This window comes from Polypterus senegalus, chromosome 3 (assembly GCF_016835505.1).
Source record: "Polypterus senegalus isolate Bchr_013 chromosome 3, ASM1683550v1, whole genome shotgun sequence".
NCBI lineage: Eukaryota > Metazoa > Chordata > Cladistia > Polypteriformes > Polypteridae > Polypterus > Polypterus senegalus.
The window spans coordinates 215936105-216166672 of record NC_053156.1 but is presented as its reverse complement, the minus strand read 5'-3'; the positions used below and the strand labels follow the sequence as shown (position 1 = coordinate 216166672).

The window sequence follows — 230568 nt, the reverse complement described above, 5'->3', positions numbered from 1 at the left end:
CCCATCCTCTTATTTTTTCTTTTATTTATAGCTAAATTCTGTTCTCAAAGCTTGCTGTGTTTCCCTAACTTCCACTGGTTTCTCCCATCCTCACCCAAACCCCAACTGCTGACACCCCTTACCCCACCTTTTGATGCTGATTGGTCATTTGACTGCTTTCAGTTTTGACACGATTAAAGTGCAATCTCAGCTTGAAGTGTAATAAAAAATACTGCGCTTTAAGCTAAATGCAATATGTCTGCTTTTCTTTCAGCTATAATGTGCAATCTATGAACATGAATTAAAATGCAATACGCCTTTGTATTGCATTTAAACTGACAATCCAAATTGTTTGCCGTAGTGAAAAGTAATTAATCATTTGGTTGATTATTGTTTAAGTAATAGTAAAACCGTGCAAATGTCCTGCTTGCATATTTATTGCATGAACATATTGGATTGCATTTCATTTCTGCACAAATAATCTTCTGTACTTTAAATTACACGGACATCTCTCTCTTGGTTATACTGAAGCAAAGCTTGCTCTATGGACATGGATTTGAAATTGTTCAGGTTGCATGTTTTCTTCTACTTTTGACTGCTGGTATTTGAGGCCTGGTTTCTCTGCAAATAAACATAAGTTGTGATTAAATTTAAGTTTGAAAATTATCTCACTGATATCTGCCTTGTTTATTGATATCATCTGCCCCAGTGAAAAATGTAATAGTAAGCTGTGCTTGTTCGAGTGACACATTATTTGTTCCACTCTTTCAAAAAGTACTAAAGGACTAGAGGACCTCCTGGTCTCTTAGGGTTCGTTTATACTTCACATTCAGAATGCCTATGCATACGCATCATGGCTGCCACGTCTTCCCAGTGTTCATTTGATGCATTCGCTGAGCACGTCCTCAGAAATTAACACGACACGTGCATGAGTTGCAATACCAGCAAAAAGTCGGGGGTTGCAGTGTGAAAAAAGTCGGAATGTGACTTCAGAGTTTCTGTTTACTATCTACATGTGACCGAAAGGGTATCCTTCAGTATGGCGAGCTTCAAAAGGACGACCTCAATTGGGCGCAGCAAATAAAGGCAAAGCGAGAATATTAAAACATCCAATTAATTAATGCATGAACTATTTCTAAAGCTCTCTATATTTCATTGTTTTCTGCTCTTACTCATTGTTGTGGTTGTAGTTTTCTCCTTTCTTCTGAATATGTAGCCTTTGACTACGAGTAGATCTGCACCTTTGTTGCTCTTCGCATATTCCAGAGCCATTTGAACTAAATTATCTACGAATGTCTTTATTCACCACGCTCAGTTGAGGTCGCCCTTTTGAAGCTCGCCTTTATTTACACGGGCCTTTATTCGCCGTGTCCAATTGAGGTCGCCTTTTTGTGCGCGTCCTTATTGAATAGAGCCGACAGAAAGCTGCTTTGAGAATCCTCGAGGATCCATGTGCCTGCTTCGATGTGGTTCAGCAAAATACTGACATACAAATGCATTTGTGGTGCTTTTATAGTCAAGCATTGCATATTCCCCAACATAATAACATTTGAAAAGTCTCACATACCATCTTCTGTGCCATCTTTTTTTTTTTTTTTGCTCCTTCACAGCTGCATCAGAATGTATGGCCGCGTATTTGAGCCACAGAAAAAAAAATTCAGGGCACGGTGAAAAAGTCTGTTTGTGATTAAATCGCAAATTTCAGCTTTAATTTCGAAATGTCCACTTTAACCTTGTAGTTTACTTACAGTAGTATCATTAAAGTAGACCATCGTAAATGTCATCTTAAAACCAACCAAGTTGTTAATCGACACGTTCTTTTGGGCCTTCCTCCTCAACTGACAGCAGCAATCGCCACACACAGAACACATTACATTTATGATATTCCAGTTCTCTGCACATTTAGAATCCTTAGATTTATACTTGATATAATTTTCATGATGAAATCCATCCATCCACCCATCCATCCATTTTCTAACCCGCTGAATCCGAATACAGGGTCACGGGGTCTGCTGGAGCCAATCCCAGCCAACACAGGGCACAAGGCAGGAAACAAACCCCGGGCTGGGCGCCAGCCCATCACAGGGTACACACACACCCACACACTAGGGACAATTTGGAATCGCTGATGCACCTAATCTGTATGTCTTTGGTCTGTGGGAGGAAATCAGAGCACCATGCAGACACGGGGAGAACATGCAAACTCCACACAGGGAGGACCCGGGAAGCGAACTTGGGTTTCCTAACTGCGAGGCACCATTAAAGTATGTGTGTTCATTTAAATAATGAATACTGCTAATAATTACACATGTGATGGCACAGTCTGCCTCGCAGGTAGTCACATCCCTTCTGTTCCCTGCCTGGAGTTTGCATGTTTTCCTGGTGAGTTTCCACAGTGTGCTCCGGTTTCCTCCCAAAGAGACAAAGTTTTGGGGTTTTGATGACGCTAAAATGACGCCAGTGTATGTGAATGTGTGCTTGTGTTCACCTTGCAATGAGCTGATGCCCGATCCAGGGATTTTGTTTCTGTCTCGTGCTTGCTGGAATGGGTGCATCCCTGGATTGATGGATGTAATCATTAAACATCCTTTTCAGAGATATTGTGGCAAGGTGTCCTCAGAATTTAATGGATGTTTGGGGCAAATTCAAAACACAGTGAACCGAATGCTTTCTCACCGTGATCATATCTCACACTGCCAGCTGGAGCGCAAGTACAGTATAAAAAGTAAAACGCTTGCATAGCAGTAACATCCGCTGCAGCATACGTCACATCGCGCGAAGTATAAACCTGGACTAAATGTAACTGTGCAGCCCTTCCAGGGGTAATGATGAGGGAGATGAAGGATATAGGCGTCACTCCGGGTCCTGTTAAGGTATTAAAGCTTAGGTAGCCAGCCTCGGCCATATTGCTAAGTGTGTTTGACTTCTGACTTCACAGTCTACCACTGTGATCTATGAGGTTTATCCCATAGTACACGATTTTGCTCAAAATTAAGATCATGAATTGACAGATATGAAAATATCTAAACAATGCAAACCAGCTGACAGGGAGTTGGGATGAGACAACTCAGGGAGGCTAATAAAAAGTGCTGATGTGCTCCCAGTTTGGTGATGATCAATATATGGCCACTGTTTGCTATTTAGAGTCTGCCTGTGAATGAATCCTATGTTTTGTAAATGCATATACTTATTTTGGGACCTGAGAAAAATATAACGCTCCAGCAACTGCGCTGAACATTAAAGGTCAACTGCGGACGGATAGAAGACATGGCTCCTGCCCATACCTTGGAAATATGCCTCCTGCAATCTCAAAGTGGCCAGAGTTGACTGCAGGAATCCCACAACTACATGCTTTTCACCAGTAAAAAAAAAAAAAAAATTGTATTACTTTGAGTGTCCAGCTCATATTATAAGAAGCTAAGTGTATTCCTTCTGTTGTGTTATTTTTTTTTCATTTTTAATCTTAGAATCACGGCTGTATCACTAGAGTAAGATATAATATTTTATTTGGGAATGACGTTAATCTGCATCCAGCCCTGCATGTAGGTCCTCCAACTTGCAAGGGAAGCTCAGGGGTTTATGGCAGGATTGGCACTCCAGCCACTGTAAAAAAAAAACTCACTGTGGTGCTGAGGTATCCCCCTTTGCACGGCTGCACATGGATCTCAATCCAGATGGTTCACTGTGTGGTGGGTGCGGCAACATGCTCTAATCTGCGCATGCTCCCAACCTCTATCTCCATCTTCTCGGTTTAGTTAAAGCTGCAATCTCTAAAGAACATATTCCCAGGGAATGTGCGCCCCCTGCAGGATGTAGTAGCTCTTTCAAAGGTAACGATTCTTGTAGTGGAGTGCCACACCTTTGCATCCTGGCAGGAGTGCAGCTCTTCAGGTGCATTCTGGCCTTTGTTAAGGTAGTTTGAAAATGCACTCCTTGACCCAACAGAAATGCAGTTTGTGAGCAGAGCAACACGTAGCCCTTGTTAAATACCAACCCCTTGTAGCTGGTATTTAAGCTGAGGTACTCAGCCAGACATTGAAGCTGAGGTGGCCAGCCTTGGGCCTTGCTGTCTGTGATGGGAAACACAGAATAATGAATGTCATCTAGCCAGTTTTGGCCCTTGCTGAAATATTGATGCTGAAGTGGCCAGCCTTGACGTTTGTTGAGATTTTGAAGTTGAGGTAGTCATCCTCTGCCCTCGCTGAGACATTGAAGCTGAAGTAGTGAGTAGTGAGCCTCAGCTCTTGTTATCTGTGATGGAAATGACTGATTAGTGAATGTCACCTAGTAAGAAATTTTAGTCCTTTCAGGGGTAGCAAGTTAGGTGACCAAACAGAAACAGTCAGGCTTGGTCCTTGCTGAGACATTGAAGCTGAAGTAGTGAGCCTCAGACCTTGTTGTCTGTGATGAAAATGACTGATTAGTGAAAGGCACCTAGGTAGGAAATTGTAGTCCTTTCAGGGGTAACAATTTAGGTGACACAACAGAAATATGGCTTATGACCAAAGTTACGTGTAGCCCTTGTTAAGGTATTGAAGCTGAGGTATCCAAGCCTTAGCCCTTGCTGTCTGTGATGGGAATTACAGATTAGTGAACATCATCTAGACAGCCTAGGCCCTTGCTGAAATAGTGATTCTGAGGTAGCCAGCCACGTTGCTTGATGAGATACTGAAGCTGAGTCTAGCCTCGGCCATTACTGACACATTGAAGCTGAGGTGGCCAGCCTCTGGCCTTGTTGTCTGTGCTGGGAAAGGCAGATTAGTTAATGTCACCTAGCCAACCTCTGCCCTTGCTGAAATATTCAAGTTGAGGTAGCCAACTTTGACGTTTGTTGAGATGTTAAAGTTGAGATAGCCATCCTCGGCTCTTACTGTCTGTGATGGGAATGACAGATTAATGAATGTCACCTAGCCAGCTTCTGCCCTTGCTGAAATATTCAAGCTAAGGTAGATAACCTTGACATTTGTTGAGATTTTGAAGTTGAGGTAGCCATCCTTGGTCCTTACTGTCTGTGATGGGAATGACAGATTAATGAATGTCACCTAGCCAGCCCAGGCCTTTGCTGAAATATTGATGCTGAGGTAGCCAGCCTTGACTCTTGCTGAGATATGGAAGCTGAGGTAGTCAGCCTCAGCTACTGAGGTGACATTGAAGTAGTGAGCCTCGGCCCCTGCTGTCTGTGATGGGAATGACAGATTGGTGAATGTCACCTAGGTTAGCATTGTAGGGTGTACATGTAATTCAAAGCTAATAAATTAGGTATTTCCAGGAATAACTTGTCCACCAGTATAAAGAGAACCTTAGAAGTTAAAGTGCCTTAAGTGAACACTTTCCCGTAATAAAACAGTAATAACTCGGATTATTACATTTCTAGTATATTTTCAAACTACAGATGTCTTGTCCTATACAGCAAAGTCTTGCTTTATTTTCATCCTGCCACATTCTCCCCTCATCTATCATTTTAACTTTTCTATTTTATTCTCTTGTCTCTAATGCAGTTTTTGTATTTCAATAAACCCTTGACAGTAAATCCTTGTGAAAATTATCTCCTTATTCATGTGAACATTCGGAGCGACAAATATCCTCAGGTCCATGGCTAACTATTAACAATTTAGAATCATCTTGTATTCTTTATCTTTACTACAGTAGCCAACGTCCATCCTGTCCATATAGATTTCACGGCCCTAGAAATCAATACAGTTTAGGATACATATTCACATGTTTAACGTTGTCCTTTAAATGTAGTCTTCAATATGATAATAGCAGTAATGGTGTAGCCGGAATGTCATTTTCTTTATTATTTGTTTCTTGTACACTACAGCCTGTCACCCCACAGGGTGAAGCTTTGAAGCTTGCCGGCTGCAGTGTGTCTGCATTTTAAGAAATATGGGCTTTAGTCCACGGAGAAATATGCAGAGCTCAAGGCTAAGATAATAAATCTATGTGGCTAACAGCTGCCTCCTCCCTTTTGCTTTTTTCGTTCTTTAATTACAAGAATTGCAGGTTTTGGCAGTATTTAATGGGGGAAGGACGGCACAATTAGAGGAAAGAAGAGCAGCCCAAAAACCAACGAGCGTGCTGATTGTTTGCCCTATGACATGTCATTCTCAGCTGATTTGTGTTTGTTTCCTATCATAAAACAACGCATAACAAGAGCATCAGCAAACCTGCAGTAAGCCACTGTCACTGTGTACTCTGTACTTACAGATGTCATCACAGTGCTGAAGAGTGGCCGCTTGTTACACAGTGGTCAGATGTGCAAGTAAAAATCTTATTACACTTTGTACAAGTAACAACACTACTACTATTTGTCCTCTGTGACAGATAGGGGCGCTCTCGCTCCCTTGAACCCCTGTCCACAACTCCAGACACCAGGTAAAAGTCCAATAAGTGACTTTATTAAATTGCCACAGTGCACAAAGCACCCTCTCCTCCACTATATTCATACAAATCACAATAACTATTACAATAAACCAATCCTCCAGCTCCCAGACGCGTTGCCACTCTTCCACCCAACTCAGCTCGCCTTCTGGGAGCTCTCACAGTCCTTTTATATATCCTGACCAGGAAGTGTTCCAATCCCCAGTCCATGTGACTCTCAATCACTTCCGGGTCAGGTACAAGTCCTTTTCCTCCCCACCCCGGAAGCCTGTCACTCTTCCTTTGACGAACTTCCGGGTTATAGGGCACACATAAGTCTTCGGTCCTCCCTGCAGCTCCCTCTTGCGGCCCCTGTGGTATCCAGCATGGACTTGTATAAAAACTACATAGTCCATGACTCCCTGCTGGTCTTCGGGGCACCTCCATACTGCAGGAAGGGCTCCATCTGGCGGCCTGGGGGTATTGGCCAGGATGATAAGCCAGCCAAAGATCACAATACTCCTCCCCCAGTGGAAAACTAGGGTTTTTCACGTCTTGTCCCCCGAGGGACATCTCTCCCCAAGGTGATCCAAAGACCGGGTCCCGGCGATGCAGTCGACACTCCCGTGCAAACCTAGGAGGAACAGTATAAGAATAAATATTTCGGTCCCCTGCCCTCCTAGGACAACCTCTCCACTCGTGGCCCGGTCTGTGGCATTCATAACACAGCCACGGTCCCCTTGGTAGTCTCTCTCGGCGGGACTTGAAGCACCTAGGTACCTCTGACTCTATCCCTTTCTCCGCTGAGGAGAATTCCCCGGCCATCTTTGCGCTTTTATGGCCCTTTTCCACTTTGTCAGGAGACCCCTGTTTTAATTTAAAAGTCTCCTGTTTCATCTGGTGCTTGTCCACAGTCTGGGTCTCTCTATTTGAAGAAGAGAGCCCTTTTACTGTCTGCATCCCTTGTGTTTTATAAATTACCGGTGGCGGCGTCTTTAGGACCGCCTCACTCCGGGAGTCAGCACTGTCTAGCTGCCCCGGATCGATCAGCCCTTCTCCCGACCACTCGGTTAATGAACCGGCCTCTCTTGTAGGGCACGCCGTGTATTGGCACCCGCTATTCATTAGAAGCGGGCCCGGATTACACTGCGTCCCTATTACTTTCTTTACGGTACCGGTTTGACTCACCTGTACCGCCGCATCATGACTTACGGGAGGTTCTTCTCCAAATCGCCGCATGTAACTCCTCACCTTCTCCAACGGCGCTTTGGCTGCTACTCCCAATTCTCAGACGATCTTTTTATGGTCGTCAGGACCTGTAAGAAATTTATTAAGGGCTCGATTAGCCTCTCGAGTTCCCGCAAATTAATAACATCATTTACTTCGGCCGGCAGAAGACTCACTTCCTCGTTTGCCTTACCTGCCGGCCGGGAGCTAATGGGCACGCCCGCTTCTGGCACGTGCTCTGACGGGTCTCGCAGAGGCTTCTGGGATTTGGAGTTCTTTGAGGTCGAGGGCCAGGTTGCCTCGTTCGGCAAACTGTGGTCTGTCTTTATTATTTTTTTGACATCCCGATCAGCCATTTCCCGGCCCTCCTTACCTTTTTCCGGGGTAAGCAGTGCTTCGCTCGCCTCCCCCTTCCCCTTCGGAAAGTCCTTTTCTTCGGGCTCGTAGGTGCAAAATTGCGGGACACGGACCTCCTCCTTCCCAGAAAGCACCGGGTTTGTTGCTGTGTCCCTCGTCGGCTGCCGTCATGCGGAAGTCGTCTCCCAGGTGCTCTGGCTTCGAAAGGAGCGTGCCATCGTCGTCGGGGCAGTCTTCTTTTCCCCGCGGAGCCTCCAGCTGATCATCTCCGAGGTACATGCACGGAACAAAGTGAGTTATTATAACCGGATTTTCTGTAACGTTCCCGGCACGTACCTCAGAGCGATCGTTTGTTCCTGGAAGTTTCTCCGGACTTGTAAGGCCGCTCCGTGACTCCTCCCGAGCATCGGCCATTACACACAAGGCTCTCCCGCTGGCGTTGTCACTCTGCTTGCCCTTCCTCTTCCCCATTTTGGAAATTCTGGTTTTGGCGATGTTGTGGTGAGTCCTGATGCCGTTGTCTTCTCGAGGTTCTCTGCCCACAGAAAATTTGTATACAGGTCCTCTGCAAATGACGCTAGAGTACCGGTTCCCAACCTGTGGGTCGCGACCCCAAATGGGGTCGTGACGGGTTGTTTTATCTTGGTAGAGTAATATATATATTGCTCTACTGTCCCCTATTGTATTATTAATATGTAGCCTTAGAATACCTAATCTCACAGACTTACCACTGTATATAACTTATCCCCACCTTCCCTTCTATATCTATAACCTCAGGCAATTAGATTTAGTAAAAAGACAAGCAGGAGTTAAGTTACACATAAAATAATGTATTACTGATAATATTCATAAATAATAACAAAATGCAAAGTACATTTGAATATTGGCAACCATACAACCTGATTAAATGGTGATGTGTAATTCAGGTGGCACACAGACTTGCAGTTACTTAAAATGTCTCTAGTTAAGGCATCGTTGGTGCTCAGCTTTCAGCCACATGTCTGTTCAATATGGCTGCTGAGCTGTGCTCTTCATTGTGTTGTCTTCATCATCACAGGTTAGCAAGAGAGATGCTTCTTCATATGTGGGTCAGTCAGAGAGAGAGAATGTGGTTGAGCAAGAACATTTATAGATGTTCTCTCCAATTCCTAGAACCAATAGGACATCATGGTACTTAAAGGCCTCTGAGACAAGCCAATTCTAAACAGCCATACCTCAGACCAATGAGAGAAATAGTACATTTAACACCTCAACCCCCCCCCAAGACCATATGTTAAGCTAACCTGGCTTTGTGTGGGAGATCAAACTGGTTTAAGACACATCCCCCCAAATCCTGTCATAAAATTACAAAGAGACAGTCATAAAAAGGGGGATGGGGGAAGGCAAACATGAATACCTCTCACCACTTGGTTTGCCTAAATTATAAATAAAGACATACAAAACATTTATCAAGTTATATGCAAAATCCTACATCACAACACAGGTTTTTTGGGGGTCGCGAACAGGTCGCGAACTTATACAGTAAACTAAAAAAAGTGTAGGCAATTTTTTCACAGTTGGTTAAAACATAGAGCACAGAGCAGTTTGCTACTAATAGTGAAGTAGTAGGAACTTTTATTGTTTGACGCACTCACAGAAGTCGCTCCTGGGCAGGGGATTCGCAATGGACCAGAAGGATGCGCACCCCATGTGATCTACATTCGAGCTTCTAATTGGCTGAGGCTGTTCTGATCGGTTGTGAATCCCCTGCTCAAACGAACGCGTGATTGTCTACTGTTGACTACGTTATGACAGGCGGTATTGGTTTGTTCTTCGAAAAAAAACGTTGGTGACTAAACAAACACAAGATGATATTAAATTCAATTTATATAGGTAAATTTATTAGAAAGGCGTAGGTTATTGGGAATAGGCGTCATACTTGACGAGTATAAGCGTTTTCGTTTGAAAACCCCATATAGGACCGCCTATTCCCAATAACTTACGCCTTTCTAACGTTGATGGTACGGTTGTGCTCCTTCTCGATATAACTTACGGTAAATTTATTTATAAATTTTGTTATTTCTTTTCCCAGAAATGGAAAGAAAACGTAAATATATTGAAGAATATCTGAAATATGGCTTTACTAACTTGATTAGTAATGGAATAGAGAAGCCACAATGCGTATTGTGCAAAGTTGTTCTCAGTAATAAATCTATGAAACCTTCAAAACTCAAACGTCACTTAGAGACAGCGCATTCAGAATACACTAAAAAGGATTTGGAGTTCTTTCGTCGGCATGAAACTAGTTGCAAAAGACAGAGACTTGATCGAGCAGGAAGTTTTCAGCAATCAAACAAAGTATTAATTCAAGTATCATATGAAGTCGCATTAGAAATCGCCAAGCAAAAAAAAAACTCACACAATTGGAGAAAAACTTAGCAAACCTTGCATGTTGAAGATGGTGAAATTAGTCCTTGGGGATTCCAGTGAAGCAAAGATGCAACGAATATCTCTTTCTAATAATACTATTCAGCGTATAACAGATATGTCCGAAGACGTCAAAGAGCAGATTCTGAATGAAATCAAGGCTTCACCATTGTTTTCTTTCCAAGTTGATGAATCAACAGATATCAGCTCGTGTGCTCAGTTGCTTGTCTTCGTGAAATATATTCATTCAGATGATATTAAAGAAGAGTTCCTATTTTGTAGTGGACTTGAAAGTACAACAAAAAGTGAAGACATTATGGAGAAGATTAATGCGTTTTTTGAGACTGGAGGATTAAAGTGGGAAAATGTCTGTGGAGTTTGTACGGATGGCGCACCATCTATGCTTGGGTCAAAATCAGGCTTTCAGAAAAAAGTAAAAGAACTAGCTCCTCAAGCAAAGGGAATCCACTGCATGATTCACCGGTATGCCCGTGCCAGTAAGACTCTTCCAATTCCTTTGCAAGCGGTTCTTGATTCAGTTATAAAAATCGTAAATTACATAAAATCTGGAGCTTTTAATACGCGTCTGTTTAAAGAACTGTGCAAAGACATGGATTCTAATCACGAGGTTCTGTTTTTCTACACTGCAGTACGCTGGTTATCAAAAGGGAATGTTGTGAATCGTTTCTTTGAATTGAAAGATGAAATTAAATTGTTCCTAGATGTACAAGAGAAACATGATCTTTTGGTATACTTTAACGACAAAGCTTGGTTGGAAAGAGTAGCATATTTAGCAGATATATTAGAACAGCAAAATAAGCTTAACCTGAAACTGCAGGGAAAGGAAACAAATATTATCGTATTTCACGAAAATCTCTGTGCATTTTTATCCAAGCTGCAAAACTGGCGAAGGAAAGTAAATATTGGAAATATTGCCATGTTTGAGAAACTCTGCAGTGTGGTAGATGAATCTGGAGGTGAAATAAATAAAAAATTGAAGGAGGAGATTGTCGGGCATCTCGAATCGCTTGAGAAGGAACTGGAGCGTTACTTCCCTAAGCTGAAGGAAGAAGAAACTACATTTACACGTAATCCGTTTTCTGCATCTCTTGATATAACAAACATTCCTAATGAATTACAAGATGAATTCATAGATTTACGGAATGATTCCTCGGCACGTAACTTGTTTAATGAAAAATTGCTCACACAATTCTGGTGTAGTATGTATCATTCATACCCGAATGTGACAATGCTTGCCTTTCGAATTTTAATTCCATTTGTATCGACATATCTCTGCGAGAGTGGATTTTCCACTCTTCTTTGGTTAAAAACGAAAGAAAGAAATCAACTAAATGTTGAGAACGATATGAGATTGGCGTTAACGAATACTCAGCCACGAATTTCGAGATTGGTTGATAAGTTGCAATTTCAACCATCACATTAAAATTTAATTATTAAAATAATGTAATTTAGCTTAATGTATAAAATTATACTAAAATACAATTTTTTTGTGTTTTTTTTCAATTATCGTATTATAAATATCTATTTCAATTGCATGGGGGGTCGCGGGTCATATGGCTATGATAAAAAGGGGTCGCTACAAGAAAAAGGTTGGGAACCACTGCGCTAGAGTATCCTGCCGACTACGCCACTGTGACAGATAGGGGGCGCTCTCGCTCCCTTGAACCCCTGTCCACGACTCCAGACACCAGGTAAAAATCCAATAAGTGACTTTATTAAATTGCCACAGTGCACAAAGCACCCTCTCCTCCACTATATTCATACAAATCACAATAACTATTACAATAAACCAATCCTCCAGCTCCCAGACGCGTTGCCACCCTTCCACCCAGCTCAGCTCGCCGTCTGGCAGCTCTCACAGTGCTTTTATATATCCTGACCCGGAAGTGTTCCAATCCCTAGTCCATTTGACTCTCAATCACTTCCGGGTCAGGTACAAGTCCTTTTCTTCTCACCCTGGAAGCCGTCACTCTTCCTTTGACAAACATCCGGGTTATAGGGCACACATAAGTTTTCGGTCCTCCCTACAGCTCCCTCTTGCGGCCCCTGTGGTATCCAGCAGGGTCTTGTATAAAAACTACATAGTCCATGACTCCCTGCTGGTCTTCGGGGCACTTCCATCTTGCAGGGAGGGCTCCATCTGGCGGCCTGGGGGTATTGGCCAGGATGATAAGCCGGCCAAAGATCACACCTCCTTTTCATTTAAGTTACTTTTATTTTTATATAAAACACTTCCTTTAACAAATCTAAAGCACACAGTGTACATTTTAATCCCATTCATCTTACAAATATAGTAGCATTTAGTTTAACCACAAAATAAAAAACAGTAATACACCACAAAAAATGCTATACAGCACTGCATTTATACTTAGTGGTCATTTTATTAGGTACGCTATCTATAGCCCCATGTAGAATCCCATAAACCGCCTAAATTCCTCAATGCCTGCATTCTATAAAATACTGAAAATACACACTTATGGATTTTAGCCCAGGCTGACTCGATATCATTAAGCAATTCCAGAAGATCTGATGGCCACACCTTCATGTTGTGAATAGTCGCTGGGTATTGAGCAACCACATTCTTCTCGGCTTCATTTGTCTAGCTTTGGTGAACTCAGTCAAACTGTAATTTCATTTTTCTGTGCTTAGTAGTCGTCTGCTGCCATAATTCATTTGCTTCACATCCACTTTCACTTTGTAGATTTGGAAATGTCCTTTTCTACCCCACTGTGATAAAGAGTTGTTAGCTTGAATAAGTGTTTGCATTTTTCAGTGCTTCATTAACAAATCACTCACAGAACTTCATTTATAACACTATTACCTAAAAACTCCAAGGAGGATCTGTTTTTATGTGAAAAACCCAAAGTGTGTCACATCTGATGACTTTTTCAGCATTTTTCAGTTGTACTCTTCATTTATCAATAGTATAGTGGTGCAGTGGTATCGCTTCTGCCTTGCAGTAACTAGACCAAAATTAGCATCCCGGGTCCTCCATGTATGGAGTTTGCATGTTCTCATGAATTTCCTGCCGTTGTCCAAAGACATGCAGGTTAGGTGCATTGCTAAATTGGCACTAGGTTGTGTTTGGTGTGTGTATGCGATGGACTGGCACCGTGTCCAGGGTTTGTTCCTGCTTTGTGCCTCATGCTGGCTGGGATGGGCTTCAGCAGGTTAGAAAATGACTGACTCTTCATTTACATTGCCAAATCGGAGGCAGTCGGTGATGCGGTCCCTGAAGCTGGTCATGTACAACATTTTGTCTTGAACTCTAAGTAATAAGTGCAGTGTAAATCAGTCACGTAACACCATACTCACTGCAAATATATATTTTAATATTTTTTATATGTTTTTGAGTAACACTTTAGTTTAGGTACTGAAACAATGTATCTATTACTCATTAACTTCTAGGTATCAAGACCTTAACAGGCACATCTTTGTGTCTTCCAAACAATTATAAAACATCAGTAGACAGGTTAATTTATCTCTGTGTAGTGTGGCATATTGATATGATGGTAAAAGTACTTGTTAATATGAAAGATTCATGGGGCTTATACCAAATATGTAATATTAAGAAAACTGTGCCTCAAATTAAGCCATCTGTCACATTGTATAAACTCTTTACTGATGCTTTTTAAGTATTACGAAGACATAAAGAAGTCTTTGTTAAATTCTTGTTACATAAAAGTTAATGAGTAATAGATACATTTTTGCAGTATCCAAACTATATTTGTTATACTGCTGATGGGTTAAGGACCTTCTACGGCCCTGTCCAGCTCTCCTAGAGTAACTGCCTGTCTCCTGGAACCTCCTCCATGCCCTTCAGACTGTGCTGGGAGACACAGCAAACCATCTGGCAATGGCACGTATTGATGTGCCATCCTGGAGAAGGTGGACTACCTTTGCAACCTCTGTAGGGTCCAGGTATCACCTCATGCTACCAGTAGTGACACTGACTGTAGCCAAATGCAAAACTAGTGAAAAAACAGTCAGAAAAGATGAGGAGGGAAAAATGTCAGTGGCCTCCACCTGTTAAACCATTCCTGTTTTGGGGGTCATCTCATTGTTGCCCCTCTAGTGCACCTGTTGTTAATTTCATTAACAGCAAAGCAGCTGAAACTGAGTAACAACCCCCTCTGCTATTAAACTGACTAGATCAATATCCCAGAAGTTTCACTGACTTGATGTAGTACTCTGATTCAAAAGTGTTCCTTTAATTTTTATGAGCAGTATACATATATCTATCTATTATATAAAAAAATTTTGGGTGGAGACTACTTGCATGTCACGCCCTACTTACAAACAATTTCTAGGGGACACTTTAACGTCCCGTGAGACAAGGAAGTGAGACAAAAGGACAGCTGCTGTACAGGCTTTAAAATGATTGACGCATAGCGCGACATGCAGATTACGTAGCACCAGCTGCTGTACAGGCTTTTAAATAATCGTAGTGCAGTGCCACATGCAGATCATGCAGCACGGTAGCAGCTAGCAGCTGATCCGTCCACATCTCCTTAACGTGCCTTCTGCCCTCCCCCCTTCCCCCTCTTCACAACGCGAGCGGCAGAGAAGCAAAGTGGCTAGCGTGAAGCGTGCCACCGGGGGTGGGGTTTGTGGGGTGGGCAAGCGAAGTGAGTAAGAGGCACAGTCCTCCAGTATATATATATATATATATATATATATATATATATTGTCAGGGATGCCAGGGGCCATGACCCGGCCGGGACACCATGAGGGACCGGATGTGGGTCTGTGCCCACCCTGGATCACATGGGGGTCGCCTTCCTGGTTGCTTTGGGGGCCACGGGTACAGGGCATGGAAGCTCCACCCTGTAGGGGCTCGTGGTCACCGCCAGGAGATGCCCCAATGCCTTGGGGACCTGTTACCCCAGCACTTCCACCACACCAGGAAGTGCTGGGGGGAAGAATTAGGACGGCACCCGGAGAGCTGCCGGGAGGACAGCCGGCACTTCCGCCACGCTGGGGCGTGGCTAGAGGAGGAATGCCGGGAACACCTGGGGCTCATCCAGGTCCTGTATAAAAGGGGCTGTCTCCCTTCATTCAAGGCTAGAGTCGGGTGGAAGAAGGACGAGGCAAGAGAGGAGAGTGGAGGCGGCCCGAGAAGAAGGCATTTGTGGCCAGGACTGTGTTTGGGGTTTGTGCACTGATTTTGGACTGGGTCTGAGTGACCATTATTGTAAATATTGTAAATAATAAACGTGTGGTGGTGAGTAACAACATGTCCGCCTGTCTGTGTCCGGGTCGGCTCCACAACATATATATATTTTCTTGAACTATTGTCATTTTCCTTCAGAACAAATAAAGTATATCTATCTATCTAAAATGTGATTGTGGCAGCATCATGTTTTGGCAATGTTTCTCAGCAGCAGTGATGACTGGCAGTCTGATACAGGCTGATGGGAAAGTGAGGTATGCACACTGCAGACAGACCCTAGAAGAAAATCTGAAACCTCTGCTAAAAAGCTTAAAGCAGGGAAGAGATTTGTCTTTGAGCAGGACAATAACCATAAGATCACTGCAAAAGCAACTCAAAACAAAAATAACATGTCCTTGAGTTGCCTGTCCATTAGAGTCCTGATCTTAATCCAGCATGCATCTGTGGCAACACCTAAAACCTGCCATCCACTGCTGTCTCCTAATTACCCTGGCACAGTTTTAGAAAGAGTTATGAGGAGGAACGGTCACATCTTGCGCCATCACATTGTGCAAAAGGAACAGAGGCATATCCAGAAAGAATGGAAAAGTTGCAAAAGGTGGCTTAACTGGGTAATAAACGGGAGGAGGAATACTCACAAATTATTAACATGTCAATTTTTGGCATTTCATTTTTTAGTGGTTTTTAATTTTCTTACTTTTATGAGCAGGACTTTGGGGAAAAAGAGTGTTTAAATTAACAAATAAAAATTTCCAGTCTAATTACTCAAAATCCAGGCTGGGTTAGTCTTTTATGCCAAGAAGGACTGAATACTTTTTCAAGGCTCTATATATCTGTATATATATCTCTCTATTATAATAATTAAATCTTGGGAGACGAGACGTTTTATCCTGCTACGAGTCATGATCTTTTAAAGAGAGACAGTTTCACGTCCAACGAGACGAAACTTTGTCTCACGCCCGGGGCTGCAAAATAAAAGACAAAGAGTAGATGACAAAGTACAACGTTGCAAAGAATTCAAAAACATTGGCGCAATACACATGCAGAGCAGGATAGAGATAATGGAAGTAGGAAAATTCCAAAGTCTGAAAAAAATTATAGTAAAGATCGCATTAGCGTAAAACAGAAATTATTACTCTGTGAAATTATGGAACAGCGAAAAGAGATCAAATATATTGTTTGGACTTAAACTTTAAGTTGGAGACTTGTAGATCATCTAATTTGTGTTGCCATCAGGGAATAGTAGTGTTTCTTCCCAATGAAGAGGCATATCCGCGAGAATTAAAAGTATGGTTGTTTGGTGAAAGTGAAATCTACACATGCGAGAGAAAATTTCAAGCCCAGAGACAACACTTTGTGCAAACAGATTTGGGAAAGTCCTGCACACATCTAAAACATTTACAACCACGCACACAGTTCAATCATTTTTCATTTGTGTGAATGCTATTGTCAGACACGTGTACAGAGAAAGAAATGGTATTCATTGACGGGCAGTTATATGTTGCATTGTCACAATGTAATTCCAAACACGGAATCAAAATGGCACCCTGCCTGGGGTTTGTTTCCTGCCTTGCACCCTGTGTTGGCTGGGATTGGCTCCAGCAGAACCCCGTGACCCTGTAGTTGGGATATAGCGGGTTGGATAACGGATGGATGGATAGATGGAATCAAAATTCAATGCAATATTGACAAAAAGGTAAAAGCGAAATGTGATTGAATACATGGACATAGGTGATATGACAGAATTATGTAGATATTGTTTGGCTTTAAACTTTAATTCGGAGATTTGTAAATTGTCTAATTTGTGTTGCCATCAGAGAAAAGTACAGTAATCCCTCGTTTATCGCGGGAGATAGGTTCCAAGGCCGGCCGCAATAACTGAATTTCCGCGAAGTAGGGACACCACATTTATTTAATAATTTAACGTGTATTTGGACCTTTTTAAACCCTCCCTGTACTGTTTACAACCCACCCTTTACTCTATTAATAACAGGGACAACTGTTAAGCAATATGAAATCGGTAGATAACTTTACAGTTACTGTATAGCAAAGTACACGTACCTATATATGACGTGATGATGGTGATGAATATGCTGTGCAGTAAAAATGATGACGATGAAGGTGATGATGACTTTTACTGTGCAGCCGATGACTGTATTTTACTTCTCTTCAGACGGCGGTGCCATTTCCTGGGGCACCTCTTCCACGGTTTCCGAAGGTGTATCCATAGTAGTAGTAGGAACTGGCTCTTTTTTGTGAGGCTGCAAAAACATTGTGATCGGCAGTTGCTGCCGCTGCTTCTTTTTCCGGTCGAAGAGCAGCTTGTAGGCGGTCATGACATTGTCGACCTTGTTGCAAAATTGGACCGATTGAACCATATCGTCGTCCCATTCCTGTGACCGTTCTTGCAGATCCTTAGCCAGTCTGCAGCCACAGCCATGAACGTTCTCCCTTCCTTCAACATATCCAGAAGTTTCACCTTCTCAGCGATCATCATCATTCTTCGTTGGCGTTTAGGCTCAGCACCAGCCTTGGAAGAAGGAGCACGTTTGGGAGCCATTGCAGGGGGTGAAAATTGAAGCGAAGTTCAACACAAAGAAACCACAAAAAAATCACACACAGTACAGTGTAAAGTAAACCGCTCGGCGAGAAAGATTGAAGCGAAATGGCCGAGACAGAGAGACAAGGGGAGGAGCTGTGGAATCTGGGCATCAGTCAAAGCACCAATCACGGGCCCAATTAGAAACCGGGAAGCTGTGATTTGTCGTCTCCCTCCCATGTACCAATCACAGCCCGTGTTACAACGCACTTAGTCACCGAACTTGTTTTGCTGTACTTAGACTAGGAAATACTACTACTATATTTAAAAACCCGCGAAGTCGTGAATCCGCGAAAAGTGAACTGCGAAGTAGCGAGAGATTACTGTACTCTCTGCAGAATTAAAAGTTTTGTTGTTTGCGAGGGGCAGAGATGTGAAGTTGCTGGCGCATAGTGCAGGCAAGCGGGTTGGTGAACGAAGCAAGCTACATACATACTGTATATATATATAGATATAGATATATAGTAGATGTATTGTCATTAGTTGAAGGTAAGCCAGTAATCGAGATGAAATGCCGAGGTGCCAACTAGGCCACCCTGTTTACTCAAAATAAAAAATCGACTCAAATTAACAAGTGCTTGATGGGACGGTAAATAAATAAAAGCAAATAGTAGCCGTAGGCTGTAGTTTAAATATTTTGGAGAGCAGTCAGGCTTCAGGGTATCATCTCCATGGTGCAGGTGACTCATCTCTCAAATGAGATGCCTCCTTCCAGGAGTGGCCTGTTTTTATAGCTTGTGGGCTGAAAGAGGCAGAGTCAGTTCCCCTCAATGGGTGTCTTCTTGATGCCATGGGCGAAAAACTAGACAGCACCCCCTAGTGCTTACCTCTGATGAGCCCTAAAGGTGACCCTCTGATGCACAAGCATGAGTATCAGGTCAGGCCAGGTCAGGTTGGGGAGCATACACTAGTACAGTATGTTGCCATACTCATCACATGATGAAACAGCTCAGGATCCTGGTTGGCAACCCTCCAGGCAGATGGTCCCAGCCTCTAGAAATGACCATCTATCTGCTGCAGTCAGGTTTTACGTGGGTGTCCCATTTGCCTGGTCCAGCTGCTTGGGTCTTCAACAATGAAGATTCTGCGAGTCTGATCACCTTCAGGGAATCACACCAACTGACGCTCCCTCACAACGCAGGTAATGTGCCTCATTTGGGACCCATGTGCAACTGCTCATTTGACACAAAGTTAAAACGGGGTATCCAAGTATTCTCCGAAGAGATAACAGTCCCCAAGGATGTCCAGTCTTTGTCTCAGGTCACTGGATAGCATCTATGTCTCACAACTATATAGCAAAACTGGAAGCACCAGGACTATAAAGACTTAGACATTTGCGCTTTTGCAAAGACATCAGGATTGCCACACATCCCTTTCCAGCGACCTCATGACCCCCAATGCTTTCCCAATCTGTCTACTAACTTCATAGGAGGAGACACCAGAGACATGAATGTCGTGGCGTAGGATCTCAACAAGATCAACATTCTCTACACAGACAGACACACTACTGGCAGCTGTGCCCAAGAAGTCATTAAAGGCCTGGATCTTGGTTTTTATCTAGGACACTCGCAAGCCCAGACACTCAGACTCCTCACTCAGTCTCTCGAGAGCCTCCATTGACTCCACTAAGATCACAGCATCACCAGCAAAGTCAAGATCAGTGAATCTTTCTTCACCAACAGACGCCCCACAGCCGCTGGACCCCACCACCCTACTCAACACCCAGTCCATGCAAGCATTGAACACAATAGGAGCAAGAACCACCCCGACACACCTCAGAATCAACTGGCCTGAACTGAACTGAAGTTCTGCTGCCACTCTGCACAGCACACACACTACTAGTGTACAGGCCGGCCATGATATCCAGCAACTTCAGGGAGATCCCATGACATCTCAGGATGCCCACAGGGCAGCTCGAACAGCTGAGTCAAATACTTTACAAAAATCAACAGTCTGTAAAGACATTCAGCCTATATTTGTGTTTGTGCTCAGTGAGAACCCTAAGTGTCAGGATGTGTTTGATGGTAGACGCCTTAGGCATAAAACTAGACTGTTCAGATCCTATTTAGGATAACCCTAGAAAGGACTTTACCCAGCACCGAGAGCAGTGTTACTGTAGTTGTCACAATCCAGAAGATTACTCTTCTCTTTGCCAGATAAGGATGACAAGCTCTGTTTTCCACTCAGTTGGGATGATGCCATTCTCTCAAAAGGAAGCAAAGATTGCTTGCAATGCCAGGAGGACAGCCTTACTGCCAGGATACCACAGATCTCTGCAGCCTTCCATACCCTCAGCTGGTTCACCACCTGTGCAATCTCAGTGAGACTGGGTGGTTCACAGCTAATTGAGGGATCAGCCTCAAGAACCGTGGACCCAGAGATGGCCAACATCCTAGCCGGACGATCAGCTTTAAACAGCTGCTCAAAGTAGCATAATAGGATATTATTGAGAGGAGTCAGTCACAGTGCACGGCTTGATGCATGACTATATATGTATTAAATTCCCAAATATTCATAATAAACTAGAACAGTATGAGCATTGTTAGCTATTAAATATGCAATATTTTTAATATCCTGTAGGAGGAAGAGTTAAGTTTAACACAGCATTTCCCTAATGAGTCATAAAAAACTTTTACTTCTGCCATCCCATTTAGGACTCATGTTTTCATGTTTCCTAATACTTCAGAACTTGTTTGTGGGGTGTTTTAATTTATTCTTTTCTTAAATTTAATCACAGTGTTGTAAAAATAGTATTTGCTTCTTCCTGATTTACTTTACTTAAGATTTATGACAATAAAAATCTCAGGTCTTTAGCCAAAACTTTATGTTAGATGAAGGGTACCTGAGTGAATAAATGACATTTTTTTACACTTATGCAATGAACATAGTTATTTAATGCCAACTGCCACTGAAAAAGTTGATCAATCTCTAGCTGCAATCAAATGTTTCTCATTATTCAATAGTATTCTTTTACATCACTGTGGATGAATTTTAGCCCACTTTGCTTTGCAGAGTTGCTTTATGTATACAGTATATGTATGTATTGTAACAAAGGCATTATATGAGCACTGGCCTGACACAGACTGACACCATGAGGCACACGTAAAATAAACTTTTTATTTTTCTTCGTCTGTGGGCTGTCTTCCCATACTCACAGACACAACACAGTCCCATAAACACAAACAAGTCACTAAAGGCAAACACAAAACACACTGGTCCTTCACCGCCACTCCTCCCGGCAAGCGTTGCCCTCCTACTTCCGACTCTGGCTCCCAGAGTGGTGGCTACTGGTTCCCTTTATAGCCCACCTGGAGGTGCTTGATAACCTGCATCTGTCTGCACTTCCGGGTGTGGCTGCATTGAAACCCAGACGGGTACAGGAAGCAGTGCAGCTCCCGCTGGCAGTGGCCACAGAGCCCAACAGGGCTGAGCTCCGAAGTCCCATGTCTGTGGCCTGATGCAACCAAGCGGGGCTGCCACCAAGCGTTTCGGGGGAAGTACTGTGTTGCCCATGGCTGTTCCCCCAGACCAAGTATCGAAGGGGTGTCTCGACCAGGCATGGACCCTGGCCATCTGCCACAGTATGTATGTTTGTACTTATTTATTATTTCAGGTCCTGTCTCAACATCTTTATTAGTCGTATGTCTGAATTTTGACCAGGCCAATATAAATCTTTTAGCTTCTTTTCAGCCATTCCCATATGGACTTGCTTTCTTATCTTTGGGGCATGGTCTTGCTTCATGACTCAGCTATGCTTCGGATTATGGCTGGATGACTAGACATTCTCCTTAAGAATATTGTGATACAGAGCAGAATTCATGGCACTTTCAATCATGGCAAGTCATTCAGATCCTGAGAAAAATTATCCACCTACCATTACGCTACTACTACCACCATCATGCTTCATTACTGGTTTGATATTCTTATTGTGGAATGCTGTGCTTGCATTATGGCAAACCTGGTGGCACTCATGTTGTCCACAACGTTCTTCTCTTTGGTGATATCTGTCTATAGTATTTTCTCTCAAAAGACGTTGGAATCATCCAGGTGCTTCCTCGCAAATGAGAAATGAGCTTTTATGTTCTTCTTGAGTTGCTCGTTGTCTCTGCCCTGTTACACTCCAATGAAGTCTATTTTTGCCCAGTGTATAGGACTGTGCAAAAGTCTCAGGGCACTTGTGAAAGAATGGCAATTAGGAGGAATGTTCTCAAAAATGATGTCATGCAAAGTTTTTATTAATCAACAAACTTCTTAGAAAATGCTGTAAGTAGAAAAAAAAAACATTAATGAAATCAATATTTGGTTTGACTACCAATGTTTTAAAAACATCAGCACTTCTCTTAGGACCACTGTCATGCAGTTTGTGAAGGTACTTATGTGGTCAGTTGTTCTAAGCCTCTTGGAGAACTTTCCACAGATCCAGTGCAGACATTGGCTGCCTTATTTGCTTCTGTTACTGCAAGTTATCCCAGACTGGCTCAGTGCTATGGAGATCAGGGCCTTTGGGCGGTCTACCATAAGTTGTGGGACTCCCTGCTCATCTTTTCAGTACAGATAGTTTTTATAGTTTTAGCCAAGTGTTTTGAGTCACAGTTGGGACCAATCAGATGCCTGCCTTCAATGTGCATATAATTCATGAGTAGTGATGAACCAGTCAGATTTAATGAAAATCAGTTTGTGGTAATGGAGTCCCATACCTGCAGAAAATCTCCAATGTGCTTCAATGTTGTCTGCAGACATTCAACCTATGTACCGGTTTCCGGCCCTTAGGTGGACAAACTGCCTGTTAGAACCAAAAAGTTCAAATTTAGTCCAGAACACCTTCTGCCATTTCTTGTGTTTTTGTGTATAGGTGGGTCATTTGGCTTTATTTCCACCACAGAGGAATCACTTTTTTGGTAGCAACTTTTCCATGAAGACCACTTCTGATATGACTACTCCAGAGTATAGATAGTGCTGGAACTTTTCCAATTTCAAAGTGAAGTAAGCGCGACATACTCCTCATTTGCTAAGTCACTTTTTGTGGCTGACAACACTAGAGTGACTTCAAGTCTGACTGTCTTTGAGTGGCAGCAAAAGTCCAGACCTTAAAACCCATAGAACATTCGTGAAGAGACCTGAAGATGGCAGTTTAGAGACACTTCACATCCAATCTAATGGAATTTGAAAGGATCTGCCAATAAGAATGGGATAAACAGCCCAAATCCAGGTGTGCACACCATGTAGAGACTTAATCATGAAGACCTGAAGCTGCCAAATGGACTTCTACAAAGTACTGAGTTAAGAATGTGAATATAGTCAACTCCGGATAACTCGATACCGCTTAACTCGATAATCTGGTTAACTAGATAAAATGCCACAACCTCGACTAAATTTGTGATGTTAAAAAATATTTGTTTTACTCGATATAAGATAACTCGATAATCCACTTAATTCAATAAAATTTAGGTGTCTCCAATGGAAAAAATCCACTCAACTTGATATTCTACTGCCCAAATACACATTGCATTTATTCATTTTATGGGTGCAAAAAATTGCGTGACAAATGTCTGCTTTACTTTTGCAGCTGAGGAATCCTCAACAAATGCTCGAAGGTCTCGAGCCACCTTCACGTGATTTTGCATTGTATCTGGAGAGACACTGAAGAGATCCTGAAGTCGGCAAAAAGATGTTGCGGAAGTCTTCCGTCATCTCGGAAGGAGTTTCTGCGCCACTTGATTTTTCGTGGAAAAATCCAGCTGCCTGAAAGCAGTTGACGATTGTGCTTTCCTTCACTACATCCCATGATTCCTGGAGAAGCTCCACAGTATTCAGCAGATTGAAAGAAAAGTCAATGTTTTCGTCATGATCCGTCAACTGCTTTAGTGCCAGCCTTCTTCGGTAGAAGTGCTTGATGTCCTCAATGATGTGGCAATCCATCGATTGTGTATGTGCAGTAGTATTGGGAGGAAGAAAGAAGAGTTTGATGTGTTGTAAACTTGTGACATGAGGATGTGGCAATTGCGCGGTTGTTATTTGATACACTGGATTGTTATATACTCTCAGCCATTCAGGTTCATGAACATGCTTTTTCAAATCATTTCTCATTGGTGAAAATGTCAAATAACATGTCTTCAGTAGTAGAGAAGTTTAATAAAAGCCTCGGGGCACTGCGCCAAGCATGTAGGGTAAAAAATTACTTAAAAAGTCGTATCTGGCTATATTGATAATCCAGTTAACTCGATAATTGATTTGTGTACCAAGAATATTGAGTTATCCGGAGTTGACTGTACTTATATGAATGACTGACTTTTAGCATATTTGCAAACCTTTTTTTAAATATGTTTTCACTTTACCATTATGGATTATTTAATGTAGACAGACAGGCAAAAGATGTCACGTTTATTCATTTAAAATTAAATAAAGTCCACAGAAAGTGAAAGGGTCTGAGTACTCTTTGAATCCACTGTAATGGGTGTATTTGGCCTATATGAGCTTAGTTGTAGGGAACCAGAGGCACTCCAGGCAGCCTGAGCTACAAGGTAGGCACCAGCTCTGGGTGGGCATAGTCAATAAGACAAGGCCAATTTCAAGTTGCAACTTTGAAACATGGGAAGGAAAAATTGGAGCTCCAATGAGAAAAACCAAAAGCAAGTGTACAGCGATTAGGTCAGCAATCTGGAAAGGTTTGGGGCAGCCACCCGTATAATTGATTTCCTGGCTGCAAAGTTGAGCAAGTAAATACAGCACTGCTGAGCACAAAACTGAGTCCAAAACAGAACTGAGGGAATAGGGAAAAGGTGGAGGCTTTTAAAGGGGAAGACAGGAAGTGAAGTCAAAAGGGGTCGGGCTCATGTAGGTCTTCAGCCATTGGTTTGAGCCCGGACTTGACATCACAGGGGCCGGAGCAGGCAAGGACTCCTTCTATAGGCTCGGTCCTGGAAGTGACGTCAAGAGGGCCAGGTGGAATCTCCCGTGAATGGTCTAAAGGGAGAAAAAGAGTCAGTGCACTCTGCCACATCCCGGTATGCCTCGGAACTGCCCTTGCTCAAACCGTTTAGCTGCCTCCCATGCGCACGTGTGTGACAACATTTACAAAGCAAAAGCAAATTTGATCCTCCTGACTTATTTTGCTCATTTGTAATAGAAACTTGGCTTCTAAGGCTTGACATAAAAAAGTGGAAAACCAGATTGGACCTTGTAATAGAGAAACAAACCCAAGTCAAGGCATGTAAGAGAGACGTCACCACATATTAGAAAGCTGATCAAGATGACAACTCAAATATATAAAAAATACTCCTGTGTGTGGTTTTTCATTTTTGTAACATTATTTGAATTGAGAAATTGGACAAAAGGGCATCCTGACCTGGCTGCAGCTGCATGGGAATTAAAAGATGAGGCTATAAAAGGAAGCGAGACCAAATGAAGTAGATAACAAGGTCCCACGACAGCTGGATGGAATGTTCTTTGCTCCGCAGATCCCCACAGCTGCTGCTCCTGGCCCATTTTGGTATGAAAAGACAAATGATGTTTATTGTCCTGCAAATTGCTCCTTATTTCTGGTCTGCAACTTTGGAAAGTGTTTCGAAATGGCCTCGCTGCTTTCACAAAGCCCAGATAGTGGTTTCTAAATGAACTTTCAACTGGTTGCTTCACATGCACACACACACTGGGCACAATTTAGGGCAGTCAAGAATTTCATCAAAACAATTTGTGTTTCTCTAAAGACTGACTCTCTTCACTAGGCACGACCCTCTTTTCTTTGTAGGTTTTTGGTTTAATCCATTTTATAGTTTGCTTTTTATAGTGAGCACAAAGCATTAAGAACCCCACAATCAGATGTATGCACACATCGTAGAATTCATCTGTCCATCATAAAGGCAGCTTTAGAAGCTTGGGGGGCAACGTTCTACTTGGTCCTGAGCATATCGTCCAATCCATTCAGTATTTTAGCTAACATTTTTAATTACGAGACCAGAGGAGGGCGGAGCCTAATACCTCAGTGCTGTGTGCAAATCACTAATCAGCACTGAACAGTCAGACGCACCGAAAACGGGCCACTTTAGAGCTTCCACTAAAGCCATGTGTGTGAAAACTCAGCAGAATTTGCTAAACATTACAGAATGAGGAATATTAAGAACCTGTAAGACAGGGGTGGGCATTGTCAGTCCTAGAGGGCCGCAGTGGCTGCAGGTTTTTGTTCCAACTGTAGTTTCTTAATGAGAAGTCAATTATTGGCTGATGAAGCACTTCTTGCTCAAGTGACATTTATCTGCTTCATTTAAGTGGTCTCGCTTGTTAATGTTCCCCACCCTTAATTGCTTATTTCAGTCTTAAACAACTGCATTCACTGTTTTATTGGCTCCTTATTAGCAATGAGATGCAAATGACAAAGCAGCCAGCAGTTCTCCATCTAACTTGTTTTCATTCAAACTTGTATGGCTTCATCAGGCACTACCTGGTTTAATAAAACATTTAAGAGAAAAACGTGACAGACTGAGAATTATCAGGCTTCAAATCGTTTGGATGATATCCTTAGAAAGGAAAAAAAATGTACAATATAAGAACCTAACATTGCAGGCTAACAAGCTATAAAATTAAATAAGGTCTGAGAATGGCATGGATTGATTTCTAATTAAGCAATTTGGTTGGAACGAAAACCTTCTGCTACTGCAGACCTCCTGGAGCGACACTGCCCACCTCTGCTGTAAGACCAAGTAATAAAGAAAGCAGAGTGGTACCTCACAGATTGAGGACTTTGGATTCAATATTCAGCCTGGTCACTGTGTCACAGCATATTTTCAAGGACATCTTCTCTTCCTGTAATGTAAGCCTCACTCAAGAAAGATTTAATACAACATTTAATTATATAGTACATTTTCATACAAATGATGTAGCTCAAAGTGCTTCACATGATGAAAAAAGAGAAAAAAGACAAAATAAATAAGAAAAATGAATTAGGGAACACTAATTAACATACAGTGCATCTGGAACGTATTCACAGTGCATCACTTTTTCCACATATTGTTATGTTACAGCCTTATTCCAAAATGGATTAAATTCATTTTTTTCCTCAGAATTCTACACACAACATCCCATAATGACAATGTGAGAACGTTTACTTGAGATTTTTGCAAATTTATTAAAAATAAAAAAATTGACAAAGCACATGCACATAACAATTCACAGCCTTTGCCATGAAGCTCAAAATTGTGCTCTGGTGCATCCTGTTTCCCCTGATCATCCTTGAGATGTTTCTGCAGCTTAATTGGAGTCCACCTGTGGTAAATTCAGTTGATTGGACATGATTTGGAAAGGCACACACCTGTCTATATAAGGTCCCACAGTTGACAGGTCATGTCAGAGCACAAACCAAGCATGAAGTCAAAGGAATTGTCTGTAGACCTCTGAGACAGGATTGTCTCGAGGCACAAATCTGGGGAAGGTTACAGAAATATTTCTGCCGCTTTGAAGGTCCTAATGAGCACAGTGGCCTCCATCATCCGTAAGTGGAAGAAGTTCGAAACCACCAGGACTCTTCCTAGAGCTGTCCGGCCATCTAAACTGAGCGATCGGGGGAGAAGGGCCTTAGTCAGGGAGGTGACCAAGAACCTGATGGTCACTCTTTCAGAGCTCCAGAGGTCCTCTGTGGATGTGACTGTTGTCCTTTATAAAAGACTAATATTTCCACCAGAGATGGCCACTACAACTCTCATACCAGATTTGGTCTTGTGGTTTGGCAGTCTGAAGGTGGTGTTAATCTCGGAGCTCACAGCACCGTGGAAAAATGCAGTCTGTGAGACGTATGAGTGGATAAACAGGGTTGTCCAGCTCCGATCCTGCAGGTTTTTGTTCTAACACTTTTCCCAATCAGTGACCTGTTTTCACTGCTAATTAACTTCTTTTCCCTTCATTTTAATAGCCTTGCTTTTAAGGATTCAGTCCTCTGAATTGATTCTTTTCTTCATTAAATGGGAGCCAAACAGAAATGAAATGTGAAATGAGCCAACAGATGACCAACTAAATTGGGGTTTCAAACTCCAGCCAGTTTCCAGCTGCAATGAGAATTCGAGTCTTGCTGTTAATTCAAATCGTTATTTAATTCCATGGTTTGTTAGCTCTCACTCTGCCACAGTAGACATTTCCAAAATGGTTGATTTTCTGTTTTTTCTAAGAGCACTGTTGAAATGTTTTGGTGGCCTGAACAGATCAACCTTTCTGAGACCCTCACCTTTCTTTATTTTCTGATAGTATGTGAGGGGCACAGGTTAGCTCATCATGTGGAGGCTCGTTTTGTGTCTCATTATTATTTGGCTGCTATTTAAGGGAAAAGAAACAAAGGGCCTGAGTCAAGTTAATTAGAACTAGGAAAAATAAGTTAATTAGCAGAAGAAAAACTGGTCACTAATTAAAAAAATGGTTAGAATGAAAACCTGCGGCCCTCTGGAAGCGGAGTTGAACACCCCTGATCTATGATATACTGATGTTAAGCAGCATGGATTAAAAGGTGAAGATTCTTCTAGTAGAGGTTGGCTGATGAGGATCTGTGCCTACTTCAGGACCAGTGGCAAGCTATGATAAAGATGTCGGAGATAGCTGAGTGAATCAGCCACTGGTTGCTTTATTGGTGGAAAGGAATGATGGCGGCCTAAAAAGATCTGTGGGTATCTACTTGTTTAGGGGAGGTCTCCTGGGATAGCAGGGTGCATGGTTGAGCCCTCTATAGAAGTAGTGGTTTTTATCAATGAAACATCGAAGAATGGGGGTGCCCACCTGCTGACCACAAGAAGCATCTGCCACTCAAAACCTATTCAAGATCTCTAAGCCATGATCTATTAATTTAATGGATTGAAACATTTAGCCCCTATGTGCTTAAACTCCAGTTATTCCAGTTTTAGCTCAAAGGCAGGCTGATGAAGTCATCTTGCTAGAAAATAGTAGGGTGTGTGAGTTTAACTCAATATGACTTGCTATACACGCAGAAGACTCCTGTAATGGAGAAAATGTGTGCTCAGAACATCGGTGTGGTTGAACATCAGTGGTACAATGCATTTAAAAACAACACAAATCACACTGGAAAGATGGCGTCCCGACAGGAATGACTCCTCAGCAAACAGTTTTGTATCTACAGTACATTACCAAACTGCATAATCCAGTTCAGATTGCAGGGCTGCACTGGGTGCAAAGGAAAAACCAGCCTCGGGAGAGGAGCCCCAACCATCTCAAGGTATACTCGCAGTCAGTGATGCCAGTTAAATTTAGAATCAGCAATTAAATGAACACATCTTCAGATTGTTGCACCCCAAAATAAAACCCAAGACGCTGGTTTCTCAACACAACAGAGTTTACCACCATGTTAGCATTGTGCTTGCATCACAAGGTACTCGGTGAAATGACAAAATCTGTGCAAAATCCTGCACAGCTTCTATAGCTCTGTGATGGCCAGTGTCATTTTCTACACTGTGGCTTGCTTGGCGGGTCACATCACTTCAAGAGAGGCCCACCAAATCAACAAGCTAATAAAAAGAGTGAGCTCAGTTATAGGGCACACTGTGGACCCCTGGGAGGTCATAGGGAAGGAGAGACTTAAAACAAAACTGAGTGCCATTATGAACAATGCTGCACATCCTCTCTCTGACACACCAACACTGAGGAACTTCAGCCAAAAAATCATTCAGCAGAAATGTGTCAAGAAACGCAGCAAGGGGGGTCCTTTATACCAACAGCAATATGTCTGCATAATGCCTCACTGGGACTGCCAAGTCAGAACTTTCTTTTTACCTTTCTTTCTTTACAGTCATTCTGGTGTATGTTCAGATCAAACTGTGTGTGTATATTTATTTGCTTATTTACATATCTACCTATTTATATTTTTAATGAGCTTCTGTAAAAAGGCAAATGTCCCCCTGGGGAGAAATAAAGTTCTATCTAATATATTTTAGAGTGAAAGACTTAGACTGTATTTTCCTTGAACAATGGTGACTTGGTGCTACTCTTGTGCAGTTATTCTGCCATAGTGTTAGCCAATATCTAATTATTAATGTGCCTAAAATTCTGATAGTTTAGAAAGAATCAGTTTGTGGGATGGTTCAGGAAATGCAGACTGTTTGATCTAAACAAGCTAATGCTTATTCTGCTATGCATTGAACTTCTAACACCATCTTACCTCTGAAAGAGGTGAAATAACCATGGCAAGTGTTTCTGAAACTATTTCTCACCCTATATTAAGTTTAAAGGAGTCTTAAATTCCTGTACTTGCTCTGTGAGAAAAATCTTGCAGAATGAGGACTAACATCTGGAATTAGACTCAAGAAGTAATTTCCCCAGCTGGATGGAGACCATAGTGAAGTTCTTCTCTCTGCTAATAAGGACATTAGCTCTTTAACCTATCCAGGACCTCAGCTCATAAAACTGGAGTTGGGATACGCTGCACTGTAAACAACACAGATAATCACTCCAAAGTGCAAGGGCAGCACAGGTCAGCAGCACTGTGGGCCTCATATATCGTTAAGAGCTTTTTACAGACTCTGAACGCATGCATCTGTGCCTTGACAAGTTTACCCACCTTAGTAAAAGAATGTATGTGTGTCTGTCCAGTTGCTTTGTCTCTGTCATTCGAAAAGATGAAGCATCACAAGCATTTTTAGTATTTAAAGGCATTGCATTTATCCATCCAACAGATGGCACATCACAAACATTAACACTGCTTTTATGAATCCCACACAAAATGGCATATAACAGAGACCAACGCATTGCATGGTGCACTACAAACATTAACACAGAGGTTCCATCTTAGAAGTGCAGCACAGCTGCAATATATTTATATATCTCTCTATTATATAAAAAAAAATCCTGGGATGAGTCGTGACTTTTTTCAGAGAGATACCTTCAAGTCCCGCGAGACGAAACTTTGTGCCAAGAGATTTAACCACACCTGGGGCTGGAAATAAAAGACAGAGAGTAGATGACAAAGTAGAACGTCATAAAGAGGTTCAAAAACGTTGGCGCGATACACATGCAGAGCAGGTTAGAGATAATGGAAGTATGAAAATTCTAAAGTTGCATTTGCACAAATGGAAATTATTACTTGGTGAAATAACGGAACAGCGAAAAGAGATCAAATATATTGTTCGGATTTAAACTTTAAGTCAGAGACTTGTAGATCATCTAAGTCATGTTGCCATCAGGGAAAAGTGGTGTTTCTTCCTAATGAAGAGATGTATCCGCAAGAATTAAAAGATTGGTTGTTTGGTGAAAGTGATATCCACATACGCGAGTGGCAGGGACGCAAAGTGGCTGGTGCATAGCGCAGGCGGGTGGTTGGCGAGCGAAGCAAGCAGGGGGCAAAGCCCCCTAGTATATGTGTGTGTGTGTGTATGTATATATATATATATATATATATATATACATATATATATATATACATACAGTGCATCCAGAAAGTATTCACAGCGCATCACTTTTTCCACATTTTGCTATGTTACAGCCTTATTCCAAAATGGATTAAATTCATTTTTTTCCTCAGAATTCTACACACAACACCCCATAATGACGTGAAAAAAGTTTACTTGAGGTTTCTGCAAATTTATTAAAAATAAAAAAGCTGAGAAATCACATGTACATAATTATTCACAGCCTTTGCTCAATACTTTGTTGATGCACCTAATGCAGCAATTACAGCCTCAAGTCTTTTTGAGTATGATGCCACAAGCTTGGCACACCTATCCTTGGCCAGTTTCGCCCATTCCTCTTTTCAGCACCTCTCAAGCTCCATCAGGTTGGATGGGAAGCGTCAGTGCACAGCCATTTTAAGATCTCTCCAGAGATGTTCAATCGGATTCAAGTCTGGGCTCTGGCTGGGCCACTCAAGGACATTCACAGAGTTGACCTGAAGCCACTCCTTTGATATCTTGGCTGTGTGCTTAGGGTCGTTGTCATGTTGAAAGATGAACCGTCGCCCCAGTCTGAGGTCAAGAGCGCTCTGGAGCAGGTTTTCATCCAGGATGTCTCTGTACATTCTTGCAGTCATCTTTCCCTTTATCCTGACTAGTCTCCCAGTTCCTGCCTCTGAAAAACATCCCCACAGCTTGATGCTGCCACCACCATGCTTCACTGTAGGGATGGTATTGGCCTTGTGAGAGCGGTGCCAGGTTTCCTCCAAACGTGACACCTGGCTTTCACACCAAAGAGTTCAATCTTTGTCTCATCAGACCAGAGAATTTTGTTTCTCATGGTCTGAGAGTCCTTCAGGTGCCTTTTGGCAAACTCCAGGCGGGCTGCCATGTGTCTTTTACTAAGGAGTGGCTTCAGTCTGGCCACTGTACCATACAGGTCTGATTGGTGGAATGGTTTTCCTTTCTGGAAGGTTCTCCTCTTTCCACAGAGGACCTCTGGAGCTCTGACAGAGTGACCATCGGGTTCTTGGTCACCTCCCTGACTAAGGCCCTTCTCCCCCGATCGCTCAGTTTAGATGGCCAGACAGCTCTAGGAAAAGTCCTGGTGGTTTTGAACTTCATTCACTTATGGATGATGGAGGCCACCGTGCTCAATAGGACCTTCAAAGCGGCAGAAATTTTTCTGTAACATTCCCCAGATTTGTGCCTCGAGACAATCCTTTCTCAAAGGTCTACAGACAATTCCTTTGACTTCATGCTTGGTTTGTGCTCTGACATGAACTGTCAACTGTGGGACCTTATATAGACAGGTGTGTGCCTTTCCAAATCATGTCCAATCAACTGAATTTACCACAGGTGGACTCCAATTAAGCTGCAGAAACATCTCAAGGATGATCAGGGGAAACAGGATGCACCTGAGCTCAATTTTGAACTTCATGGCAAAGGCTGTGAATACTTATGTACATGTGCTTTCTCAATTTTTTTATTTTTAATAAATTTGCAAAAACCTCAAGTAAACGTTTTTCACGTTATTATTATGAGGTGTTGGGTGTAGAATTCTGAGGAAAAAAAATAATTTAATCCATTTTGGAATAAGACTGTAATATAACAAAATGTGGAAAAAGTGATGCGCTGTGAATACTTTCCTGATGCACTGTGTATATATATATATATATATATATAAACTCAGCAAAAAAAGAAACGTTCCTTTTTCAGGACTGTGTATTTCAACAATAATGTTTTAAAAATCCAAATAACTTTACAGATCTTCATTGTAAAGGGTTTAAACAATGTTTTCCATGCATTTTCAATTAACCATAATCAATTAATTAACATGCACCTGTGGAATGGACGTTAAGACCTTAACAGCTTACAGAAAGTAGGCATTTAAGGTCACAGTTCTAAAAATGCAGGACACTAAAGAGACTTGTCTACCGACTGTGAAAAACACCCAAAGAAAGATGCCCAGGGTCCCTGCTCATCTGCGTGAACGTGCATTAGGCATGCTGCAGGGAGGCATGAGGACTGCTGATGTGGCTAGGGCAATAAATTGCCATGTCCGCACTGTGAGACGCCTAAGACAGCGCTACAGAGAGACAGGAAGGACAGCTGATCATCCTCGCAGTGGAAGACCACGTGTAACAACACCTGCACAGGATCAGTACATCCGAATATCACACCTGCGTGACAGGTACAGGATGGCCACAACAACTGCCCGAGTCACACCAGGAACACACAATCCCTCCATCAGTGCTCAGACTGTCCGCAATAGGCTGAGAGAGGCTGGGCTGAGGGCTTGTAGGCCTGTTGTAAGGCAGGTCCTTAGCAGACATCACCAGCAACAACGCCGATGGGCACAAACCCACCTTCGCTGGACCAGACAGGAGTGGCAAAAAGTGCTCTTCACTGATGAGTCACGGTTTTGTCTCACCAGGGGTGATGGACAGATTCGTGTTTATCGTCGAAGGAATGAGCAAATGAGAAATGTCCAGGAACTTGCAGGTGCCTTGGTGGAAGAGTGGGGTAACATCTCACAGCAAGAACTGACAAATCTGGTCCAGTCCATGAGGAGGAGATGCACTGCAGTACTTCAAGCAGCTGGTGGCCACACCAGATACTGACTGGTACTTTTGATTTTGAGCCTCCCTTCATTCAGGGACACATTGTGAAACATTTTTAGTTTATGTCTTATGGTGTTGACTCTTTTAGTGTTCATACAAATATTTACACATTAAGTTTACTGAAAGTAAAACAGTTGAAAGTCAGAGGACGTTTCTTTTTTGCTGAGTGTATATATATATATATATATATATATATATATATATATATATATATATATATATATATATATATATAATGTGTATGTGTGTAAGACCCTCTTGTGCTAAAAAATCAGCTCTACAAGACCTCTGAAGGTGTCCTGCAGGATCTGGAACTAACACGTTAGCAGCAAATCTTTTAAATACTATCTGAGGAGAGGTCTCCATGGATTGGATGTGTTTTTCCAGTACATCCCACAGATGCTCGATCGGATTGAGATCTGGGAAATATGGAGGCCAAACAACACCTTGAACTCTTTGTCGTGTTCCTAAAAACCATTTCAGAACAATTTGTGCAGTGGCACGGGGTTAATTTTCTTGCTAAAAAGACCATTGCCATCAGTGAATACCATGTCCATGAAGGGGAACACATGGGCTGCAACAATCTCTAGGTAGGTGCTAAATGTCAATGTAACATCCACATGAATTCCAGAACCCAAGATGTCCCAGTAGAACACTGCTCAGAGCATTACACTGCAACCTGCTCCCATCTCTTCCTCCAGGTAAACAGCACACACACCTGCCCCCCATGATCTAAAAGTAAATGTGATTCTGACATCTTTCTTTCTTAGACACCATTACTTTTTTCAGCAACTTGTTCTACAGTAGCTCTTCTGTGTGATCGGAACAGACAAGCTAGAGTTTGCTCCACATGGGCCCTTGGTCACACATGACACAGTCATCTTTCTTTTGACCTCTTTTGGTAGGTACTAAGCACTGCATACTGGGAACATCACACAAGATCTTCCATTTTGGAGATGCTGTGATCCAGTCAACTAGACATCACAATTTGGCCCCTGGCAAAGTCACTCTAATCCTTATACTTGCCAATTTTACTTGCTTCCAACATATCACCATCAATAACTGACTGTTCATTTGCTACCCAACATATCCCACCCCTTGACAGGCACTGTTGTAGTAAGATAATCAATAGTATTCATTTTTCTTGTCAGTGGCATTAATGTTGTTGCCGATCGGAGTATATGTTGTCAGTCTACTAAGTATCTATTAAACCTACTTTCTTATATCCATGTAGTTGTCAGGTGATTATATCCTGAAAGCATGCATTAGTGGGGAGAACTGTGCTACAGTAATGTCACCTGCAGTGCCTATTTTGTGTTGTTATATTTTTTTTTATTAATTTAGACCACTTTTCAGAGATTTGATTTCACTTTGACACTGAACAGTCTTTTTCTGTTGATCAGTGTCAAAAAGCCAAATTAAAACCACTCTTGATTCAATGTTGTACAAAAATAAAATTTGAAAACCTCAAAGGGGTGAATACTTTTTACAGGAACCGTATGTGTCAGTTTTCATGAAGCCATCACCTTTTCAGCATCATTCAGCTCCTGTGGCAGATGCACACTTGGCAGTTATTCACATTTTTGGTTACCATTTATGCAAGTAGTCAACTTATTTTTCAAACTTGTTTCAAATCCCCTGCTCTTAGCGGCCCCTGAGTTTACAACATTTGGTTTTTGCTATGATGATCATTTGCCTTTTCCTTTTTAAGTCAGTTCCTGCAGCTTGAATGCCATCTGCTATCTGTTATAACCATGGCTCTTCCTTGTGCACACTTGGCACCCTTTGGCCATTACATTCCAAGTCAGCATTTATTCTGATTGCTGGCCTTACATTATACAGGTGCATCTCAATAAATTAGAATATCATTGAAAAGTTAATTTATTTCAGTAATTCATTTTCATTTAAAGTGAAAGCCATATATAGATTCATTACACACAGAGTGATACATTTCAAGCATTTGTTTCTTTTCATTTTGCGGATTATGGTGTACAGGTAATGAAAAATCAAAATTCAGTATCTCAGAAAATTCGAACATTACAGAAGACCAATAAAAAATTATTTTTAATACAGAAATGTTGGCCTACTGAAAAGTATGAAAAGTATGTCCACGTGCGCACTCAATACTTGGTTGGGGCTCCTTTTGCATGAATTATTGCATCAATGTGGCGTGGCATGGAGGCAATCACCCTGTGGCACTGCTGAGGTGTTATGGAAGCCCAGGATGCTTTGATAGTGGCCTTCAGCTCGTATGCATTGTTGGGTCTGGTGTCTCTCATCTTCCTCTTGACGGGGTTTAGGTCAGGCAAGTTTGCTGTCTAATCAAGCAGTGATACCATGGTTACTAAACCAGGTATTGGTACTTTTGGCAGTGTGGGCAGGTGCCAAGCCCTGCAGGGAAATGAAATCAGCATTTTCATAGCTTGTCAGCAGAGGGAAACCTGAAGTGCTGTAAAATTTCCTGGTAGATGGCTGTGCTGACTTTGGACTTGATAAAACACAGTGGACCAACACCAGCAGATGACATGGCTCCTCAAATCATCACGTACTGTGGGAACTTCTGTGCCTCTCCACTCATCTTCCAGACTCTTGGACCTTGATTTCCAAATGAAATGCAAAATTTACTTTGATCTGAAAAGAGGACTTTGGACCACTGAGCAACAGTTCATTCCGTTTTCTCCTTAGCCCAGGTAAGGATACGTCTGTGTGGTGGCTCTTAAAGTACTGACTCCAGCCGCAGTCCACTCCTTGTGAATCTTCCTCAAATTCTTGAATGGGCTGTGCTTTACAATCTTCTCAAGGCTGTGGTTATCATGTTGCTTGTGCACCTTCTTCTGCTACATTTTTTCCTTCCACTCAACTTCCCATTAATATGCTTAGATACAGCATTCTATGAACAGCCAGCTTCTTTAGCAATGACCTTTTGTGGCTTACCCTCCATGTAAATGTCCGTCTTCTGGACAACTGTCAAGTCAGTAGTCTTCCCCATGATGGTGTGGCCTACTGAACCAGACTGAGAGACCATTTAAAGGCTCAGGACTCCTTTGCAGGCGTTTTGGGTTAATTAGTTGAGTGGAGTGTGACACCACGAGTCTACAGTATTGAACTTTTTCACAATATTCTAATTTCCTGAGATACTGAATTTTGGTTTTCATTAGCTATAAGCCATAATCAACAAAGTAAAAAGAAAAAAAATGCCTGAAATATATCACTCTGTGTGTAATGAATCTATGAGTTTCACTTTTTGAATTGAATTACTGAAATAAATTAACTTTTCAATTATATTCTACTGCGGTGGGTTGGCACCCTGCCCAGGATTGGTTCCTGCCTTGTGCCCTGTGTTGGCTGGGATTGGCTCCAGCAGACCCCCGTGACCCTATTCGGATTCAGCGGGTTAGACAATGGATGGATGGATTATATTCTAATTTATTAAGATGCACCTGTATATTGGCCAGGAAATTCTTTGTGACATATTAGGTTCTGGCTTCAGAACAAGGATATGTGTTTTGACAGACAGCTACATGGTACACCATTAAAAACTAGGAGTTAATATCCAAAAAAAATCACGGAAAGGTAGCACTGAAACTCTTGAGTACTCAACCCTAGTCCTCATTCCTAGGAGTTTTGTGCCATTAATGAAATGGGTCCTTCCATTGGGTATTTTATTTTCTACTACAGTTAGGTCTGTAAGTATTACTTGTTAAAGAACTTCAGAAAGATCCTCACTGCAGGTTTTAGTTTGCAAAACTTAGTTCAGTATTTTTGTTTCTCTTTAATTTAAGCAAATCTTTTTTCGTTTGCACCCTTAGTTACACATAAGGAGGGTTACACATAAGGAGCCACTGTGGGTAGGTGTCCATAACACTTATAGACATGTCCACATCAGGTCGATAGCTCAGCCAATTAAGCTGATATTGGTGAGCATATGAAGACCATATAAACCCCAAACAGAAAGGTTTTAAATCTTGACTAACAAAACCCAAAGCCACAACACCTTAACATTTCCTACACTAAGGGACATCAAATAATGAAACGAGAACCATCATATGCAATGGAAGAACACAGTAAGTGATTACAATTTAAGATACTCAGGCTCAGAATTTGATTCCTGGGACAAGTTACCCATTATAAAGTTTCATGAATGTTTATTTCTAAATAATAACACTGGAAAAGTGATTAAAAAAGAGAATTTATTTGGCAGGGCTAAATTTCGGGTGTTCAAGGAAATGAAGTACATGATACAAATCCGGAACACATCACTCTTGATTTGAAACTCAGTAACAAAAACCTTTGGCAAAATCCATGCCACACTTTAATGTCTTTTAGATAAACAGTTGCAAACACTTAAGAACATACTGAAGTTATGACCCAGAGGAAAACATTTTAAAGCATCTTTTTTAAAAATGAACAAAAGGCACACAAATATACACATAGCTTTTCACATTTGTGTTTAAAATTACAGTTGTGACTTTGAGATTGTCAGACATCTGTAATAATTAAAAACCTGATGCTTATAAAATATGAACTAAGATGGCACCTTGGGAACTCACACACACTCCACAGACCCACACTCAACAATTCAGCAAACACAGAATTGGAATTACAAGCACAGATGACCATGCAGTGTTTTTTAAGTAAGCCAAAGGCACAAAAAACAAATATTTGCTGTTATATTTAATAAGGTACAAGTTCAGATGAATGAGCAACATACGTGAAGCAAGTCTGAAATTAAGGCATTCCTCTTTACCTTGTTTGCCTGCATTTTTGCATTCAAATCCAGAAGTGGTCACAGGCACAACACATGCATGGTCTAGATCTCAAATTGACAAGATTACTTTATCATAAAATATACAACAGTGAAGTTAGTTTCTTCATTTTTATTTACTTAACAAAAGGAAGAGACATTTGTAAAAAAAAATGTCCTGACCACCAATCATCATAAATGGGAGGAACAGGATTAGGCAGTTTCTGAGAGAGAACTTTTAAAGAACTGAGACAGCAAGCTACATAACTGTGAAATGCATGAATGTGAGGGGAAAAATAAACTAATAAAAATGAAGGAAGGAAGGTGTAAAAGCAGGAATTGAGAAGACAGTCTGCTAGTAAAGAGGAAACAGAAGCAGGAAAGGCAGGCAGCCAGGCACACAGGAAAGCAAACAACACACAGTACCACAAACATTTTCAGCCAGACAACATTATTTTTCCAGTCAAGAGACACCCTAGACACACAAGAACATGACCAGTATATGCATTTGTTCTGTACATAAAAATCTGTGAAAGCATTTTTCACAAACTACCACAGACACATGATACATTACAATTACAGAAGTGGCACTGACAGAAGTTGTTGGGGAAAAAAAGAAACAAAAATTGTAATCTTTACTTCAGAAAAAAAGCAAACAGCTTAAGTGCTGGAGTACCAGCCACCCAAGAAATTAACTGGCTATGCATACTTTATTTCTTGTGCATTCTTCTTTTGTTTTGAAGATGTGCAGCTCACTATAAAAATTCAAGTATCTTCTCTTTCTATTATATGAAAATAAAGATTTTTTTGGCTTTTCATCTCATAAATTCAAACAATCCAAAAGATTATAGAAAAATGGAAAATAATACATAATATAATCTTTGACAACTGTAACAGGAGGAATGAGTGTATCCAATTTCTAAAGCTCTAAGGTTATCCTCAAAGACCAGCTCCAGAGGGTACCTAGCAGATTATTTTAGCTATCATTGGAACATCAGTTCCAAGAATTCTTAAATTACAAAGCAGTGAATAATCTTCATTTAGTGAGAATTATGCAAAAATTAAATACTTTTATGTTAAAAAAAGAATGTATATGTACAGAATATATTCATAGACAAGCAACAGAACAGTTTGTAAGAATCTAGGATTTTGGTAGTGCATTCTTTCAAGAGATTTAAATAAGTCCTTGAGCTCCCTCTACAGTATGGTTGCTGGCCTACATCAACCATCAATTCTCTCCTTTAAATGAGATCAGCAAAGTTAAGCCTGGAACAAGATTTTACATAATTGCATATGGCACATGTGCATTTATAAAAATGACTTAAACACAGTAAAAGTTTAAGAATGTTTGTAAAGTTCCATTTTTTTTTAATGTGCGACTTTTTTTTTTCTCCTTGCTATGGTTGCACTAGTTTATTGTTTGTGATGAATCATATGACATGTAGTAAGTGAAAGGTAAGTGAAAAAGGTTATTTATTCAAAACCTCCTTGAATAATTACCATTAACTTTTTTGAACTTCTACCCATAAGTCAATCTGTCATTGAGATCATTTTTCCATAGCACACCTCTATTAAAATGTAAAACTGTGTTTTTGGCAAAAGTCAGGCCTGAAATAACTAGTCTGACTGAAATGTATAGCTCTCCCAAGAAAAACTGTTATAAATCTAAACATAAATACATCGACAGATTATGTAAAAAGTTTTTTTGAGATAGTTTGGTGTATCATGATAAAAAATTAACTGTAAATGTAGTGACAGCACAAAATGATGTTTCACATGTAGCAGCTCATGATGGTTAGGTTGGATGGTGGTGCAGTCATTGCACAGAATTACTTTACATTGAAAGCCAAAGCTGCTAATGGGACATATACACCTTAATTTGAGGAGACTCCCCAAATATGTAAAAAGTTAGCAACAGCTTGGGATATCTGTCTCAAATCAAATCCCACTATTTTTAAAGAATATCTAATACATAAAGATGGATATCGGTGACATGTGAGATGAAAACCAAAGTACCTGGAAAAAAACAAACACACTGGAAGGTCATGCAAACTTCACATAGACAGTAACCAGTCTGAGATCTCAGCCCAATCTTCTGGAGCACTGAAACATCACTGTTAACATTTATGCCATCCTGGAAATGGTTCACGGAAGCTACAGAGTGTATAGTGTGATGGGCGGCCACGGCCACTACCTGGCTGGGACGCCAGCAGGGTGGAAAGACCAGGGGAAAGGGTATTGATGAGGCAATACCTCCCCTGGGACACTAGCGGGTAGCCCTCCTGGGCAGCTGTGGCACCACGGATTCCTGCAGGGTATGTTGGGAACTGGAGTTTGGTGAAGCCCTGTTGGGTTCTGTGGTGCCGCCAGGGGGAGCTACAGTGCCTTATAGAGGACCTCCAACGCACCGGGGAGTAATTCCAGGTAATAGTGATGAGCCCACCTGGAACACTCCCAGGACCGGAATAAGAAGAGCTGGGAGGAGAGGACAAAGCCTGAGCAAGAGTGGAGGCAGATAGACTGGCAGTAAGGAAGGGAATGGACTGTATATTGGTGGTTTGTGCACTTATAATTATAAATAAACACAGGTGTTGAATTGAACCTTTGTGCTGCCTGTCTGTGTCGGGGGTTAGGGTGGCGGTACGTCCCCTAGTGGCTTACAATAGAAAAGAACCATCCCCTTCAAGACATTCACATTTTTTCATTTGCAGCTGGAAATGAAAACACACTCAAAATGATATTTCTCCAGCTGTATTTACTCAATGTAACGTATAACAGCCAAGTGAAAGATATAATAGCAACAGTTCAGAAAAAAAATAAAAAAACCTGAATCACAGATAGTTAAAGGTTCACAGTTAAACTATGTAATATTTGCCCAATCTTCTTTAAAGAACTATTCAAGCTCAACCTGTTGGTGGATTGCAATATTCAAGGCATCCCACAGATTTTCAATAGAGTTTAAGTCTGGGCTCTGACTAGGCCATGCAAGGATTTCCAACCTTTTCTCCTTCAGCCACTATGTAGTCAACTTTGCTGTGTACTTTGGGTCATTGTCATGTTGGAAGGTGAACCTTCTTCCCATTGAAAACTTTCTGGCAGAGGGCAGTAGGTTTTCCACAAGAATGTGATGGTATTTCGCCACATCCATTTTTCTGTTTTGACAAGTACCCCAGTCCCTGTTGCAGAGAAACACCCCATAACAGGATGCTACCACCTTCATGCTTTATTGTAGGTATGGTGTTCTTCAGATGGAAAACTGTATTGGTTTTCTGCCAGATACACCGCTTGGCATTGAGGCCAAATAGTTTAATTTTGGTCTCATCTGACCATAACACCTTTTTCCACTTAGACTCAGAACATTCAATGTGCATTTTAGCAAAGCCCAAACAAGACATAATGTGGCCTTTCGTGAGGAGTGACTTTTTACTTTCTCGTATACTAAGTATATGGAAAGTATTGTAATCGTCCAAAAATTTGATGTCAAGATTTTAATGAATCTCAACATTTTAGACCTCCCTGACTTTCTCATATACGAAGTAAAGGGAAATTATTGGAATCCTCCAAACATTCCATTGTGAGATCTTAATGAATCTTGATGTTTAAGACCTCCGTGAATCCGAAAATACCATCTTTGGAATTATGTCTGTGTGTGTTTATGTAAACACGATAACTTCAGTACACTTTCAATTAGGTCAACCAAATTTTGCATACAAGTATTAGGTTCAAAACAAAGATTTCCATCAACTTTTGGGCTATTTCCGCTAACCGGAAGTGGCACTTTACCTTTTATTCATGCAGTTGCACAGTCCGATTTATTCAATTTTGCTCTTATAATAATTGTTCAATATATTATTAATTTGATTTATTGTTAATGGTTCTTTAATGTACATAATATAAAAATATAATCATTGTCTTGTGGTTTATTCCCCAAATATCTATCGCCATTTCTGAGTATATGAGGAAAGTCTAGAGGAGGCCAATCCCAATTTGTTCTATTGCAAACCTCCCAAACAAGCCACATTTGTGGAGCAATTCTGATATTGCTGTTACACGTACACAACAACCACTCTTTGCCAAATTTCCCGTAACTGATTCAAAGTTACCATAGGTCTCTAAGCACCCTCTCTGACCAGTTTCTGCCTTACGCTTAGGCAGGGGCCTCATAGTACCAAACACTTTCAATTCATTATGGACTCTACTGTGCTCCAAGGGTTTGATAAAGACTTTGAAACTTTTTTGTATTGATCTCCACAACTTTATCCCTGAGATCCTCCATTAGTGCCTTGCCACACATAGTTGATCTTTGCTTTCAGTTACACTTCCAAGCACTGGAATGCTCTAGGAATGGCAGGTTTTTATGCTGAACTAATCAGAATTATTACAATTGATCACAGGTAGAAGCCAATTAACCTGGTGTACAAAGGAGAAGGTGATTATTTACACCTGACTGACTTTACAAGTTAATTTTTTGGTCCTTTAACCATCTCAGGGATTCAGTTGCTTTTACATCTTTCACTAGGCTGTTATAAGATGTACTGAGTAAATATAGCTGGAGACTTTGTGTGTCTTCATTTCAGGCTGCAAAGTAACAAAATATGAATATTTTGAAGGGGGGATTCTATACATTACTGTATATTCTCTAGTTTCTTATTCAACATTCTGAGACTATGATAACAATAACACAGCTGTAATGTTATATTTCATGTTTGCATTCTTTTTTCTTTGTTAAAACAATAAGCATAACACTACCATTGTTTATATTCTTAAAATAGACAGCAGACACATTATTGAAAATATTAAAAGAAAATGAAAGGATTTTTTGTGCTGTATTTATCAGCATTTGTTTAGAGTGATAGGAAATAAGTGTGAGAACCTGTTGACATCTTGAAAACTGTCTTGTGGCTCTCTGGTCTGTTTTGGAAGTGAAAATATTTCCCTTAACATTTTGATTTACCTAAATGTGAAATTTAACGAGTAATGTACTAAATCTATTAAATAAAATGCAACTATTTAAAGCTGAATGCCAGAATAAAGCAATACAAACTGTATTAGAATGAAAATGAATTTTAAATGTTAATTTCTTATATTACAAATTAAAAGGATTTCACCTCTTTGTTAAAGTGTCATTTTATCCTTGACAGTTCTGAAAATATTAGAATACAATCTGAGCTAAATGATCATGAATAGATTTTCATTTTAATACAAGCTTTGTGCTGCAAATAGTTTAATTTGGTTTACTATATGGAAATACCTAAAGTAATAATTTGTTGCTGTTTCACAGAAATGGGTACTGCACTAGGCATAAATGTTAAAAGCTGCCAGTTACAATGCTTACATTTCTAACATTACATTAATATTTTCTTGCTCCACTATAATAAAATAAAATTTTATCTCTGAACTAAACTGATCAGAATTAAAAATAGCATTTTCATTCATATAGTACCTGCTGTCAATGTTGGCAATCACAATATAGGTCATTGTGTTAGCAAACTATCATGTTTCATTTTTATTAAGGAAACGGTTTTTTATCTTAGAAAAAAACAGTCACTGAAGAATGCGGAATAAAAAATAATTTAAAGCGGAAATGCTGATTATTTCATAATATACCCAAGTACATGTTCTTTGCAAAACATAATTTATATAAGTTATATTTTGTCTGTAAAACATGTAAGTGTATTCATCAAAGTGAATATTTTGCAAACACAAGTAAAATTTTAAATGCTTGCAAAAACTGGAGTAATAAGATTGGGAGTTTAACTTATTAACATAGTAGATAGAGTTTGTTCTTGGCAAATATATTTAACTTTAGGATTTTTATAACAAGATAATGTAATTTCTTATATTAAACCAGTCTCTTACTACAGTAGGGGCAAGAATTATTTATTTCTGTGCCACTCATCAGGGAAGATGGCTAACAGTTATGTAGGCTATTTTTTGGTTTCTAGTAAACAGTTTCTTTTTCCTCATGTTAAACCGCTATACTATTTTGCACAACACAAAACATGGCATTTTCATTTTCAAAAATAGGAATTTTAAAACTACCCCAATGATACATTGTAGTTCTGTAAGAATCAAGCTTGTACATTTCTTACAGAGATAATATTGCCTTTGTCAACAATAAACAAGTCTGTTCACATTTTATTTAATGTAAAACTGAGCTGCAACTCTATATAAGCAGAAAAAAAGAGAGTCAGCAAGAGGTTACAGAATAGTTTGAAATCACAGTTTCAGGTTAACAGTGGTAGGCTTTTGTTTTTCAGAATCACTTGATTTGTCTGTTTCAGCTCTTTTGATAGAAAAAAAACCTTTATCAGAATTCAGAAGAGCAAAAAACGTTCAATAAGAAAAAATATCCAAACTAAATTAAACATATAAATTAACAGAAGAGGTAATCAATAAATACTCAAATACATTTACTCCATTATATTTATACATATATTATATACAGACACAAACTGTATATTGATACATATAAAGAAACTTTGAAATACACCCTTCTGCCATCCCTCCCTAGGTCTGTCTCTCTCGGAGAGAAATATAGAAAAATGTGAATAGTCACAGTGATACCACATTAGAATGCCTTGTATCTTAGCAACTATATTAATATAAGCCAGGTATATCAGTGCAGCTCTATAGAGTGTTTCAAACTCAACAGGTCATAATCTTAATAAAAACTAGGATTCCAAATTATTGAACATCATGGCATATTGTTAACCGGAAAAAGAAGCCCAACAGCCTAAAACAATCAATATATATATTTTTTGCTGGCTAAACAGCGAAAATGCTTGGATACTTAACTATTATATGTAATCTCCTGTATTTCAAATTTCTATAAAGCCTCCAATATTGGCACAGCAGACTGCACATCATGGAAACATAATACAAATTGACAGTTATTTTCTGAAAACTAGCAACACACTTTTGAAATGTTTTAATTAAGAACCATGATTAAGTGATAAGAAATTTTGTTTTCCTTGCCCATTTCAGATGTTTGGAAGACCGTTGGCTCATAATGCTGTCTCATGAACAATGTGGTAGTATTGCTGCTTTGTGCTGTGATTTGACAGTTGTGTATTCTCTAAAGTTTCAGATTCCTCACTTTCTGTATTACCTAGTTCACCATTGGCTTTACAACCGTTACATTCCTGTTCAGGTTTCTGATACTGCTGGGAATTACGATTAGTGACCTATGGAACAAGAAATTTAAAATAACTTTAAAACAATTATAATCTGATAAAACTTTAGACAGATCACACAAATTCACGTCTTCTATGTACTTTGCAAAACACAAAATTACTAAAATGTAAGAGAACATGCCTCATAATATAGCAAAATGAATTTGTCAATATCAAAATTATCAAAAAAGTGATATTTCAAAGAACACCACAAAATTAAGATTTACTCTGCAAATCTATTAAGATTTACTCTGCAATGCAATCAATATGAAGGGTGATCAGAAACTTATGAGACTAACTATATCTATAACTATACTATATCTATAAAAGATACCAGTAAAACAAACAAGTTTTATTTTTCATAATATTCCCCTTGAACACTAATACACCTGTTATAATGTTCGTAAAGATTTTCCAGGCCATTCAAAAAGCAAATTTGTCTTTCTTATGCTACAAACTGTTCTATAACCAACAATGAATTCATCACCATCACAATGCATGGCAACAGGAAGAGAAGAAAGGAATATGTTGTAAAACACTGTAAGGATTTTAAAAGCATTTACTTATTTATTGGATTATTTAACACTTCAGAGAATAAATTTTAAAAAAGGTTTATTTATTGACATTTAAATTTTGTAGTGTGGCACTTAAATTGTTTGTTTTTAATAAATAGCTGCTCACTTGCTCTGGTCCATCTCAGTCCATGACTACTGATGTCACAAAAGAAGGTGGTGCCCACTGCCGCGGACACTGTGGCATCTTAGATGGGGACTGGTCCTGGTACTGGCCAGGACGAATCTCCAGTTGCATTGTACTTTAGCATCAGAAACTAAATGAGAGCACAATACACAAGTTTGTTCACTGTTTTCAGAAATTATACTTCTCATTCATACAGTTTAGAACTCAGGAGCTAACCTTTGGCCATAAAATCAGCATGACAAAATACCCTTTCAGGTAAATGTATGACACACAAAATAGCAAGTATCACATTAATATTAAAAAAAAAAAAATCACAATGAGCCCAGCATTTACTTGGGCAGTGTGATAAGAATACAGTGATCCCTCGCTATATCGTGCTTCAACTTTCTCGGCTTCACTCCATCTCGGATTTTAAATGTAAGCATATCTAAATATATATCACAGATTTTTTACTGGTTCGCGGATTTCTGCGGACAATGGGTCTTTTAATTTATGGTACATGCTTCCTCAGTTTGTTTGCCCAGTTGATTTCATACAAGGGACGCTATTGGCGGATGGCTGAAAAGCTACCCAATCAGAGCATGTATTGCGTATTAAATAAAACTCCTCAATGATATACGATATGCTTCACTTGCGGTGCTTCGCACACTTAAAAGCTCTAACAGCACGTATTGATTTTTGATTGTTTGCTTTTCTCTGTCTCTCTCACTCTCTCTGACATTCTCTGCTCCTGGCGGAGGGGCTATGAGCAGAGGGGCTGTTTGCTTAGAAGATACCAACGCTCCTCTAAAAAATGCTCAAAGACTACCTTCACATTGATCCCTTTCTTGCGGCTGCTTTATCGCGGTGCTTCCACTTAAAAGCCCAACAGCCCTATTGATTTTTGATTATTTACTTTTCTCTCTGACATTCTCTGCTCCTGACACACACCTCTTTGAAAAGAAAGATATGTTTGCATTCTTTTAATTGTGAGAAAGAACTGTCATCTCTGTCTTGTCATGGAGCACAGTTTAAACTTGTGACTAAAGGGTGTTATTTCATGTCTAGAGGGCTCTAATAATGTTAAAAAATGTATTTAGAAGGTCGTAAACAGGTTTTCTATGCTCTAACTGCGAAAATATTAGATTTATAAATAAAGAATCCTATTTCGCGGAAATTCATTTATTGCGGAAAAGTCTGGAACGGATTAACCGCGATAAACGAGGGTTTAATGTACTGCATAATTCAGGCTAGATTGATGGTGTGTCAATTAATCAATTGTCAGACATCCCTTTATCACGTAGACAACAGATCAAAGTAACTGCATTACAGCATTGACACATTCATGAGAAACTGAACCAATTTTAAAATCTGCCTCCTTCTTTGGAGCAAACTAATTATCTATCATTGTGAGAGTATCATCTAGCTATTATTGCCTTAGGCTGCAAGGTCTGTTTTCCTGTACCTTGACATACTGCATAAGCTTCATGAGTGATAGCAGGAAAACAAATATATTAACAATGGAACATACATAATATTGACTTCAATCTACAAAATATTGCCCATAAAGTGAAATGTGGTAGTAGCAGTATAGTACTATTGAATACTTCTGTTCAGCATCAAGAGGGAAATGTGATTAAATTGAATAAATGAAGTGTAAGCATTAAAAAAGTTGCAAGTCTACCAAAGTGTGGGGTCAAACAAAAATCTACTTTTTCAGACCACATGGCTTGGCCAAAATATCTTATATACTGAGAGGGTCGAAAATAAAAATAAGAATTTCTTTGATTAGTTTACTCAAATATTTGACTTCAACCTTATCAATTTTCTGTGCCACAATTTTAAATATGTTCTCTGTAAATTTATTCTAAGTTAACTATCGAAATCTACAACCATTTTTCCAAGAATAGCCACACATTTCCACAACTGTTAGCAACTATAACTGGACAGGTGTCTAACAAAATTGTTATTTCAAAATGTGCTTCCATTAAATATTCATTTGAGAGGCCAGAGTATGACCTGGGTAAGATGTTAAGCTGGTCCTCCAACTTGCAGGGAAATCATGGGGGTTAGTGACAGGATTGGCACTCCAGCCACTGTAAAAAAAAAACTTCACGCAACTTTGAGACGACAGGCAGGATTCCTTTCTACTCTCTGCGGGAGTAGCTCTGCTACAACAGCCCATAGAAAGGCTGCTTGTATTATGAAAGGATTTTGAGAATGCCGTTGTGGGCCCCATCCCCTGAAGAGTCAAAACTGTCAGAGAGCCAATAGAGTCAGGCAAGTTGGGGAGCAGGAACTGGTGTGGTATAGAGGCGTCACCTGCTACATGGCAGTACCAATTTGAGGCAGCCCATCCCGGAAGAGCATGGAACATCTCGTCTCTCTAGCATGATGATAATCTTCCTCTGCTGTCGGAGATAACACTCTCTGAGGTGCACAGACCTGGGACTGGCCATACCTCTGTAGGTGGCTGCACCTTTTATTGGTCTGGTCGCTCTGATGACTGTCATACTCAGGGAGTAGCTATTACTGTGGAGAATCGAATCCTTCCGTTGGTGTCCAATGTAATTCCTTTCAACGAGTGTATTATAAGGCACTTTCTGGGTGCCTTGTCCATTGTCTCAGTGTATGCTCCGACCATGGTGAGTAATGTCTTGGTGAGGGGGACAATTAATTTACTTCGCTCGGTGGTTGATGGGTGCCCGCGAGGTCACACTCCTCTGGTCACGGGTGACTTCAATGCAACCAATGGCACGGATAGGGCTGGCTAGGAGGATTCTGGCGACTGTAGTGAAAGTAGCTTCATGTCCCTTGACTCTGCAAAAGGTTACAGGCTGAGGATCGCCGGATCCCGGTTCCAGCACCCTGAGCTGCATTTTGGACTTGGTACTCCAATACTTGTGGTGCAGGAGATCGATCACATCCATGTGGGCAGACGCTGGAGGCTCTTACAAAACGGCAGGGTCTACAGAAGTTCCCAGTTTGTGAATTCTGACCACAGATTGTTGTTGCTACTCTGAAGATCCAGCTTAGGCCAAGCAGGCTACCACCAACTAGGAAAATGAGGTTGGACCTGGCCAGACTCCAGGATCAGGCTGTTTCTAATGAGTTTGGAAGCAATTTTTGTGAGGAACTTACAGATATGGGCGTGACTGCTGATCCTAATGTGTTGTGGGAGACCTTCCATGACAAGACTCTGAAGGTTGCTAGGGGTTCTGTTTGTGTTAATATTGCTCATCTGTGTTTCATCTTGCAGGGCACTCTGGATGTCACAGAGGAGTCACAGCACAAGGTTTGAGTGCTTGACTCCAGTCTGTACCAGGAACTGAAAAGGACAGCTGCGAGGGCTCTGAGAGCAGCTAAGGAGGCATTTGTTAAGAGGAATCTGTGAGCAAGTGACACACCATCTATGGTCTATTGACCATGTCCTGCTTACAGAGGAATTGAAGCATTATGCACATCTGAGTCTGTTCCTTGGAGAGTTGCAGTCAGGGCAGCTGATAAAACAGTCCTTAACAATGACACTATAGTTGTGACTTGCTGGGCTGGCTGCTTTGACCAGCTGTTTGAAGCTGATTCTCCAGCTGGGATGCTAGATATCTCTGAGCCCACAAATATTGAGGTTGATCTTCCAATTAGCTGTGAACCACCCAATTTCACTGAGATTGCACAGGTGGTGAACCAGCATAGGGTAGGGAAGGCTGCAGGGATTTGTGGTATCTGGGGTGATCTTCTCCAGGCTGGAGGTAAGGCTGTCCTCCAGGCATTGCAAGCAATCTTTACTTCTATTTGGGAGATGGGCATCATACCAACTGACTGGAAAATGGGACTTATCGTCCCTATCGGAAAAGGGATGGGTGATCGTCCGGATTGAGGCAACTACAGGAGGATAACACTGCTCTCAGTTCCGAGTAAGGTCCTTGTTAGGTTCATCCTCAATAGGATCCGTGATCTGTTGCTCACTTAATAGCAACCGGAGAAGCTTGGTTTTACACCTAAGAAGTCTACAACTGACCGCATCCTGGTACCGTGGGTCCTCATGTAGCGCAAACACGAATATCGGCAGAGTTTCTTTGTAGCCTTTGTCAGTTTTCGTAAAGTTTTTAACTCAGTTATTCGAGCTGCCCTGTGGGACATCCTGAGTCTTCCCAGGATCCCCTCAAGGTTACTAGATATCATGGTCGGCCTGTACACTGGTACTGTGAGTGCTGTGCAGAGTGGAGGCAGATCCTCTACGTTTTTCCCAGTTGATTCTGGGGTTCGTTAGGGGTATGTTCTTCCTCCTACTCTGTTCAGTGCTTTCATGGACTGGGTGTTGGGCAAGGTCGTGTGGTCCAGTGGTTATGGGGCACCTGTTGATGAAGAAAGATTCACTGATCTTGACTTTGCCAACGATGCTATGATCTTCACAGAATCAATGGAGGCTCTGATCTGGGCTCTCGAGAGACTGAGCGAAGAGTCTGAATGTCTGGGCTTGCAAGTATCCTGGATAAAAAACAAGACCTCTTGGGCACAGCCATCAGCAGTGTGTCCGCCTGCGGAGAGAGTGTTTACCTTGTCAAGAGGTTAATTTACCTTGGCAGCAACATTCATATCTCTGGCGACTATTCCTATGAAATCAGTAGACAGATTGGGAGAACATGGGAGGTCATGAGGTTGCTGGAAAGGACTGTGTGGTGCTCCTGATATCTATGCAAAAGAGCAAAAGTCCAAGTCTTTAGAGTCCTGGTGCTTCTTGTCGTGCTATATGGTTGTAAGACATGGGAGCTATCCAGTGACCTGAGATGAAGACTGGAATCCTTTGGTACTGTGTCTCTTCAGAGAATCCTCGGGTACCGCTGGTATGACTTTGTATCAAATGAACAGTTGCTCACCAAATCCAGAACGAGGCACATTACCTGCATTGTGAGGGAGCATCTGATATTGAACTATGGCCATGAGGCACAATTTCCCGAGGGTGATCTGGCTCACAGGATTCTCATTGTTGAGGACCCGAGCTGGCTGGACCAGGCCCCTGTAACACCTGGTTGCGAAAGATAAATGGTCATTTCTGGTGGGTGGGACTGGATTGCGTGTCTGCCTTGGAGGTTGCCAATCAGGATCCCGTGCTGTTTCGTCGTGTGGTGGGTATGGTAACATGCTATACCAGTGCATGCTCCCCAATCTGGCCTGAATATGTGTTTACACAGCATTTTTGGTGTGTCATAGATTTACGTTAAAGGATATTTTGTTGTGCTGATTTTAAGACCAAAGGTCAACCCTTTAATTCTTAATTGTGTAAATTAGATGGTTCTAGCATTTGTGGTTTACAGTGTACATTTGTTGTTTTAGAACCCAATCAACAAACCCTTGTATCATGCTGTCATTTTGTTTCTAATACTAGAAAACAATATACTTCCGGAGATTCGTCCTAACCAGTACCAGGATCAGTTCCTTAACATGCCATAGGTAGGTACACTATAGAAGCTTATTCCCATCACATGAGTGTTTTTGCCTTATTTTACTATGGTGACTAAATTATTTGACAAAAGTATTACTTTGTCTAGGGTTATACTGCCACTGGATCACAATCTATAGATGAATTCAGAGAAGGTGAGTCTCTGCGCAATGCCACTCAAAATGAGATCAAGAACTATTTGATGTTACCTGAGGTGAACTGTGATGTAAATCCACTTGAGTGGTGGAAAACACAAGAAGTATATTTCCCCAAATTGGGGAAACTTGAAGAAATGTACCTGTGCATTCCTACCTCAAGCAGCCCTTCTGAGAAGGTTTTCAGCACTGGAGGAAATGTTGTAACATGTAACCATACTGCCACACAATGTGAAGTTTCCTCAGAAGAATTTTTCAGTTTGATTTTTTCTGATATCTTTGTGCAATATTGGGCAGAACTTGAAGTTAGTGATTTGTTTAAAAATATTATAAGTTTGGGAGGTGTGCTGTATATGAAAGAACTTGTTTACAAATGCTATTTTTTTTCCTGTGCAGTATCTGACAAAACTATGGATTTTTATGATGCAGTACAGTACGTTAGATATTTACTAATTGTGCAATAGTGGAAATCTCCTTAAAACTAGTTACACTGCATGTCCGAAAATATTAAAATATATTATATCTTGTGAGACAAAATATAATATATACAATACTCTTACATTAAATATATTTTGGGTTTATTTTCTGGGGATCAACTGAATGTCACATTCTCAATGTTGCCCTGTGTCAAGACCCAGGTTTACAACCTTCAGCCACAGAACCCTTAATAATATCACAGGTTATTGCAGCTACAACAGCCAAAGAGGGGGTCTGCCATTGGAGGACTGCAGTCTCCATTGAAATAAACAGCTTACTGTGCTTTTGTCTAGTATATATTAAGTAGTACTTTGTTCAAATTTCACCTTAAGGTTTACATGCAAAAGTTAAAGAGGCAAAGTAATTTTTGAAATGTGTTTGTGTTTTTTCACCCACAGCCAGGCTTCCAAAATATTATTTTAAAAAAATAGAGGATGGGCAGGGGTTGCAAAGAGAAGAGAATGAAAGCTGTTTTTTTTTTTTTTATCTCCCACAGTCTTACTTTGGCATTTATTGAACTATTTATTACACATAGTTCATTGTTTGCAGCTTGGCAAATAAAAATGTTGCATCAGTGATATAAAACATGTTACTTGTTTCACCTGATATCAAGCAATGTCTTCTACAGTACAAGACAGAAGCAGTATAATTACAATAAATTGATAAAGCTTATAAACTGGAACATTAAAGGAGTCATATCTTCGCAGAAAAAGTGTTTTCATACCTCCATGTCACTAAAGGCCAAACTTGTTTTTATACAGAAGACCCATTAAACAAAGATCAGTTTCAGCTTAAACTAGACTAAGCTGGTCACATTGTTCATTCTGTGAAGCAAGCAAGAGCTGGAATTTTAATTCACAAAACAATTCAATTTGTTGCAACTGATTCTACATGGATTCCAAATTAAAATGTATCATTGCGAACCTTTTCGAATCGAGAATAATTCTGGCTAACACACTCCATATGCATTGAATATGGAAGACTGAATTTATGCTTATGTTATTTTAACTGGTTCAAAGTATGAGCACTCAAACTATAATATTTAATTATGCAGTACAAACATAAATCCAGACATATAACTAGCACCTAAACTATAAAAACTAAAAAAGTGACAGCAATAACACAGTTTACTATGCATCACAATCTCTCTGACACATTGAGCTTTCTGTACCCAAATTAAATATTCTTTTTGTCAGTATATCATACTCAGAAACAGACTTTTTATAGATTAAAATTCACTGCCATCTATTAAATCTTGAAAATATTACACTATTGACATTATTGACCATGCTCCAGTTATTTTTTAACTCAAATTATTATGCCCTACAAAGTCAACTTCCACCTGGTAATCTTAACCCGCTGTTGCTAGTGGATAAGAACTTTATAAAAGTTCATCTTCACACAAACTGATATATATATTGTTGAGGGTGCCAGGGGCCACGACCCGGCCGGGACGCCTTGGAGGACCGGAAGTAGGCGTGTGCCCATCTGGGATCACGTGGGGGCCGCCTTCCTGGTTGCTTTGGGGGCCACGGGTTCAGGGCGTGGAAGCCCCACCCTGTAGGGGCCCGTGGTCATCCGCCAGGAGGCGCCCCAATGCCTTGGGGACCCTGGACCTCAGCACTTCCGCCACACCAGGAAGTGCTGGGGGGAAGTGAAGCAGGGAAACCCGGAGAGCTTTTGGGAGAACAGCCAAAATGGGGCGTGTCAGCGGGAGATTGCCGGGGAGTACCTGGAGCTCATCCGGGTGTAGAGAAAAGGGGCCGCCTCCCTTCATTCGGGGCGAGAGTCGGGAGCGGAGAGGACTGAGCTGGAGAAGGCAAGGAGGCAAGAGAGTGAGAGGGGGGTTTTGTGGTGCACTTACTGTAAATAAGTTTTACTTACTTAATTTACTTACTGTAAATATTAGTGTAAATAAACGTGTGTTTGGGTGACAATGATGGTGTCTGCCTGTCTGTGTCCGGGTCAACCTCCACATATATATATATATATATATATATATATATATATCTCAATCAGACCTGATTACGAATATGATATAACAAAAAATGAGGCACACAAAAGGAAAAGGCAAATTCAATTGCAATTGATTTTTTTATGTTGTTTACAGTAGTTTATCAATGAAATGTGTTTTAAAACACAAAAATAATGCACAGGAAACCAATCAAAATAATTAAATGAGAACATATCTTAATACCCACTTTTTAGCACTTACAGAAAATAAGCTCAGATGGCTCAAGGTTTAGAGATTTGGATAAGACCACTATCTATTTCATGGTAACACAGAATATATTCCCAGTCTTCCAACACAATTTTTTTCTTTTATTTCACAATAGCCAAGCTATCACACAAATCTTTCAGCTATTATAGCCTTGTTTTATTTTATAAAGGCTACTGTCTCTACTTATTGGTAATCAAAGCTATTAAAAAAAAACAAAAAAAAACAGCCTAATCCAAGTGGGTGCTACAGCTCTTTCATTGAAGAACCTAATTAAACTAAGCTAAGGGGGGTTCCACAACATTTATGATTCTCAAGCACAAACAAATCCAAGGTTCAAAGCAGTGCTATCAAGATGATACCCATGCTTTTTAATAGTGTTGAAGGTGTAAATCCATACTGATTACATACCTCAAAAGACAGAAGAAGCTAGTTAATAGTATGGTGATTTGCTTGGCCATTTGTGTCAGGAAATAGGGGAAAAAACATCAACATCTTCCTTCTGCTTCACAACAAAGTTCACTCAGACTGGCTATTCTGAAAAAATCTGGATTCAAAGAAATACCACATGCACCCTATTTTCAGACTTGGCCTTATGAAATTTCACAAAAGGACCACATCCGAGTAAATGTCAAGTTGGCTACTGACAAGTTATTGCACATGCAAAACAAAACATTTGATCTGGGTACCACTGTAAAACATCATAAAAAGTGTATTAGTGTTAATGAAGGTTATGTTGAAAAATAATTAGATTTTACCATTATTTCTCTTAATAGGTCTCTTAATAGGCTTAGAATTTTTTGATCATCTCTATTATAATCTGTTAAGGATTTTTTTTTTATTACCTTTTTCCTAAAACGGACTCCACAGTTTAGTCTCTCTTTGTATTTGTCAGGCAGGAAGAACAGCAAAGAACTCAGAACAGGGAAGATGGTGTCTGGGTTAACATCCTTTCCTTTTGTTGGGCCTAAAAAAAGAAAATAAAATTTTGTTGAGGAGTCCATTCATTTACATTTTCTATAAAAGTTTATTACAAAAACAGTTTTAATAAATAAGGGTTTAGAGCAAATATATTACAAATTTTATAGCAAAAATAAGCTACTACTTTTGCTTAGAATGTAAATGAAGTAGTCAAACTAGTTATTTCTGGGTCTTTCTTAAAATAAATGTGCAACATTAACAAAGAAAGAGAATATGCAAATTATTTATAATGTATGCATATTTAAAAGGAATAACAGCCTTGACTTAAAACAATAAAATGCTATATAATACTGCATAATTATTTTCAAACATTACATAAATTAGTGACAAGTTTCATTGTCCATTTGCTGTACATACATTAGTGCCAAGTTTCATTGTCCATTTGCTGTACATAATATGCACTGAAGGGTGAATTCCTATGTATTGACATTAAGTGGATTTACTGTCATAGACATTCAACACAACATTTCACAGTTCGTCGAACATGGTAAGAGCAGCAGAGACCAATACACTCAGATACTTCTTAGTACAATCTATTTTTTACACAAATGTCTTTATATATGGCATATTATCCTCTGCTTATCCTACACTTACAAGATTCTTGATTTTTTGACAATTATTCCTTTATATTTAGTATTGTCTGGAAAGGGCAAACTGTGCAGTACTTGTATCTCTGTTGGCATATTTAGCAGTTCAGCTAATGCAGCTTCTGCTAACACAGCTTTTCAGTTGTCATCCGCATGTGGGACAAAATATCCGAGAACATTTGATTAAGTAAATGGTAAAAAAGAAACATTCAGGAAGTATGAGAAATACCCACTTTCATGCAAAAAACAGAACCCTTTAAAACACCGAAGCTCAAGTGTATAAATTTTTAAAACAGGAATGACACAGTTATACACGACAAACTGCATAAGGAGGAACACCACACTGACAGAAATTTACTTGGGCAATGGCCCTACACCTTCCTTTTTGGGGGCACACCCAAGCAGTTGAAATATTGTTGAAGTAGTTGTCTGTTCTGTGGAGAATTCAATATTGGCAATTTGCACATGCCCTTAAAGTGGTATTTTTTGCATGTTCTTCATGTTGCAACTAGATTCCTTACCCAAAAAAGACATCAATCACTTGCAACGAGTGCAGAATGCAGCTGCTAGAATCCTAACTGGGAAAAAAAAATCCGAACACATTTCTCCAGTTTTGATGTCACTACACTGGCTGCCTGTGTCTTTCAGGATTGACTTTAAAATACTGCTTATGGTTTATAAAGCCTTAAATAATCTCGCTCCATCTTATATATCGGAATGCCTGATACGTTATATTCCAAATCGTAACCTTAGATCTTCAAATGAGTGTCTCCTTATAATTCCAAAAGCTAAACTTAAAAGAAGTGGTGAGGCGGCCTTCTGCTGTTATGCACCTAAAATCTGGAATAGCCTGCCAATAGGAATTCGCCAGGCAAATACAGTAGAGCACTTTAAAACACTGCTGAAAACACATGGCCTTTTTATAACTTCACTTTAACTTAATACTGATACCCTGTATGTTCAATTCTTCATAATAACTATTCACAGTGGCTCCAAAATCCATACTGACCCCTACTCTCTCTTCTGTTTCTTTTTCCGGTTTCTTTGTGGTAGCGGCCTGCGCCACCACCTACTCAAAGCATCATGATGCACCAACATTGATGGACTGAAAGCCAGAAGTCTACGTGACCATCATCATCAGGTCCTTCCATGAAAACCCTAAATACAAAGAGGACTGTTTGACTAATGTTAGGTAGATTGCCCAGAGGGGACTGGGCAGTCTCTTGGTCTGGAACCCCTACAGATTTTATTATAATAATTATTATTTATACTCTTATTCTATGTTAATTAATGTTGACTTATGTTTATTTTTTATTGTGTCTTCTATTTTTCTATTCATTTTGTAAAGCACTTTGAGCTACATTTTTTTGTATGAATATGTGCTATATAAATAAATGTTGATTGATTGATTAAAGTGAATCCTTAGTACATACATGTCATTACATTTTGATTATGCAATCATTTATGTGGCAGCATATTTCTATTCTATTGAGTGATGTTCACTGATTTAGAGTCAAAATATATAATACCCCACACACTCCTCTTATTCCTATTTCAGTAATGACCATATTTAAACTGTTGAGCTGTAAGAATCAGAATACAGCACTTGAAAAGTATAAGAGCAAGCCGTGAAAGAAATTAAGTATTTTGTTTGTAAGGAAATCTGTAAATATCTGCATAACTGACAAATGCATTACGTGTATATTAAAATCATGCATAACTGAACCACTTTAGCAGACACTGGCAAATACTTTTGTTTCACTTTTTCTCATGCTTAATGATTATTTTATAATTCTGTATGTTTTAGAACATCTAACCCAGAATTTCACAGGCTGTTAGAGTACATTCTTTGAGGTAAAAGGATCTTTTCACTTCATCCCACTTCTTTAAAAAGGATCCATGGCTTCAACTTTTACTTGACTCAAAAGAAACTTACATTTCTGCCTAAGCATTTATTTAAATTCAACAATAAATTGCTTAATGATTTAATCCTAAAAATCCTCTCAGATCTATTAAAGGCATCACAAATCAAAAGACATCTATTTAAGCATTCCCCACTCTGCCATATAACTTAGTGAAATAAAAATGTGTAACTTATTGCATACTGCTTTATTGAAGATTAAAATAATAAGGTAACAATCAAGTAATGGTAAACTTATTGCCAAAAACACAAGTAAACCAGAAACACTACTAACATCCTGGTTAACATCAAGGAAACAAGAGAAATCAATCTAAATTGAGAACATACAACTGGACCACAAGATAAAATAAAAATAATGCTGAAAGTAATTTAGCATGTTACAAGAATTCCCTGTTTATGGTATTTGTATTGAATGTTGTGGGAAGTGCAGTGCTTCAATAAAATGATATTCAATATCAATATTCCAATTAATATGAAAATACTTTTCTACAGCTACATTATAAAAGTACACTCCAAGTCAAACTAATATTTAAAAGAATAAAGTTGTATGTTTTAACCCATTTATATTGTTGGTAGAATAAATTAGGTAATTATTTTAATAATTTTTATTAATGCATGCAAAACATTGTCAATGTGGGACACTGACATTGTGTTTTATTTTTCTATCAAAATCATAACAAAATCTAAGTGAAGAAACCCATGATCACTGTTGTTAATGCAATGGCTGACTATACTACAAAACCATTTATCATAATGTTATATGCATTTCTTTGTTAAATGTTAAGTGCAAATGTCAGTCATATCAAGCATAAGAAAAACACTGCAAAGTGTTATCATGGACATCTCATTGAAAGATATATATTTTTTGCAGTTTGGAGACTTTAAACACGCAAGTTTAACATTTCTTTTCCCATATTAAACATAAATTAATTGCAAACTATATTACATTATTTACTTCTAAAAATATCTATTAAATATGTAGAAAACCTTTCAACATATATATTAATCTGTTACTGTTTAACAAAAAAAAAAAAAGAAAGAGCTCTTACCTGTGAAAAGACTGACAAGAAGACCAACAATAACAACAGTGGTTGAGTTGTGTGCACTGTACCACATATATGACAAAGCATAAAACTTGTTTAAACCAGACAGACTACAAAATAAAACAAAAAAAATGTATTAGTAGAAATATACCAGTTATGTAAAGAGTAACATAAAATATATAAATAAATACAAGTACATTGCAGAAGAATACTGATTAACATATGAGAATATAATTTTTGAATATTCCAAAAAGATTTATACTATTTTTTTTAAATTATGCTTTACTGAATTAGTGTGAATTCACAATGGTGCACCAGGAAAACTAAGATGAATCTGTGTTTGATTCCAAATAATAATAATTTATTATTATTAGTAAATTAATAAGGGAAGCAGATTCTTATTTTCACATAATTATTAATGATGTGGGTGATACTGTTAAACATGGTACATTACTTGTGCAAATATATAAATATACTGTATACAGCAGTTGCAGAAGGAATAGGTTTTTGTATTTTAGTTTATTATACCAAATAAACAATCATTAACACATGTCTAGACCTTCTAATATTAACTTAATCTTTTCATTTCTACAATCGTCTTAACCCAGATTTGGCGGTGTTGAGGATCCAGAGCCTTGTGACAACCCAAGTCAAGGCATGGAATGTTCACGCCAGTCAAATTTAAACTGCCATTTAATCTAATACAAATGCTTTGGGATATTGGAAAAAATAGATTATCTGAAACAGGAGGGGAAAAAAAAGCATGTACAGAAATTGGGGAAATAGGCAAACTATACAAAGATATTAACTGGGCCAGGATTCAAGCCTTGCCTCCCAAGTCGTTAAGGTTAAATCATCATCCCTTAGCCACCATGTTATCCCAGAAATTTTTCTAACCGTGGTTTTGTAGCTGCGGTCGTCAAGAGTGTTGTCATTGCAGTCATTGTTACATTTCCTGTTTGTGGAAAAGCTGTAGTGTTGACAGAAGGCACAGAAGATGAACTCTTAGAGACAAGGCTTCCAATGCCTATCCAGAAAGCCATGACCAGTCCTGCCAGTAGACCACTAAGAGCACCCTAGTAAAGATAAAGATGTAACTTTTTTTAACACATAATAATTTTCTACTTTTATATATTTCTAACACACAGCACCATTACAGTTAGCATTAATGCCTCTTTTGTAATCTAACATTGTCGGATTAAATGCTGACTCACTCTGTTATATTCTTTATACTCAATACAAAAATTACACAACAATGCAAAATAAATTTTCATGTTTAAACTTGATAGTATTTAAAAATCAGAATTCAAATATTTCTAGGCATTATCAATTCAAAAGAAGCATAAATACAGGCAAGTACCATCAATTTTTGAAGGTATATAGAATTAAAGTTTTACATTTTTCTCCACAGTAGCATCCTTAATACAGATCACAAAATCTGTAGTGGCTGGTAGCATGACAAAAGCATGCAGGACAAAAGAGTGCTGACAAATACAATCATACAAAAGTGCACCATGACAAATGCATGGAGAAAAAATGTGTACATTGAAAAACCTTCATGTGTGGAGATTGTATGTTCTCCCCATGTATGTGTGTTTTTCCTCTGGGAGCTTTCGTTTTTCTCCAATGGTCCAAAGACATGCAGATTAGGTGAACTGGCAATACTAAATTGGTCCTAGTGTGTGTGAGTTCGATTTGCAGTGAACTGGTGCTCTGTCCACAGTTTGTTCCTACCTTGTGGCCTATGCTAGCTGGGACAGGCTCCTGAAGCAAAACCCCTGATGCAACCCTAGTCTGAATGAAGTAATTTGGAAAATTACATGACATTTTATCTCTTATACAAATAAACATTACTGTGGCTTCAAAGCCTGACAAAAATTTAGTGTATACCAATTTGCTTTCAGTAATGAAGGATGCTATTTTAGGAGTATGGCACATCTCTGCGACTCTGCATTTCTGTTAGTATGTTGCATTATTAGAGAGATTTTCCCTGTGCTTCTCATCATTATGAATTGAGTCACACAAATGTCTTGTTAATGTGGAAGTTTTGAAACAATAAATTGGAACTGATACATGGAGCAGCTAATATCATCACAGTTGTATATTAATGCTACATTCTGTTTAACTTGGAAGTTGGATGTCAGAGCTGGAAACGACATCACAACCGAGTTGATCATGTCTAGTAAAACATTTGAAATGTCTTCTAGAAAACTTGTGGTGCTTGTTCTTTTGGAATACAGTAGACCCCTGCAGAAATGCGGTTAAGGTTTTGCGGCCTCAGACGTTCACAGATTTTTTTCCTTAGAATCTAACTAATAATTGCTAGCGGAAACCGCAAATATCCTCTGCAATTTTTTTTTGTGGCAATACTAGACAGAACAGGAAGCAACCGTAGAGGAAAACGTGGCATGGGATGGTGAAAGTAGCCAATTCGAGAGCATACTCTACTAGAATTTGAAATTGCAAATCCCAGCAGTCCCTTCAGTGGCTCCAATTGGTCTTCTGCTGAGGGTGCAGGGGCAGCTGGGGTCAAAGGATGTCAGCGCGACTTTTAAAAAGGGGGCCAGTGACCAAAAGAAAAACAAAAATTTTGTAATTTTTGTTTCAAGTTCCTGTCTCTCTGCCTGTCTTTTGTTGTGTTACCTGTACTTATTTGTTTTGTCCTGGATCGTTTTGTGGTTGGGGTCTGAATTGTCTGCCATCTGCCTGTGTACATGAGGGCAGTAAGTGGATTCATTGCTATCCTACGAAGAAAGGAGCGCTCCTGAAACCGTCCACCCATCTTCACCATTTCAGGAATTACTGGTAGGACTATCTTTACATTCCCATTCAACATGCGGATCTCTGGACTATCTAGCTTCATCATTACATTTCATCTGTTGCCGTTTTTCATGGACTTTACTGTGTGTATTTTGTTGGTGCTTTGTTGTATTTAATGTATAATTGCCGTAAGGGGAACAGGGGTGGCATCGTTTTTTCATTTGTTTTCATTACATTCTTTATTTGCTGTTTGATTACCGGATTGCTTTGTTTTTGTCCCTGTTTGTGAGTGTGTACAGGTCGGGTCAAGGCTGGGTGCATCCCTGGAATTACCACCATAAAATTAAATAAATCACCGTCTTCTCGACAGTGTGAATCTTAGCGGCACCAGATCGCTACAGCGTCATTCATTTCTCTTTGCTGCTGATTAACTGCTGCCTTGTGACGCATCTCCAGCTGAGTGTTCTCATATTTTCCGTTTTGTTCTTCTTAATCCTAAAACCGCCGCAACCGGCTATAGTCATTTGCCAGTGCCATTTGCCAGTACTTTGAAGCCGAGTATATTCGGCAACGTACATTTATTGAATGCCGCAACCAGCTATTGTTGGTTCCCAGTATGCCAGAGCTGATCAGTCAGTGCCGTACATTCATTGAGCAGCCACGTCATAACCACTGCCGGCCCCTGCAGCACTGCAGCCTCACAATGTCTGGGAATGAGCCGCTGCACTAAACTAGCCTGCCAGTATCAGCATTTACCTCTGTGTGCTTGCATGCAGCCAGTTCAAGTGCAATTGGCTTGGTGATTTACTGAATTTTATCAATGGTGTCAGTTGCACCTTGTACATATTGTTCCAATAGTTTTTTTTAAATAGCTTTTGCAATCCATTGGCAGTAATAATAATAATAATAGATTTTATTTATAATGCGCTTTTCATTGACAAAATCTCAAAGTGCTACAACAAGAGCAATAACCACAAAGTTGAAAAGTTTAAAAGACTAGATTAAATTTACAGTTTCAGCAGTTAGACAGCAGTGTGTAAAATGATCAGTGTTGCAGTAATAGTGATGCTCTTTGCATGAAAAAAATACCTGTTCCATAAAAATTTCACTTTTTCTTTGTAAATTGTGACGTTTACTTAAAGTGCACCAAAAAAGTATTTGGTGTCCAGGGATGCATTAATCCCCAAGTATGTGGCATTTTAAGGGTTAAAGCCCCAAGGTGCCGTTGAAACGCCTTGCACCTTCTAAGGCTTCTGGCAATGAAAACGCGCTTGCATGAATTACAGTACTTATAGCGGTAACATCAGTATTTTACATTCTAGCACTGCGGGTGACATATCAGTATACGGGTTTACCTTTATATTCTTTTTTTTAGGTAATGTAATAAGCTGAGGTTGAAATGAAATTAAAGTGTTTTGGGGGCAGATTTAGGGTTTAAACTATAAAAACAGGCATTTTTTAACCATATCCATAATTTGTGGTTTTTCAGAATTCATGGGTGCTCTAGGAACATAATCCCTGCGAATTTCGAGGGTGTACTGTACAGACAACTACTGAACGAGTTGATAACAACGCATTACATGGTATTTTGCGCTTCCAAACACCATAGCAACATATCCCCAGATAGAAATTGGACAGTACTATGTGTACAATTGAATTAATGATACACAAAGAGACACAAGTATAAATGAACAGTATAGGTATAATACTACAGCTTTTACTTCTGTTGCTGTGATGTGCAGCCATATTGGATTTTGCAGTTGGGGATGGTGATGCTCTTCAGACTTTCCAAGTAGGAAATCTAACATGTGAGGATGATCCATTTGAAACTTCCTACTCAGAACTTCTGACTTCCCAGTTTATAAGGAATACAGCATTAACCACAGGTACAGAATTAGCAGCATGGTTTGAAATCAATGTATTTTTACTTCCTTCAGTTGTAACTCCCACTGCCTATATGAAGTCCCCTAATTCCAAAGACATGCAGTTTATGCTAACTAATGACTCAAAATCATGGTCCCATACACATAACTGCTGCTCATCCAAGGTTGGTTCCTGCCTTGCACCTACTGCAGTGGATAAATCATTTGAACACAGATGCATTGACAACTGTACCCATGTCCATTACATTAGAGGACAAAAATTAAGCTTCTATTCCTTTATCAAGGGTTATATATGGTGCTGTATATAAAAGGCAATCTATTATTTCTAACACCATCAAGCAAACACCACCACAAATTAAAAAACATCATCTTACAGCCAATTAATCACATAACTGCACTCTGACAGCATGCATGGATCATGCATTTTTTCTGAACTAATTTAATAATGGGAAAAAGTAGCAATACCAAAGCTTTTCCTGCGTTTTCCTTCATTGAAAACGAATTAATAACGTGACAGGGGTAGATGAGATATTTAAAGGTTTAATATTGAGTTTAATGCTTACCACAGAATTAGCACATGGAAAGAATATTCCAAGACAGAAGACTCCAAGTAATGGTCCTCCAACCATTCCAAAGATACTAAGTGCTGCCTATGGATTACAATTTGAAAGTATTTTAATATTCTAGTATATAAAACAATGTCAGTAATTTTATAATGTATGCGGCAGATTGCCTGATTCCAAAAAAATACTTGATCATATAACTTTACTTTTTTACATCACTGAACAGATTAAATTAAATGGGTTGGGTAAAGTAAATAGTGTTTGCTTTTTCTTTCAAACATAAGAAACCCCAATGCTTCAACTGAATCTTTACCTAACAAGACAGACCAAATGCCACTGACAAATCATGAAATGTGCCATAAAAGGCTAAAAATGTCTGATTTAAAAGCAAAGCATGAAATATTTATTTTCAATGGAATGGCTCTGATAGAACAAATATAAATACACAGATTTATAAACAGTTTTCATTATGGATTAAAAACATTTTAAAATCATGAAGTGCTTCTTCAGATGAATTATGAAGAGCCTCTGAAAATTACCTGCAGCACTGAGCCCATCTGTGAAGCAATGTAGGCCATTCCCAGACAAACAATGCCATATCCTAAAGCTGTGAGAAAATACAATGCAAGTATTAGAATTACAATAAAATATCAAAGCCATATCCACGTTTATGTTGTCCTGCAGGTTTCCTGCCCTTAGTACACATTAAACCCATATCTTTACTCAATAACACATTCATTCACCATATACTATATAACATGAAGGCTTGCATTGCGATTTACAATACTATAAAATAGTTACCAAACAACATTAACAATAATATCTCTGATAAGAGCTATGATTTGAAAGATGGCATATACTAATAATGCTAGATTGTTAGTTGGAATCGTACTTATAACTTACGCTTTATGGTATCAATGCATCAGAAGCTTCCCCCCAGCCATATGACTAACAACACCAATGCATATGAAGTAAACACATATTTCAAGAATGATATATAAACTTCTTGTGAATTGTGATTTTATAGCTAGAAAAAGCTAATTTCTTTCCAATAAATAAAACATTTTTATAAAAACAATATAAATTAAATAAAGAACATGTGCCAAAATAAACATAACTTGAGGACAAGCAATAAATGGAGATAAAACATTTTTTAGGATATGGAAAAATGAACAGAAACAAACAGAAATAATTTTAAAGATTCTTGTCTTCTCAACCATAAAATATATTACATATAAAATCCACCCTTTGTCCCCCGTATGCATATATATTATCTATACTAATAAAAGGCAAAGCCCTCACTGACTCTCTCACTGACTGACTCACTCACTGACTCATCACTAATTCTCCAACTTCCCGTATGGGTGGAAGGCTGAAATTTGGCAGGCTCATTCCTTACAACTTCCTTACAAAAGTTGGGCCGGTTTCATTTCGAAATTCTACGCGTAATGGTCATAACTGGAAGCTATTTTTCTCCATATACTGTAATGGAGTTGAGCTCGATGGCCGTGGGGGCGGAGTTTCGTGTGACATCATCACACCTCCCACGTAATCACGTGAACTGACTGCCAACGCAGTACATAGAAAACAAGGAAAAGCTCCAAAAAGCGCTTAAGAAAACATGCATTATATAATTGAGAAGGCAGCGAAACAGTAAGAAGCGAGCGAGTGACATATACAACCATATTCATGAGTGCTGCTACTTCGGAAACAAAGCACGGTGTAAACCTAAAGTTTAAATGAAGTTCATAGACAGGCTGCCGCTGACGTTTGTCATGCCCACGGGCAATGCGGGATACAAGTTTAATGAGAGGACGCAGGATATAAACAAGAGTTTTGATTACTTTGTAACTAAGTTAAAATTGCAGGTGAAAGGCTGTGCTTATGCAAATTCCGAGAGACTGTATTTGTGGGGGGATGGACAGTTAAGGCGGGTGGGGGAGTCAAGTCATCATCTCCCCTCCCATTCACCTCATTTCGCTCTGAGCTGAGCTCCGCAACTAACACAGTCTTGCGGAACCAACTTTGTGACGCTGCCACCAAAAACTCACAGAAAAAATCCACAAAGTAATACACACGCTGTCTCTAGAGTTTCTCCACACTCTGAATCCTCCAGGCACTACTTACAAAAGATTACATTGACAATCGTGTTACGTTATTTTTAAAAGGTTTCCTTTTCTAAGCACAAGCAAAGCTGAGAAGCCTTGATGCATGTGCTCCATAACGCGTTAAAAAATAACGCATTTAATCACACTGCATTCCAAGCAAAGGGGAACTTCTGTCAATGCATGATTTCCTGGTACACCGATTACATTGATGCACACATCAGAGCTACAAAAATGTAACAGTCGGAAGAAAGCGCTGCTTACGACTGATTGGAGGAAAATTTCATTTCAAAAGACTACCCAACGGAAGCCTTGATAAAAGCGTGGTTTTGTGCAAACTGTGGAAAAAGGAGTTTGCATAACATTGAGGCACTTCAACCTTACAGTACCATCTAAATGCAAAACATGTTACAGCGAACACAGAAACTGTGTATGCTGTTAGCACTAGCAGTACGAGTTTGAGTACCAACAAAAGGTGTCGGCAGCCCAAAACTGATGAAATGATTGGCTTCAGGACCAAAATTAGTAAGTCAACATCGGTCAGACTTACAAATTCTCTCGCAAAATGGATCTATTTATGGTCTATTTCTGCAGACCACTAACAGTGGTGGAAGATAGGGGGTTAGAAAATGTGCTACAGTTACCGTCAGGTGATCCAACTTTTCAACTGCCGTGCCGAGAGACTATTTCAAGTAAAATTCAACAGCTTTATGACACTGAAAAGCAAGCAAAATTAGATGCATTACAGAAAGCGGACTTTGTGGCTCTTATTGGGGATAGCAGAATACCCGCGCTTCGCAGCGGAGAAGTAGTGTGTTAAAGAAGTTATGAAAAAAGAAAAGGAAACATTTTAAAAATAACGTAAGATGATTGTTAATGTAATTGTTTTGTCACTGATATGAGTGTTGCTGTCATATATATAGACACAGACACACACACATACACAGATACACACACATACATATATACAGTATATATATATATATATATATATATATATATATATATATATATATATATATACACATATATACATATGCATATATAGCAAAATACCAGCTTTGCAGCAGAGAAGTAGTGTGTTAAAGAAGTAATGAAAAGAAAAGGAAACATTTTAATAATAATGTAACATGATTGACAATGTAATTGTTTTGTCATTGTCATGAGTGTTGCTGGCATATATATATATATATATATATATATATATATATATATATATATATATATATATATATACATATATATATATACACACACACATTTACATACACCTATTGAGGAAGAAAAATTTAAAACATTATTTGTACAAAATCTTAATTAATCGATCCATTCCTAAATAATTAAATGGGCAGGCTATTTCGTATCAGTGCAATATGCTGCTTGTTAAAACGGATGACTCCTAATCTTACGTGCACTTAGTGCTACGTGGGTATTATGAACTATCGTATTTGTTCAAGTTCTATTTAAATTTTAAATATAAGTAATTTTATTTGGTCGACAGAAATATGTTTAGTAGGAATGAAAGTTAAATTTAATCATCATTGCATAAATTTTTCTTCACCATAGAAATTTTAAGACTAAATCCAACTTCCATTCCTACCAAAGATATTTCTGGCTTACTAAATAGAACCTACTGTAGTATATCCAAATTCGAGCTATTGAGCTGTCGCCTGCCTGTCTGTGTCACCCTCGCTTCGCTCTTACTTTTTTTCCGTTCATTTAATCTTGGCTAGTCGCGGAAATATTATAACATGGAAGGAGGATTACACGGAGTATGGCTTTACCAAAACAATCATTGATGTCGAATAAAGTATCTATGATTCCTAAAGCTTAAATTGGTGATCTGGTTTTCTGCGTTAACCTCATATTTTTTCATACTTCTTCCCAAACAGGGGTTGTGAGAGTAAAATGAATCATTAAGCGCTGATATATATATATTGAATATATTGAAATAGTTTTACTATCAAATAATGCAAACAGTACGCGGCATGTGCTTCGCCCTAATTCTGGGCTCATCAGGCAGTACACACGCACTGCACCCACTCTTGCGAATCGAACCTAAGACGTCAGCGCTAAAGGTGAAGCCTCTCATGTTGCGCTATGGTGTGTGGGTCGTTTATTTGACAGTATTGTAGATCGGGGTGTATATAACTTTTGAGAATGCAACGTATAGTTTTGTCCAGGAGGAAAGCAATGTTGCCACAAATCAATGGCAACCTTTTGTAGGGTGTGTCCCTGAGACTTATTAATTGTCTTCGCGAAGCAGAGCCTTACTGGAAATTTGAGGCATTTCAATTCAAATGGGAGATCAGAGGGTATAACGGTGATGCCATTAATACATTCAGAGTGTGGCGCTCTGCTTTTTCTGTGTAGCTGCCTTCACACAGCCTCTCAGCTGCTTTATAAACGAACGCCATATAAAGCCATCACCTTGTAAATTGTGTAATGCGTTTTTTGAGCAGGTTTGATGCATAGTAGTGATCACTCGTACTGCGTTCAGTAAGTTCTCGTGAGCTGCTATCTTGTGTGATGTTGCGATGTCTACGGCTTAATTTAATGTTATCTAAGACCCGGTACTTAAAAGTTTCTGGCTGCACTCCGGTTGTAATATGACGAAGCTGGGCGAGCTCACTTTTGAGAATGCAAGTATACAGTAGTTGTCCAGGAGAAAAGCAATCTTGCCTGAAATCAATGGCATCGTTTTGTAGGGTCTGTCCTTGAGACTTATTACTTGTCATCGCAAGAGCTGAGCCTTACTGGAAATTGGAGGTATCTGAATTGAAATGGGAGATTAGAGGGTATAAAGGGGACGCGAGGAATACATTGAGTGTGGAGAAACTCTAGAGACAGCGTGTGTATTAACTTGTGGATTTTTCTGTGAGTATTTGGTGGGAGTGTGATGAAGTTGCTTCGGAAGACGCCGTAGCATGAGCTCAGCTCAGAGCGAAATGAGGTAAATTGGAGGGGATATGATGACGTGACTCCCCCAACCGCGTTAACTGTCAATCCCCCACAAACACAGTCTCTCGGAATTTGCATAAGCACACCCCTTCACCTGCAATTTTAACTTTATATCCTGCGTCCTCTCATTAAACTTGTATCCCGCATTACCCGTGAGCATGAGAAACACCAGCGGCACCCTGTCTATTAACTTAATTTAAAGTTTAGGTTTACACCTTTCTTTCCGAAGTAGCAGCACTCATTAATATGGTAGTATGTCACTCGCTCGCTTCTTATTGTTTCGCTGCCTTCTCAATTATATAATGCATGTTTTCTTCAGCGCGTTTTGGAGCTCTTCCTGGTTTTCTACGTAGTGCGTGACAGTCAGTTCACGTGATTACGTGGGAGGCGTGATGATGTCACACGAAACTCCGCCCCCCACGGCTTTCTAGCTGAACTCCATTACAGTAAATGGAGAAAAATACCTTCCAGTTATGACCATTACGCGTAGAATTTCGAAATGAAACCTGCCCAACTTTTGTAAGGAAGCTGTAATGAATGAGCCTGCCAAATTTCAGCCTTCCACCCACACGGGAAGTTGGAGAATTAGTGATGAGTCAGTCAGTCAGTCAGTCAGTGAGTGAGTCAGTGAGGGCTTTGCTTTTTATTAGTATAGATAGATCATTGGACTTCCGTGACCATTAGTAATTTTAATTACATCTAATTACAAAATGTTCAATGATCACACTGTTTTAGCCTAATGTACAAAATAATTTTGGCTAAGGTTACTCAGCGTTTAAAGGTGAAGCTGGTCAAATTAACTTTTGTGTTTCTGCCTTATTTTTTTAAGATGAAAAACTGCACTTTATGTTAAAATTTTTCTTATTATTTAAAGACAATACCATTCTGAACATGTACTTAAAGTACTTAGAATACCACTTTATTTTTAAGTCTGGCCAATTTTAGCCACGGATGATGATTCTTATTTGAATTGAAATGCAGTTTAAATGCTTTTTTTTTTCTGAAATTAAAAGAGCTTGAGTTTACAATATTCATGTCCATGTCTATTATTTGATTCTGTCGCCCACTAAAACCCTTTTAAATTAAAAAAAAACATTTGCGCTTTGGGTCAAATTTACGTGTGCGATTACATGCGATGAATCAAGATTAATTAATTACAAATCCTCTAATTAATTAGATTAATTTTTTTAATCGAGTCCCACCCCTAATATATATATATGTGGATATGTATATATATGTGTATATATGTGCATATGTATATGCATATATATACTGCTCAAAAGAATTAAAGGAACACTTTTTAATCAGAGTATAGCATAAAGTCAATGAAACTTATGGGATATTAATCTGGTCAGTTAAGTAGCAGAGGGGGTTGTTAATCAGTTTCAGCTGCTGTGGTGTTAATGGACAACAGATGCACTAGAGGGGCAACAATGAGATGACCCCCAAAACAGGAATAGTTTAACAGGTGGAGGCCACTGACATTTTTCCCTCCTCATCTTTTCTGACTGTTTCTTCACTAGTTTTGCATTTGGCTACAGTCAGTGTCACTACTGGTAGCACGAGGTGATACCTGGACCCTACAGAGGTTGCACAGGTAGTCCAACTTCTCCAGGATGGCACATCAATACGTGTCAGTGCCAGAAGGTTTGCTGTGTCTCCCTGCACAGTCTCAAGGGCATGGAGGAGATTCTAGGAGACAAGCAGTTACTCTAGGAGAGCTGGAGAGGGCCATAGAAGGTCCATAACCCATCAGCAGGACCAGTATCTGCTCCTTTGGGCAAGGAGGAACAGGATGAGCACTGCCAGAGCCCTACAAAATGACCTCCAGCAGGCCACTGGTGTGAATGTCTCTGACCAAACAATCAGAAACAGACTTCATGAGGGTTGCCTGAGGGCCCAAATGTCTACTGCGCCCTGTGCTCACTGCACAGCACCAGGGAGCTCAATTGGCATTTGCCATAGAATACCAGAATTGGCAGGTCCACCACTGGCGCCCTGTGCTTTTCACAGATGAGAGCAGGTTCACCCTGAGTATATGTGAAAGACGGAAAGGGTCAGGAGAAGCCGTGGAGAATATTATGCTGCCTGTGACATCGTTTAGCATGACTGGTTTGGTGGTGGGTCAGTGATGATCTTGGAGGCATATCCATGGAGCGACTCACAGACCTCTACAGGCTAGACAACGGCATCTTGACTGCCATTAGGTATCAGGATGAAATCCTTGGACCCATTGTCAGACCCTACGCTGGTGCAGTAGGTCCTGGTTTCCTCCTAATGCACGACAATGCCCGGCCTCATGTGGCAAGAGTATGCAGCCAGTACCTGGAGGATGAAGGAATTGAAACAATTGAATGGCCTTCACGATCCCCTGACTTAAACCCAATAGAACATCTTGGGACATTATGTTTCGTCCATTAGGCGCCACCAGGTTGCTCCTCAGACTGTACAACAGCTCAGGGATGCCCTCATACAGATCTGGGAGGAAATGCCACAAGACACCATCCGTCGTCTCATTAGGAGCATGCCCCGACGTTGTCAAGCATGCATACAAGCTCGTGGGGGCCACACAAGATACCGAAAAGCATTTTGAGTAGCAGAAATTAAGTTTTTGAAAAAATGGACTAGCCTGCCACATCTTCATTTCACTCTGATTTTAGGGTGTCTACACAATTGAGCCCTCTGTAGGCAGAAAACTTTTATTTCCATTAAAAGACTTGGCATCCTTTTGTTCCTAAGACATTGCCCTGTCGTTATTTGTATAGATATCCAACTTCATATTGAGATCTGATGTATCTAATGTGTTTCTTTAAAGTGTTCCTTTAATTTTTGTGAGCAGTGTATGTATATATATATATGTGTGTGTGTCATACACGCACACATATACATATGTATGCATATATATGTATATATATGTGGATGTATATGTATATACAGTATACTGTATATATGTGTGTATATGTATATATATGTTTGTGTGTATATATATGACAGCAACACTCATGACAACGTCAATCATGTTACGTTATTATTAAAATGTTTCCTTTTCTTTACTTCTTTCACACACTACTTCTCCGCTGCGAAGCACGGGTATTTTGCTAGTTTATATATAAAATACATATACAAAAACATACGCATAGTTACATTCCGTAAAATACATAGATACATACCGTATTTTTCAGACCATAAGACGCACCTGACCATAAGACGCACCCAGTTTTTAGAGCAGGAAAACAAGAAAAAAATATTCTGAACCAAATAGTACCGGTATACTAAAATATTTATTAAAATATAGCAAAATACGGTAATATTTAACTGCGTAAACTCAACAGTGTTGTTAAGAACCATCATCACTTCGATTAACAAATGAGGAAAGACTTAGAGGCTCAAGCACTTTTCTAGTTTTCTGGAAACCCCAAAAACTCATCATCGCTAGTGTCAGAATTTATGAAGCTCAGTTGCTCACAATCACTTATATCACTTTCTTCGCTATCTTCATATATGATATTATCTTCAGTTCCATCTAAAACATTGCTAATGCCACATTTTTTGAATAATCGTGCAACGATTTCCTCCTTCACTGACTGCCATGATGTTTTAACCCATTCACAAACTTGAGTGACAGTGGGCCTCTTAATTCGTCCAGTAGGAGTCAGATTATGATTCCCAGCAGCCATCCATTTGTTCCACTCTTCTCTCATAAAGACTTTAAATGGTTTGTTGATTGAAATGTGGAGTGGTTGCAAGTGGCTGTTAAGACCTCCAGGAATTACAGCTAGATGAGTCTTCACCTCTTTAAATCTGTTTTTTGTTGTTTTGCTAATATGTGCTCTGAACTGATCAAGCACTAATAAAGCAGATTTTTTCAGAAGCCCTCCAGGACGTTTGGACCACACTTTTTCAATCCATACTTTCATTCCATTTTCATCCATCCATCCTTTTTCATGAACATGTACAACTCCTCCTGGTGGAATAACATCTTTTGGAAAGGTTTTCCTTTTGAAAATTAGCATCGGTGGCAATTTGGTGCTGTCAGCACAGCAGGACAACAAAGCAGTGTAATGTGTTTTCTCATGTCCTGAGGTTTTCACGGTTATTGTTTTGGCACCTTTGAGGTCAACCGTCTTATTAGATGGCAAATCAAAGGTTAGCGGGACTTCATCCATATTCCCAATCTGGTCCATTGGAAAATCATTTTTTTTTTCTACCATTAATTACAAATTTATGAAAAGACAGAATCTTCGATTCATATTCTTGTGGCATTTTTTGTGCAATTCTAGTTTTGGTGCACATAGCAAGACCGCTTCTCCTCATAAATCTGTAGCACCATGATGGTAAGCCAGTAAAATCCTTAATGCCTTTCTTTACAGCAATGTGTTTGGCTTCATAGATGATCCTTTTTGTAGAAACTGAGAAGCCCATATTCCGGTGACGTGTGATCCATTCTTTCATGTCCATTTCTAACTGTGGCCATTTTGCAGCATGCCCACGAAAAGTGTGCTTACCGGTAGTTTTATCAAGTTTTTGCAGCTGATCCTCCTGTTTCCTCCACTCTCTTATAATTTTTTCAGTTGGAGGTGGCCCAAAATGTCTCTCCGCTGCTCTGTTTCCATGTTCTTTTGCATATTTTACTACCTCCATTTTAAAAGGAATTTTATATGCTAATCTTTTCATCTTTGACATTTTGTACAATTAGAGAATTGGTGTTTTTCTGAGGAAAATACAGTAATGAAAGAACCGTCAGTTGTTATGAGAGACATATTACCGTACACATCAGTAATTTGACTCATACTGCTTGGCAATGCACATGGGTTACCGTAAGTCTTAATCCATGCATCGCCAAGCAGTATTAAAATTAAAGGGCACCAACCAGCCTGACAGGCAGGGCTTTGCACAGACATAGTCTCTCCTGCCATGACGGGCTCCTTGCCTGCCTGTCAGAGCATTGTGCAGCATCACATAGTCCCAGCCGGCCAATCAAGAGGCCGACTGGACGAACCCGTGCTCTGCTGAATGGAGCAGGTGACACAGCGGACAGCGGCTCCACGGATGGGTGAGTAGCGTAATCAGTATCTATGCAGTGCACAACTGAGCGGATTGTTCTTCACTCTCTCTCTGTCGCTGGGGGATTGTGGGCAATCGTCTCCTATTCTCTGTAGGAGTCGGCATGCCTCATTCATATAGTCAACATCCGTACACGCGTATACTGTTTACTACAGGTGTGTGTGTGTGTGTGTGTGTGTGTGCTGTGACGTGCGAGTCCCCGTCCTGCACCCCAAAACACGAAGCTGAGTCTCAGTACCCAGTACTTTAGCAGCACCAGCTTTATTCAGCTTGAAACAGCAACAGCACGGTTATTTATGGGATTTGCCACTCTCCTATACACATACACAGCAGCCAGGTAGGGTCGTGGCCAAGTAGTACTGTGCCCAGCGCATTTATAATTTTCCTTGTATCACCCATCGATGGCAGCCGCTTATAGCATGTCTGCAATCTTTTCGGATTCGCGTTTACGGCGAACTGCTACAGCGCTGGGAGACTGCGATTGCTTTGGGACGCTCTTCCGCGCGTCGTCAAGTTGAATTCCACAAGAGTTTAGAAACTCACTCACACCAGCCATGATTCTTTTCAAATGTTAAAGTGCAGGTTAATTTGTTTTATGTATTTTTACTTTAGATTTTGTATTACCGGTAATCATTTTTATATGAATAGTTTTGGGTTGTGGAATGAACCGTCTGAGTTTTTGTTTAAACACTTTTTTTGTAGAAGTACGGTACCTAGAACACTTCTGGTGATGGAATTGAATCCTCCTGTCTGGACCGGTCCTTGATGATCTGATCCTGTCAGTCAGTCAATCAGAATCACACACACACACGGGAGGCATGAGCTGTGCTGATCATGTGACCTAAATGACTGACTGACCATTGAGACTCCAGGAGGCAGGACTTGCAGTGCTCTCATGAACACAGCTACAACAAGCTGGACTTGGAGCAGCACATTAGTACCAGCACAGTAAGAAGCGGGCGGAGGGACTGTCACAGGCTGTCATGGTTTTAATAATCTTTTATTTTCCCAGGTACAGGTACATTAAGTCCTTACCCCTCCCTCCTTCGCGCCGTCATCGCCATCGAGGTCATCTGACTCCTACTGTTGGCGGACACTATCCCGCCTCCTTTCGCGTCATTTGACGCAGGGTGTGTGGCGTGTCTGATTGTGGTGGGCGAGCATTGCCTCAGCGTCTGTCCGTATGGCGTTGCTGATTGAGCGGCTGTGGCTACGAGGGGCGGGGAGGGCTGACATCACCTCCAGCCCCTGAACTGTAAATTGTAAGTACCGTAAGCGTCAGTAAGTGAACGCAGCAGCGGGCGACAGCGCATGGGACACCACGGGCAAACAAATATCCTTTTACAACAACCTTGTTTGACAGCATTCGGACCATAACACGCACCCTCATTTTCCCCTCACTTTTGAGGAAAAAAAAGTGCATCTAATGGTCTGAAAAATACGGTAAATAACCTTGAAGGAGTCATGGGTAACAACACTTGATGTGAGCAGCAGGGTACACTACTGTCACAAAGTTGGGTCAGAAAACACCCTAATTTCAAAGGGACAAACATCATTCACATATTTCACTTCAACAATCACCAGACAGCAATACATTATTGCTGCCGAGTTTACTCAGGACGACAGCTAGTCTGGAACCACCAGTACATCTTTATGGTGAGAGAAATGTTCATGGGTTTGCATTGCTACCTGGGAACCCAAAATTACTTAAAGCATGGTGCCCTGAAATAATTTTGGACCATGGTTTAAAAGAGACCATCCTCTTCCCCAACCCCACCTGACCAGGGTTCAGTTAACAACATAAATGTACACAGTTTATCTAAATAAAAATTACACGGTTATATGGGAAAAAAGTAACTTATACATCTGCATATTCAATAGGCAAGTTCTTATAGTAAAATGATCTGTACCATTTAAATAAAAATTTGCAGTCTTTAAAATAAAAAATACTGTTTAAAAATAAAAGTACATTTAAACTATTTAAGTTAAAAAAAAAAGAAAACCCAAACACATTAGTACCTTATTCAACACCCTATGGACATGTAAAATAAAATATATAGAGAGACACACTCAGTTAGTAAACCCAAACTGCTAATATGCATAGGTGTATGTCATGTTTTGGGACACAGTGCATGACTTATCTAATAAAAATTATTTAGTAAGGAATGATTTAGCACAGCGTTACAGCTAAGATCAAATGAAGTATTACAGACAGAATTACAAGTTACTTACCAAGGAGTTTAGACAGAACAGTGGCCTTCTTCTCAGTCATAGAAGGAAAATACGGCTTGATCAGATCTTCCATAGTAACAGTTGCAAGAGAATTGAATGCAGAAGATATTGTACTGCAAAATGAAAAAATGTATAACAAGAGAAACGATAATGAAATAAACACTTATATTAAACATTATAACCTAGCTGATAAAATAATGTACATTTTCAGTTTGTAATGCATTTACAAAAATAAATGTCTTTAAACTATTACTATAAATATTTTAAAGTATTGAACACATAGCACAATAGTCTCCCTTTTAAATTTTTAAGCTCAGCAGTATGGTTTACAATTAAATAAACAACTAAGAAAAAACCAGCCATTAACTTACTGTTTAAAACCTTAAGCCACTTAACATTCCAGTACTCCAACATTAGAACTTTGTACATAGCTGCAACATTATGAAAAGTCACTTTATAGGTAAATATAAATGTGAAAATAGCAAACACAATTGTATGTAAACACAAACTTTATATCAATGTGTGTACAATTAGACAATGCACAAGCACAGTATGCCAAATAAAAAAAAAAAATCCTAAATTTAATTTTGGGTAGCACTAGAATGTGGCTGGTCAAAAAGAACAATTACATTTAATCACATATAAAAATATCACATTTTTAACTATAATGTATCCAAAGGCATACTTTGCTTGAAGTGAAGATAACTGGCCTTTAGGTGCTTTAAATACTTCATCAATGCTTTTAACATGGAAAATATCAACATAAGCTGTGATCTTTACATATAATATGATACTGTGGCTGTTCATTTATCTGTCCAGGATTTTAAATCACCTGTAGCTTGCAAACCGTTTGACCTATTGACCTGAAATTTGGTACACATATACTACGTGACATATACTATCCGCTTTCAGGGTGATGATTGACCTCCAAGGTTATTCCTCTTTTTACTTTTACTTTATCATACAATCAACTCTCGGCAGCAGCCAGCAGGGCGTCAATGCAGCACATGCGTACGGGCACTGTTCTCATCCCTACCACCTTTGCCATCACTTCCCCTACCTCTTCATACCTTAAATCATTCTTGAGGCAGATTGAAGACTTAAAATGTCAGCCTAAGTGAAAAATTAAAGAAAACGTGATAAGTAATTGCAACACAAACACGGACTTAAATCAGTTTTAACGCAGAAAGGCCGACAAAAGAAGAGAAGAAGAAGCGATCCGCTAGGGTAGAGAAAAGAAGAGCTGCTCAGGAAGCAGAAAGCATATCAACCTCTGAGCACACGAATGCTAAACATAGAGAGAGAGAGAGAGTATGAAAACTGTGAATGCTCAAGTCAAGTGTATTCACTGCACATTGCTGTGCAGTGCGCCATTAAATGTGTTAATATAATGTGATTTGAGTTGATGATAATGTAAAGTAGTAAACAAAATAAAAACTGATACCTAGATTTAAAGCTTTTTACAGCCAGAAAATAATTCTAATCTTAAGATTTGGAAGATTTTATTTGTTGTCATGCACGCAGTTCCAAATGCATCTCATCCCGGCATATCAGAAATAAACTGAGGCAAAATGCATGTTAGATTATTTCACATAATATACAAGAGCAGATTGAAACACAAATTCATCTGCAGATGTCATTCTTTGGAACTTTGTACCATATGGTGTTACCCATGCTATTCTGAAATGCAAAACAATAACATTTTCAATTTGGATAAAGAGACTGTTATGGAGCAAAGAGGAGCAATGTACACTATTGGTCAAAGTTTTAGAACACCTCAGTTTCTCTTGAGATTCATACAGTTGAAATGCAATGAATGACCTAAAATGGTGAAGGGGTAAGTAGTAATATGCCAGAGGTTTAAATTCAAAGTTTAGGTTAGCAAATACTGAAAAAAAGGAAATAACAGAATGTTATAAATGGGCTTTTTTCAGGGAACAATAAAAATGTTACAACCTACAGATGTACTGCAGCAATTAAAGTAAATTATGCTTTGTAAGCTGAAGCAAACAATTTGTACAGTTGTCCCAACTTCTGTTGATTCCTTAGAAACCAACTGTCTGTCTTTAAGCTGAGTTGGAACAGACTGTGTTACTATATCTTCCAAAGTACTACTTAGACAATATTCCAGTGATAATGGCAAGAAAGTGAAAATTAACAAATGAAATGATACATGCATTATTGCCCTTAGAAGTGTAGGCCTTTCATTTAGAGAAACTGCACAAAATAAATATGTGTCAGTGAGTATGGTGTTCAACACAATTGAAAGGAAATTGGAAAAAATTCTTATAGGAAGAGATCTGACAAACCCAAAGTCATTTTACATAAAAATGTCTTAATGTAAATGCCATGGGTTACTATGCCCACCCAATCTATGAATTTAAGCCTAAAGCATGGTTCTAGTCATTCTAGAGACATACAATCAGGTTCATAAATTTTTGGAAAGTGACACAGTTTTTATATTTCTAGCTCTGTACACCATCACAATGAATGAAATAAAGCAATAATTATGTGACTTTCAGCTTTAATTTAAGGGGTTTACCAAAAATACTTGTAAGATGTCACTGTGAACTATCAATTTGATGTCCAAAGAGCAGTTTATGTAAGTAAAAACAGTCTATCATTAGGCTGAGAAAACTAAGCAAGCTGTTTGGAGAGATAGCAGAAACATGAGGAGTGGTCAAATTAACCATTTGGTATATTCTTAAAAAGAAGGAATACACTGGTGAACTCAGCAATGCCAGAAGGTCAAGAAAAACCTGTTCTGAATGACTGCAGGGTTCTGTGCTTGGTGAAGAACCCCTTCACAACATTTAGCCAAACCAAGAACACTCTCCAGGAGGTAGACCTGTCATTGCCAAAGTCTACAATCATGACAAGACTCCACAAAACTAAAGACAGAGAGTTTACAAAAAGATGCATACAACTGGTAAGCCCAAGCATTGGAAGAACAGATTAGTCTTTGCAAGAAAACATTCTTTTAAAAAGCCTGTCCTGGAACAATTTTTTTTGGACAAAGGAAACTATGATCAATACATACCAGAATGTTGGAAAGAGAATAGTATGGAGAACAGAATCTGATCTGATGAATACCACGTCATCTGTAAAACATGGTGGAAGTAGTTTTATGGCATCATCATGCATGGCTATGAATGGAAGTCAGTCACTAATGTTTATTGATGGCATGATGCCTATCAGAAGCAGCAGTATGTATTCTGAAGTGTACAGGGCTATACTATCTGCTCAGAGTCGGCCAAATGCTGGAAAACTGATAGAACAATACTTCACAACAAACATGAACAATGAGCTAAAACATATTGCGAAAGTAAACCAAGTGCTTTTTAAGACAAAGAAGTAGAATATTCTTCAAAGCCAAGTTAATCAACTGACCCCAACCCAAATGGATATGAATTTCGCTTGCTGAAGACAAAACTGATGGCAAAACATCCAACAAACAAGCAGCACCTGAAGACAACTGCAGTAAAGGCCTAGCAAATTATCAATAGGGTAAACAACCAAGTACTTGGAGATAGGCAGACATCAAGAAGTCATTGACTGTAAAGGATTTTCAATCAAATATTGAAAAATACCATTATATTTATGATTATTAGTTTGTCCAAATACTTTTGAGCCCTCGGAAAAGACGGGGGTACACAGAAAAATTATTGTCATTCCTACTATTCATGGAACATTTTTGGAAAGCCCCTTAAGTTAAAGCTGAAAATCTACATTCAATCACATAATGATTTCTTTTCACTGCTATGCTGATGATACACAGGTTTATATTCCCATCTGCAACTCTGCAATAAATCAACTACATAACTGTCTTTCTGAACTAAGATCCTGGATGGCTAATAATTTTCTTGATCTGAATCAAAATAAAATGGAGGTGCTTATAGTGGGTGCATCAGCTAAAGCCCAAATTGGTCTTGGACTTCTCGGCTCCTTCTCTGTCCGCAATCTAGGTGTTATCTTTGACAGAAACCTCTCTTTTGAGAAACAAGCTAATTCTGTAGTCAAGAGTTGCTTTATCCAGTTTCACCTATTAGGTAAGATCAAGCCGTTTTTATTTTCTAGGGATCTTGAGAAAGCTACTCATGCTTTTATCTTTTCTCACCTTGATTACTGCAACTCGCTGTATTCTGGGATTAGCAAATCCCTGATACACAGGTTACAGTTGGTCCAGAATGCTGCCGCTCGCTTTCTGGTTGGGGCAAGAAAGTATGATTCTATTTCTCCAATATTAGCTTCTTTATACTGGCTGCCAGTCAGTTTTCGAATTGATTTTGTTGCTAGTTTTTAAATCTTTATATGGGCTTGCTCCTGCCTATTTATCCAAATTATGTGTTTTACACCAGCCATCCAGAGTGCTTAGATCTTCTGGTCAGTTGTCTCTTGTTGTCCCTCGTACCAAGTGTAAAACTAAAGGGGGACAGGGCTTTTGCAGCTGCTGCTCCTCGCCTGTGGAACTCTTTACCTCATTACATAAAGGAGTCGTCTACAACTAAACTGTTCAAAACAAGATTAAAGACTCATTTCTATTCACTTGCATTCCGTGACCTTCAGTAATACTGATGATTTCCTCATTGTGATTATGTAACATTACTTCTATTTATTATTTATTTTATGTTCATTTATTTTATTTCTATTTATGTTATTCAAATTAATTGTATCTTTTTCTTTAATTCTATTATTGTAAAGCACTTTGGCAACAGCATTCCCATGTTGTTTTAAATGTGCTATATAAATAAAGTTGACATTGACATTTATTTCAAATCTATTGTGGTGATGTACAAAGCCAAAATTATGTCACAGTCCAAATACTTAGGAATCTAACTGCACATTGACTGGGGTGAGCTTCATACTGTATGTAATGCATTTCAAGATCTTGTATATTGCATCAGGATTGAAGTGTTAACAGCACCCTGTTCACACATATTGCTAGAAATTAATACAGGTTGGGGGTTATATCTTTCTTTAATTGATTTTGGCTAAAATCCTACACTAATTCACATTCTAATTAAAAGGCAAACATGCCACAGTTCTTACAACGTAGTACAAGACATATAAAAAGGATGAATGCATTAATCAGATTTAGGGGATCTTAGTCTGATTGAACAAACTAGAAAATAAGTTTAAAAGTGATTAACTATTTGCCAAGAAACTAGGTAAATCTGCAGTACTGGAATGTTGTCTTCTTACAAGAAGAAAATCATTTCCAAAAATCTACATGTGACTAACAATGAAATAAATGCAGCAATATTAACTGGTACAAGACTGATATTTTTCATCCATTCCTTCTCCTCTAATTTAATATTTGTCGCTCTCATGCTACACTAATTACTCTATGGATATTGAGTTATAGTAAAAAGCCATTATTCTAGGAGTTTAATGAAAAAAGTGATTTTATACCTGACATACTTAGAAAAAAGTTTAGAATCTTAATACTATAAAAGATTCTGATACTCCCCACATAGCAGGCCACAACTCGTACAAAGATCTTAAGAAAAACTTAATCTACAATGTGTGTTTGCTACTCTGAAAATTCCAGATCAGAACCAACATAAACTGACAACTACATGCAAGATCTATACATACAAGGACAAAAAAAAAAAAAAAAGTTTGACCTAATTTGGGGGGATGCATTGGCAGTCAGAGTGGGTAGAAGTTTTCAAGGACATAAATTATGCCTAAACAATACTGGGCAAAGTGCATGAGGCCTGAACTTAGGGAGCTGGCCCTACACAACGAAACCTCGCTGGTCCAAGAGGTACACCAAAAAAGCGCAAGTCTAGCTTAAATTTAAACTAACAGAGAAGCATAGTGAGGTCATATCAGAATAGACACCACTCAGCTTACTAAAATGAATAGCCACCAGGCATAATAGATGCAAGATTGTATTGGTAATATTTTGGGACACTCATTTTACTGTTTCTGTTTTGGGCACATTAGGAATCTTACATAATCTATAATGCCTGCATAAAAAGTTTAAACCTTCTCTCTTACTTGTTTTGGTTTGTATCAGACTATTAGCTGTAAATATGAGGGCTACAGTGGAGATTTGGGACACTGTTCAGGACTACGTAATAAAATAAATAAAAATAAAATAAAAATAGGGTCACCCTTGAATGCTTCCTTAATAAAACATATATCCAAGACACATCTTAAAGTAGGAATGTCACAATACTACAATTTCTGAATTCAATACCAATGCCAGTGAAATTGTATAATACTCGATATCTATTTTGATACCATGGCACAAACAGAAATTTCATTTAATGATTTTTAATTAAAGGTACTGTCATCATTCAAGTGAACAATGTGACTTCTTTTTCTGTAACAGAATATAAGATATACTGTATAAATACAAACTGTATAAATGCCAACAGTCACAACAGCTTTAAAATACTGCTACATTTATCAAGTATTTACCCAGCTATCACTTAGGTAAACTAGTATTGGCATTCATAACTATAAAAAAAAAATGTAGGGCATGAATTTTAGACACAGGGATTCTCTCCAAAAATACTACCTAAAATCAATACAAAAAAATTTATATTGAAACATTATTATATATGTTGTGTTGAATCAGTGAATTCAAGATAGTTAAAGATAGTTTCATTTAAACAAACTTTTCAAAGCTGTTTTTCTAACAACATGCTTTTAAAATCTGGCTGTTCAGGGAATTACTCTAAGGTAAGACTAATATTTGCATCATTAGCTAGTTAAAAACTTAAAGAGAAATATTTAACAGATGAGTCAAAATGAATTCAAATTTTGAATTTAATATACTCTTGGTGCTTTAAAATGTTCAAATTTGTTTTTTTTTTTATATTTGTCTAAACTTTAAAGCTTAATGTGTGACATCAATCTTTTCAGTTTTACATTAGTCTATTATTTCAGAACTTGTGTAAAACAACCTTTGTTGAGCGGTCTTCCAAGTTTCTAATATAAGTGATCAGATGTTGCTATTGGTTGGGCAATGTACAAATCCAATTAGAAAATTAACTGAACTGTCTGTACCGGCTGTCAGTTCATCTAAACCATTTGAATATATGACTTACAGTATGTGCTTTTACTATGTTTGTCACATTTTAGGGTGTATACTCATGAAATGGAGCAGCTCTTTTTAACGCCTGTCAAGACAAGAAAAATAGCCACTTAAAGTTACCGGGACCATGCCAGAAACTTTATAAAAAGAGATTAATTTCATCTCATCCTACAATTTTGTGGCACTACAAGTTAAATAATTACTGTATAGCTCACATTGGATTGGTCACATCATTGCATTTTAAAGTACAGTGTTTTTATATCTAGCGTTTTATAGATTGCCTTCACTTTCTGCTTTTTATACTACTGCTTATAGCATCCCCTGTTGTCCAACTTGTGGTCGTTTAACCTTTGAACTTTAAGGTTTGCATGTTAATGATAAAACAAGTTGTTTTTTTAGATGAAGTTCAACACAAAATGACAAATTCTAGAAAATTTCAAAATGCTAAATTTCACTGCCTACAATTTGTGTGAAAGACTTGAAGGTGAGCAGACTGAATGAGCCTATGTGTCCATAACTCAGCAAGTGAATTCATGCTTTAAAAAGATTTTACTGTACTTTTCAGTCATACATTGGAGGATCTGCAGCACAAGAAATTTGGGCTGCTGTGTAGGATGCCAAAATATGAACAACTGTAGTTGTCAAATTCTGGATTTTCACATTTATTCTATTTAGCTGTTACTTCCACAGTTTGGACTATCTTAACTGGAATATTAAGTGTGAAAGAGAAAATAAGTACGTCTAACAGATACCAATGTTTGTTGACGGCACTGATCACAATTTAATAAGTTAGTAGTTACTACTTGTTATTAACTTATTGAACAAAATAGCTAATAGCTAAGCTAAACTATTGCAGAGAAAAGCACACAAGTTAAATGGAAATGAGCAATGCAGTACCTCAGTGATCCACTGAACAGACAGGCCACAAAAAGACCTGGTAATCCAGGTAAGTCCTGCAGAACATCCATCACAAAGTACAAAACCATCTAAAAGATAAATAAAAAATTAATTGGCAGCACTGCAAGAAACAAAAATACAAGTTTATGCAAACATAAAAAACAAACCTTGTCCACTTTCAAAGGAAGAGACCATTAAAAGCCCAGTTCACCAGTTTGTTATTCATCAATTGATTCAATTTAGAAAATTAACTGACATTTAAAAGCATTAAAATTTGCACTCTGTCCTACAAAGAGTAGGACTGCTGCTGTACAGGCTTTTAAATGTTCGAAGCACCACGCGAGATGCAGATCACGGAGCACAGCAGTAGCAAGCCAGCAGCTGATCGAGCAAAGAGGAAGTTTATTAAAAAAAAAAAAAAAACAAAAAAACCTGTATTTGTTTCCCATTGTATCACCGTTTAACAGGGGGTTTCGGAGGAGCAACCGCATCTCCCTGGGGTGCGTTCAGATCCCATCTTCACAACGCGTAGTGCAGGCCGGGGGAGTTGGCTTGGGAAGCAAGCAGGGGGCGAACCCCCTAGTGTAAATATTTATATACACACACACACAATATATATTTTTTATGTCAGAGAAATGGTGAAAACTATCTTTTTTAATTAAACTTTTTTTCAGATAAAAAAATGCAAACAATGTGAGAACTTGTAATTGTGAGAAGCATTTTATTTCCTTTTAAGATACTAGGGGGCTTTGCCCCCTACTTGCTTTGCTTGCCTGCCTCCCAACCAACACCCCGCGTTGTGAAGGGGTGGGCTGAATGCACGCTAAGGAGATGCGGAAGGATCAGCTGCTGCTACCGAGCTGCGTATCAATCAATTAAAAGCCTGTACAGCAGCTGTTCTTTAAGACAGCTGCTGCTTGTGCCTTGCTGCTTGATCTGCATGTTGTGCCACGGGTCGATCATTTAAAAGCCTGTACAGAAGTTGCTGCTGCCGTGCTGTGTGAACTGCATGTCGCACTGCATGATGATCATTTAAAAGCCTGTACAGCAGCTGTCCTTTTGTCTCACTTTCTTGTCTCGTAGGATGTTAAAATGTCTCAGAGAAATTGTAAGTAGGGCGTGACGTGCAAGTAGTCTCGTGTATCTTCAAAGTGGCTTTCCGAGATGATCACGTCTCGATCAAAAATTTTTTTATATAATAGATATGTACTGTATAATGGGTAAACATTTTGTATACATTTTCAAAGTTAAAGTATGTATTGTAAGGAAATTAAGCCTACATACAGTTATATGAAAATTTTTTGGGAACCCCTCTCAGCCTGCATAATAATTTACAATCAACACAAAAAAAGATAACAGTGGCATGTCTTTCATTTACTAGGATCATCTGAGTACTTTAGTTTTTAGATTTTTAGTGAAGCATTATTTAGTTGTAAGAAATTAAATCAAATGTGAAAAAGTTGGGTACCCTTGTAATTTTGCTGGTTTGAATGCATGTAAATGATTACTTGCAATACCAAATTGGTTGGATTAGCTCGTTAAGCTTTGAACTTCTTAGACAGGTGTGTCCAATCATGAGAAAGTATTTAAGGTACTCAATTGCAAGTTGTGCTTCCCTTTGACTCTCCTCTGAAGAGTGACAGCATGGGATCCTCAAAGCAACTTTCAAAAGATCTGAAAACAAAGATTGTTCAGTATCATGGTTTAGGGAAAGGCTGCAAAAAGCAGCATGGGATCCTCAAAGCAACTTTCAAAAGATCTGAAAACAAAGATTGTTCAGTATCATGGTTTAGGGGAAGGCTGCAAAAAGCTATCTCAGAGGTTTAAACTGTCAATTTCAACTGTAAGGAATATAATCATGAAATGGAAGGCCACAGGCACAGTTGCTGTTAAACCCAGGTCTGGAAGGCCAAGAAAAATACAGGAGCGGCATATTCACAGGATTGTGAGAATGATACAGACAGACAACCCACAGATCACCTCCAAAAACCTGCAAGAACATCTTGCTGCAGATGGTGTATCTGTACATCGTTCTACAATTCAGCGCAATTTGCACAAAGAATATCTGTATGGCAGAGTGATGAGAAAGAAGGCCTTTCTGCATTCATGCCACAAGCAGAGTCTCCTATTGTATACAAATGCTCATTTAGACAAGTCAGATTCATTTTGGAACAAAGTGCTTTGGATTGATGAGACAAAAATTGAGTTATTTGGTCATAACAAAAAGTGCTTTGCGTAGCAGAAGAAGCACACTGCATTCCAAGAAAAACACTTGCTACCTACTATCAAATTTGGTGGAGGTTCCATCATGCTGTGGGGCTGTGTGGCTAGTTCAGGGACTGGGGCCCTTGTTAAAGTCAAGGGTCGGATGAATTCAACCCAATATCAACAAATTCTTCAGGATAATGTTCAAGCATCAGTCACAAATCAGAAGTTATGCAGGGGTTGGATATTCCAACAAGACAATGACCCAAAACACAATTCGAAATCTACAAAGGCATTCATGCAGAGGGAGAAGTACAATGTTCTGGATTGGCCATCACAGTCCCCTGACTTGAATATCATCAAAAATCTATGGGATGATTTGAAGCAGGCTGTCCATGCTCGGCAGCCATCAAATTTAACTGAACTGGAGAGATTTTGTATGGAAGAATGGTCAAATATACCTCTATCCAGAATCCAGACACTCATCAAAGGCTATAGGAGGCATCTAGAGGCTGTTATATTTGCAAAAGGAGGCTCAACTAAGTATTGATGTAATATCTCTGTTAGGGTGTCCACATTTATGCACCTGTCTAATTTTGTTTTGATACATATTGTATATTTTCTGTTAATCCAATAAACTTAATGTCACTGCTGAAATACTACTGTTTCCATAAGGCATGGCATATATTAAAAGGAAGTTGCTACTTTGAAAGCTCAGCCAATGATAAACAAAAATCCAAAGAATTAAGAGGGGTTCCCAAACGTTTTCATATGACTGTAATTTGATTTTGTTAAAAAAAATAGCAGTTAACACCTGTAGTCTATAATTTAATAATAAAAATACCAACATTAATACTTTAAAAAAACATTTCACATTAAGATCCTATGTCCTACATTAAAGGGACAAAGTAAAAAAAAATCTGAATTGGACAATCAAGTAAAATGTAATCAGTGATCAGTATCGGCCTTCAAAAACCTGATCGGAGCATCCCTACTGTAGGTAGTCAAATTTTTCTAAGACACTATCTGACCATGAATATATTAAGTGCTTTCAACAAACACCAGATGCTAACCTGATCAGGCATTTTGACATATCCACTAGCCAGAGGGCTATTCTCTCTATATTGTGCATACATCACAAGACCCATTACACATCCCAATGCTAGAACAATCTGTTGACACGGAAAAACTAAATAGCATGACCTGCAAAAATAGAAATGGATAGTTTAATACACATATAACATAAAAACAGTTGAAATAGAAACAAGTTAAAACTGCTATTCCTGTATTCTTCAGATTTCTCAGATTTAAGCAAAACATTTAATAAAACATACAATAGAATACAGTTCTAAAACTGCATATATCAAAGGCTGTGTACTTTCATGTAAACAGGAAAAGACTGTTCAGCCAGCACCTTCGCCATTCACAAGTTCTTATCCTTGATAAGGAGTATCACTTGCTTTAAAATGCTACATGCTAATGTGTACTATCTTTGCAAACATTGTAGATTATGCATGACTATAGTCACAAACACACACAAGAGACATTCTAATATTGGGTGTATGATAACAAGGGAAAAAAAAAAAAAACAAAGAGAGGTGGTGTAAGTCCAGAACAAAAGAAGAATAGATGTGTGCTGCCTACAGGAAACGAGGTGTGAAGATAAAGGTGTAAGAATGCATAAGGAGAATAGTAATAGGTACAAGATTATCTGGTAGGAAAAACGTGATAGGAATGCTGAGATTGGTATAATGATGTCTGAAAAACAGGCCGACAAAGAGATAGAAGTAAAGAGGGTGAGGAGATTGTTGATAAATGACTGATTAATAAAGTGTCAACAAATGACACAGGTTCACAGAAACAAAGAGAAAGATGACTTCTGGGACAGGCTGATGGAAGTGATATTTGGAATGTCATAGGAGAAAGTGATTTTAATGGGTGGAAACTTGAATAGGCATGTTAGAGGTGGTACTGATGGTTATGAGGGAATTCAGTGGCTTTAGCTCAAGCACCATGAATGTAAATGGATGAGTGCAACACCAGGTTTATGTAGGAAAACATGTTGATGGCACATGGATCTGATGGTGTAAGGAGCACAAGATTGTTTTTTGGTGAGGAAAGTTGAATGGGAGATGGTGAAAATTTTGTAGGTTATCCCTAGAGAATGTTGTGCAGCACTTGGATGTAGAAGATCTCTTAGCAAAGGCGTGAAGAAAATTAAGAGAATGAATGTATTGATGTTGAAGATCTGGACGCAGCACATGGAAAATTATGAGAAATACATTTGCTGATAAACTGGTAGAAAATAGGAAGTGAGAAGTGATAAAGAATATTTTGCTGAAAACTGAATAATTCTGTATTTGAACAAAGGGACCAGTGAGACATAAAGAAATGTGGTGGAATACTGGCAGTTGAGGATAACAGGGGATACTACTAGCAGTAGAAAAAATGCAGACAGTGAAGGCAATCTATAAAACACTAGATATAAAACACTATACAAAGTAAAATATGCTAGAACTGAAGTTGTGATGGTACAAGAGCTATTAGTGTGAAAATGAGCTGCAGAATGAGAAAAAAAGGAAATATGTCCAGGAACCTAAAGTGGAAGGAAAAACAAACAAATAGAAAGTACTAGATATAAATTGATTGAAAAATGTTGAAAAGAACATTGTGGTTAAAGTTAATGGAATTAAGGATACCTGGAAGAAGGCATGGAGAAATGGCAGAAAGAGGAGAACAAAAGAGATAATGACCTTTGTTGTGAGAAAATGGATGGACCAAGTTGTAGGTTTCTGAAAAAAGATGAAGACAGGTAAAGCAGTAAACACAACTGTAGTGGTGTTCTAAATGTTTAAGGTAGCAGAGAGACATCAATGGGTGTCCAACCTGTACAAAATAGTTGAGGGTGAAAAAAGTAGTGTTCTCATTCAAGGACACAAAGGAAAAAGAGTGATTCATTGCAAAGCTGGTTATATTAAGAAATCAAAATTTTTGAACTTGTAATAAAGCTGTTTGTGACAGTGCTAAGAGAAATGAATAAGGGATGAAAGGAAGTTAGCACACAGATTACTAAGAGAACAGTTTCACTTCATTCCTTGAAGGGGAACAACAGAACAGATGTTTGGTATCAGACAAATGTAAGGAACTGGATGACCAAAGAAAGGAAGTTGCATTCTGCATTAAATGATCAGGATAAGGTATGTAACAGGATGCCACAAAAGGTGGTGAGGTGGGCATTGAGAAAGTTAGATGTTGATGAATGGTTAGTGTCTGCTGTGATGTCAGTGACAAAGAAACCGTGAACGGTATATAGGGAATCTGATTGAATAGAGAAAGCTTTGAGATGAAGATAAGGCTCCACCATGTATCCATTCTGAGCCCATTTCTTTTAATGTCATCAATAAAGGTGGCGAAAGGAGTAATGCATCCACGACTGAAATTGGATTTGGATGACCTAGCATTAATGGAAAAACTGAAGCATAATTGCACAAGAATATACTGAAATGGACTGTCATTTTGGAAGTGAAAAGCATCAAAAGGTAAATGCAGAAAAGACCAAGGAGCAAAACGAAATGAAGATGCATGTGCTCATGTATGTACATCATATGTATTGGGAGGATATCAATACAATGCATGGGATGTAACAAGGGGATGCATACAAGATGTAGTAATGTAAAGAGAGGATATCGGCAAAAGAGTTGAGGGAGCTCCTCCACTTAGATATAAAGTTAAGTGGAGACAGTGTTGTTCAGGCACAACAGTGATAGCAAGGGTTAGAAGTTTGTGGAAGAAATTCAGGAAACTGTGCCCCAATTTTGACTTCTAAAGAGAAGGGAAGAAAGCTGTGTGAAAAGTATACTCTATGACAATGAGACATGGCCAATAAATGTAGAGGTCATGATTCGAATCTGTGATGTGTCATAGAATGAGAAGATGATAAATGCTGAGAAAAAGACTGTTGGGAGGAAACAGGTGTTGTAATAAGGATAAAAAAATGATGGTTTAGGCATTTACAGTGAAATGTAAAAACAACTGGGTGAAAAAATGTAGCATCTTTGTGCTGGAGGTAATGAGACCAAGATGGATGCTGAAGAAAATTTGAAATTGTGCCAAATGATAAGAAATGAATGGGAGTAAATACAAAGGACACCCAAGACTTAGGAAAGTAGAGGGAAAGGATTAGAAAGCGCAACCAGTTATCTTGAGTAAACCAGGAAAATGGCTGTTACAACAGTGATGAGAGTAATTCCATGCTTTTAAGCTTTTAGAATCATGAAAAAATTATCTGAAATAATGAATTGTTTATTGATAGAGAGATAGGCTCTGGCTCCCACAATCTTTAACTGTGGAAAGCAGATACAGATTTTATTATTCAGTACAACGCACCAATATTTATTTGACTATTAACACATTCACTTTTCACATTTATTTTAAAAAATTCAAATACAAGTTACATGAGCATTAATATGATAAAATACTCTTTATATACTATTAAGTCTTTAGTGTTGGGGGAAAAAAAACAAATACTGTACCGTCACTACTATAAACATTGGAACAGTGAAGTCAAAGTTACTATTTTAGCGAAGCACTCCAGTAGTTTGGACTTGAGATGAAAACTGACACATAAGGCAAAATAACAGAATGACCACTTATTCCCAAGCTTTACAATAATGCTACAGTGTGTTTTAGTCCCAGACTTCAAGTAATTTTATGTAATAGAATAAACTAATAACAATACCAAAGTTTAGATATACAACTTTACTTGTGACTTTATAGGTATTAGGAGATGAAATACTGTACATGTGTCATGAAACTGGGCCAATTTAAATTTTTCCACTTTTTCCTTCTGCCAAAAAAAGTTCCTATACTGTATACAGTACTTCTGAAATCATTATGTTGCTACAATGATTAGCTATCTTATCAAAAAGGTGAGTGATCCAGGACTGGACACAATCATATTTATCAAAGCCATAACATACCTTCATTATATTTTAGAGATTAAATTAAAATGTTTTGGATGATCTGATGCTCCTTTCTTCGGACTTTAAATTTGTCGTAGTAGAGGTTTATTTTTGTCTTGTCTGTTGCTTTCCTCTAGACATTTACTGGCTCATCTACTTACTTTTTAAGAAATTCTAATCCATCTTTTCTATTTTCTGTAATAATGACAATTGTGGTCTCAATAATTCTGCAGTTAATAATGTTCTATAAACAGTAGATTGTAGCTAGATTAGATTAATACTTTAACTCTTATATGTTGCAATTTAAAAGTTACTTCAGCATCAGTCATTTGAGCTTTTTCATAGCTCTGACTTTCTTTTAGCTGAAGATTTCCTTAGTCAATCCAGTCATGGCCACTTATCACGTAACCAAAAGGATTCTAGTCAACATATTATAGATTGTTTATTTCTCTCTGTCCATTGTGATTGTGATTTTTATTTTTTTTCTTTTATGGCGATCTCTTTAGTTTTCATGTCTATTTTTGATTACCAACTCCAAAAAGCAAACGCCAAAGAAAACAGCAAAGCTAAAACAAACTATATATTGTACATTCATTATAAATGTAAAAAAGTGGTATAAAAAATAAATAAAATAAAAGTAGCTAATCAACAGGAGACAACGGGAAATGGACTGCCCTAATGCTTATGTTCCCTGCCAAGTTTACCCTCATATCCATTCTTTCTTCTTAAATCCAAATTGCCCAAGTATATACTAAAATTACAAATTTTGCCTTTACTGTTCCAGTACTCATGGAAAACAGAGTTGCTACATGACCAAATTGGTTTCCTTTTCCCATTACATATGCTTACTTGATAGCTTCCTTCTCAGTTTTAGAACTCAGGTATCTCTGCACTTGTGCTTGGTTTACTCCATACAGTGCTAACATCATAAAAATTCCTCCAAATGCCAAGGTCCAGAAGGTGTGCCGCTCAAAAGGATCTGGGTTAAAACTGATTTAAAAAAGAATAAATACCAATTATCAAAGCAAAAGGTCAGAAAACAGTGACAATTACTTTGTGAATAAATTTTTCTAACTTTAATTGTAAATACTGCACAAGAAATAAAATTTTTTTAGCCAAGTGTTATGTATACTGTTACTGTGACACATGTGCAACTTAAATTAGCACAATCCACATATCTGTGCTTTTTAATAATTAAATGCAAAAGAGGTAATGCTTGCTTCATTTTTTGTTTAATGAGAAGTTAAAGTAAATTCTAACTCTAAATAATGTACTGTTCAAATTTAAGGCCAATACTGCTTAAACCTAAACTCTGTAGAAGTAGCACTTATGATATTACAATATTGTAGTGTGAAAGATTAGAAAAATGAGAAATCTGTAAAGAGTAAGTACGTATTGTTTATAGAGTATTATTGCTGTTTTAGAGGCAGCTGTAAATGGCTGTCTGATAAATCTACAGGGTGTACAGTCCTTTGCACTATTGGAATATTTCAGGTATTATTTGAATAAGTACAGGCAGTCCCTGGGTTACGTACGAGATAGGGACATTGAATTTATATGCAAGTCAGAACAGGTACATACAGTAAATTTAATAAATGCTATTGTTGACCGACTGCAATCAAGTGCTCTGCCAATGAATGATGGAGTTTCGCCTCTCTCTGACCTTTTTATTATTTCTACTTTATTTTCAATGGTGATGTTTTTGCTCTTCTTTACTGTATCACCAGCACTTGCATCAGATTTGTGTTTCAGAGACATTGTTGAAGGGTGAAGACAAAAGATTAAGATTAGCTCTTCTGCACAGCACTGTATACACTATCAGAGCAGGAAGGCACCAGTCGTCAACACGTCTGATGTACTGACAAGAGACAACTTCCTGCTATGTATGTAACAGTACAAGCAGGCTTGCTATTGAGAATGAATGGGGGCATCGACGGGCAGTTCACCACCAGCCCACCTCACAGTCACCTCCACTACAGTATGCTGCCTGCAGCCTCCGCCCACCGAGAACGAACACGGTGCGGCCAAAGGCGGGTAGTGAATCGCCTCCGTTCAGCCACAACCGGGTCACCGCTTGCAGCATTACCAGCCGCCCACCGAGTACAAACGGGGCAGCCGTGTGTGTGGTGGGCGGGCAGTGAAACCGCTTGCCGCCTAGAGCCGCCCGAAGGACACTACACTGCACGGACAGCGAAATCGCCCCCCTCCAGCCACTGCTTGCAGCGTCCCCAAGCCGAACATGACAAAGCGGCAGTTACTGAGGCGCATGCATCATAGCTGCGGCCCTGTTCGTATGTCGTAGGTCGGATGTCCGTAACCTGGGGACTACCTGTATACTGATTGTTTGAATTATTATACATATTCTATTCTACTGCCTCATTTGAAGTACTTAGAAAAAAAAAAAGTCAATATTTTATACTTACTCTATACCAGAGATGCGGCCGCCTTCTTGTGCTATTCTCCACACTTCTCCCATTCCACCCACTCGCCATGCTCCCACAACAATAACTGTTAGCTGTCCAGCAAACATGACTACAGTTTGGAAAACATCGGTCCAGATCACTGCTTTTAGTCCTCCCTGAATTACACAATTGGGGGAAAAAATATATATATTAACATATATATACTTGGACAGGAAGTCTGTGATACGGTTTGCATATTTGTAGCTGAAAATCCATAAAAGCAGCAACTGAATCTTTTATTCCCAAGCTTTTGATTCCTACTAGGAATCATCATTGGAGGAACTTGCACACATTTAAATGGGACTCAGGGCAAGTAAAATTCAAGGCTAATACTAAAATTGGTACAGAACTGGCTGAAATGTTGTTATTCAATTAAAATGCCATTAACAGACATTTGAACATGAACCCAGCATATGCTGGCTTAAAAAGAAGAACATGCAAATAATAAATAAGACTTTATGATCAACCCCCTTTTAAACCCCCGAATCCAAATACCTTCCACTCTCTTATTTGCTATATACTGCCTTGGGTTCCTGTAGGTCTAATCATTTTCCTCTGATGAACATTCCTGGTAGGAGTCAAAAGCTTAGGAATAAAAAACTATTTTAAGATACAGTGGTGCTTGAAAGTTTGTGAACCCTTTAGAATATTCTATATTTCTGCATAAATATTACCTAAAACTTCATCAGATTTTAACTCAAGTCCTAAAAATTATACTTGGTAATTTATTTATTGAGGAAAATGATCGAATATTACATATTTGTGAGTGGCAAAAGTATGTGAACCTCTAGGATTAGCAGTTAGTTTGAGGGTGAAATTAGAGTGATGTGTTTTCAATCAATGGGATGACAATCAGGTGTGAGTGGGCACACTGTGTTATTTGAAGAACAGGGATCTATCAAAGTCTGCTCTTCACAACACATGTTTGTGAAAGTGTTTCATGGCATGAACAAAGTAGATTTCTGAGGACCTCAGAAAAAGAGTTGTTGATGTTCATCAGGCTGGAAAAGGTTACAAAACCATCTCTAAAGAGTTTGGACTGCACCGATCCACAGTCAGACAGATGTACAAATGGAGGAAATTCAAGACCACTGTTACAATCCCCAGGAGTGGTCGACCAACAAAGATCACTCCAAGAGCAAGGCGTGTAATAGTGGGCGAGGTCACAAAGGAACCCAGGGTAACTTCTAAGCAACTGAAGGCCTCTCTCAAATTGGCTAATGTTCATGTTCATAAGTCCACCATCAGGAGAACACTGAACAACAATAGTGTGCATGGCAGGGTAGCAAGGAGAAAGCCACTGCTCTCCAAAAAAAACATTGCTGCTCGTCTGCAGTTTGCTAAAGATCACGTGGACAAACCAAAAGGCTATTGGAAGAATGTTTTGTGGACGGATAACCCCAAAATAGAACTTTTTGGTTTAAATGAAAAGCATTATGTTTAGAGAAAGGAAAACACTGCACTCCAGCATAAGAACCTTATCTCATCTGTGAAACATGGTGGTGGTAGTATCATAGTTTGGGCCGGTTTTACTGCATCTGGGCCAGGACGGCTTGCCTTCATTGATGGAACAATGAATTCTGAATTATATCAGTGAATTCTAAAGGAAAATGTCAGGACATCTGTCCATGAACTGAATCTCAAAAGAAGTTGGGTCATGCAGCAAGACAATGACCCTAAGCACACAAGTCGGTCTACCAAAGAATGGTTAAAGAAGAATAAAGTTAATGTTTTGGAATGGCCAAGTCAAAGTCCTGACCTTAATCCAATTGAAATGTTGTGGAAGGACCTGAAGTGAGCAGTCAATGTGAGGAAGCCCAACAACATCCCAGAGTTGAAGCTGTTCTGTGCGGAAGAATGGGCTAAAATTCCTCTAAGCCAGTGTGCAGGAATGATCAAAAATTACCAGAAACGTTTAGTTGCAGTTATTGCTGCAAAGGTGGGTCACACTAGATACTGAAAGCAAAGGTTCACCTACTTTTGCCACTCACAAATATATAATAGTCGATCATTTTCCTTAATAAATAAATGGCCAAGTATAATATTTTTGTCTCATTTGTTTAACTGGTTTCACTTTATCTACTTTTAGGACTTGAGTGAAAATATGATGATGTTTTATGTCATATTTATGCAGAAATACTGAAAATTCTAAAGGGTTCACAAACTTTCAAGCACCACTGTATGTGCGGATTTCCAGCTACACATCTCTATATATACAGTCATATGAAAAAGTTTGGGTACCCCTCTCAGATTGCATAATCATTTACTCCACTTTCAACCAAAAAGATAACAGTGGTATGTCTTTCATTTTCTAGGAACATCTGAGTATTGGGATGTTTTCTGAAAAAAGATTTTTAGTGAAGCATTATTTAGTTGTATGAAATTAAATCAAATGTGGAAAAACTGGCTGTGGAAAAAAATTGGGTTACATTCTGACTTGAATGCATATAACTGCTCAATACTGATTACTTGCAACACCAAATTGGTTCGATTAGCTCCTTCAGCCATGAACTTCATCATACACAGGTGTGTCCAATCATGAGAAAAGGTATTTAAGATACTCAATTGCATGTTGTGCTTCCCTTTGACTCTCCTCTGAAGAGTGACAGCATGGGATCCTCAAAGCAACCCTCAAAAGATCTGAAAACAAAGATTGTTCAGTATAATGGTTTAGGGGAAGGCTACAAAAAGCTATCTCAGAGGTTTAAACTGTCAGTTTCAACTGTAAGGAATGTAATCAGGAAATGGAAGGCCACAGGCACAGTTGCTGTTAAACCCAGGTCTGGAAGGCCAAGAAAAATACAGGAGCGGCGTATGCACAGGATTGTGAGAATGGTTACAGACAACCCACAGATAACCTCCAAAAACCTGCAAGAACATCTTGCTGCAGATGGTGTATCTGTACATCATTCTATAATTTAGTGCAATTTGCACAAAGAATATCTGCATGCAAGGGTGATGGGTAGTGCTGGGCGGTATACCGGATCATACCAAAAAACGTTTTTTATTTTTGTTATGATATGGATTTTTCTTATGCCGCAACACCGGTTTAAATAGCCTAAACAACGTTCGTAACATGGTGCAGTGGGAAACTGTTTAAGGGGGGACCTTTTTCACTGCTGCACCGGAGTACATGCGTTAGTGGAGGTATTGAACAGTGAAAATTGACAGAGAACATTCTGAAACTGAAGCTGTAGCAGACAATAAAGTTGAACATGATGACACAGAAGAACTTTTGCCAAAAAAAGGAGCCGTGCCTGAGATCTGGAGATACTTTGGTTTTAAAAGGTAGGATGTGGACCATTATTTTGAAATGTGTGAATACTGTTTCTATACTACTGGATAATACTAAGTTGTACTTGTTTTATTTTTTTTTCAATACTGTGTAATGTACCTAGGTACTGTGAAATAGTGTGACAACATGTTGAATTTATTCTTGATATTTCCACTTTAATCTCGCTGTTTATGTCGAGATTAAAGTCGACATGTTGACTTTATTCTTGTAATTTGTCATTAAAGCACCTTAAAATGAACATTTAATTTACTAGATTTTCTCAAACCCCGTTATAAGTTGTGCACCACATTAAATGCTTTGTGTTAAGTGTTCCCCGAGCCATGTTAAACTGGTATGTGCTTCTTCAACTGACTTCCTCTTGGACTAAGAGGAGGCTTAGGCAGCAATCACCACACAGACTACATTAATTTCATGATATTCCTGCTCCCTGAACATTCAGAATGCTAAGATAATACTTGATATCATTTTCATGATGAAATACATTAAAGCATGTATTAATCAAGTGGGGGCACGGTGGCGTGGAGGGTGCACTGCTGCGTCCCGGGTGTTTCCTGCCTTGAATTTGCATGTTTTTCTGGTGGGTTTACTCGGCGTGCTTAAGTTTTTTTTCTAAGTCATGTAGGATGTGGGGTTTTGTTATGCTATATTAACCCTGCTAGTGTATGTATTTTTCATATTCACCCTGCGATGTGCTGTGTTGATGTGTCCGACCACCAGATCACAAATCCAATATTTACACAATATTTAAGTTAAACCTGTGCGATACTCTTTCATACATCCAGTTTTTTGGAGCCTTGTCACACCTGCCATAAAGTTCTCTACACTAAACATACACCTGGGGACCCCTTACTGAGAGAAGGCAGCACTACCGTGCATGTTTAATACCTGCTTTAATGCATTTCATCATGAAAATGATATCAAGTATATATCTTAGCATTCTAAATTTTCAGGGAGCAAGAATATCATGAAGTGAATGTATTCTGTGCAGCGATTGCTGCCTGTGCAACCTCTTAGTGCAAGAGGAAGTCAGTTTAAGAAGCGCGTAGCGATTAACAAAAGGGTCAGGGAACACTTAACACAAAGCATTTAATGTCCTACATTAACTTATGAAGGGGTTTGAGAAAATCTAGTAAATTAAACATTGATTTCAGGATGAAGTTTAGTTTACAACATTCTACTTTAATGACAAAATAAACTATAAGAATAAAGTGGAAATGTCAACTTTAATCTCAACATTAGCATCGAGATTAAAGTGGAAATGTCGAGAATAAAGTTGACATGTCGACTTTACTCTCGACATATAGTTTTTTTTTTTCTTTACCGTGGCCCTAATACACTTCCGTATATATATATATATATATATATATATATATATATATATATATATATATATATATATATATATAAAATATATATATATATATATATATATATATATATATATATATATATATATATATATAAAAACAAAATGGAATGTCTGTCTGTATGTCTGTCCGCTTGTCACGATAGAACTACTTAACGGATTTAGATTGGGGTTTTTTTCTAGAATTTGCTTGAACATTCCTGTTGATTTTGCAACCTCTCTCACTGTGCTAAGTATCGTAGTTCACTTATTTGCACAAATCTGAGAGAGAAGCAGCAGGTCGAGGGGAGCGGGACGGGGCCCTCCTCACTCACGTGCCAGCCACAGAGTGTATCTTACATCTGCTTAGCTAGCACAAGAGAACTACTTAATGGATTTAGATCAGGCTTTTTTCTAAAATTTGCTTGAACATGCTTTTGCAACTTCTCTCATCACACTAAGAATAAGAGTTCTCTAGCAGGAATGATATATTTGCGCTAATCTGAGACAGAAGCTACGGGCCAAGGGGAGGGGGAAGCATGATGTCAGGAGTAGAGAGCCGAGCAGTGGCCTCCTCGCTGTCCTGTTTCACATCTACGCAGGCAAAGCCGCATGGGACTGCTAGTATTATAGAAACAGGTATAACAAAGTTAGTTTACATAGCAAGTTAACTTATAAATTAGTTAACATTGAACAAGGGATTATTTTAAATAACTAGCACAGGTAATAAACACTGAATGACTGTGCTCATTGCCAACAGCACTCAAAGTCATTACATAAAAATTTATTTTTCTGTACTGATATTTACTTCATTGAGTATATAATGCATTTACTCATTTAGAGTTTGCTCTACATTAATGCATACATTCAGGCATGATGCAACATAGATAATGCACACCAAGCAGTAGTAAGCCAATACATTGAAAGTACACAGTATCTGATTGATATGGAGGTACCGGACATACAGTTACCAGCCCAAAAAAAGCTAAGTATAAAGGTAAAGATTTTTCTTTCTTTTTCATCTTATGATGTGTGTAGTAATACATTATTTTACATTCAAAGTGGAGTGCATATAATTTGCTGCACTTGAACATGTATATATCAGAATATTCACAATTAATGACAAAAATAGCCTTCACAAGGACTAGCAACACTTACTGCTAAAGGGTAGTGATTTAGGTGTTACCAAAATGCTTATTAGTAAATATCACAAATCCAGAAAATTTATTTTCATCTAAATTCCTGCTTCATTCAGTAGAAGAAATTACCAATTTGTAATTTCTGAATTGATACAAAAAAACACAAACTGAGAAGAAACATTTTGTTTAATTAATGTAGGAGGACCATTAAAAGAAGAAATTGGTTGGAATGAAAACATGCAGTGTTGAAGGGTCCTCCGGGGCTGACCTTGAGAACCACTGGTATAGATGATAAATGGGCACTTGATTTTCAACCAGAACCAGAACATTTGCTTTTTCACCTTAATGCATCATACAAATACATCTGGGAAATGTTGGGTACTTGAGCTAGTTTCAAATAACAAAAGGTAAAGTACAGCATCCGGTTAATGGAAATATCCCAAAAGTTGATAGAAATCTAAGTTTTGTACCTAACACTTTTTTCAAAATTTGGTTGACCTATATGAAAGCATACTCAAGTTATCGTCTTTACATACATACACACATGCATAGATAGACACAGACATAATTATAAAAATGGTATTTTTGGACTCAGTGAGGTCTAAAACGCCGAGATTGATCAAAATCTCAAAATGGAATTTTTGGAGGATTCCCAGACTTTCTCTATACATCGCATATGATAAAGTCACTCCACAAATACCGCTTAGTACTTTTTGGCCTTAATTCTATCTTGGTCTCATCAGACCAGAGAATCTTATTTCTCACCATCTCAGAGTCCTTCAGGTGTCTTTTAGCAAACTCCATGCAGGCTGTCATGTGTCTTGCCTCTCCTCAGTGTGTGGAGACAACCAGGCACTGCTCATCACTTGTCCAATACAGTCCCCACAGTGAAGCATGGCGGTGGCAGCATCATGCTATAGGGGTGTTTTTCAGCTGCAGGGACAGGACGACTGGTTGCAATCGAGGGAAAGATGAATGCGGCCAAGTACAAGGATATACTGGACAAAAACCTTCTCCAGAGTGCTAAGGACCTCAGACTGGGCCGAAGGTTTACCTTCCAACAAAACAATGACCCTAAGCACACAGCTAAAATAACGAGGGAGTGCCTTCACAACAACTCTGTGACTGTTCTTGAATGGCCCAGCCAGAGCCCTGACTTAAGCATCTCTGGAGAGACCTAAAAATGGCTGTCCACCAACGTTTACCATCCAACCTGACAGAACTGGAGAGGATCTGCAAGGAGGAATGGCAGAGGATCCCCAAATCCAGGTGTGAAAAACTTGTTGCATCTTTCCCAAGAAGACTCATGGCTGTATTAGCTCAAAAGGGTGCTTCTACTAAATACTGAGCAAAGGGTCTGAATACTTAGGACCATGTGATATTTCAGTTATTCTTTTTTAATAAATCTGCAACAATTTCAAAAATTATTTTTTTGTCTGTCAATATTGGGTGCTGTGTGTACATTAATGAGGAAAAAAATAAATTTAAATGATTTTAGCAAATGGCTGCAATATAACAAAGAGTGAAAAATTGAAGGGGATCTGAATACTTTCCCTACCCACTGTACGTGCATATAGTTAGTGTTCAGACTGCTTCACTTTTTTCATTGTTCTGTTGCAGCCTTATGCTAAAATCATTTAAATTCAACTTCCACAACCCCACCCCAAGCAATACTCTATACACCAGAACTGCAAAATTAAAACGGGGTTTAAAATTTTCTGCAAATTTATTAAACATAAAAAACTTAAATATTACGTGAACATACACTTAGGACTTAGATGAATCATCTTTGGCAGCAAATACATCCTGATGCATTGTCTGTACTGACCCCTACTCTCTCTTCTTTTTCTTTTTTTCGGTTTCTTTGTGGTGGTGGCATGCGCCACCTCCACCTACTCAAAGCTTCATGATGCTCCAACAATGATGGATGGATTAAAAGGCAGAAGTCTACGTGACCATTATCATCATCAAGTCCTTCCATGAGAACCCTAAATCCAAAGAGGACTATTTCATTTATGTTAGGCAGAATGCCCAGAGGGGACTGGGCGGTCTCATGGTCTGGAATCCCTACAGATTTTATTTTTTTCTCCAACCGTCTGGAGTTTTTTTTTGTTTTTTCTGTTCCCCCTGGCTATTGGAACTTACTCTTATTCTATGTTAATTAATGTTGACTTATTTTGTTATCTTATTGTGTCTTTTATTTTTCTATTCTTTATTATGTAAAGCACTTTGAGCTACTGTTTGTATGAAAATGAGCTATAAAAAAAAAAAAAATGTTGCTGGTGGTGGGTATGACGCGACAAGCTTCTTACACCTGGATTTGGGGATTTTTTTTTTTTGATTTGATATACTTTTAATCCCAAATCGTCTTTTCATATGACCTTTAGGAGTCAGAGTGCTGGGTCAGCCATTATACATCTCCCTGGAGCAGTTTTCAGGTTAAGGGTCTTGCTTAAGGCCCCATTAGAATAGAATCCCTTCTTGAAGTAATGGGATGTGAACCGGCAACCTTCAAGATACCATTGCAGATCCTTAGCCACAAAACCACCATCCTGCTTTGAGACACATTCTTCTCTGCTGATCCTCACAAGCTTGGCCAGCTTACATGAAGAACAATAGTGTACAGTTATTGTCAGGTCTCTCCAGAGATGTTCGATTGGGTTCAAGTCAGTTTCTGGCTGGGCCACTAAAGGATATTCACAGAATTGTCTTTATTTCATGTTATCTTTGTGCTTTGTTTTTATCCTGTTTCCACCCAGTGGGTAGGTCTGCATTAAGAGTATCTCTGTACTTTGCTCCATTCACCTTTCCCTTAAACCCTACTAGTATCCAAATCCATGGCGCAGAAAAACTCCACAGTATGAACCATGCTTCACTGCTGGATTGGCATTGAACAACTGGTAAGTGGAGTGTAGCTTCTTCCAGACAAACAGCTTAGAATCGAGTTCAGTCTTGGGTTCATCAGTCCAAAGAATCTTGTTGTTGAGTGTCCTTTAGCTGCCTTATTGCAAATGGGCTGTCATGTGTGTTTTACTGAGGAGAGGATTTTTGTCTGGTTACTCTGCCAAAGAACCTTGATCAGTGGAGTGTTCCAATGACAGTTAACCTTTTGGAAATTTCTTCCATCTTCATGCAGGCTGTGGCCATTCTGAACTTTTTCATTTAAGAATTATGGAGGCCATTGTGCTTTTGGGAAGCTTCAATGCTATAATTTTTTTTTAGCATTCCTTGGATCTGTGCCTTTATAACAGTCTTGTTTCAATTCTTTCAACCTCATGGCATGGTTTTTGCTCTAACAAGCATTTTCACTCTAAAACACACTGTCAATTGTACAGCCTTATACAGACAGTTGTGCGCCTTTCCTAATCACATATAATCAAATGAATCTACCATAAGCAGACTCTAAATAAAGTGTAGAAACATCTCAAAAATGATCAAATGAATGAGAATGGGAAGCAAACAAGACAAACATCAAGTGCCAAAGCAAAAGGGTCTGAATACTTGTATTAAAGTATTTTATTTATTTTTTAATAATTTTGCAAAGAGTTCTAAAATTCTTTAACTTTGATGGTGTGAATGAAAGAGGAAGTGCGGTTGTGAGACACACAAGGAGGAGAAAGGTTTAGGAGGCACACTCGAAGTGCTGCCTTGTAAGGTGGGAAGTAAAGTGGCCAAAAGGTGAGTAAGTCGCTTCAAAATGACAGAATATGAGCAGACTTTACGGGATCATGCTTAAGAGAGGGAGTGTCAGTCAAGAAAGACTCATACACACAAGTATATCTAGGAAGGGTGCTAAATGTATACATAGGAAAACAGAAAACAAGATGTTATATTTGAAGCAAATAATTAATTAAAATGGTAATGTGGCAAACAACTCCATCATTGTGCAAAAAAATAACAAATATAACAGGTACATACAATAGAAGTTAAAAACTATATGTATATAGAGAGGTGAAGGTATATATAAGAAAAGGCAATATGGAGTTAAAATAAAACCAAGCAGGTGACATAACAATAAGACATTGACGTCACTCCCTTCACCCCCGCAGGCCACAAGATCTCGCCAAAACACTGAATCTGTCTTCTCCAGTTAACATGCAACTTAAACTAGCCTGGCTCAGTGTAGAATTTTAATAATTAGGCTTGTAAGTATATGCTTTAATATCTGTAAAACTGCTGTAATTCCCGGGAAACCGGGAACGGCCAAGCTTGCATATATAGCGTGTAAAAATCGATCAAGAAATAATAGAGTTATAGTTGAAAATAATTAAGTGGCACGGTTTTTTGGCCCACGGTGTAGTGTGTTGCTGATTAATTAAATCAGAGAACAACAGACCAGCAGCAGTCAGTCTCCTGACTTCTACTAAGACTGAGCACAGTGGACTGGGAGGAGTCTGCACTCTGCAGCTCACGAATGCCGGGACGGGGAAGACTTCATTGATGTCTGTCAGACAACAGCTTTGAACAGCAACTTGAAATTACAATGCGTCAGTCTGTTGCATCTACATTATCTGTACCAAGAAACTTGCCATCACAAAATGATGACAAGAAACTGGATGCATCAGTAAAAGCTGAAATGGCGGTGTTTCAGAGCAACGGCAAGTGCGGGAGTTGTTTAGAACAAGTGTATCAGTATCTGATGACTGTGCCGCCTACTTCAGTGGAGGCAAAGCGTGTTTTCTCAGCGGCTGGCTTACTCTGTACAAATGTGCATTCTCACCTGGACGACCGCATGCTGGACATGTTGTGCTTTCTATGCTCTTATTACTGCAACTAACTAGATACATGTACTTATATGACAGCATGAACTGCTTGTGGATAAGGTTATTCTTTTATTGGTGTCAACATATTGCAGTAGTTTTATTAAAAATAAGTGTCGGTCGTTCTAAAACCATTCACATGTGAGATGCCCGTGCACTATGTCATCCCCAGGCGCCAAGGATTCCCGAATTCCTGGGAATGGATAAACCCGTCTGGGAATGGATTCCCTACTGTACTCTGCTATTTAACACTGCTGGTTAAATGTAACAAATGAAGTGACAATAATTACCAGCATTTAAAACCCTTAAATTGAAAAATACAATATATTGTAAAGTCATTGAAAGAAACAGAGATTAAAATCCATATGGTCTGAGGGTAGAAGCTTCTCCTCAGCTTCTTGGTCAGGGCCTTATGGCTATAGAGGTATTTTCTTGACAGTAATGACTGAAAATGTTTAAATGCTTGGGTGAAAAATGTAAGCAACAACTTATTTTGCTGTCATCTTGTCCTACGCCAGTGGGTATATGTCTTGCAGGCCAAGCCATCATTAGGACTGCTGCTTTATAGATCCAGTAACCTGATTTTGAATAGTAGCCTGATTACAGTATGTGTGGAATTCACCCACACAAACATATACTCACACTTCCCACCAAAGGTTTTGGGACAAAGCCACATTTTTCTGGGATTTACCCCTCTGCTCTAGGTTAAAACTATAAATCAAACAATTCAGATGTGCTTGAAGTGCAAATTGCAGACTTTAAGGGTATTTGCAGACATTACCATAAAACCATGTACAAATTACAGCACATTTTATACAAGGTCCTCCCATTTGAGGGCATCATGATGTTTGGAAAAATCGGTGTCATAGGTACTTGTGATTAATATCCCACGCACCATGGAGGCAACTGTATAAATATTAGTCACTCGTCGACCGATAGAAACTATAAAAGTGTTTCTCAACTGTTTATTGTGCTGCAACTCAGTTCTGCTTTTTTAAATTCATTGACAACCCACTAGCAGATATTGAAAACTGTCCCCTTGGTGAAACGAGCACATCTGGGTGTGCCCCTTGGTAAAACAAGTTCACATAGAAAGAGGGAAACATATTGCAAAGTGCTGCCAGTCGTTTAGGTGACCCAGCTGCAAACCAGAGGAATCAAACCAGGTCGCAGTGGATGATTTAAAACTGGCTTAGGTGACCCACCATGACCCACTCACCAACCAACGGCACATCTCACAATCCACCAGTGGCATGACCAAGTGGCTGAGGAGCACTACCTTACATGAACCCTCTGTGCGGACTCCCAAGACGTGGATATTGGTTTGTGCTACTATGTACCGGCGGATAAAGTATGCCTACCAGTGACCCACACAAGGCAAATAGACCTTGCCTCTTCACTTTCTACTCTTAGGTTTGCTTTCTTTGTAAAGCTAAATGGAAAGATTGATCAACAACTGGGAAGCCAGGGTCTGTCTATACTCATACTTGAGTGCTGCGTTTACTGTACATTTGTAATTTAACTTTTGATTTTAAAAATTCAATTAGATTTTACTTGTTTTTCTTATTGCATTGATTCTTTATTTTAATTTCTTTTTCTTCTATACAAGTTTTCAAAATCTGGAAACTACTTTAAAATTAGCATTTTCACATGTATGTAGCAATGATAAATTTTAGGAATATAACTGGCCAGTAAAAGTACATTATTTTTAAGTTAACTGAATATTCAAATGCAAAACATCATAAAGTTACATTTTTTAATTAAACTGGATCTTAAAGTCTCTCCTGTTTTACTGCTATATGCCATATCATATAAAAGAAACCATCCAAATTTGGATGACTTTGCTATGGAAAACAAGGCAACAAAGCACATGTTGTTAGCACATTAAGACTTTTATATAAACAAATGTGAAAAATGCTTATAAGAACTTAATGCTCTCTGTTGTCATAGTGATCAAAAATGTATTAATACAGATTACAATGCCTATCCAAATTTATCAATTTTTTAATTAACTCATACAATATTAAAGAATGACTTGTTCAGAATCACTTTCTACCTGTAATTTTCTCCCAACAGTAAGTCACAAAGTTCATACATTTCTGGGAGGATTTGCAGTTAAGTAGCTGAGAAATGTTATAATCTCATTATAAATCACAATTACTTGTTCTTAAAAATACAGCTACAGAGCTCCATATTTAAAACACATTGGACCATTTCTGAATGCACATATACTTACCAGAGCTGTGTATAGAGTACAGACAAGACCTACAGCCAGCACAGCACCCCAAAGATCAAAGCCAGTAACTGGAAAAGAGAAAATAAAACAGCCAATTTAACTTAAAAACTTAAACTGTGCAGGTTACTTTGAATGAGGGGCAGGATACCCAAAACAATGTATGTTTTATTGAGTATAGGTTACGGGGCGCAATTAATGGCTGAGAATTAATGTTGTTGCCATTGAAAAATGTAGTCTGTCATTATTTCAGAATTAATATTACTTTTAATCTTGACTCAGTAATTCCTAGCATGTGATTTGTGCCACGCTACTTCATAACTGATGTAATTAACAAAATTTAACACCACAAAATGTTTTCCTTAACAGAAATTGCAGATTAGATATTTGAGTGGATATAAATACACATTGTGCTTTTGGAATTTCAACATTTTATCAATTTCTTCACGTCATTACTATCTTCATCTACTGTTAGATAGATAAAGCATTCAAACATCAGAACAAAGTTCAGCTAAAACAGAGGCTCCAAAAATGCTTAATATCAGACTAAATCAGTCAATTTCCTTACTAGCTTACCCACTTTGTTGAAAAACTTCACACAGATTCGAATCATTGTACTTTTTTTTGATAAAACATTTTATTAATTACGTCTTGTTGTTTTTGATGGTATGTTTTCATTTTAAGGACTTTAAATAATCAGCAAAATGAAAAGAAATAAATACTTGAAATATATCACTCCGTTTGTAATGAATCTATATACTGTATGAGTTTCACTTTTTGAACTGAATTACTGAAATAAATTAACTTTTCAATGATATTCTAATTTATTATATCTATATAGCACATTTCTAACTGTTATATGTCTTTCTAACTCTCTACATCTGTTAATGGCAATTTACTTTTAGTGTCCTTTTAATTAAGGCATACACTATAAATTATCATCACTGGTTCAAAATATAAGACTACTGCCTGATTAAGTTTAATAGCAAGATCTTTTTGCTTCAGCAGAATTCTTTTTCTATTTAGGTTAATAGATAGATAGATAGATAGATAGATAGATAGATAGATAGATAGATAGATAGATAGATAGATAGATAGATAGATAGATAGATAGATAGATAGATAGATAGATAGATACTTTATTAATCCCAAGGTAATATTATAACATCCTTATTTCTTCAGGGGGCCTGGTGAAGGTGTGGTTATCACGTCTGTTAAAACACTGTTATAATATTGTTTCCAATTAAAGAAAGTACTTAAATTACCATGGTGGCCAGGTAGCCATCTTACCTGCATTGAGAGCAAGAGCAGGAGCATAAAGTACCACACCCATGTAGATAACCTTGGAAACAAATGAAAATTGTGATAGACATTAGTATTCATAGGCATGTTAAAGTTACCAAGGCAGAAAATACTGCAAACTTATCTATACCATTTCATCTTAATTAAAGAATAAGTTTGGCATTTTTCAAGTCAGTTATTTTTTCACATACACAGCATATATATATGCAAAAATCTATACAAAAAAAACCCATCATCTGCACTGGTCCTTTACAACTGAGGTAATGGTGGGCTAACATTCTTCAACAACCATAGGAAAACCATGTACTGAAATTATGGGGTAATGGATAACTTTGATTTATGAATAAAAACAGAAATGATTTAAAAGCTGTATTATGTTATTGTGAAGATTTGCCACCTCTAATATTGCATTTTGTTTAAAGATCTGAGGCCATTCATTGCATAAAAAATCCAAAAATAAGACAATATTAGAACATGGCCAAATACTTTTTCACAGCATTGTAAACAATGAACATATGTGGAAATATGAAAACTATGTAAATGTTAAGTGGAGAAAACACTATCCTAAGCATTACAAACTGGTTTTAAATCATATTTGGCCAACTTACCATTTGAAAAATAAAAGTGACTGTACCACATATTCTTGTGGCTGTATTGAAACGTAGCTCCAGATACTGAAAAGAAAGACAGGGTGGGGGTAAAAAATAAAAATAAGTAGGTAAAGAGTCCTCATTCATTAAATATTCACAGTCCAAACATAAAAAGAGGTATTTATACTTCCTAGTTTCCACCTTTGAAAACGAGACAAAATTAAGGCATAATACTATTAACATCACTGCTTAGATACTTTCAGTGAAGAGTTAACTTCTCTATGTCTGCACAGTTTTTTCCTCTAGTTTCTTACCATAGTCAAAAGATGTGCAAGTTGTGATGACTGGCAAAACTAAACTGTCCTGTATTAATATGCTATGTACATGTATATACATTATGTGTTTACACTATTATGGACTGGAATTAAGTTCAGGTTTTGTTCCTGTGTTGTCCTGATGCTATCTGTATGGGTTGCAGCATAAGGGGACACTGTAATTGAATAAGGGGACAGGAAATGAATGGATAATCGGAAGAACAATTTAGTATATGTGCATTAACCTCACCTTCAATGGAAGGGGGTAGAAAATAGCTTAATATGCTTTTTATTTATATGAAAATTAATCTGCTACCAAAAAAGTAAGGCTCCCTCTAGAGATCATGTTTTCAGCATCTACAAAAGAGTACAGGTATGATATAATGTAACAACCTTTCTTACTATATACCACTATACTGTAATTTATAATATAGTACAGAGAAATCATGTAATAGTGAGAATAATGTTTAGATTTTTTTTTCCAATGTCTACTAGATTCTGTAGGAATCCAAAGCCTTTCTTATTACCTCTCCCCATTATGAAGCCATTCACGGATGTAAAAGCATTACACTCTTTAGTAATTTTTTTTTTGTTTTTATGATGACATTAAGCTTGCCAACCAAAGGTATTTGGTCTCGTCCGATGCAAGAGATGGACGTCTGAAGTGGAGCTCCACTAGCAGCGGTGTTATTTTTCATATTATTTGCTTATTATCCTGAGATATCCTGTATCTATTCAACCCAAGGAGACTGCTACAGTATATATGTAAGCATATATAAACATGGCCAACAAGAAAGGGGGTCTGAAAGAATCGAAAACTAAAGCTGCACCCAAGCTAAGATCAGCAAGCCCTAGCTCAAGATACGGCTTTTCAGAGAGAGACCTGGATCAGATGGGCGAAAGTACGGACTCCTCGGGACCACGGTCCGCTATATCGTCGCCGGCTGAAAGTGAAAAGGGTAGCGAATGTACGATCGTGAGTGCAGTTCTCGATAGCTCACCGATCGGAGAAGAACACCTGAAACTGGAAAAGGCCATACAGTCTGCGATCTCAATTACTGCACGCAAGCCGGGAATAGCGGGGACACTGGCTACAGTAGAGCCTGACGCTTCACTTTCGGTACAAGAAAGCACAATTGAAATGTCTAAACTGCAGGTGATGTTCGCTGAGCTCATACAAGATATAAAGAATACCGAGAAGGCAAATGAGAAAGCAAGGGCAAAGGCACATGAGAGACTGAAACAGGAATTGAAAGAGGAGTTGCTGGAATTGAAACAGGAGTTGCAACAAGCGAACGAAACGCAGCGGCTGATGCTACAACAGGCAAATGAAAGGCTGTGACAAGAAATGCAAGTGGAGATGCGACAGGTGCTGGGTAAAATTGAAATGCTTACTGATCAATTGGAGGATCTCAAGGAGACATTCACGACTAGGATTGAAATAGCCGAAAATTTAGCTACCAGTGCTAAAGAAAAAGCAGAAATTGTCAGCTCCGAATGCAAAAACTCGGAGACAGACTGGCTGCTTTGGAAGATGGAAGTAGAAGGTATAATGTCAGAATTGAAGGTCTGCCTGAGAATCGAGAAAGTTCAAACCCTGTGAAATTCGCAGCTGAACTTTTTTCTAAAATAATCGGGGACGACTTTAAAGCAGAATCTGAGATAGCAGCGCTTACACGCGTGTGATCAAACACCGTTAGACCCAGACCCAGATCTTTTATAGTTCGTTTTGAACGATTATCATTTAAGCTAGAGGTGATGGCACTCCTCAGAAACAAGGAAGATATTATATATGAAAATAACCACATTCGTATCTTCCTGACTTCTCTCCAGCAACAGCTACTAAGTGCGCAGCCTTCTACAACATTAAACAGCAGTTACGGCAAGCCAGCGTCAAATACAGCCTCTTGTATCCGGCAAAACTGAAAGTGGAATGGCAGGGTCAATTCTATGTCTTCGCTAGCAAGGAAGAAGCAGAAAAGGAATTAAGAAAGCTGATCCGGGACTATTCTGATACATAATAGTGAGTCATGGCGTTAATGATAAAGCATGGATTAATAATCTGCTGTCTGATCTATTCGTTTTAAAATACGGGTTTTTATCAGCATATATTCTCATATATTCTCATTATTACTTAGTATTACTAGGGCTATCTGTTTATGTTTTATTGTGCTTAATTACTTTTTCTTTTTTCTTTTTTTTTTTTCTAATTATTTCATCTCTACCCTAAACGAGACTGTTCAATATCATACCCTTGGTTTATTGTTATTGCTATTACTGCATTAAGACTTGTTATGCTTATTCTGGACACATTTTAACACCATCACCGGGTTTATTATCTGGGTGTATCATCTTAATGCACTAAAATTGCTGAAGACTATATATATATTTTAAGTGCAAAATTTTTTTTTTTTTTTTTAAAGACTATATTGGTAACAGATATCTCTATCTTTTAACCCTAAAGCGCTGCATTGGGGCTTGTTTGCTTTGGGCGTGCTCTGTCTCTGGGTATGTCAGAGGACTGGGACTGTGTGAAGTGGGTTTTAGCCTCACTTGGGGAGGCAAAAAGGGAGGGGGGGTTTTAAGGGGGGGAGAGAAGGAGAGCAGGCTTGATCTATACCTAATCTATCCTATTAATCTTTATAATTATAACTACCAACGTAATAATAAGCTGCATGGCAACAACTCTAGGGGAAATAGGAAATTAAGACCTAAGCTGTCTCACTTCCAGTTAAGACTATAAAATGACATCAAAAACTCAGAATCAGTGTCTCCATGATGGGACAGTTAACCGTAAGCTGGAATGTTAAAGGCCTGAATCACGAATTAAAGAGAAAGAAAGTACTCTCTCACCTAACAGGTCTAAATGCTAAAATAGTATTTTTACAGGAAACCCACTTACTAAGCAAGGATCAGTTCCGGCTGCAAAAAGACTGGACTGGCCAAATGTTCCATTCTAGTTTTACAAAGAAAACTAGAGGTGTGGGAATTCTCATACATAGAACAGTACCATTTGTAGCATCAGATGTAGTATTGGATCCTGAAGGGAGATATGTAATGGTCATGGGAGACTTATCTAACTGTAAAATGATTTTGATAAATGTTTATGCACCTAATGTTGATGATAAGGAATTTATACAAAATTTATTTGCATCCATTCCCAATCTGAACACTCATAAAGTTATAATGGCTGGGGACTTTAATTGTGTTCTAAATCCATTTTTAGATAGGACTTCCTCCACAGGGGAGTTTAACACCAAAGATAATTACAAAGTTTATAACTGATCACAACTTATCAGACCCCTGGAGGTTTTTAAACCCAAATTCAAGAACATATTCTTTCTACTCACCAGTACATCATTGCTACTCAAGGATTGATTACTTCTTTATAGACAATAACTTCTTGCCTAAGATTAAATCTTGCAAATACGATGCTATTGTTATTTCTGACCATGCACCTATGATCTTGGAGCTAAAATTACTAAGCCCCATACACTCACCGCAGATGGCCTCAACCCGCTTCTATTAGCTGACGAGAATTGTACTGAATTTATATCCAAACAAATCAAATTCTTTCTAGAGACAAATACATCCCCGAGATCTCTGCAGGAATACTCTGGGAAACTCTTAAGGCCTTCTTAAGAGGACAGATTATCTCATATCTTTCCCACAGAAATAAATCCGAAGCCAAGAAAGTAGCAGAGATAAAAGCGAAATTACTAAAATAGATGAAGAACACCCAGACTACCAAGCGAGACTCTACATAGGAGGAGGCAGGCTCTACATTCAGAATTAAACCTCTTGACAACTAAAGAAACTGAACAACTAATTTACAAATCCAGACATCATTACTATGAACATGGAGAGAAGCTAATAAGCTTTTAGCTCAACAAATTCACAAGCAAGAAGTGCAACGCAATCTCGTAATCACCAACACGAACGGAGATAAAATCGTCGAACACAAAAATATAATGCACACTTTCAGAGACTACTATAAATCCCTATATACTACTGAGTTTAAAGAAGACAATACACAATCTAATGCATTTCTGGATACATTACAGATACCACAAATAGACGCTTTTAGTGTGGAGGAACTTGATAAACCTCTGGCGTTATCAGAATTACTAGATGCTATAAAGTCACTCCAAGGGGAAAGCAGCAGGCCCTGATGGCTACCCTGCAGAATTTTACAAGAAATTCTCCGCTCAGCTAGCTCCCTCCTATTAGCAACATTTACAGAAGCCAGAGATAACCAATCTCTTCCACAAACCTTTCGCCAAGCACTAATCACTGTTTTCCAAAACAAAATAAGGACTTATTACAATGTGCATCATACAGACCAATTTCACTTCTGAATAACGACGTTAAAATACTCTCTAAAATCATAGCTAGAAGGATGGAGAAAGTGCTCCCTCGTAATATCACAAGACCAAACTGGATTTATTAGGGGCCGACACTTATCTTCAAATCTTCGACGCCTGTTTAATGTAATATACTCACCAACTAAATCAAACACCCCAGAAATATTATTATCATTGGATGCAGAAAAAGCATTGACATGATTGAATGGAAATACCTTTTACTACATTGGAGAAGTTTGGGTTTGGCCCAACATTTGTGCATGGATTAAATTACTGTATACTAACCCAGAAGCTTCAGTTTGCATCAATAACATTTGCTCAGACTACTTTAAACTAGAGCGTGGCACTAGACAAGGATGCCCTTGTCACCTGCTGTTTGCATTGCCATTGAACCACTGGCAATACATTGTCGAAATACTGATCAGATAAAGGGGATTAGCAGAGAAGGACTGGAACAGAAAATCTCATTATATGCAGATGATATGGTACTGTATATATCGGACCCAGAAAATTCTGTGCCTGCAGTCTTAGCAGCACTCACAGAATTTCAAAAGATCTCTGGTCTCAGAATTAATCTGAATAAAAGTGTACTCTTTCCAGTGAATTCTCAAGCATATAATATTAGATTAGATACCCTACCTTTTATCATTGCAGAACAGTTTAAATACCTAGGGTAAACATCACAAGTAAACATAAAGCTCTTTATCAACAAAATTTCACGTCTGCATGGAAAAAATTAAACAAGACTTGCATAGATGGTCAACCCTTCATCTCACACTAGCTGGAAGAATTAACACTGTTAAGATGAATATTCTTCCTAAGCTCCTTTTTATTTCAAAACATCCAATATACATTAATAAATCATTCTTTAAGCAATTAGATTCAACAATAACCTCATTTATTTGGAATTCAAAACATCCACGCATCAAAAGAGTGACCCTACAAAGACAAAAGGCAGAAATGGGCATGGCTCTACCTAACTTCCAGTTTTATTACTGGGCAGCAAATATACAGGCGATAAGAACCTGGACACAAATAGAAGAACATACACAGGCTTGGACCGCAATAGAAGTAAAATCCTGCAGTACTTCTTTGTATTCCTTGCTCTGTGCTCCAATAAACACACGTTATCGGCAATATACAAATAACCCAATTGTGCTCCACTCACTTAGAATCTGGAACCAATGTAGAAAGCATTTTAAGACGGAGAAGCTTCTATCTGTGGTACCTCTGCAAGAGAACCACTTCTTTCAGCCTTCACAAACATATGCAGTTTTTAATATCTGGAAAAATTTGGAATTAACTTGCTTAGAGATCTTTATATAGACAACGTCTTTGCATCCTATGAACAATTACATTCCAAATTTAACATTCCAGCTACACATTTCTTTCACTATCTTTCAAATCTGGAATTTTGTTAAACAGAACCTTCCAGATTTTCCTCATCTTGCACCCTCATCCATGCTGGGAAAAATATTGCTCAATCTCAAGGACTTAAACTCCATCTCTACAATATATAAAATCATTTTACAAATCCCTCCCTTTCAAAGATCCAAGAGGACACTGGGAAAAAGATCTCTCAATTAATATATCAGAAAAGGAGTGGAAAGTAGCAATGCAGAGAATTCACTCGAGCTCCATATGCGCAAAAGCATACAATTATACAACTTAAAATTATATATCGAGCACATCTGTCTCGACTAAAACTCTCCAAAATGTTTCCAGGGCATGATCCAACCTGCGAACGTTGCAACCAAGTCCCAGCCTCACTGGGTCACATGTTCTGGGCCTGCACCAAATTAACATTACTCTGGACAAAAATTTTTAATTACCACTCAGACAGCCTTGGACAAGCCTTAAATTTTACACCATTTGGCTTGCTCTCTCTCTCTCAGGGGTGGGGATCGATTTGTTCTTAACTCACTTCTTCTTTTTGTAAAAACCTGATTGCTTTGTATGGATTGTAATAAAATTAATTAAATAAAATTAAAAAAAAAGCTCGCCAACCAAATGAAAGTGATGTTACCAGACAACATATCACTTTCTACAGCCACTGTGAGAAATAAAAGTTTAGTACTATGTAAATTAACTACATAACTGGGGATAAAATTGCAAGTTGTATATATGGGAATAATTATTACTTTAACATGTTGTTTTAGCATCAATCAACACCTTTTATTGGCTAACTAAAAAGATTACAATATGCAAGCTTTCGAGGCAACTCAGGCATCTTACCACACAAACTTCAAACAAACATGCCTAATACTTAGTTACTAAATGCTTTAAGCAAAGCAAAAAATCAATAATAAAAAATAAAGATGCAATAAAAAATACCTGGTAAACACTTGTGAGTCCGAGTCTATAAAAAATAGGGATGAATATGTGTGCAGGAATAAGTAGTCCTAGTATGTAAGATACACCAAGGAACCAGTATTCGGTACCCGATGTGTATATTTCAGCAGGAACACCTAAAATTGCTACAGCTGACTGAAATGTAGCAAGAAGTGAAAGTGCCACTGGAAGAAAGTGCATGCTGCGGTCTGCCAATAGGAACTCCTGAGTGGTCTGCTGGCGTCCCCCACTAAATGCATAGTAAAGTCCAATTCCTGTTGATAACAGAAGGAGGAGTGCAAAAATGACATAGTCCAGTGTGGAGAAATGCATCTGCACCATGACTACTTAAATATAATTTCCACAATCCACAGAAATGAATGCTAAAATAAAAACCACAATCTAAAGCAGCTAAACAGCATGTTGTCTTCTGTGGGGTAAAAGATGGGTTCCATTCTGTCTCTGAAATTGCTGGCCAGGTCACCAGAGATTACAGAGCTGCAAAAGAAAAAAAAACATTTTATAAACATACACTATTTAGTCATCAACCACACAAGCACAAATACTGTTTGTGGGTGTGAAGTAAATAAACACACATAATCAATTCCAACATCATAGACAGTGTACTTTTAGATGTAATTACCTCTCTCACATTAATCGAAAGCTAAACTGGCAACAGCATCATTTGTGTGTATAATGATATTAAGTTATATCAGTTTTCAAGTTATATCAGTTCTGTTTACTGAATGGCGCACTTTGTACCTCACTGATTGTCCCATCAGACTCCCTGTTCAAACATATAATTCAGGAAATCGGGGTGTGCCAGTTGGTCATTTATCTTACCTGAATAAATAACAAAAATAACTTATGGTAGAAAGTTATACTAGTACAATCTTACTTGGGGATAAATAATGATGGTCACTCTAGTTAAATAAATGTTCAAATGCCTTTTCATTTTTACACAGTGCAATTTATTTATTAAAAAACTGCTTGTATGGAATCTTATTTGATTTTAATAAAATCAATTAAATGCTTATAAAAACTGCATTTTTATAAACAGTACTAATAACTTCACTATGAACAAATCACAAAAACAATTGTTTCAAATAGCTTGTATTGAATAATTTAACATACCCCTCCCATCATTTAAACAAATGATGCAAATTAATATTTAATACAAACATTTTAATGCGAAACAGTACCCCATAAATAACAAATGACAAATAAAGTAACTATTTGTAAAAATTAATCATAAAAAATATGGCAGAACAGAGTAACCAATTAAGCAAATCCACCAATAGTCAGATATTACATGAATAAGGGCATGTCACCAGTTAACAGTCTAAGTTAAACTATTCAAGAAATTTCAATTCACACAACCCATACTTGTGTCTGGGGAATAGGTAGGTTGCACAACAACACAGCCAACAGTCCTGAGTTGAAGAAAATATTCTTTTATTATAAACAGTACCTTACACATGTTATTTTTCAATAACACATTCACAATTCTTATTTATTTTATCCTCCAACATTCTCCTCAGGCAAGTTTTGACCTTTTCCTCCTGACTCGGACCCCATGAATGATGTAGGGCGGCTCCTTTTATTCAGGACCCAGAAGAACTTCGCATGTCAGGATTCTACATGGAGTAAACGCAAAAGGTAGGAAAAGCAATTCCCTGCAGCTCTCCCTGGTGGCACCCACGGGACCCAGCAGGGCTTCCCAACTGGACTACAGCTCCCAGCACACCCTGGAGGTGTGTGTATGGATACATCAGTCCAGGAATGCTGCTACCCAGTACAATAGGCAAGAATACAGTTTTCAAATGTGGTCTCCACATGTCCAGCTAAAGCACTGATCATCCAAGCCAGGCAAAGGTCTGTTGTCCAGCCCTACATGATTGGGTCAAGGAAGCACTATTCTCATTATCATTGGCTCTTTGTGGTGTCTGCCAAAATATGGATGGAATGAATTACAGTATATTGAATTTCTGTCGACTATGGCTTATGTTTCTATTAAGATAGTTATTTCACAATAATTACCTATTGTTTTATCATCCAGCCCTAGATGTACTGTACATAGTCAAAAACAATACTTAGTACTAAGGAGCCCAACGTGTTGCAAAAAAATATCCCCTACACAAATTACAGGGCATCATTATGCATCATTATTCAGGGACATAGCAGTGGTAGGTACATTAAAGCACTCAAAATGTCTATTTTGTTGCACATTCCTTGCATGCAATGACTGCTTGAAGCCTGTGAAGTCAGGTGCTGACTGTCTTCTCTGGTGATGTTCTGCCAAGCCTCTAATGCAGCCATCTTCAGCTCCTTGTTGTTTCAGGTGCTTGTCCCCTTAAGTTCTCTTCAGCTTTTGGAAGGCATGCTCAATTGGATTTAAAGCCGGGTGACTGGCTTGGACATTCAAGAATTTTCAATTGAGTTTGGAGGCATTTACTGCAATTTCAGGAGATGTTTCTATACATCTCAGAATTCATTTTGCAACTGCTGTCAGCAGTTACATAATAAAGATAAGTGTGCCAATACTTGTGGCAGCCATATTTGCCCAAGCCAGAACACCCTCAACACCATGTTTAACAAATGATAATATGCTTTGGATCTTGGGCAGTTTCTTTTCGTCTCCTAACTTTATTTCTGTCATTACCCTGATAAAGGTTAATGTTTCATCTAATTTGTCCACAAGACCTTTTTCCAGAACTCTGCAGGCTCTTAAGTACTTTTTTGCAAACTGTAATCTGATCATCCTGTTTTTTTGACTAACTAGTGGTTTGCATATTGCAGTGTTGCCTCTATATTTCCAGTCATGAAGTCTCCAGCAGATACTAGTTTTTGACACATACACAGCTTCTTTGACTTTCACTGGCACAACTCTTGTCCTTATGATGAACAAAGGCAATTACAGACTCCAAAGGGTAGAAGCAAGCCTAGGTATCTTACACCTGCACTAACGAAGCAATGAAACACACCTGAGTAATCACAGACACATGTGATGCCAATTGTCCCAAACATTATGGTGCTCTGAAATGTGGGGAACTAAGTATAAAATGTGCTGTAATTTCTACATGGTGAGACCAAAATGTATGAAGATATTCTTAAACTAAAGTCTGCAATGTGCACTTTAATCATGACTGAATTGTAATTTTGGAGCAGAGGGATACACCAAGAAAAATTGTGTCTTTGTCCCAAATATTATGAAGTTCACTGTGTATGGGAAAATGCTGAACTAATTTCCTTCTTTGCTAATGCATGCCTTTAATGTGTGAATTTACTGATACAATCTCTAGGAAAGCCCACAAGTGTGAGAGAACTAATGTGCTATGTGCACACTGCTTAAAAAAAGGGTTAAGACTTTTAAATGGGTTTGAAATGGCATGTTACTGGGCCTGCAGACATTCCAGAATGGGTGTAGCAGGAAAAGCAACTTTATTAGGAGATTCAACTATGACAGCATTATTATCAATAACTGATGACCACCCAAAAATACAAGTGGCTAGTATTTTTAACATGGTCAAAAAACATAGTGAGGATGACATTATGTAACAAATCTATTTATTATAAAAGGAAATCCTGAGGCAAGACTTTTTCAAAGAAATAATTTCAAGTCCCGTGAGACGAGACTTTGGCCATGAGATTTTTTTTCCAAGTCACACCCTCCTCTCAACCATATTCAACCATGGGAACAGGCCTCTTACATCTCATACGTGTGAATGCTTTTGAGATACACAGTTCCAGCTATCTTAGCTCTTATAAATGTTTACGTTTTCCTCAGGTTCCCTCTAGTTAGCCAAAAAATAAGGTCTGAATAAATTAAAAATAACTATATATTCAAATTATATTTAAAATTAGGTTAACTATTCTAGGTGTTACTTATTTGTAAGTGCTTTTTTATAAGTTACGTTTATTATAACTAAATGGGCAACTTAAAATATAAAAGCTTTAAAGATCCTGCATAGGTGCACTCTATAAAAAAGAAGAATCTGCATAGCTGTCTTGTCTCAGTTTACAATTGACAACTGGGTGAGCAAAACTTGTTAGGATAGTGACTCATTTATATATAAATATAAAAAAAAAAAATCAGCCACGAAAAGGGGCTGAAATCTTTACAAGCCAGGTGTGTTAGCACCACAATTCTCTATATGATTATGAATATTTTAACTTTTTTTTCTTGTGATAAGTCTGCAAAGCATGAAGCTCTAATGACAATGCTGCAAGGATACCGCTGCCTTAAAATGTAAGGGGCACTTGAAAAAAACTTTCTCAGTGTATACTAAGTGACGTGAACAAAAAGTAATATGTACACTACCTTGTGTAATACACATACAAAGCCGAGACAAAATTTCCCTTTTGTTGCTTAAACAAGCTAAATTCAGTCATTATTTTAATTTTCCCCAGCTAACTGGCTTTTTGCTCCTTGAAAACAGAGGTCTATTTCATTCATATAAATTGAAGCACTGTGAATAAATGAATATGATAATCCCTGTGATCATTTATCACAAATTAAACTGAATGAAGTGTTGAATTGTAATGAACTATAAATGTTTAGACCAATATTAGTTTTATTTAGCAGACATTTTATAAGCAATAAATTTGTGTAAAATGAGTCTGAGTGTTTATCAGGAAGATACTAGGTTGACAGACATTACAGAACAAAATTTTGAAGAAAATGAAAGTGTACAATGCTTAAAAAAATAGATGGTGCAAAACAGACAGATATTGAGGATTATAACTTGGGAAGTGTTTAGTGCAAGGTGCCACATGAGTGCTACATATGAGGCCTTCAGTCAACAATTAACAGCAAGCATTAAACTAAATGGGGTCTATTTTCTCCTTTACAGATACAGCAAAGATGTAATAAAGGTGGTCTAAATATTTTTAATTACACCTCATTGTTTTAGGAATTATGTGTCAAACAGGCAGCTACATAAGATGTGTGGTTGGTTGAGGTAGCTAAATATGCATAACTGACACTGAAGAGGCTCTTTAAAGTGGACTTTTTAAAGTGTTAAATTATAAAAGAAACGCACAAATTATGACAGTTACTTTCCTTTTCTATTAGTAAGAATGTCTTAACATAAAACAGTCAACAGGATCAAATGTAGAATAATAATTTTAGGTTCCCACAGAAGTGTTTAGAATAAATGTACAGTACATCTGTAGATCAAAAAGCAGGGCAGTGGGTTAAGGGAAAAAAATCTTGTCCCAAACTTTGTTTTGAAGGGGTGTGGCTGTAAGCTTTACTAATAAAGATGAACTAACAATTCAAAATTATGAAAAGGCTGATCGTGAAAGTAATGTGCAAAAACATATCTGCAAAATACTTCTGGTTGTTGGGTTAAATTGAACGATCCTGTAAACCAGCTTGTTTGTACAATTCAATTAGAATGTACAAACATTAATAAAATGACCTTTATTTGACAAAAACTATGAGACCAACTGTCATCCTCATGTCTCTTGGTCAAGTAAACTATTCCTTTAAATCCAGTTTCAATAACTTCCTAATAAAAACTGATAATATCTCTGAGTGCTAATGTCAGAGGCCCTTGGAAAAGTATTAAAATCCCCCTGCTTATGGCACTTCCTGGTTATCTCTACTACAGGCAAAATAAAGGAAACTAAAATCAAAAATAACCTAGAAGACTGTTTAGAATGTTATTTTCAAATAACATCCAGAATTAACTTGGTAGGTAAGAGCAAACTGGTTGGAGTAATGTGATCAGACAAAAGAAGTGGTAGCCAACAGCATAGCAGACTGCATGATATACAGTAATCCCTCACTATATCGCGCTTTGACTTTAGCGGCTTCACTCTATCATGGATTTTATATGTAAGCATATTTAAATACATATTGCGGAATTTCTGCTGGTTCGCGGAATTCTGCGGACAGATGCTGTCAAGGGTTTTAAATGGTCGAAGCGCCGTGCGGGATGCAGAGGCAGATTGGCGAGTGAAGTCCCCTAGTTGTAAGATAAAACGACACAGAATAAAATCAGTACATGCTAAGATAAATCTGGTAGTTGATTATACATCATTCTTTATAAAACCCTATGCTAAAATCCCCTCAAGATTATAAATACTTTAGTTGTTACATTGCGAGTTGATCCCCATCTCTGCCACATATTAAAATTCAAGCCCTGCATTGTACGTACTTTGACATTTATGAATGCCAATAGTAGTTTGCCAAAATTATAATTGAGAAACTACTTGGATAGACCACTATTTTAAAGCTGCTGTTACGGTTAGTATTTACATATTTTATATTGTACTAGCTGATCACCCAATGGCTTTGCTCACTGAGTGGAAGGGAAAAAAATAAAATGTAGTATATAAATTATTAAACAGTAAAACATTAACATGTAAGAATTAAAGATACATTGAGCAGTACTGGAGTGCTTTCAGGTAAAGTACATTTTAAAGGCGCTATAACACAACAGGCAAGTAGCACTACCAGCAGCTTAAATGTATTTGGATCATCTCTCAGTAGCAGATCCCTTGTGAAAGGCGCTACACTATCGCTGTGGTATAGAAATGACATTTTCTATGCGATCTTGCAAATTTCTGCCTGACAACCTTACACTATGCACCTGTGATTTAAGAGAAAAATTATTCTGAGAAATGTGGACACTGCCGTTCAGTGCTTAACGGGCAGAAGGTCCAAACAATTCCCATATCCAAAACTTAACCTGAAGAGGTCGGTGCATCTTCTTAGATGTAAAACCCTCCATCTTCTTAAAAGAATTCATCACAAAAGCAACCTTGAATGTTGCGGGGTTTTAGTGACCTTAACTCACCTTAAGGGACAGTAAGTAGTCGTGCAGCGCAATTTACAAAGAGAGTTTTGCTTCGATGGCGCAGATCACACTCATTCGCAAAGATTTCCGCTCTTCCAGGAGCCGACGGGGCACTCAAAGTGTCAGAAATAGTGCGAAAAGAGAGGATGGCGCCTGAAACTGCGAAGCTCTTGACCCAGCAGAGCAGCCCGACAATCCACGTCTCTGAGCATCCACTTTGTTCTCACGGCCCCTCGCCGCTGAAGGCAGTGTCGCCTTCACACTGTTTACAGTTCAGCGCAGTTAAAAAGTAGAAAGACGCAAAGCTGTTTTCCTCATCTCTTCTACTATCAAGTACTGCCAATTAAAAAAAAGTTATAATGTGGCAGTTTCCGCGTCAGTCACGTGGACGATTAAATAAAATTTCTCTGGTCAGAACACGCCTGGCAGCAGACTGCTCAGCACTAGTGTCCAGAGAGGAGGGCTGGGAGAGAGCGATGCGGGGCGTACTTCTATGGGATTGATTGGCGTGTTTGTGTTTACTTCTTTTCAATATCAGTAAAATAACTCTCACACAAATAATAATTCGTAAAGACAATATAAAAATGCCGTCCACAAACGAAGTGATTAGTTCCTATATTATAATATGTTCTGTGTTCATACGTAATTTCCGTTTCGCGTGGTCATATATAATTTTCGTTTCAAATGCGAAAAGAATTATATATATATATATATATATATATAGGATAGAAAAAGGCACAGTATTGTTCACTGTAACAGTCACAGTACTTTAATAAAAAGCCATTGAATGGGATTTCTGTTTTTGCTATAGTATCAAAAGGTACTGACTTATCATAAAGTTCCACTGGTATTGGTATCGAGTACATAAATTCTGGTTTTGTGAAATCCCCAGCTGTAAGTATACAATTGAATGACATGACATGTGGATTATGCAACACGAGTAACGGAAGATTTTTTATGGCTGCTTCTGATTTTGTTTGCAGTTGTCCTGCTCTGGTCATCATAGGCTCTCGTTCAATTAGAAACACTGTTATCAATATTCTCCATGAAAACATGACATCACTAAAAACTACATAAGGTAAGTAAAATTAAAAGTGTTTGGGTTGAGAATTCCTTTAAGCTATTAGAATAGAGAATACAAATGAATAAAAGGACAGCAATTACAACATTTGCAATACAGTTATCTGTACCAAACTAAAATACAGCACAAGTAGCAAGCTAAAGAATGCATCCCAACCTAAATTATATTGCGAGTAAAGTTAGTAAAATGTTATGTATTAAGCGCCTAACACAGCGATTCACAAAGTGATGAACAGTCAAGTACAGAAATAAAATATTAAAAGAACATAAAATACAAAGACAATATTCAAGACTCCCACAGGTAGCAAAGTTAACCAAATTCCTGTCTGAGCAAATTCGTTTTAAGTTGACACAGGAACAATAGATCAATCAATACATTCCACTGATCTCAACATCAGTGAAAGACTGTTCCATAACCTCAAAGCAAAGAACTGAAATGTGCAATTCCCCATGTCTTTTGTCTGGTTACATTTAACAGCAGAATTTGGTTTGTCCATTTGCCGTGTGAAAACATCCCGGTATATACAAGTACTGCTTAGTAATTTGTTATAGTCTCTCAATTTATTGTAAGATTTAGCACCGATTAGAACTTTCAATCATGAACTACTATGGCTTTCAACCCAGTTAATACCAAGAAGCCCAAATTTTGGTTATATACTAAAACGACTATTAGAAATGAAGCAAAGAAAATACAATATCCAATAAATTATAAGTAAGATTAAATACACAAAGACTTTAATGTATGAGGTGGGCTGGCGCCCTGCCCAGGGTTTGTTCTTGCCTTGCGCCCTGTGTTGGCTGGGATAGGCTACAGCAGACCCCTGTGACCCTGTGTTAGGATATAGCAGGTTGGATAATGACTGACTGACTTTAATGTGAATGCCAAGACAGGCCAGGATTCAGGCTGATTAAAGTTAAAGAAGCCAAAACTAATGGTTTACTAGTAGTGCTCTTTGGAAGTTATTTGTACATTTTACAGACAGCATTCCAGACTCAAACTGGTCACGGTATGTGTTAATAGTTCACTCATAAAGATTAGAACAGAATTTATTTAAATGATTTGAGGTCAAGGTTCGCTTCCCGGGTCCTCCCTGTGTGGAACTTGCATGTTCTCCCCGTGTCTGCGTGGGTTTCCTCCCACAGTCCAAAGACATGCAGATTAGGTGCACTGGTGATCCTAAATTGTTCCTAGTGTGTGCTTGGTGTGTGGGTGTGTGTGTGCACACCCCGCGGTGGGCTGGAGCCCTGCCCGGGGTTTGTTTCCTGCCTTGCGCCCTGTGTTGGCTGGGATTGGCTCCAGCAGACCCCCATGACCCTGTAGTTTGGATATAGCTGGTTGGATAATGGATAGATTTGGGGTCAATAACTAACCAAACACAAAAATACTAAAACTGGGATTTTATTGTATGTCCTAGTGTCTTTTTACATTATAAACCCATTCTTTTGTTACTCTCATACCAGAAGAGTGCTTTTTACTGCCTAGTGATCAATCAGGGCCACAGTGTTGTGAGACTTGTCACTTGAAATCCCAAAGGAGAGGTTAAGAGTTAGTAATAATCCTTGCTGAGCACGAAACAGTAAAGTTGTCATATATTTATATACAACAAACTCAGCTTGAATATTCAAAATTGAACTGAAAACTATTAATGTCTCTATGTACCTGTCAAATTATTCAGATGACCACCTGTTATTTACACATCACTCGCATCTTCATTTACACAACACCACTGCAATGCACTTTTTAGCAAGTCATATCTCAGCTGCTGAGACTAAATATGTTAACTCTGTTGTTATTATTTTTAGTGATTTTATTCAATAAGGTTTTTTTTTTAATCTAAACCTTCCATATACAAGCAGTTGGTGAGATGTTCTATTAGAGATGGAAAACTCTGGGCCACTGCTCCAGCACTATCACAGATACTTGCCATACTATTTCACAAGTTCCAGTGGGTAACTTGGACGTTCCTAAAGTATTTCAGGTTCCTTTTACAAAGAGATTAAAATCAGAGAAAGCAGGGCTTGAAAATCAGAGTGGGATTGCAGTATCCCACACAATTTAAGTAATTCCCACAAATTGAAATGTTTAACGCACGAATTTCAAGCACATTTATTTGGTAAGCAATCTTTCTTAGTTGTTACAAGAATACTCAATGACTTTTTAAAAACTTGTTTTAGAATAGTGCCTAATTTATTATGGATTAATATAGTTTTTCACTGTGTACAATTTGTTAAGCTTACATGCATATGATGTTAGCTTACCCGTCGATGTTACTCTTTACTGAAACATGGAGCTGTGAAATTTGGTTTTTCAGTGGAGCTGAGCAACTGAGCATCAGGAGACAAAGAGCACACTTGCTGGCCATCGCTTAAAATCGACTTTAAAAAAAACTCAACTAAACTCTGTATATTGAAGTTTAAAAACAGGTTGAAGTATCTTCTTGTGCTAAAATTAAAACAAAAATTCCAGAAACGGGATTGTTTAGTGAATTCATATTCAGTTTCACTACTTTTTATTTGAAAAACTGACCATTTCCAATTTGTGGCTTTGAGACCTGTAATAATCATTTCTTTAAAATGCTTATGGTGGGCTGACTGCCTTTAAACCTTGATCTTAAAAGTAAATTTGTGACACATACAAACAATTAAGAAAGAATGTTCAAGGACAAGGATGGGGGAATGGTGATGCTGAGGGTGACACAGCACTCGTTTCGGTTGGGATAATAATTCAGTAGCATTAGTATGGCTGGACTTCTGCATGATTTAACTAACCTGGGCTACAGCCACGAAACATTAATTTGAAATGCCTTGTGGACAGTAGATCACAATTGAAAAACACTGGAGTTTACATCTTGGTATTTGCATTTTGTTACTCATTATTTTGCATTTAGTGAAAAATCCTTTTTGAAAATAAAAGCGTTGTTGTACGCACTGATATAGGGATTCACTATAGCCTACACAGCTGATCAGAATGTTGCTGTTCTTGTTGAAACTCATTTATGGTTTGGAAAGGGCATTTGTTGGACATGATACAAATATTCAATTACTAAGTTGGCACTATGTCTACTCTGCTGAACAACAGGTAAATTTTACTAGAGGTTTGACAAAACTAAGTCTGCTGTGTTTTTATTTTTCATTTAATAATTTTAAATTAAATTTAATGGTGGCCATTGCTAAAGTAGGGCTAGAAATGGAAACTCTTATCTCATGAATGTTCAGTATGTATGTATGTCACTTAAACCTATATGGATCATGTATGCATACTGTATAGTCTTTATCGTCAGTAGCATCCCTTACCAAAAAATTGTTCCCATGGCCCTACTTAAGGATAATTTTCAAGAAAATCAGCAGTAGATACACATATTAATAAAGCAGCTACCTAACTCTTGAAAATAAGGACATTTCAGCAGAAAAGTAAGGACTTTGTAGGATGCTGCTTGCTCCCTATGATAATGCAATTCACCTGTATTTTCTATTATGGTCTTAACAGTTCATGGTAATCCAAAAAACCTAAAAGTAAAAGGGCATGGAGAGGGCACAAGTTTATAACAGGTTCCAGTCACACAAACCCTCATACTTGCACTGGGACCATTTAACCAAGCTTGCACATCTTTGAGAATGTAGGATAACTGGAGTATCCAGAAGAACAGCACAGAGACACATGGAGAACACACAGACTTTATGCAGACAATCAGGTACTGGATTTTGCATAGGATGCCAGATCTGTAAAGTGGCAGTGCTAATCACTATGCTCTGTTGTGCCACCTAAGCTATGAATATGTCAACTACATTTCAAGGAAATATTCCAAATTTCTTAAATTAACTACATTCACACAGCCCTATGACTACTCAACTGTCTTAAAGCTACAGAAAATTATACTCCGACAGAATAAACATTATGGTATATATGGAAAAAAATACATTTTTTTATATATTTTTTACATTGTGTAGATTGTTTTGTATTATTCTACTGAAGCATTGCTTTTCTGGCATCTCGGCTAAATTTGAGCAGAAATCTATTCAAGGAACAATTAAACAATTATGTATTTAAAGTTAAAATAACAGAAATAAACTATATGAAAGACTAATATCTACTGAAAATTTTATAAACTACTATACACATCACAATGCATACATTATGACATAAGAAAATCTTAAATATGAATATACAAATGCCTTTTAAACTATGTTTTTCCGATCCCCTCCCCCCCTCGCCCCAGCCATCAGCAAAGTCTGAAATCACCTCTTGTTTAAAACGTAAGGGGAATTCATCCCCAATTTCAAAAAATAAATTGCAAGCCCTATAAAGCAGAAAAAAGCAGCACATACGTGGGCAACTGAAGCTGTGGAGAGAGACAACAGGATGGCCTGAAATCAACATTCTGGAATATGTTCAGTGAAGCATGTGTCGGTTTTAACAAGTATACTGACAGAGTTGTATCTTAGATTAGTTTCTGCCAGGAAAACTTCATTCCAACAAAATTAATTATTGAACATAAGAACAGCAGAAACAAACAAAAAGATACACACAGCTTACTAAAGAGGAGATAAAACAGCAGGCAAAGAACTCAAAATATAAATCATCTAGAAAGGGCAGGTAAGAATGCCAGATGCAAAAATTGTTCCCACATTTGGAAAGGACTACAAATGATTGCCAACTGTGCGGTTTGTCTTCCCAGATCTCCAAATAAGCTGCCTGCCTTTGCTATAGAAGCATATATGTGAATTTGGAAGTTCCTCCTACGGTGAACTGCAGTATCCATTCACAATGTAAAGACTTGGTTTGAAGTTGACTAAGCGAACAATTACCACTCCACACCTTAGAGGGCAAATCTGTTTGTGCACCATCTTCTTGTACATAAATACACTTCTTGAAATCTTTACAAACTGTGAAAACTGATAAGTAAAATGCAGTGTCATGCAAAAAACACTGTGTGAAGTCTGGATCATAAAAACGTAATTATCACTTTTGAAATCTCTAGTTTACTATTTACTTGTATAGTGAATCAGTAACCCTTGCTAAAACATGTGTTGGCAAAATTCTTTAAGAACAGCACTTTAACCCAATTCATAATACAAAACTAGCAGTAGTGATGAGTTACTTACTTCCTATATTAATTACACAATAATACTAGGTGTTGTTAATGAAAATTAATTTAGACCAGTTTAAACCAATGTCAACATTTTTTAATAATTAAAATATATTTAGGGTTTATTTTTCTTTTTGGGTATTTTTTTTAATTGCTTCTTCTAGGTGTACATGTGAACGGCGTATAAAAATCTTTCTCTTTTGAAAGAACTTGACAAATGTCATAGGCCAGAAAGCAGCAAATGCTGAAACTTCCCATATATTACTGTATCTAGCCTATGATGTTCTATTGATTGATACCCCTGAAACTGCAGAAAAAATGGAACTAATTCCCAAAACTAATCTAATGTAAATGTTTGGGGTCAAAGACAATATAAATTGTGTGTTTTTACAGTTCATTGAAATTCAGTGCCATTAAATGCATTAAAACGTTTTCATGATCTTGATTAAACCTCAAAAGGTACCATAAAGTATCCACCAACTCTTCATAATGTAACATTTATACATTTAGAGTTACAGCATAAAATTTTCATTTGTGTTGTCGATTTTCTAAACCTCTTTATAAAACAAACAAGCAAACAAGGGAGGAATCAGTTCTAGACTGAATGCCAAGATATATCAGGAATTGATCATGAACATACCTACATGCATACATAAATACATATGTAGATACATACATAACCTGGTAGAGCAAGAAAGAAAATGTATCCTTGGGAAAAATATGAAATGCCAAGTGAAAAGTGAGGCACCACTGCCTGCGGATTCAACAACCAATTTAACAGATGCACTATTAACCATCAATCGTCACTCTATAGTTGGTAGAGATGACACATTTTAGAAAGATCTATACCACTTCTTCTGGAAACATTGTTATATTGTTTTTAATATGAGTCAAGGCTGCTAGTAAACTGCAATAATCAGCTTCTGCCAAGTACTGTACATATTTTCATAATGGGCCAATGTCCGAACTTTGATTAGGCCAGTTCTGTTACATTTCCCTCATTGTGTACACCAGCCAGCAATGATGTAAAGTTTCGGAAATGCAGGGAAAATGCTTAAATAAACTACAATTACTTATTGAGATTTAAAAGTCAAAAGAAGCAGAAAAAAAGGAACCCACGTTAAGGACTTGACATTTCCAGGAAGCACCACCCAGATAATAAAGTGAGCCAGCAAAGGCACCACAACAATAAAATTTGTGACTTTTCTTTTACATCAAAAGTTTTATATTTTCCTCTCTTTGAACCTAATTTTGTCTATCACATTTCTCTGAATATTTTTTTCACCATGATGAAGTTAATCATTAGAAAAACTTTTAACTCAAAACATTCCTGTTGTCCTTTAGTTGACCTATTTAACAGTAAGCCTTTAAAATATTTTTACTCTTAACCTATATTATATATTAAACAAACAACAATCACACAGACAATAATACATAACATATACATTCATTATAACCATGTCTGTTAAATCTTGGCACTGATAAAGATAATTTAAATATCACTTAGATGTCAAAAAATCCCCATACCCTATTTGTGTAAGAGGTCACATAGAATGTGAGACCTAAATATATAAAAAAAACTAAATTATTCTAGTCACAGAGCCACATAAAGCAATTATACTATAGCACAGAGTATAAAACAAAGACAGCTGCACAAGAATTTAATTATCATCAACATTGCAAAGAGTGATCATTTCAAGAGCTAAATGCCACCATTCTACTGTAGTGGCAAAAGTAAAATTAAGTATTCTAATCATACTAACTTACAGTAAATGCTATTGAGGGTTACATTCGCCCCTTTAAAGTGGTCTTCTAACTATAGTACCTGTCATACTTGACAGAAAAAAGTCTTTTCCATTGACAAGCTAAGTCTAATTGTAATTGGCTGTGCAGAAGACTAGAGTAAAATGTTTCTGTATACTCTGTGTTGTCCATTTTAGCATGATAAAATAGGTATTTTTCTACAATAAGCACAGAGCAGAGTTAGATATAGATGAACCAAGTAGTTGCTTAAGTTATTCTATATTTGCATTAGCTATACTATTCAATAAAGATTAAAGCAAATTTAAACTTGCTAGGGTCAGAAGATCCTTACAGAATGTACAAAGAAACTAGTTTGGATTCAAACACAGTAAGTCCCTTACATATAAACCTTCAAGTTAAGAACTTTCAACAATGCGAACATGCATGTCCAATAAATTAAAAATTATTTAAATAACTGAAAAATTAAAAATTGCAATCTAAGTTCAAATTTTTCAGCGTCACGTACGTTAGTTTGCATGTCTGGCCCTAGGCAGAGCGCAAAACCCACGCTATTATTGTTTACATTCTCAGGCATGTGCATACATCCTCTACAAGTGGTTGTGCTTTTGGCTAGATCTCCATTTACGCTGAGTTACACACATTTTATTTCAAGTCCAAGATGCCGGGAATTAAGCATGTTCAACAAGAACACAGGGACACAATTGGAAAAATGTTAAGGGTGACAACTTCTTTACTTAGAGAACCACATTAACATGCCATACAAAACCAAGTAGTGTGGTAGAAAGCAGGAGCAATAGGGACCTTAAGTCAGATCTCGTGAACAGCTTGTTCTCATCAACTTGACCTAATCGAATCTAATGTATAATCTTCAGATATGAGCATCCCAGCAATGGTTTTTATTTTGGTACACTGAAACTGGAGTTAGTGCCAGAAGTACCTTTTAATGATGCATCAATATTAAGCAGTGAGAAGTAGTAGGTGCTGAGTGATGATACCATCTGATTACTCACATTGTGTGTGGCAGCCGAAAGTGGATTTGAAGACAATCACGTAGGCTTGTAGGCTAGCAGTAAGCAAGTCTACTATGCTAAGAACAGCTGATGGAAAACAATGTGCAAATGCACTAGAAATCTATGGCAAAAAATATAAATATTAAGTTTTAAAAGCACTTTCTTGTGTACTGTACAGTACAAATAGGTTTTCGATAGGAGTTGAGAAGAGGTAGATTAGGTCTGCATACATAGGCTCCGTAAAAAGTGTAAACAGTGATATCAGCTAATGGAAAACAATGGAAATAAAGATTTACTTTGTTGTTTATTGTTAAAATACACAAGAAATCCATAACAAAATACAAATATTAACTTTTAAAAGCATTTTCTTCTATACATGTAATTGTACATGTTTTTTATATAAGTTAAGGGTTGCATTGTGTTCGTTGGGTACCTAGACTAAGGTTGCTGGATGAACAAAGTACACTTGCGAATGCACTCTCAGAATTGGAAAAATGACTAAATGCAAGTTATGGTGCACATTTATAAACATAAAATAATGCCTACTGAAAATAAATGCCTTTGCTATAGAGAATGGGATCTGATACTATAATCTGAACAAAACATATCCAGAGACAAGCCAGCTTTGTCACATGAGGCTATTACTGATGGGGATGATTTTCCAGCCATCACTAGTTTATAAGGGTTTTGGGGACAATTTTCCATTTTCTGAAATTAAACTGAAAAGAGAAAAAGTAAGAAAAACAAGACAGAGTTAGAGTTTGTTCAATCAGAGTTAAGTCTGTTTGTTGAACTTGTTAGCGACATAAGTATTTTGCATAGTGATAAGGCATCACATCTGCCAATAACTTTGTGGAGTACAGTATGCACATTTTCCTGTGTGTGTGTCAGGGGTTCTCCAGTCTGCCTTGCACACCATTACATGTGGTTGTTACAATGTGTCCACATCATTTTTTAGTTTAATTTCACACCCCAGGTATACACATTTTCAAACTATGTCAGGTGGAAAGAATGTCATACTAAACAGCTATAGAAACAATTTATTTCTCAACATTTTACACTAGTGCATTTCCTTTGCACCACAGCTTTCATTATACTGACTGTCATTTATGCAATATCTCCATCCCAATCAGAGGCTATAAACAGAAATGCAAATATATATTCTTTTCTAAGGATAGTGTTAATAATCTGCAATATAAAATACTTAACTCTGCATTGTTGTTATAAACATACCTTGCATATCTGTATTATCAATTAGAAAATTATCAATTACACCTCAAATTTAGTATTACCAACCATTTTTTACAGCTTGTAGCTGTAACTTGTATTGTCTGGAAGTTACCTATTGTAACTGGAATACACTGTATGATTATATAGAATATTTACATTCTTTTAATTTGATAATACTGCATTGGTTAATTACAATTGCATTATGCAGTCACTGAAATTTTGCCAATTCTGAACCAGCAGGACTTGCTATAGGTATTTGTTACTGTATAGTAAAGAATGAATACTACACACTGAAGTCAACTGAACTACACGGTTGTCTGAGCGTATCCTTTGTTTTGGTAGTGGAAAATGCCATACAGCTACAATTGGTGAAAATCTAACTTAGTAGTTTCTCCCACGGATCTGACAAAGTGAAGTTTGAAATAATAGAGCAGCACCAAGTGCCTAGAATTTTAGACAAGACTTTGTCTTGGGTAAGAGCGAAAATGCAAGTGGCACATAGTGGACAGAGTGATTGAGCTAATAGCAAAGAACATTGTGAAGAACAGTGGCTCACTTGCAGAGTTTTTACAAACATAGCAGCCCCGACAATGAATACAAGAATAAATGGTGGGCTTTCTTTGTGAAAACAGGAGGAAAATACAATGTGGATTTTGAGCAATCTGTGTTATATACTCAGAGGGCCGTCCCATCCAACACTAGCTGATATAGCTCTGGGCGGTTATCTTACCTAGTCTGAAAAGCATCATGGGGTGCAGGGAAAAAGAAATGACTGCCAAAGCAGGCTACAGATCAGATTTTCAAGAAAGTTTCAGTAAACAATGTCACTGGCAAACTAGGCACATTCACTGCAGATTTGGTGAATGCCATCACTCGACACTTTCATAAGAAACATGACAAGAAAAATTACTAGGGCTCCTGTATACCTACAGCAATATGTCTTTATAATGCCGCACTGTGATTGAGATTTCATCTTTGTCAAAGTTAGAAATTTACTTTTTTGTAATTGATGTGTGTATTTTAGTTGGGTTGTTGTTTCTTGAGCATCAGTTGAAAGCCAAGATCTCCTGTCTCTTAAATGATTTCACTACCAACTTAGAAAAATCTTAAGATTAGCATGTCTATCCCATAAATGAACTGTGATGTTAGCTGTACCCAGTTTTATCTTTACATATGTTTTACTTCAGAGCTGTTAAATTAATTTGGTTTAAAGCACAGGGATTTTTTAGTGTTATAAAGCTCAATATAATGAAAGCCTTGACGACCAAATTATGTGCTTCACTACTAAGAAAAGATTTAAAAAATATGAAATAGCTGGGCAAGCAAATTTTACTCTTTCACGTGTTCTAGCATCTCTACATTGTACACACTGCTGAACTTTGAAAGTGAAGGTAAAATGAATGTCTTGGTCATTCTGTATACATTCTTGAAGTAACATGTAAAGCAAAATAAAAAAAATGTAAAACCAAATTTATACATTTCTTAGCTATTATGTTGATATTGTTAAAAAACACAGAAAGCAAAAAACTGTGTTTAAGAGCATTTTTGGAAATCTTATATTTCCATCACTGTTCATTCTTAATGCAGAATTTAGAATTTTCCTGACATGGTTGCATTACCCATTTTATAATGTAACCACAAGGGCATGACCAAAGATACTGTATGATGACACTTTCGAAGATGGAAAACACCAAATTTTCTATTCTTTTTGAAGTTTTACATTGTAATCTTATCAGTACTGTATGGATATTCAAGTAAAGATATTTTATAAGTGCTGTCCTCATCCTCCTCCCAATAAACTTAGTGGCAAATGCCTAGTATGATTTCATGCATCTTTTTACAGAGCATTTCTGTATGAATTTCATGCATGCAACAGGAGGTATATACAAAATAAGTTTATTCTAGCATCAAAATGTTTCAAAATTAATGGAATATACATTTTAGAAAAATCAATGATGGAAAACACTGGCAGTTATTAGGTTATTTGAGTTAACTAAAACAGGCAATGGTCTTTGTTAAAAATGTGCTTTTAAAACCATGTATACTATACCTTGAGAACATCCAGTTATACTCAACATGGGTTTTTAATCTTAGTTGAAGCATGCCACCAGATTTTTATCAAGAAAAAAAAAAACACCAAAGAAACCCATTCAATAAAAAAACGAGTAAAGCATCAAAGGCGGCTGCAACAGTAATTTGTAAATTAACAGGTGGTTTTCTAATCTCTCTATTGCACATCTATATTGTTTGTTCTCCCACTGGCGTGCATGCATGAAAATGCTATGTATAAGACTGCGATGTCATCCATGGCTGTTTTCTACCTTGTACTTCCTACTGCCAGAATGTGTTCCAGATCCAGCAACCCTGAATTAGATGTTTAGATGATGGATGGAAGTAAGCTTATATTGATGCCCAATATCCAATATGTGCTTATACAGCAAGTTATTTTTTGTTAATTGTTTTGATTCATCTTTCCTACTTTAAAAATCAAAAGATAAAAGCACCTTTTCTCACATTCTACAAGCATGAATAAACTAAACTGCCATGAAGTAAAACATCTTTGGGAAATGTAGTGCACTTTGTGTTAACAGCACATTAAAATAAAGTTTTTTAGTTTGTTTCTGATGACAATGAAAATGAACATGCTGGGGGAAAAAAAATGCTAAGTAAAAGATAAAAAAAAACGAATGAATGTAGTAAAAATAATAGATAAACGGTTTAAGTATTAAAATTAACCCATATGTTTAAAAGAGTAAATTCCCACAAGAAGCAGAGCCAGAGATTAAACATTGTAGGTTTCAGCAAAACTGCTGATTAAGTATGCAATCCTGAGCAAACTAATCTTTCAAAACTCCAATAAACAACATTCATTCTTGTGTTGCAATTGTACTGCTTATGCTGCCTGACATCTTTTGTAATCAGGACATAGATCAAAAATTTCCATACAGTAACAAATGCGTGGACATTCATTTCATTAATGAGCTATTATTTAAATTGTTAACCAATGCATTATAGTTATACATATTCAAATATATGGGCACAAATCAGAAAATTACTGTAGAAAGGATGCTAGGGAGCACCTTCACCCTCAAGCACACAGATTCATACTGAAATATATTAACTGTCAAAATATTACTATTTAGTATATTAATAATATTTGTAAAATTAGTATTAGAAATATTTACTAAAAACCTGCAATCCACTTGAAAGTATTTCTTTTGATACAGTATGTATTTACCTCATGTTAAATGTATTTTATCATTTTCATGCACTTTTTATTTACTTTTAAACACTCATTAGTATTTCTATACAGTACTGTACTTGCAATTACTTTAGGAAAGCAAGACAATACGGAATGGATTTCATTAGTATTGACACTACATAAATCACAATCACCTTATGACCCAACTCACGATGTCAACATTATAAATTACTGGATTCAAAAAAATAATTGTTCAGCAATAGGTTTACCAAGGAGATTCCAAACAGTGTTCTCATAGCTTTTCAGACAATTAACCACATATACTTGCTTTCTACTCTCTCCTACCTTCTAAAACGGTAAGGATATCTATGAATATGAAAAACGTTGTGCAATTGGTTCAAAGGAAACATCATCATTTGTGCAGCACCGTTGGTCAATTAAAGTGTTTTGTCGCGTCACTGTCGTCGCCTCATTTTCGAAAATCTTAATCGGAATTGTTTCGCAACAATACTCACGTGGTTATTTTTTTTTTTTTGGTCGCCAGAAAGACTAAATAAAGGTGATTCTCCGCACCTGCGGCGTAGGTCGTAGGGGCAAAAATCCATGCGGTTGCTAGCAATACTGAACAGCTTTCTGCAGCGACATGCGTTTTACTAACCATTACTGAAACAAATCATCGTTCAAGTATAGTTCCACTTAAGGGAAAAAAAGAAACAAGAGATATACAACATGAACTTTACAAACAACGCTGTCGTAGCTTGAAGGAATGAAAGGATTTATTTATTTTTACAAGTGTTCAACTCAGTGCTCAGAAGGTTTCGGACGACCCCAACGCATCCTTCCATGGCAACCGCACACTCCATTGCTGCCCCACGTGTCTGTTTATCTGTCTAACCTCTAACCGTCCCTGACTTTGTAAGAAGACACGGGTTGGCACGCCGTTTCCGTTCGAAGGTATAAATGTACAAATTCCTCTCTAAAGGCCTCACATATCAAGAGAGAGTACTTACCAGCAAGAACCCTTCCTCACTCTCAGCAAACACGCATGCTTGTGGGTATTGAGTCAGTCGATGTCGTCTGTCTGACACCTTTAGGGGCGGGGCAATGACAAGAACAGGGGGCGTCTCCTTACAGGTCCAGTGTGTACAGAAAACTAGAGCCTCGCTCACTACCAGATGTGACAGTCGGGAGAGCGGAGAGCAAGAGAAACATTACGGTATCCGTCTAAACGCATCGGAATTACTAAATGTTATGTGACAAGAGTTTTTTCCTCTTCTTACACTTTACCTGATTTTACAGTTATTCATAACCCGTTACTTAATTATAAAAATCGAATATTAATTTACACCACTGTCTGGAATTTCTGTTGCTGAAGCAGAGTATTTTTTATGGTATCGTAACTGAGATTTATGTATCTTGTATGTATGTTTAATTTACATTTTTCATTGATATTTAACTCTTAAAGAGTTAAAGGGAAATTAGTGTCGTTCACGTCACAGGTCGTATTATTTTGCCCACGTGTAAGCATATTAGCCAATCAGAACTCCTATGGAAATTACGTATCATGATGCTGCTGGACGCAAGCATTCATATTTTATTTTGTATAGTATTCTAAGGTTTATTTAGAGGTTTACGCCGCATTTACAAGGCGTTTAACTTCATTTATAATACATTTGTTTAATATGTTGTCTTACAAATCGATTACAGTAATCACATCTATAAACAAAAAAGAAGTACAAAAAAGATCGAAATATTTAATCAGTTATTGGCAATAACAGAAGTTAGAATTTGTTTTCACTCTAAGCGTATTCGATAGTTCGTAGTTCGTTTTCCTCAATGACAGCTACAGTAATTTAAGATCTCTGTAGAAAAGTTTTACGGAGGGAACCACATTTCACATAGTAACAAAACATTCCTTTTTTGTCTTTATGTATTTTCCCCATACTTGTAACATAAAAAAGTATTCACAAAAGGAGGTCTAATTTTCTGAAAAAAAAATATACATCTTTTATGAAAATATCAATAGATACTACAGATTAAAAACAGACGTATAAGAGATTCTCATCTATTGTGGAAAAGTTTTGCTTATGTTAACAATTAAGTTATTATTCATTAGATCAGGGGGCTAAGACTTGATTTCAAAGCTTACATTTCTTTTAGTGCCTTGCAATGGCCTGACATACATGAGGTGACAACACTTAACAGCTCTGAATTGATTTAACAGTTTGAGATTGCATGTATGTTTTATTTCTTGATCAGAAGCTACATTACACTTTATACAAACTATAATGTGGTGTACTGCAACTTACTAGGCACATGAAACAAAGGAAGGATTTAAATGATTATTTTCCCGATAATGACTATTATTATTGGAGGTTTAAAAATAGTCCATGATCATGTAAAATACAGTGGATTTAGAAAGAATTCAGACCTGTTCATTTTCTATACACTTAGTGTTTTAGATTTAATTTTTGCCCTCCTGCAAATCTATTCTCAATAGCCTAAAATGACAAAGTGAAAACATGCTTTCAGAAAAGTCTGCAAATTTATTAAAAATCCAAAAACTGAAACCTCTCATTCATGTAAAAATTCTAATCTTTAATTCAGCAATTTGTAGAAGATCCTTTGGAAGCATTACAGCTTCAGGTTTTCTTGGGGTATGTCTCTACATGCTTTACACACCTGGATTTGGGCAGTTTATCCCATTCTTCTCTGCAAATCCTTTTTAACTCCATGAGACTGGATAGGGAGCATCTGTAAATTGCAATGCTCAGGTCTCCACAGATGTTCTATGGGGGTTTAAGTCTTGCTTTGGCTGGGCCAGTCAAGGTCAGTCAGAGACTTGTCTTGAAGCAACTTCAGTGTTGTTGTGGCTCTACACTTCAGGTCATTGGTATGCTGAAAAGTGAACCATCACCCCAGTCTAAGGCTGCATGCACTCTGGAGCAGGTTTTCTTAAAGGACCTCTCTGTATTTGGCTGCATTCATCCTTCCCTTAATTCTCACCAGTTTCCCTGTCACTGTCACTGAGGAGCAGCCCCATAGCATGCGGCCACCACCATGCATCACCATAAGGCAGTTTGAAGTTCTGCACAGAGTTCAGTTTTTGTCTCATCAGAGCAGAGAAGTTATTCTTCATGTTCTTAGTGTCCTTTAACCTGCTTTCTAACTCCAACCTGATCTATGCCTCAGCACAATTTGATCGTGGAGGTCTACAGGGAGTTCTTTGGATTTTATGACTTGGTTTTTGTCCTGACATGTAGTGTGAATTGTGGGGCCTCTATTCATAGGAGTGTGTGTTTCTAAATGATGTCCATTTGATTCAGTTTGTTACAGCTAGACTCCAGTCAAGTTCTAGATACATCTCAAGGATAATTAAAGCAAATAGGATGCGCCTGATGCAATCTGGAGTGCCAAATCAAAGGGTCTAAAATACTTCTATGAATGAGAAATTTTAGTTTTTGATTTTTTAATACATTTGAGATGCTTTCTGAAAACATTTTCACTTTGTCATTTTGGGTTATTGAGGGTAGATTGATAGACAAAAATGGAAAATGTATCCATTTAAAATGAAATCTACAACACAATGAAGTTCAGAAAGTGAAGGTGGCAGAATATATACAGAATCCACTGTAGATCAATCCATTGTTTAACCTATTTACATAACTAAAGGTCATGGGATTCGTTACCTGTCAGCACTGGGCAAGAGATGAGAACTAACTCTGGAGGAGTGCCACTAAGGAGTAAGTGCAGTATGGCTTGTGGTGAACACTTATGTTTTTGGGGAGAAATTACATTTCTTGGTTTAACACCAATGGTAAGAGAACATGTCAAGTGCAGTCAGAACTAAGGAAACAGCTCAGTGAGGGGAAAGCCTAATACAGAGGCAAGCTTGAATACAAGTTGCAGCAGAACAGTGTGAAGGAAATGTGGAATAGGATGAGGACTATCACTGGCTACAAGGTTGGGAGCAGGCACTGATAGCACTTTGCCGCACCTTCCACATGACAAACCACCTGGATTGGGACCTGAGTGCAATGGTTGACACCTCAGTACCACACTAGTTCAAAGCAGGCTGTAAAACGTGCAGACTAAGGGGAATGAGAACAGAGCAAATAAACTGAACCAGTTCTTCAACAGGTTTGATTCATTCTTGTCAGTATAGACCTTCCCCAACACTGTTAGCTTTACTGTGCATTGTTTCAGAACGTCTGGATCCTCTGCAGTTTGCCTATCAGACACAGACATGTGCTCCACAGATTCTGCTCCCACTTGGAAAGACCAGGCACCACAGTCAGGATAATGGTGTTAACACCATTCTGCCTCATTGATTTGGGAAAATATTTAAGGCTATGCATCTGAGCTTACCCCTTAACAGTAATGGCTGGATGGTACTGAAGTCACTGGAGAAATTGAAAAACATAATCCTTGCAGTACTGCCAGTTTTTTCCAACTGGTATGACCCTAACAAAAGACGGTCACCATATTGAGCAGGAATTCTATGTGCTGCATCACCACAGTTTAATCAGTTACAGTCATGCGAACAAGCAAGTACACCCCTTGAAATGCTTTTTCTTTTTTTAACATACATATACATATTGTGGACTATGGCTGGTAGCTTATTCCGGCCAATAACCCCAAGCCGCCAGGTGGTGTCCTCCCTGCAACGTGGAGATGCCCCGGGTTCCAGCAGAGCATCATGGACCTTGGAGTTTCCCTTCACAGCCCTGCTGGATATCATGGGGACCGCCAGAGGACGCTGCAGGGAGGCACAGGGACTTCTATTTGCCTTATAACCTGAAAGTATTTCCCAGTCGAGGGGACAGAAGCAATGTTGTACTTTCGGGTTGAAGAAAAGGGGTTTTCACCTGACCCGGAAGTGTTAAGAGTCACATGGACTGAGGAACAGAAACACTTCCGGGTCAAGAAGTATAAAGGGACTATGGGTAACCCCAGCAGCCCGAGCCGGAGTTGGGAGAAAGTGCGACAGAGCTGCTGGGATGAGTGGAGGACTGATTGTTTATTGTATTGTAGTGTTTATTGGAGTAGTGTGGAATAGTGGTGCTTGTGCATAGTATTATAATAAAAGTTAAAATATTGGATTTATACCAGGTGTCTGATGTGTCATCGGAGGGTTCAAGAGGCGCCTATATAGCACGTTTATTACAATATATGTATATGTATCATATCATATCAACGTTTGACCCTTATTTAAACAATATCTTTAGATAAAAGTGACGTAATATACAAACATCATGCCATATTTGTATTTTATAGGTCAATGTATAATTGAAATAAACACATGCAGATTTCGTCTGTGGAAAAAGTAAATACGCCCCTCCATTGATCACTCCCACAAAGACCTAATATTAGAATCAGGTGCACCAGATCAGGTGCAAATGATAAGAACACTATTAGAGAAGATCTTGTCTGAACCTGCTGTATTTATACCTCAGATTTATAGTTTGGTTTGTTCTTTGTTGTTGATGTTTGTGTTACCACCATGCCTAGATTGAAAGAGCTCTCAGAGTCCTTTAGAAAGAACATTGTAGATGTGTATGAGTATAGCAAGTGATGTAGTCTCCTTAGCATTACAGTAATAATAATAATAATAATAATTCTTTACATTTATATAGCACTTTTATCACTATTCAAAGGAACAATAAGTGAAAACATTTTTTCAACAACAAAGTATAACATTCAATAACATTTTTTTCAACAAAAAATGTTATGTTTAACAGAAAAATGTATATATCAAAACGTCAACATCATCACAGTAAGAAAGGTATGTCTGGTGTAGTGATGCAGCTTTAGTATACAGGCTTCATGTGATATATTATGAAACAGTCAAAAGTGCAGATATGCATCATTTGAGCAAATATCAAAATATTTTTTTCTAATATTTTTTCTGTTGGCTTGTGCATGATAGAGTAGTGCCATGATCGATGTGCCCATTGTATTATTGTGGGCTACCACAGTGCAAGGCCTGGTGACTTCCACATTTCTTTTGACATGGACATTGACAGCTGCTACATTGTGAACAGTGTTTATGAGGCAAACATCTTTCTTGTCCTGCTTTCAACTTGATCCCAATCTTTTTGCCATTTTACCAGACAGCTACTGCACCACCCTGCAGCAGCTTGGCACGTTTACACGTCCAGAGTCACCAGACATATCATGGGAGTTCTGTCGTACAGTGCTGTAATGATCAGTTTCACTATCCATGTCAACATCTGATAAACTTTTCACATTGTCATCATTATCACTCGATTTGATCAATAGTTCACTTTCAGTTTCTTCTAAAACTGCCTTAGTGGCTTTTCATTTGCCTTTATGTTTTTGGTTTAAGGCTCCGCCCCACTCTTGAATATTGATAAACCCGCTTCGCAGCGGAGAAGTAGTGTGTTAAAGAAGTAATGAAGAAGAAAAGGAAACATTTTCATAATAACGTAACATGATTGACAATGTAATTGTGTTGTCATTGTCATGAGTTTTGCTGGCATATATATATATATATATATATATATATATATATATATATATATATATATATATATATATATATATATACACACAACAAACACACACACATATAAACATATATATACACATATATATATATAGCAAAATACCCGCGCTTCGCGGCGGCAAAGTACTGCATTAAAATTTTTATTAAGAAGAAAATTTAACATTTTTAAACTGAGGGAAAATATGCCAATAATTATTTGTTAAGGATCTCTTTGTATACCTCTTGTATATCTCTTTGTATATGTTGTCAGTTCGGCCCTCCGGTTGTAATATGACCAAGCTGTGCGCTGAGCTTACTCTTGAGCATGCAACTTACAGTTGGCCATGTGAGCAGTAATCTTATCTCAAATCTCACAGCTTGAATTGCTGCTGTCATAATCGGTTTGAGTTTCATGGTTTGTTTCAGTTATGACAGTATTTGCAGGATTTGTTGTATTGAAGTGACATTCGGCATCTGTCAAGCGTTGTAAGCACACAACCGGTTTCAGCGATAAAATCACATCCAGCTTTTGAGAGTTTAAACATTCCTAAACATCAAAGTGTCCACTACTGAAATCGTCACCTGTGAATCTAAGATGTTTAAGAGGCATTGGTGGTTGTCGAAAGGTGTAAAATATTTGGCCATTTCAGTACACTTGAAAGCGACACCCGAACAATTCAGCGGCAGCCATCAACTCACATGCAGAACCATAAGTGAAGGGCTTAAGCATTTCACTCTTATAGTGCTCCTGTGTAGTATAATTATCTCCTGTACCGTCATCAGTCCACACCTTGAACCTGTCCCAATCATTCAATACATAAGACACAATGTTTCTCCAGATATTAAGAGTGAGCCTGATATGGCCGTGCAATATGTAACAAAGAGAATGGAAAAGGTAGGTGGTATCTCCGGGCATGGAAACCACTCGGTAAGTGATAGTTCTTTGATCGATAGTGATCATCTCGATAGACATGGTAATGGGGGTTGGAATGATAAAGGAAATGGGTACCTGAGCAATGTAAATTAAGTGTAAAATACCTATACAATAACGATAATTGTAATAAACAAACAATAAAACAGAGGAGAAGCCGTGGATTAAACAAAAAGGCTGTAGTTATCAGTAGGGAGACGTGAATCCCGTGGCGAAGCAAGGAAGGGAACGTAGAGACCGGAGCGACGGACGGACTTATATAGGCAGGCAGCCAACAACGTGGGAGGCGTTGGGATGGGGACCCAACCGCCTCACCGTGACCGAGCTGCAGGGTATGGGCGTATATATATGCGTAAGTAGGATTCAGTTAGCGTTGGGAACCCGTGTACCAAATTTCTTGAAGATGGGCCCATAAGTAACAAAGACTGTTGAAAAGTTCAATATGGTGGCCGACAGTGGCATCATACCACCGAAATAAGTATTACATTGGTTTCGGTTAGTGCAGGGAAGCCGCCTACCAAATTTCGAGAAGATGGGGCCATAAATAAGAAAGTTCAACATGGCGGACGTTGTTGACCATTATGACCGTTACGCGTAGAATTTCGAAATGAAACCTGCTTAACTTTTGTAAGTAAGCTGTAAGGAATGAGCCTGCCAAATTTCAGCCTTCTACCTGTACGGGAAGTTGGAGAATTAGTGATGTTGGAAAATTCAATATGGCGGCTGACAGTGGCTTCATACCACCAAAATAAGTTGGTTTCATTAGCTACATTGGTTTCGTTAGCTCAGGCGGAGCCACCTACCAAATTTCGTGAACATGGGGCCTTCTACCTGTATGTAAATAAGAAAGTTCAACATGGCGGACGGTTTCGGTTGACCATTATGACCGTTGTTGACCGTTATGTAGAATTTTGAAATGAAACCTGCTTAATTGTTGTAAGTAAACTGTAAGGAATGGGCCTGCCAAATTTCAGCCTTCTACCTACATGGGAAGTTGGAGAATTAGTGACATTGGAAAGTTCAATATGGCGGCCGACAGTGGTGCCATACCAACGAAATAAGTACGGACATCGGTTTCCGTTAAAAGTTCAATATGGCGGCCGACGGTGGCATCATACCACTGAAATAAGTACCAAATTTCAGCCTTCTACCTACACGGGAAGTTGGAGAATTAGTGATGTTGGAAAGTTCAATATGGCGGCTGACAGTGGCGTCAATACCACCGAAATAAGTATGTACATTGGTTTTGGTTAGCGCAGGGAAGCCGCCTACCAAATTTTGTGAAGATGGGGCCATGAATAAGAAAGTTCAATATGGCGGATGTTGTTGATCGTTATGACCGTTACGCGTAGAATTTCAAAATGAAACCTGCTTAACTTTTGTAAGTAAGCTGTAAGGAATGGGCCTGCCAAATTTCAGCCTTCTACCTACACGGGAAGTTGGAGAATTAGTGACGTTTGGAAAGTTCAATATGGCGGCCGACAGTGGCGTCATACCATTGAAATAAGTAAGTACATCGGTTTCGGTTAGCGCAGGGAGGCTGCCTACCAAATTTCGTGAAGATGGGGCCATAAATAAGAAAGTTCAACATGGCGGATGTTGTCAACCGTTATGACCGTTACGTGTAGAATTTCGAAATGAAACCTGCTCAACTTTTGTAAGTAAGCTGTAAGGAATGAGCCTGCCAAATTTCAGCCTTCTACCTACATGGGAAGTTGAAGAATTAGTGATGAGTGAGTGAGTGAGTGAGTGAGTGAGTGAGTGAGTGAGACAGTCAGTCAGTCAGTCAGGGCTTTGCCTTTTATTAGTATAGATTACCATAAAGTTACCATAAAGTGGCAGGAAGCATAAAAATCTTACTGGTATTTTATAGTATGGTGTTATCTTATCCATTAAACATCAACAGAATGCTGTCCTGAGAGTTTTTCAAGCTACACACTTTAAAACAAATCATTAAATGTCACCCTGAGTCTGACTCAGGCTTAACAATACTGACATAAAATTTCAAAATTGAGTCACTCAGGGGGTTAATGCCAAGTTGGCAGAGGAATTGACAATTTGGAGACAGGTGCAGTATAAAATTTGGGTGGCAGGTACACCTGTTTCTTTTCATATCTAAAGGGTACGTTATGGGAAGAATAAGGGGACTGAAGTTTTGGAGCACAATAGAAATGGGAAAGCTGGCATCAGATTGAGCAGTATGGTTGAAAAGGTATAATACATTTTAGCCTGGATTTGTCCTATGGGTCTGGTACTGGACAGGACAAGATGGGCATTGACACTAAGGACCATGAGAGCTTGTGGAATGACCAGATTGTTATGAAAAGTTCTATTTAATAGATAGATGTGAAAGGCACTATATAATAGATAGATAGATACAGTTAGGTCCATAAGTATTTGGACAGTGACAACCTTTTTCTAATTTTAGTTCTATACATTACCACAATGAATTTTAAATGAAACAACTCAGATGCAGTTGAAGTGCAGACTTTCAGCTTTAATTCAGTGGGTTGAACAAAAAGATTGCATAAAATTGTGATGCAACTAAAGCATTTTTTAACACAATCCCTTTATTTCAGGGGCTCAAAAATAATTGGACAAATTAAATAACAGGAAATAAAATGTCAATTTCTAATACTTGGTTGAAAACCCTTTGCTGGCAATGACAGCCTGAAGTCTTGAACTCATGGACATCACCAGATGCTGGGTTTCCTCCTTTTTAATGCTGTGCCAGGCCTTTACTGAAGCAGCTTTCAGTTGCTGTTTGTTTGTGGGCCTTTCTGTCCGAAGTTTAGTCTTCAACAAGTGAAATGCATGCTCAGTTGGGTTAAGATCAGGTGACTGACTTGGCCATTCAAGAATTTTCACTTCTTTGCTTTAACAAAACTCCTGGGTTGCTTTGGCTGTATGTTTTGGGTCATTGTCCATCTGTATCATGAAACGCCACCCAAACAATTTGACTGCATTTAGCTGGATTTGAGTAGACAGTATGTCTCTGAACACCTCAGAATTCATTCGGCTGCTTCTGTCCTGTGTCACATCATCAATAAACACTAGTGTCCCAGTGCCACTGGCAGCCATGCACGCCCAAGCCATCACACTGCCTCCACCGTGTTTTACAGATGATGTGGTATGCGATGTGCTATGCTTTGGATAATGAGCTGTTCCACGCCTTCTCCATACCATTTTTTGTCATCATTCTGGTAGAGGTTGATCTTGGTTTCATCTGTCCAAAGAATGTTTTTCCAGAATTGTGCTGGCTCTTTTAGATGTTCTTTAGCAAAATCCAATCTAGCCTTTCTATTCTTGAGGCTTATGAGTGGCTTGCACCTTGCAGTGCACCATCTGTATTTACTTTCATACAGTCTTCTTTTTATGGTAGACTTGGATATCGATATGCCTACTCCCTGGAGAGTGTTGTTCATTTGGTTGGCTGTTGTGAAGGGGTTTCTCTTCACCATGGAAATGATTCTGCGATCATCCACCACTGTTGTTTTCTGTGGACGTTCAGGTCTTTTTGTGTTGCTGAGTTCACCAGTGCTTGCTTTCTTTCTCAAGATGTACTAAACTGTAGATTTTGCCACTCGTAATATTGTAGCAATTTCTCGGATGGGTTTTTTCTGTTTTCGCAGCTTAAGGATGGCTTCTTTCACCTGCATGGAGAGCTCCTTTGACTGCATGTTGTCTGTTCACAGCAAAATCTTCCACATGCAAGCACCACACCACACCTCAACTCCAGGCCTTTTATCTACTTAATTAATAATGATATAACGACGGACTTGCCTACACCTGCCCATGAAATAGCCTTTGAGTCAATTGTCCAATTACTTTTGAGCCCCTGAAATGAAGGGATTGTGTTAAAAAAATGCTTTAGTTGCCTGACATTTTTATGCAATCTTTTTGTTCACCCCACTGAATTAAAGCTGAAAGTCTGCACTTGAACTGCATCTGAGTTGTTTCATTTAAAATTCATTGTGGTAATGTACAGAAGCAAAATTAGAAAAAAATTGTCTCTGTCCAAATATTTATGGACCTAACTATAGATAGATAGATAGATAGATAGATAGATAGATAGATAGATAGATAGATAGATAGATAGATAGATAGATAGATAGATAGATAGATAGATTTAAAAGGCACTTTACAATAGATAAATGCTCCTTCAGTTTATTCCCGCAAAAGCTGTGTCCCTGCCCAAAGTATTTTCACCAGCCACCACTGACAAGGAACTGCTTAACTCTTTGAGGGCTGAATACTTTTTCCAAAAATGCAGTTTTCTGAAAAGCACACAATGCACTGGTTCCACACATAAATCAAAACTGCTGTTGGCACCTGTTCAGCATCCCTGGCAGCAGTGGGCCATCTACCTCTTTGTCTTCGCACAGCAGGTGGGTGACGATGGAAGTCCCAGTGTGCCGAAATATGGTTTGTACCTCTTATCATCATAAGTGGTGGTCCTCCTTGGCGAACGCTACTGTAGGCATAACAGCAACACAAACATGTATAGCACCACAGTCAGCTGGGGACCGATAGGCTGATGCTGGTATCTCACTTTAATTTGCAATATCCATCTCAGGATCACTTGCATCAAACTCAAGAGTCCGAAAAGTCAGAGTCTGATTTATCAATAATACGTAAATCGTCCTTGAAGTATTTTGCTTTACACATTTGCTTTAGTCTCGCCAGATGTCAAAGCCATTTTAGAAGCGGTTTGCTCTTCACTATTCACGCACACACAGGGAATCGAGGTCAAATCAACAGAGCTACGTACCTTTCCTTCGTCCAAAGAGAGTCAAACTAAAACGTAAGGGGGAGCTTTGTCGCAGTTTACAGCTCATTATTATCCTCTACCCATGAATTTCGACAAAAGTCAACATCAGCCCTGAAAAAGTTAAAGAGTTGTATAACTGGTCAGTGGTGGGAGTCATCTAAAGTGGTCTGTAACTGGTGTGTACGAAGACGTCAGACCAGACAGCAGGTGGAATTATAAAGCAGCTTTATTTTTCAGTGTCACAGTGAGAAAAGTTTCAGAAAAGCAGACAATCAATATACATGACAGTGTCAGGGCTCTTCTGAACCCCGTCTGTTGGGCGGGGTCCAGTTTTATACCCCTAGAATGCGTGATTTAATATCATTATAAAATGCAACAGTCAACACATTTATTATACACAATCCTTGAGCCCCTTTAACGTCCCTCGTAAAACTTGATTTCTTGGCTCCTTTTGTTATGGCGTTCAGATGTAAGCTAAGGGACAACGTGATAAGGCAGACTCATGTGTGGAATGCATAGACCTTGAGTCCTTTGCACAAATATTTTTCTGTTTGCTAAAACAAAGCATGGTTTTGTAAAGCTTACTTCTCAGACATGAATTAGTACAAGGGAACAAAGAGAACATTCGTCTTCCACATTCCCCCCTTTTTTAGCAAACAAAAAATATTTGATCAGGGGAGAGTTGAGTGGGAAAGGGTAGGAGAGGGGGATGGAGTGGAGTGGGCAGAGGAGTGTGGGGTGGCTGTGCTGATCTGAAGCATTTTTTTTGTGTAAAAAGTAAGCCTTTGCCATAGAGGCAGTAAAATACTTGGACACAGTGTATCTTATCAAGGGAACAATACAGCAAGCTACAAGCAGGAGAACGATAAAAGCAACTGTAAGAGAGATGAAAACTGACTTAAGCCATTTAACCCGGTTGAGTGGAGGTGTGTTCTGACTCAGGACCCACAACAGTGGCTACAGCTCAGGTAAATGAGCCACCAGAAACCTGCAAACATGAACAAAGCACAAGAAGTCCCCGGCGACTTGAAAATAAATCACCCTAAAATGTCCAAATATTGCTGTTCTTATAGCTGAAAGTGCATACAATTTTACTATTATGTTCTAGAAAATAATCTGTAGGAAGAACAAAAATCCAGCTTTCTTTCAAGCCGTGCTTTATATAGCATCTTTCATACATTTATCAGTCCATCCATTTTCTAACCCGCTTCAGTTCAGGGTCATGGTCATCTGGCACCTATCAAAGTTGTCGGCACTGGAACCCTTGAACTGGATGCCATCCTATCACAGGGCACACTCCTTCACATGTCCATAAGAAACACCAGGCAAAAGTAAATTATTCAGTTAACCCAGTTTTTACATCTTCAGGAAATGGCAGCAAACAAGGATACCACAATCAAGGGTGCCATCTTTTGCAATGTGAGATGTGAATCCAAGCAGGCAGTCCCTCAACTTTAACAGTGTGTGGTATCGACAGCAGAACTTGGACCGGTCCTCTCCACCGAGGGTGATGCCAATGTTTCCTTCGAGTATCTCTAACCAGAATCCAGGTTCCTAACGGAATCGGGGAGTCCTTTGATGGAGGACTAGTTCTCCAGGCCTGATTCACCTGCTCGTGGACTTCCTTCAGAGAAGCTTGGAGACCTGTAAGACTGGAAAGAAGATCATTGTCCACAGTATACAATGTAACATTACCTATGACCATGCTGACTGGCATGGGCCATCCGGTCAGAATTTCGAATGGCAACAGCCCTAACTGCCGATGTGTTCTTCCCCTTAATCCCATCAAGGCCAGAGGCAGAGCATCAGGCCAAGTTAAATTTGTTTGCTCACAGATTTTAGCCAATTTAGATTTCAAGGTACCATTGCATCGTTCCACAATACCTCCACTCTGGGGGTGGTATTTGCAATAATGATGCACATTTATCTGGAGCCAGGTGGTTAATTCATTTATAATGGAATTTACAAAGTCTGTGCCATTATCAGTTTGTAATTTCTGCGGTATGCCCCATCTAGGAATGATTTCCTTTATCAAAGCTTTTGCCACAGTTTTGGCATCTGCATGTTTGGAAGGGAAAGCTTCCACCCATCGGAGAACACATCAACAATTACTAAACAGTATCGGTACCCTTTGATGGTGTTAATTCAATGAAGTCCATTTGGAGGTGTTCGAATGGACCCATTGGGTTAGGTGTAACGGCGGGACTTACCTGAATACCCTTCCCTACATTAAATTTCTGACATACTGCACAGCGTTTACAGAATTGCTCTGCCTATGTAGAGAAGCCTACTGCTTCTCTCAACCTCTTCAACCATTGCATCCTTTCCAGCGTGATCCAGGCCATGTGCAATTTTTGCCATACCTGGAAAAGAAGCTTTAGGAAGGAAAGGTTTATTAGTTTGCTTATGGGTCCAGATCTCGTTGACCAATGATCCTTCCTTGGACCAGGTTCGTCTTTCTTTTTCTGAAGCTGAACTCTGTAAAGAAATTACTAAATTACCGGAATCTCTGTCATCTGCCTGTTGGAAAAAAGAGATTTGGGTATTATTATAAGCAGCTTGTTTTGCAAAGTGATCGGCCAGTTTATTTCCTTTACTAATGGGATCTTGTTTTTCAGTATGGGCTTGACATTTAACTATAGCCAATTTGATGGCTTTATTATGGCCTCTAAGAGGGATTCTATTAGTTTTTGATGCTGAATGGGCTTGCCAGTACTGGTCTTGAATCCCCTGAGTTTCCATAATGCCCCATGATCATGGCAGACTCCAAAAGCATATCTAGAATCAGTATAGATAGTTACAATTTTTCCCTCTGACAACTGACAAGCTCGGGTGAGAGCTATCAACTCAGCTGCCTGCGCTCAAACTTGAAGAAATTCGGTTTGCTTCCAGCAGGTGGTCACCTTTGACCACTGCATAGCTGGTTGAAGGTGTTCCATTTTCCAATTGTAAAGAACATCCATCCACAAAACTTATCTCCCCTGTTCCTAAGGGTGTTTCCTGTAGGTCTGGTCTAGGTTTTATAACCTTAGTTATTTCATCATGACAGTTGTGGGGCTCCCCTTGATTTTCAGTTGGAAGCACGTAGCTGGATTTAAGGTGGAGCACCTTTCTATGGTAACGTTTGACAAAGTACAGAGTACATTTTGGTAGTGTATTGCCCTAGCAGTAGTGAGATGTGAGGTTTTAGCCTGTACTAAAATGGAGTGTACGGTGTGAGGCACTTTTACCACTAGGGGGCTCATGAGCACTATATCTGTACTGGCTAGCATGGCCTCTGTTGTGGCTGCTACAGCTCTGAGACAGGTTGGAAGTCCCGCAGCCACTGGATCCAATTTTTTCGAAAAATAGGCTAAGCCTTTGTTTTTTCTCCATGGAGTTGTGTAAGAACTGCATTCATATATCCCCCCTTTTCGTCCACGAACAGAGTGAATGGACGAAAATAGACAACAGTCCCAACGCAGGCGCAAACAGTAGTGCACATTTTTTTTTTTAAGTCACATAGAGCCTTCTCAGCTTGATCATTCCATGCCACCTGACCAGAAAGGGGGAGATCAGGGTTGATTGCTAAAGTTTGCAAAAGCTGTGCTCTTTTAGTGAAGTTTAAAATCCATTGCCGGCAGTATCCTAGAATGCCTAATACAGACATAACCTGTTGCTTTGTAACAGGTCTAGGAAGATTTTGAATGGTGTTTATACGATCGCTAGAGAGAGAGAGCTCTTGTTCCGCAAGAAATGTCATGACCTAAATATTTCACAGTTGTTTGAATTAACTGCAGTTTTGTTTTAGAAACTTTATGGCCATTTTCTGCTAAAAATAATAACAATTTCTGAGTATCATTTGCACAATCTTCTTCTGTAGTACTACACATTATATCATCTCCATACTGTATCAATACACTGTCTTTATCTGGCCAAAAGACAACTAAATTTTGAGCAAGAGCTTGTCCAATACACAAGGGCTTCAGTATATCCCTGAGGCATAACGGTCCATGTCCAACGGCGGTTTTGGAAAGTAAAGGCAAACCAGAATTGAGAGTCAGGGTGCACAGGAATAGAAAAATAAGCGTTAGCAAAGTCAATAACAGAGAAATAACGGGCGGACGGGGGTATCGTAGAAAGAATAGTGGAAGGATTAGGAACAATAGGTGCCCTAGGAAAACTGCAGAATTAACTTGTCGAAGATCTTGAACAAAATGCCATGAACCGTCAGCCAGGTAAACAGGTAAACTGGTGGAGTTGACTGGAGAATATTTAATTGGAATGATTGCTCCACGTTTCACGAGATCGGAATGCATGACGGAGATGCCAGCCTCTGCTGCTGGAGACAGAGGATACTGGGCGCGATGCGGGCGGAAGGACGATTTTGGGTAAATCACCAGTGGCTCACAGTGCGCCATCCTTCCATAATCATTTTTCCCCTGGGACCACAGTGCATCGGGAAGTGAGGAAAGCCAAGAGGGATATGAAGTCTGTAATGAAAATGTGGAAAGGGTGGGATGGCATAATGAACGGATAACTGGAAGGTCATCCCGGAGTAAAACCTTAGTTATCAAATGATCTGAAGTATCAAAAATACCTGGAGCAACGTGCAGCCAGTCCGTCCTATCGAGACATTGTCCCACCCATTCCCCAATTTCGACCCAGCGAACGGTGCTAGATTTGGCTAAAGAAACATGGGGAACCGAACCTCCTAAATAGAAAATGCTTTGTGAATATGTGAGGTACACTGACAGCAGCAGCTTTGGTGGATGAGAAAAAAATGCAATGGATATGAAGGGTCTCTGGGCTAGTGCCTGAAGAGAGAAAAGATTCTAACCAAGGTGTGTCCAGTTCAGAAGGGAAGTACTGGGCAGTGCAGTGGAGGGTGTTGGGGACTTGCAAGTGGGGAAAAAAACATGAAGGAAAAGAGTGTAGGGCTTTAAGGAGAATGGTGTGTGAGGAGATGTTCAGGGTCCAGGCTGCAAAAGAGGGCTTAGTGTGGGGGGAGGTTTGGCACAGGAATTTAGGAATGGAACAGTAAAACCCTCGTTTGGTTAGAGAAATAGGGAGAGCTTAGTCATCATCCCTTCCTAACAGATTAACAGGGCAGAGCTGATATAAGAAAAACCGGTGCATCAAAGTGGAACCACTGGAATGAAGCTGAACCCGAAGAGGTTTAGACACCAGCAAAACATGTGGTTGTCCAGAAGCAGTAAGCACAGTCACTGTATCGTTCGAGGCAGACTAGAAAAGCAGTTTCATTACCATTCACCAGCAAAGTCAATAAAGGATCTGTGTCCACATGGCGAGTGAGCAAAGGCAACTGAACAGAGTGGCTGGGGGTCCCTGCGAATTCCTAGGACCAAGAAATATCCTCAGGTTCAGGTAAGGGAGGCGGGGGTGGAAGCTGATGTGGGCAATTGCGGCAGAAGTGTCCTGTCTCACCACACCCGTAACAGGCATAAGATGTAGATGCTTGATTTGAGGGGAGAGGCGGCTGAGCAGACAAAGAATTTGGATTAGGAAGTAAAAATCCGCAACCTCTCCCCCGGCCTCACCCCTGTCCTCGGAAAAATCCACGTCCTCTATGTCCTCCTTCCCTGCCTGAGGCAGCTCCACCTGCATAATAATTCATTTGTGGCCCAATTAACTTGGTTAGAGTAACTGACTCTTTTTGCTTAGTCTGTCATTCAGCATGCTCCGCGTGTTTTTTAACTTCATCAAAAGTGGCACTTTCCCATCCAAATACAGGATGTGCGTACCTTATTTTGGATATAACTTCTGAGTCCTGACACACAAGGAGGAACTGCTGCCTTGTTACGGTCGTCTGGGCTGTCTAAACCAGAATGATTTGTCATCAAGTCCTGAATGCGATGTGCCCATTCGTCTACCGTCTCATCTTTCTTTTGTTTGGCAGCTGAAATAAGGGACCAGTCAGTGCCCTTTTTAGTCAGTGCCCTTTTTATATTTTGCAGTTATTGCAGTTTTCACGTGTTCCCATTGGGCAAGGAAAGGACCCTCGTTATTTTGTCCACGAGGCAATGCCTCATTCCACTGCCACTGTACTCCATTATGCTGCCCATGATTGACAGTAACCCAAATGGTGCCCATCTTTCTGCGTAGCACCTGGGTCCATTCAGCCGCACTGGGTTTATATATGTTGTCTAGTTGCTGCACCTGTTCCACAAACTTCAACCCACCGATTACCTTAAGATCAGGCAATTCGGACACTACGTCTTTCAGCTCTTGAACATCCCAGTTACGATGTATCATTACTGTAGTGGGTTGTGTAGGATCGTGTCGGGGGTTAGGGACCTCAATTAAAGGGCATGAAAATGTGGGTGCTAAAGGTTTAGGAGACTTAAACGGGGTAAAGTTTTCAAGGGACTTATCTTGGAGGGTCTTGCTTCTAGTACGTTGTGAAATGGAGGACTTTTTGTGTGAGTTAGAACAGCCTCCCATAGCCCCTAACAAGTGGCCGTCAGTCTCATCATCCGGATCCGTAAGTGAGGAGGTGTCGCACTGATATTGTTCATCAAAGAAGTCATCAGTAGCTGGGGCATCGGTAACCACAGGAGCTGTTGGGGCAATGAGTGAATGTGGCGGTGGAAGAGGTTGTGGGTAAAATGTTGGGGAAGAGAGCATGGGATATAAAGGGTCTTTTTTATCACTCCTCTTCCTCCTTCCTTCAGACTGGGGTCACGAATCAGCCTGCACTTTCTGTAAAGCTATAATCAGCACTTCCTTTTCCTTTCCAGTCTTAACTTCGGCAGCTAAAAGCTCATTCCATTTCTGTGCCACTTCCAACATACGGTCTTTAATAACCAATTCCCATCTGTCATACATATCCATCCGATAAAGACCTCCATTAGAACAACCCTGTGTATTTCTGCACAGTATTTTTCTAATGTCCTGTATCTCATTCATATCTCCGGGTCCTTCCACTGGCCATCTACTTCCACTGTCCTTATTCCACTTCCTACATGCCTTTTTTTAAAATCTAATCCTGTCTTCTTTTCAATGAGCTTTCTAGGGGACCCGCCTTTCAATCCCGACGGCGCACTAGGAGTCCGGCAACCCCTCGAAAATAATCCTTCTAACGTTAGGTTTTTAGGACTCTTGGGGGACTGTTTGACTGGCTTGCTATTTGTTTTTCCCATAGTGAGCGGCAGGATATCAGCAGAAAATGACTCAGCCCTCGATAAACCCCGTTCCACCCGCCGTCTGCTCCTATTCCCGGATTACAGCTTCAGGTGACTTCATGTCCGTTTATTCGCATCAGCAGAATCCTACATCAATACGCCCCGTGGAGTCCGGGATATGGAGGTTTTAACCCCGATCCCTTCATCAGACGGTTTGTATGCGTCAGTCTGCCAGGGTATTGTCTCCGTCACCTTAGCAACCCGTTGAAACAAGAGTATGACCAGACAGCGGATGAAAAACTTGACCTCCTATTTATTTAGACACATATTCTCTAAATACACCCTTTCACCCCCATTCCTCAAATTATTATAGGAGCGTGCCACTCGCCCCTTTCTATTCCACTGCACAGGGGTGACTAGCTAACATTCACACTGTGCCGTTTTCCATAGGGTCCCAAAGCCACTTTCCGTGAGTCCCTAGAACCCTCCTATGGGTCTGATACAGTAGGCTCTCTTATTCTTTATTTTGCATATGCTTTTTATTCTTTTTCTTTCTATATTCGTATTACTTCTAGCACACCAGTCAAATTCAAACTAACAGGAATCCCCCAATCTACTCACCGCGACTCCGTCCACCTGCCTGGAAATGCCCATCAAGTCGTGCCTCGTATCGGCTAGGAGGAGGTCAGGGACTCCCCACGCAGGAAACGCCCAAGGCAGGCCAATCCTACTTGTACCGAAGCTGGACCCGACCCGGCCGAAATCGGCTCCACCACGGTCCTCTGGACGATCCTGCCCCACGTTGGGCACCAAGAATGTGGACAAAGACGTCAGACCAGACAGCAGGTGGAATTATAAAGCAGCTTTATTTTTCAGTGTCACAGTGAGAAAAGTTTCAGAAAAGCAGACAATCAATATACATGACAGTGTCAGGGTTTTATACCCCTAGAATGCATGATTTAATATCATTATAAAATGCAACAGTCAACACATTTATTATACACAATCCTTGAGCACCTTTCAATTCCCCTTGTAAAACTTGATTTCTTGGCTCCTTTTGTTATGGCGTTCAGATGTAAGCTAAGGGACAACGTGATAAGGCAGACTCATGTGTGGAATGCATAGACCTTGAGTCCTTTGCACAAATATTTTTCTGTTTGCTAAAACAAAGCATGCTTTTACATGGTTTTGTAAAGCTTACTTCTCAGACATGAATTAGTACAAGGGAACGAAGAGAACATTCATCTTCCACACTGGCCAGCACTGGCATTGATTTACCTATCAGCCTGCCTCACTAGCTGCCTTTTACTTACATATTGGAGAATGTGGGCATCTTTATTTAGAACCACTCCTGGAAGCTCTGCAATACCTGGATCAGGCCTTGGTCCAGTGAAGAAAACCCCACATAGCAGGACCAGCATTCCCAAACATCTGCTTAATATTAAGCAGACAATCTCGGACGAGGAAGTCCACCAGATGGGGGTCTTTAGTGCCCACTGCTATCAAGCAATTCAATGCTTCCTCCTGACATACTCTTTAAGTTCATTTTGAACTTGCAATAAATTTACATTTATTTATCAATTGATTGATTGGCTGTATTATCTGTCCTGTGAATACATATCTTTGTTTTTCTTGTTTCTGCTACTGTATGCATCTAAATTTCCTCTTGAAATTAATAAAGTTTATTTATTCGAATCCAAATAGAAATTTGAGAAATGGATAATTTTGAGCAAATAATAAATATCAATAAGTATTTTTTCCCAATTGTATCACCTTTGTCAAAAAGATTGTGTTTAAATGAAGAAGACATCATGTTATGTCCACATATGTAGCTGTGAAGTAATGTGCTACTCCACTTCCATTTAGCTGCTTACTTATGTGAGCTCATGATGTGCGGGATTGTACAATGTTCTCCTGCTATTGTAGTTCTGTATACTAGAGTCTAGGGACTACTTGATTCTCTCTTAATCAAATGTCTTTACCATTAATTAATTAATTAATTAATTAGGAGTTAATGAGCTTTGTAGTGTTAAGATGACAAAGGTACAGTCTGTAAATACGGCCCCATTAACTTATACATGTTTGTGTTTATATACAGCACTATGCAGACATCTTATGTAATCCACGCTTTTTTGCTTACATTTTACCATAAATATTTCTTGTCTTCTGCATTATTGTGTCAGCAGAAAAGAACAAATATCAAATAATAATTTTTCAAAAGATGTATAGTTAGACAATCTTTGGTATTTCATTAAAGAAAGTAACACATTAAATCAAAAAGCACTCGTCAGATAAAAAGGTGATGACATTGTAGATCGCTAGTCCAGTGCACGATGAAACGATGATAACAAACTGAGACCTATTACTCAATGATGCAATGCAGAACTGGTGCAGAAGAAATCAAACTGGGTAAAGAACAACCACACTTCGTGAGATTGTGGCAGATGTGATAGTTGAACTTTCAAATTGTCAATTCCCAAAACTTGGAAATAGGAGCATAGCAACAATATACAAGATGGTCATCCTGCATCAGTAAGGTCTCTTCCAAGCGACAAGATATTGAGATGTGCTGTCCAGGCTCTTCTAAAAAAAGCACAAGGAAGTGGGCAAAGTTAAAGACTAAAAACATAGTTGTGGCAACCACAGAAACTAAGTGCAGTGGACAAAAGAGACTGATGTCCCTTCAAAATCAGAAGTTCAGTGCTACTATCAGCTCTGAACTCAAAGAAACCACTGCAACTCAAGCACACTCTACGACAGTCTGGAGAAATCTTGTCAGAAGCATTCTTAATGGAAGAAATGCTACCATGGTTCCTAAGTGGAAAAAAAGCTCACCTACATTCACAAACATCAAACAGGAGGGAGTTTGTTCATCGGAAAGCTGGAGAACACTACATAGATGAGTGTCTGGAGCATATCTGAAGCACAGGGATGGAGGTTCCCTGTTGGTTTGTGACTTAATTTCTGCAAATGTAGTTGGTGATCTGGTAAGTATGATTAGAATCCTCCTTGCTGAAAAGTACAGGAAGAATCTTATCCATCACACAAAACTATCTGGGAGGCATTTTTATTTAGTCCCAACTTCATTGTGGACTGTGACTACTAACACGCTACCAATGTCATAAAAGAACCATCCTCAGCAAAAAGAATCTGAAGGAGTTCTGCAACAGGCAGCATGGCCTCCATAGAGCTCTCAACTCAACACCATCAAGGCTGTCTGGGATTACTTGGATCAACAGAAGCAAACCAGACAGCTACAGTCTGCAGAACTGTGACAAGTTCAAGATGCTTGGAACAGACAACAAGCCAATCTTCTGATAAAACTGCACAATGGTGGACCTTACATCTTTAAAGGTTATTGTACCATGTTAGCCATTATGGATGTAGTGAGAAGTCAAGCAAAATGACATCTTGCCTGAAGAAGGGGCCCAAATTTACTCGAAAGCTTGCATATTGTAATCTTTTTAGTTAGCCAATAAAAGGTGTCATTTTGCTTGACTTCTCACTACATCTTTAAAAGCAAAGTTTGGTCACACCAGATATTGATTTGTTTAGTTTTTTAGCCTTTACTGCTCTTTGCAGTATTTTTTAAAATAATTTTGAATCATTTCATTGCCTTTTTTAAGCTATACTAGGGGGCTTTGCCCCCTGCTCGCTTCGCTCGCCAAACCCCCATGTTTGGTTTTCCAGATGCACACTTTTAAGATTTTTGTTTTATTTGAATTGTTGCTATTTCATTAGTTTCACTTTTATTTCAGAACTTCTGTAAAAACAATATTTGGAATCTTTGGAGTCCCAATATGCTGAATCTTTTAAATGAGGTCAGTGAGACATGTGTTTAATGACTTTATACCATAATTCAGGATAGGTTTCTCTGCTTGGAATTTCAGCACAGACAACGCGATCTACATATTTTTTTGCAAAGTAACCAATAAATGCATGTGAGGTAAACCATGTTTTTGAAATTCTCAGACTTAAACTTCAAAGCCTTACAATATTTACATACTTCTGACATATCTCCTATGTACATGTATTTGATCTCTATTCGTCTTTTCGTTATTTCTCCGAGTAATAATTTCTCTTTGTTTGTTGTAATGCAATGTTTACTTTCTTTTTCTGACACTGTCGGTTTTTTCTGCTTTCATATTCTGTATCTTTCTCTGCATGTGTTTCGCCCCCTTGTTTTTTAACCTCTTTATGACGTCTTTTATTTCTGACCTCGCTTTGTCCTGCTTTTGTTTCAATGAAACCTGGTCTGTGGTGATTATTTTCCCATTTTCAAGTAATAATTTCCGCTTGCTTGTGCTACTGCGATCTTTACTTTCTTTTTTTTATACCTTCTAATTTTCCTACTTTCATATTCTTTTACTTTCTCCACACGTGTATCATGCCAATGTTATTTTTGGAGCCTTTCGAATTCCACTGCTTTCATAATATCCTACCTGCTCTGCATGTTTATGAAGTTCTACTTTATCTTTTACTCTGTCTTTTAATTCTGAGCCCAATTGGACATGCTTTGTTTCAATTCACTTGTTTTGGGCTGATAATTACTTTCCTTATTTTCTGAATTTGCACCTAGATTACTTTTTCTTTTTTGCTCTTTTTTCTCTCCAACGCTTTTGAGTCTCTTTTCTCCATGTTGCTTTCTTCTTCGCTTAGTCGTCGACGTTTCATTTATAACGTATTGTCCTTATGCGCTTTATATGAGCTGAGACCCTGGATCTGTGTGTGCTCAAATCCTTCACACGACTGAATGTTTTGCTGCCTGTTGTCTTATTTGATATTGATTGTAATTAGGGCGTGCCTTGCAAGAATCAAATGTTCTATGTCATCGTGAGACGGTCCTGGGTCAGTCTCTTGGCACAAAGTCTCATGTTTAAGGTCCCCGCGAGACGCTCCATGGCTATTCACTTTCTTCTCGCAGGTCTTTTAAGTGTCTTCCGTGATTTTAACGTGAAGATCATGTCTCCCTGGTGTTTCTCTCCAGGTTTTTTTTATAATAGAGAGATTCACATTAATAGAATTTTTTCTATGTCCCCAAGATATTTGAATAGTTTCATATACTGTATAAAAATGTGTAAAACAGTTTGTTTTGTTTTCGTGGCTTCCAAAACCCTTCTATTTGAACTCTTTCAGGGCTGATGTCGACTTTTGTTAAAATTCAGGGGTAGAGGACGATAAGCAGCTGTAAACTGCAACAAAACTTGTCCTTACATTTTAGTTCGACTCTCTTTGCTAGAAGGAGAGTTACATAGCTTTGATGAATTAACCTCAAATACCTAAGCGTGCAAGAGTAGCGAAGAGTAAACAACCTCTAAAATGGCACCGACATCTGGCGAGAGACCAAAGTGATTGTGCAAAGCAAAATGCTCCATGGACGTTTCACGTAATTTCGTTGAATAGGACTCTGACTCTTGAACTCCAACCTGGAGATGGGTATAAAAAACGACAGTGAGGTACCAGCATCGTCTGATTTTGTGTAGCTGATGTACCTATGGCAGCGTTCCCCCGAGAGGACCATCACTTATGATGACATGAGGTACAAACCATATTGCATCACACTGCGACTGCCACCGCCACCCACCTGCTGTGCGAAGACAACCAGGCAGCCAGCCCACCGTGCATTCCTGCTGACCGTCGAGGTGCCCCTGCACAGCAACTGCTGCCAGAGACACCAAACATGTGCCAACAGCAGCCACAGCACATAGCGACAGATGTTTTATGTTGATTTATGTGTGAAACCGTTGCTTTGTGTGCTTTTCAGAAAAAATAGTTTTTTGGGAAAAATATTCAGCCCTCAAAGAGTTAATTTTGAACTCTAACCTCCTTATTGGTTTCTCTGCAAAATAGTCACTGGAAGCACATATAAAAAATAGATATGACCAATGTAATGAGTTCATTTACACAAAAAGAGGCTTATGCACCTGTCACAGAAATTAAATTGTAAAAGTCAGACTACATGACTTTTATTTGCATAATCTTAGCAATTTGGGAGCAGTTGTGGTGGGCTCCTGCAAACCCTAGTTGTGTACTTTGCCATTCCCAGCGGCTCAGTCAAACCAGCCTGTGACTCCCCTTCAAAAAAAATCAGTCTGACTTGGGCTTAAGTTGTAGGGCTAAGTAAGGTCTTATGTATACAAGAGCTGACAACCAGCACACACCCAGAACAACGACGTATACAACACAACCACAACGTACAAAGGAATGTAGGTGTTTTGGAAGAGAGGTTTGTTATCTGATATCTTCTGTTTGTCATATCAAGACAAAATTACAATTGGAAACTTAAAGGGTTGAGATTGTGTCTGAAATTGCCATACCTGGATAATTTTGTACAGATGCCAGTCCTGTCAGCAGCATGCAGGGAGTTCACAACTAGCTTAAACTTTGAAACTTTGCTGAATACTGCATGAAGTCGCATAATTTGTCACCCCCTGTAATTCTTAGCCATGTAATTTGGCATCATCAGTGCAGAGAGATCCACCAACTTCACTCTTTTAATTTGACAACCCTTCCAAACAGTGGTTTGCTCTTTGTATTTTTCACACTTGAGCATACCATTTCTTTTCAAATGTCAGTCATTCTCCAACCCACTACAGTCAACCCTCATTTATCACAGTTAATCCGTTCCAGACTCAATAAATGAATTTCCGTGAAGTGGGATTCTTTATTTATAAATATATAAGTATTTTCACAGTTACAGCATAGAAGACCTGTTTATGACCTTCTAAATGCATTTTCTAACATTATTAGAGCCCTCTAGACATGAAATATCACCTTTTAGTCTTTTAGTAAAAGTTTAAACTGTGCTCCATGACAAGACAGAGATGACAGTTCCGTCTCACAATTAAAAGAATGCAAACATATCTTCCTCTTCAAAGGAGTGTGCGTCAGGAGCAGAGAATGTCAGAGAGAAAGAAGCAAACAATCAAAAAGCAAAAGGTCTGTTTGGGCTTTTAAGTATGCGAGGCACCGCCGGACAAAGCAGCTACAAGGAAGGCAGCAATGTGAAGGTAGTCTTTCAGCATTTTTTAGAGGAGCGTCCGTATCCTCTAGGCCAGTGTGTGAACACCCCCTCCATCAGGAGCAGCGAATGTCATAGAGAGAGCGAGCGAGAGAGAGAGAGAGAGAGACAAGTAATCAAAAATCAATACGTGCTGTTTGGGCTTTCAAGTATGCAAAGCACCGCACGGGAAGCATATCGTATATCGTTGAGGAGTTTTATTTAATATATAATACGTGCTCTGACTGGGTAGCTTCTCAGCCATCTTGCAATAGCGTCCCTTCTATGAAATCAGCTGGGCAAAGCAACTGAGGAAGCATGTACCATAAATTAAAAGACCCATTGTCCACAGAAATCTGCGAACCAGTGAAAAATCTGGTATATATATTTAGATATGCTGATATTTGAATTTCCGCGATAGAGTGAAGCTGCGAAAGTCGAAGCGCGATATAGCAAGGGATCACTGTATATCCTAACACGGGGTCATGGGGGTCTGCTGGAGCCAATCCCAGCCAGCACAGAGCATAAGGCAGGAACAAATCCCGGGCAGGGCGCCAGCCTTCTGCATGACACACACACACCAAGCACACACTAGGGACAATTTAGGATTGCCAATGCACCTAACCTGCATGTCTTTGGACTGTGGGAGGAAACTGGAGCACCTGGAGGAAACCCACGCAGACACAGGGAGTCTTTTCAAATGTCTCCAACGCAAATCATGTTAACATTTTAGCAGTCAATATAGAACCTGGTCTAATCATTACAATATAAAACATTTTTGAATAGAGGATAACTTGTTTCCATGGAATAGTTTAAATTATTCAATGTTTGCAACCCACATACATCTGATAACATATTATAGGTAACTCATAGGGGGTTGCGATATTGGCAAAAAATTACATCTCAATATTTTATGGGATTTTGATGATAATAGACAATATTTTTTGTATCCTTTAAAAATGCACTTGTAAAAGTCTTACTGATGTCTAGCTTGGTCTTGGTAATAGGATATTAAATGAAACTTACTAATGAGATTAATGGAAACAACAGTTAAAGAAAACAGGTCTTATTTATTTACTTAAAATGTAAGTAAAATAACACAAAAAATTGCAATCACCAGTCAAAAGTATTACTGAGATCAAAAAGAGCACAACGGTTTACACAAAAAAAACTATTATGAGAGCAGTTTAAACAGATATTTACCCTTAATGTAAAGAAGACATGAATCCAAAGGGAATAAAATACTAATCATATTTGAACTGCACAGCATGAACATTACAGACTGGGTAAGCAAACTGCTCTGCTGTAAGGTGAATTGTGTAATTCTTTTTCAAATACTGTACAGAAGAAAAAAAAACACTCAAACCTATGACATTTTTAAACAAATTACTAACTTAAGTTCTGTCCAGTACTGCACAAAGATATCTGAAAACAAAACAATCGTAAAATTCTAATAAGGAAACTTTGAGTTGTTTGGCAGAAACACCAGTCTGTCTACAGCCTCTGATTCTAGAGCAGCTCGGTCACGTTACATTTTCTCCAGGGCTGAAAGCCCTCGACTTTTTTTTTGCAAGTTTCCCCAATTTGTGGTAATGTATTTCTTGTGCTTTCCACCACTCAAGTGTATTTACATCTGCTTTTCCTCTTTTGCTCCTTTCCCTTGTGTCATAACCTGCCCCAGCTTCCACAGCCTTAGGGGCAGGGTGGTTGGGATGAGGAGGTGGGGATCTCTGCGAGCATTTTAAATAATGAAAGAAAAACTGTGCTTTGGAATTTAGGACCCTCAATCAAGACAGCTTGCAAAATAAATGTGCCTGATAGATTATTTTTATTTTGTTAAGAAGCATATGCCTATTTGAAGAAATTATGTAATTTGTTCACGTGGATTAATAATTTGCCTGATACCTAAAGGGCTCTGTACTAGTTCAATTTCACTTATATTGAATTTTATGGAGCAGCCCAAATTACTAATTAATGACAATATGAAGCCAATGTCCAAAACAAGGAAGCCTCTTCCAGTCGATAATGTGTAGTGTACTGCCAACATTAGCCCCACTGTTTGTAATCATGCAAACCATGAGGTCTTCTCACAGCCATGTCATGACATTTTTTGCTTTTCTTGCTGTATGGCACTTTTTTTGCAGAATGATTCTGCTAAAGTTTACAGAGTGTGTTTATGTACTTATATCTTGGGTGATTTAGACTTGTCATGGACAGGTGACTCCTGAAGCTTTTCGTATTTCTTCATACTCTTATTTCTGATATATTTTGCAGATTGTCATCTTTTGAGCAACATCAGTCTTCTGAAAGCTAAATCACCTACACGCGAGTGATGATGACCTACATCCTGCAATTAAATCTAACAACAAAGATTGCAAGGCTGGTGCTGATTGCTCACTCAATTTTAGACAGATATGCACTTACCATACACACCTATGTGCTCGTATCCCGTCACTTTACACAAGACAGTGAATGTGTGAACTCTCAAGGCATCTTTTCGTTTTTTTCCCCCCCCTAAGTGAGTGACATACTCAGTAATTTCAGCTTGCACATTGCTAAAACAACAATTAAGATATTATCATAGACGTTAAATATCATACACTCCTACTCATAACTTAGAATCTTTGATATTTCCAAACATTTTTAAATGATTGTAAAAGACAGAGCCTTAGGAAAGCTTAACACATTTAAAACATGACTTCACTGTAATGAAACCAAGATCCCAAAAAAATACTGGTAAGACATAATTAAAAACTTTCAGTTGCTCCAAGTCTGTAGCCCTCATAGAATGAAATATTCAAAAGATACTCCATTCAAAAGAACTTTAATATACATATTTAAAACTTTAATGTACACTTCATACAATGCAAATGTTTTATTTACACTTGGTTTGTTTATAATAGTAACAAAAGTATTTAAGGTGGTGTTCAAAATACTTAGTAGTAACACAGTCTACATCATCAACAAGCTTGTAGATTGAGTCTTCATTTTAATTCCATACTTAATACATTTTTTAAATTCTTGAAATGTTTTGGCAAGAAACCAAACAGTCACTTGTTACTTTCATCCAAAAATCTTATTCAGCAGTTACTACTCAGTTTTGTGTTCAGTTTTACACAGTAAAACCAATTCTGTCCATTTCCATTCATCCAATTTCTGACCCACTGGAACAGAAAGAAAAAGTTATTACAACCATGTTACCAGAGTATGAAAAAGTTACTTTTCACTATTTTAAATGTTTACAGCAACATGTATTATTTTTGCATCCAAAACAAGAAAAGTAATCAGCAGTGTTGTTCTGTATTCAATCTGTAGTAGCAGTTGTAGTATCAACGTCATCCATATTTTTCCAAAATCTTTACTAAGCCCTAGGGACTTCCAATCAGGGTTTTTTTATGATTGATACTGATCACCGATTTCATGTTTCTAGAACTGGCCAATTCTGATACCAATTTATTTTCTTTATACATGTATTTTTTAACACCACAATTACATAAGAAATGGCAATTTTAATTAAAGGACAAAAGGAAAGGCCTGAACTCATTTTCTTTAAATTTCTGCCTCTTTTCTTGCACTCTACCAGTCCTCACCATGCACAGCATGTCTTTCCAGGTTTCCTTTTCTCAGCTTATCACTCCACCTTCTTTAATGTAAAACAAAATATTCATCTGTTTAAGTTCGGCAACAAAACACCATATGTAATTCCTTAACTACTGTAATGCCTTGTGTATAAAGGGGCACAACAACTAAATTACCGTAAAGCTTAGAAAAGCAGGTTCTGGGAAAAAAAATTTTTTTTTAAGATCTGCTTTTTTACCAATCAAGTTATTTGGGGTGAAAACTGGCAGATCTCAATCAAAAGCCAATTGACTGGAGCATCACTGCTAAGAACATTATAAACTACATAACATACACAGTCAATCACATAGAACAAAAGTGAAAAAATGGCTATTGCACGTGAGCAAACATGTAAATGGAAGAAGTCCCATTCTAAAAAGAGCACATCTGCCGTTCAACAGAAAGCAACTTTGACACACACACACACACACACACATATATATGTCTCCTTAAAGTTCTTTTTTTTTTTTAATTAATGTGTAGTTAGTTACAAGAAGTGAGAAAAAAATAGGGCCAGAACGAATCAGAAAGCAGTGACAGCCCAGGGGCCTCATGTATGAATGATGTGTATGCACAGAAATGTTGCGTAAGAACTTTTCCATGTTCAAATCGCGATGTATAAAACCTACACTTGGCGTAAAGCCACACACTTTTCCACGGTACCTTGTCGTACACAAGTTCTCCGCTCGGTTTTGCAGACTGGCGGCACCCAGCTTCAAAGCAGTGCTACTGTTCCTGTGTGGTTACTCTTTATTTTCCTGACGTGGCTTTACAAATACACTGAAACTAACCGCATATTGTTTATTAGTGTAATGCATCTGATTGTAATTAACTTGTAACAATATAATGGTCCAGGGAACAGCCATAGTATTCCAAATACCATAACTGCTTTAGCGTTGTTACTCTCACTGCACCTTTTTCTTCTTTCAGCTGCTCCCGTTAAGGGTTGCCACAGCGGATCATCTTTTTCCATATTACTCTCACTGCACCACCTGGAGTATTTATATGACTGTATCTGAGTGGGGAATCACAGCAGCAGCTGATCGGAAAGAGAATTATCAGTATACAGCATCAAGCCCACGCTGCCTCAGCCACGGCAAAACGTTTCAAAGCCTTTCCTGTACGGACCTCGCGGTTCAGAAACAGTTTCATCCCAAGGACTATAAACACACTCAATCAATTGCTCCTTGTAGAACTGTTTGTACTTATAAGTACAATTACCCCACTGTAAACTTGCACTACAGTTATATTACACAACCTGTGCCACTTTATAAAGCGCGTATTTACATATGACGACAGTATCATTTGTAAGATGAAATGCAGCAAAATATGTTGATTATATTATACAGATAAAACTTTAACTTCATTTAAATAATCTGTATTGTTAATAATTAAACATGTGAGGACACGGTGCCGCAGCGCTTGCATGTTCATGTATTGTTCTTGCCTCACGCTGTAGATTTGCTGAGACGGGGGCGACACTGGAAGGATAGATGGATAGAATAATTAAACACGTACTATGAAGATATTTCAATGTTCCTTAAAAGTTTTGAAGAATCGTTGTTGTAAGCTTACAGATGGCTTAACGTCTATTACAGAGCTGATTGTGTGGCGATTGGGTATTTGGGGAAAGAAAACTAAGGACAAGAATTGAAGGTTAGTACGTTTGAAAGAGACCGTACTGCTACAATAAATTATTTCATCAAAGGTCGTGCATTGCGCAGCAGCATCTTGTATGAGACATGAACAATCACTGTGCCATCGTGTTCTTAATAACATGCTTTCATTCCAATCATCATGAAGATATCACATATACATCTCAGTATTTTAATTATTCAGAGAGCTGTAATATCACGAATGTAATGGATTCTGTGTCCTGTTGGAGAAACAGAAAGAACGGAAGCACGTAGTGATTAACACACATACAGCACATTGAAGATCAAATACAAAACAAAGCATTTAACATGCTACTTTAGTTACGATGGGATTTGAGAAACTAGGAAATTAAATGATTTTAATTTTTATGACAAAATAAACTACGTGATTAAAGTGGATATTTCGAGATTGAAGTTAACATTTCGCGCTTTTTTCGTACTCTGTGCCTTTTTTTCTCACTGTACCCTAATAAGCTTCCATATGACACTCAGATGGTGGGCTACGTCTCGCCTTTTCACGGCAACTTTGATAACTTTGACTTGTTTTTTATGTCGGGAATTGTGCAACTTTGTGAACTTGAGCTTGTTTCTCCAACATGCTATGTCACTCGATCAACTTCCTTTTGTTAATTATACCACTGTATAAACCAACAAATAGTACGTTTTTCTTTGCCTCCGCTTGGTATTCGCTGAAATTCTTATATTTTCCCTCTTGCTTTTGCCATTGCCTTTTCACAGAATGCTGCGTTTAAGGTCTATTTATATCGATTTGCATATTCAAAGAGGCGTAATTCTGGGAGGAGACGGGGCGGGACAGAAGGCGTGTGCACGTGCGTTAGTTTTCACGCTGATTGGGATTTATGGAGTGTAAGAACGTGGAAGTTGGAGCACGCACAGATTCCTGCATCTGGAATTTTCTGTGCATAAGCACATTTCGGCTTTTGTGCTTACGTCATGTTATAGTGCGAATTCTACGCACGGCGGCCCCTGGATTGGAGATTCTGTTTACTTCAATATCCATACCGACAATCTCCTGAATTAAATATATTAAAACGTAACTAATTACACTGGCCTACATTTTTACTGTACTACAAATTCTGTATACATTCATTTCTAAAGTTTTGTATGGAATGGTATAAGATTTGACATTTTTTCTCAGTTTTTTGTTTGTTCCTGTTCCTAAAAAAAAAATATCCCTCTGGAAGAAATGGTGCATTTTCTGAAAGAAGTACAAGGATGCCAATATTTTTGGCCATGAGTGGATGCATGCTAACTCATGCATACAAGGCAATTTATAAACTGTAAATAATGCAATCCAGGAAGGCTGTTTTTATGAGAAATAACAATGCAGTTTGAATTTTTCATTACTTTCAAAAGTAGGCAGGCACTGCGATGAGTTAAAATAAATTAAGGCGTAAATTAGAAGTGAATATATCAGGAAAACCAAGGAGAAAAGAAAAAAAAAAATACATATATAAATGCAATATCCCAAACTGTGAAATAGGATTACAAACCATGGGGTATAATACAATAAGTTACTTAATCATGTGCTTTGTGTATCATAGGACTTTAAAAAGACAACACCATTATAAACAGTAAATATGCAATTTTTGTTATCAAATTTTCTCATGAAATGGTATATACTTACTGTTTTTAATTAAGCTGTCTGATAACTCTGTTGATGTCTGCCCCCCGTGGCCCTGGTTCACCAATGTCACGCAAAAGTCCTGCTTTATCTTTTGCTGCATGACGAGCCACTGATAATTTAAAAGGCCAAAGGAATAAGCTGGCTTCTTTAAAGTGTTTTCCACATGAAAAAATTTCATGAATGAGGTCTTCCAAACAGATTATGCCATAATTTCCTTGTGAAAAAATATTTACATACACAGTTATTTAGACATCTGACAATTTCGATTAAAGATACTTTCAAATTACAAATGCTCACAATTGTTTCCATGCTTTTATAATATAAGCAAGTTAAGATACAAACTCACTCCCACTACAGCAGCAACCTCATGATTTACATTTCAACTTTTCAACCTTTTTAAGGTTATACATTCTAAATATCGATAAAGACTGAAAATCGTTAAAACAATCATTACAGGAAAGGCTGAAACTATATAAATGAAGATATTGAAACCAACGATGTCTGCAGTCCAAAAATTGACCTATACAAATGATCCAGATCAAGAAACATCTAAATGTTTATTACTCAACAAGAGCTACAATTCCCAAGGGCTCAACTTTATTTTAACAAATAATTTTCTTTTTAATACAGATTTCACACTAAACTTTACAAAAGACCCCATTATCACTGAGGTAACAACATACAACATGGGCTGCAAAAGCCATACTGCTATCTCCTAGTACCCTTCAATAAATTTTCACCACGGAAATCTTTTCATAATAGTGTACTTTAACTGAAACTAGTATGGATACATTCAGTTTCACTTAGTTGCATTAAAACTTGGTTACAAAAATTACAGTTGATACTGTTTTATAATTACAATTTATGGACTGAGCAAATACCACAAGTCATGTAGAGCTTTTTTAAAAGTGTAAAATGATAGTTGTACTGCTAGTCAACAGCACCTTTTGTCTCCTGCCCTGGAGTAATCATTTATATTTATTTAGTTGATGTTTTTAACTAACACAAAGTTCAGATGTTGTGAACATGGATCCATGTGCATCTCTGCTGCAATTGTCTGGCGGCCTGTCCAGGACTGTTTTCTGTCTTGCACCCTGTGCTGTTGGGATAAGTTCCTCTGACCTAGATTAAGCTGATTTAAGTACATTATGTGTTATTGTTTCTAATTTTGGAGTTTTAGTAAGTTAAGGGGCTTCCTTAGGGTGACACTGTAAGCTAGTAGTGGGAACCTAACCCCAACCACATAGTTTACAGTCTAAAAACCAACCCACTTTGCTCCAATTCCCACTTTGAGAAGTAAGAAAGAAACCTTAATTGAAAAACTGTTGACCTGTGTTGGAATTCCACACCACTTGGTTCCAGATTGCCGAAAGAAAAAAAAAGACCACCAGTACAGTGAAAATCCGAAAAAAATGTATGAATAAACTACTCTCTTTGACATATCTTTTTCACACAGTGTTTAAATAAAGATATTAACTATACAGACTGTATTTCTAAAATCTGGCTTTTGTTAGAGAAGTTCTCAGTTAGTATAAAATAGCCTTGATTCAACGTTACAAATTAAATTCAAAGTGGATGTCCTTTTATTACACCGGTGGCTGGGTCTTACCAATTTAACAACAGAGTTCCTTATAGCAATACTGAACAGATTAATACAATAGCTTCCTTTAATCAGCTAGGTTTGATTAAGTTTAATAGCTGTGAAGCATTTCAATTAAATCAGTCAGCATAAAGATAAATATTATATTCTAATTACATACCTTTGACATTTACTACCATCCAAAGGTCCCAAAATAGTTAATCATTAAAAGTCTTGTGTAGCTACCATTAAAAAAAAAAGACTACTATTATATAGAGAACAAAAAAAAAAGATGTTTTATGCCCTTATTTCTAATATAAATGTGCTGGTACAAAAAATGTCAGGATGTCCTAGATTAACAGGCAGGCAATTTCAATCACATTTTCTCTTATAATTTGTACATCCATCTGAAACTGGCATCAGATTTTATACCTTTATGATACTGTGGTTATCTCTACAATAAAGTGCTTTTTGTCCAATATTTCATAAGAAACTATGATGGATATACACTTGACTTGATAACTAAATGAAATATCCTTTCTACATTAATCTCCGAGATACTGTAAGCAGTTTTTGTATGACTTTATAGCACCTTTAAAGGGCACTTGTAAAATATAGAATGGAAAGCTTTCATCAGTGCCAAAGGTGAAAGTTTGAAAAATACCAGACAAAAGAGACAGGATATTGCACCAATTATCTCCAGTGAGATGGTAAAAGATAACGAGTAGAGAGCAGGTTGAGGAGATCCTGGAGAGTTGGTGATATGCTCTAGAGAGGAGAGGAATGAAGGTCAGTAGGACTCAGACAGAATACATGTGTGTGAATGAGAGGGAAGTTAGAGGAATAGTGAGGATGCAGGGAGTAGAGTTGGTGAAGGTGGAGAGGAGTTTAAATACTTGGGATCAATAGTACAGAGTAACGGGTAGTGTGGAAGACAGGTGCAGGTGAAAGTGTAGGCAGGTTGGAGGGGGAGAAGAGTGTCAGGAGTGATTTGTGACGGACAGTGTAACACATAATGCAAGCAATGTAATGTGGCAATGCATGCCATTGGCTGCTTTGAACTATACTATACCTTGTAGGACTATAATATGTAATAGGTATGTCAATTCACATAGTGAAGAGGCTCATGGGACATAAAAAGTGACATTTGTCAAATATTTTATGTTGATTTATGTATGAAACCATTGCTTTGTGTGCTTTTCAGAAAACTGAGTTTTTTGGAAAAATATTCAGCCTTGAGTCAAAATGGGTGGGGAGTCTATGGGGGGAATTCAGCCCTCAAAGAATTAAAGATGTTAAAATTTGCATTAGGTGTGATGAGGACGAAGGGGATTACGGACGAGTACCTCAGAGTGTCAGCTCAGGTTCGACAATTTGGAGACAAAGCCAGAGACGCTAGATTGAGTTGGTTTGAACATGTGCAGAGGAGAGATGCTGGGTGTACTGGGAGATGGATGCTAGGGATGGAACTGCCAGGCAAGAGGAAAAGATGAAGGCCTAAGAGAAGGTTTATAGATGTGGTGAGAGAGGACATGCAGGTGTTTGGTTTGACGGAGTGAGATGGAGAAGAAAAGAAGATATGGAAACATGTTCTGCTGTGGCAATACCTAACGAGAGCAGCCGAAAGAAGATAGTAAAAGATAAATTTGAGTTAATGTTCTATTTAGACACCTACTTCTTAAAAATGAAAACAGTTCTTCTTACCAAGGTGTTGCTCAATAACGGTGTTGTCAGTCAGAGGGACTTTCTTCTTCTCAATTTTACCTTGCCCTCTCTTTAAGATCAGCTCCCGAACAGATTTCAGATTAGGAAAACTATTAAAGAAATAAAAATGTATATTGTTTTAAAACAATTGACACACTGAATTTTCTTTCTGTATATTTTTAAACTCCAGGTTAAAATTTGACGGCTGGAAAGTATATAATGTAATGCTTGTACTTATTGTTAAATGGTGCGACTCAAACCACCTACACCTGAACACCTGCAAAACCAAGGATCTGGTGGTGGATTTTAGGAGGACCAGGCCCCCTATGGACCCCGTGATCATGAGAGGTGACTGTGTGCAGAGGGTACAGACCTATAAATACCTGGGAGTGCAGCTGGATGATAAATTGGACTAGACTGCCAATATTGATACTCTGTGCAGAAGAGGACAGAGCCGACTATACTTCCTTAGAAGATTAGCATCCTTCAACATCTGCAATAAGATGCTGCAGATGTTCTTTCAGACGGTTGTGGCAAGTGCCCTCTTCAATGCAGTGGTGTGCTTGGGAGGCAGCATAAAGAAGGATGCCTCATGTCTGGACAAACTGGTAAGGAAGGCAGGCTCTATTGTAGGCATGTAGCTGGACAGTATGACATTCGTGGCAGAGCGACAGGCGCTAAGCAGGCTCCTGTTAATCATTGAGAATCCACTGAATCTACTGAAAAGTATCATTTCCAGACAGAGGAGCAGCTTCAGCAATAGACTGCTGTCATAGTCCTGCTCCACTGACAGACTGAGGAGATCGTTCCTCCCCCACACTACGCAACTCTTCAGTACCACCCTGGGGGGTAAAAGTTAACATTATACAAAGTTATTGTCTGTTATACCAGCATTTTTATCACTCTTTAATTTAATATTGTTTTTTCTCAGTATGCTGCTGCTGGAGTATGTGAATTTCCCCTTGGGATTAATAAAGTATCTATCGTTCATTGTACTTTAAGTGTCCCAAAAAAAAAAAAACTTGTGATAAAAGCAGTTTAATCGTTAACAGTTGCCTTTTTAAACTCACCCCCATGCTACATATGGTGCCACTACCTCCAGCTCATCCAGAGTGGTCTTGTTTAGCTTGACAAAGCAGCCACTGAAGATTTTTCTCAAGCGCAGAAGCTTAATTACTCTACGCACCTTAGGGCTGACACCTTTGATCCTTAAAAGAGAAAATAATGGTCAATAAATACGACAAAAAACAAACACTTGTACTGTGTTAAACTATAATAATTACAAAGATTATAACCTTGAGTTTTCTCAAGACCAAATTTTTTTTGCAGATGTACTCTACATGCAAGGACTACCATAAACACTACTTCAAAAAATAATGGTATTTTCTATGATTGAAAAAGTCCAGTTGTAGACATCTGTATTTATGATAGCTGGTGGGCAAAATTAAATTAAAATTTGAATCCTTCAACTGATAATGCAAGACAATTACAAAAAAAAAATCAAACTGATACAGAGACAAATACATCCTTAAATTAACACAATTCAATCTGATTGTCTGCTGGTTGATTAACTATCGCTAGTGATAACTGGAAAAATCACTGAGGTTTTATTTTTGTTGTTGTTTGGTCAGGTGTGGAGCTACAGGAGAAAGGAGAGGTGCAAACTATATTTCAATTGTAGATGGTTGCACCCTATACAGGTGGAATCATAAAAATCTTTATTTTTGTTTGATTTAAATAATGTTCACACCCCCAATTGTGCTCATAGTAATTAAACGGTTTTGTCTTTTTCGATGTGACTAAACAAGTCACCAAAATGGAGTTTAACCACAGGAAAGAACCATATCTAAAGACCTCAATCTCACCCACTATCACTTTTTAGACATATAAAGTCTAGGAGAGTATACTGAAACATAGCCAAAAAGATGCATCACCATGATAAAGATCCTAAATATTTCAAATCTATTTGGTAAAACTCCTAAAAGGTATAATTTCAACACTGAATTTGCTTATTTACCCTCAACAGTTCAAGATACTGTGGCATTTGAGAACCTTGTAATGTGAAACTATGCAAAAAAGTATCAGTTTAAACTGCATTACGTTAATAAAAATAAAAATATTCTGTAAACAGGACGCTTTATATCAGCGATCCAACTACTGGTAGCTGTGAAAACTTGTGAAGCAATATTTTCACAGGGATAAGTCAATGTGTGATCACATTACAAATAAATACCACAGTATTTTTCATTTAAAACAATTACACCTAAGAATGCAACAGCTACACATTACAGTAAATGGAACTTCATCTTGCAGAATGAAATGACACAGGTTCACAATGTAACCAGCCAAACACAGGTTATAGCGATCAAACATATGCAGGTAACCCCTTCACAGCAAGATATTTTTACAGTTTAACTTACTAATTTCATATTTTACTTGTTCCACAGTGCTGGCACGCAAGTGCACTCGTTTCTTACCCCACTAGTGGCAGCATGCATGTGCGTTTGGCTTAATGAACTGACTTAGGGGCATGGCAAGTACACGGCATCAGATGGGGTTGGCCACAAAGATAAAAAAGAGAGGGACAGGTAAAAAAAAAAGGAGAAAAAGGAATCAAGAAGTGAGTAAGTACAAGCTCAAGAAATTCAAGAGCGCTACTCAAGTTTACGATAGATGCAAACAAGAGAGAGAGAGAGAGAGAGAGAGAAAGAAAGCGAGCACCATCTGGGAGGAAATGTCTGGATCTGCTGAATAACTAAAGGAGTAGTGAAGCCAGAAGGCAGCTGGTGTAGCTCCAACAGTTTTTAACCCAAAATAACTTGTAATATTAATGATACAATATGCACTTACACTAAAATATTAACAACTAATATTTATATGATTTTTATGTGAAACAAATCATTTCATTAGTAATTTTAAACCTTCTACTGAAGGAGTTCCTAATTGGCATAACCAGTACTTAATACATTCCTGCATTGCATTTGCCAGCTTCTCATGCAGTATTTTTGGCGATGCTTGACAAAACACAACCACAGGTAGTCTGATATTCTTGATGTGGCAAAAAACTTTCATCAGGTTCAAACTAGAAATCTAGTGAATGAGAGGGTTCTGAAGTGGACTCTTCATGCAAATAAATCAATCATTCTGGAAAAACTATGGAATATATCTAAAAAGAATAAAAATATTATAAAATAGACTTAAAATAAATCATTTGGCTATAAACCAATGAATCAACCAGAGTAGATGTATGCATTGATTGACACTATTATACAAATTCATTTAATATAAAATGGACCTAGCACCTTTAACATTTGACCACATCATGCTTTAACAGACTTTGTAAGAGATGCTCCCTTGGTGCTGCAGGTGCAATAAATGATGCAAGTGGACAAGCTTTTCTCCTGCTTGATTACTGACTAAATGTTTTTTTTTTTTATCAGATTTGTCCTGTTAAAGGATATGTTTCTTTCTTTAATTAAAATTTTGATTTCTACCACAAAGGTAACTAGTACATATAGATAACACGTTAGTTATCAGAGTTTTTTTAAGGATGTGCCATCATTCAAAAAGTTTTCGAATTAGCAAAGACACTGTGGTACAGATTTGGTGGGTTTCCACCAACTTAATGTTAAACAGAAGTCAACTTTTCAAAAAATTTTTGGGTTCTGTGTCTAAACAATGATGATCCTTTCAGAAATGGTAAACCATTTCGTTAAATTGTTAATAATACAAGCTACCCCTTAAAATGACTAATTCATGTTTTAATAAAACCTTTATTATCAAGACAAGAAGCAGTGAAAAACTTACTGTCGAATTCGAATAACAAATCCAAGAGATGAAGTAACAGGCTGTGTGCGACGGAAAGGTTTTTGTGTTGACCGTCTTAATCTGGTTTCATCTCGGAAATTTACCCTGCTTTCCTTTAGGAAGTCTTCAAAACGCTTGAACTTCAGTTGTTTACCTTTCTGTAACTGGAAAACATATTGTCACAAAAGTTTAACATTTCTGACATTTCCTGGCATGTGGTTCCAAAATCTGCTCAAGGCAAACTACTGAGCAAAGTATTCTATAAAAAACACCTTGAAAAACTGATAAAACATACATCATATGTAATAGAAGTACACAAAGAAATAATTGTAATACAACTGTGAATAATTATAAAGTAAGCAGTTTAGCAACAACTTAATTTTATATTTACCTTTTATACAGAGCTACTGTAACAGCCAATCTTAGAAAGTTAAAGCTTTAAGTGAAATTCATATTAGTGTTTGCTGAATTTGAATAGAATTTTCTTTTATTGCCATAGACAATGGTATTGCCTTTAATCCCTGTAAGTTAATAACTTTCTTGCTATAACTAAGATGCAGTGTGTTAATTGAGTCAGTTATTGTTTAGAAAATGGGTTCCAGTGCTAACAAGGACTGAAAGATCCATTTACAGCATGAAAATGGGATAGGCATACAGTTTTCTGTCCGTCTAGAAAGGTGTATGAGAGAACTTAAAGAAACAAACAAGATATAAGCCTTAAACAGAACTTTTCTTTTCTTGCAGTATCAATCTTTTATCTATTTTTGTGTGATCTGTTTTACTTTGAATTTTTACTAGTTTTAAAACAAAGACACTTTGTCTGTGGAATCATTTCAACACATCAGGCTTTTTGCCAGAATCCCATTAAGCATACTGAAGCTGCAGAATTTTGGTAATTTTGGGTAAACGCAGCTACTAGCACCATGCAACTAACAAGTGAAAGCAACTTCAGAAAATTTAAAGAATTTAAAAAATACTAAATAGTGAATTAACTTTAAGAAACTGTAATACATTGTAAATGATTTCTCCTGCATGGTCTGATTCTTTTTTTTTTAATTCAGCAGGTTTAAATTCCTCATTTTCAATCAGCCTGTATATGAATGTGAATGATCATATTTTCAAGGGTCTCAACTTGCATGCCTGAATGTCTCTATCTTGTAATAAATATAAAAATGTTGGTGCAAACAGAGTATATATGTATGCATGAATAAAATTATTTATACACAGCACTGTGAGAAGAACACTGCAAAATGCTTAATAAATATAAGAAACAGCATTTTGTTGAGTCGGTTTTACTAACAAAATATATGTTTGCTGTCAAAGTATGCACAGGAATTACAACCACTTTGAAAATTTGATAATAGCCGCACACTATACATAGACAAGGTACTCTGCACGAAGAACACAAGTAACTTGACACACAATGGTGTGTAACGAGGCTTTAAGGTAGTTCAGTGTGTTTAAAGTGACCCCAGCAGAGTGTATGTGAACTACTAATGATATTCTCATGATAACATAAGGCTACAAATGATTTTGGTTGCCACTTGAACTTGAGCATCTTTTATGGTATGTTGCAATAAGCATGGCAACAAATATTTTCATGATTTTTCAGGTTAGATTTGTTGAAGAATCGGATCAGATTCCAGCGTTTCTTTACTTGTATGTTAGACAGAATTTTTTGCTGGTATCAGCCCATTACTTTTCTAAAGTATCTGGCTAGTGCCACCTCTAGCACATACTTTTTCTTGACTTTTCTCTCCCTCCAATCTATATTCCACAGGACACATTGGAAAGGTATTTGTGAATTGCTGGACAGAAGTATGCCTATTGGAATACTGAACCAAAAGTCAATTTCCAGAGGCTTTCTGAATTTAATTAGGTGAGATACGGGGTAAAAAAAAAAAAAAAAAAAAGGGTAAAGAATAAGTCAAAGCATGGCTGGCAAGATGGCATCGACATCTCATGAGGGAGCAAAGCGAGTGCAGAAAAGAAAATACTCAGCAGATGATGTTTTGTGCATTATCGCTGAGTCAGACTCTGATTTTTCAGAATCTGATTTTTTTCAGAGTGATCAGGAGATCAAACAAGAGAGTGAGGAACTGGCACCAGCTGATGCTGCTCAAGCTGATCGGCTGCCAGTGGCACGGATTCGCGCAGCCTTGCACCTACGACAAGATACATGTGGCAGGAATACTCAGACATTGACCCATGGGAGCCAAACTGGCTACCGGACTTCAAAAGACAGCATGGCTTGCTGTTGGACATGACAGATTACCAGCCGTTAGACTACTTAAAGATGTTGTATCCTGAGGCTGCCTTTAAGCTACTGTCAGACGAGACATACAGGTATGCGATTGCACCACATTCTTATTTTTCAAAGTGGAAACCCACTACAAAAAACAAGATGAAGCGCTTTGTGGCATTACAAATAGAGATGGGACTAGACTGGCGATATAACTTCAGGGAGCATTGGCCCAAATCTGCTTTGTCCCCGGGTAGCTTTGGACAGGTTATGCCGCGTGAGAGGTACGTGCTCCTGCAAAGTTTTATTCACTTCTGTGATAACCAGAAGCAAATCCCAAGGGATGAGCCAGGCTATAACCACATGTATAAAGTTCATCCCCTGCTTGACATTGTGGAACCAACATATAAGCAATTTTATCAGCCTGGCCGGGATTTGTCTGAGGATGAATCTATGATAAAATAAAAGGGATGCCTTTTTTACTGCCAATATATGCCAGACAGGCTCACAAAGTATGGCATAAAGGATATTTTGTACTGGCAGAAGCAAACACTAGTTTCTGCCTGAAAGTAATTACATATACAGGAAGGTATTCCTTTCAAATATAGAACTGTCCCTTGACAAGTCAGGTTGTGCTGGAGCTGCTTCAAGGCTATGAACATTTGGGTCATGTTGTGTACATGTACAATTTTTATACATCACTAGAATTTTTCATGGAGCTACAGAGCAGGGGACTTGGGAGCTTGTGGCACAGTGAGGGTGAATAGGAGACACATGCCTTCACAGATGAAGCCAGACAGGCTGAAGATGAAAAGAGGTGACAATCCAGTATTCATGCGGGCGGAAAACTTGGTGGCAATGGCATGGCACAATGTCAAACGGGTGACTTGTCTCTCTACAGTACACACTAACAATATATGTGAGAAAATACAAACCTGACTGTGTTGTGTGCAGCAACAGACAACTGAAAAGGAGGCGCCAGTGCAACACATATGGTAAGCAGTGCAACACGGCAATGCATGCAATTGGCTGCTTTGGGCGATATCATACTTTGCTGTGTAACATGTATGTGAAATCATATGTTGATTTGATATGTTAAACCATTGCTTTGTGTTCTTTTTTTTTTTTTTTAAAGTTAGTCTTTGGAAAAATATTCAGTCCTGGGGGAAAAGAAATAAAAACAATTAGCCCTAAAAGAGTTAAAGCTTCATGTGACCAAATTTACCAAACATATCATGGCAGTTTGGTCGTACAGTGCAATATGCATCAGTTTCACTATCTGTGTCAACGTCTAATAACCATTTCACATTGTCACAGTATCACTTGATTCAACTAGTAGTTCAGTTTAAATGTATTCTAAAAATTAGTTTTACAACTTCTCTTTTACAGGCTACTGTGTATTTTGGTTGAAAGCTCCGTTCTACTTATCAGAATACTGATTTACCATAGCGTGGCAAAATGCATAGAAATATTCATGATTTTCTTGAGCATGACGTTATTTTATCTACTAGATGGCAATGAAACAATATCCTGAGGGTTATTTGGGCTTAATACTTTACACAAGATTATAACCGCATAACCCAACGTCTCTACATTATATTCTGAGTCCGAGGAGGTTAAACAAATGCAGTACCGTTGCCTTGATTAACAACCGGAATCCTGATCTATGGAGAAAACTAACCAACAACATAGTAAAACCTACACTAAAATCTTACCAGTTTCTGGCAAATTAAAAACATTATTATTTTATATAGGCAGCTTTGAGTAAGACTTTTAAATCCCATCATTTTGGACAGCCAGCTTCCACCTTTCATACAATGACAGAGACACCAGTAGTCTAAAGTAATAAATACCTTTCTCTTTCCAAGCAATGCTTGTTTTGCTTGAGTTGCTTTGATCGCCTGATAGGCCTTTCTTTTCTTCAAAAGGTTCTCTGGGACCAGTTTTATTTTTCGTTGCTCTCTGTGGGGGGAAAGCATAAAAAATAAAATGACCTTTTTAATAACATCAAGAAAATAAAAATTTGTATTTAACTTGTTTTCTGCTTAGCAAGTCTATAAGCAATTTGCCAATTTACTCTCTGTGAAGAAGATAAGTGAAAAACAATTAACAGAATAATAGGTTGAAATCTATTTTTAAGGCAATGAAGAAAAATACACTTATGCAGTGCTGTAAAGAACAAGCTGATTAACATCTGTCTGAAAAGAAAAATATAATCTGTTTTACTACTGCCAAAGTAAACAGGAGCACAGCACTTTGTCCTCATGATTTCCAGAAATTTTTTTTGTTTAAATGTAACTACGGCAAAGCTTATTTTCTGCTTTTCCAATTAGCATGTAATGTATCAATTTATTTGCTGCAAAGATGATGTATGCTGAACATTTTCGATTAAAAAAACGCTAATCTGAATCAAAATTACACGGTAAGATGAAACCAAGACAAAGCTTTTTGCCCTAAATTCAGAGATATGTGTGGCTGAAATGTAACACTCCCCACATCTACACAGAAGTATGGTGTGGATGTGATTTTCATCAACAGATTATCGGCATCTAGTTAAAACAGAAGTACATATTGTGAAATACACAAGTCAATACTCCCAGAAAACCTGTTTTATTCTGCTAAAAAATACTGAAACTTTGACAAATGTTCATCTCTTCAGAGCACAATAAATGCAAACATATATCTAGAATAATCTTGGAGAATAAATGAATGTCCTGCGATGGCTCAGCAAAAGCCATGAGGAATAGTTGTTGGGGAACAACAAAGTATAGCATATGAAATGTTTTATTTCTGTAAGAATTCAGCAACAAGTATGGTAAATCTAATATGGGGAACTTAAACATTACATGTTTTTACTAATTTTAAACCAGGGAACAAACTGAAAAATGATACATTTCTGCTAATTTTAACTGACAAGTATTTATGTGTTAAATTTAATAAACTGGGAAAATTGAAACAAAAATAAGCATATGTAAAACTCTAGGCACCCTTTCAGTTTACCCACCAGTGAGTGCTATTTTACGCTACATATTACAAATGTTTAGCTAGAGGTGGAGATTCCTGGGCCGACCTACTTGGATGGCTGCCACCATGACCATCACCATGAAAAGCAGAAAATGTGATGAGACATTATGTAATCACTTCATTGAGCAAAGGTAACTTTAATTACATGCCGAGTAATCAGAAGGAAACCTTTCTTGAAAGCAATCTTATCACAAATGTCACCATCTGAAATATGCAACTCAACATTCAGAAAAACCAGAGGCATTTTTGGACAACATTCTTTGGCCTGATGAAACTGAAATTGAACTTTTTTGTCTATAATAACTAAAAGGTGCATTCTGAGAAAAAAAGAAGCACTAAAAAAAGCCAACTAATAAGAATTAGCATGGATATATTAAGATAAAAGACATCCGGTGGCACAGAAAATATTGCGTGCATAGATGGAATGAATGTTAATAGGCATCAACCAATCCCGGACACTAATGTAATGTCCCAAAGTCAGTAAAGAAATCAAAGTCAATTGAAAGGTGGGTTATTACAAGACAATGACTCAAAAACTATTTAATATTAACCATGAACTACTTTAAGCAATTATAAAGAGTTTGGTTTTGGAATGGCAATTGAAAACCTGTGGGTAGAATCTTTTTTTGTTTTTAAACAAGAAGCTTTTTCCAGGAACAGTGGGGATGAAAATCCTAAAGCAAGAGTATAAATACAAGACATGTTCAAATGTTTTGATTTCTGCAAAATGTGTTGCTAAGTATTGGAAAATATCTGCATATGTTATGTTTTACTTGTTCCAATCTGTTAAATTCAGCAAATGAACAGTAATTATGCATTAATATATGTAGAAATATGTAACCTTTTGTTTCTTCCAAATGTTGTGTTAACAATTTTTTACTTTAGGAAATCATTGAAACATGTAATTTGACCAAGCTACTGGCAAGTGTACTATGTAAATTAGTTAACATACTGTACATATACATCTCTCAATTATATAAAAAAAATCCTTTGATGCAACAAGACTTTTTGGAGATGAGACTTTTGGAAAGAGATTTTTTCAAGTCTCGTCTGCCTTGAGAATTTTTCATGTCACACCCTCCTCCCAAACATTTTCAAACAAGACCATGGTCCTCTAGCACTGAGAAACGAGGAAGTCAAACGAATTAATGCCAAAAATGACAATCAGTTACATGGAAAACTGGCTAAATGTGCATCAACAGACTATGCTGAAACAGTTGGTGGTGATCGTGCGGAACATGAAAACCAACAGCGTACAGTATCCTGAAGAATATCTACAACCATTAACAATGTCTGGTCTTTCAATACAAGAATTACTGGAGAAAGGATGTATCCAAGAAAGGTAATGTGGTACATTTTCCATGGATAACATTAGACAACAAAGGAGATCTTGATATGCCATTCGTATTAAAACGTTAACAGTTTCCCCGATAGAATAGCTTTTGTAAAGACAATTACAAATCTCAGAGCCAAATATTTGAAAAAGTTGTTTTACTTAATAGAAAGAAAGAAACGAAATTCAACCACAGGCAGTTACACATTTTGTTGATGCATATGTAAAAATTCTCATGAAAATAAAAATCTGTTTAAATTGTACATCCGCATCTCCATAAGCGAGCGGCAGAACCGCAAAGAGGCTAGCACATACAGCAGGCCCGCGGTTGGCGAGCGAAGCACGCAGGGGGCAAAGCCCCCTAGTACATATTAATAATAGACATACACTCTGTATATACACAGTATATATGAGCGTGCATGTGTATATATAGCTAACATACAGTGGGTACGGAAAGTATTCAGACCCCCTTCAATTTTTCACTGTTTGTTATATTGCAGCCATTTGCTAAAATCATTTAAATTAACTTTTTTCCTCATTAATGTACACACAGCACCCCATATTGACAGACAAAAAAAAAAGAATTTTTGAAATTGTTACAGATTTATTAAAAAAGAAAAACTGAAATATCACATGGTCCTAAGTATTCAGACCCTTTGCTGTGACATTCATATATTTAACTCAGGTGCTTTCCATTTCTTCTGATCCTACTTGAGATCACCTTCATTTGAGTTTGATTATACTGATTGGACTTGATTAGGAAAGCCACACACCTGTCTATATAAGACCTTACAACTCACAATGCATGTCAGAGCAAATGAGAATCATGAGGTCAAAGGAATTGCCTGAAGAGCTCAGAGATAGAATTGTGGCAAAGCACAGATCTGGCCAAGGTTACAAAAAAATTTCTGCTGCACTTAAGGTTCCCAAGAGCACAGTGGCCTCCATAATCCTTAAATGGAAGATGTTTGGGACGACCAGGACCCTTCCTAGAGCTGGCCGCCCGGCCAAGCTGAGCTACCGGGGGAGAAGAGCCTTGGTGAAAGAGGTAAAGAAGAACCCAAAGATCACTTTGGCTGAGCTCCAGAGATGCAGTCAGGAGATGGGAGAAAGTTGTCAACCATCACTGCAGTCCTCCACCAGTCAGGGCTTTATGGCAGAGTGGCCTGTTGGAAGCCTCTCCTCAGTGCAAGACACAGGACAGCCCGCATGGAGTTTGCTAAAAGACACCTGAAGGACACGGAGATGGTGAGAAATAAGATTCTCTGGTCTGATGAGACCAAGATAGAACTTTTTGGCCTTAATTCTAAGCGGTATGTGTGGAGACAACCAGGCACTGCTCATCACTTGTCCAATACAGTCCCCACAGTGAAGCATCGCAGTGGCAGCATCATGCTGTGGGGGTGTTTTTCAGCTGCAGGGACAGGACGACTGGTTGCAATCAAGGGGAAGATGAATGCGGTCAAGTACAGGGATATCCTGGACAAAAACCTTCTCCAGAGTGCTAAGGACCTCAGACTGGGCCGAAGGTTTACCTTCCAACAAGACAATGACCCTAAGCACACAGCTAAAATAACGAAGGAGTGGCTTCACAACAACTCTGTGACTGTTCTTGAATGGCCCAGCCAGAGCCCTGACTTAAACCCAATTGAGCATCTCTGGAGAGACCTAAAAATGGCTGTCCACCAACGTTTACCATCCAACCTGACAGAACTCGGAGAGGATCTGCAAGGAGGAATGGCAGAGGATCCCCAAATCCAGGTGTGAAAAACTTGTTGCATCTTTCCCAAGTAGACTCATGGCTGTATTAGCTCAAAAGGGCGCTTCTACTAATTGCTGAGCACAGGGTCTGAATACTTAGGACCATGTGATATTTGAGGTTTTCTTTTTTAATAAATCTGCAACAATTTCAAAAATTCTTTTTTTTTGTCTGTCAATATGGGGTGATGTGTGTACATTAATGAGGGAAAAAATTAATTTATTTTAGCAAATGGCTGCAATATAACAGAGTGAAAAATTGAAGGGGGTCTGAATACTTTCCGTACTCACTATACATAGATAAATTTGAGTTTGTCTGGTATCCAAATTTTGCTCATCCTCTCTCTGAGACACTATTATTGCGTACTTTTAGCCAAACACTTATTCAGCAGAAGTGTGTCAAGAAATACTACTGGGGTTCCATCAAACCAATTGCAATGCACCTACTTAATGCCTCACTGTAACTGAAAAAGCAGAACTTTTTCTTCTTTTTAGTTTGTCTTCTCTCAGTCATTCTGATGTATTTACATTTACATGTATGCACCGCATAATGTTTGTTCAGACGATGTCTGACTACACATAGGTCAGTGGTAGTATAAGGTTAGAGTTCAGAAATACCTGTCGGAGAACTTGATATAGCAGAGGTAGCGAATGCAACAGCCTCCAACATGTTAAACATGTATCTCATGTCTCTTGTATACAAAGTGATCGTGCTCCCAGGTGTATAATGTCATGCTACATATACAGTTGCATGCAAAGGTTTGGGCACCCTTACTTAAAATATCTGTTACTGTGAACAGTTAAGTGAGCAGAAGATAAACAGATCACCAAAAGTCAAACTTATTGATCACACATTTATTTTCATCATTTAATGCAAAATTAGTGTACTGCTTTTGTTTTTTTAATAATTGTACTGTGAAAAAAGAAAAGAGCACCATGTAAAAGTTTGGGCACCCCACGATATGTCAGGCTTCAGACCTTAAATAGCTCTTTAGGGCTATGGCTTTTTCACAAACCCAAGGTGATGCAAACAGCAAAGCTGTATTAATTCTCCAAGTCCTCAAACCTTATCCCAACAATCAGAGGCCATGGGCTCCTCTAACCAGCTGCCTAGCACTCTGAAAAATAAAAATAATTGAATAATTCTGAAAGAACTCGCTGGATTGCTAAAAAATAAAATAAAATCTGGTTGGACTGCAAAAGACGTTCATTGAGAATTAACAGACTCTGGAGTTGGTGGTGTACTGTTCTACTGTGCAATGACACCTGAACAAAAATTTCCTTTATGGTAGAGTCAGCAGAAGAAAAAAACCTTTTCTGTGTCCTAGCCACAAAATTCATCACCTGATTTTTGCAAATAATCATCTTAATAAGCCTGATGCATTTTGGAGACAAGTCCTGTGGACTGATGAACTCAAAATAGAACGTACAAAGGTATGTTTGGAGAAAAAAGGGCGCTGAATTGCAGTAAAAGAACACTTCTCCAACTATTAAGTACTGGGGTGGATTGATCATGCTTTAGACTTATGCCAGTGGCACAGGGAACAAGTCATTGGTAAAGGAAAGAATAGATTAAAAAAAATACCAGCAAATTCTGCCAGCAAACATCACACCATCTGTAACAAAATTGAAATTAAAACGAGGTTGGATTCTACAAGAAGATAATGATCCATAACACACCTCAAAATCTGCAATAGAATACCTCACGAACCACAAGCTGGTGGATTTGCCATGGCCCTCACAGTTCTCTGACCTAAACATCATTGAAAACCTGTCGATAGATCTCAAAAGAGCAGTGTGTGCATGACAGCCCAGGAATCCTGCAGAATGGGAAGCCTTTTGCAAGGACGAATGGGTGAAAATACCCCAAGTAAGAACTGAAAGACTCTTGGCTGGCTACAAAAAGCGTTTACAAGCTGTGATACCTGCCAGAGGGGGATGTTACTAAGTACTGACCATGTCGGGTGCCCAAACTTTTGCTTCAGCCCCTTTTCCTTTTTTTGGTATTTTGTACCTGTAAATAACTGAAATAAAAGTGTATTTTTGCTTAAAATATTAAATGTGTTATCTTTAACTTTTAGAGATCAGTTCTTCTTCTGCTCACTTAAATATTCACATTAACAGACATTTTAAACAAGGGTGCCCAAACTTATGCATGCCAACTTCTAATGCCTTGATAGTCATAATAAACGCCTATTAAACTTTTTATTTGTAATTAGGGAAAGTTACCATATAACAGTGTATGATTCTGCTTGTAGGCAACAGCACCCAGTTTCATGTGTTGAACCTCTAGCATATTGTAAAACAATCTCTGTTGAATTTTATGTTGAAACTAATGAATGACAGGGCTGTATGAGTACAGTATATTGGCTATTTAGTCAATGTAGGTACACTACTGTATCCAGTATAACTTTGCCAAGTGTTGTATACTATATGGTGTTTGCACAACGTCCAAATTATATAACATCTTATTTTAAGTATTGTGGATGTTAGGCAATGAACTTTATTTATTTAATGAGCTTCCATAAAACGCCAAATAGCCATGGGCTAGATACACTTTTATCTTATGGTTTGGAATACTTTAGGCAAAGGTATAAATGACTCTTTAGCAGCATCTAACAGAAGACATGGCTGCTTTGTAGTTCTCAATAAGATCCGAGGTCCAACAGTTGTTAAAAGTTCTCATCTCCCAAAATTCTTAAATACAAGGTCTAACTGCCTTGAATTTAAAAAAAAAAGTTATCTATATTAATTATATAATCAGAAAAATAAAACTTTTTTTAATCATAGGTTTATTTTCAATTTATCACTATAACTGCCTCATTTCGTTGCTAAAAAAATGCACTGCTTAGGTGCAAATATCAAGGAACGCCAAAAACACCCATTTGTTTTTGATACAGTCAAAACAATAAGTTAACAAGCAAGTTGAGGACACCAAGTAGCGTCTATGTATTAACCACATGCAACTTCACAAACAAATGAAATAAGCATGGCAATTGTCCTTAGTATCAATACAAAAAACTTTTAACTCTTTGTATTAATACCATTTTTGAGGCAACATTCCAGTGGAATGTGCTCGAGTTTCTAACTTCTGAATACGGTGGAGTGGAGTTTTGTTTTAGTTTTTTTCTTTTCTCCTTTTCATGTATAAGAACATCACACAAGTCAGAAGTTCAGCGGTGGTTGAAATAAAGCCAAATTCATGCGGAACTGCTTGATACAAGACGCATCTCAGCAGAAAATAAACTCTTATTTTATGACAACGAACAAAGATGCAGCTAGTTCGTCATATCACTTCACCGCATGTAGAGATACAACCAACAACGCTGTGAAGTTATTTGTTTAAAAATGTGGTTAAGATATTCACGACGTCCAGTTTTATGAACATTAACGTGCCGCCATGCCCAGCTTTCAGCAATAAACTTTTAATTCAATAAACCTCATGAATGACACTTGTTAAGTCGCATCATTAAACCCAAGAAGCAGTGTAGCTAGCCAAAATAAGCCCACCTCAGGTTCTACAACTATCGCAAAAATAAAAATACACATACAATTACCTAAAACCCATCAGATATAAACTTGCGATGAGTAAAATATTTCTAATTTTATTAATATACCACCGGATGGCTTTAGATGTGTAATTTTTAAAGAGAACATTTTACTTACTCTGGTTCTGCCATGTTGAACGCTTTGTGGTCGTCGCGTCCTGATGACGCAGTTGACACGCCGCCAATACTTACGAAAGTCATAATGGAATACTGCCATCTATTGGTTAGGATGAAACAGTAAGTGTTACTATTTTTACAAGAAACCCAAGTGTATTATTTATAGAATCAGTATGAAGATTTATTGGCCGTGTATGCTTGTATACAATAATTTGACTCCGTTTTTAAATGACTAAACAAGTATAGTTAAATGATAGATATAAAAACAACTGATAAATACAAACCTAAAATAAAAATAAAACAAAGAATGTAAACATATTTGTGAATTTCCCCTTGGGATTAATAAAGTATCTATCTATCTATCTATCTATCTATCTATCTATCTATCTATCTATCTATCTATCTAGCTAGCTAGCTAGCTAACTATATGCATGCAAAGTGCAAAATTGTGCAAGAAATACTGAAATAAATTCTGAATTAAGCATTAGAAATATGTAGAAATAGTGCATGATATTTAGGGTCGGGGTGCCCAGACAGTCAGAACGGCCATTTGTGAGCTTGACAGCCTTTGGAAAGAAACTGTACTTGCATCTGCTTGTTTGGGTATAACTGTGTAATGCCTGGCTGATGGGAGAAGTTTAAAGGAGTTGTGGCCTGGATGGAAGAAGTCAGTGATGATTTTGCCTGCCTGCTTCATAACTCTGGAATAACATAGGTCCTGTATGATGGGAAGACTGGTGGCAGTGATCTCTTCAGCAAATCTGACTATTCTTTGTAGCCTGTTCTTGTCATGTTTGGTCAATGATCCAATCCACAATGTAACAGATGAGTTTAGGCCAGACTTGATTGCTGTGTAGAACTAAATCAGAACTGAATGAGCTGCTGGAGGAAGTACATCTGCTGCTGTGCCTTTTTTATGATGGAATCTATGTTGCCTTCTTTGTAAAGTCCCAGGTGAGTACAGATCCCAGAAATGTGAAGATTTCCACAACAGACACATTATTGTTAAGTATGAAATGAGCAGATAATATTAGGGCAACCCTCCTGAAGTTTACTGTCATCGTCACAGTTTTGAGTGTATTAGATCCAGATTGTTCTGACCACACCAAAGGACCAGCTGCTCATCCTCCCATCTGAATGCAGACTCGTCACCATTTTTGATGATTCCGGTGATGACACAGGGGTCCTTAAAGGTGTAGTCATTATTATACTGAGAGAAGACTAGTCGGGAGAGCACTTATCCATTGAGGAAACTAGTGCTTGATCGTATAGGAGCTAGGGATGTATGGAGGAATATTTCGGACAAAATGAAATAAATAAATAAATGCGTAAATAAATAAAAGTACTGTGAAATGTGAGCATAAATAAATAAATGTGTCATGAAATGAGAGCCTTAATAAATAAATATGTCATGAAATGAGAGCATAAATAAATAAATGTGTCACGAAATATGTTTTTCGTTGCTTATTTATTTATTTCTTTTTGTCCGTAACATTCCTGCAAACCGTCATGAAATACGGCTTGAAATAAAACTGTCACTTTCACTCGTCAAAGTTGAGAGGGTGGGCTCTAACACGCCCTCTAGTTACTGATTGGTGAATCGATAGCACAAGAATTAATTAGAAAAATGCTTACTACTGCCGATGAAATGGATTCTGGCGAAGATATTACGTATTTCAGAGAGAGAATTGAAGATTTATCGGAAGAAATTACAATGTTGGCGGCCCTTTTAGACTCCGATATAGATGAAACTGATTTTGAAATTATCGAAGAACAGGTGGAACAGACTCTACTACACTCCAGTTCTGGTGACGCAGTTCCCTGCTCTGGACGTCCATCCTTTGACATTCCAGCTGAGTCAATAGAACACCTTCTGTTATGCGGTTTAAAAGTACGACAGATTACAGATCTATAAGGTGTATCGGAGAAGACGATCACAAGGCGAATGAGCCAGTTTGATATACGGTGAGCTGCAACGGCTGTATTAGCTTAGGTACTTTGACATGGAATGCCCAAAGCAGCTCCTACTAATATTTTGAACTGAACAAGCGGGTTAGAAAATGGATGGATGAACAACTTTGCCACAGAGCTGTACAGTTGTTTGAAAAAGTAGCTGCGAATATGCAACTGACTTTATACTAATAAAACAAGGGTCAAATACTCAGTTCTAAAAGGGCCGCCAACATTGTAATTTCTTCCGATAAATCTTCAATTCTCTCTCTGAAATACGTAATATCTTCGCCAGAATCCATTTCATCGGCAGTAGTAACCATTTTCTAATGAATTCTTGTGCTATCGATTCACCAATCAGTAACTAGAGGGCGTGTTAGAGCCCACCCTCTCAACTTTGACGAGTGAAAGTGACAGTTTTATTTCAAGCCGTATTTCATGACGGTTTGCAGGAATAAATGAAATAAATAAATAAGCAACGAAAACCTATTTCGTGACACATTTATTTATTTATGCTCTCATTCATGACATATTTATTTATTAAGGCTCTCATTTCATGACACATTTATTTATTTATGCTCACATTTCACAGTACTTTTATTTATTCACGCATTTATTTATTTATTTAATTTTGTCCGAAATATTCCTCCATAGGGATGAACCTCCTCAGTTTCACTGCCCAAATATTTATATACCTGACTGTAAATATCTAAGGGTTCCAAAGCCAAAGGCCCCTATGGTCATTTTAATAATAACACTAAAATAATAATAATACATTTTATTCATGTAGCATCTTTCCAGAAATTCAGAAAGAACAATTAGGCACATACAATCTAGAATACAAATAATATCTGCATAAAATGCTACATAATGATAAATGCAAGATATACAAAGCACTGAAATAGAATAAGCAGCAATAAACCAGAATACAATTTAAAAAAAAAAGATTACTACAAGAAAACCACCAACAAATAACATAATTTGTGGTACAACTATAAATCCTCCTGGGCATCTGAACAGAGAGCGGTTGAACTGAAAGAAGGGTCATTATGTTGGGGTAAGCTAAATGCCTTCATGAACAAATGAGTCTAAGTTGTTTTTTGTTACTTTCATTTAAACTTATGTTGTAACTTCACAGCCAAATGAATGCCTTACTAATTGTTTTAATGGATCCTTTTTTTCACAGAGAAATTTGTTTCAGGTGGCGCAGTGGTAGCGCTGCTGCCTTGCACTTAGGAGACCCGGGTTCACTTCCTTATTCATACAAAAAAATGTAGCTCAAAGTGCTTTACAAAATGAATAGAAAAATAGAAGACACAATAAAAAATAAACATAAGTCAACATTAATTAACATAGAATAAGTAAGGTCCGATGGCCAGGGCGGACAGAAAAACAAAAAAACTCCAAAGGCTGGAGAAAAAATAAAATCTGTAGGGGTTCCAGACCACGAGACCGCCCAGTCCCCTCTGGGCAATCTACCTAACATAAATCAAACAGTCCTCTTTGTATTTAGGGTTTTCATGGAAGGACCTGATGATGATGGTCACGTAGACTTCTGGCTTTCAGTCCATCAATGTTGGTGCATCATGATGCTTTGAGTAGGTGGTGGTGGTGTAGGCCGCCACCACAAAGAAACCTGAAAAAGAAACAGAAGAGAGAGTTGGGGTCAGTATGGATTTTAGAGCCACTATGAATAGTTATTATGATGAATTGAACATACAGAGTATTAGTATTAAGTTAAAGTGAAGTTAGGAGAAAGCCATATTAAAGTAATGTGTTTTCAGCAGTGTTTTAAAGTGCTCTACTGTATTTGCCTGGCAAATTCCTATTGGCAGGCTATTCCAGATTTTAGGTGCATAACAGCAGAAGGCCGCCTCACCACTTCTTTTAAGTTTAGCTTTTGGAATTATAAGGAGACACTCATTTGAAGATCTAAGGTTACGATTTGGAATATAACGTGTCAGGCATTCCGATATATAAGATGGAGCGAGATTATTTAAGGCTTTATAAACCATAAGCAGTATTTTAAAGTCAATCCTGAATGACACAGGCAGCCAGTGTAGTGACATCAAAACTGGAGGAATGTGTTCGGATCTTCTTTTCCCAGTTAGGATTCTAGCAGCTGCATTCTGCACTCGTTGCAAGTGATTTATGTCTTTTTTGGGTAGTCCTGAGAGGAGTGCGTTACAGTAATCTAGTCTACTGAAAACAAAAGCGTGAATTAATTTCTCAGCATCTTTCAATGATATAAGAGGTCTAACTTTTGCTATGTTTCTTAAGTGAAAAATGCTGTCCTAGTGGTCTGATGAATATGCGATTTAAAATTCAGATTACAGTCAACGGTTACCCCTAAATTTTTTACTTCCGTCTTAACTTTTAATCCTAGTGCATCAAGTTTATTTCTGATAACCTCATTGAATCCATTATTGCCAATTACTAAAATTTCAGTTTTCTCTTTATTTAGTTTGAGAAAATTACTATTCATCCATTCAGAAATACCAGTAAGACATTGTGTTAGTGAATCGAAAGAGTCAGAGTCATCAGGTGCTATTGATAAGTACAGCTGTGTGTCATCAGCATAGCTGTGGTAACTCACGTTGTAACCTGAGATAATCTGACCTAACGGAAGCATATAGATTGAGAAGAGCAGCAGACCCAGGATAGAGCCTTGTGGAACACCATATCGGATATCATGTGTCTTTGAGATGTGATTACCACAACTAACAAAGAATTTTCTACCTGCCAGGTAGGATTCAAACCAATTTAAGACACTGCCAGAGAGGCCCACCCATTGACTAAGGCGATTTCTAAGAATATTGTGATCAATGGTGTCAAATGCAGCACTCAGATCTAAGAGGATGAGAACAGATAAATGGCCCCTGTCTGCATTTACCCGCAAGTCATTTACTACTTTAACAAGTGCAGTTTCTGTGCTGTGATTTGTTCTGAACCCTGACTGAAATTTATCAAGAATAGCATGTTTATTGAGGTGGTCATTTAATTGCAAAATGACTGCCTTCTCTAGAATTTTACTTAAGAAGGGCAGGTTAGAGATGGGTCTAAAATTTTCAAAGGCAGAGGGGTCAAGATTATTTTTCTTGAGCAGGGGTTTAACTACAGCAGTCTTAAGACAGTCTGGAAAGACCCCCATATCTAATGACGAATTAACTATGTCCAGAATATTGTCAATTAGCACGTCTGATATTTCTTTGAAAAACCTGGTTGGTATTGGGTCAAGGACGCAGGTGGAGGGTAGTCAACTGATTCCTCTGGCCACTCTGGTATTTTGGTCACTGAAATTAGAGTAGCCAGAAGAGCTTCATTCAAAGACAATTTCAAGGTCCTGCCTTATAAGAAGCTGGATCAACATTGCTAGATGGAGATGATAGCCACAGAATGTCATCTATGGCAGTACATAATTTATCAAGAGGCAGCTAACTTTGAGACTGATTGCCTTCTGATGTGACAGCAAAAGGACAATGATAGAAAGAGGAGAACACAGACATGTAGAAGATGTTCTCAAAAAAACAGAGCCTCATGCTCCTTCTGTTGTTTCAAAGACAGTGGCCTGAGAGTAAAATGACTCAGCCATCTAAGGTAATACATATACTAAAGTCTTTATGGAAATCATTCACATTTCATGTGACAAAAGAGGATAATATAGCCACATCAAAGCATCTCTTTTTTTTACAGGTCATTGCTATTTGGTGTTTTCTTTTTGGGCTAAACAGGTGAATGCATTTGTCACAGTCAGATGGTGTGGCCCCGGCGGCTGGAGCCCGCCGGGGCCCAGGAGGACATGAGGAGGGCTTGTGCCTCCTCCAGACCGCGAGGGCGTCCGTCCTGGTTCTATTGGGAGCCACGGGTCGAGGGCATGGAAGCCCTACCCTGTAGGGGCCCGTGGTTGCCGCCAGGCGCGCCGATGCCGGTTGATCCCATGCAGTCGCCGGCGGAGCTGGAGCCCGCCGGGGCGCTGGAGGACGAGAGGAGGGCTTGTGCCTCCTCCACACCGCAGGGGGCGTCCGCCCTGGTTCTGTTGGGGCCACGGGTTGAGGGCATGGAAGCCCTTCCTGTAGGGGCCGTGGTCACCGCCAGGCGGCGCCCGATGCCGGTTTATCCCGCGGTCAGCGGCTGGGGCTGGAGCCCGGCCGGGACGCTTGAGGACAAGAGGAGGGCGAGTGCCTCCTCCAGACAGAGTGGGGCGTCCGTCCTGGTTACGCAGGGGCCTCGGGTACAGGGCATGGAAGCCCAGCCCTGTAGGGACCCGTGGCCACCGCCAGGCGCGCCCTGTGCCTAATTATCCGGGAGCCCGCACTTCCGCCACACCAGGAAGTGCCGGGGAAGACTTTATGTGGCGCCGGAGAGCTGCCAGGAAGGCAGCCAGCACTTCCGCCACGCTGGGGCGTGGCTGGAACAGGTGCCGAAACACCTGGGGCTCATCCGGGAGCCTTATTTAGAGCCGCCTCCCTCCAGTCGGTGGTGGAAGTCGGGAGGAAGCAGGCGGAACTGGAGAGAGGGACGGAGGCGGCCAGGAAGGCACAAAAGACTGTGGGCCTGGACTTGGGGAGATCGGTGCGAAGGCACTGGGGGTGCACGTGAGCACAAACTTTGTAAATATTGTACATAATAAATGGTGTGTGGTGACAATATGATGTCCGTCTGTCTGTGCCGGGGCCAGGTTTCACAGTGGCGTAGTCGCGGCGGATGATCCGTCTGGTACAAGACGGGGACCTGCTTTGTTAATAACAAATATGTCTGTGAACGGCCCGGCGCAGCAGCGGACCCCACACACTGGCCGCAGGAGCGGCCCGTGCACAACCAGCGGGGCGTTTACCCCGGAGACCGCCGCCGGACCGCATTATGGCCGAGCTTCCCAGGTGCGGAGGAAGGACCATGGGCATTGCTGGAGTGCAGCGGGCTCCCGCAAGCACGTCGTGGCAGAAGGCGCCCGGGACGGCAGGCCGCCTATCGAGGCCATGCCGGGGACGTTTCCCCGGACAGACAGGACCCGGAGGTAAGTTTCCTGCTCGCAGGGGAAGGGCCCGCGTCTGTTTTTCTTTAACAGGCAGGGCCGCCCGGATCCTTGTCGGTGGCAGGGGCCTGTCGAACCGCTGTGCCTCGTTAGCGCCGCAGCAGCCGGGAGAGCTGCTGAAAGGGAGACGCTGCAACCTGAAGAGCCAGCATGTCGCCGCACTAGGGAGGAAAGAGCCAAAATGGCCGCGGGCCGGATGTCCCGCCCGCTGACAGGCACGGGGTTGGCTGGTGTGTCTAGTGTGCCCGCCGAGGATTGGATGGAGGCGGGACCTAGGAACGCCAATCTCGTGCCAAAACGAGACCCGATTGGGCCAGAGGGAGTGGCCCAGAGGAGGCAGGCGTCGCGTGGAGCCGATCGACAGGTAGGCTCACCGACGCCTGTCTCTCTCCACCAGCGGCTCGGCGTGTGTCGGAGGAGTCCTTCGCCCGCCAAGCCGTCCTTAGAGGAGCTGCTACGTGTTCTCGCCGCTCAGTGTGAGCAGCTGACGGGAAAGGCGGTCGCGTCGGGAGAGACGCCGCGTGAGACGGAGGATCGGCGCGGCGCTGGAACCGGAGGCCGGCAGAACACGGCGGGGGTGGTGAGTATTACCGTCCCCGTAAAGCAAGCGGGGAGGTTTGCCGAACATGGCTGTGACCGTTTACGGGACGATCAGCTCCAAGTAAGCAACCTCCCGACAGCAGACGCCGCGGTGCAGACAGCTAGCGAGGCGAGGAGCTCGAATATGCAGGGCGGGTAGGATCGGGGCTGCTGAGTGCCCTGGGTCCTAGCGCCCTGCGCCCAAGCCTGCAGCTGTCTCCTGTCGCTCTGCCTGGACGCAGACGGGGCTGGATTTGAGCTTTTGCTGTGCTCAGACCCAGACCGTCAGCACGCCCAAGAAAAGAAGGAGGAACCGGGGTGAATGCCGGTTCCTCCGATAGAGAGGGCGCGCGCTGCGTGCGGCGTCCGAGAAGGGCCGCCCTCTGTGCGGGCAGAGGAGATCCCCTGGGCGGCTGGGCGAGCCGCCTGCGAGCGGTGCCGCTGGACAACAGGCGGACGGGCATGGAACCTGCGACGGAGGACTTCAGCAGGCAAGTCAGGGCTGTCGGAGGGGGCAGGAGCACTGCGGGTGCGGAGACCGCAGGGCACTCGGGTGAGTGTCCTGGCAGTGCTTCTGGCCCTCTTTTCCTTTTCCACAGGCCCAAGCCCCGACGAGCGCTGAGGACGACGTCGTCAGTGACCTGCCCTCCTGGAACGGGCCGCTCCGCTGGAGGGCTCCACGCCGAGAGGCCAATAGTGTCCCAACTGCGGGAACAGCGGGGCGAGGCGGCGCAGACCACAGGGCGCGCTTGCGCCGGCGGGGTGCCGAAGACGGATGTCCCAGGGTGCCGTGTTGGACCCTGGGGCATAGTAGGACCCTCGCCGGGACGTGCTGCCCTTTCGGTTGTGCCGCTCGACCCATGTGTCCTCGCTAGCGGTGGGGCACTGTGGCCCCGGCCGGGCTGGAGCCCCGCCGGGACGCCCAGGAGGACATGAGGAGGGCTTGTGCCTCCTCCAGACCGCGAGGGGCGCCCGCCCTGGTTCTATTGGGAGCCACGGGTCGAGGGCATGGAAGCCCTACCCTGTAGGGGCCCGTGGTTGCCGCCAGCGGCGCCCGATGCCGGTTGATCCCATGCAGTCGCCGGCCGGAGCTGGAGCCCGCCGGGACGCTTTGGAGGACGAGAGGAGGGCTTGTGCCTCCTCCACACCGCGAGGCGTCCGTCCCTGGTTCTGTTGGGGCCACGGGTTGAGGGCATGGAAGCCCTTCCCTGTAGGGGCCCGTGGTCACCGCCAGGCGGCGCCCGATGCCGGTTTATCCCGCGACGGTCGCGGCTGGGGCTGGAGCCCGCCGGGCCTTGGAGGACAAGAGGAGGGCGAGTGCCTCCTCCAGACAGAGTGGGGGCGTCCGTCCTGGTTACGCAGGGGGCCTCGGGTACAGGGCATGGAAGCCCAGCCCTGTAGGGACCCGTGGCCACCGCCAGGCGGCGCCCCTGTGCCTAATTATCCCGGGAGCCCGGCACTTCCGCCACACCAGGAAGTGCCGGGGGGAAGACTTTATGTGGCGCCCGGAGAGCTGCCAGGAAGGCAGCCAGCACTTCCGCCACGCTGGGGCGTGGCTAAGGAACAGGTGCCGGAAACACCTGGGGCTCATCCGGGAGCCTTATTTAGGGCCGCCCCTCCAGTCGGTGGTGGAAGTCGGGAGGAAGCAGCCGGAACTGGAGAGAGAGGACGGAGGCTTTAGGAAGGCACAAAAGACTGTGGGCCTGGACTTGGGGAGATCGGTATAGGCACTGGGGTGCAAAGCACAAACTTTGTAAATATTGTACATAATAAATGGTGTGTGGTGACAATATGATGTCCGAATCTGTGCATTTGCCAGGTTTCACAATGGTTACACATTTCACATGTTTACCAGTAATTTAATTTCTTTTTACTGAAAGCCTGGCCATTGTGTATCACTAACTGCTCACCGATTTGGTTCCTTCTGTACATCCATTCCTGTTTATTAGCCAGTGTGACACCAGTAGAGGGCGTACCAGCCACTCAACCCAACAAAGACAGATGCAGGAGGCACACTTGACTTTTATTTTGTTTCTTCACTTGTGGGCAACATCTTCCCTGTTCCGACAAGTACACAACACAGTTTAAGCACAAACAGCACACCTGAACGCAATTATTTCTTCTTCTTTCTCTTTTATCCTCCACTCCTTGCTAAACTTTGTTTCCCTCCTCCCGACTCTGGCTCCCCGAGTAGTGTCTGCTGGCTCCTTTTATATGTTACCCGGAAGTGTTCCAGGTGCTTGATGACCTACTTCTGACAGGGTGTGGTGAAAGAACCGCCCATATGAGCTCAGGATTCCAACATTTCTGTATCCAACTCCAACTACTATGAAGCCCTGCCAGAGTCCGAGACACCACTGCAAGGTAGTGCTCTAACCATGCTTACTGCCCCAGTCCTCTCAGTGAAGAGGTGTTCCAGCCGTCCATGACACCAGTATAATAGAACACATATTAAATTTCACTTTCTAACATGCCACATTTTGTGGATTTGAGTTTTCACGCTGCACATTAAATAAAATTCACCGTTCTTGAAATATGTTAGAGAGCTGGGTAGTGTGCCTTCCTAAAGTAATACATGTTACATAGTGTGAAGGATGTGTTAAGTGCTGTGACACGGCAGCAGTGAAATACAATCTAAAAGCCTTAATTACTGGTCATTTGAGAACATCCTCTGTCTTGGTTCTGGAGAAATGGCCTGCTAGTTTTCAGTCATATCAAATTTTTGCTGGTAAACTTTAAAAATACTGACTTAGATGTTCCTTTGTTATTATCATTATAATATATGTATTTTTGTTTTAGAATGAGATAAAATTGCATATTAAACATTCAACAAGAATGGTACTTAGAATTCAGTGATTGTGAACACTACATACTGGGTAAGAAAAACATTTGAAAGAAAAAACATACAATACTTCCAATATCATGTACAATACCATACCATAATATTTTCCAAACCCGCTTAGTCTGAGAAAGGTTGTGGGGCAATACAATGGGAATGTATTGTGTTGTACTGTACTGCCAAACAAAAACCCTCTAAGGAGATTCTAAATGTGAAAACTAGCACTGCTATTTATAAAGGGGAATAAGTATTGTTTATGTGCTCTTATATAATCTCAAAGTGTCTGTTTCTAAATCTTTAACGTGTAATAAATCAATTACCTGGTCGGGGGAATACATTTTACAATTATCTAACAAACAGCAGGGGAAAACGAGGTTTCAAAGGGTTTATTAAATCAAAATATTCCCAGTGAGCTTCCCCTCAAACTGTATTTTTTAAATTATACAATTACAAAAATAATAGTCTTTTGTATTTTATACTTTTGGAATAAAATAATGCAACAATTATTCAGTTGTTAATACAATAAATACAAGAAAATATATTTATTGTGTTCATATTTATACATAGATATAAATAGCAATCAGCAAGCTTCATGTAAATAAGCTGGATTTCTTTTTTGCCAGACTTCTGTACACATTATGTACGCAATTCTGCGTAGTCCTATTAATGCAGGTCTGAACATGTAGAGTTTCTATTTTCTAAATAAAGCCTTTAGAAAATGTTTATGTACAGTACATATTTTTAGAAAACATTATTTTAAAGTTGTACTTACAGCAAATTGACCTTATCTCTTTACTCACCTTTATATATTAAGGTCAATTTGCTATAAGTATAACTTTATTTCTTTCCTCATCTTTAAATATTAAAGTTATACTTACAGCAAATTTACCTTATTTCTTTAATTGCCTTTATATAATCTTTTCAAAGTAATTGAAATGGCATTTATATTATTATTTCAGAATTGTAATAAACGTTAATATTTTATTCATCTTTATATATCTTATCAATCATCATTATAAAATTTTATTAAATTGATTCAAATACTGCTGCATCCACAGTATAATATTAGAAGTTCTTATAAAGTTGTATAAGTAATATCTTATTATACTTTCATCATAATATGAATATGCACTGTTAATAATCATAATAAATAATACATTTTATTTATATTGCACTTTATATTTAACAATCTCAAAGTTCTACAAAATAAGAATAAATTAACAAACAAGATAATCTATAGAAATAATTTAACAAAATGCCTTTCTAAAAAGATCCTTCATTTAAAAGCATCAGTTGACTGTGGGGCTCTCAGGTAATAACACTGTTATACTGTTATATGTTAACAATAACAACTGTTGTAACAACATAGGCAATAACTTAAGTTTTAATCAGTAGGGAGTGCTATCAGAGCTTGCGGGTTTTCTGCTATGATTTCAGTATTTTGAAATATGTATATTCTAATAATTTTATGAATAATCATCCATCCATCATCCAACCCGCTATATCCTAACTACAGGGTCACGGGAGTCTGCTGGAGTCAATCCCAGCCATCACAGGGTACAAGGCAGGAAACAAACCCCAGGCAGGGCGCCAGCCCACTGCAGGGCACACACACACACACCAAGCACACAACAGGGACAATTTAGAATCACCAATGCACCTAACCTTGCATGTCTTTGGACTGTGAGAGTAAACCGGAGTACCTGGAGGAAACCCATGCAGACATGGGGAGAACATGCAAACTCAACGCAAGGAAGACCCAGGAAGGGAACCCGGGTCTCCTAACTGCAAGGCAACAGAGCTACCCACTGTGCCACCATGCCGCCCTTCATGAATAACTACATTTTAAAATCATTATTATTTTTCATCATCATGTTTCTGTTTCTATAGCAGCGTCATTTTGTTTGTTATTTTCAGCCGTGGTTGTTTTTATTGCATGGGCGCAGCTTATTGTTAATGAAAGTGCGCTGTTGCTATTGCATCTATTTTCAGTACTGAAAAAATATTTTGGATGCTTTATCTTTTGGGATTTTAATTATTATTTTGCTTGTTATTATTTTGTACCAACTTGTTGATGACTTCACCAAAGAACCATTTTGTATTCCTTTCTCGGTAGCAGTAACATCCATTGCTGGTCACAGGACCGGCAGCAGCATGGTGTGTGATTTTGTAATCACAAACAAAATTTATTTATATTGCCATAGTAATGCAAACATTTCTGGATAATTACCAGTGAAGGTATTTGTGATTCTTAAGAGCTATTTAGGGAAAGGCTATTTAGGCCATCAGGACCTTTTTGTTTTGTTTTTCAGAACTTTGATTCTTGTGTTTGCACATTAGGGTTTAAATGCAGTTTTCTGTTTGGATTTGTTTTATTTCAGTGGCAACCCTTTTGCCATGTCTCTAACGTCCTTATTTTGCGGTCCATCTCAAACAAATCCATCATATCCTACAGGATAAGTACTGCTGTGCAGAACATAAACTTGGATCGAAATAGAAATTATTATTGTTTTCTTGATTCTAAGCCCATCTCAACCTTTTGATCTGGTGACAACTCCAGACTTTGGCATACAAAACTTGCTTATCCAAACAACTCTCTCTTTGTGATACAAAATACAGTAAACATAATAAATTATTGACATTTTTGATGGTTCCTTCATGAAATGATATAACCAGGCATGACATAGGGAAGATGAGAAGTCAGAAGGTGGGACAGTGACAAGGGCTCAACTGATAGGAGATAGAGAGGCCACAGTGCACAGAAAGCAAATGTGTGAAAGAAACAAAAACAGGGTGTGCTTAGCATGTAGTGGAACTCAGTAGACCAGCAAGAATTTCACTGTACTATATTCAAGTGGCAATAATGATCCTATAAATCTATTTACCTGTATATAAAAGCCAAATACCACTGATTCACTCATCACGAAATCTCCCGAGCCATGAGGACCTGGGACTTGAAATTTGGAGTGTAGGTTACCCTTGGCCCATAGGTGCTTGCTAAGAAGCGGTTTTAAAAATTTCATGGTCCAAGCGCAAAGTTTCTTAGAGTTTTTTAGACCCGTTTGTATATCTGTCTGCGTTTCACGAGAGAACTACTTAACAGATTTAGATCAGGTTTTTTTTATATAATTTGCCTGAACAATGCATTGATTTTGCAACTTTCTCATCTCGCTAAGTATGATAGTTCGCTTGCAGTACCAATTTATTAGCGCGATCCGAGAGAGACTCATCGGGCTGCAGAGAGGGGGGCGAGGCCCTCCTTACTCACATGTCTGCCTCGTGGCGTAACCTTAATTCTGCTTAGTTAGCGAATGAGAGAACTACTTAACGAATTTAGATCTTTTTTTTCTATAATTTGCTTGAACATTCCGGTTGATTTTGCAACTTCTCTCATTGCGCTAAGAATCATAGTTTGCTTGCAGGAGTGATATATTCACACTAATCTGAGACAGAGGCTGCAGGCCAAGGGGAGGGGGAAGATTGACGTCAGGAGTGGAGAGCTGGGTGGGGCCCTCTTCACTGTCTTGTTTCACTAATATGCGGGTGAAGCCGCGGGGGATGGCTAGTAAATGTATAAATCTATCAGGGACCACCAGGCTTGTAAGTAACACGTTACCCCTGTGCATGTTATCCATATGTATTTTCTCTCCAGGTATGCTGGTGTTCTTTTGACATGCCTAAAATGTGCAGGTTAGGGTAATTGGCTATATATGACTGTGCCTTGTGATAACAACAACGTTCATTTCTGTAGCACATTTTCATAAACAAATGCAGCTCAAAGTGCTTTTCAAGATGTCAAAAAGATACTGTAGTTACCAGAAAAGAAAAACAAAATTAGATAAAAATAATAATGAATAAGTAAAAAAAAAATCCATACAAGGTCACATAACATATAATTATATAATTAATACAGAAGTAATGTCCCTACTGTGGCCTCCATGCTGTTTGAGCCAAAGAAACAGTTTTCCTTGATTTCCCCCTTTGCTCCACAGTTTTAAATTATATATGAAAGAATTCAGATGTGCTTAAAGTGCATATTGCATACTTTAATTTAAGAGTATTTGTAAGACCCAATCTTTGAAGGTTAATGCTTAAAGTTAAATCCATATAGTGCTTGCTTAACCCCTATAGAAGAATAGCTATTTGAATACAGTATAGTTTTTAATCCCCTGTAAATTAATAAGAGACAGAACTTTCTTGCCATATCTGAAGTACAGTGTGTTTGGTGTGGCAGTGTGTGTTTGTAATTAGTCTCATGGCTAGCAGTTTGCAAATGGATGCATACAGTTTTCTGACCATTTAGAAATGGTTCAACTGTATAAGCAAACGAAAAAAGATATATAAGCTTTAAACCAAACTTTTCTTAAACAAGAATCCCTTTTGTCTTCGCTATCGCTTCTTTTTTTCTCTAATTTTCTGTGAACTGTTTTACTTTGAATTTTTACTAAAGCTTTTAAAAGTGAAGATATTGTGTCTGTGGAATCATTTCAATGCTTCAAGCTATTGCTGAATCCTGTGAAGCAAACTAAAGCTGCAGAACTTTGGTAATTTTGAGTAAACACAGCTACAGTATTTGTATACATTTCTGTCACACCATGTAGAAATGACAACACCTTTTCTACATGGTCCCCCCCATTTCAGGGCACCAGAATATTTGGGACATAGCAATGGTAGGTATATTAAAGCAGTCATATTTAGTACTTTGTCACATATCCATTGTATACAATGACTGAAGTCTGAGATTTATAGACATTACTGGGTAGAGTATTCTAGGATTTTGGTACATAACAGCAAAAGGCATCCTCACCACTTCTTTTAAGCTTAGATCTGTGAATAATGAGCAGACCTCCATTAGCAGATCTAAGGCTACAACAGGCCTTCCAAAATATAGGAAGGGACAAGATTATTCAAAGCTTTAATATTATTTAGTAGTCTTTTAACGTCAGTTCTAAATGATATGGGTAACCAGTGTAATGATGCTAAAACTGGTGAGATGTGCTCAGATTTTATTTTTCTAATTAAGATTCTTGCTGCTGCATTCTGAACTAATGATTGATGTTTTTTTAGGTAGACCAGTTAGGAGTGTGTTACAGTAATCTAGCCAACTAAAAGCAAATGACTCACATCAGGAAGTCAGAGTTGGGAGGCGGCAGTGGGTGAAACTCACCTGGAGGAATAGAAGGAAAGGAAGACATTTATATTGTGGTATTTTTAGCTGTGTGTTCTGAAAAGGAAGGTTGGTTAAAATAAAAATCTACTACTTTAACATTGGAGTTGTGTTGGTTGATATTGTGTCTGAGGTTTGGGTCTCAGTGGCGCCCCATTGTGATTACAACACATACATACATACATACACATTGATAGCTACAAAAAACATGAAATAGTATATATTTTTCATAACAGAGTAGTGAAAAATTGAATTTTACAAGCATATTAATGTACAAATAAAACAGACCTTTTTTACTATCCTGCATTGTGAACTATGAAACTAGAACAATGTCCAATAAGTTAACATTATTTTGACTACTGTAATAATCTGACAAACAAAACTGTACTTTATTTCATAATACTAATTAAACAAAATCTATAATTATTTTTAAAAATGATTGTTTCAATAATACTATTTTATGAAATAATAAAATTATAACAACACTGTAGCATATGCCACATTTAGTTTTATGACAGTAAAAAATACAATACTTGACATGATCCAACACAATCCACGGTGTCTCTTATCTTTATTTCACTTTCTGTTTCATTTTCTTGATTCGTAACAAGCTGTTAGTCACGCAGTAGATCTAGAGACTCACATGGCTTATACTGAAAGCCGAAGTGACAATGAGGAGTCATGTTACTCCTGTTGTTGATTTAAATGTCATAGGGGTCTACTCATTTGCAGTTTCACCACGTGTTTTTCATTATAGGTAAAAAGCAGTATAGTTTGCCACATCTGCTGAAAAATTATAATTATTCTATTACAAACATACTGTAAATAACTTCAAAATGTATTTCAGCATTACTTGCAATATATCCTGTTTAATATTGTGCAATATTGGCCATGTTATTATATAGTATTTGGATGCAGGACTTGTCCTCTGGATGCATGCAGTATGTGAACTTCAAACTGCCTTGTATTGTGATTGAATACTAGACTGACATGTTTCTGATGGTTTTTCACTTAATTTTAGGTTTTGCACCACGTTAGAAATATTCAGACACTGATGGTAATTTATTTTAACAGAATGAATTTTCTCTGTCCTAAAAAATGATTTCTTTCCATTTAGATTGATTTCTCTTACAGTTTGATATGACAGTCCAGCTCAATATATGTACCTTGGAGATTATCAATGATATTCTTCAAATACAAATGACTAAGATACAGAAAAATAAGATGTACTTTGACATTCTTCGCACACATACAGAATTCCCAGTTGTGCTGTAGTGTTTTTTGTCAGTGTTTGGTTAAGTATAAGCACTTCCATTGGCAGCTGTTTGGGCTTGCAAAGAAAACATGATAAAGGTCATTTCCATGCTGAAAAGGAAAGAAGGTTAAAGACACAATGTTTCAGCTGTATAGTCTTGATCAGCTGTACAGGTGAAAAAAAAAGATAAGGTAACGTATATAGGAGGGGGAACAAAGCTCGGGCAGATAAACGGACGAAAGGTGAAAGTAAGTGAGAAAAAGCTGCCATCAGAGAATAAGAAGAGAGATATTAAAAAGTTAGTTGGTCATCAAGACCTGAAGACTTCTGATCCCAGGGAGAGAAGTTTAACTTATTTTGTTTTTCTCTGAAAAGTGACTTTCAAGTCCTGTGAAAGAACACAAACAAAGAGATGTGTGGTTATGATCAAATGATGTGTTTTAAATAGACCTTGTAAGCTCTTTGGTTTTAAAGGCTCAGATGTGCTCCCTGAAATGTTCCACTAGCCATCTGTCTGTTTTATCTATATAGATGGCTGAACTCTTCCTACCTATAAGAAATGCAGTAGATACGATTTTTAGAAAGGAAGCAAATTGTTTAATATTCAGTTTACCAGATAGACATGATACAAGGATATTGTTGGTGACATATCTGGAAGTGGCACAGCGGCTTCTGTTACAGCTCAAACGTACCTGGTGAGGACCTGTCTGAAGTAAGCTGCGGAAAAAGATTTTTACATAGGTTAGAAAGCTGATGACAAGAGATCAAGGAAAGTTTAAGAAAAAAGATTCCTGTGGAAAGAGCAGCTGTAAAATTGGGAAACTGTCTGATGACCTGTTGGAGAGAAAGGGTGCGAGCGTGGAATGGAAGGAACAGTGGGATGTGGGTGTCATGACTGGGGTTCATCTTGGAGTAGATTTAATGAGCTCAACTCCTGGCTTGATTGAGGGCCATGTCCAGAAAATGAGAAGGGTACCCACTATGAATGAAGAAACTCTTTTGCCTGAGTGCTTCATTACAGATGTCAACCTCCTCACAGCAGAAGTCACAGAGCCTAAGGAACTGTGAAAGAAGTAGAAGTTTTAGTACGCTAGGGATGGAGGAAGCTGTAGAGAAGGTAACTATGTGAGGCACTTGGTTTGTCTTTAGGACTTACATACTGACAGTTTCCACAATGGCACACTGTTATCCAACAATTTTTTTTAGTTTTTATACAGAGGTACATGATAAGGTGAAATAATGTCAGAAACCTTCTACAAATATGATGCTATAGGCATATATTTAAATAATTCTTACAGATACTGTATAAATAAAACAAGACATAATCCTGAACATACCATTTGTTCATGCTCAGTACATACAAACACCTGATCCCTAGAGAGATCTTCTTCTTCATCATCTTTTCCCACTTATATGTGGGGTTGAACTGCTTGATCAACCTTCTCCAAACAGCTCAGTTCTGCACCTCCTTCTCAAGAAAATCCTTTTCCTTCAGATAATCCTTTACTTTATCCATCCACCTCTGTTTTGGCCTCCCTTGCCTTCTCTTCCTTCTACTTCCATTTCCATCACTCTGAAGCCCACATATTCATTGTGTCTCCTCTTACCGCTTACTATTAGAAACCAGACAGGAGAAGAACTGTTCTATGTGACTTTAATAGCACTTCATGAAGAGGGAGCATTCTATTACAGCATGGTCAGAATGGTCAAAATATTAAGGGTGGAGGTCTATTTTATAAGCAAATGAATTTACATAACAGTGTCGCTCGATGCATACATTTACTGTGGTTGCTTCATCAGCTTATACCCAAATGACTTATATAAAATAGAAGTCCATTTTATTATTTTGCTGGTTCTTCTTTTATCTTTAAGTTGAGCCACCACCCTTGAAATTTCTCTGCATATATCAACTGATCATTCTGGTTGTTTACAGGACATCTGCTGACTTCTTAGTCATCTCTTAGTCATCCTTCAGTACAATTTGTGTATTACATCAACCTTTCTTATGGTGCATCCTTTATTTACCAAAACCAATTCTTATATATTTCAATGCCCACACTGCAAACTCAAATACACTGTTACATTTAAAAATACATTGTTACATTTAAATTATATTAGCTCTAAATTATTCTTTCACAATGTCCATACCTCTTCAACTGACAAGTATTTTCTTAAATATCTCTCCCACTTTTACTTACCTCTGATTGTCTCATTTCATATTCTGTCCTTTTTAGTTACTCCCTACATCCATCTGAACATTCTCATTTCTCCCAAATCCAACTTCTTCTCCTGTGCTCCAATTTATTCATTATGTCTCAACTCCATACATCATTGCTGGACTTACCACTGTCTTAAAAACCTTACATTTAACCTTAATTCTTCAATCTAACAATACTTCTAAGACCTTCTTCCAATTGTTCCATCCACACTGCACTGTAAGGGTTATCTCTGCATCTAGTTTTCCATCTTGGGCTACCATCATTAAACCTCATATATTCAGTTTTTTTTCCTATTTATCTTCAACTCCCTATCTTCCAAAGCCCTTCTCCAATCCTCCATCTTTGTCTCGACTTCCTCTTTTCAGTTGCTACAGAACACAATGTCATTAGCAAAAATCATGCACCGGGGGATTGGTCTTTTATTCCATGACTCAACATATCCTCAAACAAGAACCTATTTACTGAAAAATGGAAGTTACTGTATTACTGTAATGCAGCTAAAGAAACTAAGAGAGCATGAGCAAATTTTATTTTGATATCTCTCTTAAATAACTGCAAGTTAGGTGCACCTTCCAGGTGACAAAGTGGTGCAGTGGTAAGCACTGCTCTTTCACGGGTGCAGTATCCTAGGTTTGAAACCTGTGCCAGGCAATTGAATACTTGGTGTTCACGTATTCTCCCTATGTCTTTGTAATCTTTTATCCAAGTACTTCCTAACTTTAACAATGATTTTCTGGAATGAATGCATGGTCTGAATAAACACCTCCTACACAAGCTATTGTTTAGGTCACCTCTCTCTATTTCATTATTATGAAATTTAGAGACCCTTTTGCTAACTCTGCATGTAAGACTTCTTCCTTAAACATGATGGGTCCTCACACCATTGGCGATCCACCAAAAAGGTTCTAAGATTGACACCTTGACCGTTTAAGACCACCATTCACTGACAGTGCGTATTACTGCCACTGCTTTACAGTTCCAGAGTCTATGGTTAGATTTAAGGCAAGGTCACTGTCTTTGTGCAATTTGTATGTTCCGTCTTTGTGTCCTCATGTGTTTTACCAGAGGAATATATTGGAAAAGATAATGTGATGTTGTCAAAATTTTAAATTGGGGTTTTCAGTGGATTTTAGGCAATTTCACTATTTTTAGAGTGAATTCTGTTTCTGTCTGTGTACCTTTGTATTGAGATGTCAGTCTATTGATGTGGTACTTAACTCAAAAACAAATCACCCAATCTGTCTGAATCTTGACACAGTTACTAGCATTCTGAACTGTTAAAAGAGTATTAATTTTCAACAAAATCCCTCCAGTAGGTTTTACAATACAAAAATAATGTAACTTTGTATATCTTGTGACAGATAGGGGGCGCTATCGCTCCTTTGAACCCTTGTCCCAGACTCCAGACACCAGATAAAAGTCCAATAGTTGACTTTATTAATCTTCCACAGTGCACAAAGCACCCTCTCCTCCACTATACTCATTAACAACAATACAATAATGATAAACCAATCCTCCACACTCCCAGACGCGTTGCCACCCTTCCACCCAGCTCAGCTCACCTTTTATACACCCTGACCTGGAAGTGTTCCCAATCCCCAGTCCATGTGATTCTTTATCACTTCCGGGTCAGGTACAAGTCCTTTTCTTCACTCCGGAAGAACGTCACTTCTGTTGTCACTCTTCCTATGACGCACTTCCGGGTTATAGGGCACAAATGATTCTTTGGTCCTCCCTGCAGCTCCCTCTTGTGGCCCCTGTGGTATCCAGCAGGGTCGTGTATAAAAACTACATAGTCCATGATTCCCTGCTGGTCTTCAGGGCACCTCTATACTGCAGGGAGGGCTCCATCTGGCGGCCTGGAGGTATTGGCCGGGATGATAAGCCGGCCATATACCAAAATCTCTAATATACATACAGGAAATGACCCGTGACAGATTCAAATGTCTAAATCGCAGTTTATGTGGTGATAGTCATACCTGTATGCTTTTTCCAAGTACTATGGTTTCATTTTATATTCTAATGGCGTGGATGTTATGATAATTATTGACATGAATATACAGTAGCTAATTTGAATGATGTATTGGGTTTTAAGTTGGTTAATGAGTTGGAGAAAAAAATATTGATGAGAAGAAAATGCTGCACATTGGGAAAGTTCATCAGTGGAGTCTCTGAAAGATCTGTGCTTGAACCATTACTCTTTACAATTTATATAAATTACATACTGTAGAGTCTGAGATGCTCATAGTACTAGTAAAAAAAATACAAAAGACCTCAAAACTGGATGGAAAGCAAATGTCAAGGAGGCAGCCAGAAATATTTAAAGTGTTGAAAATAAATCAAGAAACATTATGAACTAGTGAGACCTCATCTGGAGTGCTATGTACAGTAAAAAAGACATAGCAGCTTCAGAAGATGTGCAGAAAAGAGCAACCAAGGTGATCCTGGGAATTAAGGGAATGCAATATTCTTACAGCTTTATTAAATCTGTTTATTCTGTTTAAGGCAGTAATAAAATTGATCCAGAAGAATTTTTCCAGGAAAACTGACACTACTGAAAATAAAGAGATAGAACATTTGAGATGGAATTGATGAAGCACTTTATCATAAGATTGTAGGAGCCTGGAAGAGGCCACTGAGTCAAAGAGTTGTTGTAGAGATCTTGACAACTTTCTAAAACATCTCACACACCCAATACATCACTTTGTGAGTAAAACAAGACAAAGTTGTTATCTCTGTGGAGCAAAATCTATTAGCAATTTTGCTCAAAACCGATAGATTTACTACCATTACAAAATGCTAATAACTATGCCAAGTTTCATTCCGGCTGAATGACTTGTTACTGAATTATTGTGTCCAGAGACTCCTATATCCTTCCATACAGACAAACAAACAGAAACACACCACTCTGAAGTGGTCAAATTTTGACCCTATTGTAGACGAAAGGAACAGTCCTGGATGAGTATTTAACCAACTTAGTTGTTAGCTAGCTAAATAATCTTGATGGAGTCAATGGTCTCTTGTTTGTAAAATCTTCTTAATAGACTGGTGTTCCATCCATTTTTCCCCCTTTAGACTTCATGCCACCAGAGTAATTTTTGGCCCTCTGTGACTGTGTAAGTTCCAAAAAAGATGAATCTGTTTTGTTTGTTAGCGTCTTTGTGCTTGTTTTTAACCAGTGTCTCCAATGTATATGCACAGTTATTTGTTTTTTTTTTTCTTTGCTGTAAGTGCTCAATAGCTCCCTTGCCATCCTATCAAAATACAGATAATTATTGAACTGACTTCTCACTAATTTATATAACTACACTCATCTCTAAACAATTAAGAAGTCGATTGTCATGAGAGTATGATTTTATCATAAACACCTAGGCAATTAAAAGTTTATGCTGTACTGCAAAGTTCAGCGAAGGAAATTACATTAACAACTCCCAGGCCATTTTTAATGTCATTGGGGATCTGAAATATGGCCTTTGTCTTCATGTGTTTTCTGTACTGCTCTAGTACAGTAAATAAATGGTAAAACGTAGTTTGCTGTTTAAACTATTCAAATAATATAAATCATCTATTTTTTCAACAGTACACTTATTTGTATTAAAGGGTCAAAAATACAATTGTCCATTACAATGCAATACCTATTTAAGTGACATCATTAGTAATTTGTGTTTTTGTAACACAATTAAACATTTATATTTTTTTCATTATAAAAACAGAAAATAGATTGCTGTTAGTATTAAATTGTCTACAGCTTATTGTTTGAAATCAAACAGATCTGGTTTTTGTTTCTTGTTTTGTCAGTTTTTGCATAGAAATTCTAATTCATTTTAAATATAGGTTTCTTGATGTGAATTGTACAACCTATATAAAAGTTGACCAGTAGGGGGTGCCACAGTCCCAGACACTAAACACAAGTACATGAATACAGTCAAGGGTTCAAATAAAGAATATTTATATATATATATATATATATATATATATATATATATATATATATATATTTCTAGTTTCTTCCTCCAAGCACAATTCCAGCTGTCTACATCTATTCACCTCCAGGCAAGCCTGTCCCCTGTCTCCCAACTACAATACCCAATTGTGGAAAAGAAGCTCCTTTTAATGCCAGACCTGCGATTACTTCTGGTGCTACAACATTACACAGTGGATGCTCCACAGAACAGGGAGATCTTCTCTCAGCAGTGCCCTCTGGTGGCACTGAAGGACCAAAACAGGGCTTTTCTTTTGAACTCATGCAACTCTACAGGTACCCAACCTGGGATCCCACCAGAAGGGCACTGTCACCTATTGTATTGTGGGAAGATATGTCGGTGATATATGTTTTCACCCCTGGCCATCAATTATTCTTTCTCCCTGACTTGGACAAGAGATGGGGACTATCCTGGCTGGGTTGCACTTCTGTCCTCTTGATCCATTCATTATGACCTCCTAGCTGGGCAAGGCATCACACTCCATCCCAGAAGTAAAACCTACAAAGACATGGGCAGGATGTGGAAACTCCACAAAGACAATGACCAAGTGGAGGTTAGACGCCAAGATGGTGTTATCTGTGATGGGTTATTGCTTACCACTGTGCCAGGGCATCACCAGCAAGACTAGTCCACCATTTAACATAACCTGCACTGTATCTGGGGCATTATATAGACAGGTGAGCTTTGCACTGACAGTGACTCAAGCAAGGAACCTTTAGACACCATAACACCACAGTTTTGTGTAGCTGCTCTAACATTAACAGAAAGCATGCAATGCATGTTGAGTATCTTCCAAAAATGATCTTTTTTACTTAGCCCACATAGTGTGTTGATGAATCCTTTAATGATCTTTAATGTCTATTCAATTTAACTGATCTGAAACGTCTGGATGTGATATTAAATGTACTTTCAAAGCTCACAAAGAATCTCAAGTGCGCTAAAAGTATTTTCACAAATTTTCAAATGACCTATTGGGCCATTTGAAAATTGAGATTTTAGATCACATCAGCTAAGAAAAGCTCCTTACTTCCTATCATGTTTTGCATTCTGATATTCTTCAGGTTCCCTCATCATTGATTCAGCCAATAAATACAATTCCAGCATTAAGCCATTCAAATGAAATTCACTTCTGCGTGAAAAACATTTTTATGCATCAACAACATAAGAGCAAATACGGCATTCAAATGCATAGGCACTGCTCTCATTTCTATGTTTTAGTAAAATGTTGGTCAAGAGCTGATCTTGTTTTTGAATGCACTTGAGAAAACCTTTCCTGAAGAAGGTGGGGTTACATATGTACTATGCATACTGTATATAGCCTGACATTTGCATACTGATATAACAGAAGTGGTCTGCAGTTGGTGTGGAGCTCCTTGAAGCAGAGATGGCTAGAAAAGAAGTCCCATAATTAATTCATCATCAAGAATTATGAGTGAATAATTGAGCAGGAGACAGCATGCAGCTTACCTCTGTGCAGGTGGTCCCTGGCATTGTGTATCCTATTATTGCAGTCTTTGACTTGCCAGGTAGTGTAGCTTTATTTTATTTTCAGAATGGTAAATCTTTATTTAGTGCTTTCTTACTTATTTGACTTTCTTCAGTAACACAATTACTTTAGATTTAAATGATAATATTGCTTTGCATGTTTTGGAGTGGTGGAGTCCTACATTTGAATCCTGATCTCAGAATTGCCTGCTGAGCTTGGTATGTTTTCCCACATCTGTGTGGGGTTTTCTCCCTTATTCTGAAAACATGCATGTAATGTTTAGTAGAAACTTGAAATTAGCCTTGTATAAGTGAGTGTGTATGTGTGTAAGTGTGCCCTGTGATAGACTGGCACCTTCTTCAGGGCTGGTTTGGATAGGCACAGCAAACTGAACTGGATTAATGATTTAAAAAACATATATGGACGTTTATTCATGATTGCAAAAAAAAAAAAAAAAAGGCAAAATTTAAGCAAGCTGTTAAATTTTAAAACATTTCTTACATGGTTGCTACTGTGTGACAGCAGAAGAAATTATTTAAATGCACTTAACAAAAGAGATGAATGTTTTGCAAAAAATACAGGTGTGACTTTCATTCTAAGGGTATGAAATTATGAAAACAAATAGATGTGTGTATTCATCCATGGACTCAGAGCATCGCTTTTCTAGGGAGCCTTCCAGCTGAATGGAGATCTTAATGTCTCAGCTACAGTCATTTATTAATTGCAGGCATTTGTTGCTACACGGCCATTTTCAATCAGGTGCTTTCATGCCAGCACCTCAACCCAGTTTAGCACTGCAGAGGTGCCTTTTAGGTATGGAAGAGGGCCAGCCTGGGTAAGAGAAACCCTGTCAACTTTGCTTGAGCTGGCAATTAGGGAGGCTACAAAAGAGATTACAGTGCACACAGAGCTGCAAACTGAGAGAGTTTTAGTTTCTTACTTAAGCAGGACTTCCGTTTAAATGGTTTGCACATTTGTTTATTGCTTGAATCCTTTCTGTGTGTAGTTTGCATTCTCTCCTCATGTCTCTGTAGGTTTTGCTCCCATGTCTCAGACATGTGCAAGCCAGACACATTGGCCACTCATAAATTTCAACTGCTATGTCTGATGCTGTCACAGAAGGACAGTCTGAAAATAATTGTTGAAGCATTTGTGGATAAAAATCAGAGAATTTTACTTTTTCATTCATGAGTGATATTTTTCTAAAACCTGCTGCTTACACATGAGTTGTACTGAGCCTTTTGGCCAATAATGCCACCCCCAAAAATGGACCACCCCCTCTGCCCACCCCTAGCTATGTCACTGTCTAGGTGAATAAGCTGGATGAGATTGTTGAGATGAATGGCCTTTTCTCATAACACATGTGCTAATGTTTTAATATATTGACTCATGTAGTAGAAGTAGTATTATTATACAGTACATACAGAGATAGTCTTACTTGCATGTCCTAACAGCATGCAACATATTACCACTCTCCAGCAGCAAGTGATATGGATGAATGGACAAGAATATATAAAATGCATGGAAGGCTAAAAGTTTTTGCCACTTCAGATATAACTCTTTATGAATACATTTTAAATTTGTTATGTAATGTTCATAAATGACTCTTTTCTTTCCCTCCTCAGCTTGCTTGATCTCAATCTTGGTTTTCTGGAAGGGTAATCTGGATCTTTCCAAGTCCACTGCCTACTACATTATAGCAATAACAGCTGCCAGCTTTTTGCTAATGCTCAGTGTGATTGTCTTCCGTGACATCTTCTACTACAATATCGATGGCCTAATATCCTGGCCGAATGCGTTCTGTGGCATCAGCAATTTAATTTATTTCTTTGCAGTGTACTCAGTGAGCTGGCAGACAGTGGCTTTCACCTTTGATCGATTTGTCATGGTTTGCTGTGGCCGCCTGAGAATGTACTATTGCACTGACAGAACTTCTGTAATTGTTATTGTATGTGTATATGGTGGTGCGCTATTGGCAGCCATCCCAACATTATACATGTATCAAATGCAGCCTTCTGCTGTAGCCAATAATACTCTCATCTGTGTCTTAAGAAAGGACCTGGACCAAATACCTTTACTGGGAGCTTATGATTCTATCCAGACTATCTTCTGGAACATTCTCCCTATTGCAATAATTGTCTTCTTGAATTTTTTCACGGGTCGTGTGGTTTATCTAAGCAACAAGACCCGAAATAATTTAAAGGGAGAAGGGAAAGAGGACCCAGAAGCTGCCAAACGCATCAGATCAGTAATCCTGCTCGGCATTATCTCCACTGGCTTCCTCCTTCACAATATCCCCAAAATGGTGATCAAAATTGTGGAACGGTCAGCCTTCCTGAAGAACTTTGACCGCAATGACTTTACTCATCCGGTGGCAATCACACGTATTATTGCCAATATGCTGCTCATTTTTTGCTCCATCACAGACTTGTGTCTCTTCACCCTTATCATGCCAAAGTTTAGGGAGGAAATTAAACGAGGGATTCGCTATTTTGTTTCCTTCTCCACCAAGCATTAGCAGGAAGATCCTACTCTTGTTCAAAAATGCAAAGATAAATAAACTTGCAATCATTAAAATATCACTCAAGATGGTTGCAAATGATGTTTTTAGTTGAAACATTGTTTAATAATTAAAAAGAAAAGAGGAAAACTGAAGTGCAGTACGCTGACCGGTTGGGTATTTGTTAAAAATGGAATTAGACATAAATAATGCAGAGGCACCATTTCTTTGAAGACGATGCTTTGTTCTTGTCTACAGCTTCCTGAAGCATTATTCTCAAAATTTATTTGGGACACTAACAAAAATGCATACTATTCTACCTAAAAGGTGAGCTTATATTTACAATTACATCTTCTAGGGGGTTTCTTTATCACCTAATGCAGGGGTGTCCAGCTCCGGTCCTGGTGGGCCACAGTGGCTGCAGGTTTTCATTCTAACCATCTTCTTTATAAGCAAGCCCTTTTTCTTGCTGTTTTGCTTTAGTTTTAATTGATGTGACTCTGAACCCTCAATTGTTTGTTTTTCCTTAATGAGCAGCCAAATAATAAGGAGACACAAAACGAGACACCACACGAGCAGCTCACCTGAAAATAAAGAAAGGTGAAGGTCTCGGTCATGTTGGTCCTCTCAGGTCACCAAAACATCTTGTCGGTGGTCTTAGAAAAAACAGAATGAGAGCAGCAACAAGTCCTGATATTCAATAACGGGTTTAATTAACAGCAAGAATCGACTTCTCATTAAGAAACTGGCTGGAATTTGACATTCCACTTTAGCTGGTCATCTGTCGGCTCGTTTCACGTCTCATTTCTGTTTAATGAAGAAAGGAATCAATTCAGTGGACTGAATCCTTAAAAACAGGGCTATGAAAATGAAGGGAAAAGGGAGTTAATTAGCACTGAAAACTGATTAGGAAAAGGGTCAGAATGAAAACCTGCAGCCACTGCGGCCCACCAGGACCGGAATTGGAGACCCCTTACCTAAGGTATCTAAGTTCTGTATTCTTAGAATAATTTATCTGATGAGTCTGAACTTTGGTTAATTGCTTATAAAGCTCAAATATACTACAGGTTTCCACTTGGGACAAAAAAGATTATCTATTTATTAAGAGAATGACAGCAGCGACGGCACAGGTGAAAGGGAATGTATAGTAAGAAACAAGCAAAAGTGATTAATAATTGCAGTGTGTCAATATTAGTGAGAATTATCTGGAATGTTGTAGGCTCACAGACAAACTTTCAGTAATATTTTTTAGATTTAAATAGCCTAGTTATAAACAATATTTGTAGTTGATGTTTGTTATACATAGTAGTGATGAGTAAAACTGGGAAGTTTCGATTAACACATGGTTTTGTGAAACTGATTAAAATTCATTTCAATGGCGATTTCGAAAATTGCAAAACTAAATAAAAAGAGCTTTTTTAGAGGTTTTAAAGGTTTATGGGGTGGAAAAATTTCCCTAACGCCTCAAATTGTCCTACTGAGAACCGAAAAAGGTAAATAGTTACTAAAATAAATCGTGAGATGAGTGTAAAAAAATGAAACCAAAACCAAAAAAAATAAACCTAGTCAAGTCAAGAGTTCAAACCAAATAAAACGTATAAGAAGCACTATAGCAAAAGATTACTTTTAGGTATTTCTTTTAGAATGTTTGTTTCCACAGATTGGATAACCAAAGGAACCTCTAGCCAATGTTTTTTCCTTATTACGTGTGGGCACAGCCCTAGAAGCCACACCCCTAGCAATGTGGGAAGAGCTGCCAATGATGGCTCTTACAAAGCGAAAATTAGTGTTCAAGACATTAAAAGTATAAAATTCATTTACATGCACCCTAATCGTTACACTCATAAACTTTCATGTTTACTCGTATTCTTCTCTGCAGCTACATAATGCATATAATGCTGTTAAATTAATCCAGTTTATGGACATGCACTGTCCAAGCACAGTGGAGCTTCATGTATCTTTTCTGTCTTCAATGCATCTTTAGGATTGTATTCACCAATCTTTAATTGGAGTTGGGATCAAAACACCAGACTGGTGACTTAATAAAATGTCTACCTGTGTTGGGAAACGAATCATAATGTTGCTTTTTTTCCAGTTGAGATCTTTAATTAAATATTAAACAACAGCCAGAAACATGCACAAACAACATGTAAATACAGACCTAAATTTTCTTCCTGTGTTAGTGAGATGAATTTGTTAGTGAGCAATTTGTTTTGCTAATTTTTTTTGCAGAGTGAAATATCATGTTTTGCTACAAAGTTAAGTTGTTTTGCCCATCATTAGTCATAGGTAGATTATGTGATGTATTTAGTGTTGTAAGCAGTGTAAATTAGTATATAAGGCATTGTAAACTAACTTTAATTTCTGTCTCTGACTCACTGTGTGACCCTGTAGTGTACAGCAAATATAAAGAGTAGTTAGTATGTCAAAGTGATGTATGCATTAAGTGATTACGCAGACATATATACGTTTTTTGCTAGATTTTTTCTTATTTTACATTTTACTTTTGGCATTTGCACATACTGTACATAGAATTAGTTTAACTTGTACTGGGATTATGGGCACTATGTAAGTGACAAAACAAGGCCTTTTTGAAATGTAGAGAGAAATTACAAAACACATTTTTGCAGCATTGGGTGTAGAAATTGCCAAAATATTCTGGGCACTGTAAGAAAAAGTGGGAAGATGGGCTTAAATGGAATTGTATTGCTTATGAACAAATGTTGTAAACAATCCACCTTAATAAAAGGATAAGTGTCTGCATGTCTGGTTATTATGTCTCAGTCAGTCCAAAAGATGGCACATCATAAACATTTTCAGTAATAAAATGCATTGCATTTGTCATTCCAATAGATGCCACATCACAAAAATGAACACTATTTTTACAAATTGCATACAAAATTGCTAATAACAGACACATGCATTGCATGGTGCACTGCAAATGTTAACACTGAGGTCCAAGTTGATTACTTTGATTTCAACCTGTCCTAGATGGGTAGAATAGCTAGTATGTGAATTGGATGATGAAAGGAGAGAGGTCCGATACGATATTGCTGTTATCTATTGAGTCTTCATGAGTTAACATTTGAATGCTGCCTTGTTGAAAGTCATCAAGATATTCAGCCTTTGGACATTTTTACTGTGCAAAGCCATCTGGACAGATTGACAGACCCTGAACCTCAAATAAGGAACTTGTCTTTGCTTCTGCTGTAACAGAGATACTTGCCCGGGGAAGACCCAGGACACGCTGGAGGGACTATGTCTCTTGGCTGGCCTGGGAACGCCTCTGATTCCCCCAGAAGAGCTAGAAGAAATGGCCGGGGAGAGGGAAGTCTGGGTATCTCTGCTCAAGCTGCTCCCCCTGTGACCCGATCTTGGATAAGCGGAAAAGGATGGATGGATGGATGGATGGATGGATTGTTTCAGAAAGCTAACCACTTTTTATTTAGTGATCACGTATTGTGTCCTTCTCTACCTGTTGTACACAGGTGTTTGTGGGCTAGAACAGGTCATTCCAGTCCCAGTAGGCTGTAGGCTTTAATTCCACCCAGTTTCACAATTAAGGAGACCCCTTTTAATGCTTGATCTCATTGGCTAACTACACACTCTGCTTCCTCTCTTATTATGCATTCAGAAATACACACTAGTGTGAAATTTGCATTTGTAACACATTTAGAAATATCTGTACTTTTAAGTTTGTCACTTTCTTCGGTCTTTTTCTACTCACCTTTTTCTTTTTTCTAATTAAAAAAGAGTACACTAGAAGGTCAGTTCAAGTTGGACGGTTGGGAGACAAAGTCAGAGTGGCGAGATTGCATTGGTTTGGACATATGCAGAGGAGAGATGCTGGGTATATTGGGAGAAGGATGCTAAGGATAGAGCTGCCAGGGAAGAGGAAAAGAGGAAGGCCTAAGAGAAGGTTTATGGATGTGGTGAGAGAGGACATGCAGGTGATGGATATAATAGAACAAGATGAAGAGGACAGAAAGATATGGAAGAAGATGATCCACTATGGCGACCCCTAATGGGAGCAGCTGAAAGAAGAAGAACAAGAATGACAATTAATAATGAGCAGAATCGACACCAGACGAAGCAACACTGAATGCTTAAAGGTTGTAGCTAATTTAGTGCTAGACTGACTAGCCTCATTATTAGAAATTACAGTTAAAACATCCAAACGTCCTGAAATACTGAAATAAAAGTCATGTTGATGATGAAAATCTTCACTAAATTGTCTCACGTAACACACATAAATGCTTGTAACAATCCAATAAGTACTAATAAATCCAATTTTGAAATTTCTGCTGTGAACTCTTTCATCATTCTAGGACGTCAAGACCCATGTCTTCTCCACATACCATTAATTGCCATTATTAGCATACATTTAGGGTGGTGCAGTGGGTAGTGCTGCTGCCTCACAGTAAGGAGACTTCGGTTCGCTTTCTGGTTCCTCCCAGCATGGAGTTTGCATGTTCTCCCAGTGTCTGTGTGGATTTTATCCGGGTACTCCGGTTTCCTCCCTCAGTTAAAAAGACAGGCGGGTTACGTGCATTGGCAATTCCAGATTGGCCCTAGTGTGTGCTGTGTGTGTGTGTGTGTGTGTGTGTGTGTGTGTCCTGCGGTGGGTTGACACCCTGCCTGGGATTGGTTCCTGCATTGAGTTCCTGTGTTGGCTGGGATTGTCTCCAGCAAACCCCCGTGACCCTGTGTTTGGTTTCAGCAGGTTGGAAAATGGATGGATGGATGGAGGATACATTTAAGGTAGCAAACTCCACAGAAAAAAAATTATTAGGAAAATGACAGAGTTATGAAACTAGTATTTCTGTAATTATTTCTAAATTACTTAGGAATGTAAATATCAAACTGCAGCTCTTTCCTAAATGCAGAATAAGAGACGATAAAGACAAGTTGGTTAATCAATGAGATCAATTGATGGTAAAAATGACTCCCAGATTGTGAAATCCTGCAGTACCAGGGTGAGGTTGAAAATTACTGGGCGTTACGATTAAGATTAAAGAACAAAGTTTTCAGGAAATGTGTGACCCTGAAAATACAGACGCTGGGCCTCTTAACAGAATACAATCAATAAATATTTTTTAGGTGGCATTTGTCTATAATGTGAAAAGTACCTGCTGCATTAGCCATGTCTGTCTGTCTATCTGTCTGTCTGCATGAAACAACTCGTCTTCCCTGTGGACTGATTTTGTTGAAATTTAAGACCCTTATTTTTTGAATAATTTTTCCATGACAGTTCAGATTTCTTTGAGATATCTCAAATAGATGGTGTTATACAACTGTTTTAACTTCGTTTTGATACAATCTGCTGTTGTCCATTGTTGATCACCATAGGCTCCTCTTTTCTCAGAAATGTTGTTATCTCTTTTTGGCACGATAACATGATTTTTTAAAAACTACATGAGGTAAAAAAAACTACATGGAGCTATTATCACATAAAAATACATAATTTTTGGGTGGAGTATTCCTTTAACTTGCTGTAATAGAAAAGCTGATTAAAGCAGGCAAGAAGGGGAAAGGTCTTGCTGTTGTGTAAGAGGTACCCTCACAGACTGAAGCTGAAGAATTTACTCTTTTGCACTACTGGCTTAAAGTGCTGCTCTATAATCTAAATGCCTCAAGTTTAAGTCTGACTACAGTCTTCCCAGGGTGGAAGAGCTGAAAGGGAGGCATCAATCTGAGTAAAGACACATTATTACTACCACAATTTTGGAAATTCTGTACATCAAAAATTGTATTATAGTTTTCTGCTTGTAACACTCTTAGGTTGGTGTTAACCATGAAGAATAAAGTCTGATATTGTTTAATGAACTACTAAAATGATGGCATTGCACATTCTGTCTGCACCTGTGTGGGTTTTTCTACAAGTTCTCCTTTTACACCCACAACCAAAAAATGTATTTGTCAGGTTAACTGGGGACTGGCACCCAATCCAACCCAAAGCTGCCAGAACAGGATCTGAACCTGAAGACACTCACTCCATGGGAGTCCGCACTAGGAGGGTCACATAAATCATCAACTCTTGTTGGTCCGTGAACTCATTTTCTGAACTCACCTCATCTAGGAGAAGTTTGTGGAGAGCTGAAGCCTACAGCAGCAACAACAGGAAAAAGAAAGTAACCAACCCTGGACTGAATATCAGTTGTGATGGTTATTCTTCTTTAAAAGAATGTTACACAACACAAAACAAAGTTTTGGGGACCGTCCCCATATATTGTCGTCCAGACAATTAAAGAAAATAACGATTCAAAGTCTCAGAGCAAAACAATGAACAGATTTCTTGAGTCAAAATGGCGACTTTATACAGAGAAGGATTATGGGACAGGAAATGGTTGGCAAGAAGTGACGTTGAAAACAGGAACCGGAAACAACGTCATCATGATGGGACAGAAGTGAGGTGGATTGATGGAGCCGGAAGTGACGTCATCATGGTGGGCCGGAAGTGACGTCATCGCGGCCATTTTGGAATCCTGGAAGTGGAGGAATTATTTTTCTTCAAGTTTTCTGTTGAGCAAAAGAGATTCAGGTAAGTACCACGTGACAACCCTCTATCTCGCGATGTTTCACTCACCTTTAGGCTCTTTGACTGCCTCCTAATCGCACATGTGTGACATGACCCCCCCCTCAGCCCAGACCCCTCGGGTCGGGCGACCTGCACCGAGAGGTCGTGGACACGAGAGAGAGCATCTGCATTGGCCTGCAAGGAACCTTTACGATAAATGACACTGAAACGATAAGGCTGAAGATTCAAAAACCACCTAGTGATGCGAGGGTTAGACTCCCGATGAAGGGACATCCACTGTAAGGCAGCATGATCCGTCACCAGAGTAAACTCACGCCCCAGTAGGTAGTACCTCAAAGACGTGACAGCCCACTTAATCGCCAAGGCTTCTCGCTCCACTGCAGCATACTTGGTCTCCCGGTCTAGCAGTTTCCGGCTTAGGTACATAACAGGGTGTTCAGCACCATCAACGCATTGGCTCAGCACGGCACCCAAACCTGTGGCCGATGCGTCGGTCTGGAGGATGAAAGGAACAGAAAAATCAGAGATCTTAAAACAGGTGCTGAAGTAAGGGCCAATTTCAAGTCACTGAATGCTTTCTCAACCGAAATATCCCATACCACTTTTAAAGGTGCTCGTTTCCTTGTTAAATTAGATAAGGGCGCAGCAACTTCTGAGAAATGCGGTACAAAACGACGATAGTAACCTGCCAATCCCAAAAATGCTTGTACCTGCCGCTTATTCATCGGACGGGGCCAATTAAGAATGGCATCAATTTTGGAACATTGTGGTTTAACAACACCCCCTCCTACTAGGTAGCCCAAATATTTGGCTTCTCTTAATCCAAAAAAACATTTCTTCGGATTAATTCGAAGACCAGCAGATGCTAGCTTGGAGAGTATTGTTTTAACCTGCCATACATGATCTTTCCACGTGCTGGAATAAATGACCACGTCATCTAAGTAGGCAGCACTATATGAATTGTGGGGCCTTAGCAGTGTGTCTACCAGACGTTGGAAGGTAGCTGGTGCCCCGTGCAAGCCAAAAGGAAGGACCTTGTATTGCCAATGTCCACTGGATGTACTAAAAGCGTTTTTTTCTTTGGCGGAGTCCGCTAAGGAATTTGCCAATACCCTTTCGTCATGTCAAGAGTAGTTAGGAATTGAGCGTTCCCCAACCGATCAAGTAAATCATCCACCCGCGGCATGGGATACGATCAAATTTAGAGACCTGATTGAGTCGCGAAAGTCATTACAAAACCTCCACGACCCATCAGGTTTAGAAACTAAGACAATTGGACTAGACCAAGGGCTATGACTCTCCTCAATAACCCCTAATTCTAGCATTCGCCTAATTTCCAACTCCACTTCCGCTTTTGCCTCCGGAGCCTATAAGGTCTCTCTCTGACAATCACTCCAGGGTTAGTAATAATATCGTGAACAATCAGCGCAGTACGTCCGGTATCTCGTCCACAACTTTAGGGACAGACAAGATAGCCGCCTCGAGATCTTGTCGTTGTTTGGATGTCAAATCGGGGCCAAAATTAAGATGGGCACATGACATAAAAAGAGAACGAGGCTGATTGGACGAGGGATCAAGTTCCCTGTCCTTCCATGGTTTCAGCAAATTAATATGATATACTCGTTCAGTAGGTCGCCGATTAGGTTGTTTAACCAGATAATCAACGAGACCTTTCTTTCTTTAATTTCATAAGGGCCTTGCCAATGTGCTAACAACTTTGAATGAGAAGTTGGGACGAGTACCATTACACGATCACCCGGGACAAATTCCCGAATGGTGGTGTTTCGGTTATAATAACGTGACTGCGCTGCTTGTGCCTTTTCCAAATTTTCTTTTAGAATAGGTCTGATTTTCTCTAATCTATCGCGTAATTGCGCGATATATTCAAGAATATTTGAAGTTGGGAGGACCTCCTCTTCCCATCCTTCTTTTAACATATCCAAAAGCCCTCTGGGTTGTCTTCCATATAATAATTCAAAGGGAGAGAAACCAGTAGAGGTCTGAGGGACTTCCCGATAAGCAAACAAAACGAGAGGAAGCAACTGATCCCAGTTTCTTCCATCCTCGTTAACTACCTTGCGTAACATCTGTTTCAAAGTTTGATTGAAACGCTCTACCAATCCGTCAGTTTGGGGATGATAGACAGACGTTTTCAGATGTTTTATTCGAGTAATTTGGCTACTTCCTGAACGTCTCCGATGTGAAAGGAGTCCCTTGGTCCGTTAAAACCTCTTTGGGAATACCAACACGAGCGAATATCCCTACTAATTCCCGTGCGATGTTTTTCGTATTAGCTGAGCGCAATGGAACAGCTTCCGGAAAGCGAGTGGCATAATCTACTAGCACCAAAATATATTTAAATCCTTTTAACGAGGGTTCCAATGGTCCTACGAGATCGATACCGACTCGTTCAAAAGGGATATCAATAAGGGGAAGGGGAACGAGAGGAGCTCGCGTCCTTCTAGGAATCTGGCGAAGTTGACACTCAGGACAGGAAGAGCAAAATCGCCAGACCTCCTCGTTAATTCCCGGCCAATAGAATCAGAGCTTTATTCTCTCTAATGTTTTTTCGGAGCCTAAGTGGGCTCCAAGAAGGTGAGCGTGTGCCAATTCACACACCTTTCACCGAAAAGTGCGTGGAATTAACAACAACGTTCGCACTTCTCCCTCGTGTTCTGCCACTCTATATAATAATTCGTTTTTAAGTACAAAGAACGGCATCGGTGGCATGGGATCCAAGGTTGTATAACCCTCGGTAGAGACTACTACATTCCTAATATTTTTTAAGGAATCACCGTTCCATTGTTCCCTTTTAAAAGACGATGGTGTTAATAGAAATTGGGCATTTAAATCTTGTATAGGGTCTTGTGCGACCTTAAGGGGTGTGGTTTCTGTCTCCACGCCATCTGCGTTAACTGCACTAGTTCCCGCAGAGGTCGATGGGACATCAAATTCTTCACATTGGGTACCCGTATGGGTCCGTGTTACTGTGGGACATGGCGTGGAGGCAGTCGGAGCAGTATTCTCCATTACTAAGCCTAAATGTTTCTTAGGTACAGTTACGTTATTACCGCTGGTAATTTTATTCCAGTCTCTACCCAATATAACTGGAAAAGGGGGATCCGGTAATACAGCCATGGCCATGCTCGTTAGGTGATGATTTACTGATACAACACATCTGGCGTTTTATAATACCGGATATCCCCATGAATACATTTTAGACTAGTTTTATCCTAGTCCACTGTTGCGTAAAAGAAACGGGTGGCAACAATGGAAATGTTACTCCCGGAATCAAACATTGCTCTTACCTTCCTGCCATTTATAATAACTGCACCTGTATATGGAAGAGATAAAGGATTAGTCACAGTGGCACAATACCTTTCTCCCTTAAGTAATGAGCAATCCATGGGCTCGATGGTACAGTTAGGGGACAGATGTCCAATCTCCCCACACTTGAAACAGCGGGAAGACTGGCACCTCTGTCCGTCTACGGACGGCAGGTTCGGGAGTTTGTCGGGTGGGCTCAGGAGTTGCCCCACGTGCCTGTTGGGTTCGGCGGGAGAACCGTTCTGATTTCCCTGATTTGCAAGCCGCCCAGTGACGCTCAGTGATCTGGATTAAGGAGTCCATGTCCTCAAAATTATGCTTCCGTACTTGCTGGGCGATATGGTCAGGGAGGGCATGCACAAAAGTTTCACATGCTAGAAGCTTGGCCATTTTATGTGAATTATTAATGTCGGGCCGTAGCCAGCGACATACTTTCCCCCAAGCTTCAAAGCCCTGGGTTCTTATCGGTCTCTCTGGATCGAACTGCCACTCCCTCCATTCTCGCCTGCTGTTCCGGAGATACGCCGTAGCGCTTGAAGACCTCCTTTTTTAGAGCGTCATAATCAGCTGCCTGCTCCTCAGTTAGATCATAATAGGCTCTCTGCGCCGTTCCCTTCAGGTAGGGAGCCAGTATGTATGCCCATTCCGACCTTGGCCATGCGTTCCGCTTAGCGGTACGCTCGAAAATCAAGAAGTATGTCTCGATGTCGTCCGATTCTGTTAGTGTAGCAATAGCAATAGGTGGTGGCCGAGCGACCTCCGTCCGTACACCTGCAGCAGCAGCACGAGCGTTGGCTTCTGCTACCTGGGTCCTTGTCTCACCCATCTGTATCTTCAGGGTTTGCAGATCGCCCATGATGGTGCTCAGAACGGTGTTTAGGTCCTGTTCTTCCGACATCTTTAAATAAACAAAGAACAATCCTGCCGGCTACGCCAATTGTGATGGTTATTCTTCTTTAAAAGAATGTTACACAACACAAAACAAAGTTTTGGGGACCGTCCCCATATATTGTCGTCCAGACAATTAAAGAAAATAACGATTCAAAGTCTCAGAGCAAAACAATGAACAGATTTCTTGAGTCAAAATGGCGACTTTATACAGAGAAGGATTATGGGACAGGAAATGGTTGGCAAGAAGTGACGTTGAAAACAGGAACCGGAAACAACGTCATCATGATGGGACAGAAGTGAGGTGGATTGATGGAGCCGGAAGTGACGTCATCATGGTGGGCCGGAAGTGACGTCATCGCGGCCATTTTGGAATCCTGGAAGTGGAGGAATTATTTTTCTTCAAGTTTTCTGTTGAGCAAAAGAGATTCAGGTAAGTACCACGTGACAACCCTCTATCTCGCAATGTTTCACTCACCTTTAGGCTCTTTGACTGCCTCCTAATCGCACATGTGTGACACAGTCCATCAATTAATATACTTATCGTAGTGAGACCAGCTAAGAGGGATATCCAGAAAAAAAGGTTACAACTGCTGTTAAAAATCGAAAAATGAATATATTTCAACCAAATTTACAGGGTATGTTCCAAAATATGTGTTTATTTCTCAACATAATCGCCGTCAACTTCGACGCACTTCTTCAGCCTGGGCACCAGCTTTTTTATACCCTCGTCGAATACGCTCTGCTCCACCTCCGAAAGCCACTTCTCCACTGTCTCCTTCACCCCCTCATCGTTGGAAAAACGTTTCCCACCCAAGAATTCTTTCAGTTTGGTTTCCACAAGCTGACGATGGATCTCGGCGGCGGATTTGCGACGCTAAGTGAGGAACTTGATGACCGAACGAATCTCACATTGGCGGTAGGTGGAGCAAACGGCCTCAGCAGAGGTTGACAAACTCGCTTGCTGTGATGACATTTCACAACTGACTGACACGGTCCCGGGCTTATTTTGACCGTTAGGACTCCCCTACACGCAGGTATGCCACCAATTGAAAAAAAAAAAAATTCCCTGCACCCTTCAGGGCACTTGTAACCTTTTTTTCTGGATATCCCTCGTATGTTATATGGGTTGGAGACGGTGGCACTGACCAGAAACCAGGAGACAAAGCAGGAGGTAGCAGAATTAAAGATGCTAAGATTTGCATTGGGTGTGACAAAGATGGACAGGATTAGAAATGAGTACATTAGAGGGTCAGCTCAAGTTGGACGTTTGGGAGACAAAGTCAGAGAGGCAAGACTGTGCTGGTTTGGACATGTGCAGAGGAGCGATGCTCAGTATATTGGGAAGAGGATGTTAAGGATAGAGCTGCCAGGCAAGAAGAGAAGAGGAAGGCCTAAGAGACGGTTTATGGATGTGGTGAGAGAGGACATGCAGGTGATGGGTGAAGCACAGCAAGATGTAGAGGACAGAAAGATATGGAAGATGGTCTGCTGACAACCCCTGATGGGAGCAGCCAAAAGAATAGAATCACTCCATCAGTCTTTACTCTATATAGCTCCTATAACAGAGGTTCTCACCACAAAGGAAGCAACCAAGAAGAAGCTTCTAAAATATTAAGAACACATGATGGTTTTTCCCAGCTTTGTTTTTTTAATATTTGGTGGCTTGATTTTTTTTTTTAGTTATGGGAACTTAATGAAGTGATACCTACTGCAAGATACAGTAATTATATTTGCTAAACTTCCTTATACTATTTAAAACTGTATTTGTACTGTTTCCTTGAGTAAATAAAAATGTAACCTCACACATTCAAATTAGAAGCTAAGAAAGAGCAAATAGGCTTTTCATCTGGATGAGAAAAAGGGACTTCCTCACAGAATTTACCTGGAATGCTAGCTAAAAGATCCCCTCAGTTGATACGGAATTTTTTTTTTATGTACAGTGCTTTTTTTGGTTACATAATTTTTGAAGTAAAAAAGAAAGCAAAGCAAAAACAATCTAATAATGTAACATAATGTTCTCAAACCATGTAATCCAGGGGTCCTCAATCACAGTCCTGGAGGGCTGCAGTGGCTACGGGTTGTCATTCAAGCCAGTGTTCTTATTAGAACTCAGTCCTTGCTCATATTGACAGTTGGTGTTTAACTCTATGCCTTGTTAGAACTTTCATTCATCAAAGACAAATTTTAGTTACTTTGTAGATCAGAGGCCCTCAATTATAGTCCTGGAGGTCTGCTATGGCTGCAGGTTTCCACTTTAACCAATTTCTTAATTTGAACCTTTTTATGTACGACTAAAGTAATACGTTTTTGGGCTTAATTGTAGTTCTCTTGCCTGTTACCTTTCAGAACCCTTGTCTATTTTATATTTTAGCTGCTGCATTTAAGTTTTAATTCTTGCCTGTTTTCTTAATCAGACATAAGTTAATAATGAGATGCAGATAACCAATAAATCAGCAGATGTCCAGCTAACATGCTTACCATGAAGTATCTGTGATAAAAAAAATGTTTAGAAATGAATGAGAGGGGAATTGGAAAGACAATTAAGTTTAAATCTATTCTGGTCCACCAAACACATGGATAATGTTCTCACAGAAGGAAACTCTACAGTGCAATTAAAATTGCTCTTGGATGAATGCAAGCAATAGTTCAATACCAAGTTTCATTATCAGCATGGACTGCTTTCTAATTAGGAAACTAGTTGGAATAAAATCCTGCCTCCACTGCGGCCCTCCAGGGCTGTGATTGAAGACCCCTGATTGTAATCTAATTCATGGCTAAAGTTGGGAAGGTCTAATGCATCCTGGCAGCATTGAGTGCAGAACAAGAAGCAGCTCTGGCCAAAGTGCCAGTCTGTTGTAGAAGGGGCACTCCATTACATGTCTAATTTAGAATCAAATTTAACAAAACTTGTTTTTGAGAACAACAGAAGAAGACTGAAGCATCAACAGGAAATCACACAAACCTGAAACTTCGACAGAGACAGTGATTTGAATGCAGGATGCCAGGGCCATGAAACTTCAGCTCTAACTGTTACACGACTAATCTAATCTAATCTAATCTAATCTAATCTAATCTACACTATTCCATCCTAATCTAATCTAATGGTAGCAGCATTGTGGTGCACATTAAAGAGACCAGGGTTTGTGTCCTGAGGCCACCCTGCATGGAGTTTGCATGTTCTCTCCGTGTCTGTGTGTTTCTCACACTGCCTAAAGACATGGAGATTGGGTGAATTGGCCTGTGTGTGTTTGCCCCATGATGGATTGTTGCCTGGTCCAAGGTTTATTTCTGCCTTGTACCTTGTGCAAGCTGGGATAGGCTTCAGCATCACCCATGAGCCTGGTCTGGATTATACAGGTTAGAAGATGACATGACATTATATAATGTCATCACATAACACAGTGTTTGCAATTCTAACACATTACCCTAATTGTCTGCTTGTTTTTTTCGCTTGGTACACCAGTTATCCTCTATCATCTCAAAGAATATGTAGATTATGTTAACTAACAAGTCTAAATTGAGCCCAGATTAGTCAGTATGGAGGGCTATAAGAATGTAACTTGTTCCCCCCTCACATATGATGAACAATTTAGGACAAAGTGGCATTGGTCAGTTTTTTTTTTTTTAGTTTTCTTTTGGCATCTACTTTGTTCTGCAATAATGTAATATTCTCAAACCCACTTAATCCACCTGGGAGGGACAAGGCCTGATTAAGACCCCCCGACAGGCCCTTGGATGACCTAGCAGAAAGTTTACCATACGTTTAACAAACATTACGTTTTACTTAGCAGCATGGTATTTCTCACTCCTAATTATGATTGGGCTGAATTATAGGTTTTTGGAAAAAAGACCCTTTGCTGTCATGGGCCCCTGGGCATGCACCTACTCTGATGGTAGATCCACC

General features: G+C 38.8%; 3 protein-coding genes across 4 annotated transcripts; 1 reads left to right on the top strand and 2 right to left on the bottom strand.

Annotated features, from left to right (window-relative positions):
• The first annotated feature begins 10360 nt into the window (after positions 1-10360).
• On the top strand, positions 10361-11773 carry LOC120526648 (zinc finger BED domain-containing protein 5-like). The gene has a single exon (XM_039749805.1). It carries the CDS (start codon positions 10361-10363, stop codon positions 11771-11773), a length of 1413 nt encoding a protein of 470 aa, XP_039605739.1.
• A 30935-nt stretch (positions 11774-42708) lies between these two features.
• slc5a6a (solute carrier family 5 member 6a) lies at positions 42709-137590 on the bottom strand. 2 transcript variants are annotated; one of them, XM_039748440.1, is made up of 16 exons: positions 137542-137590; positions 116356-116850; positions 109362-109427; positions 108742-108793; positions 107455-107522; positions 94641-94795; positions 93067-93207; positions 88330-88459; positions 85052-85140; positions 77104-77216; positions 65281-65348; positions 64742-64828; positions 60433-60611; positions 59542-59645; positions 55849-55970; positions 42709-46047 (listed from the first exon to the last, which is right to left on the bottom strand). In XM_039748440.1, the coding sequence occupies exons 2-16, from the start codon at positions 116692-116694 to the stop codon at positions 45868-45870; spliced, it is 1893 nt and encodes a 630-aa protein (XP_039604374.1). In that variant the 5' UTR covers positions 116695-116850; positions 137542-137590; the 3' UTR covers positions 42709-45867. The 2 variants fall into 2 exon arrangements, with proteins under 2 accessions (XP_039604374.1, XP_039604375.1); XM_039748441.1 differs by lacking the exon at positions 137542-137590 and adding an exon at positions 136877-136899.
• Positions 137591-165376: 27786 nt separating this feature from the next.
• On the bottom strand, positions 165377-188997 carry rpl7l1 (ribosomal protein L7-like 1). The gene is made up of 7 exons (XM_039748439.1): positions 188900-188997; positions 180972-181080; positions 176877-177040; positions 174140-174277; positions 173070-173179; positions 169787-170000; positions 165377-166029 (listed from the first exon to the last, which is right to left on the bottom strand). The coding sequence occupies exons 1-6, from the start codon at positions 188980-188982 to the stop codon at positions 169792-169794; spliced, it is 813 nt and encodes a 270-aa protein (XP_039604373.1). The 5' UTR covers positions 188983-188997; the 3' UTR covers positions 165377-166029; positions 169787-169791.
• Positions 188998-230568: the final 41571 nt, after the last annotated feature.

Coding starts and splice junctions, on each gene's coding strand:
- LOC120526648 (XM_039749805.1), top strand. CDS start 10,361: ATGGTGAAATTAGTCCTTGGGGATTCCAGTGAAGCAAAGATGCAACGA.
- slc5a6a (XM_039748440.1), bottom strand. CDS start 116,694: ATGGTGCAGATGCATTTCTCCACACTGGACTATGTCATTTTTGCACTC. Junction 85,141..88,329: donor ATGTCAAAATGCCTGATCAG/GTTAGCATCTGG, acceptor TTTATCTTTTAG/ATGGTTTTGTACTTTGTGAT. Junction 64,829..65,280: donor AGATGGGCTCAGTGCTGCAG/GTAATTTTCAGA, acceptor TGTAATCCATAG/GCAGCACTTAGTATCTTTGG.
- rpl7l1 (XM_039748439.1), bottom strand. CDS start 188,982: ATGACTTTCGTAAGTATTGGCGGCGTGTCAACTGCGTCATCAGGACGC. Junction 174,278..176,876: donor TTTGTTATTCGAATTCGACA/GTAAGTTTTTCA, acceptor TTCTCTTTTAAG/GATCAAAGGTGTCAGCCCTA. Junction 173,180..174,139: donor GCACCATATGTAGCATGGGG/GTGAGTTTAAAA, acceptor TTTCTTTAATAG/TTTTCCTAATCTGAAATCTG.